The sequence below is a fragment of the Eschscholzia californica genome, unplaced genomic scaffold (assembly GCF_041429995.1).
Source record: "Eschscholzia californica isolate CP2 unplaced genomic scaffold, dmEscCali1.0.p SCAF_1, whole genome shotgun sequence".
NCBI classification, from domain to species: Eukaryota; Viridiplantae; Streptophyta; class Magnoliopsida; order Ranunculales; family Papaveraceae; genus Eschscholzia; species Eschscholzia californica.
In genome coordinates this window covers 19,462,493-19,750,850 of record NW_028238198.1, presented here as the reverse complement: position 1 = coordinate 19,750,850, position 288,358 = coordinate 19,462,493, and the positions used below count along the sequence as shown (strand labels likewise).

At 37.3% G+C, this 288,358-nt stretch overlaps 14 protein-coding genes and 3 pseudogenes across 29 annotated transcripts in view; 14 read left to right on the top strand and 3 right to left on the bottom strand.

The window, feature by feature from the left end:
- Window positions 1–7,601, top strand: part of LOC147564930 (alpha/beta-Hydrolases superfamily protein) — an 11,635-nt gene extending 4,034 nt beyond the window's left edge. Inside the window, exons 2-10 of the mRNA XM_086651315.1 lie at window positions 700–1,845; window positions 1,983–3,173; window positions 3,387–3,428; window positions 4,401–4,477; window positions 5,556–5,640; window positions 5,750–5,833; window positions 5,984–6,085; window positions 6,221–6,319; window positions 7,218–7,601. Coding sequence (XP_086507441.1) covers window positions 700–1,845; window positions 1,983–3,173; window positions 3,387–3,428; window positions 4,401–4,477; window positions 5,556–5,640; window positions 5,750–5,833; window positions 5,984–6,085; window positions 6,221–6,319; window positions 7,218–7,328 — 2,937 coding nt within the window. The 3' untranslated portion in view covers window positions 7,329–7,601. The remainder of the gene's footprint in view (window positions 1–699; window positions 1,846–1,982; window positions 3,174–3,386; window positions 3,429–4,400; window positions 4,478–5,555; window positions 5,641–5,749; window positions 5,834–5,983; window positions 6,086–6,220; window positions 6,320–7,217) is intronic.
- A 1,669-nt stretch (window positions 7,602–9,270) lies between these two features.
- On the top strand, window positions 9,271–12,265 carry LOC147564929 (uncharacterized). Of its 2 annotated transcripts, XR_015228723.1 has the most exons (7): window positions 9,271–9,637; window positions 10,177–10,415; window positions 10,504–10,762; window positions 10,936–11,115; window positions 11,205–11,360; window positions 11,469–11,780; window positions 11,959–12,265. XR_015228723.1 is itself a non-coding variant. In XM_086651317.1 (6 exons), the coding sequence occupies exons 1-6, from the start codon at window positions 9,608–9,610 to the stop codon at window positions 11,640–11,642; spliced, it is 1,038 nt and encodes a 345-aa protein (XP_086507443.1). In that variant the 5' UTR covers window positions 9,271–9,607; the 3' UTR covers window positions 11,643–11,885. The 2 variants fall into 2 exon arrangements, 1 of the variants encoding a protein (XP_086507443.1); XM_086651317.1 differs by lacking the exon at window positions 11,959–12,265 and having other exon boundaries at window positions 11,469–11,885.
- A 6,295-nt stretch (window positions 12,266–18,560) lies between these two features.
- On the top strand, window positions 18,561–25,647 carry LOC147564928 (uncharacterized). Its single transcript, XM_086651314.1, has 2 exons — window positions 18,561–22,450; window positions 24,240–25,647. The coding sequence occupies exon 1, from the start codon at window positions 20,567–20,569 to the stop codon at window positions 22,115–22,117; it is 1,551 nt and encodes a 516-aa protein (XP_086507440.1). The 5' UTR covers window positions 18,561–20,566; the 3' UTR covers window positions 22,118–22,450; window positions 24,240–25,647.
- Window positions 25,648–55,492: 29,845 nt separating this feature from the next.
- LOC147564927 (wax ester synthase/diacylglycerol acyltransferase 4-like) lies at window positions 55,493–60,382 on the bottom strand. Of its 3 annotated transcripts, none has more exons than XM_086651313.1 (5): window positions 59,942–60,382; window positions 58,035–58,276; window positions 56,888–57,244; window positions 55,986–56,123; window positions 55,493–55,904 (listed from the first exon to the last, which is right to left on the bottom strand). In XM_086651313.1, the coding sequence occupies exons 2-5, from the start codon at window positions 58,227–58,229 to the stop codon at window positions 55,731–55,733; spliced, it is 864 nt and encodes a 287-aa protein (XP_086507439.1). In that variant the 5' UTR covers window positions 58,230–58,276; window positions 59,942–60,382; the 3' UTR covers window positions 55,493–55,730. The 3 variants fall into 3 exon arrangements, with proteins under 3 accessions (XP_086507439.1, XP_086507438.1, XP_086507437.1); XM_086651312.1 differs by having other exon boundaries at window positions 60,190–60,382; XM_086651311.1 differs by lacking the exon at window positions 59,942–60,382 and having other exon boundaries at window positions 58,035–59,893.
- A 2,141-nt stretch (window positions 60,383–62,523) lies between these two features.
- LOC147564926 (11S globulin seed storage protein Ana o 2.0101-like) lies at window positions 62,524–65,798 on the top strand. The gene has a single exon (XM_086651305.1). It carries the CDS (start codon window positions 64,114–64,116, stop codon window positions 65,242–65,244), a length of 1,131 nt encoding a protein of 376 aa, XP_086507431.1. The 5' UTR covers window positions 62,524–64,113; the 3' UTR covers window positions 65,245–65,798.
- A 1,633-nt stretch (window positions 65,799–67,431) lies between these two features.
- On the top strand, window positions 67,432–103,810 carry LOC147564924 (uncharacterized). 4 transcript variants are annotated; one of them, XR_015228557.1, is made up of 7 exons: window positions 67,432–67,809; window positions 67,918–68,040; window positions 68,215–68,310; window positions 68,429–68,545; window positions 69,082–69,508; window positions 69,596–69,655; window positions 69,750–70,233. XR_015228557.1 is itself a non-coding variant. In XM_086651304.1 (6 exons), exons 2-5 carry the CDS (start codon window positions 67,960–67,962, stop codon window positions 69,490–69,492), a joined length of 705 nt encoding a protein of 234 aa, XP_086507430.1. In that variant the 5' UTR covers window positions 67,432–67,809; window positions 67,918–67,959; the 3' UTR covers window positions 69,493–69,508; window positions 103,174–103,810. The 4 variants fall into 4 exon arrangements, 3 of the variants coding, with proteins under 3 accessions (XP_086507430.1, XP_086507429.1, XP_086507428.1); XM_086651304.1 differs by lacking the exons at window positions 69,596–69,655; window positions 69,750–70,233 and adding an exon at window positions 103,174–103,810; XM_086651303.1 differs by having other exon boundaries at window positions 69,596–70,233.
- On the top strand, window positions 92,264–99,529 carry LOC147564925 (tryptophan N-monooxygenase CYP79A68-like; annotated as a pseudogene).
- A 6,588-nt stretch (window positions 103,811–110,398) lies between the features above and the next one.
- On the top strand, window positions 110,399–111,594 carry LOC147564923 (uncharacterized). The gene has a single exon (XM_086666248.1). It carries the CDS (start codon window positions 110,444–110,446, stop codon window positions 111,503–111,505), a length of 1,062 nt encoding a protein of 353 aa, XP_086522374.1. The 5' UTR covers window positions 110,399–110,443; the 3' UTR covers window positions 111,506–111,594.
- Window positions 111,595–114,524: 2,930 nt separating this feature from the next.
- Window positions 114,525–119,212, top strand: LOC147564922 (Phosphoglycerate mutase family protein). Its single transcript, XM_086651300.1, has 7 exons — window positions 114,525–114,729; window positions 114,852–114,957; window positions 117,139–117,189; window positions 117,283–117,393; window positions 117,610–117,741; window positions 117,979–118,054; window positions 118,786–119,212. The coding sequence occupies exons 1-7, from the start codon at window positions 114,527–114,529 to the stop codon at window positions 119,010–119,012; spliced, it is 906 nt and encodes a 301-aa protein (XP_086507426.1). The 5' UTR covers window positions 114,525–114,526; the 3' UTR covers window positions 119,013–119,212.
- Window positions 119,213–119,440: 228 nt separating this feature from the next.
- Window positions 119,441–121,511, top strand: LOC147564921 (uncharacterized). The gene is made up of 2 exons (XM_086651299.1): window positions 119,441–120,953; window positions 121,256–121,511. Exons 1-2 carry the CDS (start codon window positions 119,906–119,908, stop codon window positions 121,288–121,290), a joined length of 1,083 nt encoding a protein of 360 aa, XP_086507425.1. The 5' UTR covers window positions 119,441–119,905; the 3' UTR covers window positions 121,291–121,511.
- Window positions 121,512–126,626: 5,115 nt separating this feature from the next.
- Window positions 126,627–133,849, top strand: LOC147564920 (peptidase uncH-like). 3 transcript variants are annotated; one of them, XM_086651310.1, is made up of 19 exons: window positions 126,627–126,745; window positions 127,399–127,690; window positions 128,090–128,271; window positions 128,436–128,540; window positions 128,648–128,719; window positions 128,837–128,984; window positions 129,514–129,596; window positions 129,913–129,968; window positions 130,063–130,199; window positions 130,279–130,369; window positions 130,711–130,776; window positions 131,644–131,866; window positions 132,117–132,218; window positions 132,412–132,497; window positions 132,608–132,730; window positions 132,827–132,896; window positions 132,995–133,086; window positions 133,300–133,404; window positions 133,499–133,849. In XM_086651310.1, exons 2-19 carry the CDS (start codon window positions 127,530–127,532, stop codon window positions 133,610–133,612), a joined length of 2,016 nt encoding a protein of 671 aa, XP_086507436.1. In that variant the 5' UTR covers window positions 126,627–126,745; window positions 127,399–127,529; the 3' UTR covers window positions 133,613–133,849. The 3 variants fall into 3 exon arrangements, with proteins under 3 accessions (XP_086507436.1, XP_086507435.1, XP_086507434.1); XM_086651309.1 differs by lacking the exon at window positions 126,627–126,745 and having other exon boundaries at window positions 127,064–127,690; XM_086651308.1 differs by lacking the exon at window positions 126,627–126,745 and having other exon boundaries at window positions 127,258–127,690; window positions 128,433–128,540.
- A 552-nt stretch (window positions 133,850–134,401) lies between these two features.
- LOC147564919 (peptidase uncH-like) lies at window positions 134,402–142,494 on the top strand. 2 transcript variants are annotated; one of them, XM_086651307.1, is made up of 19 exons: window positions 134,486–134,642; window positions 134,717–135,168; window positions 135,346–135,527; window positions 135,846–135,950; window positions 136,051–136,122; window positions 136,275–136,422; window positions 136,972–137,054; window positions 137,533–137,588; window positions 138,522–138,658; window positions 138,775–138,865; window positions 138,980–139,045; window positions 139,182–139,404; window positions 140,068–140,169; window positions 140,442–140,527; window positions 140,629–140,751; window positions 141,131–141,200; window positions 141,279–141,370; window positions 141,892–141,996; window positions 142,085–142,494. In XM_086651307.1, exons 2-19 carry the CDS (start codon window positions 134,738–134,740, stop codon window positions 142,202–142,204), a joined length of 2,292 nt encoding a protein of 763 aa, XP_086507433.1. In that variant the 5' UTR covers window positions 134,486–134,642; window positions 134,717–134,737; the 3' UTR covers window positions 142,205–142,494. The 2 variants fall into 2 exon arrangements, with proteins under 2 accessions (XP_086507432.1, XP_086507433.1); XM_086651306.1 differs by having other exon boundaries at window positions 134,402–135,168.
- A 7,259-nt stretch (window positions 142,495–149,753) lies between these two features.
- On the top strand, window positions 149,754–155,698 carry LOC147564918 (CDPK-related kinase). Its single transcript, XM_086651294.1, has 11 exons — window positions 149,754–150,820; window positions 151,848–151,978; window positions 152,661–152,702; window positions 152,841–152,949; window positions 153,086–153,164; window positions 153,269–153,565; window positions 153,654–153,766; window positions 154,198–154,305; window positions 154,391–154,453; window positions 154,570–154,737; window positions 155,099–155,698. The coding sequence occupies exons 1-11, from the start codon at window positions 150,203–150,205 to the stop codon at window positions 155,237–155,239; spliced, it is 1,869 nt and encodes a 622-aa protein (XP_086507420.1). The 5' UTR covers window positions 149,754–150,202; the 3' UTR covers window positions 155,240–155,698.
- Window positions 155,699–157,224: 1,526 nt separating this feature from the next.
- On the top strand, window positions 157,225–230,800 carry EMB2745 (Tetratricopeptide repeat (TPR)-like superfamily protein). The gene is made up of 2 exons (XM_086651242.1): window positions 157,225–159,262; window positions 230,150–230,800. Exons 1-2 carry the CDS (start codon window positions 157,234–157,236, stop codon window positions 230,335–230,337), a joined length of 2,217 nt encoding a protein of 738 aa, XP_086507368.1. The 5' UTR covers window positions 157,225–157,233; the 3' UTR covers window positions 230,338–230,800.
- LOC147564915 (MADS-box protein SVP-like) lies at window positions 166,443–254,082 on the bottom strand. Of its 6 annotated transcripts, none has more exons than XM_086651257.1 (9): window positions 253,778–254,000; window positions 252,537–252,742; window positions 249,527–249,605; window positions 249,010–249,071; window positions 248,688–248,916; window positions 246,830–246,868; window positions 246,585–246,739; window positions 246,160–246,215; window positions 166,443–166,474 (listed from the first exon to the last, which is right to left on the bottom strand). In XM_086651257.1, the coding sequence occupies exons 2-8, from the start codon at window positions 252,716–252,718 to the stop codon at window positions 246,197–246,199; spliced, it is 765 nt and encodes a 254-aa protein (XP_086507383.1). In that variant the 5' UTR covers window positions 252,719–252,742; window positions 253,778–254,000; the 3' UTR covers window positions 166,443–166,474; window positions 246,160–246,196. The 6 variants fall into 6 exon arrangements, with proteins under 6 accessions (XP_086507383.1, XP_086507405.1, XP_086507414.1 ...); XM_086651279.1 differs by lacking the exon at window positions 166,443–166,474 and having other exon boundaries at window positions 245,965–246,215; window positions 248,688–248,729; window positions 248,817–248,916; window positions 253,778–254,082; XM_086651288.1 differs by lacking the exon at window positions 166,443–166,474 and having other exon boundaries at window positions 245,965–246,215; window positions 248,688–248,729; window positions 248,817–248,916; window positions 253,783–254,061.
- LOC147564917 (wall-associated receptor kinase 2 pseudogene) lies at window positions 189,497–193,685 on the bottom strand (annotated as a pseudogene). The gene is made up of 3 exons (XR_015230111.1): window positions 192,768–193,685; window positions 192,492–192,689; window positions 189,497–190,731 (listed from the first exon to the last, which is right to left on the bottom strand). The product of XR_015230111.1 is annotated as a wall-associated receptor kinase 2 pseudogene (transcript).
- A 17,180-nt stretch (window positions 254,083–271,262) lies between the features above and the next one.
- Window positions 271,263–272,647, top strand: LOC147564914 (putative protein phosphatase 2C 55 pseudogene; annotated as a pseudogene).
- The last annotated feature ends 15,711 nt before the right edge of the window (window positions 272,648–288,358 follow it).

Genomic DNA, 288,358 nt, shown 5'->3' with positions numbered 1-288,358 from the left:
AAGAAATATAGAATGTTGAAAGGTTGTAATGGAAGTTGAATGATACTAAATATTGAAAGTCTTTTGAAGTAACAGTTATGATTAATGGAGGAAGAGGGAAATAGGAAAAGAAGACAAATGATAATAGTAGCTGAAAGGGTCGTTCTTCAAGCGCCCCTTGATATTGTTTTAACGACCCAAACAAAAATGATTTGAGTGTAGGTGTATTTGTCCAAGTAAGCATTGGGTTTGTCTCAATAAGCATGAGAATGCATTTATTTTATCCCAGTCAACAGCATTTATTTTGTCCTAGTCAACTTGAAACCTCCCTGTTTTGTTATATAGATGTTATTCTTAACGGTGAATTTTAGAGGATTTTTAATATATTACTTGTTGAGTGGCTTAAGCACATATTTACTTCAAACAATTTTTGTACCTTCTTCTCTCTGATTAGAGTTGGTGCTGTTCCGAATTGACAAATAACAACGACCAAAAGATATAAGAGGTTGATTATCTATCATTATTATCTTATCTTTGTAATGGTTTATTAACCTAGAATTGTTAACAAACATATAATTTGAGCTATTTTACTACAAATTCAATTTAAACCTTAAAATCTCACAAGGTTCTTCACATAATGATCATATCTATCTTTTTTTTACCATTTAGTTGGTGCTGTGATTTTTTTGATGTTTTGATCTTGGTTTCATATTGGAATAGAAACTTAGACAAAGTTCTCTGGAGAGTTCTGGAGCTTCCAAAGGTAGGAGCATGCTTGTGGCTGCCATTATGGAAATTGTCACCTCGAATGGTGATAGCTTAGACAAAGTATCATTTCAGCCTTCCTTGCCAGTAAATGCAGATATAAGAGATATTGCAGCAGCAATTGAAGTTATTGAGGAAGGTGGCATGCATCTGGAGGAGTCACATGAAAATGATGGTGAAGATGACGGTGGAACAGGATTACGAGGAATTGGCATGAAAGTTCTTGGAGGTACATCTGTTTTGGGGCTTTCAAGAACAAATGGACTTGTACACGTTGCTGATCAAGTAGGACCTGTTAGATATATTCCTACGACTATGGTGCTGCAAAAGGGTCAAGAATTGCAAGCAGAAGGAAGCTCAGTCTCCTTTTCAGCCCCAGGGCTATGGGATGATTTACAGTGTCAACACGTTGCTGTCCCGTTTGCAGCATGGGCCCTAGCGAATTGGGCATTAGCTTCAGATATTAATCGTTCTCATATTCAAGAACTTGATCAAGATGGAAATGCTGTTATGTCTGCCTTGATGGCGCCAGAGAGAACTGTCAAATGGCATGGGAGTTTGGTCGCTCGTTTGCTATTGGAAGACAATAACTTACCCTTATTTGATACTGTTCCTGATTGGAGTTCATGTCTTCTTTCTACTATTTCCCAAGCAAGTAAAACTGAAGACATTCCTTTGGTTCGGGTTGCTTTGTCAGCCTTTTTGGTTTCTGTTGAAAGAAGTCGTGGTGCCCAAGAGGTAGTAATGGATAAAGGTCTACCTTTAATGAGAAATATTGCAAAAGAGACTCAGAAGCATGGGGAAGTGCAAGAAGCAGTGGCTAAGGCCTTGGAATTGCTTTGTACTGGCGACATGCATTTGTCTCTCGAAGAAAGTCAAAAGTGGTCAAGTATTCTTTTGACCTGGGTTTGCGGAAAATTCTCCTCTGACAACCTCAGGGCTTCAGCGATGAGTATCTTATCTTACATACTTGAAACCTATGGACCATATGCCATCCCTATTTCTCAAGGATGGTTAACCCTAATTCTCAAAGAGATCCTGGTTTCAAGCAAGCCTACATCAACCAAGGGACAGACTCAACCTAAAACTGACAAAGTGCAGGTTCATAGATGTCTATTTTGTATACTTCATTCATTGTTCTCTTCCAAACATGGATATATTATCTGATTTCACTGCTGTCATTGCTCATAGTATATCTAATCCAACTAATATTCTACTTATTTGATTATATTTTGCAGACTCAAATTGACCAATCCAACGCTTTATTAGCTGAACAAAGCGCCACACAATTGGCTACTGCTGTTGTTAATCTATCAGGGCATCAATTGGGAACAAACACAGATTCCATTGATACATTCCCTCTTGCAGATCTTCTTTCTGTGGAACCATTTGCTGTGCCATTCAAAACTATGAATAAAGATAACTTGCGCAAGTTTGATGCTGCAGATTCTGCATCAGCTACACTCAAGGGTATCAAAGCCTTGACTGAGGTTTGTGCTGAAGATTCAGCATGCCAGAACAAATTAGCTGATCTTGGTGTCCTGTCTTTGCTGAGGCGTTTCCTATTGAGTGATGATTATGAACAGCTTGCTGCCATTGAAGCATATGATGCATCAAGGGTCCTTGAGATGCAGGAACGATTCAAAAATGCCCCTGGCGAACTTCCTGTTGTTAACGCAAATGATTCTTCAAGTGTCAGAGTTCCTGCTACAGCTCATGTTCGCAGGCATTCAGCTCGATTACTAACTGTCCTTTCTGTTCATCCTAAAGTTCGAAAGACAATTATAGCAGATGAAGCTTGGTGTAAATGGCTTGATGCTTGCGCCAGTGGGAAGATTGCTGGTTGCAATGACCTAAAAACTCAAAGTTATGCAAGAGCGACACTTCTGAATATATTTTGTCCGGAGAAAATTGTGAGAACTTCTTCAGATGATACTTCTCACGATGGGAATTCGGGAGATCAAGATAGTAAGTGCCCGCAATATGATAGCCTGATATTCTTGATTAACCCTGAACGTTCGCACTGGAAGTGTCCTGATGAAACTGATTCAAGCAATTCTCAACGTAGATCTCCATCTGCTAAAAAATCAGATTTGGGAAATGATTCATCCCCATATGATAAAGAATCTTCCAATGGTGAGTGTGCAATTCCAGGAAATTCCAACTCTGATAGTTTATCTTCTTCTATTAATGGGTCTGAGAATTGCTCACAAAGTGAGCTTCCATTACTGGATATTGTTTTTGTTCATGGCCTGCGTGGTGGTCCTTTCAAGAGTTGGCGCATAACGGAGAACAAATCCTCGACGATGAGTAAATCTGGTCTGGTGGAGAAGATAGATCAGGAGGCTGGGATGCAGGGAACCTTTTGGCCGAAGGAGTGGCTTGCTACTGATTTTCCTGATGCTCGGTTGTTTTCCGTTAAATACAAGGTCCGTTTCTGTATCTGGATGTTTTATATGTTGTAACTGTGTTCAGGTCCCTGAATCTGGTCCCAGGAACCTGCGTCCTTCATCATTGTCTTCGAAGAAAATGAAATCCATCAGTCTCTCACCATAGCAACTCTAGTAATTTCGAAGACTGTTTCCGGGTTATGACCCTCTGATGAACATACAATCTAATTGATTGACTCATCATTCTTGCAGACAAACTTAACTCAATGGTCTGGAGCTTCTTTGCCTCTTCAGGTTAGCGCTTTTTGTATCCTCTATTTGATCTTTATAAAACTGATTTACTGTATCTATTGTTTCTAAGTGTTCAATAGTTGGCCTTTTGTAAAATTTTTTTGCTAGATATAATTCTTGTTTTCGGACGGAATTCATGAATTTCAGACAAATGGATCTTTAATCTTGTAATCTTGTAATCTTGTAATCTTGGTCTTCTTGGATATATTGTATTTTGGATGCTAGATTTGTGAACATTGGGATCCGTGAAGCCCATAAAATTGAATCCTTAAACTTCTAATCTTCTTCTTCTCGGATATATATTGTTTAGGATCCTGTAAAGATAGTGAAAAATAGATATCCACCTGCATGAAATTTTGTATGAGATATACAAAGGCGTAAATAATATACAGATAACGAAGAGAAAATATTTAACTGTTGGACGGATGAATATTGACACATGCAATGGTCTACTGGGTTTTCCATGGAATTGACACACCTCCCACTCCCAGGCCCAGCACCATCTAAGTTGGTATTTTGATAATTACGGCTTCACCACTTAGAAGTTAATCATGATTGATTAATGATGTGTGGGCCATCAGTGAGATTTCTTTATCACTAATATTACATTTTAATTTGTATGCCCATTTGAAATTGTTTATCACCTTAGAGGTAAGAACAGTAAAAAGGGAAAAAAAGAAAGTTAAATCGACACACTATGCTCCTAGCATTTGTATGTCCCTTCCTTTATTAATCCTAATTACTAATTAGTAAAACTTGGTCTATTCCAAAAAGTAGTTAGGTTTCTTTCGTTAACTGGAAGCCAGCAGAATGTCATCTTTCCTATTTATCACTATGGTTAGTCCAACTTCAATGCCCCGCAAAATGATATTCTATATCGAGTATCTATAGTTTTACTGTGTTATTTCTTCACATTGTACATCAACCAGATTTGCTGACATCTCCCTTTTTTTTGTATCTTCGAAAACGGTGCAGGAAGTCAGCTCAATGTTACTGAAAAAGCTAATTGCTGCAGGCATTGGAGACAGGCCTGTTGTATTTGTGACTCACAGGTTATTGTTCAACTTTATTTCTCATAATGTCATGAATATGTAATGTGGCACTTACATGTTCCTACTTAAAATGTTACTTCCTTAGCTCAAATTTAGTGGTTGTGAAACGTTTTACTTCTGTTCCCTTTCACTCTTCTTCTTCTCTTCATTTCTTAAAATGTGACTTCCTTGGCTCAAATTTAGGTGGCTGTGAAATGTTTTACTTCTGTTCCCTTTCACTCTTCTTCTTCTCTTCATTTCTTCATTTTGCACTTATATGTTTTGACTTAAAACGTGAGACCCTGTATAAAATTTCTCACATACTGGATTCCTGAGAAAGAAAAAGAGCTTTTGGGCATGTATATCTCTTTCTCTCTTTTGAGACTGAGACATGTGAAGTAATATACGTTCTCAATACCGTGGTTCAAACACCGCACCACTTCTAAGAGTAGTAGCCGTCTTTCTTACACTCTCTTTCTGCTATCAGTTGAGGCAAGAGTACATGCCTTTAAGATTACAGGGTTAGCTTCTTTTCATCTGGCATTGAATTGTAAAAAAAGAATTTTTAAGTTCGAAAGATATGCCTTCTGAATTCTGATACAAATAATTCGTGGAATGTAAATGATCAACCTTTGAATTTTGATCCTGCTTGTGGATCTTGCAAGCTGTCGTCTTCCAATAGGTCGTCTATCTTGATAGATTATAAGTGGCACCTAAGCTATTTTTGTTTAGCAGCTGCGTCCTTATTTTCTCTTCATACCAGGAAGAGCTAATTGCTTTCAAATACTGGACTTTCCAGTTTATATAGTTTCCCCTAATTCTTAGATTAATATAGCAGTTATCATCAGTAAAGATAAATGAGATGGATTTTTGCATACTCATATTCATGGTCAGGATCCGAGTATTATACTTCAAAGCCGGGTTACTGTTTATCCAAAATTTTGATCTTTTTATTCATTCAACTTACAGCGATAAGCATCACAGTGGACATTCTTGGATACTAGTGGAAGAAATGACACCTTTTATGTTTTCCAGTTTTACTAACCTGCATTTTAGGTTGGATTTAGACCTATATTAAAGTGTTTCAACTTTTCTGCAGCATGGGTGGCCTGGTAGTAAAGAAGATGTTGTATCAAGCCAAGACAGAGAATCTTGATAAGCTTGTTAACAACACCATTGGAATTGTAAGTGTCCTATCTACTTGTAATTGTTTTCTTTCCCACCTACCTAAGCTAAGAAGTTATTGTCTCGTTTCCTACTTAGGTTCTTTGGTGGTTCTCCATGTGTTTTCAGGTATTCTATAGCTGTCCTCACTTTGGCAGCAAACTTGCAGACATGCCTTGGCGAATGGGATATGTGTTACGTCCAGCTCCAAGTGTTAGTAATCTTTAAAATCTTTGTCTTTGGTTTCAAAAAGTTTTTCATTGTCCACCCTTATTTCTTATTGTATTTATGTTTAGATTATCGAACTAGATGCCGCCAAACTAATATCGAGTAATAACTATTACTATCCCTTCTGTCTTGTAGATAGGGGAGTTACGAAGTGGATCTACGAGACTGGTAGAGCTTAACGACTTCATTCGTCACCTTCACAAGAAAGGGCTGCTTGAAGTTCTCAGTTTCAGTGAGGTAACCATAATTTCTTTTAAAACAGATGGGTCCCCGGCATTTTGAATTTTGATATCCTGATTTCTATCATTAATAGAACTTTACTGTATCATTCTTCAATGACTTTGATACGCTAAGAAGTGCTTTCTTTTACAGACCAAGGTAACTCCGATAGTTGAGGGTTATGGAGGTTGGGCCCTGCGTATGGAAATTGTGCCGATTGAATCAGCATATCCGGGTTTTGGAGAACTCGTTGTAAGTTTCGAACAATCATATTTTAGAAATTTTGTACTAGGAATTTAGGAAAGGAACTTATAAAAACAATGTGATGTAAGTGTCCAGAAACTTACCCATCCCAATAGGTACCTGTTTTACCTAAGGACACATGAGAAGTTTGTTCTGACCCCCTTAACCTCAGAAAGCTAATCTTGCTTTTAGTATGATAGATACTCCTAGGTGTAATGGCGTTCGCGATACATACGAAGTGTTGAATTTTGCGACTTAGAAAAGTCTGCTACGACGGTATAACCATCTAAGTATAGAGGCCGGGAAATTGGGCTGGACTCGGCCACAGCCTAATAGTCTGACTGAGCCAACCTACTGGATGGAGTTCGACCCAGAGGTTATTATACATGCAAGAGAGAAGAAAAAAACAAGATGAAGAACTAGATCTAGTTTGAGCAAACCAAATATGGTTCTCATTTTTTCCTGCTACTTTCTCAGTTCTCACTCTCTTTCTTCTTTCTAGTCTTTTTGGATAATTGGATAAACTTGTAGCTGGATAATGTGAATCGTTGAGCCGAGTGGCTTGGAAATTGGCCAACTCGGCCTACAAGTGACTCGTTGAATAGGTGCATCTAACTTTGAGTTGAAGTCCTACTCCGACTACCTAGTTACTCAGCTAGTGGCAATTGACGAGTACGCACAAGATTGACAAGATTCTACATACAAAGTCTCGCATTTTAACGAACGAGAGATAATTTTCACGGACATTACCATATCAATTTAACTATACAATTTAACAATTGGATTTTCTAACTAAGACTAGCTTCTTTAGTAACTATAAAAAAAAACATGTTCTGATAAACCGAATCACGAATAATATACAATATATGTAGCTCAAGTTACTCTTGTTCTTTGATTGTTTCGACAGGTACTGGATTCAACCGATCATATTAATTCCTGTAAACCAGTAAATCGCTCTGATCCGTCTTACAAGGAAATTTTAGACCTCTTATTCAAACTCAAAGATCGCGTTACTTGACTCCTAGCGTTCCACTTACAAGGTATTTGCTCATAATTTCTTTTCTTTGTTGCAAATACTCAAATGTATGTAAAGATGAGGCAACAATATAGGATGTAAATTTCTGCTGTAGAAAACCCCAAATCCTGGAAAAAGCATTTGGGTGAGTAAGTTAGGGTTTGATATTGATGTTATTTGATTTTGATCTAATATTTGTAGCCTTATTGTTTGTAGATAAATTACAGATCCATTCAGGAATAGAATATGTTCAATAAATTTGTATCTTCCTATTCATTTTAAATACCTTTCAATAACATATGAATATTTAGGCAGTGTTTGTTTTCTGTAAAAATTTGAACTAAACTTTGTTTCCATAATTTACTTGTATAATTTGAGTCCGAATTTTCTTCCCTATTTCGATCACATTTAATTTTTTTCAAATTCAGCTGAAAACACAATTGAATACAAAATTTATTATAACATCTGACTTCATTAAAGAGATGAGCGCGTATAAAACAACTACTCCATATTTCATATAGTATTCACATTCCAAATTCAAATCTCCGAAAAACAATTACCATTTATATAAATTTCAGCTCGATTTATAATTCTTAAATTATATATTTCGGTGTTCTCGATGTGGTAGTTCGGTCAAACCTTGTCATGTTATCAGGAAGTGAAATTTTTGTATACTTCTAGACTCTTCTCGATTTTAAAATTAATCTCAACTAAACCCAAAACAGAACAGTTCTCCATGGAACTTTCTTGTCACTAAAAATGAAAAAATTAATGATGTGCAAGTTGTAATATCTTGTATTTTATTAAGGATTATTTCTCAAATGGCTCCCTACTTTGTGATCAGCTTCCTGCTTAGTCCCTTACTTTATCAAAAATACTCAGATGACTCCCTTTTTCAGATTCTTTTATAACACCGTTAACTAATCATATTCTCTCTCTCCTCCATCTCATCTCTTCTCTCTGCCAAGTCACCTATCACGCCACATCATAATCTTCTCCGGCGACCTTCATAAAAAAAATTTCTCACTCCTCTCTCTCTCTCAAATTTTTTCTTTTAGAGAGAGAAAAATGTTTTTTTTATGACGGTCGCCGGCCGAAAATTTGGTCGGCCGGCGACCTTCGCCGGAGAAGATGATGATGTGGCGTGATAGGTGACTTGACAGAGAGAGGAGATGAGATGGAAGAGAGAGAGAGTAACGAAAAGTTAACGGTAACTGAAAAAGGGGGCCATATAAGTAATTTTTCTAAAGTAGTGGGCTAGGCAGGAAACTCATCACAAAATTGGGAGTCATTTAAAAAATAACCCTTTTATTAATTCCACCGTTCAAATTCTCGAAACCGTTAGACATTTTTTGATAAGAGGTACGACACTCTGATATTATGTAAAAACTGTTTACAATAAGTAAGAAAGCAATTGTACAAAAATGACTATCTAAAGTGCCTTTTACTTTTAGGAGATCCGAATTTGAAATATAATATAATTTTACATGTGATTTTACTTTATTTTTTCAAGATTTTAAAATCTTCAACAAAAAAAAAAAAAATTTAAAATCTTGCCTTTTCTATGTAAACCTAATTGACAATAATAGGGTTTCTTGTCTGCGAAAATAAATTTAAGCTTCTCAATTTGAATTTGAGTCTACCTAAATCAGTGGGGATTCAAGTAGGTATACCAGTAGAATGCACTTCTCACCAACAATGGAGAGTCAAGTTAGATATTGTCAATCTAGTTTTATCCCTATTAACAAATTATTAGTTCACCAAAAAAAAAAAAAAAAAAAAACAAACAAATTATTAGTTGGGATCTTAGTAATCCTAGGGTCCACATGGGTATGGGAAATTCCAAAGTAAGGATGGGTGAGGCTGAATGAGTTATCCGAGTCAGATTAGTCAGTCAGACAGGTCGGCTTAAAACAATAAAACCAGATCCCCGGAAGTAAAGGACAAGGAAGTGGCTCTTATCATTAATTAAACTATTCCACCACAATTGCATTTAATGAATCAATCTCATCCAAACACCATTCTTAATTACTCTCATTAAATCTCTTTTATTTTCTTTTTAATCCATCTTCTTCTCCTTCTCTATCTCTCTCTCTGACAGAATCTATATATGTTAGAGAAAGCAGAATTTGATGCTCAATGATGTTCTCTTTCTTCATTAGGAACAACCCCATTTCATTTTGCTTTGTTTCTCCCCTTACCCTTTTCTTCTAATAACCCAAAACAGAGATTAAAGAGAGTTTGAGATGCCCTCTTGGTATTAGTTTCCTAATTTAGCAAAGATGACAGATGATATCATTCATCTCAACAAGGTTTTGCTTTCTATACTTGTTTATGATTCATGGGTTTTATCTTCTTACTTCATTTGTTTGATTATTTTCTTTGATTTCTTGTTTGTATAAAAGTTCTTAACTTTCTTGACCTTCTTTAGTAAAATGTGTTCATTTCTTGTTTATATTTTAGGCATTTGATTTGCTTGATCTGTTTTTTTTAATCTTTTCCTTTTGTATGATGAGATCCCAATAATGGTAAAAACCCTAGTTCCTTCCTTAGGATTTCTCTAGTTGTTTTTCTCATTAGGGTTTTTTCAGATTAAATTCTTCAAGTATATATGCCTATCATTCATCAATATATTCTTCATTTGAACTCTCTTGCCTAAAATTGTACTAGTCATCAATATATATCTGTGTGTGTGTAGAGTAAGTAGGGAAGTTTGATCAGAACACCAAAAAGAGATTGTAGTTCTTGTAAGCTCGATTGGATTATCGTCTTTGGGTTTAAGCTTTCGTCCGTCTCTTCATACCCATTCATAACTTAATTAGCTTTTGTTGGGTTTACTTGGAAATTTCAGGATGGTAGCTTCACTATAAAGGCTCCTAAAAAGTCTCCGTTAGTATTGCGGATGATTGTATTAGCAATCGTCATGGTTTGCGGAATTTATATTTGCTCAATCTCTCTCAAACAATCAACCACCTCCACAGATGCCAAACTTACTAACCTAGAATTGGTAAAACATTCTTGTCATGCTTCTGGTATCAAACGGGAGGAGGTACCCCGAATCCATTACCCAAAACCAAAAACATATAATAGGTAAGAATTTGATGCACATTTCATTTTGTTTTTTGTTATCTCTTTTGGGTTTCGCTTTAGTTTACTCTTTAGTTGTTTTTCTAAACAGAGAAGAATGTGAATGCAATCCTGTTCGATACTTTGCAATATTATCGATGCAGAGATCGGGGAGTGGATGGTTTGAGACATTGTTAAATAGCCATACCAATGTGAGCTCAAACGGGGAAATCTTTTCGAATAAAGATAGACGCAGTAATATTTCTTCAATTGTCAAAACCTTAGATAGTGTTTATAATCTTGATTGGGTTAGTAGTGCTTCGAAGAATGAATGCTCGGCAGCAATTGGTTTGAAATGGATGCTTAATCAGGTACTACTTCTGCTGTTTTCTAATACTTTTTCCTTTCTTATTTTTGTAGATTGAGAAATCTTGAAATTCCATGTCATTCTCATTAACCTTTTCACAAATCGTTTTTAGTCGGATTTGGTATTCAACTCTCAGAAGTTTTGCTTGTTAGGCTTCTTAAAGATAATTTGTTTCAGGGTTTGATGGCTAATCACGAAGAAATTGTAGAGTACTTCAATAAGAGAGGTGTTTCCGCAATATTTCTTTTTCGAAGAAACCTCTTAAGACGAATGATCTCAGTGCTTGCAAATACTTACGATCGGGATGTTAAGATACTAAATGGGACCCATAAGTCGCATGTACATTCACCGCACGAGGTCTCTTTCTTTCTCACTCTTTTTATATGTTTGTCTAATCCATCTATCTATTTTTCACTCTAAACTCATTGTTTCAAACCTATTTGCAGGCTGAGATACTGGCAAAATATAGACCGGTAATCAATGCAACGTTATTGATACCCAATTTGAAGCAAGTAGAAGACACAACTACTAAGGCTTTAAAATACTTCAATAATACCCGCCATATTATTGTTTACTATGAGGATCTAGTAAAAAATCGCACGGTTAGACACCCATTTATCTGATGTTATTCATTTCAATAGAAGTCATGCTTTTCTAGTCCATTGCATTTCTACGTTTTTCGTTTCTGATATGCGTATAATTCTCTGCAGAAAGTTATGGATGTGTTAGAATTTCTAAAGATACCCAAGATGGATTTGAAGAGCCGTCAAGTGAAGATTCATAAAGGGTCGCTTGAGAAGCAGGTAGCTAACTGGGATGACATAGATAAAGTTATCAAAGGAACACGATATGAGAGCTTCGTTCATTCAGACTATGAAATGTAGTCAGAATCTCTGACCCATATCAAACTTGAAGATCAGTGCAGAATATATGAGATGTTCTTTTCGACGTTATGTTCACTTTCTCTTCTCTAACAAGTAACAACAAGAGTCAACTCTTGAAACTTTTTGGCATTGACACAGGTACTAGTCTTTTTCGTATTTACTCACCACCGAATTCTTCAATACTTGTAGATGTGCTTATTGTATACAATTTTGAGTTATTGAAGAGGAAGTTCGCGACATAAATCTGCCTCTAAAGTTTATTGTGTTCCGTTGTATATGCGGTTTGTGTTGAACTCTTTTTATTTGATGATCTTAGGGTGTTCCATGGATAGGTTGAATCAAGTTGGTGGTCTACCACACACCAACTAGATCAACGGGAACTCGGGCAGGGAATATATCTCAAGTCTCTTAGGCTACAATCTTATTAGGGGTACATAGTCGAAAGTATGGCAATTACATAGCGAATTATATAGGCACTACAATCCTTATGTACTTGTAATAAGCTCAGAGTGGTTTTTATCCTTTCAAGCTTAGTCGAAATATTGTTAGTTTTGAGAAAAAATTGTATGCTGAAGTCTTTAAATTTTTGAAGAAAACTTTGCTGATTTCAGAATCGTACAAAATTCGGACCGTTGATGCAAAATGGCTTTCCAATCAAGATTCGTATTTTCGCCAAAAGGAATTTTAACTTCTAACACCGAATTCCATTGTTCAACATTCAAAATTGCATCAATTTTTTTTTTTCGTAATTAAGCCGAGGTAATGGACTCGAATAAAGCGTAAAATGTTTGATACTTAACAACCAGATTTTTAGAGTTTTTCCTTGAGCGTAGCATTGAAGATGTTCTTAGACTCTTTACTTGGCGTCAAACCGTAGGTACACTCCATAACCAAACAAAACTTAGGGGCTGTACAAGTAAATGTGGTGAGGTTAAATTTTCGGTCTTTGGGTAGATTGCCTTCAACCTTGGGTGGGTTTTGTAAAACCCTTGCTGTCTATGTACCTTTTTTTTTTCCCCAAGTAGAAGATGGGAAATGTTATGTACACTTACCAATTCTACCTGCAACACTCACATCTCCTTTGATCTTAACAAAAAATAACTCAGATGTGGTGGTGGAGTGGGTTATGTGGGGCGTTTCGTGATGGTGGTAGTGTGGTGGTGAAGAATGGGATTGTGATCAATGGTGGTGGTGGTGGGATTCATGGTGTATTGTGGTGATGGTGGGGGTATGCTTTGTGGTCTGAGAAGATGGTGGCTTGTGGATGGCACAGGGTGGCTTCTTCCGGGATAGTGGGTGCTCGCAATGGCGGCGGTTTTTCTGTGGTGGCGGCGGTTTTTCTGTGGTGGCGGCGGTTTTCCGGTGATGACGACGATTTTCCGGCGATGGAGGGAGTTATAGGGTCACCTCCCGCGGCGCGTATCTAGCTATGTGATGGGTCATGAAAATGTCCCATCTAAGTCGTTTAATTTAGTCAAGTTAGTTCGTTTCAAGTCTTTATTATAATAAAATGGTTGGTTTTCTTGATTAGGTGTCTTTTGCGGAGTTAGATGTGAAAAACGGTTAAAAATGAGAAAAAGATGCATAAAGGGTATTTTGGTCATTTGGGGTCAAGGATATTCTGGAAATGTGGTCAAGGTCAGTGCATGGTTGAAAAGTAGAGGTCGAGACGAGCCCGTAGGAGAAAACGGAAGTAAAATCGGAGTCCGGATGAGTGAAAAATGCAAAGTCAAAGTCAGGTCAACATTTGGTGCACATTTGGTCAAGTTCGGGACACTGTCGGGAAGGAATTTGGCGCGCGGTACACTAACAGACACGTGGCGAAGGAAGAAGGCCAGTGTATCCAATTACCGTGTTAGCGCTGAGCACCGAAATGGGCCCTTAGAGTATGATTCCGTGTTTCGGACGCAACTTAGTTCCGTTGTCCTGCCCCAACGTTTTAATCTTAACCGCTTGCTCCCGCGTCATGAAGATCTAACGGCTGAGGTATGTCCCGTGTTTTATACTGATCCCGTGCAACCGAAGTCACTTAGCTCCCATGATCCCGAGGCCACGTTTTAATCTCGACCGTCTCCTTCCGCGTTTTCAAGATCTACGGATCCTGTGCATCCCGTCCTTTTATTGTTTATTCCGTGTACCCGAAGCCGCTTAAACTCCGTGCTCCCGGACGCGTGTCACCTTCCTGACCGTCCAGATCCCGCGCCTTTTTAATCCGACAGTCACCAGACCTTCCGCAAGTTAAACACGATGATCCCGTCGCACCATATCTTCCGGATTTCAAAACCCTAACCCAGCCGCCGACAACTTTAGTTGTATACTAGGGTTTTTGTTATATTTGGCCCCTAGAATTCCCAAAGTAACCCTTCTTTTCATCCTTTTTACCATTTAACCCAACCAAAACCAAAACCCACCTATAAATAAATCATTTTCTCCCCCATTAAAACCTAGACTTGCAAACCCTCTCAAATGGCTTCCTTATCTAATTTCTAAGCCACTTCCCTTTCTATCTTCTAACCCTAATCCCCCATTCTTCTCTTCTACTTTCTCTACCACCTTCATCTATTCTCTACATTTTCTTTCTACTTCTAACCTTCTAATTTCTCCATACCCCTTCTTCTCTAATACCTCTTCTTACCTATTTCTTTCTTCAACCTAATCCATTTTCCCATTCTTTTTCTATCTTCTCTACTAATACTACTACTTTCTTCTCTACCACTATTCTTTCTACCATTAATAGTCATCTCCTTCTTTCTTCCATATTCTTCCATCATCTTTATCCCCTTTCATCTCTTCTTTATAACTTCTTTCTACATCTAATTTCTTCCTTCTTTTCCTTCTTTTTCTTATTTGGGTGGCAATAAAATAGCTATTACTTGGATTTCTTGGAGTAACATTCTTGAGCATAAATGGAGCAAATCTTGGACAAATTGGAGATACATGGGGATATGAAATTTGAGCATTCTTGGTGATTTCTTTCCATTAATTTCTTAGTATTTTCATTTATTTTACAATGTCAATGAATGTTATTCTAGATTCCATGTATAGTTAATTTAGCAATCTAAGGTTGTGAATGAAACCCATTTTGGATCTTTATAATACTTGTTCTTGATTAATTAAATCCTTTGATGTGCTTTAATGTCTATTGATTGTTTATCTATATGGATTGGATTTTCTTTCCATTACTCATGCCTCATAATTAGATATTTCATACTTTCGTTAAGTTGTTAGATGGAGTATGCTTTTTAGATGATGAATAATAGTTTAGCAATCCGAATCTCTATAAGGTAGACAATTAGAATTAGTAATTATAAAATTGCTTTATCTAGAATATCATCCGGAATCCAAATAGTTCATTATATTGGATCCCGAGTAAATACAAAAGAGATTTAAGTAATTAAGTGCTTGTTTTATAAAGTGAAATTATGCGGTGGATTTTATAACCTTAGATATCCTCTTACCTCTCTCTTAGATAGTTTAGTTAGTTTCATATGTTTTCTTATTGCTTATATATCAATCATCAATTTTATGAGGGGTGTGTGTGTGTGTGTTAGTCTAAGTTAGCTATTGACATCTTGATTATTGGGTTAAACCCGCATTCAATATCCGAAGTTACCTACCTATTCCTTGGGACGATTTCCCGATCTTATTATAAATACTATAACTTGACCCCGTATACTTGCGGGAATAGACCTATTTTTAGGCCCATCACTATGCCCACCGGTGACGGAAGCGGTTTTCCGGTGACGGCGGCGGTTTTCCGGTGATGGCAACGGTGGTTCTTTTAGTATTCGTATAGTAATTTTTTCGACCTTTAGGGTCTTTTCATTCTTGATCTTTAGGATCTTTTCATCTTTCGACCTTTAGGGTCGCTTTATCGAGTCAGTGTCTAGTCAATTTCTTTCTCTTTATGAGGCACTTTACATTTAGGTGTCGTTTGACAACCAAAAGTAGAAGTACTTTTACTTGTAGTAGAAGTTCTTTTGCTTTAAAAAAGTAAAAAAAATTTAAAAGTATATTTGGCAAAAATGTTACTTATATGTAAAAAAGTCAAAAAGTTAGTTTGGTAATTCAATTTACTTTTGATAATTTTATTTTTCTTTCTCATAGAGATACTTGATTTTAATTTGAATTTATTTATGATTTCCACGATTAGTCTTGTATACGAAGTAGTGGTGATATTCGTAGTAGTAGTGGTGCCATGAAGGTATAGTTATGGGTTGTTGTGGTGGTGGTTGAGGTTTGATGGTGTTGGTGGTAGAGAGGTATGATGGTGGCAGCAGTGGTGGTGGAGGTATGATGGTGGCGATGGTGGTGGAAGTATGGCGGTGGTGGAAGTACGGTGGTGGTGATGGTGGTGGAAGTATGGTGGTGGTGATGGCTGTGGAAGTATGTTGGTGGTGGAAGTATGTTGGTGGTGGAAGTACGATGGTGATGGTGGAAACATGGTGGTGGTTGGGATACGATGGTGGTGTTGGATAAGGTATGTGAGTTATAGTGACAGAGTTATGGTGGTGGTGGTGGTGGAGGTATGATGGTGGCGATGGTGGTGGAGGTATGGTGGTGGTGGAAGTACGGTGGTGGTGATGGTGGAAATACGGTGGTGGTGGATAAGATATGTGAGTGATAGTGACAGAGTTATGGTGGTGGTGGTATGGTGATGGTGGTAAATGTGGTGGATAAGATATGTAGGTGGTACTGATGGAGGTATGGTGGTGGTGGTGGTGGTGAAGGTATCGTGGTGGTGGTGAAAGTATGGTGGTGGTGGCAGTGGCGGTGAAGGTACGATGGTGGTGGTGAAGGTACCGTGGTGCTGGTAAAGGTACGGTGATAGTGGTGGTGGTGGAGCTACGAGGTGGTTGTTGTCGAGGTGTGGTGGTGGTGATGGTTAAGGTGTGGTGGTGCTAGTTAAGGTAGGGTGGTGGGGGAGGTGCAATGCTTGTTGTGGTGGTGGTGAGGGTAGAATGGTATGGTAGACGTTTAGTTGTGGTAATGGAGTCGAGATAGACAAAAAAAATTCGTCAAGTAAAATTCATGTATGTCTCAAAAAAAGTTACTTTACTTTGAAGTCAAAAGCTAAAAATTTTAACTTAAAAAAAGAATCAAATTTTAACTTAAGTCGATAATTTTTGCGTACCAAACTAACTTTTTGACTTTTTTACTTAAATAAGCAAAAAAGTAACTTATTTTAGTGTTGCCAAACGACACCTTAAAGGTATGTAACTCTCATGAAGTTTTCAGATGAGAGAAATAACAATTATCATCCCATGTAACATTGTGATTTAATAACTTACGAATGAAAATGGTTTCGCATGGTTTCAAGAAAAAAACTCAGATATGAGTGTATATAACAAAAATGGTAAGTGCATTTAAAATTTCGCATAGAAGATGGGCAGAGTTCAAGAGGGAAGTTCTATAGGCTCCCTTGTTATATTATAGCAAAATATTTTGAAAGAGTAAAAGGGGATGGCAATAAACTGGGCGCCTATACAACTACTGATGTAGAAATGCAGCGGAATTACAGAAGACGAATAAACTTAACTTTATTAAAACTTCAAAGGGGTTTTCTCTTCAATCTGAGAATAATAGACAAACTAGATATCCTTTTATAGGATTTTGGACTTTCCTAGATAGACTTGAATTAGACTTTCCTAAATAATCAAAAGACTGCAACTTCCTAAATAACTAGACTCAAATCTGGACCTTTCCAATTATTGGAAATACTTAAAATAATATAATTTCCTAAACCTAGATTCTCTAAGAATCATACTAAAATTGGGACTTCCTAAAAACTACTCCTCATGGCCGGACGACTTATGGGCCGGTTTGGCCATGGCAAAAGCCTCCACGCCGGGTGCCCCTGCATCAGCATCCCCTTCTCCCACGAGGTTCGTCCCGAACCGTTTTTGAAGAGAATGTAGTTCTTTCGATCCATCTTCAATTGGTAATAACGTTACAATCTTCTTTTTCCACGGAAACTCATAAACATTCAAACGACCACGGTAAGTGGCATCTACATCTGATTGCCATGGCCGTCCCAATATGATGTGGCATAAATCCATATTTGTGACATCACAAGTAACTGCAGACAAATAAGAAGAACCAATAGAAAGATTAATAATACACATGCGATCAACCCGCGTAGTAGTACCCGACTGAATCCATGCGGTTTTGTACGGATTGGACTTAGTCATTGTAGTAATACCCAAGAAGTTGAAAAGTTTGGTAGAAATTAGATTCTCGACGCAACCATTGTCAATCACAATAGTACAAACTTTATTCAGTACTGTCCCCCGTGTAACGAACAAGTTCTTTCGTTGAGAAATGGTCCTCTCGAAAGGTGTAAAAAGAATTCTCCGAGTAAGTAACATAACCCGATCACCGTTGTCGGGAGTAAGTGATGTGACACGAAAATGTCACATTTGGAGAGCCTAACTTAGACTAATTAGTCCTTTTCGAGTGTTATCAATAACATTTTATGTGTTTTTCTTGTTTAGGTACCATATTTGGAATAAAGAACTTAATTCGGAATAAAGGGAGCGAATTATCACTATCATTTCATGTGCCCAAAACGAGAGAAAAAGACTTCAAGCAAATCAAATGAGAAGAGGAGTCAAAGACGAGTCCAACGGTGAAAACGGAAGTCCATTCCGAGTTCGGACGGGAAAGTTGTGAAAGAAAGAAGTCGAGGTTCGGTCTTAAAACAAAGATTCTATGAAGGCACCCCCCTTGATATCCAAGTGAAGATTAAAGCCCAAGTCTAAAACCCAAGAGCCTAGATATGAAGGAACAAAACCCAAGCCCAAAGAAGATGAAAGAAGGAAGAGATTTTGGAGGCACCCTCTTTATGGACTCAAGTTTGAGTCAAAGTCAATTCTTGACTAAGCTAGGGTTTGAGTCAAAAGAGAGGGCCAAGACACTATTCATCTTCTTCTTCATGCTAACAATCTTCAAGGGGGCAAGAGGCAAGAGAGAGAAAGGGGCTAAAGGTGTTCTAGGGTTCTTGAGTTTGAAAGTTTGAAGAGAGGGAAAGAGAGAGGAGGTGCCGGCCAAGCTAGGCCGGCCAACACTAAGGCCGGCCAAAGCTTGGCTGGCTCGGGCTGGAACAAGCACGGGAGCAGCTGCGAACCAGCACCACTCGGACGGCCATGGAAGCTGCTCGGGACAGCTTCATCAGCAGCTCCGGACGCGACCAGCAGCTGCTTTGGACGCGACCAGCAGCACGGACGGACGGCAGCAAGGGATGCAAGCTCGGACGCGACCTGCTGCTCGGAACAGCAGCCCGAGCTGCTCCAAGGACGCAGCTGTTGCACACTCGGGCCTTCAAGGCATAGCTCGGTTGGCTTGGGAACGTGCTCGGGTTGCTCGGATTGCTCGGACATCGCATGGAAGGGGTCGACAGTGTGCACATGGCCGGATCTAGGGTTGGCCGGAACTAGGGTTTCTTTGACCGGATTTTTCGAGGGTTTCCGACAACTTTCTTGATTCGAAACCATAGGGCTTTTACTCCCCATGTCTTGATCTATCTTCCCATGTAGTTTGATTTGATTTTGGGTGAAAAATCTCTAGAGAGAGAAAGCTTGATGAAGCTTTAATGGTGGATGTTCTTGAGATGGAGAAGATGACGATGAGTGCTATGGGGAAATCTGATTTTTACTCGGGGACACCCAAATTGCATTTTTAAAGAGAAATCCAGAAAATCGCTACGGGGAGATCGACTACACTTAGAGACTCATTTTTCTCGACGAACCTAGCCTCGAGCCACATCGAAAAAGGGGGATTTCTCTTATCATTTCTTTTCATTTATTACTTATTCACCATGTTAGCTAAATCAAGTGTGTCGATTATATGAGATGAAATATGATGAATTTGTGATTATGTTTAATATGATTTGATGTTTTGATTATGAATTGATGTTCATTTGATTCGATTATCGTTTTGATCGTATTTTCATGTGTCTTGTCAAGCACTTCGCATAGTTAATAGACGAAACGAGGTATTCGATATCGATAGTAGTCTAAGTCACAATTTCATGTGTCTTGTCATGCACTTCACATAGTTAGGCGACTAGACGACACTTTCGATGACTCGGGATTAACCGATTTAGGCGTTTGTTTGACTAAGTATGATCTCCGGATATACATAGTACTTAGAGACATCTACTTTAGGAGTCGAATATCGATTGTACCTCGACACATCAAATCGGACTACACATAGTCGTAGGTTTATCATCATGGATTCCCGGACTTTGACACCTCTCTCACTTATTTGTTGCTCGAATCGAGTCTTACCGTCTCCCAACTCTTGTTCCTCCGACACTTCTCTCGAATCTCTCTCACCCGTTTACTTTATTGTTTAGTTTTAACCTGCTTTAATCGTTTTCTTTATTTCTTATTCAATCAAAACCCTCGTTTACCTTTGTTTTTCTCCTTTTAGTCTAAGTTAGCTTTTAATATCTAGACCGAGGGATAAGACCCTTCGATATCCAAACTACCTTCCTATCCTTGGATCGATCCCGGCTTTGCCGGATTACTACTTGATACCTCCGCTTGGGTGTGCAACCTTTTCGGGTGCATCAAGTTTTTGGCGCCGCTGCCGGGGATAGGTTTAGTAGTTAGGATAGCGTTTGTTGTTTTGTTCATTAGTCTTGTGTTAGTTGCTTTCTCAGACGTTTTCTCTTTATTTATTTTTGTAGTTTTTTATCTTCTTTTTAGGTACCGTTTTCGAGAAAAGAGCCAAAAGTGACATAAAGGCGAAGGAAAAGGAAGGAATCGAGAAGCCAAGGAAAAGGCGAACGAAAGGAGAGGAGCACTCGATAGTATCACATTCTATCTCTTCCTTTTTTTTACTTGTGTGTGATTGTTAGTCTATAAGTGTTTGTTCCCATTTTGCGATTGTGTGTTAGGATCCTTAAACATTGTGAGATCATGGCAAGTTGGTCATTTGATGAGAATGACCTTATGCGAACCCTTTCCAACACTAGTCGACCATCTACAAGTCATCAGGACTACTTAAATTTACATAAGAATGTTCCGACTAGTGATAGGAATAGGCGAGTTGAGCCTGACCGACGTAGGATAACCATGGGTGAATATCGACGGATGTATGGAGTCGGTCAGACTCGTCCTGAATATGGTTTTAGGGATTATGAGCATGAGGGTAATCGACCCCGTAAGAGTCTTCGAGACTATCGACAAGAATTTGGGATTACAACACCTTCATGTATGGATTTGTCATTTGATGATAACCGTAGTTCCATTAGTATTGATCGACCGCGTCGAAGTCTTTGGGATTATCGACAAGCATATATGAACGGTTCATTTAGTGATGGCAATTCCCGACTCGATGATTCCACTCAAGGAGTCGAGTCTAGGTATCTACATGAAGGTAGTGGAGAAAGGACCATGGAGACCATTAGCCCGGTTTGTGCTATTTGTGCGAGCTTAGACCATTTGACCGACTATTGTCCCATGATCCGTGTTCCGCGAGAGTCTTCGTCTAGTTATACTCATGTGCCTTATTACGAGGAGATGTCTGAAGAGACTCTCCAATTAGTTTTAGAGTATCAAACTAGATTCAATCGAGAAATAAAAGAGATCACGGAATGGATTCTCAATATTGTTGATAGAATTGAGTCGGAGCCTATCATCGACGAGGAAGGGGTTTGCGCACCCCAAACTCAAGAAGAGACTATGAATGATGGTGAGGGTAATACACCTAACTCTAGTCTTAAGTTAAATGTCGATGAAGCTCCTGATAGACCATTTGAGATTGAACAGACCGATGACCCTTGTTGCTCACTCCCTCGACCATTGTCATCTCACCATGATCAGACTACATTAGATTTTAATGTTCAGGACGATAGCTCTACGAGCAAGTTTGGGGATCACACGATGTTGAACTTTCCAACTTTTACCACTTGTGATTATTTGGATGGGTTATGTAGAATGGAAGGTGTTATGCCTAACTTTGAGGCTCCCGATGCCTTTAAGGACGTCGATGACATAGTAGTTAGAGACACAATGGATAGTTTATCGGACCATTTACCTAAGGAAGTTACGGACCTTGACTTGGTCCCCGAGCCTATTGCCTTACCCTTAGAGTCTAGTTCGACCTTCCACATGATCTCAGACTCGGTTGTTGACCCCTTATGGGACACTTCGGACGTCTTTCCTAGTATGTCTAGGGACTTAGTGGATGTTCTATCCACTAAGCTTGAGTTTGACTTTTTGCCTTCGACTGACCTTCCCCCACTTCACTTATATGTCGATCCTTTTGACGACTTCTTAGTCGTCGCCCCTAGTATTCATGCTAACTTAGTGGACCGTGCATCCACTAAGTTTGGGGATGGCCTCTTTTCGGTTTTCGTCTCACTTGCACGTTATAGCTTGTATATATTTGTGAGACGATTACCATGTGTATATAGCTTTCTTTGGGTTGATCCCCAAATCTTCCGGCTATTACTATATGATCGTTAGCCGACTAAGTGGCCTTTGATGTTTGTGGGTAGCATCTCTGGAAACCCTCCGCGAGACATAACTCGTGCTCTTGTGTGTAAACAAGAGAATCAAAGGCTAATTGCATAGCTCAAGGCAATCGAGTGATCCCGTGTGAGTGGTCATTTTATATGGTCATGTTTCTATGTGCTTCATTCTTATGATATTTGTTGATATTTTAGGAGCATTTCTTATATGTTTTACTTCTAAGGCGTGGTTTGTTCCAAGTTTGGGGATGGCGCGAGCTCGACATCAACTTGGAACCTCTTTATACATGAGCCTTGGTAGTATCATCCTTTATCTCCTTCGGTTATGGTAATATCTCTCTACTCTTCTCTTTAAATTGATGTGCCTCTTTATCTTTTGGTGAGTGTATGCTTAGAACATTGAGGACAATGTTAGTTTTAAGTTTGGGGATGCGGGATATGACCATAACCAATGCATGACCATGGGTTTCAAAGACAAAAGGGTTCAAATTAGCCAAAATTTGAAATTTTTTGAACATTTTGAGTAGATTTGCATGTGATTGTAGTGATAGTTTTAAGAATGTTGATGCATATGTGTCGAGTTTATGAGTTTTGTGATTGCTAATGGTCTTTGCATGAAAGTCGAGTCTTTGAGTGTTTGTGTTATACTATGGGAGTAACATCTTAGTGAAGAAGAAACATCTCTAAGAGACCTAGAGTAGTCATTAGTGGAGACTTAACCCATGTGAGAGCTCAAAGCCTAAATTGTCCTTCGAGTGTACTCTTCCGCGCTAACTCCGAGTAGAATGAAGAGCTACTCAACCTCGTAACTATTAAAAGAGCTCATTTGATCTCGTGTGCTCAACTTTCTTAGCCACTAGGAGTGACATTAGGATAGCAAATTAACCTTGCCCTTGTAGTCCATGAAACCCAATAAGAGTGTCAACTAGAGGGAGGCGGATACTCCATTACCATCATCATCTTATATCCCGAGAATGAAGACATGAGAAGAAAGAAAGAAGAATGTCAAAGCAAGTATGAAATGAAAAAAGTTGATTGCAAGAATAGAGTTGTGTGTGTTGTATTTTATTTTGGTTGATTTTATTCGTGTTATGAAAAAAAAAAAAAAAAAAAAAGAATGAAAGAAAAAGTGAAAAAGTGAAAAAAAAAGAAAGACAAAAAAAAAAGAATGAAAGAAGGAAATAAAGTTGTTCATGTATATGTTTGAGCATGTGTTAGCTCTTATGTGTTGTGATGTGAGTGTATATATGTTTTGGTGTTTGTGATTGTGATTAAGTATTCGAAGCAAGAAACAAATGTGGAAGGCTTGAGAGGTTCTATCATGAAGAGGTCGACATTCTCGGGAATCCATCATCTCATCCATCTTTTGTATCCGTCAACCTTTGGAAGGCATCCTTAGAGGGTAGAATGGGTGAGAAGGGCGAGTGAGCTTCCCCACTCCATTTAATGGCTAATTCCTTTTCGGAGATTGTTCGTTCCAAAATGTTTTCCTCACCCCTTTTTATGTGTTGAGTCCATGTTTAGTGATCACACTCACACATACGAGCGAACCATTCTTGAGTGATTTCATATTTGGAGTGTATGTCTGTGAGGCCAAAGTCAAGGCGAAATGTACTAAATTAGGGATCAAGGCTTTGTGACTTCGGAACATAGATGTTGCTTATTATGGTTTAACACTTGCACTTTAGGGTAAGATCATTAGTGAAGAGGTCATTAGCTTTCATAATAACTTGTTTACTTGATTCACTCTGTGTTGACATGCTTAAACCCTTTACTATTTGAACCATGCATATATGCGATTTGGATGTTGGACCCTTATGTATTTGAAACTCGATGTTTGTGGGTGTCATCTATGGAAACCCTCACGAGACAACACTCGTCCACTAGGGGTAACCTAGGGGTTTAACGGCTTGTTGCATATGCTAAATGCAATCGGGATTCCTCCGAAAGTGAGTTAGGCGTTTATTTTATTTTATTTTGTTTGCTCGAGGACTAGCAAAGTTTAAGTTTGGGGATGTTGATGTGACACGAAAATGTCACATTTGGAGAGCCTAACTTAGACTAATTAGTCCTTTTCGAGTGTTATCAATAACATTTTATGTGTTTTTCTTGTTTAGGTACCATATTTGGAATAAAGAACTTAATTCGGAATAAAGGGAGCGAATTATCACTATCATTTCATGTGCCCAAAACGAGAGAAAAAGACTTCAAGCAAATCAAATGAGAAGAGGAGTCAAAGACGAGTCCAACGGTGAAAACGGAAGTCCATTCCGAGTTCGGACGTGAAAGTTGTGAAAGAAAGAAGTCGAGGTTCGGTCTTAAAACAAAGATTCTATGAAGGCACCCCCTTGATATCCAAGTGAAGATTAAAGCCCAAGTCTAAAACCCAAGAGCCTAGATATGAAGGAACAAAACCCAAGCCCAAAGAAGATGAAAGAAGGAAGAGATTTTGGAGGCACCCTCTTTATGGACTCAAGTTTGAGTCAAAGTCAAGTCTTGACTAAGCTAGGGTTTGAGTCAAAAGAGAGGGCCAAGACACTATTCATCTTCTTCTTCATGCTAACAATCTTCAAGGGGGCAAGAGGCAAGAGAGAGAAAGGGGCTAAAGGTGTTCTAGGGTTCTTGAGTTTGAAAGTTTGAAGAGAGGGAAAGAGAGAGGAGGTGCCGGCCAAGCTAGGCCGGCCAACACTAAGGCCGGCCAAAGCTTGGCCGGCTCGGGCTGGAACAAGCACGGGAGCAGCTGCGAACCAGCACCACTCGGACGGCCATGGAAGCTGCTCGGGACAGCTTCATCAGCAGCTCCGGACGCGACCAGCAGCTGCTTTGGACGCGACCAGCAGCACGGATGGACGGCAGGAAGGGATGCAAGCTCGGACGCGACCTGCTGCTCGGAACAGCAGCCCGAGCTGCTCCAAGGACGCAGCTGTTGCACACTCGGGCCTTCAAGGCATAGCTCGGTTGGCTTGGGAACGTGCTCGGGTTGCTCGGATTGCTCGGACATCGCATGGAAGGGGTCGACAGTGTGCACATGGTCGGATCTAGGGTTGGCCGGAACTAGGGTTTCTTTGACCGGATTTTTCGAGGGTTTCCGACAACTTTCTTGATTCGAAACCATAGGGCTTTTACTCCCCATGTCTTGATCTATCTTCCCATGTAGTTTGATTTGATTTTGGGTGAAAAATCTCTAGAGAGAGAAAGCTTGATGAAGCTTTAATGGTGGATGTTCTTGAGATGGAGAAGATGACGATGAGTGCTATGGGGAAATCTGATTTTTACTCGGGGACACCCAAATTGCATTTTTAAAGAGAAATCCAGAAAATCGCTACGGGGAGATCGACTACACTTAGAGACTCATTTTTCTCGACGAACCTAGCCTCGAGCCACATCGAAAAAGGGGGATTTCTCTTATCATTTCTTTTCATTTATTACTTATTCACCATGTTAGCTAAATCAAGTGTGTCGATTATATGAGATGAAATATGATGAATTTGTGATTATGTTTAATATGATTTGATGTTTTGATTATGAATTGATGTTCATTTGATTCGATTATCGTTTTGATCGTATTTTCATGTGTCTTGTCAAGCACTTCGCATAGTTAATAGACGAAACGAGGTATTCGATATCGATAGTAGTCTAAGTCACAATTTCATGTGTCTTGTCATGCACTTCACATAGTTAGGCGACTAGACGACACTTTCGATGACTCGGGATTAACCGATTTAGGCGTTTGTTTGACTAAGTATGATCTCCAGATATACATAGTACTTAGAGACATCTACGTTAGGAGTCGAATATCGATTGTACCTCGACACATCAAATCGGACTACACATAGTCGTAGGTTTATCATCATGGATTCCCGGACTTTGACACCTCTCTCACTTATTTGTTGCCCGAATCGAGTCTTACCGTCTCCCAACTCTTGTTCCTCCGACACTTCTCTCGAATCTCTCTCGCCCGTTTACTTTATTGTTTAGTTTTAACTTGCTTTAATCGTTTTCTTTATTTCTTATTCAATCAAAACCCTCGTTTACCTTTGTTTTTCTCCTTTTAGTCTAAGTTAGCTTTTAATATCTAGACCGAGGGATAAGACCCTTCGATATCCAAACTACCTTCCTATCCTTGGATCGATCCCGGCTTTGCCGGATTACTACTTGATACCTCCGCTTGGGTGTGCAACCTTTTCGGGTGCATCAGTAAGGTTAACTCGTTCGACATCATCTTCATCGGAATCGGAATCGGAATCGGAATCAGGCTTCTTTTCCACAATATTTGCTTTACCGCGAGAGGGGCAAGCATTAGAATAGTGACCTGTTTCATAACAACGATAGCACTTAACTGGTGGAGGTTTTTTTATAAGGATTTTCGGCTACCGTTTTGGATCCCTCATCCGTTTGTTTTGTTTGATCCAATTCATCCGGTAAAGTTCTAACTGATTGACTTCGAGTATTGTGCCCTCAGAAGATGGAGCGTGAATCTGATTCGAAAGATCGAGCTACACTGATACATTCAGGTACGGAATTGAAAGAACGTAAATTAACCAAATCTTTAATATCATTCCGAAGTCCGTCTTTGAACTTTTCCAATTTCATTGATTCGGAATCGGGCAGATTAAGGCGTGTAACGAGGCGCTGAAATTCTGAAGCATATTCTTCGACTGAACGTCTTCCTTGACGGCAACGAAGATATTCGGCACATAACTGATTTTCATAGTCCGGAGGAAGGAATCTTGCTAACATCAATGGTTTAAGTTCCAACTATGAAGAAATAGGTGGAAGGTGTAATAATCGCCTGTGTTCAGCTTCTTGTTTCCACCAAGTAAGGGTTGTTTTAGAAAGATAGCCGGTTACACAACGAATTTGTTCGGGGCCTTCGACCTGCATAACATCAAAGAAAATCTCGAGTCGCGAGACGTAATCCAAGAATTCCTCTATATTGATTGAACCATCGTAAGATGGCACGTCTATTCGAATACGGTAAGATGAATTAAGTTGGTGACACTCGATTTCGGTGGGGTGAGGGTGGTGTTCGAGTTCAGTTTGAGGGTTTTGGTGTTCGATGGGTGTTCGTTGGGCTTGAGTGTTGGTTCGGTGAAACGGTGTGTTGGGTTCTCGGGTTTGGGTAAGGACTAGGTTGGGTTCTCGCTTTCGGGTGATCGGTTGGTATGGTTCTCGGTTACGTGGAGTTGGGGTGTGTTCGGTTTGTTGGTGAAAGGTGAGGGTGGTCTCGGTTTCCTGGTTGCCGATCTGGTGTAGGGTTTCTTGTGGACGACGGTGGTGGATAGGTGGTGGATAGGTGGTGTAACGGGGTCACGTATGTTGGTGTTGTATCGGTGTTCGGTTTGTTGGTGGTGGTAGGTGTTATGAGGCTGGTATGGTGTTTGGTTCTCGGTTTGGTTGTTAGAGTTTGGTGTGTATTGGGTGTACGGATAATGAGGGCGAGCGTCTAGGTAAGTTGGGGTGGGTCTTGAAGGGCCGATTGGTTGGTTGTGTGGCTGGTTTGCACTGTTTCGGTGGGTGTTGTTGGTTTGGGTGTTGGTTGGATAACGGTGTTCGAGTGATGTCAAGTGAAGTTGGTGTTCGGTTGGGAGAGAGGGTTCGGGTTGGGAGAGAGTGTAGGCCGATAGTTGAATCGGTGAAGGAGAAAGATGGTGGTGTTGATGTGTTGGCATAGGAAGGGTACGTGGGTGGGTGTAACGGTGTGTTTGGAGAGTAAGTTGTGATGAAGGGAGATGTGATAACCGGACAAGGGTTACGAATAGTGTGGCCGAAGAGTGGTGCAGTGGTTTCGGAAGAAAAATCGAGAGGTGTTAAGCGGGTGGTGTTGGTGGTAGTCGGTAGTGGTGAGGATTGATGAGTGGTGACGGTGGTGGGAGGTGGTGTTTGGTTTTTACACATACCTTCGAGTTGCTTGGAGATGTTGTTGATGGAGTCGGTGATTTGATCGAAACGTTGTTCGATCCGATCAAATTTTTCTGCGTTTTCTTTTTTGTAATCACTGAAACCTTCTTCTAACTTTTTAACCGAAGATAGTCGTTCTTTAATGTTGTCCCATTCGGATGAAAAAGTTGGTGTTTTCTCCCTAGCCGGTGTAGCGGTGGTAGTAGTATTAACCATTGTGATAAAAGAGAGAAAAAATTTATGGCTCTGAATACCACTTGATGTAGAAATGCAACGGAATTAAAGAAGACGAATAAACTTAACAAGAACGATAAATAAAGATGAAATAACTCGAAAATACTAAACTTTATTAAAACTTCAAAGGGGTTTTCTCTTCAATCTGAGAATAATGGACAAACTAGATATCCTTTTATAAGATTTTGGATTTTCCTAGATTGACTTGAATTAGACTTTCCTAAATAATCAAAAGACTGCAACTTCCTAAATAGCTAGACTCAAATCTGGACCTTTCCAATTATTGGAAACTAGGGTATATCCCGTTCCCTAGGGCACGGACACTTGTATCAATCAAATGTTACGAAATTTATTTTTATATTTTATTGAGAGAGAGTGATTTTTATTAGGGTCCGTGGGTATATAGACCAAAATAATGTTCAAAAAGGGTTTAGGGTCCAATCTTGTCAAAAAATGGATTTTTAGTCCTTTTGCTCTTAGGTCTAAAAACCCATACTATCTATAAAACAATTCCATTCGTGTCCCAAACCATTTTCACGAGATTTTAAATTGTGGGGCCTGACCGAAAATTCCAACAACTTAATTAACCGTGAATTTGGGATAAATTATAGGAAACAAAATCGAAACTTTCCCAAAACGAAACATTTCCAAAAATCCTAACCTAAATCTTCGAAACGCCATTACCAGAAACTAATCAAACGCTGAAAAGAAGGAAATCAAATTTGGGAGTGATTTGGGAAATTATTAGCAAAAAACAGATAGAAACAAATCATAATTTCTCTCTCCTCTAAAGAGATTTGTAAATTAAATTTATTTTCTTTCTCTAAACTTTCATATTTGGAAAGAGTATATTTTCTGAGATCAATTTAGCGTGATTTGGGGGTTAATATACAAAACGTATATATCACTTTCTCTCACTTAATTTTCAGATTTGGAAATAGTATATTTTTCTGGGAACATTACAAAAACATTTGTTTTTGTTTTTACTCATACATAAATACACATAGAATACAAATTATGAAACAAATACGTAAATTATTTGTTATTTATGACGAGGAAACCAACATTTGTCATGTATACAACGTAATTTATCAACTGTACGTGTGTCATGTTCAATAAATTACACATAATTTCTTTTACATTACACATTGTTTACATTCTGTTACAAAAAAATCGTTTACACTATATTGTCGTAGAGCATATGTAGTCTTGAGCAGGACAAACAACATTTACACTAATTGTCGAAGAGCATATCCAAATGTTTTTGCACCACCAAGAAACAAATGACCAACTTCAGTAGGAAATTCCATAAGTAACAGCAAAACTACAAAAACAAAACATATACATTTGTCAACAAAACATATAACTTACTAGAAACGACATGTATAATGGAATAAATTATGCATACTGTTTGTTATTTCATAATGTGTTAGAAGACAAACATAACTTTAGAGAGGGAAAATACTAAATAATGATAAAGATTTGATTAGATGATACAAAGAGAAATTTGATTATAATGAAATTCATGAACAAAGTTAAAGATGAAGATGAAAAACATTAAACAGAAAAGAAGAAACTAAAACCTTTAACATTACCTGAAAAGCAATATTAAATCTGATTCAGAATCTGTTTCAATGGAATGAAAAATGACTTTTGTAATGTGTTTTACCTGATAAACGATGAAGAAGATGATTTCAGTTGGTCTAATGAAGAAGAAACAAGATTTCTGAGATTAATGGATGATTATCAAACAGTTACTTTGTTTAGAGAGAGAGAAAATAAGCAAGTTTCGGATACTAAAGATAATGAAGATCACGGTTACTTCGTTTAAAAACGTGATTGGAGAGAGAAAGGTGGGAGATAAAAATGAAAAAAGATATTTTGGATTTTGAAATGTAAATCAGATTTTATATATAAAGAAGGTTAGTATAGGTATTATAAATTAATATGTATTATAGGGATTTGTGTTTTCTCTCTAGATGACACCAAATGGACTAGATATCCATTTGTATTATTTTTTTGATTTTGAAACCCTTTATAGGATTAGAGAGGACTAAATGTCTTATTAGGGCCCATTTTTTGGGCTATAAACCCAAAAATTCTTTTTATTAGTTATAATTTTTTTGTATTATTTGTTTTTGTTTCTTTTCTCCTAAATTAGTTATTATTTTATTGAAAGAGAAAGATTTTAATTTCTTTTTTTAACCATTGAAATTTATTTTGTTTCTTTTTTTATTAAATTAGTTATTTTATTTCTAAGAAGGAAACGATTATTGTTTTTTTAAATAAGTAACTTTATTTCTACGAAGGATTATATTTTAAATTTTGATAAGGGCTTCTAGACAATATCCTTTATTGAAAAAGGATGTTTGTCCCAGTCATCGTTTTCCCTTCTGTTTTATATAATAGATACTTAAAATAATATAATTTCCTAAACCTAGATTCTGTAAGAATCATACTAAAATTGGGACTTCCTAAAAACTACTCCTCACGGCCGGACGACCTATGGGCCGGTTTGGCCATGGCAAAAGCCTCCATGCCATGTGCCCCTGCATCAACTACCAAAATTCAATTTGTAGTTTAGTTGTTAAGAGTACGTTTTATTTTTCAGTTCAAATAAAAGGACTTCAAATATAACTCCGCCTTGAGCAGCCCAATACTTGGGCAGACTCTATCAGTTGGTGATGTGATTGGGTTCCAGAAGGGTCTTATCTGTGTTTTCGAAGACTAAACATATTAATGGTTAGTCTAATCTTCGAGGACTCGAGGCTATCCATGCGGGCATTTAGATGAATTGCATCTTGAACTTCTTCAACTTAATGAGAATTTGATTCTTTAAGATGTCACTATGATACTTCAAACTTTACTAGTTTTAGTTGATTTGGGAAGTTAAAAGGAATTAATAGGGGGAGATGCTAGAGTGCCCAAATTTTTGGGCATTTTAATGCCTAGCTGATGTGGAATCACTAAAAGACAAGAGTTTTTCAAAGTTTGACTACAGTGGGGACCGCTTTTGTTTCTAAATGAGGAAATATGTCACCCTCTAAGTACCAATTTCTAAGTCACTCTATCATTTCCCATTAATAGGAGTGGTTTCTTATACTATTTAGGGAAGTCGTATAGGGGCGCCTGCCATCATCACTACAGGCGATTCTCATTATTGATAAAGGTGTCTCTACTAGAAGTTTATACAGGCGCCACCAATTTCACGAAGCCTAGTCTACTGATTTCCAAGTAATTGGTCTTAGAATCATATCGGTGGCGCTCTATAAGTACCCTTTCGTTTATATCTCCTTAAATTTTTCTGAAAGGGGTATGATTCGAATTTGATGTTGTTATAGTTTCTTAACTGATTGTTAGCGGGGAGTCGGGGACACGTGTATTACCATTCAACCAAAGTGAGTTTCGCGATAGCTTCTTAAGCTTGAGTTGAGAATCTCTTTAACATAAAGTAGTATAAGTACAGATCGACTATGGCAACATCCAAATATCATAATAATGTTTGTGTCCTATTTTTCATATTCTTTGTGACCTAATCTAGTAATCTTCGTATAAATACGCCCTTACTCTTCATTTAATCATTTCCTTGACCTTTGGAATCCTATAAAAGCCATTTCAATTCTAACAAGTGACTAAAGTGCTAATTAACCTCATTATACATTAATCAATTGATAATATGTTTATTAATCTTGAAAACCTAGCACTTTATGGTGACATATGAATGCCATAAGCCCATAACGACATAGGTCACGTGACTGGCATGCTACATCAGCACGTGCATCTCTTTATATTAATTATATTTAGATGATTTTCTTATAATAATTAATCAAAAAAGTAAATCCCACCATAAAATCAAGTTAATGGTTGGAAATGCCTGTCAGGGATTTGCTTAGATCTTCTTGTTTTTGGTCTTCGTCTTGGTCTTCTCTCTTAAATATAGAAACCCTACTTTTCTACTAACAAAAAAAAAAAAAAAATTAATAAAAAAAAAATCTTAATTGAATATATAAATGAACTTTAGGGTTGTCTCTAGGTAAATGATCACTTAAGTTTAATAGTATATGGACTAGGTTCTTATTTTTATAGTACACATGTACTAATGTAAATCTCATGCAGGGCCAAATGGGTTTATTTTAACTGCATAAAGTTAGAGAGATGGTGGCATAATTTAAAATGGGTTTATTTCAATATAGCCTCCAACTTTTTTTTTTTTGTGACTAACTAGAAAAATATTATCTCCGTATTTATATAATAAGAGAGGCGAATATTTTTTTTAGAATATGCCATCTCCTTCATTGACTAAGACCAGGGGCGAGCCCACATAGGGTCCCGTGGGGGCGCAGGCCCCCACGACCCTAACGTGGCTCGTTAATGTTATGTGACATTTGTCGCTATATTGGATACATATATCTATATATATATATTTTCCGTTTTTTACACACAATTCTTTCTTAGCTTAGTTGGTGAAGTGATTATGTTTCGACATTGAGGTCAAGGGATCGAGTCCCACACACAACATTCCTTTTTCTAGAATTTTTTTTTTCTAAAATATCTACTACTTAAGTTAGTTGAAGTTATTGTTTGGTTTAAGATGACTACTTATTAAAAATACATTATAAAGGTCATGCTTGGCTTAAAATTAGATTTTATTAATTGAGATAACTCAATTTTGACCTCCTCAAAGTGACCAACTAAATAAAATGGCCTCGTAGAGATGATGAGTTTTCTAAACGTCCACCTTAATTTTGATTTTGTCCGATTTTTCGGTGATTTGTATTTTGAAATTCAAAATCGTATTTTTTAGACTTTTGTTCTTGTAAACATGTTATTAGAAAGAAAACTTAATCTTCATCTTTTCTTCCATTACGATCACTTCCTCTTCATCATCTAGCATCGTTCTTCTTAATCTTCACCATATCTCTTCATCCCCTCCTTTGTTTTTTATTTCAGTAAATTTTGGGAATCTAGTTGGAGGAAAGATCTTAGATCCATATTGAGAAAATTAGAGATTGATTGTTATACATCAAAATTGTTTCGGAATATCTAAACTATAAATAAAATTTTGTTAAGAAATTGCTTTTCGATTCTAGCTTGATCGCTTACTGTGGAATTTTTTCATTACATATAACAAAAAAGTGCCCCCACTCATAAAAGTTTCTGGCTTCGCCACTGACTAAGACTACATCTCCCAAACTTATATCCAAGAGTTTAAATGATATCTATCAAAATTCTCTTCAAACACTCATGGTTAAGATTGCACCTCCCAAGTCAACAGTTGGTAGCCCAAGTGGTTCCAAGGTGTTGACATAAACTCCAGAAAGCCCTGGAGGTCCCAGGTTCGAATCCCAGAGAAGGTGGAATCTTTGGTTATTTGAATTGGGATTATTAGGGTGTAAATAATGTTGTTGGGCTTTAGGCCATGTCTTGTTGGGCTATAGGCCCGGTTCTGTTAGTGTTTGAAAGGGCAGTTATCGAGCTTATCACATCTATGATGTATCAAGTGCCAAATGTAACGACATACGTAGATCGTAGTCGACTTCCAAAAAAAAAAAAAAAAAAAGATTGCACCTCCCAAAATGAGATTATATATCTCAAGTTTGTCTTCAAATTCTATTCAATGTCTAAGATTATACATTCCAAACTTATCTTCAAGTGTTGAGATTACGTTGATAGAACCATCTAGGTTATAGCCGCATTTATTTATAAATCTTATTTGATTTCAGTATCGTAGTTTTGCTAGTCAAACTTAGTAACAGTTATAACTTTTTTCCCACTTTTACTCTTTCCATCTCTTCACTTTTACCTTTTTTTTTAATGGATGGGTATTGGGTACACAATTTTTTTTTTAATCATTCTTCTTCTTTAAATTTATGGTTGCCAAGGGTAAAATTTGAGATTATCTTTTTACATGTTTAAACTTTGAGAGGAAGAAATAGTCATACAATTGGCAAAGTTTAAAGGTCTTGTTTAGTTATAAAGATGGTCTCTTTTTTGGCAAGTGAAAACTGTAAAAAAAAATTGAGTTGTTTTTCTTTACTAGGGGATTTTGTGTGGTTGGTGAGGAGGGGAATCCTTAGAAAGAACAAAGGAATAATGCCCCATGATTTTTGAGACTTTAGGGGTATATGAAAGAGTACTAGTGGGAAGGGTAGCCTCTTAGCTAGCCCCAACAACTTGCAGTTCAAACAGCTTTTCTTTGTTGAGAAACTAAAATCAAAAGAAGTACTAATTTAAGGGGAGGGTAGTGGTTCAGGACATTGGAGGACACTCAGAGACAAAATGTTCCAGAGACATTTCAAGACATTTCGGGACATTTGTCCGTAGACAAAATGTCTTTATGGACATTTCAGGACATTTGATTCATAGACAAAATGTCTCAGAGACATTTCAAGACATTTGGTTCATGGACAAAATGTCCTGGGGACATTTCAACATATTGAATCCATGGACAAAATGTGTAGTGGATATTATTATTATTATTATTATTATTATTATTATTATTATTATTATTATTATTATTATTATTATTATTATTATTATTATTATTATTATTATTATTATTATTATTATCTCATCATTGAAGGATAATTGGTAGACACTTATTATTTGAATATTATCATTATTGTCAAACCATATAAAATAATATATTTGTACTCCTGTTTCAATAATATATTTTTCGACTTTTGTGGACATCTGTGGATATCTGAGGACATTGATGGCAGTTGGTAGACATTTATTATTTTAATGTAATCATTATTGTCTAATCATACGAAATAAATTTGTCCTACTACTTTGAAAATATATTTTTCGACTTTCGTAGACATCCGTGAATATCTATGGACATTGATAGATATTTAGTTGATATTTATTATTTTTAATATTATTACTGTCTTACCATATGAAATAAAAAAAATTAATTAATATTTCCAAATATATATTTTTCGATTTTCGTAGACATCTGTAGATATCTGTGGACATTGATGGACAATTAGTAAATATTTTTATTATTTAATATAGTTAAATATTAATATAATAATAATATAATAATAATATAATATAATATAATATAATATAATATAATATAATATAATATAATATAATATAATATAATATAATATAATAATAATATAATATAATGTAATAATAATACAATAATACAATAATATAATAATATAATAATAAGATAATATTATAATAATATGATTTGATAATAATAATAATAATAATAATAATAATAATAATAATAATAATAATAATAATAATAATAATAATAAGATAGTATTATTATAATATGATTTGATAATAATATAATAATAATAATAATAATATAATAATAATAATAATAATAATAATAATAATAATAATAATAGTAATAATAATAATAATACAATAATGTAGTAATATAATAATAAGATAATATTATTATAATATGATTTGGTAATAATAATTATTTTTATTATCTTCCTTACTCAAATGTCCCCAAGTGTCTTCCATATTTTGAGAGACATTTTCTCTCCAAAAGCTCTCCAAATTTACACTAAAATGTCTCCAAATGTCCCCAAAAACAATTTGTCTTGAAATGTCCCTAATTTCGTGTCCCGAACGAATAACACAGACATTTGGGGACATTTGAAATGTCTCCAACCAATAACACGGACGTTTGGGGACATTTGGAGACATTTGAAATGTCCCCAACCAATAACACGGACATTTGGGGACATTTCAAATATCCCCAACCAATAACACGGACATTGGGGGACATGAAAATGTCCCCCAATGTCCCCAACCACTACCCCCCCCCCTAAGTAATAGCCCACCCTAGGAGGCCCTCTAAGATATTCAAAAGTTTGTGGAGGCTAGCATCTTTACATTGTTGACTCTTTGGTCAATAAGTAAAGGCCGCGACTTTGGAGAATAAAAAGAATTTTCTGGAGAATAAAGATTTTAGGTCAATAAATATTAACTTAGGAGCATAATTTTTTTTAGTTCAAAAATTGACTTGATCAAATATTGCCCCATGATCTTCATCTTTTCTCTCTCCCTATCTATCTCTCTCTCTCTCTCTCTCTCTCTCTCTCTCTCTATCTCTCTATCTCTCTCTCCATCTCTCTATCTCTCTATCTCTCTCTCCATCTCTCTATCAGCTTCCTTCAAAATCATAAGTTATAAATAGACTTATCATCTCTTGTTCTTCAACATCATGAAGGCACTCCTGAATTAACGTTGTATACTTCGTCTCGTCTTCAAACACATTAGTCATAATATCACAAATTCGAAGATTTTAATGAACTTGGGAAGTTTTCACTAAATTTTACAAACCAATACCAAAAAGCTAAAAACCCTAAATTGATACCCTAGAAAAGAAATGCCCTAAGCCTTAGGTTAAGTAAAAAAATGCCAAAAATGAGCACCAAGTTGTCTGCGGTTGATACTTCTCCAGAAAATAGTGAATGGTCTTTGTATTTAAAAACATGAATTTGTTTTAGCCACATTTGGGTCTTGCCACAATGATAGTGTATAAGCTTGAGAAATAAGGAATCACTTGTTGGATTGTGGTGAAAGAGAAAAGGTGGCAATGGTGGTCGAACGGTGGTGGTGGGAAGTTGTTATGGTGAAGGTGATAAAGAGGATGAAGATTAGGGGGCAATGTTTGATCAAGTGAGTTTTTGGACTAAAATAAAATATTCTCCAGAGAATATAAAATAAAACATGGATTCCCTAGAGAATTTATTCCCCGGAGATTATTCTTTATTCCCCAAAGCCGCGACCTAAATAAAAGGAAATTACGCTGCTTCACAGTTCTTTGCAATTGTTTCAGTATCGATCTCCATTAATACATCAATTACTATTTATTACTTCCTCCGTCTCATTTTGTTTGTAGTTTTGAGGAATTCAATTTATTAAGGAACCCTGTTATTTATTGTTGACAAGTATAAAGACTTTTCCTAGACTACCCTCATTTAATATAGTGTATTTCATTAAATACAACATTGGTAGAAATGTAGAACTAATTAGAGCCTTTGAATGGTATTCAAACTAAAGGGTAGTTTTGGAAGTTTCATCATTTTAATAGTTAATGATTGTTATAAAAGGAAAGTGAACAAACATTTTGGGACATCTATAAAAGGAATAGCATCTAAACAAAATGAGACAGAGGGAGTAATTAATTTGACATGCAATAGTAGATAAAGGAATAACGATTTACATAAATGCATAATTGGAACCATTTGTAGGCGCACTATGGCATACCCTATCAAACGTCATTCATACGGTAAATCAGAATTGGGCTCGAAAACAACGAATACAGTAAATATGGTTTGAAAGTATGTTAGCAAACTTCAATGAGATGGACAAACCAGAAAACCTATAACTGTGTTAGTTTTTCGTTATAGCTTAACTAATTGTCCTTTAGAAATTAACTTGTATTGATCAATAGCTACAAGTGTCCCTCTGGCAAAGAGATAAAAAGTCAGCCCAAAGCTAAGTCTGTCAATGGATATCCGAATATTCGATATCCGGTCCGCATCCGTATTCGAATTTTAAAAAAATATCCGAAATTTCGGATTCGGATACGGATTCGGATATTCCTTATCGGATATTTTCTTATCGGATATCGGATACGGATACACTCATATTCGATCCGAAAAATATCCGTATCCGATAAGTAATATAAAAAATTAATAAAAATTTAAATTTATTCATAATAATATATAAAATGTATGGTTGAGATTTATTATATAGATCTAATGGTTAAAAATTTAAAGAAAAAATTTGAAATGTTGTTAAAGTTTCGGATATCGGATATTATCCGATATCCGTTAATATTATCGGATTCGGATTCGGATATTGATTTATAATATCCGTCGGATAATTATCGGATTCGGATATTCGGATAGCTTATCGGATTCGGATACGGATATGTCTATATCTGATCCGATAAGCTACCGTTTACAGGCCTACCCAAAGCCATAAACCTGCTAGTACTTATATATCTATGCCCTTTCTTTCCTAAAAGGGTTATTTCCTTAATGGCCCCCTTCCGTTATAACACCGTTACTCTCTCTCTTCCATTTCTTTTCTCTCTCCTCCAACATGTTTTCTCTCTCTGCCACCTTGTTAAAACCAGCCAACTCATCATCTTCTCCGGGAAAGTCGCCGGCCGACCAATTTTCCAGCCGACAACCTTCAAACCTAATTTTTTTTTTCATCTCTCTTCTCTCTCTCTCAAAAAAAAAGAAATTTTTTTTTTTTCACCTCTCTCTCTCTCTCTCTCTCTAAACTCCGGCGAAGGGGGTTACCCTTCGCCGGAGGACCTTGAAGGTCTGCTCAGGCAGACCTTCATGGTCTGTTCGAGCAGATCTCAAAGGTCTGCTCGGGCAGACCTTCAAGGTCGTCCGGCGAAGGGCGACCCCCTTCGCCTGAGTTTAGAGAGGGAGAGAGAGGGAGGTGAAATTTTTTTTTTTTTTTTTGAGAGAGAGAGAGGAGAGATGAAAAAAAAATTATTTTTTTTAAGTTTGAAGGTCGCCGGCCGGAAAATTGGTCGGCCGGCGACCTTCCTGGAGAAGATGATGAGTTGGCTGGTTTTAACGAGGTGGCAGAGAGAGAAAACATGTTGAAGGAGAGAGAAAAGAAATGGAAGAGAGAGAGTAACGGTGTTATAACGGAAGGAGGCCATATGAGTATTTCTCGTAAAGTAGGGGGTCAGGCGGGAAGCTGGTCACAAAGCTGGGGGCCATTAGGGAAATAACCCTTCCTAAAATAACCACTCTTTTACTTGCCATAACCAGCACTAAAAATGGCTGCACGTGAAATTGACAGACTAGCTATCTGCAAAAGCATCATGGGTGCTAGCTAGGGTTTTTTACAGGCTAAAGCCAACAGACGAAATCCCGCCGACTAATGTTGTCATTTGTCATTTTAAATTCCCACTTCACTTGCTATTAATTTTTCTATTATGAACACTCACATGGGGTTCATATTTCACAACTTATATAAATACGTAAGAGACTCTAGGGTTTAGTATCAGCTTGTACACTCAGACTCTAGGGTTCTAGTATCATCTCCCTCTCTCTCTCTCTCTCTCCCCTTGGGTATCACTGATTTCAAGCTTCAAAATCTCTTAACACTTCTCTAATCTCTCTCACCATTAAGAGTCATGGCCAAGATCTGCATGCTCAATTTTGCCTATGCATTGCTTATAGTATTGCTTTTGTCATATCAAGTGCCCTCTTGTGAGGGTAGGCATCTGAAATCAGCTAAGGGGAAGAGGTTAAATAAAACCCTAAAGACATCTAGTATGGAAAATGCAAAAGAAGCAAGAAAGGGTAGTGGTGAGTTCACTACTACTTCCCTTACTAGTAACTTGAACAGTGAAAGTGTAGCTACCCCTATGGCAGCCGAAGTAGACGCCTTTCTACCACCGAAAACCCTCGGAGGTTCTAGAACTGTTATCCACGATACTGGAGATTCTACTAGTGTTTCTCCTGCAGTTCCGGTTAGTACTCCAACTCCGTCGGGTCACGTCGAAGATTTCCGACCCACTACTCCTGGTCACAGTCCTGGTGTTGGCCACTCCCTGCATAACTAATGCATTTTAATATTTCTTAATGTACATATTTGGTTTGTTATTTGTTGTAAACTTAAGGGCGAGTGCTGCTAGTTCTTTTCTCACTAAATTTTAAGTATGGAGTGTGGTTTTGACATATAGCAAGGTAACCAGGGACTATTCGTGATTATATTCGATGCAAGAAACTTGATAAAGCTTCGAACAGTTAATTATTTGTAGAAGACATAGCAAATCGCTATTTGAATTTTACAAAAAGAAAAATACGAAAATAGAATGGCAAACCTAACAAGTACACTTTTGCGCTCAGTCTTGAATAAGATAAGGGGTATTTTCGTCTTTTCATACCCTTTCAAAGGGGAAAAGATTAAATCGTCCTTTGTTCTATTAGCCACGTAAGATAGACGGGCACAAAAGTGCACACAGTATGTAATTTTAAAATTTTTGGTGAACTTAACTAATGGACCTGCCTCAAAATCGAAAATTGCACGGAGGTTTTTACTCATTTGAGGTATATTTATGGACAAAAAAGAAACTATTTTCCTCTCCTTATATCTTACATAAATGGACACCTCAATCCAATAAAGAGTTGTTGTGCATTTTTTGAGAAAAGTAACATAAAGAAAAAGAGTGCACTCTTTAAATTATTTATATTTGCCCTAGAGATATGCTTTTTAAATTGTTCTATTTGTTGTGGAGTGAGAGAAAAGGAGTTCCAAAACCTGAGGAACCAACCAAGATCTGTCCTTTTTTACTTTATGGTCTTTTAATCACTTAAGAATTAAATAATCAAGTGAAAAGATATTAATGAATGGGCCTTCACCCATTAACTTAACATCTATCAACTGTGTATCTAATGAACAACTTCCATGAAAGTCCCCAATCCACCAACTAATTCGATAAAACTTGCAACAACAAAAAAAAAAACTAATTCGATAAAAAGTATTGAAGGTTCCAAAGAAAGAGATTACTTTTCTCTCTAAAGAGTAGACAAAGAAATCTTAGTAATGGCATGCACAAAATCTGTAATAACACTTATGTGTAACGAAATCAAGCATTTCCTTAATAATAAGATAAGAGACCAAGAGAAAATGATAAACATACAAGGAATCCTAATCTAGTATAGGGCATATGTCTGCCTCTGAGTTTCCTTCTTTTCTTGGTGTCTTACCTTCTAACTTAGCAAACTCACATCTGAGAACTCAAGGTGCATTTGTAGCCCAAAGAAAAAAATTTGGTTTCATTTTAAACTTAGATATTGAGAAGACATTGGACAATGTCAGGTGGGAGTTGGGACTCAATAGATAGAGTGCTAAAGAGAATGAGGTTCGGAGAAGATGAATCAAATAAGGGTCGAGCTTAGCTCAATTTCTAGGGTTAACTAGTGGGGAATCAAATGGAACTTTTAAGAGCTCCAAGCGACTCAGACAGAGGGATCCCCTATTCCCATTCATCGTCATTTTAGTGGGAGAAATGTTCTCCAAACTAATGAATGAAGCTCTCTCAACAAACATAATCCATGGTGTAATGGTCAATGAGCAGGGAACAAAGATATCTCATTTGTGTTAAGTTTGTGGTTATCCAACTCAAAACCAATTGGCAATTAGTGGAGAGGACCTAGACATTATACTTTTGGTTGCTGGATAGCCCTTCTCCCATGAGGAACTATTCTCGCACGCCCCCTCACGTGTGGCGTGGTTAGCCTAACACGTGTTTATTTTTTGGGTCATGTGGAGCACGGGTGGCTTTTAAGCCTATCACGTGCGCCCCTAGATTTGATACCATGTTAATTTGCAATGTGAAAATGTAGATATCTAGACAAATGAGGTAGAAAGGTGTTAACGGCTATCAGGCCCATTGTATTTTCTCTCTGTTTCTTATGTCTCCAGAGTACTTCAATTAAGAGTACTCGTTAAAACTAGTCTTCAGCATGACCAATAAATTCCAAATTTTTTGTATCTGTAAAGCTGTAAGACTATTACAAATAATCATTTTGTGATGAATAATATTCATTCGGAACTTCAGTAATATATCTTCATCTTCTTACTTCTCTTCTATTTTAGATTGACCTGTATCAGTATCGCTAGAAACAGTTTGTACAAAGACATGGTAGTGAAATAATGCGGAAACATTATCTTTTCTTGATTTATATTTTTTAATCGCTCTTGGGCAAAAGGTAGTTCCAAAGGTTTCTAAGTACTCTCGAATACGAAAAAATAAGAATAAATAACTCGGGGTTTAATACATAAAATAGTTAATTAAATAAGTGTAGTAATGGGTGGATGATTTTGCTCAAGTAGTTGTGCTCAAATTTGAACCATCCTTTACTTAAGTGTCCATTCATTTGATAAGAGATCAGATCTTGATCGATCTCTCTCCACTTTTAAATGAGTGGAAGGTGTTCTTTCTTTCTGTCTCTAGCGGCCTGCATATTGGGAAAGTTAGGGTTTAGGAATCTTTGCTCCATTGTTTAACATTAGTTCTAATTTACCTACTGTACTCACTAGACTGTCGGCCTTGTTGTACTTCTTTTCTATATCTAAATGGAAACAAATATGACTCTACTGTTTACTGTTATCACATAAGCTACCTTATTTACCATAGCTGTAAAAAGGGTATGCAAAAAATATTGAGATTCGCGATCAAAAAGCTGTAAAATCGTAAAGAGAAGAGTGATCTAGTAACCAAGAATATAATGTCTATGTTATCTCACACTCATTGCCAATTGGTTTGAGTTGGCTAACCACAAAATTAACATGGAATCAAAGCTAGGCCCGCGTGTGATATGTTTAAAAGCCACATGTATTCGACGTCGTCCGAAAAGAAAAAAACGTGTTCTTTGACCCGATAAACAATGGGGTTTCTGTATGCTGCCATGCTGGACTGATTCTATGTAAAAATTAAATGTTATTTGTCCCGACAAAAGATGGCCTGAACAAGATAAACTGTTGAAGTTATGTTGACATCATGTGCAGAATTTGTCTTGTCATGCCAGTTTAGACCTTGTTAGGCGGACGGAGTAGCATTAAAACTTATTGTTACATAATAGACAAATGACCTAATGACTAATGAGCTCAACCTCAAATGGAATATTTTACTGTATCATGTACAAATCTATGTTGTATTATACATATTTACACTATGTTTTGTGATCTTGACCACAGTATGAATCATGGCTCATAAAAGCTATAAAGTTTGAACAAGTCTCATCCCTTAACTTGAGGAGATTTTGATTTTGATGGTTCTCAGCTTGAAAGAATCATATTAAGGAAAGGGTTGTACTTATTATAGCCCAAAAGTTGCAACTGCAAAAACTAAAAAAATGTCTTGTTATTCACCCCCACTTTCTTGTGTCTACCAAAAAAAATTAGAATTATAAAGCTTTAGCACACAACCATCCAAACAAAGTAGTACTACATGCTCTCTCTCTCTCTCTCTCTCTCTCTCTCTCTCTCTCTCTCTCTCTCTCTCTCTCTCTCTCTCTCTCTCTCTCTCTCTCTCTCTCACACACACCCCTCTCTAAGTTGAAAGATCATTAGAATCCCTAACTTTTGGTGCATTTGAACGGCTTAAGATTGCTTGATTAGCTTATCCAATTATTAATTCAGTAGAGATGAACAACCATTTGTGCAGTACCCTTTACAGCCCTAACTGCAAACCAACCCTTCAGTGCACAAAAGGTCACTGTCATTAATCTTTAATCCTAATTCTACAATTAACATTGGAAGAATCTTCATTAGGAAAACAGTCCCATAAAGAAAAAGAGGGCGCTTGTTGTGGTAGTCTCATATCGTTTGGAAGAGCGTTTGGAGTAGGATATACATGCGTGCTCAAACTTAGAAAGTGTCTGAGGTATTTTGGATGTATTTGTGGATCCCTTGTTAGGAACAAATTCTTTTTACCTATTGCGCTTGAGCCTCCACGTCAAAAGTGGCAACAATATCGATAACTATTAAAGTTTTGGGCATGTGTGATGCTACCAGAGCCAAGACAACTCGTCTCCAAGGGTATGGAAATGTGATAGTCCCACATAGCTTGGGTAAACATATGGACTCTATGTGCATGCCTAACCCTAGTAAGTGTCAGAGCCTTGTGGGGAGTCTTTACCAAAAAAAAGGCTTATCTGTTGGAATTGGGCCAAAGTATCAAAAGCAGACACCATCTTGATAATGACTAAGATTTAGCGTTACATGAGGTTTCTCTATTTACTACCAACGGGAGTGCTACATGTACAAAGTTTTTGACAAAATTCTTGACTTAATGACTCATTTTCAATAAAAGAGAAAAGTTAATCAAAGTTTTTCAAAGTTTGACTTTGATCGGGACAGATATAATCAATCACAAGCAAAAGCACAATAGACTATGAGGTTTTAATTAGCCAAGACCTACTTAACAATGAAAATAGCAATATGACTTCTCAAGAACAAGATTACAAATATTTCTCAAAAGTTTATTATAAATAATCCTAAAGCTCTCCCTCTCTCCTCAAAAGAACAGAATATATGTAAGGACATTCCTTTTGCTTTCTTCAAGTCAAATTTTAAGAATAATAAAGGAAAAAAAAATATATAAAAGTGAATATAAAGAATTAAAATTAAAGGGTGCAAGAGAGAGAGAGAGAGAGAGAGAGAGAGAGAGAGAGAGAGAGAGAGAGAGAGAGAGAGAGAGAGAGAGAGAGAGAGAGAGAGATCCTCCATCAATGATCAATCTAACAAGGTCCTCATTATAATCATTATTTATTCATTTATCATATACTATGAAGCATATTAAATCATATAATTGAGAGAGGTAGGGGGAGAGAGGTATGACTTATAAGGTCTCTGGCTGATTATTTAATGAAATTATTAGTGGTCACAGTTGATCACTTCCTGCTCATCACACAAGTATATATTCAACTCTCTATAAATGGCAAAGGGGAAGAATACATTATTGTATATCTGTTTTGTCCATCTTCTCCATTTAGCTACCCTTCTAGTTCACTCTATCTACTAAGTTTGTCTCTGTCAACTATTAACTAGAGAGAGAGAGAGTTATGACAAAGATCAAGTGTTCCAATGCTTGTGTTTTCATCTGTCTTGTAGTACTGATGATATTCTCCCATGAAATTCTCTCAGTGGAAGGTGGGAGGCATTTAACTAGTAATAAGCACCAATACTGCAAGAAATGTACAAGTACTACTACCAATGACATTCATGTCCACGGTCATCATCGGCTAAGTGGTGATGTTATGAGTGTTGATAAATACACTGAAGATTTTCGGCCCACAACACCAGGTCATAGTCCTGGGGTTGGCCATTCTTTCCAAAACCCTAAAAATTGAACATTGTATATATTTTCATTTGGTTGCCCGTGGTTTATCGATCTTCGTCATGAGATTTTTCATTCATTGGGGTCGAAAATCGAAATGTCATGTTTCAGTTCGCCCGGGGAAAGTAGCATTTGTTTACGTTTATTGGTCGTTTTTGTGAAAGAAGTTAATGTAAATTGCAGTTTGATTATATATCTATGTAAAGTCGTGCGATTTTTAGCCAATTATCATGTAATGATAAAACTATACATCTATGTCATAATTGATTTTGAGAATTATGCATATCCCACGTGTGATGTGTCAAGCGAATGCCCATGTTCTACCATTAGATATGTTACTTAGGTTCAATCCAATAGTGAGGTGGAATAGATACGTTGTGTTACCAAGTGGAACAGTATCTTCCTAATACAATACATCACATTCTAGACATCTCCTTGAAGTCACAATAAATTACAGTCACATCTCAACGATGTTGCGATGTCTCAATGAAATTGAGAAATCATACGGAAGTATCAGACGTAATTTTTATGTCTAATTTGGTGCGATGTGGCATAAACAGTGATTGACATAGATGTGCTGACAAATCTGACTAATAGGTGGCGATAGCAAAAGAGTAGGAAAAGTCGGTATCTTATTTATGGTTGGATCATGAGAAATGGAATGAGAGCCGATCGTCTCTAAAGGTTGAGTATGTGATAATCCCACATTTTTTAGGAGGGCTTCCGCAGCTTGACAATTAGCCTATAGGTACAAATTCAACCTTCATAAGTGATAAGTGCCTAGAATTTTTGTGTGCTCAAGGAATTTTGGTCCGGAATAAAAGCCTATACGCATTAGGGTTGAGTCTTGGTGGCAAAAGCAAACATCATAGCTTACTGCTGAGACTTGGGTCCTCACATATGGTATTAGAGCAGAAGGCTCTGGGTGCAAGTTAGGAGAGCATTTGGAGCCCAAGTTGTGGGCTCGAGCAATTATAGTAAGTGCCCGAAGCTTTGAGTATGCTTGCAGAGAATCCATTGCTTGTATTCAACTATTCATTGGGCTTGGGTCTTGGTAGAAAATTGAGGACAATATTGGTAACTGTTGGGGTTGTACGTCGTATGTCTAAGCCTTCAGCTCCTGGAATAGTAGACGTAAAGAAAGATAAAATAAAATTTGATGTATGGCATAGTCGCATAGAGACATCAAGACAAACAATATTTATAGTGAATGACAGTAATGAACAATACTAAACACAACGAGATCTTTAATAAGGAATTAGCTAAAGAAAGATGGACGAACTTGATACATATTACAATTTAAGCGAGCCTACTAGCTAGCTTAATCAATATCAATGTTGTATGGAGTGTCCAACGCCCGGACTATGACCGGGAGACGTGGGCCGAAAAGCTTCTACATGTGCCTCGTTGGTAGGTGTAATATTGCTAGGGTTTAATGGCTTACTACTTGTAGGTACACTATGAGCACCAACATCTCTCTTTGCAACACTATTATGGTTAGTAGCTCCACATTTCGAACAGTGTACCCCTTTTTTAGACCTCAAATGCCTTCCTTCAACATGGAAGCTTTCATGTGAAAATATAAGAACAAGAAGCATACAAGTACACATGACCTTAATTTTCCCCATAAGAGCCAAGTTAGAGAGCAAAGGAAGCTAGCTACTCTTACTTCACTAGGGGAAGGGAAAGAGAGTTCTAGAAATTAAGGGAGATCACTGTATCATTTCAATAGTCTCAAAGGGTATTTATAATGGTGGATAATAATTAATTAACTAGACTAATTAACTAGCTATCATGTGAAAATTTGTCATCCCAAAGCATGAGGAGGGAATATTCTATAAAGGCATATATTGCACTAAAATGTATGTACAATAATAAAAAGAAAGAGACAGGGTATTGGCTTGTTAGAAGGCCATGGTTTATACCCTTTTGAGGAGAGAGAAAGACCTAGCTTGCATCTCTCTCTAAGCAGTCCATGTTACTTGTTCTCTAAATAACTACTACCACAATATACACTGTCCTTTCAAGTTAAAAAGAGAAAATCATGTGGGGAACACTCATATCAAATACTTAGTGATAAAAATGCTAGTAAATTCCCATGTTTAATAAATTTGATCAAATTTAATTACCTAGAATCACACCACTTCATGTACCTTGCATGCACTAATTCTCTTGCATGCCACTAAGTTTGGTTTGGTGGTTTTTAGGGAAAGGTTCAAATTCATTGTCTCAAATTCTCTCTTTTTTCTATTTGGAGATAAATAGTTTGTTTTGGAAAGCTTTTAGCAAGTTGAGTCTTTATTCTTTTGGGGTAGTATCAAAGGGTAAGAGGCAGGCAAGGCAGAGATGATTCCTTATTTTGTCTTGCCACTATACATAGAATCCTATTTGAATGGATGGTTCATGTGAAATCTTAACTATTTTGTGTTTTAATTGGATTTATGCATCAAGACATCAAAATATGTCAAGTCTACTTAAAGAACACCTACTTCTTAAGCATAATATACGTTGCGTGAAAGAGTAGCCCTACACTTATCTATGTTTTTTACACGGATTCTTATATTGTTACCATAATCAGAAACAATCTCTATTTCTACTAGGTTACCATTTCATGACTAAATACAAAAAATGTGGAACTTACAAAAAGAAAATGAAGAGAGCGGAGAAAAAGTTATTATAACAAGCGTCCTTAGCCCTTAGGGCAGTAAGGCACAGGGCACGTCATAATTTTGTAATTATAAATCTGTCTAATTTTAATAGAGTAGTTAAAGTTCAACTACCTCCACCTTCTCTGGTTAGGGAAGTTCTGAAACAACATTGTTGCAGGCAAGTGGGTAACGGTGAAGATATTAATCTGCTCTCAGACCCTTGGGTACTTACTCTGCAAAATTTCAGGCCAACTATGAGAATTGGAAGGAATAGCAATCATTTATATGTCAGAGATTTAATGTGTAACTCTAAATAGAACGTACCTCTTATTAATGATCTGTTTGAGGAGGAGTCGACAAAGGAAATCCTCAAAATACCCATCTCTAGCCACCAACAAGTCGATACATTGATTTGGACTTCGCATGATAAAGGAAAATTCACATCGAAATCTTATTACTGGCAAGTTGCTCCACAAATCACTAATGAGAGAGGAGGTTCAGATTTTCCGTGGTCAAAATTTTGGCTTATGAAAGGTATTGAACCAAAGGTTTTATTATTTATCTGGAAACTGGTTAATCAAGGTTTACCTGTACTCGATAGTATACACAGAGGGAACAACTCAGTAGATCCTACCTGTATACTGTGCGGCCAAGCTCCTGAAACTACTAATCATCTCTTCGGATCTTGTTCCAAGTTTCAAAAACTATACTTCAGAACAGCTCAAACAGAATTTTTCACCATATTCATTGATCCAGTGGAACAGATCAGAGATCTTATTATTAACAGGAGAAAATAGTGGTATTTTCGATGTACCTCATGTGGTTCTTCTTAGGGGTGTACTCGAGTCGAGCCGAGCCGAGCCGAGTAGTAAGATGTTCAAGCTCGGTTCGTGTATTTGACTGTCGAGCTCGAGCTCGAGCTCGGGCTCGTTCGAGTAATTATCCACTTGTTCAAGCTCGGTTCGTATAAGTTTGAAAGAGCTCGAGCTCGAACTCGAGCTCGCATTGTTTTAAGCTTGTTTATCAAAATACTTCAAATTAAAACTTTCTAACTCATCAAAATACTTCAATGATCATTTGTCACATACAATAATAATGATTAATGATTCATATTCCGATAATTTTTTAATGGTTGATATTTCATGTACAAGTTTAAATACTAATATGTAATTATGTACTATACTATTATAAGAGTATGTTAAACGAGTTGTTCACGAGTAGCTCGTGATACACTAAAGAATGTTCAAGCTCGGCTCGTTTATGTAAACGAGCTTGATTTTGAGCTCGTGTTAAGCTCGGGCTCGTTAATATTCGAGTCGAGCACGAGCAATAGTCGAGCCGAGCTCGAGCAGCTCGTTAAGAGCTCGGCTCGTGTACACCCCTAGTTCTTCTAGGAAAACAGGAATGCAAAACATTTTCGACAAGACCAGATATGTTACTCCTCCATCATACATCAAGCTAATAGCAAAGCAAAAGGATTTTCGAACAGATCTGAAGTTGAAGAACCCCCTACTACTGTTAGAGAGTGGATCCCTCCTCCAGAAGGCATGCTGAAAATAAACTTTGATGGGGCTTTCACTTCGAGAGGATCAGCCGTAGCGGCGGTAGTGAGGAACCATAGAAATGAGATGATCAACCAGAAAGTGAGAAGGATTGAAGTGAACTCAAGCTTGGAGTGTGAAACCAGAGCCTGTCTATTGGCGTTGGAGATAATCAATGAACTAGAGTTAGTCCCTATTATATACGAAGGGGACTGCCAAGTGTTGATTTCAGCCATACTGGACGATCAAGATGATACACCATGGAGGATCCGACCGTTGATTTCAGATGCTGAGGCTGAGCTAGCGTTTTCTCGTTTAAGGACCATTTAACATTGTCTGCGAGAAGCCAATTCTGAAGCCCACATGCTGGCACATTCAGTCTTGGAGCATATTTCTCTTTAACTTTGCGTTCTAATCCTTATAATTAATGGTCTAGTGTACGTTTAGTGTTTCTTTTAACTTCGTATTGTATTGCATTTGGCTTTGGCCTTTCTACGAAGTTATCAGTTCAAAAAAAAAAAAAAAAGAACCACCTCTACTAATTGTGCCGATTCTAAACGTAAAAGGTGATTTAACTCTTATCATGTGTCCTAGAGATGAACCCCCAAAGTTACTAGAAAAGTTTCTTGTTTAATTAGGACATCTATTAGTGGCATACATTAGCTTGATTTTCCTACGAATTTCTAAAACTTTACCAACATAAAAATAAAAAATTCTAGGACTTTTTGAGTAAAAGAAATCTGTTTTCCCCACGCTTGGGTTACGTGCGTTTAAATACAGTTGTTCCATTGTTTAACACACTGAATTTAACTTCAAAAGAAACACACTGAAATTATATTCTCTTTTATATGAATAAAATAAAACATACAAAATGAAGAAAAAGAAATGAAAAGAAGAAGAAAATAACTTCCCCTTGGAGTATGGAGGTTTTCCTAATAATTATTAAATTTAAGAGAATCTAATAGCTTTTGGCGGCTAATGATCATCTGATTTGTAGTGCTATTATATTATTATGGAGTTGGGGAAACCTAAAAGGGAATGGATTCCATTAGAATATAGGGGTGGGTTATACCTGTAAAGTCATAACTAGGTATTTTGACTTAATAAGATCTAAAGTGATCAATTGCACCTCTAAATAACCTTAAAAAATAGTTTTTATAGGGGAAAATTGTGGATACACTAGAAATGGTTGCGGTGATAAAAGACTTTTTTTTACGAAAAACTAGTCAATCTAGTATGACCTAATTGATTTTATTAAGGCAGAGGGTAGCCATTCTAAAGACTTGAAAATAAAATATTTAGTTTTGGTTCTTATCGTTCGTCCTCTACTCATAAATTTCATCATCATCACTGCCAACTACTGCAATTGATTACCATTGACCACAACCATCACCGTCGATATTGCTTCTGTTACCTCCCTCTCTCTCTAAGGTTCCAGTCGAGGGTTGGAAAGCTACAGAGAGACAAAGAGTGGGTGGTGGTGGTGGTGGTGGTGGCGGCGAAGTGAATAAGATGCAAGGGTTATTTTCATGTTACCAGTTTAGAGTTCGTTGGTTAACGAAAAAGAATATAATTAGTCCCAAGAGTTAATGGCCGACTAATTTTCAGACCAGCCTATTTGAGCTACCATCCAAAATTGAAGTCATTAATTAGGTTAATTACATATGTTATTGCTAGTGGGAAATTCATCTTTTCTTATAAGTTAGTGGGAAGTTTAGTACATGTGAATAGAAAAGTGAAAAGAATTTGGTTATTCAATCAGACCCATTTGAGCTACCATCCAAGAACCCATTTGAGCTACCATCCAAGAAATGTTAATTAATTATATTGTACAGACAATAAGTACTTGGAGACATCAAGTACACTTTGATACTAATAACAATTTATACAAAATACCTTAATGGTCTTTAAAATAAATAAAGATATACTTTATAGGCTTCAAAAAGACAAAGACCTACTATCGGCTGGCTATTCGAGTCGTTAAAGGTCACTTGACAAAGCTCATATGTACATGTGATTATGGAAGTCTAATTCGATTTTTGCTCTGTAGTTCTCTCCATGATAAAATGTTTAATTCCAGATCAATCAGAATCAAATATTACGAATCTTAAATAGTAATGTCCATCAAATTATAATATATATATATATACATATAAATGAAAAGGAAGTACAATAAAATAAAGAATAAAAACAAGAAACCTAGGAATTAGGACAATCCTCTTTGAACTCATTGATAGATGACAGTTAAGAGTCAAATTAGTCAAAGATGTAATTTGATCTGGTGGACAAGAAAAAATTAGTGCAAGTGAAGTCATTGGAAGACCACATGAGCCTTGTTTAAAAAACATTCTTTTGGGAAAGAACTATTTAACAATTCAATCTCCCAGCTAGTACATAATATAAGTTTTAAGTCCTTGCCTATGTAATACTTCTAGTAACTTAGAATGAGACTTTGGTGAACATAGGAACCAAAATGTTAAAAGGCATCGTATTTCGGGAAAATAATTATCTTATTATTGGGATCTCAGAATTTTTTGGTGTGTTCCGACCTCTAAATAACTGGTAATTGAGTTTACTTTAAAGCCTGTTATTTTTCAAAAAGACAACAAAAACCATGTTTGTCATATGAAAATAAAATATAATTACCAGGTATTCCATTCTAATTAAAATAATATTCATCACACAAAAATTGTGTTGGACTGAATCGCATTTCCTAGAAGAATAAGATTCTCCATCTCGTGGAAGTTGGAATTATAGCTTAAATAATCTATCGACAGAGTCAGTCTCTACTAATCATATTCCTGATCGACCCGAATACTAATTTAAACATTACAATAACTAAAAATCGTATTACGCAATCTTTGTTCATTTTTTTTGTTGAACCCCAATCTTTATTTTCATTAGTCGATTTCCATTCAGTGTGCCACACGCAACCTTTGTGTCTTGGACAAAAGTAGTAAGTTCTATGGGGCAACCTCAATTACAAACCATTGACTATTGAGGGAGTAAACTCAATTACCAACTATTGTTGAGGGGGCAAAGTGAGAAAACCCCTAAATTGAGTAGACATTATCAAAGTACACTGGGCTTGGAGTTTGTGAAGTCATGGTGCCCATAAATTTCCCAAAACCTAATGGGCTAAAATTTGACGGACATATTGGGAAGTTGTATTGGTTTAAGCAACTGTATAAACTCCCAGCACCCGGAAAACAAGGCAAATTAAGGTGTTATTTGTTTTTCCGTTAACTCTAAATCTGAAATCTGAAATAAGTAATGTGTAGTTACTTATATAATTTGAGTATATGCATGTGTTTACTTCTCTAATCAATCAAAACCTTAAAACAAAGTTTTCTTTTCAAATTCAAACTTGTTTTAAAAGCTGAAAACATATGCATTGAATATGAACACTTGTTTTAAGATCTTAATATAAAAACATGCAAAACAACTAAAGTTACATACCTAATCATTTTATTTTTCGGATTCTGATTTATAAAAAAACAAAGGACACCTAAGAGCTTGTGTCTAGAATAACCTGAAATGACTGTGATTTCCCTGAGCAAAATAAGTTAGACTTAGACAAGTCAGACTCATTCTGCTTCACACAATAAAAAAAGAATTTTTGGGCTTATAATCCAAAAAACGGACCCTAATAGGACTTTTAGTCCTCTCTAATCCTATAAAGGGTTCCAAAACCAAAAAAATAATACAAATGGATATCTAGTCCATTTGGTGTCATCTAGAGAGAAAACACAAATCCCTAGAATACCAAATAATTTATAATACATAAACTAACCTTCCATATATATAAGATCTAATTTAAGCTCAAATCAACCAATATTCGCTTACCTATTTTATCTCCCTGTTTCTCTCTCCAATTACCGACTCTAAAGGAAGAAAGAAATCTTTATCTTCCTTAAATTTGTAACCGAAACCTTCTCTTCCTATCTTTCTCTCTCTACATCTTCATCTTCTGAAACTATCCTCCATTAAAACAAAAAACTTTGTAACCGAAACCTTCTTGTCCTATCTTTATCTCTCTCTACATCTTCATCTTCTGAAACTATCCTCCATTAAAACAGAAAACTGAGTTTCTAAGTTCAGGTAAAACTCAAACCAGATTTTATGTTTTCTGATTATGTTTCGATTGAAAATCTTCCATTAACTTGTTTCATTATCATTAGAGCTATTCAAAATCATCATCTTAATTGTTAATCAGGTAAACAATTTTCTTATTTGATGATTATGTTTCAGATCAAGAAAGTTATTATTGTCTTTCTCTCTCTAAAGTTTGTATTAATGATCACGATCTTCATGAGATTAATACTTCATTTCTAAATCTTACAAATCGAGTTTACTTATTTTTTGCAATCAATCGTCATATCAGTTATCAATAGATTTGGAGTTTATGCAAAGTATGATATTCAAATATTTTCCAGATCTGATTTTTTTCCGTACAGATTGAGAAACGTGATTCTTTCGCACGGTTACTTATAACAGAATTAACATTTTATATACTTTAGAATAAATTACCATAATGTAACGTAAATTATATAAACTTTTCCCTACGATGTTTATCAAATTGAGAACATGATATATGTTCTGCTTCTGCAATCACGAATAACATCACCATTATATTATTTTGTGTAAATCATACGTAATTTATGGAACATTATGTATGATTTAATATCAAAATAGTTTTCGTTTCATTATTAGAACATCTTTGATTTATACATGTAAATCCTGTGTACTTTTCTGTAAAGTACATGTAATTTATTCAAATGTTCATATAATTTACTGCAAATAATATACTTGTATATATAATTTATTTGAATTAATCTATCTCATTTTGTTATCACAGATGGAGTTCCAGGCAGAATCATCAAATCAAAATAAGGAAATCAAACTGAAATCAGATGGTTGGGATAAGATATTTACAGAACTAGGACAGTTATTTCCTGGGGGTGCAAAAACTTTTCGATATGCTCTTAGGCAATATAGCATCAACACCGGACATGATTTCAAATTCATAAAGAATGATTCTAAGCATGTTACTGCTGTGTGTCCTGTTGAAGATTGCAAATGGATAGTGCATGGATGGGCACCATTGAAATGCGATTCTATGTTCATATTGAAAGACATGGAAAGGAAACATGATTTCATTATTTGTGATAAATGTCTCATTATTTTTCATAAAGTTTGCATAATTTATTGTAAATTATACATAATATCGTATTTACAATTTAGGTATATAACGTTTAAAATTATACTTTATCATTAGTATATCAGAATTTGTTGTACATCATTAAGTCCCATTGTAAAACATACTTATTGTATATCAGTATACAATATAAATTCCTTCATATAAATGACAACTATCAGAAATTACAAGGTTTGATCAATTAAAAACTTTTAAATTTTTGCTGTTATCATTGGTTATTTATCAAAAATTACCGAATCCTGTGGTAAATCACGGATACTTGTGAATAAATTATACATACTTTACAGTAGTTTAAGTTATACTAGACAGAAATTGACATAATTTATCAAACAGATCTCTAAAAATTGATTTATGATGAAGCTTTGAACATCAGAAACTATGTCACAACTGAAAAAACCATAAAAATCAACCCAAAATCTCACTATAACGTTGAAACAAGCTTCTTTATGATGAAAAATAACCATACAAAAAAACTTGTGAATAAATTATACATAATTTACAGTAATTTTGGTTAGGATTTTTGTTTCTGATTGATTCGGATAATAGGAAAGAGAAAATTGATTTCGTTCCTAAATCTGTAAAGAAGAGAGAGAAAATTGATTTGGAAATATCCGTGGTGATGGTGTTTCGTTTTGGTTCGGATTTTTGTTTCTGATTGATTCGGATAATAGGAAAGAGAAAATTTGCTTTCCAAATCTGTTTAGAGGAGAGAGAAATTATGATTTGTTTCTATCCATTTTTTTTCTAATAAATCTCCATATTTTTTGCTAATAAATCTCCACAATTTTTGCTAATAAATCTCCACGTCAAATTTGAGCGTGGGACATTGATGGTAATGTGTTTAGAAAGTGAGGATTTTTTTGTACATAATGTAAAAGGACTAAATATCCATATTTTGAGAAGATTGGATCATAAACCTTTTTTGAACATTATTTTGGTCTATATACCCACCGACCCATAAAAAAACACCATCTAAATCTCATTCATGACCGATATGAACTCGGGTTAGTTTTGAACATCTCATTCATTTAAGGTAATCCAGTTCTTAGGAATAATAATCCTAACTCTATTCTTGAAGTTGAAATTGAAAAACACAAAATGGAAAACATAATAAGTCTTAAGAAGAAAGATAACAGTCAAATACTACTTATATAAGTAATCATCATCTGTTTGATATCCTTATTTTTCAGCCCTAGCTAGTATCTTGGTGTAGTTCCATTTGCATTATTCTTCCCACAAGCTTCTTCGAAGATCTTTCGAAAGGCTTCGTTCATGCAGGAACTCAGCAGGTCGGAATTGATAAATCCCTTTTCAGTTGTCATTACTATTGTCAGCTTACCCATATAACTCAATATAGTAGTCATAAGACTCTGTCAACAAGTAAACAAATACCATTTCAGTAATTACATATTAAGAGTTGGAGGAGATGGTAGAAATATTTATATATATACCTGAGGGCATCCCGATACCATGAAGTAAAGGTTACTAATCGGGTGTTCGGCTATTGCCATTTTCTCAACTGGACCTGGTAAATTTGAGATTGCCAAGCTTGTGTTTCTCAGAGTCGAATGTACATATTGTGATACAGCCTGCAACAGTATGCATGCATTCAGAAGTATCAATGTTGGATTTTGATGTATCATGTATGTACAGATTTTTTTTTTTTTTTTTTTGAATGGTCAGCTTGCCTCTAAAATCTGTTTTTGTATGGACAGAAGTTAATATCAAGTTTTTATCTGTTCTGTTTTTGGAATTTCAGATCTGAAATCTGACTTGAGGTCTGACTCTGTCCGAGTAAGATGTCAGACTTTGAGGTTTTCTCACTCGTAGAATCTGGTTATATATACCTAAAAATGTCTGTTTCATCAATATAATAAGGGAGGAGGGTATCTTTCCCCCTCCTCCCAATGACTAAGATTTTTTCTCTCATGTTCGTCTCTAATGGTTAGGATTTATTCTATCAAAGTTTGAGGGTTCAGATTTGATTAAAAATCAACCAAGGGTCGAGATTATAGGAAAGAGCATCTTTTCCAAGATCTCGTTTTCTTTGGGAAGACTTAAAGGCGCCTATACTATTGTTGTAGGCGCCCCATTTGCATATGTATCCCTTAAAGCTTTAGCCCTCGAGGGGCGCCTATAGCTGCAATGTGGGGCGCCTATAGATCACCACACATGACGCATTTGATAGAACTGTTGGTGTCCGGCGAGCACGGGATATACCCTCGTAACTTTATATGCTTGAAAGTATATTTTTTTTATTCTTGAAGTGAGTATGGAGTTAGACGTGGATGAGTCAGAACCAGATGAGTCAGGTATATAATCTAATCAATTTTAAATGATGAAAGTTACTAACCTCGGGGCCTTTGACACTTCCCACCAATCGAAGCAATACACTATTGAGATAAATACTCAATGAATTCCTATTTCTCTTGATAGTTTTCTTTGCTTTAAAGATGAAACTGAGAGGATTTACTTGTTCTTGATTTGAAGGAATTGATAAGTGAATGAAAGAGAAGTGATTTCCCCATGTATCTTGCTTTACCATATCTTCCAAGCTTTGATATCCATTAACCATTCTTGTGTTTAACAGCACTAGTGCAGTTCTCTTAGGGCAGCCTCCGCTGCCCGAAGATATTTTATCAGCACCCACAGCTTGACTATACAAATGGATTCCATAAAATACTAGGCCCACCACAACATCATTCACAGACTGCATTCAATAGAACCACAACAATGATTTTTCAGATATTAAAGAAAATTTTCTGAAAATGGAATTTCTTTCATCAATCAGTCAGTCAACCAGAGTTTTTCAATGGCATATGATGTGACAAATTTAAGGGTTCATAGAGATTCACATTAGGAAAAGATAAAGCTTTAGATGTTTCTCAATGACACAAATCCCTAGGAGTGTCTTAAATGGTTTTTTAAATGCATTTACTTGGTTGGTGTAATGGGAATAGATTGGTGACTTCATTTATTTGTTGCCAGAGATTAAGGAAGAGCTTTGAATGGTTGATGATGACCTATCATAGATTGCAAGGTTTTTAACTTTAATCTCTTGTACTTATGTTTCATGATTGAGAGTCCAAACCCTAAAACAAACTTCCCCATAGACATATTATTTGATTTCTTGTCACCCTATTATCATGTTCTAAATATTTTTGAGATTGACTGTGTATTTCTATAAAGTTTTGGGGTGGGATGGTACCAAGTACGAGGTCAAAGAGATGGTCAACAACCCTGAGGTAAAATCGACCCAAACATGCTTTGTTGGTAGACTAATTATATAAAATGTGCAATCTTATATGGTTTTAGAATCAATATGACTAGAACATGTTTATCTGCATGGATTCGATAGAACAGTCCGGATGTATATTTTGCTCAGAACATTTCAATATCTTCTCTTGTATCATTTTTGTGATAATAAAAAGATTAAGAAAAGAAATCTAAGTGAAGGTTTAATTAAATCATGAATAATGAAATAAAATGAGAAATCTTACTCCTCCGATCTTCGACTTCACTTGACGTATATCATCTAGAGAGAACCCAATAGTTGTAATATCAATTGGCAAATACTCCACACCATTTGTACCTGATCGGATCACTGTCCGGTCATCCTCAAGTAACGTACTTTGCATAATACTACATGCAAAATCAGTTGCACTATTCCAAAACCCTAATACAAACTTACCCATTTTCTTCAAAACATTCAACTTATCACCACCTCCATTAACATTAATCCCTAGTGAAGAAGAAGAAGGAAAAGTAAGAGGAAGAGAAGGATTATCAGCTCTCTTGAGACAAGAAAAAAGAGCACCCATAATTGAAAAACCATCACCAAGTGCATGATGCATTCTAAAAATTAGGGTTCCTTTAGATTCTTTAGTTGGGTACATAAAAACATGCATTTCCCATAATGGTTGATTTTCAGGAAGTTGATCTTGAGATATTTTTGATAGATAATTTTTGAAATGGTTACTATATGATTCTAATGAAAGACCAGAAGGAAAGTTAGGGATGATAACATGATCTTCAACTTGAACTTGTTGTTTTTTCCACCACTGTTGACCTTCCTTGTCCCTAACGATTATCGACGAAAACCTAGAGTTTATTTGTAGTAAATCAATTTTTAGGGTTTCTATGATCTTGGGTAGATTGATTGGGACCTCAGACTGAGCAACAGATACAATACAAAGGGAGAGGACTGAGGTGTGGAGGCATTGGGAAGATGGGCTTACTGGTTGATATTGGAGTTTATGGGTTTCTTGATCTTCTTGTTCTAGTTCTATTAAGGGTTTTTGAGTTTCTTTTGACTGGTTTGATGCCATTCTGGGTTCTGTTTTTTTTCTTTAAGATATGGGTTTTGATGATCTTTCTTCTTGGGTTCATTTCTTTCTCTCATCATGTGAACATATTTATATACATGAGAAGTAGGTAAGAAAATTTCAAGCAGGTCAGGATGACAGGATTTGTTCATTTACTATATATGTTGCCCATAAGAAAACCATTTGAGATAAGGTTTGGGATAAAATTTTATAGGCACCCCAAAATTGGTGTACCCAATCTTTATTATCACTTAGATTTATTATTGGGGAATATCTAATAAGGAAATTGGGCCAAAGATCCAAGTTTAAACTCTTTTTTAAGTTAAACGACAAGTTATATTTTGTTTGGTTAAAAATCTAAATTTTGTATTTTTTTGTTAAAAACTTAAATATTGTTACGGAATGGTGCGGACCAGCCTTCTGGGTTGCTAGTGATATTGTCTGTTTTGGCACACCTGGGCCTGAGGGTTTTAAAAGGCCTCATTAGGGAAGGGTGTCTAACCTCTTAAAAGGAACACCACACTCCGTCTCACCACCAATGTGGGATTGCTTTACAACACACCCTTCCAAGCCCACATCACAGTAGAGCAAATCGTGTTGATAACGTGTTATGGGATGGTGCGGACCATCCTTCTGGGCTAATAGTGATACTGTCCGCCTTAGCACACCTGGGCCTCACGGTTTTAAAAGGCCTCACTAGGGAAGGGTACTTAACCTCTCAAGAGTAGCACCACACTCCGTCTCACCACCAATGTGAGATTGTTTTCCAACAAATATTCCTATTTTTTTTTGTTAAAAACGTAAATGTTTGTATTTTTGTGGTTAAAAATCTAATATTTTTAGCCTAGTTATTGCAAGTTGTCGCAAAGCTGTTGTAAAGTTGTTGTAAAGTTGTCGCAAAATATAACATATTAAAAAAATACATAAGGAGTTGAAGACTGAAAAATTGACAGATCATCTTTTACAAAAACAAAAAATTTATAAGGAGTTTTAACCAAATTTCTCATTCTAATTAAAATTATAACTAAACTTTTGTATATTTATTCCACAACTTTAAAGGCTCCCATAAGTATTACAGGTACCTCTCTCAAGACAAATTTGAAGGGGAAGCTTGTGAAGGAAGAAGGTGCTTATAACAGCGCATTTAAAACTTCCCTAGGAAATATATCTTGGTTGCTGTCTAAAATAAACCAAAGAGGAAACTTGCTAAACTGTGGTCTCGAACAAGCCCTCGACCATTCTTCATCAGATTATTTCTCTTCTCTCTAGCAAGAGAGGGGGTTGGGAGGACGAGAGAAGAGGGGAAAGAGAGAGAAAGAGAATTACTCACCCGTAGAGATGGTTGGTCGGCCGGAAATCTTCTGATAAAACGTTTTATGATCTTGTTATTTGTCGGTATCTACATATCTGAACCAACAGTTCGGTAAAATTTTCACCTGACACGAGAAACACGTTGAAATATGAGTTGTGAGATAATTTATTATTCCAGGCATTTCACAACTGAGAACTCTAGTTTAGCTGGTTATATTATAAATTTGATTTGCCTGGTTCACAATGTTACAATATTTATATAAAATTAGGGAAGTTTGGGCAGACCTAACTAATTAAACCTAAACATCCAAAATAAACAGTAGTAGTGGGAAACTAGTCTAAGTTATGTACGGTTATAGAAAATAGTGAAATTAATAATGTACCATAGTAGCTATTAATGGGGCATGTTAGGGATAATACTATTTTCCACCCCAAGAATCGTTGACAAATGTGGTCCCATAACATGGTTGAATTGAGCTGTACTTGTTGAAATGGTGTGTGATCTATGACTTGAAGGTACTATGAATTTCAAATGAATTAAGTTTGCTCTCATGTGTGGTTGAGTTTGCTTTTATACACAAAATAAGCTCGGCTAGAGCGAACTTTGTTACTACTTATTTTTAGGTATGAAAAATAGACGGTTCTTGTTATAAGTCAATAAAGGTGCACATGCGATGTATAGTATTTGAAGAGCTATCCCAGTAATTAAGAATATAATGTATAGGTACAAACTTAATATGGTATCAGTCTATCAGAATTAGGCTCACACATATAGGTTTAAAAGTCATACGTATATACTACGTCACTCGAAAAAATAGCGCGAGTCAGTCTAGAAAACGTCACATGTGAAAGAGTATATGTAAGATCAGTAGTCACACGTAAAAGAACACTGATCTAGTAACCAATTATATAATATTTAGATACAATTCATAGAAATCAACCATCTACACAAACAATCTTAAAGGTTCAACTAGAGAGCATAATCTAGTTTGTTAAAGAAGCTTGTACCAAATCAAATTGGATAAGTATAATTCAACCCATGAAAGGTAACCTTAACTGAATGTAGAGATGTTTTGATTATGGATCCTCTTTGATTATAGGGTTATTTTCCAAATGGCCCTCAACTTTGTGACCAGCTTCCTGCCTAGCCCCCTAGATTAGCAAAAATACTATATGACCCCCTTTTTAAGATTCCGTTATAACACCGTTAACCAGTCAACATTTCTCTCTCATCCATCTCATAACCTCTCTCTGCCACCTCATCTTCTAGCCAACTCATCATCTTCTCCGGCGAGAGTCGCCGGCCGGCGAATTTAAACTTAAAAAAAAAAAACAATTTTTTTTCTCTCTTCCTCTCTCTCTCTAAATTTTTTTTCTTCTCTCTCTCTCTTTAGAACAGATCTAGAGAGGAGGTTCGGGACCTTCAACCTCCTCTCTCTAGATCTGTTCTAAAGAAAGAGAGAAGAAAAAAAAATCAACCTCCTCTCTCTCTCTAGAAGGTCCCGAACGGACCTTCAACCTCCTCTCTTTAGATCTGTTCTAGAGAAAGAGAAGAAAGAAAAAAAAATTAGAGAGAGAGGAAGAGAGAAAAAAAAATTTAGGTTTGAAGTCGCCGGCCGGAAATTGACCGGCCGACGACTCTCGCCGGAGAAGATGATGAGTTGGCTAGAAGATGAGGTGGCAGAGAGAGGATATGAGATGAATGAGAGAGAAATGTTGACTGGTTAACGGTGTTATAACGGAATCTTAAAAAGAGGGCAATATGAGTATTTTTGCTAATGTAGAAAGCTAGGCAGGAAGCTGGTCACAAAGTTGGGGGCCATTTGAGAAATAACCCTTGATTATACTACCTTAAGTCAAATTCAACCCAAGACAGGTAGCCTTAACTGAACCTAAAGATGATTTAGTTATACTCTCTTTTTAAAGTCTTATTCAACCCATGAAAAGTAACCTTAACCGAACCTATAAGTCTAATTCAACCCATGAAAGATGCAAAAAGTATACTCAGCCCATTTTTTGAGATTTCCACTTGAACCGCATGTGAGAGAAATCCTTGTTTCTCTCTCATCTCACATGTCCAATCACGTGGAGAGAGAAACCCTTGTTTCTCTCACCTTCGGTTTAATTGGGAGTCCCAAGAGGCGAGTTGTGTATCCTTATTGTGAAAGATAACCTTAACCGAACCTAAAGGTGATTTGTTTGTACTCTTTTTTCTTCAAAATTTGATTATACTTCATTTCAGAAAAGAAAATGAAAGGAGAAAATGCTTAGCCGGAGGGCATCTGATGCAGGCGAATACGGAACGGGCCCGCAAACCCGCGCGCCCGCGGCCTAGTCGGCCGGTCTAGAAGAGTCCTAATTTAGAATGATTCATAATGAATCTAGGTTTAGGAAGTTTTAGGTATTTATGTTATTTTGGAAAGTCTAGTTTGTGTCTATCTAGGGAAGTTTAGTAGTCTATAAAAGGAGGTCCAATCTTTGTTTACATTGATATTGAAGAGAAAACCAAATCAAAGTTTATAGTTTATTTAGTTTATTCAGTTATTTTACCGTTCTTCGTTTACTTTATTTATCGTTTTTATATTTCCGCTGCGTCTACATCATGTGGTATTCAGAGCCACCAAAATTTTGGGCTAGTGATTCTGGAAATTTTTTTCCAGACCAGTTAAATCCGTATCAATCGTATTCTATTCGTCAAGATGATTATATTCAATCAGATTATACTCATCAAGGGATAACAAATCGATGTTTATGTGCATCATGTTTGTATGAGAATAAGAATTCGTGCGATTATCATTGGAATCCGGGAGAAACAGTACGAGAAAACTCATCACAACCTCCACCCTCTTATTATCCGACCAAAACCGAACCACCACCATCACCACCACCTCCGTACTCTTATACACCACCTCTGTACTCTAATTACACATCACAACCTTATCCTTGTGAATACCAACCGTCACCACCACCACCACCACCACCAGTGCCTTCATCTGATTCTTATCAGACACCATAATCACCACCACCACCTCAATACTCTTATTATACACCACAACAGTATTCACCACCTCTTAGACAACCGTATTCACCGCCACCACCAACACAATCATCTTCTTTTTCTTATTCACCACCACCGTCACCACAACCGACTTCTTCCGAAACGGTTCAATCGCTAATATTCGATTTAGCTAAGATTCAACATATGTGTGATGACCTCGGAAAAATAATACGTCAACCATCTTCCTCGCCTACTTTGTCGTACCATCAAAAAAAAGAAAAAGAAGAGTATGAAGACGTTGAAGAAGATGCTCATGGCCACGTTAAAGTTGCAGCAGAAGAAGAACAAGATGAAAAAGAAGCATAGGAAGAAGTTGTGATTAGTGATTCGATCGATACGACTACTAGGGCAGACGCTATGAATCGATGTGCTAGTGTATTAACTGCAGTAGAGGAAGAGGAGGAGTTCAATGGTATTAATGTTGATAAATTAGATTCAGATAACATCAAAGAAGAACGCGATAAAAATTACGTAACGACGGAGGAAGAAAAAGTAAGTAATCAGGACCCTAACTTCTTTAATACTACTGTTGGGTGTGAAAAACTAATTCCACCACCACCACCATCTATCCAAACCAGCTAAATTAAACTAACGGTTTTCAATTTAAAAAAAAAATTGGTGTTGATGTTGAAATTAAAGGAAGAATAAAGAATGGGTCTTCCACTTATCATTCAATCGGAAAACCATTGGTTGATTTCGTCTTCCATACTGTACCTGATTCATGGCTGAAGAGTCTGACCCACCGGCAAAAATCCTCCATAGAAGAGTACGAAAAAGTTGAACAAGAAGAGTTCGAAGAAGTTGATGAAGATGAATTTTTCTGTCGTCTTAAATCCGTAGAAAGACAACTTGAATTCCTCAATATTCAGGAAGAATACGTTCAAGATGAACAAACAAATCTCAAACGAGAACTTCTTCGAGCACGGGAAGAAGTTAAGAGAATCGAATCTGTTCCTCTTGTTATTAGACAGTTCATGGAGATGGTTGATCAAAACAATAGAATCGTTGGATCTCCCATCTTATTATGATTCTTCAAAAGTTGCCTATGTTCTTCAAGGTAGTGGTAGGGCAGGGATTGTTCTTCCAGAAGCTGATAAAGAGAAGGTGATTTCAATCAAGAAGGGTGCTGCAATTGCTCTTCCTTTTGGTGTAGTTACTTGGTGGTACAACAGAGATGACATAGAACTCATTGTTCTATTCTTGGGTGATACATCTAAAGCACACAAAATTGGTGAATTCACTGAATTCTCTCTGACTGGTTCTAGTGGTATTTTCACCGGGTTTTCGACTGAGTTTGTTGGAAGATCTTGGGATTTGAAAGAAGATAAAGTGAAGGCGTTAGTCGGAAGCCAAAACGAGAGTGGCATTGTTAAGCTTGGTAATGGTGTTAACATGCCAGAACCAAAGGAGGAGGAAGTTCGAAAAGGAATGACTTCGAATTGTGAAGAAGCTCCTCTAGATGTTGATATTATAAACGGTGGTCGAGTTGTGGTTTTGAATACTCAGAATTTGCCTGTGGTTGGGGAAGTTGGACTTCGTACTGATCTTGTCAGGTTGGCCAGCAGAGCAATGTGTTCGCCTGGTTTCTCATGCGATTCGGCTCTCCAAGTAACATACATCATTAGGGGAAGCGGGCGTGTTCAAGTTGTTGGAATAGACGGTCACCGTGTTCTGGAAACAAGAGTGAAGGCTGGTAACTTGTTCATAGTTCCAAGGTTCTTTGTGGTTTCTAAGATAGCCGACGAAGATGGTCTGGAATGGTTCTCTATTATCACAACTCCTAACCCAATATTCAGTCACTTAGCAGGAAGGACATCAGTTTGGAAAGGTCTTGGTCATTTTTCTGCATATATTAATGGTGGTTTTGTCGAGATGGACATAGAGATTTGCATGGATATAAAGGATATCCACATGGTTGATCTAGCTAAAGAGCATTACTTTGTTGTTCGTGGTACCTTATGTCGTTCGGGAAGACTTCCACCAACATATGATATTGCGAAAAAAAAATGGGTGTAGACTTGGGTTTTTCAATCGCGTTGAGTGTAATATTCTTATTCGAATTCCTAGATGACTGGAGATGTAGAAATTTGTTGGAGGATTATTTCTCACCATCGATCTTTCGAGAGTCCTTGAAATATGAGATTGAAGCTAAGGATATAGTCCATGTTGGTGTCTTCTGGTTTTCTTGCGCCTTTCGTGCAAAGTGGGATTTACGAATTGCCATGATAAGGGTCACCTTATGCGGTTACATCCAACTTTCCTTCGTCAAACGGTTCGGGACGAACCTTCTGGGGAACGGCGAGCTGATGCAGGCGCATACAGAACGGGCCCGCAAACCCGCGTGCCCGCGGCCTAGTCGGCCGGTCTAGAAGAGTCCTAATTTAGAATGATTCATAATGAATCTAGGTTTAGGAAGTTTTAGGTATTTATGTTATTTTGGAAAGTCTAGTTTGTGTCTATCTAGGGAAGTTTAGTAGTCTATAAAAGGAGGTCCAATCTTTGTTTACATTGATATTGAAGAGAAAACCAAATCAAAGTTTATAGTTTATTCAGTTTATTCAGTTATTTTACCGTTCTTCGTTTACTTTATTTATCGTTTTTATATTTCCGTTGCGTCTACATCAGCATCTGACATGGGGACCTTGGGGCAGTTTTTTTTTCCTTGAAAGACCACTAAGTAAGAAATGTATAGGGGTTATCTTCTTGAGTATTCATTTTGTAAGGATCCAAGTCTTGGCAGAAGTTATTGATCTTATTTCTGCTTTACATACCCAGATTCAAATTGAAAGAATAAGAAATTTTGTTCCCAACATAAACTACATATCTAGTTCAACAAAAAAAGAAAAATAAAAACATAAACTACATATCCAACTTAAACATTTGAACATTTTTTATTAAATTGGAGCTCCTATCTATAATCCAACTCTGGTGAGTTATTTTTGTTCCTAGGATTAGTATTACTAATGGATGGATCAAGACAAAGGTGAACAAATATTGCAACTTCAGAAGTTTATCTAACATTTTATAAACTTGTACGACTCCTAATTGTATAGCTTATTCTTAGAGCACCTCCAATGAAAAACTCAACAAAACTCAAGTTGTCTTGTGTGCAAGTCTCAATTAAGTTTCTCTTTCCTAAATAGCGATATTGAGATCCTCAACTCAAAAGACATCTCCAATGCAACACTCGAAAAACTTAAAAATAACTTATGTGTCATTTCCGAGATGGACAGATTTGCTTTTATTATTAAGTGACCAATTGAAATACTCAAAAAAAAAACTTAAATATTGAGTTTCTTCTTGAGATATCTCTGCATTAAATGATGTCACATCATTTTAAAATCGAAACTGAATGTTGCATTGGAGAAACTTTTTACAAAAAAAAAATCAAAAAGATCGTAGGTGGAACTTTGAGTTTTTAAATTTCTGTCTTGCATTAGAGATGCTCTTACAGAAGTATCATATCTCCAATATTACATTTAACTTGTGAATAGAAAGATAAGAATAGACCCATTTGCGATTAGCTAATTAAAAAAAGACTAATTTTGTTAAAATTTATGCCATTTTATATAAAATAATCCTACAAGATTCCACCAAACATTTGGGCTTAGAGCATCTCTAATGTAAAATTCGAAAAAAAAAATAATATCTATTTGTCTTATGTGTCAAGTCTCAACTGGAATTCTCTTCTTTATATGACGTTATAGAGATCCTCAATTCAAAAGACATCTCTAATAAAACACTGTAAAATCTTTAAATGTCACTTCCTAGATGGATAGTTTTGCTTTAATATTGAGTGAACAATTAGAATCATCATATTAACAGAAAAACGAAATCATCAAAAGAAATCTCAAATATTTTCTTCTTGAGACATTTCAGAATTACAATGTTGCCACAACATCTTAAAATCCAAATTCAGTCTTGCATTAGAAAGAATTTTTTTTGTAAAAACCTTAAAAAGTCTTGAGTGACACATCAATTTTTCGATTTGACTCTTGCATGGGAGATGCTCTTATTTTCAGCCTCTCAAAGAGTACTCCCCATCGTCTACCAATGTGAAAAGACAATTTTACCCCTGGTTGAAAGACAATTTTACCCCTGGTTGATGGTTGTATTATACTATTATCCAACTAAGATAAGGGTGTAGACACTTTCTTAAATTATAATGAAGATAGCATGGTAAAGTACTCTAGAAAGATTTGGTCTTGGATAGGAGTATGGATCCAAGTGAGAGAGAGAAAAGTAACCTAGATAGAAAAACAGAGTAAAAGAGAATGTAAAAAAAAAAAAAACTAGACATAGAGGGAGCGCATGTCTATTGATGATGAGAAAAAATCATGAGAAAACTTCTTCTTCTTCTACTTCACCGCCAAGAAGGATGGTATCACGCTGGGCAGTTAAAAGTGAACTTTCTCTCTCTAACGCTCTTCTTTAGCCCCAACTTTCTCTCTCTTTTCATCTTCTTTACATATATATATATGATCGAGATTTCCAGTCTCTGTTTTGGGTGCTCTGTGTTTTTTGCATTTCTTCCTCAAGGAATGAACTTTCTCTCTCTCTCTCTACACCCATTAATTTAAGGTCATCTATCTCTTTATCTCTCTATCTTTCTTTACTAATGGAGATTAAAAGTACTATAATTGAATACCCAGATTTGATTTATTAGTTTTTGGGTCTGGGTTTTGGCAGGAAGAGAGTTTCACTCATAGTCCAATGAAGTAATTTTAGAAGATGAATACCAGAGTAATTAGAACAAGTTTGCAAGCCATGAAAGCATCTCCAAATGCACCAAACCTTATCAAACATGAAAATGTAAGAAATCTTCCTCCTTTAATGAAATCCAGAAATGGGTTAGAACAAGAGTGTAGTTATTTCAGTAATTAGATTTCAAATTTGAATTGAAATTCTGAAAATTTTCAAAGGAATGAGTGATTTCTTCATTTTTGATGTAGACATTGACTATAATTTTGTTTGATGCATGAGAAGGCAGAAATACCAGGAAAGAGATTAACGGATACGGAGCAAACGACCTATAATCATCGTCGATCCAGACGAGAGAAGAAGATGGCATTACTACAAGATGTATAAATTTATTTTGGTTCCATGAATCTTGGATCACTTTCAATTCTATAGATTTTTTTTACCTTCTTTCTTCCTTATGATTCAATGCTAATTATAGTTTTATCATTTTAATTTGCAGGTTAACAATCTCAAAAAGAAGCTTAGACATGAAGAGAGTGTTCATAGAGCACTTGAGAGGGCTCTTACTAGACCTTTAGGAGCTCTACCTCGTTTGCCCCCTTATCTCCCTCAAAATGTGAGTTCGATTTTCCTTTCTTTTCGTTCTATTCGAGCAAAAACAATCACAAAATTCATATTTGACCGTAAGGAGAAGGAACCAAGAGAGGGGAATGAAAATTGGTACTCAATTCATTAACCTAATTGAAAGTATAGGAAGGGATGCGGATTTTGGTTTGAAGCAACGACTGAATCCCGCTTTCTTGCCTCCCAAACTCAAGCTCAACGGTTATGCTTTGTTTCTGGCAAAGGCACCAAGAGCCAACCCATAAGACCTCGACGTTACTACGCTTGACCTCCCACCTGTAGCCAAGTCTGCATATTTTGGTTTATTGCAACGACTCGAGCCCTAGTTACCAATTCCCGCTTTTTTGCCTCAAGACCAAGCCTAACGGGTACACGACTTCATTTCGTGCGGAGGCATCATAAGCCGACCCAAAAGGCCTTGGTACTAAGTAGGCTTGAGCTCCCACATATAGCCCAGTTTCTGGACACTCCCCGGGCGGTGTGGGATATTACATTTATCCAAAGAAAATTACAATGGTACTTTTTCAGATACTGGAGCTTCTCGCCGAAGTCGCAGTTTTAGAGGAGGAAGTTGTTCGGCTCGAAGAACAAGTTGTGAATTTTCGACAAAGCATTTATGAAGAAGCTATCTTTATCTCAACCTTAAAAAGAAACATGGAAAATGAAGGAGACTCACATTCTATTAAGTCATCTAGGAAACTCAAAAAGGAGCAACCAAGTTCCTTGGCTCCATTAAATGGAAATTCAAAAAAGATCCATCCTTCTGCATCAGTTTCAGAAGATGGGTGGGGCAAAGAGAATCAAATCTCCATTAACTCTTCGGAGAACAAGAAACAACTCGAGAGACATCTCAGCCAAAGAATCCGAACTCCAGTTATAAATACCCCCGTCGAGCAAAATTTCACGGAGAAACATTTGGTCCCAACAAAACATCTATAATTCCTGCATGACGAATGTATGAGTTCGACCTCTTTTAACATCTTATTGTCAAGAATATCATGTAAAATGGCGGATCCATTTACCCGATGCTACATGAATTCAGGTGTTTTTAAAGCACGGATTACCTGAAAGTTGACAATTGGTAATTGCACTTATGCAGAAGGTAAGATCCATCTTACTATTTATCTTTCCGTCTTAGTCTCGGTTGACTGCTTTCATTACTTTTGTCTGCTTAAATTATCTTCGCCCGGGTCTAGAACGGTTTATCTTATAGCTCAATGGAGTTCAAGCACGAGAGGTTGCCCATAAGCATCGATTGGCATCACAAGCTCGAACAAGCTACTAATTCCCAAGATGTTGGATTGGTATTTGCTTGACTTCGCTAAGGACATGGAGTCATTGTTGCATTGGGTCTGCCTTCAACTACTGGTCAGCTTAAGGACTAAAGCAGTGAAGTGCTTAGAGGGAAGTAAAAGCGAAAATCTTTCAGGGTCGGTACAACTAATGCCACATGAGTTTAATTTTAGATCCCTTTTACACAAATAAAGAGTTATTGGTCTCCCTCGATCGTGGATGATCTACCAAGAAAGGATTTTTTTTAAGAGAACAGGCTCTCCACAGCTACAGTTAGCATATTTACAAGTACTATAGATATGTTATGATGTTAATTTGTATGTAATTGTAATTGAATGTTGATTCCTACTATAAAAGGGGTCTTCTGTTTAGTGATTTGATTTCAGATGATTATACTTGTTACGACGAAGAACAAGTAAACGAAAAAAAGTAATTATGAAAGTAAACAATCACACAAAACACAAAAGATTTGCACAACTTAGATGGTGAGATCTTTTGGGGGAAACAATGCACAAGGTTGCAGCGGAATAAGTTCTCCTCACTTGTGTTAACCTATGAGAATATATATACATATATAACAATGGCAACAATAATTGAAGAACGAAAAATAAATAAGACAACGAAATTTAACGTGGAAAATCTCCTGAATATGAGAAAAAAAAACACGGGACCATAGTCCAATCAAAATCCACTATATCAAGTAATTGAGTTACAAACCACGTCCTCCATGTTCCTATAGAATAAATCTAGAGACACGGATCCCAAAAAATCAATCTCCAACGCAAAGAAAACATCACAAGAAAGACTAATATAAGTCCAGATATATGCAATGCAACTGCAAAGTGATCCAAAATTCACTGGGTTTCTGACCACCAAATATCAGTCTTACTGTACAAAACCTAGATATGTGAGTCAAGAATACCTCCGCAAAATTTCAGCTCAAACCGAGAAAATTCACCATTGGATTTCCCAAACACCAAATCAGTAGCTGCTCAAAAACTGCAATCAGCCCTGCAACAGACCTCTTTCGTTTTCTCTTCTCTTGTGGGTTTCTTGTATCTTATAATTAGATTAAAGGGTATATATATACTAGGTGTCCACCGCGTCCGTAGGACGCGGTATATCCCTTTTGGCTAACGCCTTCATGTATGAGCCAACCTAAAATATATAACCTTGCTACTCATCAATTGTGTAGAGTATGCTTTTGTGATGCGTGTATACTGGGATCATGCATAACCTAGACATCTATGTATCGCGACACATACACGTCTAGGTTATGCATGAAAAAGAATTATTTTAATTTAATTAAAAAATAGTACAAATGTTAAAAAAAAAATGGTATTAAGTGCACTATTAACTTTTAACCGACTCATTAGTATTAAATGCACTATTAACTTTGATATGAAATAGAAATTAAATTAGACATTTATAAGATTATGTGAATGAGTTTTAGAGAAATGACAATAGATGATCAGATAATTACACCATTCAAACTTCATGGATATTACAACAAAGAGAAAATAAAGAGAAGATAATATGAATTGCAGACTAACAAAGTAAAAAAGAATGGTAAATGAAATAGAACAGAAAAAAAAAGCAAAAAAAAGTAAAACAAAAAACAACAACGGATCTTCCAGTTCTTTTTTTTATTTTCCTCTGACTTGGTTGTCAATCTTCCAATTTCTTTTTCTTCAGTTTTCTCTGACTTGTTGTCAATTAATTGTCATTCTCATATAAAAACATAAAAAGGTAAATATTAATCACAAATCCAAATCAAAATAAATCTTGAAGGTTAGAGTACATGTACATAAAGAAAAAGAGAGGAAAGAACACCACCTAAATTAAACATTCAAATAGGAATCCACACTTAAACATTCAAATAAGAATCGCACCACTCTTGATATGTTTAAAAATTGTGAGCCACCACTTTATCCTTCTAGAAATGATTTACATGTGAAGATTAGCTTAAACCTAAAATATGTTTAACAACTTGGCAAGAAAACAAATATGAGAGCCTAAAAAAACCAAACAACTAAGAAAAAAAATGAAATAAGAGGCAAACCAAAAGAAAAATACTCATCATCGGTAAGTTATATAGTGCGTGAGTTGTAGTTATTTCCAGAAGGGGCGGTAATTATAAGGCCCAAAATGGGGAAGTTAAAGAGAATCAGGTCCAATACTAAATAAAAATGAGGAAAAACCCCAGTAGGTAAAAATACAATTTTACCCTTCAAAATGAAATTTTCCGCCCAAATCAACGTCAAAAAACAATTTTAAACATTTCTGAACAATTCTTGGTTTGCTCTCAACAATTTTGTAAATTTCTGAACAAATCTTAGTTTGTCTCAACAATTTGTAAATTTCTGAACAAATTCGTTTTTGCTTAGACATTGTTTTGCCAAAATATTTCGCATTTTTTCTTTTGCATTACTTATAGACAAACTGACACAAACATTTTGGCTACAACATTTTTCGATTTGTCTTGTGAAAAAATAAATGGTTTCCGCATTTTTTGTTTTGTTTTCGACATAAATGTTAAGACTAAAGCATTTTTTATTTGTCCTTTACAAAAATTAAAATGTTATGCATATTATCCTTTGTATTTAACAAATCCGATAACGAACAAATAAAATTTTAACTAATACATTATATATGTTGTTAAGAATACAATTATATATGACGCCAACATCTATTATATAAAACGCAAAGTTTTTTGCTGACTAGGACAAGTCAAAAGACAAATTCGGTCGTTCGTTGGTTTTTTTTTTGTTAAATCTAGGCCACTAGATCTATTACCTACCTGTAAAAAAAATATTTAGTTCACCCACTCAATGCAGCATAACTTTGTTCACCCTCGTGAAATACTAATATCAATGCACCTCATGAAATGAAATTGAATACCATTAAATAATAAAGGTGGCAGTGTTTTTTTTCAAAGATTAAAGAGGGTTGTTTTTTTTTCAAAGAATAAAGAGGGCGGTTAAGAGTCTTCCTACAATCCTACCTATCTCTCTCCCTAATCACTCTTTCACATGCAAACGTTTCTTTTCTTCATTCTCTTTAAATACCGGCTTATCTTTAGATTCCTCTATTACCTACCTATAAAAAAAATATTTAGTTCACCCACTCAATGCAACATAACTTTGTTCACCCTCGTGAAATACTAATATCAATGCACCTCATGAAATGAAATTGAATACCATTAAATAATAAAGGTGAGAGTTTTTTTTTTCAAAGATTAAAGAGGGCTATTAAGGCAATGGTTCAACTCTCTCCTTAATTTGGCTCTCATGAAATGAAATTGAATACCATTAAATAATAAAGAGGGTTGTTTTTTTTTTCAAAGAATAAAGAGGGCGGTTAAGAGTCTTCCTACATCTTACCTATCTCTCTCCCTAATCACTCTTTCACATGCAAACGTTTCTTTTCTTCATTCTCTTTAAATACCGACTTATCTTTAGATTCCTCTATTACCTACCTATAAAAAAAATTATTTAGTTCACCCACTCAATGCAACATAACTTTGTTCACCCTCGTGAAATACTAATATCAATGCACCTCATGAAATGAAATTGAATACCATTAAATAATAAAGGTAGCCGTTGTTTTTTCAAAGAATAAAGAGGGCTATTGAGGCAATGGTTCAACTCTCTCCTTAATTTGACTCTCATGAAATGAAATTGAATACCATTAAATAATAAAGAGGGTTGTTTTTTTTTTTTCAAAGAATAAAGAGGGCGGTTAAGAGTCTTCCTACAATCCTACCTATCTCTCTCCCTAATCACTCTTTCACATGCAAACGTTTCTTTTCTTCCTTCTCTTTAAATACCGGCTAATCTTTAGATTCCTCTAACTAAACATGGAGAAGGCCAAGGTGGATTTGAGGTAAGAATTAACAACCAAGGTGGACATTCAAGGTAAAAATTAACAAATCTTCATACTACAATTATGGTGAATATTTCATGTGGAAAAACTTAAATCTTAAGTGTTTGTAGGAATGCCTAAAAGAAAAAAAAAATGTGTGCCTCTTCAAATTGAAAGAAAGAGAACAACAAATTTTTATCATGTAAGTCTTCATTTTTCTTTTCTTCATTTTATTTAAAAGAGGGGTTTACTTAAATATGAACTCACATGTTGTGGTTTATCTTCAGAATCCTCTTATTGAACATTGACAAAATCAATGTGGAGATTTGAATTCTACTTTTTTCTTATTTGGTGAATTAGTGAAGACACTGCTCCATACTTACGGGTTATTCTACACAAAGAGATGGGAAAGGGGAAAAGATTTTCAGTGTTTAGGAAACATATTTTACGAAATTTTCTTTTTCTAGGGAGTTACAAACCAACTTTTTTTTTTCTTTTAAGTAAATATCTCTAAATTAGCTTTTGCCACTGAATTTCACAGTTTTTTTTATTCCATATCTTTAGGGGTTTATCTGTTTACTTTATTTATTTTTGTTGGAGTGATTAAAAAGGTTTTTCTTATGACATAGAGAAGCTAAAGAAATTGCAATGAAGAAAATAAAATGACGCACAACTTATTTGTTCCAATTTCCAATCAATTTAATTTTTGGAGGTTGAGGTCTCGCTCTAAAATTCATTTAATTGTTCTTACCAATTTTATCTTTTTGAAATTCTAATTTCTTTGTCCATTAAAATTTGCAGATTTTCGTAAGAATTTAAGAATTAAATCAGGGGAAATTGCTGAAGACTATCTGATAACAATTGTCACAAATTTTATAGTTTTTATAATTTTTTTAATTGTATAATGGTAGTAAGCAATTCAAATTTTTTTTGTTTGAATATAGCAATCTAATACTTAGGTGATTTTTTAGATTGTACACTATTTTTGATGGTTCAACTTACGCGAAGGTCTTTTGGTGACCGTAGGATTATAAACAGAAGCGTCCGTACCGGAGGCACGGGTTATGACTAGGACAAAGAAAAAGAAAAATCTAGCCGTTCGTTGTGCTTTTTGTTAAATTTTAGCCATTAGATCTATTACCTATCGAAGAAAATGAAAATTCGTTCACTCTCTCATTAAAATCTATTGTACAAACTTCGTTCACCCATGATATCATAGTCGTCCATCTCGATTTATCTTCAATTGTGGTATTTAGATCCATATATCTAATTACAACACTAATTACCTAAAATAATGTGGGAGTTTAATGGTGTCTTGGGAGTTAAAATTCTTCCAATTAATTCGATACTAATGACCATTTTTGTAGCTCTCCGTTTGACACAAACCCTATCCTTTAAATCTTGTCTTTTACTCATCTTCTCAGTTATAAGACTTGCTAAATTAAAATTAAGCATTAATACTCACAACTGTCCACGACTCTTGTGCTCAAGACGTTATCTTCTCTATAATTGCATGGTTGAGTTCTTTCTTTTGATTTATCAAAATTTCTGGATATTGGTCTCAGGGCAGTAGGTCCTCTCTATATCTTTTGAGTCTCTAAATATTGTTTTGGTAAGCTCTTCCTAAAAGACTACTGTATGTAAGTACACCACTATCTATCCTGAATTACGAATTAAAGAAGATTTGGTTCTGAATAGTTAGTTAAAATCCTCACTTTTATCTTATCTAATAATTTCGTCTGGAGAGATTTATTAATATATTTCGTATCTATTTTTCTTTCTAACAACTTGAAGGTTTGTATCTATGTTCTTCAACTTGACCATCTTTAGTTCTCTCTAATTTGAGTATTTATCTTTTCATGATAACAGGTGAACTTCATCCTTTTCACCAATATATTCAACGGCGGTTAGAAATTCTATACAAGTTTTCTTGACCAGACACTTTCTCAAATTTGTGATTGTCTTCGCAGAGTTTGATGTATCTATTGTGTGAAGGAGTTACACACTTCATAAGATTGTAAGAATAATTGAAAGAATTTTTTTGTCAACTCAAAATTCACATTTCAATTGATCTCAAATCTTCTTTTCTTCCTATTTTGGTTTCAATATATGCTGGTAGAGGGAAAACCGATAAAAGAATAATAAAGGTATGTGATTTGTGAGTATTATACATAATAGGGTATTTGATGGTTTGTGGTTTTGTATTAACATACTTGGCTATAAAGTTATGGAGTTTCTAAGAACGTGGACTAAACTTTAGTTAAGACTCTTATTTTTAGGTTAAGAAACATGAACATCATGTATAACTATGTGCATAAGATGGTATGATAAAATGTTATGGTTCAAATATTTTACTTCCAAGTGATTATTGAACCATCTTGGATTTTGAAATTTGTTGTATCCTTAAATAATGATTTGTCCAATCTTAATAATTTCTTATCTTTTAACTCATTTGGGTCGGGTGTTTATAATTCTTGATATTTTCATTCCTATAACAAGGAGATTTTCACTTGTAGGTAAGAACAACTATTCAACAAAATTATTAGTTTAGAATGGTCAAAATTTTCTTGATTTCAATGAATTTCTTGATTTTTATTCCGTCAGGTTAGGCCTCTTGTAAAGAGATTGGATCAACCTCGGAAATTCACCAGTAGATGCCTTGGGCAAGGTGTTCTAGATATTGAAAGTGTTGGAGGTAGAAGTCAATGTTATTCTTTTAAAGGGGGATCTAACAGTTGTAACCGAAATTCTATTTTTGCAACTTAAAGGTCATTTATTTTCATAACGAGTAGTCAACTATTTTATGATGTATAAAATATTCAACGGAATCCACCGTGCCGTAGGCACGGGTCTTACCTAGTCTATTATATAAAACGCAATGTTTTTTGCTGACTGGGACAAACCAAAAGATAAATCTAACCGTCGGTTGTGTTTTTTCTCAAATATTAGCCATTAGATCTTTTACCTACCTAAAAAAAAATACAATTCGTTCACCCACTCACTAAATCTATTATACAAACCCATGATAAATTTTAACCATTCAGTTCCCACAGTTAAATCTCAACCATTAATTCTTATCTCAAATTATAACCACCATCATAAAATTAATGTCAGATTAATTTTATACTAATGACCATTTTCACAATTTATTATCTCCATAACTTTTTCAATATTAATTGTATTTTAGGTTATGAAAACATAACCCTTAGATCTTAATCCTAAAATCTCCTAAAATCTTAACCCTTGATTTCTCCCTCATAACCTCTCTATCCCCATAATTTTCCAAAAAATAATTGTCTTTCAGTTATAAAAGAAGAAGATTAATGAATTTTATCTCCCAATCCTTTCTTTATATATAGTTTCCTCCTACTGTCTTTCTTTCTTACACTTCTATCTCCCTCTTTCTTACCAAATTCCTCATTTGTTAGTAGAAGAAATTTTTGTCGATGGTTCAACATTAGTTTTTCTTAGTTGATTTAGTATTAGCTTTTCTTAATTTTGTTAATATGTAATTAGTAATGTATGATTAATATATAAAATTCAGTATATATAGATCTTTTATTAATATTGTGTATTCTCCATAAGTTTACTGAAATATTTAATTGTAAATACAATACAATTGTTGTATGGTAAATCTCATTCTCTCTACATGTATCTCTTTCTCTATCGATCTACTTTATTTTCGATTTCTATGTTAATCTTTCTAAAGTGAAGAATTAATTATTTTTTTTATTAAAGTTTTGATTTTCAATCTTTTTGTATCGTTTCTACTAGATTTGAAAATCACTATTTTGAAGAGTTAGTTGTTATTCTTTCTCTGATTTTACAATTTAAATCTATTATCTTTTTTACTTTTCAAAAAAAAATTGAGATGATTAAGAGCCAATTAGGTGGTAGTCTTATAATCTTTAAACAAGACTTTACAAATTATGTAAACAGATAGATACGCATATATATATCTTTGCCAGTAATTTTTTAACGGGATTTTCTTTGTTATAAATTTTCTCTTGATTTCTTCTTTAGATTTCAATAAAAATGAAATGTTTATCAATTTTTTTGAACAATTCGAATTACCTCTTATAAAAGTCAAATGGATTTTTATTTTCATTATACGACCTCAAAACTTCTGTTAATTTTTATGCTGTTTCCAAAACTAATTATCGATTTCAGACTTTTTTGAATTAAACACTATTAACTTATTTTTAATTTTTAATTTTTAATTTTTAATTTATGATCTTATGTTCGCCAATGTTTTTTGTGTCTTATTGTTTGTAAATGTGATGTACTTCGTATCATAGGTCGAAAATCATTGACTTTCTGTGATTTGCAAGACACAATTGTCCGTGCCCTAAGGGCACGGGCTATAACTAGTATCTATATAATAAAACAGAAGGGAAAATGATGACTGGGACAAACATCTTCTTTTAATAAAGGATATAGTCTAGAAGCCCTTCTCAAAATTTCAAATATAGTCCTTCATAGAAATAAAGTTACCTATTTAAAAAAACAATAATTGTTTCCTTCTTAAAAATAAAATAACTAATTTAAGAAATAAAGAAACAAAACAAATTTCAAGGGTTGAAAAAAGAAATTGAAAGCTCTCTCTCTTTCTTTCTCTCTCTCAATAGAATAATAACTAATTTAAGAGAAAAGAAACAAAAAAGTAATACAAAAATATAATAACTAATAAAAATCTCTCTATCCCAATAAAATATAATAATTTCGTAACATTTGATTGATACAATTGTCCGTGCCCTAGGGCACGGGATATACCCTAGGGCACACTAGCTAAGATTCATGCATATCTTTTAAGAATTAAACATCCACATTTAATTGAAACGAAAAAAATGAGGTTTTAGAATACTTGGATTTTATTTTCTTCTCATGAAAAATCGAAAACAGGTTGACTTCTGCTAGGTTTTTGTTGGTCGGATACGTGGGACGAAAAAATGAGGTTTTAGAATACTTGGATTTTATTTTCTTGAGAAGAGAAAGAGTTCCCTTCTAAAGGTAGAGGAACCTGAATGCCAGCTTGCAACCGTTAATAAATCTTTGACATCCACTCCTCATTCCTGGCTCGAGGGCTGATGAAGAAGAATTTGTATTTTTTTCATCCCTTTTACTATCGATGAAAAGGAAGCCCCTGAAAGATAAGTAGTACCATGAGGTGTCCTTTGTAGAAATAAAATAACCAATTTTAAGAAAAAAAATAACCGTACCCTTAGAAAAAAATAACTAACCTAAGAAAAAAGGAAACAAAAGATATTTGAAGGCTTAAAAAAGGAATTAAAATCTTTCTAAATAAAATAATTTAAGAAAATAATATCAAAAAATTAGGGTATCCAGAATATACCAACATTAAATGTGAAAAGTCGGGTAAAATTAGGGTTAAAATTTTGTCAAATTTGTGTCCGTGCCCTAGGGCACGGATATACCCTAGTGTTATTAAAAGAAGAATTTTTTAGTGAAAAATCCACAAATTTTTTTATTGTTTTTAACACAACGAGATATGTTACGAAAAGTAAAAAAGCATCTAAACAAACATATTTGTGTTCGGATTTGTGAATACATGTTTCATGATATTTATGCAAAACAAAGAAGTAACTTTCTGTGTTGCTTCAAATTATACAGAAAAGTAAAGTGTTTAAACGTGACACTCACTACATATTTTAAAATGCTTAACACACCAGTCAATTTGTTTAATAAAAAACAAAATATGCTAAAAACGTAATTTCTAGAGAGAAATTGAAAACATATCAAAAATGTCTATTGATTTATGAATTTCGATAACAAACTGTTATATGCACAAGGCAGAAAGAAAATGCACTTAACTTGCGTCTTATTGTTTGTTTTTTATATATTTGAAGGTATTTTAGTAGCTATTGCATATCTTCCAAGAGAATCTCGAAAGCCTTTCACTCCTCCATCAAATATTTAACCAATATGAGTAAACACAGGGCCCCAGATATTAGTGGTTGGTCCCTCAATGGTGCCTGATATGTGTGTAGGTCAACCTTCATATGCAAATGCTGTAAAAAAGTGTCTTCAAATTAATATATATTCTGAAAACACATAACTTTATGTTTCTGAAACTGTGGTTATGCAAAGACAAAACCTAACTAAGTGACAAAGACAAATTTTATGCATCATGATTCAAATATAATGTTCTTAAAAGGAAGAATTTTTAAGTGAAAACCCCACTGAATATTTTCTACTTCTTAACACAACAATATATGCTTCCGAAAGCAAAAAAACATCTGAACAAAAAAGTTTGTGTTTGTAGAAGTGAAAATATGTTTCCTGAAATTTATGCAAAACAAAGAGTAACTTTCTGTGTTCCTAAAATAATATAAAGAAAAGTAATGTGTTTAAACGAGACACACAAAAACATATTAGGTTTTGCTTAGGACATAACTTGGTGTGTAACGAAAGATGAGTTTAAAAACCAAACAAATATCATGAAAACAGAAAACATGAAATCAGAAAAAGGAAATTGAAACATGAAATCTGAAGAAACGAAATTTCAGAGAGAAAGTTTAAAGAAAAAAATGGAAAAGAAATTAAAAACAAAAAAGGTTCAATGAACAAAACATGGTGTTGATGATAAAGATGAACACAAAATGATGTTGATGATAAAGATGGTGAAGATGAATGATGGGACATGAAAATGTCTCATCTGAATCTCTTAACTCGGGTTAGTTGGTCCAGTTCGAGCGGTTACTCTGATGATTTGGTTGATTTTCTTTCTCAGGTCTCGTTTACGGAGTTCGATGCGGAAACATGTGATCAAGATATACTTAAGGGGCATTTTGGTCATTTTAATGACAAGGGTATTCTGGTCAATATAAGTGCTCATGTGAAAGTAGAGTCCAAGATGAACCTAATGGCGAAAACGGAAGTTAAATCGGAGTCCTGACGAGAAAGATAGAGCGAGTCAAAGTTTTGGTCCAAGTCGGTTGATTAAAGAGCATGTAGAGGCACGTGGCGTGTAAGTGGAGGAAGATCTAACGGCTTAGATGGGGTTCGGGCTATCTTGGGTCAGGTACGGTGGTACTTGAGTGATTTCAGAGATCTTCGATTTGTTACAACTGAGCGCAAGATATTACCACGCACCCGAGTGACACCTCTCGTATCTAACGGCTGACACTCACTTTTCTTCATCCCGTGTCTTTGAGATGTTTTGGCATATTTTTCTGGCTACTTTGAGAAGCAGCATATCAACCCTTGTTACTAGAAAAAGGGGCAGCACATTTGGGTAAAGGATATTATATACTAACAGTAAAGGAAGGATATTATATACTACAGTTCGTTACCTTCCTTTTTGATTTTTTTCATCTCAACATAGCCATTACATATAAAGGATATTATATACTACAGTAAAGGAAGAATATCTTCTCTCTACAACCATGAAAGGAAAAGATGGTTGGAGTATTTTTCAAAGCAAGAAAAGTTATAGAAAATTGAAGAGATATTAGAAATCGACAGAGAGATAAATCAAGAAACAGAAATATTAGAGAGATGGTTCTCCTCGGCTTAGTTTGATTTTATCTGATAATGAAAGATTCTTTACTATCATAGAAGAGGTTCTCAGCTATAATCTTTCTCTTCGGTTGGTATAAAAGGGAGAGAGGACAGAGTTATTAACATCTCGGTTTGGGGTCGAAAACAATCACCATCTCGACTGGAGAGTCTTCCTCTGGTAGCTCAACCAAAACCGACTATATTAGAGAGAGAGTGATGTAAAGAGCTCTCGGTGTTAGGTCATCTGACGACAAAAGAAGTAGAAAGAGGTTTAGAGAGAGAGAAGGAATTTGAGTTTACTGTTTTCTGTTTCTTCTTCTGATTCTTCTCTTAGTGAGAAAGAGAGAGTTAGATAGAAAGAGTTGAGAGAGAGAGAGAGAGAGAGAGAGAGAGAGATATTGTAGAGAGAGAAAGACTGAATCAAATTTATAAATCCATTATCATCTTCTTCTTCTTCTTTATTTATCATCATTCGGTTATACATATTATAGAGAGTTCATAGCTTATTTAGAGAGAGAAAGAGAGAAGTCTGGAAAGAGAAATAAGAGAAAACAGAGAAGGAGAAGAAAAACCAGGGAAGGAAAATTATTTTCTCACCTGGAAATCGTTTCCGGGAAGACGAGAAAATAATTTTCCCTAAGGGTCTGTTTGGCAGAATTTTGGGAAAACTGAAGGAAAATCTTTCCCTAAGGACCTATTTGGTTCTGAAATAGCGAAAAAGTTAAGTTTTCTTCTCCCTCTCTTTACTTTATTTTTCAATTTCTTTTATTTAATGTCCATGAGTAACTAATTCTCTATCTAGGGTTTTAGATGAAGTTCTTCATAAGTAATTTTATCGACATGATTTATTAATATTTTTATTGCTTTTCATGATAAAATCTTCCGGATTTTTAGACCATTCATGGACTAGAATCTGAGTGATATATAAAATTCGCTAATTAAATCCAAATAAATTGTCGTTAGAATTGTTAGGAGAACGGATTCAGAAAACCCTAGGCTCTCCCCCCATTTGAGTTCCTTGTATCATTTGTATTTTATTTCCGTCGTTTTATTTTAATATTTTATTCATTTCAAAACCAAAACCAAATCATTGAAAAATCTTATTACTTCCTAGTTTTAGAATAGATTTCACTTAGTCTCTGAGGAACGAACCGGTCTTACCGGAAATTATTACAACTTGACACTCGTGCACTTGCGAGTGTAGACCTATTTAGGGTAACCTTTCTAGGCCCATCAATGAACAAAAAATGGTGTTGATGAACAAAAAATGGTTTTGATGATAAAGATGATGAAGGTTCAATGAAGATGATAGTATGAAAGGAAGGTGCAATAAAGATGAAAAAGAATCTAGAGAGAGAAAGGTTGAACAAAAAAAATGGAAAAGAGATGAAGATAAGAAACAATCACCTGATTCTCTCTCGGTCGAGGTAAGTTCCGGTAAAAAGATGATGAGGTTTGTTGCTGTTAAGGAGAGAGAGAGGTGAGAGAGAATAATGGTAGGAAAGTTTGGAGAAGGAAAGAAAATCGAAGTCTTAAGGAGAGATAGAGAGCAGAGAGAGGAGGGAGAGAACATGGTAGGAAAATGAAAGAGAGGGAAACTAAATCTGCACTTATAAAAGAAAGAATGAGGAAAAATGTTGAGTTTATATATAAAGGGTAGGATAGGGTTTACCAAAATTAATGGGTTCCTACCTAGAGATGGGAAAATGCTTCTAGGGATCCGAAATTGGGCTTGATTTGGGTTTATTTTAAAAAAAAAATGGGTCTTGGAGGTATTAACCTTTCCGATTTAAGTACAGTTTCTTACTTGACCGCTCTCTCTTAATCTCCATTCCCAGTATCTTCTTAGTAGCGCCCATGTCTTTCATCTGAAGAAGAATGTGGAGACCTGTTCACAACATAACAAGTTGTAGCAACAGATTTTGCCCACCATTCTACGCCTAACTGCGAATTGGAGCGCATACATCTAGCCTTCTCAAGTAGTGTACGGTTCAATCTCTCTGCGACTCCATTCTGCTGAGGTGTGTTTACTACTGTCCAGTGCCTCACAATGCCTTCCTGATTACAAAACTCCTTAAATTTCTCATTCGTGTAATCGGTCCCATTATCCGATCTTAACGTCTTCAGCTTTCGACCAGTTTTGTTCTCAACCATTGCTTTCGACACCAGGAACGTGTTGATTACCTCATTCTTATGCTTCAGAAAATAAATCCAGACAAATCTTGAATGATTATCAACGAATGTAACAAAATAGCTAGAACCACCCTTGGAAGCAAACTTTTCCGGTTCCCAGACATCGGTATGTATAGTCTAATACCTCTTTGCTCTTGTGCTTGCTTGAATAAAACGTTACCCTGTGTGCCTTTCCGAACACACAATGCTTACAAAACTCCATGCAAGGCTTCTTCATGTCCTTCAACAAGCCTTTCCCGCACATCAAAGATAGCCCTTTTCCGACATATGCCCAAGGCGCATATGCCAAAGCCTCGTACAAGTCGTTGGATCCCTTCCACTGATTCCTACTGCTACATCTCCCGTAATTGTTGTCCCCAAAAGTTTGTATAAATTACCGTAACTCATTACCACCGAAGAATCCTTAACGACTTTTATGGAGCCATTCTCTATAATTATCTTACAGCCGCTCCGCTCTAACACACCGAGATTAGATTTTTCCGGAAATCGGGAATGTGTCTTACGTATGTCAATGTTCTCACCACTCCATCGTGCATCTTGATACGTATTGTTCCAAGTCCCACAGTTTTACATGTATTATTATTGCTCATTATAACTGTACCACCATCTATACTCCTATAGGTTGTAAATCACTTCCTATTTGGACACATGTGGTGTGACGCCCCTGAATCAAGCATCCACTTATCGGAGATCTTCTCAGACACCTTTGTCACCGAGAAACATTCGTCAGGGTCTTCTGACACATATCCTGCCTCTTGCATCTCTGGTTTCTCCTTGTAGCCTTCGTTCTTTTGCTTCAACTTTCTCTTTGGACAAACCGCTTTAAAGTGGCCAAGCTCACCACAACTAAAGCACGTTTTCTTTATAGAGCCTCTAGATTTGGATCTAGATTTCCCGCCCTTTGCCTTTCCACTTTCATTACTCCTCCCCCTCGTTGCAAACAACCCTTGTGCTTGTTCCTTGTCTACTCCACCCGACGCCATACTGCTAGTAGCAACCTTACGAAGGTTATCCGCTAATAACGAATTTCTCGTCTATTCCATGCTTAGACTATCACCAACAAGCATCAAAATTTGAACAAGGTTCTCATAAGATTTAGGTAATGAAACTAACAATATGAGGGCTTAGTCCTCATCCTCAACCTTAACATCAATATCCTTCAAATCTGAGATAATCCTATCAAACCTATTCACATATTCCTGAATAGAAGAACCCTCTTCCATTCTGCATGTGAATAATTTAGATTCTAAGTAGACCCGATTCGTTAAACTTTTCGTCATGAAATTGTTTTCTAGCTTTAACCACACACTTGTCGCCGTTGTTTCTTCGTCTACTAGGAACGCCACGTCCCTCTCAAGACACAACATAATGGTTGCCCGTGCTTCGAGATTTAACTCTTCCCAATCCTCATCAGACATATCTCATGATTTCTTTCTGATAGGCCTAGAAAGTTTCCTAAATAGGTCTCCACCCGCAAGTATACGGGCATCAAGTAATAACCCGGTAAGACCGGGATTGATCCACGAAGATAGGAAGGTAATACGAATACCGAAAGAGTCTAATCCACCAGTTTAAGTGTCAGTCACTAACTCAGACTAAAAACGAAAAGATAATAAGTTGGATTTTTGGATTGATTTCAAATAAATAAACAAATAAGGCTAACTAAACTAAAGGTGAGAGATTCGGGAAGAGTCGAGCAAGAATCGAATGAGAGGGGATACTTCGATCCACAAAATCGATAGTGACTAGTACTAATGATCTATAAGCATGAAAAATTAGTTAACTTCACCCATTTACTTGGATTGGTCAACGAACTCTTGGTTTAACTCAGATTCCAGTCCATGAACGGTCTAAAAATCCGGAAGATTTTATCATTAAAAGCAATAAAACTCTTTTGTCGCATCAAAACATGTTTCACGAGTATCCGACTACAAAAGCTAGCTAGACATGGCGATACGAATAATAAAAGTAAGAAGATAAAGTAAGACAAAAATTAAGATTGAAATCCCCCTTTTTCGATGATGGCGCGAGGCTAGGATAGTTGGAAAATATGAATATGTATGTGCTGCCAATCTCCCCCTAGCAATATCCTGATTTCTCCTTAACAGAGCAGATTAGGTGTCCCCTCAGTGAAAACTAGGGTTTCCCTTAGTAACAGTACCTTCTTCTTCCTCCAAACTAAAAATCCACCATGAAAGCTTCACTTAAGCTTTCTCTCTCTAAGATTTCTAACTCAAAAACTCAATCAAACACAAGGAAAACATGGGAATACAAGCTCAACCGAGAACCCTAAGTTTTCCGGCAAGAATAATGGCCGGAAGTACCACAACCGAGCCCGGCCAGATCTAATTTAATTTCGGCCAAACCAAGTTCCGTCCCGTGCTGCTGCTATAAGGTCCCTTGCTCTCGTGCGAAGCAACCTGAGCCGGCCGAGTTGTTGTTGAGCTTCCGAGCTGCTTCCCGTGATTGCTGGTGATGAACCCGAGCAGCTTCAATGGAGTTCCGAGCAGCTTCGGTTCCGGCTAACTTGTTGTCCCGAACTCCAGCTGTGCCGGCCAAGCTTTGGCCGGCGGCTACCCTTCCTTTCTCTCCCTTCCTTTCCTCCACACCAAAACCCTAATCTTTTTCAAATCTTAATTTCTAATTTTTCAATGATAGGGAAGATGAAATCTGTAGCGCCCCAAATCCCAAATCTCAAGCTAACCGCCTTGAAATTGAAGATTTGAGACCTTCAAACTGGATCCACGAGCAACACCTACCATGAGTGCACAATCAATACCTGAAAAACAAAATAGTTGGGTTAAAACCCAACTGCAGTAGATTTCCTCAAACCTAAGTCTCGGGTAGGCAAGCTCAATCCCCAATCAAGGAAGCATTGCATTCATATTCATTATTGGCATTATCTGAAATTTAACGGTGAATACTAACATAATATATCAGATTTATCCAATCCCTCTCGAAACTAATAATTTATGTCATTTAATTAATTATTAGGTTTTCCGGTTCTCATATTTTAATCTAATACTAACCCTGATAATACAACGATCTTTCCTTTTTTTTTCAGCAGATAGAAAATATCATGCCTTTAACTAAGGTAAACCTTTATAACCACAAACTTGACATGTACGTCGACAAACACATTATGTCGAAAGACACAATCATCAAACTCTCGTTCAGGTATCTCAGACCAATACACAATAAACATTGACTCTTATCAAGAATTACAAAAAAAGCTCACCAAACAATTCAAGTCAACAACACATGACAAGTCAGAAGGGATGATGCTCATTGTAGATCCTCACGTGGATCGCAATCTCAAACAAGCAAATAAAAATAATAATTAACGAACATAGACTCACCACTAGAAGGTATCTACCTAGGAGATACATTGCCTAAAGAACAGAAACCATGTGAATTATCTCAATAAATTCGTCCATCGGAGACTGTTCAGACACCTTGTACGAAAACAATCATAACTTCTCACTCGAAAATCGGATTAATGAACCGTTTGAACTACTAAAAAGTAGACAAACAGACCTTTCTAACCATATAATAATAACACTTAGATTCATTATATATCTACAATAGATTCAATTTTAATATAAACCAACGTGCAGTAGACACTGTTCTGACACCTTGTATAAAAACGATCGTAACTCTTCACTCGGAACTCGTATTAACAAACCGTTTAAACTACTAGAAAGTAGACGAAGAGACCTTTCCAACCATATAAAAGTCACACTTAGATTCATTATATATCTACACCAGATTCAATTTTAATATAAACCAACGTGCAGTAGACACTGTTCTGACACCTTGTACGAAAACTATCGTAACTCTTCACTCGGAACTCGGATTAACGAACCGTTTGAACTAATAGAAAGTAGACAAACAGACCTTTCTAAACATATAATAATCATACCGAGATTTTTCATATATCAATACCAGATGTAAGTTGAATTTAAACCGAAATACTGTCCTCTCTATATGTTTTATGAAATTCTAGATAAAACTAGTCTCTAAGCCATTTAATCGTTCTTTCATGTGATTAACAATACTATACCTATCATGGAATAAATTTAAAGAGCCTACAAAAAAATTAGGAGATAGAAAATCTACCTCTTTTCGCCTTAGATGACTTTAAGACCACAACCATGGCTTGTTCTCTCACTAGAGAACTCTATTTCCATCACTTTTCTTCTTTATTCCTCATCCCTTCACTAAGGAGCGGCTGCACCCTCTTTCTTTTCTATAGGGTTTCCTCAAAAGTGAAGAGAAATAGGGTTTTTAAACCCACCAGTATTTCATCTAAACAAAACTGACCTAGACTTTTATTATTTCCACCCAATTTGGTATATCAAGAAAATAGGGGTGTTACAAAATCTGACCAAGTCTCCCTTTTTTTCTTTTACAACTAAACCCTATACTTGGTCATAAGTTGACTTGGGCCCTTTATGTGGGGGTGCTCATAAAATGTCTCTTTGGTCTTCTTCCTTGGACCCTTGGGCTTTGGGTTTTGAGTTCCATTTAGAAATCAAGGGGTGCCTTCATAATTGTCTCTACTTCATCTAATTTTCAGAAAAGACAAAATTGTCCTTCGGCTTCTTTGTTCCATAATTTTTCCGGCCGACCACCGATTCGACTTCCGTCTTCACCATCGGACTCACCATTGACTCCACTTTCCATCTAACCTCTGATTTTCTCAAAATGACCAAAATACCCCTGGTGCTCTTTCCTTCCGGTCTCTTTCACAGGAGACGAAAATGTGACGAATTGCTTCGTTTTATTCCGAATGTATTGCCAAACTCCAAATAAGCTTCCTAACAAGAAAAATACATAAATTATTAGAAATAAAACTTGAAAAGAACTAACTCATCGAAGTTAAGCGATCCAAATGTGACATTTTAACGCCACATCACTTTCCCGTCAACGTCTTGTGTAATTTCTGCGCGATTAACAGATTTTTCATCTGCATCCGCCAATAAGAAAAATCGTTTTTCCCATTGAACTTCTCTATCTCATATTTCCCTGCTTTGACCGTACCACTTCTCGATCCCATCTTCTTTTCGTTCAATCTCAACAAGACTCTGGTACCAATTGTTAGTACAAAAAGTCGCGGAAGCTATCGTACCTATCCGATTATGAAATTAATCGAAAAGTTATGCCAAAACTAAATATGCGAACATAATTAACGAGGTTAGATGAAGACGGCCTCGGGCGAACAAGAAACCTTTATTGAAGGATAGATGAAGACGACTCACACAACCCGCAAGTTCGTCGCAAGATGGTACCGTATAGGAATGAACCTTCTATACTAGATCTTGGACAACCGAGAAATTAAACACCGCTCCAAATTATGAATAAAAATTTTCTCCCACTCGCTCTCTTTCTAGCTCTCTCTAAAGAAGAGTTGTTGTGTTTGTTGTTGATGATTTATTGATTGGCTCCCCTATTTATATATTATTATAAGCCGACAATTTAGAAACTTAAATTGCCGCCACAAGCCATACTCAAACTGCCTACAGCTACAAATTGGAAACCAAACACAAATTGGAAATCCAAATTGAAACCGCCATCCAAGCCTAAACCGCCACAAGCCATGCTATCTCCACTTTTGGGAAACTGCCCTCTTACAATTCTCCACCTCGTACAGAATTTGATACACTTCAAATTTTGGACCAACACCAGGATACTCCTTGAAGATATATCTGCTTCTTGTAGCTTCATCCGACTGCACCATGTGACCATGGCTGCCTACGTACCCTTTTATAGTATCAAGCCTACCGTAGTTCTACCAACCCTTCACATAAAGATTACCTTGTCGCCATTACCCCCTTTCGGGCAACTTAACACGTCAGTCACCACTTTAGTCAACATGTCCGTGGGATTCTCATCTGTGTGTACCTTCATGAGAGAAATATCACCTTCCTCTATGACATCTCGTACAAAGTGATACCTGACATCGATATGCTTAGTACGAGCATGATGAACCTGATTCTTCGCCAAGTGAATCGCACTTTGACTATCACACCATACCTCTATGCACTCCTGCTTAATCCCTAGATCATCCAGAAGACCCCACAACCACAATGCTTCCTTCATACCCTCGACCATAACCATATACTCGGCCTCTGTAGTAGATAACCCAAACTTGGTTGCCCTAATGGGGAACTTAATGGGAAGAGATTATAGGGGAATTCTTTAAGTTGAGAGATATAGATACTAAGTCAGAGGATGAAGGGACAAGAAGCTTAGAATGAAGTTTATTACAGGGAGAACAATGAATATGAATGTGTTGAAGGGGATACTAATGGTAGCATGAAAACGATCGGAAAAATATGGATTAACGAGTTCTATGAAAACTCGTACCTTATAAAATTTGAGCTTACAACTAATAGAGAGAAAGTGAAACATGGGTCTCCATGGTATGTGCAAGATGAACTCCTAGTATGGGAGAGATGTGAAAGAAACAAGGTTCTTATTGATTACAAGTTTACGGAGGCTGATTTTTATATACAAATACATGGTTTATCCGTTGAATACCTAACGGTAGTGGCAGTAAGACAAATTGGAAACATGATAAGAGAAGCACACTGTTGGAATCGGAGCCGACTTTGGCTCGACCCGACTCGTCAAAATCAGAAACGGAATGCATCATTGCGTTCGTCTCGTCGAATTCTTAAACTTGGAGCCAAGAATCACTCGAATCCGATTCCGGATGAATGAGAAATTCAACTTTAAAGTTTGAACGAATATCGGTTAAAACAGGGACTAATTACTATAATTTTTGAGTTTATAAGCCAGAAAATTACATCTAATTCCACAATTAGTCCATCATAATATTAATACAAGTTTCTAAACCAAAATAAAAATTATAATAAAAATCTAGTCCAAGTTTCTAAACCAAAATAAAAATTATAATACAAAACGTGTTTTTCATATAACATAACTCATTTCATATATAACAAAATTCATTTTGTATATAACAAAACTCATTTTGTTCTCCATCATCTTATTTCGTTCTCTCCACCTCTATTAAGATATTTTTTGATATCAGAGTTATTAATAGATTATGAATTTTAACATATGTATGATAAACAACGCATTTTGTATATAAAAACCGAATTCCGTATAAAACAAAACTCATGTTGTATATAACAAAACACATATTGGATATAAAAGGATTAAAATCTCTTTTTCTGGGAAGATATGACTTAATCCCATTTTGGAATTTATTTTGGGACTTCAGTCAGTTTTAACAATGTTTAATTTTGCCCGACTTATAATGTCTGACTCGTATGATTTGCATGATTTTTGGTCCATTTGGTTTGGATGAGGCAGATTTAGACAATGAGAGGAAACAAACACCACCTAAAATAAAAGGCTTGGATTATTCTTTTTGAACTACCAAACTCATGATTAAGTCTTTCAACAAAAAAAAACTCCTGATTAAGTAAGGAAGCATATGATTTTTCAGGTCCCTTTACATTTTGGGCCAAATAGGAATCAACTCTTAGCAATAATGGATGACTAATATAGTACAGGAAGTTGTTCGTACATGATATTTTGCAGTTAGTAGATATATATTTTTTTATATATTTTGCAATACTTTGATATTTTGCACTTATTGTTGATTACTTTTGAGTTGGATGCCAATAAATTTAATAAACTTGACTCATACTTAGACGATTTATTATATTCAGATAGGTAACGCGCCTCACATAAAATTTACCAATTTGTCTAAATGAAGTAAGTTTTCTCAAATAGTTGACAATATAAACACCACTTCAACTTCAACTTTTTATGGAAAAACTACGTCATCATAACTCATAAATGGATTGCAATGTTATACCTAAATGTGCAATTAAATTGTCATACCAGTTGGATGAAATGAAATGAATTCGGAAACAGTAACATTCAAACTTTAATTTATTTGAGAAGTTAAAACACAAAACATAAATCTCACTTCACATAGTTAAGCTTCAATTTTTTAGTTCATTTTTAATGGTCAATCCTATTTACTCTACCATTATAACATTAAGAAACATTGATTTGTTATAAGTTCATAACTCTTTTTTAATTAAATCATTAACTACTAAAATGTGGATAATTAAATCATTAAACTTGAAACTGGATGAACCGGTAGAAAGGTGTTTGATTCACTTGTACTTCCAAGTTGTAGGTAAAGAAAGGGTTATTTCCCAAATGGCCCCCAACTTTGTGACCAGCTTCCTGCTTGGCCCCCTACTTCAGCAAATATTCCCGTATGGTCTCTTTTTTCCGTTATCTTTAACTGTCTGTTACTCTCTCTGCCAAGTCACCTATCACGCCACATCATCATCTTCTCCGGCAGGGGTCGCCGGGCGGCCAAATTTCCGGCCGGCGACCTTTAAATATTAAAAAAAAAAAATTTTTATTTTTATTTTCTCTCTCCTCTATCTCTAGAAAAAAAAATTCTAGAGAGAGAAGAGAGAGAAAATAAAAAAAAAATTTAATATTTGAAGGTCGCTGGCCGGAAATTTAGTCGGCCGGCGACCACTGCCGGAGAAGATGATGATGTGGCCGTGATAGGTGACTTGGCAGAGAGAGAAAATGAGATGGAGGAGAGAGAGTGACGGACAGTTAAAGATAACGGAAAAAGAGGGCCATAAAGGAATATTTGCTAAAGTAGTGGGTCAGGCAGGAAGCTAATCACAAAGTTGAAGGCCATTTGGGAAATAACCCGTAAAGAAATTGACAAGTTAGTAACTGACAATAAATAATTCTACAACATCGATCAGCTGCCAGCACTAGTCCTTCGGAGGGTTATTAATAATTATAAGGTAGGTTTGAAACTAGAATGAAGAACAACAACACAACAACAACAGCTTCTTCTTTTCTGACTAGTCTCAGATGGGGTACTTTCATCCCTTCAGATGTAGCTGCCACTGGTCTAAATGTTATTCTCCTCATTTCCACTTACCCAGCTATTGCACTTGTCGTCCTCGCTTCCATCTTCTTCATCTACTCCAAGTTCATCACCACCACCAAGAATCAACTCCCTCCTGGCCCCGTCCCGTGGCGGCGTGGCCCATTATTGGCAACCTCCCCGAATTGTTCACGAAGAAGCCTACTTTCCGTTTGATAGAGGGACTCATGAAGAAGATGAACACTGATATTTTATGTATTCGTCTTGGTAGTACCCATATCATCTCAGTCAACAGCCCTGAGATTGCTAGAGAGTTTTTGAAAAAACATGATGCTATTTTCGCATCTAGGCCCATCACAATGGGGTCCGAGTATGCTAGCCATGGCTTCTTATCTGTTGCTGTTGCACCCATGGGTGATCAGTGGAAGAAGATGAGAAGGGTCGTCGCTTCTGAAGTTATTTGTCCTGCTAGACTCGGTTGGCTTCACGACAAGAGATCTGAAGAAGCTGATAACCTTGTTCGATACATCCACAACCACTGCAACAACAACGGTGAAGTTGTGGATGTTCGAAGTGTTTGTAGGATATACACTGTGAATGTTACAAAAAAGTTGATATTTAACAAGAGGTACTTTAGAAAGGGAAGAGAAGATGGAGGGTCAGGTCCTGAAGAAGAAGAAAAAAATTAAATCAAATTGAATAAGTATCAATTACTTTTAGTTGAAGATAATGGTGGAAGATGAAACAAAAGAAGTTTTATGTTTTTATTATGGTGGAAGATGAAACAAAAGAAGTTTTATGTTTTATGTTTTATGTTTTTATTTAGAAAGTCAAGCACTATTCACTGTTCTTTCTCTAATCTTTGCATTCAATGCATCAGACTTTCTTCCTAGGTTGAGAAGTGTTGGAAATTAAATCAAATTGAATAGGTATCAATTACTTTTAGTTGAAGATAATGGTGGAAGATGAAACAAAAGAAGTTTTATGTTTTTATTATGGTGGAAGATGAAACAAAAGAAGTTTTATGTTTTATGTTTTATGTTTTTATTTAGAAAGTCAAGCACTATTCACTGTTCCTTCTCTAATCTTTGCATTCAATGCATCAGACTTTCTTCTAGGTTGAGAAGTGTTGGAAATTAAATCAAATTGAATAGGTATCAATTACTTTTAGTTGAAGATAATGGTGGAAGATGAAACAAAAGAAGTTTTATGTTTTTATTATGCACTAAATTAAAATATTTAAGTCATAGTATTATTATTAGTAGTTACTTAGGTTATGGTATTTAGAAAGTCGAGAGTTTTTTGCATTTACTTAGAAGTAATTTAGTATTAACTTAGGCATCTATAAATACCCAACTTTGTAGTTTGTTTCAAGCAAGAAGTGAGAAAGAAAGTTAATAGAGTAAAGAGTTTTAGCCATCTCCTTCTTCTTCTTTTGTCTAAGTTTATTTCCAACAAAGTGGTATCAGAGCAAGGTTAAAAAAATTGAGTGAGAAAAAAATTGAGAAGAAAAAAATTTGTGAGAAAAAGTTGTGTGAGAGATGGTAAGTAGTAGTAACAATATGGTTACACTAATTCCTCGTTTCAATGGAGAGGATTATGATTATTGGAGCAACAATTTAAAAGTGTTGCTTAAATCGATGGATTTATGGAGTTTTGTTGAGGAAGGTTTCACCATTCTTGAAAATGAAGCGGCTCTAACGATAGTCCAAAAAAACGTGTTGAATGAAAACAAGAAGAAAGATAACAAAGCATTGTTTCATATTTATCAAGCAATTGAGAAGTCAGTCTATGAAAGAATTGTTAAAGCTTAAACTTCAAAGCAAGCATGGGAGATTATTCAAATTGCATACAAAGGTGAGGAAAAGGTAAAAACAGGTACGTCTCCAAACATTGAGATCGGAATTTCAAAAATTGGAAATGAAGTAAAATGAAAATGTTTCTGATTATTTTACAAGAGTAAACTATGTTGTTAATCAAATGGCATCTAATGGAGAAATTTTGGAAAATGAAAGAATTGTTGAAAAACTTCTTCGTAATTTACCACAAAAATTTGATTTTGTAGTGGTGGCTATTGAAGAATCAAGAGACCACTCTTCACTTTCTTTAGAAGATTTACAAGGAACTCTAAAAGCACATGAATTTAGAATTAACCAAAGAAATCCTAGTCTTCCCGATCAAGCTCTAAAAACCCAAATTACAAATATGGGTGACCGTGGTTCTTACCGCGGTCGTGGTAAAAATTTTCGAGGAAGAGGTTTTCGTGGTAGAGGAAGAAGTAATTTTTACTCAAACAACTTTGATACTAAAGAGGTTACTGAAAATCAGTACGATAATGGAGGTAGAGGTCGTGGTTATCAAAGAGGAAGAGGTAGAGGATATTTTGAATGTTATAATTGTCATAAACCTGGTCATACTGCTAAAGAATGTCGGTATAAACAAGATGACTATGATGAATCTGGTTTTATGCATGAAAATAATAATGATGCAAATGAAAAAGATTCAAATGAAAAAAATCCAAATGAAACTTTGTTACTTGCATGTTATCATGATACTGATGTAACTGATAATGTTTGGTATTTAGACATTGGAGCTAGCAAGCATATGACAGGTAATCGAAATTTATTCTCAAAATTAATTGAGTCAGACAGTGGACAGGTGAAAATTGGAGATGCTAGAACCTATAAAATAAGAGGTATTGGTGAAATTTCTTTTCAAACAAAATCTGGCAATATTGAAAAAATGTCAGAAGTTTATTATGTACCTGGCTTGAAAAATAATTTGCTTAGTATTGGTCATTTGTTAAGGAAATGATATGATATTCATTTTCATGACAATACTTGTTTGTTATCAAGAAAAGATCAACTTGTTGCAAAAACTGGAGTAACACCAATAATATGTTTCCTCTTGAACTCCAAATTGTTAACAAGTCTTGTTTTTCAGCTGTTCATAACAATGGAATTTGTAAGTTGTGGCATGATAGGTATGGACACCTGAACTATGGAAGTTTAAAATTGCTAAAAGTGAAGCATATGGTTGACGGGTTGCCTTCCATTTATGAAACAAAAGAAGTTTGTGAGGAATGCCAACTCGGTAAGCAACATAGAGAACCATTTCCGAAAAATAAAAATACTTGGAGAGCAAAGAGGCCATTGGAATTGGTACATTCGGATTTATGTGGTCCATTTCTTGAGTCCAATGGAGGTAACAAATATTTTATCACTTTTGTCGATGATTTTTCAAGAAAAGTTTGGGTGTATTTGATGAAAGAAAAATCTGAATCGTTTCAAGCTTTTAAAGAATTTAAAGCAGAGGTAGAAAAATTTTCTGGTTTACAACTTAAAGTTTTAAGAACTGATAGGGGACGTGAGTATCTTCCTATTGAAACATATTGCAAAGAATTTGGTATAAGGCATGAGTTGACTGTACGATACACACCACAACAAAATGGTGTGAGTGAAAGAAAAAATCGTACAATCGTTGAAATGGTAAGATGTATGCTTAAGAAAAAACATTTGCAACAAGATTTATGGGCTGAAGCAGTTTCTTGTGCAGTTTATTTGATTAACAGGTCTCCTACTAAAAGCTTGAGAAATTGCACACCTCATGAAGCATGGTATGGGGTTAAGCAGAATGTGGGTCATTTGAGAACTTTTGGTTGTGTTGCTTATGCACACATTCCAGATGCACTTAGAAAAAAATTGGATGATAAATCAGAAAAATGTATTTTTGTAGGCTATAGTGAGAGGAGCAAAGCCTATAAATTGTACAATCCAGAAATAAATAAAATAGTGATTAGTCGAGATGTTCGATTTGATGAAAGTGGTACTTTTGAATAAAAAAGTGAGGGTCCTAATTGGTCTATAATTGAAGATGAGAATGGTAGTGAAATCCCTTCATCTTCTAATATTCAATCAAATGATGATTCGTCTCAAAGTAAACCACCAAGGAAGACAAGGAGCTTGAGGGAAATTTATGAGTCAACTAACCCTATTGATCCAGATAATGCTATATTTTTTGCTTTCTTTGCAGGTGAAGATCCAATTTCCTATGATGAAGCATCTAAAGAAGAAAAGTGGCAAATAGCCATGGACAAAGAAATAAAATCAATTGAAAAAAATGAAACATGGGAGCTTACTGATTTGCCTTCAAACAAGAATTTAATTGGTGCAAAACGGATCTATAAGACAAAGATGGATCTGGATGGCTATATCCACAAGTACAAGGCTAGGCTTGTAGCAAAAGGTTATAAACAAAAAAAAGGAGGAGATTGTACTAAGGGGGGGGTAGTGGAGCGGGACTTTCACAGACTTTCATATACAAAATGTCCCGTAGACATTTCAAGACATTTCGGATGAGTTATTATAGACAACATGTGTTCATAGACATTTTCAAGACATTGAGAGTTTGTAGACAAAATGTCTTTATAGACATTTCAAGACATTTGATCCATAGACAAAATGTCCTGGGGACATTTTAAGATCTTGAGTCCATTGACAAAATGTGTAATGCATATTATATTTGTGCTAATCAAAAATATATTTTTCGACTTTTGTAGACATCTGTGAATATTTGTGGACATTGATGGACATTTGGTAGACATTTATTATTTTAATATTATTATTATTATTATTTAATCACACGAAATAATATATTAATACTAACATTTCAAAAATATATTTTTCGACTTTCTTAAACATCTGTGAATATTTGTGGACATTGATGGACATTTGGTAGATATTTATTATTTTAATATTATTATTATTTTTTAATTACATGAAATAATATATTTATACTAACATTTCAAAAATATATTTTTCGACTTTCGTAGACATCTGTAAATATTGTGGACATTGATGGACATTTGGTAGACATTTACTATTTTAATATTATTATTATTGTTTAATCACAAGAAATAATATGTTTATACTAACATTTCAAAAATATATTTTTCGACTTTCGTAGACATCTGTAAATATTGTGGACATTGATGGACATTTGGTAGACATTTACTATTTTAATATTATTATTATTGTTTAATCACATGAAATAATATGTTTATACTAACATTTCAAAAATATATTTTTCGACTTTCGTAGACATCTGTGAATATTTGTGGACATTGATGGACATTTGGTAGACATTTATTATTTTAATATTATTATTATTGTTTAATCACATGAAATAATATATTTATACTAACATTTCAAAAATATATTTTTCGACTTTCGTAAACATCTGTGAATATTTGTGGACATTGATGGACATTTGGTAGACATTTATTATTTTAATATTATTATTGTTTTTTGATCACATGATGGACTTCAAATGTCTCTTGTTTTTTGAAAGACATTTTGGCTTCCAAATTTGTCCCAAATCCTTCACAAATTCATCAAACTATGAAGTCCACCAAAGTCTGGGACATATTTTGTCTACAATCGAATGCCCCGGACTTTCATAGACTCTCAAATGTCTGGATTTGAATGCCTCAGACTTTCGTGGACTCTCAAATGTCTGGATTTGAATGCCTCAGACTTTCGTGGACTCTCAAATGTCTGGATTTGAATGCCTCAGACTTTCGCGGACTCTTGAGAGTCCGCGAAAGTCTTGCTCCACTACCCCCCCCCTAAGGTCAGGTATGGCATGACAAATTATCAATTGACAGATGTGTTCGCAAAACCTATAAGTGGAGAAGCTTTCAAGAGAAAGGTTGCAAGTATGGGTGTTGGAAGAAAATTTGGTTTAGAAGAGGCATTTTTGGAAATTAAACCAAATTGAATAGGTATCAATTACTTTTAGTTGAAGATAATGGTGTAAGATGAAACAAAAGGATAGTTTTATGTTTTTATTATGCACTAAATTAAAATATTTAAGTCATAGTATTATTATTAGTAGTTACTTATGTTATGGTATTTAGAAAGTCAAGAGTATTTTGCATTTACTTAGAAGTAATTTAGTATTAACTTGGGCATCTATAAATACCCAACTTTGTAGTTTGTTTCAAGCAAGAAGTGAGAAAGAAAGTTAATAGAGTAAAGAGTTTTAGCCATCTCCTTCTTCTTTTGTCTAAGTTTATTCCAACAAGAAGGTTGGACTTGGGTGGCCATGAAAAGATCATGAGGAAAGCATTCTCCATTGTTAACCACTACCATGATCCTATTATCAATGAAAGAATTAAACAATGGAGATCACCCTCCAGCGATCACCTCCACAAAACCCACCCAGAGGACCTCCTCGACGTTCTCATTTCCCTTAAGCTAATGGGAACCCCTTGCTCTCTGCCGACGCGGTACGTATATATAATTTGTTAGAATAATTATATAGTACACATAGTCAATTGTTAAAACTTCTCCATAATATTCACCTTTAACTTACTACTATATTCAAATGCATGTAATAACGATATTTTTTCAAGTATGTAGTAAGATACTTCAAATATAACTAATTAAGGGTACGTATACAATTGGTTGCAGGATTTGTTTTACGTGTCGATAGATAATCCATCAAATGCAGTTGAATGGGCACTGGCAGAGATGATCAATCAACCTGAAATTCTTCAAAATGCAATAGAAGAAATTGACACTGTGGTAGGGTAGGCTGGTACAAGAATCCGATTTCCCACGTCTGAATTATGTGAAGTCGTGTGCTAGGGAAGCATTCCGTCTTCACCCCATTGCGCCATTTAACCTCCCTCATGTTTCAAACGTGGACGCGGTGGTGGCAGGGTACTTCATCCCCAAAGGGAGTCAGGTGTTGCTAAGTCGAACAGGGCTAGGGCGGAACCCTAAAGTGTGGGACGAACCACTTAAGTTCAAACCAGAGCGTCATTTGAATAAGGATGGATCAGGTGAAGTAGACCTAGTCGAGAATATGACTTGAGATTCATCTCGTTTAGCACGGGAAGGCGTGGGTGTATGGGTATCCCTCTCGGCTCGGCAATGACAGTCACCTTATTAGCTAGGCTTCTTTAGGGCTTCACCTGGAGTGCTCCTCCTGGTGAGTCAAAGATTGACCTCACTGAATCAACCCAACATTTGTTTCTGGCTAAACCATTATGCGCTTTCGCTAAGCCACGACTACCTGTGCATGTTTACCCGATTAAGTAATAAATTAATTAATCAGTGTCTTTGATTTTCTAAGTACCTGCTGCTCCAGCTAGCTGAAAATGAAAAGAAAAAAAAAAGGAAGAAACTTACTCTCTACATTTCTACAATATTTAAATGGATATCTAAATAAATTTATCCTTGTTTTTCAATTAACTTAGGTGAGGTGTTTTTCTCTACTTTTTTCTTTTAAATAATTTAAGTTTATAGAATAATCAAACCAATTTGAGGTATTAGTCATCTCTATTCTATAAATACAAACTATATGTTCAGCTCTTTTTCATTTGCAAGTGTCTCCCTCCATAAAAATATTAAAGAACTATACTTGTTTTATTCGGAAACACGGCATAGTTCTATCATCCGGGTGATGGATATTCGATGTTCATGACAATAACTAGTATATACATGAGGGATCCGACGGTGGATCTGGTGGGTCAGTAGGGGGTGCCTCCAAGGAAGTCGTGATAGGAAAGGAGGAAGTTTCTGGAGGCACCACTGCCGGATCGGCAGGAGCTGAAGTGGAAACAGTAGGGTGCGTTGTTGTGTTTTGCCGGATAGACGAAAGTACCGTTATCGGAGATGGAAATGGAGGGAACCACCGGTGGATCCGGTGGGTCAGTAGGGGCGTTCATCGGGAAGCTTGACTCGTGAAATGTGACAACCCGATAAGTAAATATACGTTGAGTTTTAATATCATAAACCCGGTATCTTTTTTGTCCTAAAGGATACCCGAGGAATAGACCGGGAGAGGCGCGCTGTTCCATTTTGTTTGAAACTAGTGGAACACGTGCAAAACAAAGGCACCCGCAAACTCGTAAGTGAGAGAGGTCGGGTGGAGAACCTAGGAAAATTTCGTGAGGAGATAAACCTGAAAGAATAGGAGTCGGGAGTTTGTTAATAAGATAGACGGTTGTAAGTATGCATTATCCCCAAAAAGAAAGGGGTAAGTTTGCTTGAAGACGAAGGGATCGAGCGACGTCAAGGATATGGCGATGTTTCCTTTCAACAACGCCATTTTGTTGCGGGGTATGGGTACAACTACGTTGATGTAGGACACCATGATCGAGGAACCATTGAGTGAGAAATTTATTTATGAATTCCGAACCATTGTCTGAACGAAAAACTTTAATGGTTTTGTTAAATTGGGTGGGATACATAAGTAAAAAAATTAATAATTAGTTTATTTGTATCTGATTTGACGGGCATGAGGAAAATCGAAGTACATCTTGAAAAATCATCAATGAGTGTCAAAAAATAATGACAACCCGTGGTTGAGGGGACCGCGAATGGACCCCATAGATCCACATGTACAAGGTCAAAAGGCTTAGAGGTCGATGGAGTATGAGAAGGAAATGGTAAACGTGCTTGTTTGGAACGAGGACAAATTGCACACGGAATTTTATTCATAACCGAAAGTAAATGTAAACATGGAATTTTTGAAACTAAGTACTGAAAACGCGAAGTAGACAGGTGGCCAAGCCGACAATGCCATAAATCTGAACTAATACTACTAACATTATTAATACCTAAGCTAGTAAAAGAAAAATTCTTCGGTTCCGTGCGTAAGAAGTAGAGACCCTCATGAAGATCACCATGCCCAATCGTTGTCCTCGTCAATTGGTCCTGAAAGATACAAATACCAGAGTAAAAAAAAACAGTGCATCGTAAAGAGGTAGAATTCGAAGAAACCGAGATGAGATTTAGCTTAAAAGAAGGTATATGAAGTACGTTCGTTAAGTGAAACTTATCATGGAACCATATAGAACCGATATGTAAAACTTTAATCCGACTACCATCCGGTAATCGAACAGAAAAATTAGATGGTGCTCGGGTATAGGAGGAAAACCGAGAAAGATTGGAGCAAATGTGTCGGACAGCGCCCGAGTCGATGACCCATGACGAGGTAGAGAATGACATACCTGTTAAGTTGATTTTAGGAGTGGAGGTGCCTGCAGCGAAGGTGTTGTTAGCGGTCTGTTGCATCCAGGAGGTTGAGAAGGGACTGGTACTGTTCAACAGTAAAGGAGGTGGTTGAAGGCACCATATCTCCTTCACCTTGGGCCGAAGCAGCTACTGGATCGGGTCGTGATTTGTTGCGGGCGCGCTGACCAGATTGAGGGAGTACCCGTGTAGCTGGTAACAAGTGAATGAGGTATCTTTGGAACTTGCAATAATCACAGTAGGGTTTGGCCCGTTTCGGGCGTTGTTTGTTTACATACTCAGCTCGGTTATAACCTTGTTCGGTCTGTCCGACAACAAGAATTGCGGATTCAACTCCAATGGGATTGGATGAAGCAATGTGTTGTTGTACTTCCTCTTCTTTTACGAGAGAATGAATTCGTAAAAGAGATGGAAAGGGATACATGAGAAGGATCTGACTGCGGAATGTGGATAACGGAAAAACGGTCATGAAGACCTTGTAAGAATTCCATAGCCCTATCTTGGTTGGAACGATCGATGAGCGATCGACCATGACCACATATGCAAGGTTCGATTATCATCATGGATAGCAATTCGTCTTAAAGAGATTTGAGCTTAGTGAAATACATGGAGACATCGGAACCTTCCTGTTTTAGGGAGGTAATCGCTCTCTTAAGTTGGAAAACTTTTGGAGCATTAGTCTGGTGAAAACGATCATACAGATTTTTTCAGACATCAGAAGCATCTTCGTCGTATAGAATTGACGATCGAAGAGAGGGGTCAACTGCATTGACTAACCAACTTGAAACCAAGTCGTTACAACGTTCCCATAAATGGAGTTCATTAGGGTTAGTGGGTTTTGAAATAGACCCATCGGCAAAACCAAGTTTGTCTTTCGCACGAAGTGCCTTAATCATACCTCGAGACCATGAAGAATAATTGTCTCCTATGAGAAGAGGAGTAATGAGAACAGTTGTTGGAGAGTCTGAATGGTGGACATCAAATGGTCCAGAAACATTCATATTGATTGGTGGATTCATTTCAGAAGATAATTCAGCGGAAGTCATTGTGGATTAAAAAAAAACTTGGCTCTTATACCATGTGAAGAGGTATTAAACTCTTATTAATGGTGAACCGAGAGAGGGAGAGAGTATAGAGACCGAGAGAGAGAGTAGAAACCGAGAGAGAGAGAGAGTGAGTAAATTAGTTGAACAACTAGGGTAAATAATTTCTCTCTTATATTTATTGATTGAATGAGTTACATCTATATATAGGAATACATGTGAATCTAAAACTAAACTTATCAAAGATACACAAAAGATACATAAAATCAAGGTTGAGTCTATCTAATCATACCACAATCGGTCGGGCCACTCATGTGGCCGAGTGGGCTCGGATTGGATCCGGGTGGATCTTAACAAAAAGAAACATGGAAAATGAAGGAGACTCACATTCTATTAAGTCATCTAGGAAACTCAAAAAGGAGCACAACCAAGTTCCTTGGCTCCATTAAATGGAAATTCAAAAAACATCCATCCTTCTGCATCAGTTTCAGAAGATGGGTGGGGCAAAGAGAATCAAATCTCCATTAACTCTTCGAAGAACAAGAAACAACTCGAGAGACATCTCAGTCAAACAATCCGAACTATAGTTACAAATACCCCGTCGAGCAAAATTTCAGGGAGAAACATTTGGTCCCAACGAAACATCTATAATTCCTGCATAACGAACGTATGAGTTGGACCTCTTTTAACATCTTATTGTCAAGAATATCATGTAAAATGGCAGATCCATTTACCCGATGCTATATGAATTCAGGTGTTTTTGGAGCACGGGATACCTGAAAGTTGACAATTGGTAATTACACTTGTGCAGAAGGTAAGATCCATCTTACCATTTAGCTTTCCGTCTTAGTCTCGGTTGACTGCTTTCATTACTTTTGTCTGCTTAAATTATCTTCGCCCGGGTCTAGAACGGTTTATCTTATAGCTCAATGGAGTTCAAGCACGAGAGGTTGCCCATAAGCATCGATTGGCATCACAAGCTCGAACAAGCTACTAATTCCCAAGATGTTGGATTGGTATTTGCTTGACTTCGCTAAGGACATGGAGCCATTGTTGCATTGGGTCTGCCTTCAACTACTGGTCAGCTTAAGGACTAAAGCAGTGAAGTGCTTAGAGGGAAGTAAAAGCGAAAATCTTTCAGAGTCGGTACAACTAATGCCACATGAGTTTAATTTTAGATCCCTTTTACACAAATAAAGAGTTATTGGTCTCCCTCGATCGTGGATGATCTACCAAGAAAGGATTTTTTTAAGAGAACAGGCTCTCCACAGGTACAGTTAGCACATTTACAAGTACTATAGATATGTTATGATGTTAATTTGTATGTAATTGTAATTGAATGTTGATTCCTACTATAAAAGGGGTCTTCTGTTTAGTGATTTGATTTCAGATGATTATACTTGTTACGACGAAGAACAAGTAAACGAAGAAAAGTAATTATGAAAGTAAACAATCACACAAAACACAAAAGATTTGCACAGCTTAGATGGTGAGATCTTTTAGGGGAAACAACGCACAAGGGCGCAGCGGAATAAAGTTCTCCTCACTTGTGTTAGCCTATGAGAATATATATACATATATAACAATGGCAACAATAATTGAAGAACGAAAAATAAATAAGACAACGAAATTTAACGTGGAAAATCTCCTGAATATGATAAAAAAATACCACGGGACCATAGTCCAATCAAAATCCACTATATCAAGTAATTGAGTTACAAACCACGTCCTCCCTGTTCCTATAGAATCAATCTAGAGACTCAGATCCCAAACAATCAATCTCCAACGCAAACAAAACATCACAAGAAAGACTAATATAAGTCCAGATATTAGCAGTGCAAAGTGATCCTAAATTCACTGGGTTTCTGACCACCAAATACCAATCTTACTGTACAAAACCTAGATATGTGAGTCAAGAATACCTCCGCAAAATTTCAGCTCAAACCGAGAAAAACTCACCATGGGATTTCCCAAACACCTAAGACAACAGCTGCTCAAAAACTTCAATCAGCCCTGCAACAGACCTCTTTCGTTTTCTCTTCTCTTGTGGGTTTCTTGTATCTTAAAATTAGATTAAAGGGTATATATACTCCTCCTTGACCCTAATCGCAATAACCGACACGTAGCAAATAATTAGGGTTCGGCCTTGGTTCTCATGAACAAACTCATTCCACTTTTCCTACTAGATGGAAACCCAAGAAGACCTACTTCACGACAAACAATACAGAGGTAATTTTCACTACGTATGAAGAACAAGATCACATATCAAAGATTTCAGTAGATGTATCTAGGCATTTTTGCCACATACAGGTTGAATTAACTTACATATTTTTGTTATAATAGTTCTTGTCATAAACTATTCATTCATCCATTGAGATAGTTCAATGATTCAATGCTTTAATTCTTAACCAATGATAGTCTCTAAAAAAATATCCTAATCAATAGATGTGTCTTTTGGATCCTCAAATGATTGTAATTCTTATTAAATATTCACTAATCATAACTATTATCATACGAAATTGGTGTATCACTTAAAAGAAGAAAATGAATAAGAAGGTTGTTGACGGAAAAATACTCCAATTACTTAAAAATTTCTTACTTAGGGAATGAAATGCTGACTCATCCGATAAAAGAACGGTCTAGATTGTAGTCAAACTCTGAAAGAACTTTGTTTTTTAGTGAAAGTGAGTTGGCATGTCATCCTTTAAGTAATTTTCTAACGATTTGTAGCATCTCTCTTGTTGATATTGGTATATATCGCCAGTAAACTAGATTGAAACCGAAGAGTTAGAACCTATCTGCGGTTTGTGGATTCGTTTCAACCTGGATATTACGGATAACCAAGTGATTTAAAATAAAGAATTAACTCAATTCTTAATTTAAAATAAGATAAAGAGAATATATACTATCAATGATGAATATGCTAGAGTGGGACTTTGAGTTCAAGAGTTCTCTACCCACCTTAAATTAATTAAAGTTGTGGCCAATTTGGTCACTTATTAGTCTAATTACCTACCGAAAAACAAAAAGAATACCAAAGATGGTAATGATGACTTGGGTAGTTGGGTATCAAAGTTGGGAGGGCTACTTGCTCACTGTGGGAGTGGCATAATGAGGTGCCTCTATTCCACAATACACACACCTATGATACCACTAAATGTTGGCATATATACATTAGGAACAAATAGTTGAACTGAATAAGTTCCTATAACTACAATGTTATAGACATGTTTCAACAAAAAAAAAATACAATGTTATAGACATCTTGCTCACTAAAGACTATTAAACTTTTACTCTAAATTGAACCCGTGACTTCTAAGTTGATGACATATCAATGTCATAAATCACGTAAATATATGAAAGAATTTCATTTCTTTTTTTAACTAATGTACGAAAGAAAGTGATATAAAAATCAATTTTTTGAGCAATTTGGGCATACCATGGTGAAGGAGAGGGATGGGGACTGATAATGCACGATTTTGTTGCACTGGTATGATCTGATAAAATAAAATAATAACAATATGACGTACCAAATCATAACCATCCAAACAACCTCAACATTATGTGGGTCAAAACACAGCCATTTTCCTCAAGGATTAATTCTATTTTGCCCCTTTACAGATGACAAATTTATCAAAAACCACCAAAAGTTTACCAACCCTTTTTTTCAATCAATTTACTTCGGGTTAATTTGACATTGACCCCTATTTATTTAGTGATATTAGGACTTCACTCCCAAAATCAAAAGTGTTCTGGCGTTAACCCCCAATTGGTATTTTTCCGTCATTTTCTCGTTAAATGGTTGCCGTGTGAAACACACGCGTGATTCGTGACGAAAATACCCCCATCTAATCCTCCATCTAATCCAACGGTGAACAACCCCTCTCGTGATCAATGGTTGAGAAATGACCCTTTAAAATAGCTATTGAAGTATCATCCCCAAAACACCTTTGAAGTTCCAACAGTTGAACCCCAAAGCTCTATAAAAAGCAAGAGCTTCAATCAGTTGATGATGAGGTTTAAGGAGGGTTGAAACAAGGAAGTGAGTTCATTGTTGCCAAAACGATGGGAGGATGAGCTAAGTCTAGTCCATCAACTGAGGTACACTTTATTCTCTAATTAATATATTTATAGTGGGGTGTTATCTCAAAAGTTATGAGGCAACAAGTTACTACCAGAAGCAACAAGTTTTAAGGCATCATGATGTCTTCCATTAAAAGATGTACCCTTTAACCATTTGAAATTTACACTTTTTGCTAGCACATTCTTATATTCCAGAGAAAACACTCTCCGCGGACAAAATTTCCCCACAACTGAAGTACATGTTACATACTGCAAAATCGCATTCTCCCTCTAACCCCATTGTCAACGATAAGCATGAACCTGAATTCCCAACTTTAAATCATTAATCATTAATCCTAGCACAAGCGAGCAAAGTAGTAGAAACGGTGAACTCATCAGACACCCGATATTCGGCTGCCATAAACATAATGATTAAGCTGTGTGGGTTGAAGGAGCATTCGAGATTAGAGACGAAGAGCTTCATAAGAGTTTCCTAAACTAGTGTAGGCTGAGATGATGGAGGTCCATGAGTATCTTTAATGGGACATTCGTCGAACAGTTGTTGGGCATAAGTTAGTAACAGAGGAGATCGAGAGTTAAAGTAGGCTTTGAGCCATTTAGTAGCTATTATTGGGGTTTTTGTCAAGTCGCTTCAGAAAATTTGCATGATTATTACAATAATTCATCTACTTAGGGGAAATCATCAAGAGTTTGAATTAACCCTTCCTTTCTCAATTCAGAATCAAAATTCCAATACACAAACAATCATCAATATCCCAAACTAGCGAAACTTAAATCATTTCCACCAAGAAAGACCAGCCTCACCTAGGACAAAGGGAGGTAAAATAGAAAACCCGAGAGAGAGCAGCAGCAACAGGTTGATTGTTAGGTTTATTGTCTTCCAGCAGGTTGGTCGTTAGGGGATATCATTTCAAAGAAGATAATCCATTAGATTTTCTTGTTCTCAGACCACAGAAACGAAGATTTATTATTGTGGTGGAAGTGTTAATGGAGGAGGAGGAGAAGGATTGGAGTGAATGATGATCAGGTCTTGTAATGGAGGAAGGTAAAGAGATAGAGAGAGAAACTGAAGTTTGCATTTCTCTTTCTAGAGTTGAAATTTGATGAAATGAAGAAAGAGGAGAGGGATTTGGAGAAGATTTCTAGGGTTTTTTGATGAAGAGGGAGAGAGACCTTTGGCAGGTCCGTCTGGTTAGAGAGAGAAAGTGAAAGATGGGAAAAGAGAGAGATACATTAAAGAAATCTAGGTTATTTCACCACCGTTGATCACGAGAATGATTTTTCACCGTTGGATCAGACGGGGGTATTTTGGTCACGGACCACGCATGTGTTTCACACGCCAACCATTTAACGAGAAAATGACGAAAAAATACCAATTGGGGGTTAACACCAAAACACTTTTGATTTTGAGAAAAATCACTAAATAAATGGTGGTTCATGTCAAATTAACCCATTTACTTCCCCTACCTTCATTTTCACCTCTCAACCAAAATGATTCGTCGGCCTATCATAGGTCGCCCAACCATGTCTGTAGTGAGACATTATGTCTCTCTCTCACGTTCCCCACTAATGGCTAACTAAAGATACCTATAATAGAAATTAAAAATACCTTCTTTTGCGCATAAAATGATGAAAATAACCTTATTCGACGTCATTGTTTCGTTTGCACAAACAAATAAGAGATAGAACGGAAATAGAATATAAAATAGTTGAACTAAGACTATTTTTGTCTTTTTATATTGCAAAGAACGGTGTTCCTAATTTTTAACCAAAATAAGGGTCTAACAAATTAGGTATCAGCGGGAAGGGGTAATCCGTAACCCCTTCTTCAAACTATCACTAAATAAGAACCACGCGCTCCCAACCCACATTAATCATAAGGTGAACCAAAACTACTTAGTGAGTCATCTGGATGGCAACTATTCAGAGATATTCACGCCGAATTGTTAGGGCTTGGGAAATATCAAGATAAATTTTGACGAAGCTTTATGTACTGCATTTGTTAGAAACTCAGAAGGTATGATCGTTGGAACGAAAACTAAGATCTTTGATCCCATCTCTGCTATTCACGCCGAACTGTTAGGGTTTGAGAGTGGTCTGGATCTCGTCGATGAATTGGGGTTGAATGATTTTATTAGAAGGGAACGCTAGGTTTTAATCCACTTAATCTCCGTCGTTGATCAAGACGTGCCTTGGTGCATCAAAGGGAGATCAACGGTGTACGTGCGAGGATCCAAACGCGACAGCTGGAGTTGAGCTACTGCCCTTGAATTAATAATCAGAACGATCACTATCTAGTGGCTTCCATTCTCCACCCCACAAGTTATCTTCTTCGAAGTTTGACCCTTTAATGTTAACTTTGTTAAAGTTTAATCCATTTTATGTATTTGTGCCTTGTAACTTTCTTATGGTCTGACCTTTGTAACATTATGTTTGGGATGTATAGTTTTACTCAAAAAAAAAATTATACAGAGATATACTCTTGTATAGGAAGATATATAAAAATAGAGAGATGCTAGAATCACAAAAGATTTTGACAAAAAAAGGTTCCCAGCTGATGTGGCGGTTGTGATTTTCATCTCTCAACGGCCTAGATTTGGTCAAAGTTTGAAACCACACCCGCCACATCAGCTGGGAATTTTTTTTGTCAAAATCTTTTGTAACTTTATCATTTCCCATAAAAATAATAATAATTCGATTTCGATCTTTAATTTATGATCAACTGGTTATTTTTATTTCAAATTATCTGACAGTTTATTTTGAATCCCGATTATATACGACAATTCGTTTTGGCACTTAGTTATGGTCAAACTTATCATATCTGTTCATATGGCACTTTTTGTAGGTTTTTGTGATTGATTTTTTTAATTTTCTGATTTCCTTCTTCTCTATTTTTTTTGTGGCAGCTCTCTTTAATTTTTTTAGTTCTTTTATCTTTTAACTCGTATCCCTCTCCTAGTTCATTTTTAAACAACCAATCACCAGTCGAGGTGGCCAACCAATCAACACCCTCCGGTGACTTTCCTCTTTTTTTATCCCTCTCTAGTCAGATGTTTTCCTCTATTTTTCTCTCCCTTCATCTTCTTCCTCGATTCCTTCTTTTTCAACTTCAGTGGCAGCAAAGGGTGACCCCCCACCTTGCGTAGGTCAGGAACCTCAAAGGGTTGGTAGACGAGGAAAATAAAAGAACAAAGAAGTTGGAGAAAAGAGAGAGAAAGTTGTTCGCTCAAGGTGTCAGTCGATCGCTCACCATCGGTCAACGACTAGTTGTTGAATATGAAGAGGAGATAGAAATGAACTAGGAGAGAAAATGAGTCAAAAGAGAAATGAACAAAAATAAAATAAAAGATGGAGATATAAATTAGAATATGAGAAATAAAAAGGCCGCAGCTTTGGGGAATAAAAAAAATTCTCTGGGGAATAAATTCTCAAGGGAATCCAGATTTTTTTTAAAGTTCTCCGGGGAATAAATTTTTATAGGGAATACAAAATACAATTTTTTGAAAGTTCTCCTCCATCTCATCACCTCTCTCTGCCACCTAACCTTCTCGCCACCTCATCATCATCTTCTCCGGCGAAGGTCGTCGGCCGACCAATTTTCCGGCCGGCGGCCTTCAAACATTAAAAGAAAAAATTAGAAGTACCTTAGCAATAAAAAGAAACATAAAAAGTCAATCTTATTTGACTAGTTTTAAGAAAAAAATTTATTCCCCGGAAAATTTTCTTTATTCCCCAAAGCCGCGCCCAATAAAAATCAAGATTTGATTTATGTCCTCCTCCCAAAGTACATATATAACTGCACTTTTACCTATACAAGTCAGCATCATCTATACACTTTTACTTCTTTAAACTTTCTCTCTCTAATATAAACCAGGGAATCCTTTCCCGATTCCCATCTCTCTCTCTCTCTCTCTCTCTCTCTAAACCAGCTGAAAACAGAGATGGCAATGGTAACAACAATACCACCTCCATTAGATTTCCACACCAATGATAGTTCATCCTGCTCAACTCCATATATAAGTGCTCCTTCAAGTCCCAAACTTTCCAGTCAAGAATTATATTTCAGTGCTCCTACTAGCCCAACTCGATTCTCTTCTATCTACTCTGATTTCAATGATTACACCCATGAAAATACCAATCACAGAAGTTCAAGTTCTTCTTCAATCATCCCTTTTGATTGGAAACAAAAATCAGTGAAATCTCATTCCAACGATACCCATGAATTAGATGATGATTTTGCTTTTGATTTCAGTGCTCAATTAGATAAATCATCTTTTTCTGCTGCTGCTGATGAACTCTTTCATGGTGGAAAAATCAAACCTTTAAAACTTCCCCATCGATTAGAACTCAATTCTGAAGAATTTAATGATGATTCATCAAATTTGAATAGTTTGATTTTACCACCTAGTTCATCGATTTCACATGGGAAGAAAAAGATAACCCATGAAGATTTTTCAATTCATAATGAAGAAACAGAGCATCAGCAAGAACGAGGAAGAAGAGAGAAGAAGAAATCAAATCATAGATGGACAAGATCATTGATCAATTTTGAAGAATTTCATTACCCAGATCAAGAAAAACAGAGTAATTCAAACCCCAAATCTTCAATTTCAAATTCCAAGTCGAAGTCGAATTCAAATTCAAATTCATCAAGAATCAGTTGGCCGTTTAGGAAATGGAAATTGAAAGATTTTCTTTTATTTCGTAGTAAATCAGAAGGTGGAATTACTGAAAATGATCCGTTACGGATATATACTGTTTTATCCGAAAGACATGATGATGAGGACGTTAAAACGGAAAGTTTCCGGTCTACTGATACTAATTCCGGTACCGGTTCAAAAAGAAGAAATCCGGTTTCTCCTCACGAGGTTCATTATACAATAAATCGGGCGGTTTCTGAGGAATTGAAGAAAAAAACGTTTTTGCCTTATAAGCAAGGATTATTGGGTTGTTTGGGATTCAATCCAACGGCTAAAGGACTTAGTAAGGGCTTGAATCTATGACAATGGACGTTTCAGATCATTTCTAGTGGTTTTTCTTTTTAATATTTCTTGGGTTTAGGTTTGTTCTTTATTTACTCTTTTTTCATAAAATGAGAAGGAGAAAAGGAAAACTAAATTATGAGTGAAATACGAACTGGTTGTGTTTTTTTGTTAAATTAATACAACTTTTTTTTTTTGAATTAATACGACTTAACTGATTTGAATTATTTAGAACGATTATAGTACTACTTCAATTCTGAACGTTGTAAGGTGACCCATTTTGAAATAATGCTTGATTACTCGTCTAGTAAATTCATTTTATGACTGTATTGATGAGGTGGTCGATAGAGCAAATATTCTCTCTCCTCCTTCCATCTCTTCGCCTTTTTCTTTGTCTCTCTCTCTCAGTTCCGACGAAGGAGAGAGTCCCTTCGCCTGAACACTTCATCTGTCAGACGAAGGTCTTCTAGATTTGGGGTTTCCACACAAAAAAATTTACCCCAGATAATCTCTTTGTTCCCCCGAAGGGGGTGGTATTATGAAATAGCGAGAAACTCTTATGCTTTATTACCCAAGCACCACGCTTGCATAAAAAAGAATATTGCCCCTTTTAGAAGAAAAAGCATTTTGGAAGATAACTTTATTACCTTGGCTCAGCTTCCTTTTGTGTTCATGTGGGGAGGAGAAAGGAAGATGATAATTATGAAACAGATATGCTAGTGATGGTCCAATGAGAGAGAGAGAGAGAGAGAGAGAGGAGGGGGAGGAGAAAGGTAAACTATGTCCAATGTATAGGAAAACTTAAAGAGGGAGAGAGATGATGCACCTAATTATCATTTCCCTTTTCTAAAGTGTTTTGTTACTTAAGTTAATCCTTTGATTAATTTTTGCTGTTTTAGTAGTGAGCAGCACCTGGCAGGTGAATTGGATGTTTCTTTTCTCTTTTTACTTGTCCTTTTTTGTGTACTTTTCTATTTGATTGATAGCTTAGCATTAGTGGGTAATGAAGGTTGAGATTTGAGAAGAGAAAGAAAGACAACTCATCCATAATGTGATAGCTTAATTAGTAGTGAAACATGGTAGGTATCACAGGCTTGGAGGCTCAAGCTAGTATACTGTGGGGACGAGTTGTGACTTTCAAACCTGTCCTGCATGGAGCCATGGAGGGAGAGTTTCCAAGAATTCTATAATCTAGGATTAGAATTTCAAAAATGCTTAACGGCCTACGTTTAGGGCCGATTAAGGGCCGAACGGTGACGCGGCCGACCACAGGCCCCAATTGGTCAGCTATGGAGAGAACTGGCCTAACCAATTGGGGTCGGCCACATTGTTGTTCAGCCTGTGATCGACCCAAATTTCATGTGATTTAACATTTCTCTTAGAATTTGTATAAACTAGATATATCTCGAACAATCATTGTGGTGAAATAATTTTTGTAGAGAGTTAGTTCCAATAGGCTCTAATAAACATCTACAAGACATGACCCTCTTGAATCTCCAATGTGGTCTATCATGACTCACTTGAGCACAAAACATGGTCAATCATGACCTGTTTAGCTCACGCCGGCGATGCCTATAACCAATCTATCGACTAGTAATATGTACTCAAGATGTCATAAATATGGATTCCTTTTTATATAATTGATGTAATTCTTTTATTATTTTTAGATAATAATAACCAAAAAGATAACCAAGAGGCAATTATACATTCTTAAATAGAAGAAGAAAAAGAAAAATACAATTATTATTGTTTTTGTACCAATGTCATTTTATTAATATATATATTTGAGTGAAGGAACCTTACGATGTACACAAAGAAGATGATACCAGAACATGACATAATCCACTAGATATACAAAGAATACGAAGATAAACAAATGATTTCATTGTCTCTTTATACAACAGAATAAAGGATCGTCTTGGAACGCGGTGTTAATGGTTCTGCAAACTCATTTTTGAAGGCTTTTCCACGAGGCGAATTTGGGCTAAATGATGATCTACGAGGTTTCCCACGAGGCGAATTTGGACCCAGAAATGATTTACGTGCCTTTCCACGAGGGGAATTAGGGGCTAACCTCGATCTGTTCATGGGTTTATTATCATCAACATGTTCGGTCTGGGGAGGTTTATAATACATTCGAGCTGTTTGAGGGCAATGAGATTGGAACCGGCACGCAATTCTCACCCCTGTATCCAATAATTCAGCATATTTCACCATCTCTGTATCTCCTCTTTAGGCTTGGTATCTTGGCAAGAGGAGAAGAAAAGAAAACCTAAAGATGGGTTGATGAATATCTTGACCTCTTAACCATGATAAAAATAGTAGAAGGTTATAAATATTTTACTTCAATTCTTTCCGCCCCACATTTTAAACTGAAATGTTATATAGTTTAGGTGGTGTTTGTTTGAGAATTGAGACTGACAATAGGAAATATTATAAACCTCAAGATAATGAATAGGTAATGTTGTTTCTTATAACCGATAAAGGAGTCCTATCATGTTGTTTTCGAGCCACATAAAGTCTTATAAACCTATAGAATATTTTAAACTAAAGTCAGGTTTAAAATGTGTATTGAACAATGACCCGAACACCCATATTTGTACAATGAGTGTCGTTTCGGGATACTAAAAAAAGATTAACAACAACATTTCGGAATATGAAGGCGAGGGCTTCCTCTGCCAAAACTGAGAGAGAGAGAGAGAGAAGCGGAGATGGAAGGAAAGAGAAGACAGACAGAGAGAGAAAAATAAAAATGAGAGGGGGATGGTGAGAAGAAGAGAAAAAAAAATTCCACGAAGGTCGTCGGTAGAGGGTTACACGTAACACGAGGACTCTCTGCTGGCGACGTAAGAAGAGGGATGAATGTTCGGAAAAAAATCTGATTTTTCCACCTTACAGAATTTGTACTGTCGATTCATGTGTTCCTAGAACAACAGGGACTCGTGCCTGGCATAGTGTCATTTTCCTTGCTAGAAAGAAACACCTGCCCTGCACATTTTTATGATAAAAGAAAAGCGTGCTCCTCTATGCGCACTACACACCATGCCCAACTTAAATGTTAGTTTCTGTTTATCCTCGCCATCTACGCCTCTGATATATCCCCAAATCTTCATTTACTTCTCTTCCGGTAAGAGACCAAATCTCCGGTACTCTCGGTCGGACCTCCACCACTCCGCCGTCGTCCACCACCGCACAAGGCTCGCCGTCAAAATGTCAGAATCAGTCGAATCCAATTCCTTTTCCAGGTAACTACTTCATCTCCAAATTCAAAATTAGGGGGTTTTAATCTCTCATTTCCCCTTTTTTCAAAGCATTTAAAAAAAAATACCCTTTTTGATCGAATTATGTAATTTTCTCTATGATTTAGGAAGTGTTCTGGAAATGATGGACTTGATTCTGTTTCTTCTGATTGTACGGAGATAATCGTTGTGAGGCATGGTGAAACGGAGTGGAATTCTGATGGAAGACTTCAGGTTGGATCCCAATTTAACAATTTTCAAGTGTTTATTGAAATCATATGATCAATGTTTGCTTCATTGATTTGAACTTGTGAGTGTTCTTGATAATAGCTTCTCATTTGCCTTAAATTAACTGTTAATAGACTTGATCAAGTTGATCATGACTCAAGAATGTGTGCAAATGAATCAGCGATCGTTAGTCTAATCAGTATGAGAACAGTTCTAAAAGACTACGATGGATTAGTGGGTGTAAGTCTAGACATTGTGATGTATGTGAAACCATTGTCACAAGCAAGGAATGAAACTTCGCGAAATTTCGGAAACGTTTCCTAAAATGAGATTAGGTGCACGAAATAACACTTACAACTATTTCCTGCATAGTTTCCACCGACATGATCGAAATTTCCACCGAAGTTGTTGGAATATCGAAATTTCCACCGACATGATGGAAATTTCGACCGACATAGTAGAAATCTAGCAAAAAAAACGGGAGAAACTAATACTAGAAACATATCCATTTCTTCGTCTTTTTCATCTTCATTTCTCTTAGATCTCTCTTGATTTTTATGTTATGTTTTCCATGGTTTTTAAATCTATTTGAATGATTTACGCCTTGACTTAACTGCCTAAATTGATTTTTTTTTTTTTTGAAACTTAGAATGAATATATTAAAGGAGAAAAAGCTATATACAGAGAGTGGGGTGGCTTAAAGCGGATATCTCACGACATCCAAGCCTCCCAATGAACTACAACATCTAGATAGGATACATTCTTAAACTTATCAATTCTCCTAACCCATGAGAAAATAGTTCCCTTAACGTCTTCAATTCTGCCTAAATTGATTTTATCTTAGTAACACCTCTAATATAACTGCGTAATTGACGATACCTTCTCAAACTAACATAGTTTGTTAATTATTATCAGTAAGAATGTTATCTTTTGGGTGTTATAGCCAAAAAATTATTCAATTTACCCCCGGAAGTAACTGTGTAATTGTTAATACTCCCTCCAACTTATAGATAATGTTAAACATCATTTTTATGCATCATTATGGTTTAATAATCTTGTTATACATAATTGCATCATATTTCTATCATTTCTGTAGATTTGTAAGATTTCCACACTGACCGAAACATTTCTACGAAACGTTTCCACTTTTGGACCGACCGAAATGTCCACCGAAACCGAAATTTCATTCCTTGGTCACAAGGTGATGAACTTGCCTCTATAGACAGATGCTAGAGTCTTCATGAAATCAAAGTTTTAATTCAAGGCGTAAACATCAAGGCGCGCTTCGAGGCGAGGCGGTCGCATGATGCCTCGAGGCATACATATTTGAACTTGAGATTAAAACATGTGTATCTGAAGTCACCTGTTATTTTTTAGTTGTTGGGCAACCCAAAAGTATTAGTATTTTGTTTATTTGACACTTACGACTTTACATCACGTGAATAAAGTATAAAAAACTCTCTTCACCCAAATCAAACTTGTAAGTCTTTAGAGTTGGCACTTTGTATGTAAATATAAGACAAGAAGATGCAAGGGAACTATATTATGTTCTCACATAATTGATATCATATTCATTCAAAAAAAAAGTTTATGCCTTTTACGCGTCGAGGCGTACACCTTGAGGTGCCACCTCGCTTTGTGAGAGAAAACCACATTGATGTGTAAAACTTATCTTAAAACATTGCATGAAATCACCTAATAAGTACATGTTCTAATGAGTACTAGATAAAAGACCTACATTTTGTTTGATAATGGTTTTTGGTGTGCTTGGTAAAGGATTCATAAGCATTTGGAGACAATGGGTTCTAATAGTCCTAAAAATCCCTTGCTTTTGGCAATCGGAGATTCGAAGAATCTAGAAAGGGATTTTGTTCCTAGCAAGAGCTGCATGAGGCCAAGGCCTTGGGGACTTACTAAGCTCGAGGTTCCACCTGTAGGCCAGGCTCCGGATGCTCCCCTAAGCAATGTGGGACTATCACAAATTTCGTAAATGAAGTAACGATATTCTGCCATGACTCATGACTAGTTATAGAACTCCACATTACATTCCAATATTCTTACTGATAGCGTGTCACTATGTATTTTTTTTTTAAAGTACAGCTAATATGTATTTCAAGTTACCTTCTTTTATCCCACATTTATATTCCTTAATGACATTGATTTCCAATAATATTTTTCATTCTTCAGGGGCACTTGGATGTTGAACTGAACGAAGTCGGAAAGCAGCAGGCAGCTGCAGTGAGTTTTAACTTCTTGTCCGTATCTCATGTACATATACTTTTGTTATTTATCCTTTGGATGAGGTTAACCAATACTGTGCTTTCCTTTAAGGTGGCAGATCGACTGTCTAAAGAACCTAAAGTTTCTGCTGTATATTCATCCGATTTGAAGAGAGCTTTTGAGACTGCCACGACAATTGCAAACAGCTGTGGCGTTCTTGAGGTTATATTCATCGATTTTTTTCTTGTACTACTATTCTCGTCTACTTCTGAGAAAGACGCAGTGATGTTTGTCAAGAGACTCAAAACATAGTAAAACAAAAGATAGATCAAGTTTAAAGAGAAATGTTTGTTTAGATAGCAGGAATTGAAATCCAGACCTATGTTTTAACTTTTTATAATTTATTTTTATTTGAAACTCAAAATTTACTCATTTTAGGTGGTACAAGATCCAGATCTGAGGGAAAGAAATCTTGGAGATCTTCAGGGTCTAGTACTTTCTGAGGCAGCTGACCTTAAGCCCGAGGCCTATCAAGCGTTTTTATCTGGCAAATCAGATCAAGACATCCCAGTAAGCTAGTTCACGACCCTTCTGTTCTACTTTTAAGTGTTTCCTTTTCTTTAAATAGTTAAGCTTACGTTCGGAGTATCAAACTCTGACGATTATATAAATGATACTTCCTATAAGAAAAAGGGGTTGCATAATGAACAAGCCAAACGACTAATATGAAGCTTATAGAGTTTCAAGAGACTGGGTACATACTTACGAACCAGTTATATTGATGTTTTGCTTTTTGACATTATTCAGGGTGGAGGTGAAAGTTTGGACAATCTTTATAAGCGATGCACATCTTCATTGCAAAGAATTGGCAGGAAACATAAAGGTGCACTATAAAATATGATCCTTTGATTTATGAACCCTACTTGTATCAGTATTCTAATCTGATTAACTAATTTGATTCTTTCACCGAAAAATAAAAGTCCTCATACTATGATGATAAGCGTGGTACTTCATGCACGATATATATTTTGTCACAAACATGCGTAAATTTTCCATTTACTGTGTGATTGTCATAAACACATGTTCGCTTCTTGTGCACATTTCCAATCGACCCACATGAGATGAACAAGAGCTGGTTGTCATGTGGGGTGAAGATCTTTGCCAAGGACCGCAATTACTAGAATTTAGCTAGCTACCCTGATTCACAAGATTAGCACAGAGTATAATGGGTAATATTCAACTTGTCATTCTTAACAAAACTACAATTTGTTTTACTCTTTTACAAATATAGATCAGCAATTTGACTCTGGTCTAAATTAAACACGAATGGATTTCAGAAATATTTGTTATTTTGTTTATCTAACTCGCGCATCTGACTCGTTTGGAAATTGACTCCACCTGATTTTCTGTCTAGTTGAGCCAGTCTTCAAACATATATGAAAGAAGAACATATTGTTTGAAATAACATGAAATGACTATTGTGCCCCTAACTAAAACAAGTCAGCTTCAGGCTACTTAGGTTCAGACAAGTCTAACCCAATCGAGTCAGAATCTCAGATTCAAACAAATCAGTAAAAAAATACCACCTTAGTTGGTTATTTGTTTTCGTTGCAGGAGAACGTGTGGTTGTGGTTACACATGGGGGCGTAGTGAGAGCACTCCACAGACGAGCTGCCCCAAACGAAAAACTACGGGGAAAGGTACTGAATACATCTGTGAACATATTCGAATTATCAAACGAAGGGACGCGCTGGTCCATAAAAGTATGGGGTGATGTAAGTCATCTTGGTGAGACCGGATTCATGAAGACGGGCTTCGGAGGTGATAGTACTTCGGGTTAGTTCATTTTTATTTTCTGCTAAGTTCTATCAGATTATTTGTATTCGATTCTATTTCGATAAATGTAACTTCAAGTCCAATTCATTCTTGAAGAACAGTCTTTGATAGTCTTTTTGTGATGTAATTTTCTCTTTTAATGCTTCGAGAAAAAGGGAATATCTAACAAAAATTGACTATTTATTAATAATTGGATTGGGGAGAATATCATGGCGTAATGCATTCTGGCTGAAATAAGATGTTATTCGATCGGCTGGTTTTCTATTTGGTTTGGTCCAAAAAATGACAAATTTTTGTAGCTTAAACCTACATGGTTACAACAAAGCAATCATATTGGTCGCTCAATCTATATATAATGAGAACAACAAAATTGTAAGGTGTTATGTTAAGCAACCAACACCATAGTGCAAGCTGCCCGACGGTCACGAAGTTGTTATATTAGGGGATACCGCCCCAAGTCCACTCGGCCAACCGAGTGGGCTATCTTGTGTACATAATGGAAACTTCCATAATATATATTCCTAGTATCTTTAGTCATAGAAACAATATATTTAGAATAGGAAACCCTATATTCATTGTAACCCTATATATACTACTTGTGTAAACTTCATTATTCATCAATACAAAGAGAATACAATTGTTAACTGTAACTAACCAACTCTTTGTACTTGATCTCTTCCATCTCTATCTCTCCTCCACGATTTCTCTATCTCTCTCACTCTCGGCTTCCAACCGAGTCAAGCTCTCTCCCTCAATCGATCTCTCTATCTCTCGGCCTCAACCGAGTCGAGCTCTCTCTCTCACTCGATCTCTCTATCTCTCGGCCTCAACCGAGATCATCATTGTCAGAGGTTGATACCTCTTCACATGGTATAAGAGCTAGTTATTTTTTTTAATCATGTCTACCAACGATTCTGAAACCGTTGTTAATTCTCAACCAACTCCTGGTGGTCCATTCGATGTTCACCATTCGGATTCTCCTACTACTGTCCTTATCACACCACTTCTTACGGGTGATAACTATTCTTCATGGTCTCGAGGAATGATCAAGGCTCTTCGGGCAAAGGACAAGTTAGGTTTTGTTGATGGAACTATCCCCAAACCTACCGATCCTATTGAATTACATGTTTGGAGTCGTTGCAACGACTTAGTTTCAAGTTGGCTCGTCAACTCCGTTGACCCTTCTCTTCGTTCATCAATTCTTTATGATGACAATGCTTATGATGTTTGGAAAGATCTCCATGACCGGTTTTATCAAACCAATGCTCCGAAGGTTTTTCAACTCAAACGGGCTATTTCCTCACTCAAGCAAAGTGGTTCCGATGTCTCCACTTATTTCACTAATCTAAAATCTCTCCAAGATGAATTGAATTCTCTCATGACTACTGAAACATGTATTTGCGGACATGCAAGATCTCTTCTTGATCGTACTAATCAAGATAGAGCTATGGAATTCCTTCAAGGTCTTGACGACCGGTTTTCGGCTATTCGAAGCCAAATCTTATTAATGGACCCTTTTCCATCCATCCTTCGTATTCATTCCCTTGTTAAGCAAGAAGAAATTCAGCAAAGTTTATTGAACACCATTAACAACAATGAAGCTGCTACTCTTGCCGTCGGCTCCCATGACAATGGACGTTCCTCTTTTGATCGATCGGATAAACAACGCCCAAAACGTCCTCGCCCGTTTTGTGATCATTGCAAAATCCATGGACATACTATATCAACATGTTATCAACTCCATGGTTATCCACCTCAATCCGGTGATCGTCCTCGTACCCGAAACCGAACGGGTCCTCTAGCCGCCGCCGTTCAAGACCAATCCGGCAACTCGACTCCAAACGTCTCCTCTCTCACCGCCGATCAATTCAAATCGCTCATTGCTCTCTTGGATCAACAAAAGCAATCGGCTAATCCGTTCGACTCTCCTCGAATTAATCTCACGGGTACGTTTTCTTCCTCTTTTTCTCCTCCTTGGGTTATAGACTCCGGTGCCGCGAAACACATATGTTCGACACTTACTCGTTTTTCTACGTATTCAAGCGCTCCTCCTAACCTTTTTGTTAGATTACCGGATGGTTCTCGAGTCCGTGTTCTCCATATAGGATCAATTTTTTTCTCTAATGATTTATTTTTACAAGATGTGTTACATATCCCATCTTTTCAAGTCAATCTTATCTCAATTTCTCAACTATCTAAATCTCTACAATGCACCATCTTATTTGACTCTGACTTATGTATCTTTCAGGACAAAAGGACGAGGAAAACGATTGGGCATGGTAGTCTTCACGACGATCTCTATTTTCTTCGCACGGAGCGTCCAGTTTTTTCAATTACTAGTTTGGATAATAGTCCTAGTAGTATTTCATCTAATTTATGGCATTGGCGTCTTGGCCACCCATCTATGTCTCGTCTTCAATATTTTATTTCTCGCATTCCATGTATGAATTCTATTAATATTAATAATAAAGTGCCGTGCGATGTTTGTCCCCGTTCTAAACAAACCCGTTTACCGTTTCCATCTCATAATTCAACTTCCGCTAATTCTTTTGATTTAATTCATGCCGATGTTTGGGGACCTTTTCCGGTTCCCTCAACTACCGGCTGTCGATATTTTCTTACCCTCGTAGACGATTTCTCTCGTTGTACGTGGATTTTCCTCATGTGTTCAAAATCCGACACATTCAAAATAATAACAAATTTTTTCAATTACGTCTCCACCCAATTTAATACTAAAATCAAAGTATTTCGTTCAGACAACGGTACTGAATTCATGAATAATCACTTACAATCTTGGTTCCTTTCCAAAGGAGTTATTCACCAAAGAAGTTGTACCCATACACCTCAACAAAATGGGGTGGTGGAAAGAAAACATCGCCACATTCTTGAAGTGGCTCGTTCGATCCGTTTACAGGCTCATCTTCCTCTCTCTTTTTGGGGAGAGTGTGTCTTAACTGCAGTCTATTTAATCAATAAACTGCCTACTCCAATCCTTCGTGGTCTTTCCCCACATGAAGTCTTAATGGGTTCTCCACCCGATCTTTCACACTTACGTGTGTTTGGGTGTCTCTGTTATGCCCGTATCCCGTTAGTCAAAACAAAAATGGATCCCCGTGCTTCCGCCGGTATATTTCTTGGTTACCCTAATGGTCAAAAGGGATACCGTATATATGACCTTCATTCTCGTCGAATTTATACATCTCGGGATGTCATATTTCATGAAACAAGATTTCCGATGTCTCGGCCATTAACCTCCCTCTCACCGTCAACCGATTCACTTCGTCACTTCATCTCCATTCCGGACGATGGTTCGTTCACATTTCCGGCTATCCCGCCTTCGGTCCCATCGGTGATTACCGATTCCAATTCCCCGATCGGCCAACCGACAGAGGTGACTCCATCACCTCCTTTGTCAAATCCTACGGTGGTGCCTATAGCACCACCCGTTTCACCTCCCTCGGCTCAAACCGAGACTTCATCGGCTACACCGGAAGCACATCTGGAGGTCGCCGAACCATCTCCCATCATCGTGGAACGACCTACCCGTCAACATCGTCCGCCAAGACATTTAAAGGACTATGTTTGTTCCGCTCCATCCGTCAACATCAAGTATCCAATCGAGAACTATTTTTCTATCAATTCTTTCTCAACGTCTCATCAAATTTTTCTCTCTTCCGTCTTATCCACGGTTGAACCTACTTCTTTCACTCAAGCCATGAAATCTCCTCATTGGCGAGAAGCTATGTCCAAAGAAATCTCCGCTTTGGAAGCTAACAATACATGGTCCATCGTTCCCCTACCCCCAGGAAAACGCCCAATTGGTTGCAAATGGGTATATAAAGTAAAATTCAAGTATGATGGCTCTATCGAGCGCTTTAAAGCTCGCCTTGTCGCCAAAGGCTACACTCAAGTTGAAGGCTTAGACTATACCGATACATTTGCCCCGGTAGCTAAGCTAGCAACTGTTCGGGTCTTTCTTTCCATTGCAGCCATCAAAGGGTGGTCACTCCACCAACTTGATGTCAATAATGCCTTCCTTCAGGGTGACTTGAATGAAGAGGTCTATACGAAACTTCCTCCCGGATTCTCCACTCAGGGGGAGTCCAAAGTCTGTCGTCTACAAAAATCACTCTATGGCCTTAAACAGGCATCTAGACAATGGTTTTCCAAATTTTCCTCAGTCCTCTTAGATAAAGGCTTTTCTCAATCCAAAAGTGATTACTCCCTATTCACATATTCTTCGAAATCCACGCAAATATTCGTTCTCGTCTACGTCGACGACATCATCATTACAGGAAATAACGAAGTTGCCATTTCCAAACTCAAGTCCTTCCTTGACCATACATTCTCCCTCAAAGATTTGGGACGATTACAATGCTTCCTCGGTATCGAAGTTTCCCGTTCTTCCAAAGGCATATTTCTTGGTCAACGCAAATATGCCCTTGACATTATCAAAGATTCCGGACTCACCGCTTCTCGTCCCTCGGACTTTCCTATGGAACAAAAATTGCGTCTAAGTCCCACTGATGGAGTTCCTTTAAAGGATCCTTCAGTCTACCGTCGACTAATCGGTCGACTCATCTATCTCACCGTTACACGGCCCGATATCTCCTATGCGGTAAATAATTTGAGTCAATTTATGCAGACTCCAAGTCAAGTCCACTTAGATGCTGCTCATCGTGTGGTCCGTTATCTCAAAGGTTCTCTTAATAATGGAATTTTTTTATCCGCTGACAGCTCTCTTCACATCACAGGCTACTGTGATTCTGATTGGGCTGGTTGCCCAACTACTCGCCGCTCTACCACCGGCTACTTTACCATGCTTGGTTCAAGTCCATTATCATGGAAATCCAAGAAGCAACATACGGTTGCTAAATCTTCTGCTGAAGCAGAATATCGCGCTCTCGCCTTTCTCACTTGTGAGCTCCAATGGCTCAAATATCTCTTACTCGATTTTGGCATCGACCATTCTAGCCCGATGACAGTTTACTGTGACAATCGGGCGGCCCTCCACATTGCAGACAATCCGGTCTTCCATGAACGCACCAAGCACATCGAAATCGACTGCCACATTGTTCGCGAGAAGATCAAAGATAATATAATTGCCACACGCTTCACATCTTCAGACAATCAGCTTGCCGACATATTCACAAAACCTTTAGGAGCTGACTCATTCAAGACTATTATTGGCAAGTTGGGCATTACTTCGATTACTGCTCCAACTTGAGGGGGAGTATTAGGGGATACCGCCCCAAGTCCACTCGGCCAACCGAGTGGGCTATCTTGTGTACATAATGGAAACTTCCATAATATATATTCCTAGTATCTTTAGTCATAGAAACAATATATTTAGAATAGGAAACCCTATATTCATTGTAACCCTATATATACTACTTGTGTAAACTTCATTATTCATCAATACAAAGAGAATACAATTGTTAACTGTAACTAACCAACTCTTTGTACTTGATCTCTTCCATCTCTATCTCTCCTCCACGATTTCTCTATCTCTCTCACTCTCGGCTTCCAACCGAGTCAAGCTCTCTCCCTCAATCGATCTCTCTATCTCTCGGCCTCAACCGAGTCGAGCTCTCTCTCTCACTCGATCTCTCTATCTCTCGGCCTCAACCGAGATCATCATTGTCAGAGGTTGATACCTCTTCACATGTTAGATGGGTACCAATGGGTACCAACAACTTAAGCATCAGTCCTTTGTAGCATACCTTGCAGCTTGCACTATGATACTTAAAGGAAACATCATGTGATTGTACCCGCTAAGTTCACTAAACTTAAGACATATGATACTCAAAACGTCCGAGCCAGATTAAAGGTACCCATGAGTGCCTAATCCCGGCCTGATTCTCACGCCTAGTGATACGCGTGCCAATGGCACATGGGACACTTGAGAAACTCACTTCTCTTGATGTCAAGTTGAAGGGTGGTGGTGGGTCAAGTTGAGAGGTGGAGGTGGTGAAGAAGAAGATAAGTTTGACATGGAGCCAAGTGGAACTATAAAATGACAAAGAATCCAAAAGAAGCAAAAGTTTACTGGGGATTAGTTCTTGCTGAAGTTGACTTCAAAGAAAGAAATGTCTCTCTCAATTTCCTCCCAAATTGAATTAAGTCTAGAGTTAGTGTCCTCGTTAAGGAGAGAGAGAGAGATCAATAAGAGAAGTAAATTAATCATAATAGTCAAAGGATCAATTAACGAAGATTATTAACTCAGTTATTTTAGGTGGTCCTAGTGTGTAGCTTTTTTTTTATGGGTTATTTCCCAAATGATCCCCAACTTTGTGACCAGCTTCCTGTCTGGCCCCCTACTTTAGCAAATATTTTCATATGACCCCCTTTTGCCGTTATCTTTAACTGTCCGTTACTCTCACTCATCCACCTCATTTCCTCTCTCTGCCAAGTCACCTACAAAGCCACATCATCATCTTCTCCGGCAAGGGTCGCCGGCCGGCCAAATTTCCGGTCGACGACCTTCAAACCTAAATTATTTTTTTTTCACTTCTTTTTCCTCACTCTCTCTCTCTCTAAAATGGCCGGCGAAGGGGGGAATCCTTCGCCGGCCCCAGATCTGAAGGTCTGGGGAAACCAGACCTTCGAAGGTCTGGGGAAACCAGACCTTCGAAGGTCTGGGATAACCAGACCGACGGCCGGCGAAGGGTTCCCCCTTCGCCGGCCATTTTAGAGAGAGTGAGAAGAAAGGGGAAGAGAGAGAGAGAGGAAGAAGAAGAAGAAGAAGATAGAGAAAACAGGAGAGAGGGAGGAAGAAGAAGTGAAAAAGAAAAATAGGTTTGAAGGTCGCCAGCCGGAAATTTGGCCGGCCGACGACCCCTGCCGGAGAAGATGATGATGTGGCTTTTTAGGTGACTTGGCAGAGAGAGGAAATGAGGTGGAGGAGTGAGAGTAACAGACAGTTAAAGATAACGACAAAAGGGGGCCATATGGAAATATTTGCTAAAGTAGGGGGCAGGCAGGAAGCTGGTCACAAAGTTGGGGGCCATTTGAGAAATAACCCTTTTTTTATTTATTTTTTTGCTTTTGTTAAAAGTCCCGATCCTTAGTTCGAAATCAACTATGGTATATAATTCGATGGTTGAATTTGGTGCTAACTGTTTTCGATCATCTAGATTTTGCAAGGATTACACACGAAGCATTGGATTAAATCAATAGACAGGCTACATAAGGGAGACATAGTGCACTCTCGGCCATAGTGGTCGAGTGCACATTCGATTAATCTCTACCTCGACTTCTCTTATAATCTTTTGACCCACTAATGAAGGGTTTCACTTAGACCCACCATGCCTCGCGTTCACCCCCATTTTCAAAATGTGACAGTATAGCCTCAAGATTTTCTCATTCCCTGAGATCCTAATTGGTGGTGAATAAGGGTGGGAAATTAGTCCCAGAGCTCATCACCTTGGAATGCCCAAATCTGATCGGAAAGTTGCCCGGGGCAGAGCCTGAAGTGTTGACGGGCCCACCCAACCCGTCAATTTATATCGGGCGGGTTTGGACACTCTTTAAAATTCTCTTATTCGAGTGGAGAACCTGAGCGTTAAACCCGACCCATGGAACCAAGTTAAGAATATGATTTTCTAACTTTGGTATCTAGCATTTGAGAGAGAGAGATGGTCCCTTTGTTACGAAATCGAAGAATATTTTCAAAAACATCAACAAGAAGAACAAAAACACAGAGACTGAGATGTTCATGTTCTTAGAACCTATGAAGGTATTTTGATTTCTTTTTTTTTTACGTTCTTTATTTCTTTTGTTTTATTCGAAGTTTTTGATCATTTTCATGGTATCTCATATTTCTTAAAAGATGTTACCGTCTGTTATGTTTTTGAGATGTAATTTTGTGTGTTATTGGAAAAAAACTGATTTACAATACATTTGTATAACATATGATGAAGAATGTTTATATTCTGAAATCAGAGAGATTTTGTTATCTATTGATTTACTTATATTCTTTTTTTCTCATTTTAAGATGACTATACCTGAAAGCCCACCCAGATGAAACCAGTTTAGTATACATAACGGACTTTATGCACCACTTATTTTATCTGTCTCAACCTACCGGTTGAGTTCAAACTACCAACTTTGACATATGGTACTCAAAACACTCGAACCCAGACCAAAGGTACCTACGGTTATGGTTGCCTGAGTTGACGCGACTGCCACGACAAGGGGGGTATGTGTGCCAGTGGCACATGTCACATATGACAAAATTTCTCCTCCTTATGTCTAAGAAGAAGATAAGTTTGAGATGGAGCCAGTGGAACTATAAAATGCCAAAGAATTCAAAAGAAACAATTTTACTGGGTTTTCGTTCTTCTTACTCATCAAGTTTTTTTTTTTTTGTTGAACTTCTTACTCATCAAGTTGACTTCATAACAAGAAAAATCTCTCTCCGTCTTTCTCTATTCCTTTAAAAATTGAGTTCAGTTTAGAGTCAGTGTTCAGCTAAGTGAGAGAGAGAGAGAAAATCAAAGGGGAAGTAAGTTTGAAAGAGAATGGATTCATCATCATCACCACCTTCAAATGCTCCTTATGGGTCTTGGAAATCACCCATTACTGCTGATATTGTCTCAGGCGCTGGGAAACGCTTGTCTGGTATAGCAGTCGACTCTCATGGTCACCTCCTCTGGGTTGAATCTCGCCCTAATGATTCTGGGTATATCTCTCTTTTCTTCTTCTTCTTCTTCCCAATTTGTTTCTAATACCCTAAAAACAAAAGAAGAAAAAAGAACAGTTCATTTACTTAATTAGTTTTGTTTTTCATTTCCCATTTCTAAACTTTCTATAGTTCTTCATGATGTTCACTTTTTGTATTGGGAAGTGAGATTTTTGGGTGTTTTCCATGATATCCATTTTTACAGTCTTTTACTTGTTTTAGAGAGAAATGAGAGAAAAATAGTGAGATGGTTATCATGTTTTGATTGAGGACATCAAATTTCAGACAATACATTGCCTGTGCAATTGTGTGTACTTTGCTTATAGTGGCATATGGATTGATATATTGATATTTCTTCCTTGTTGTTCTAAACAAAATTGAACGACGATCTTTTCCCAGACGAGAGGTTCTTGTTAAGGAAGCAGAGAAACTTGGAGATGAACCTATAGATATCACTCCACAAGAATTTGCAGTGACAACACTAGCTCAGGAGTATGGAGGTCGGGCTTTTGCAGTATCTGGGGATACTATTATTTTCTCAAATTACAAGGATCAAAGACTTTACAAGCAGTTAATTGGAGGTTGCTTTTTAATTCCATTATTTTTGGTTGATTTGAATCCGTATATTTCGACTTATTTGCTCCATATTGGTGATTGGTTTGTACATGTCAGAATCACGTTAGAGAGCTTCTCTGTGTATTTGATTTAGTCTAATAATGGGCTAGCATTTTTTGGTGGTTAGCAGATTTAGTTCCTGTCCCAATTACTCGAGATTACGGTGGATCTGTAATTCGCTATGCAGATGGAGTGTTTAATTCACGCTTTAATTCTTATGTAACAGTAAGAGAAGGTAAGTTATAACTTATAAGAAGCTTATGAAATATAATTTTCAAGTTTGTCTTAGTTGTTCGCGCCATTTTTAGCTCATTATGTAGCATCTTTTACCTTATATGATAGACCATCGTGAAAGTAGCTCAAATCCGTCTGCGACAATTGTAGCTGTCGATCTTAATGGTGAACTTACCAATGGTAATGTTGCTAAAAAACCAATTTAGTTACTCATATTATTGTGCTGCAGTAGTAATTTATTTGTGTTATTTTATTTCTTTTGATTCTAAAGCCTTTTTTTGGATATTGTGACACTAGAACCAAAAATATTAGTTGGTGGAAATGATTTTTACGCCTTTCCACGTGTGGATCCGAAAGGAGAGAAATTGGCATGGGTTGAGTGGAGTCACCCTAACATGCACTGGGATAAGGCAGAACTTTGGGTTGGCTATATATCTAAGGATGGGTGTGTTTCTCTCTCTCTCTTGTTCTTGTATTTGAGGCTCTTTACTACACTAGTAGACTTTTGTATCTATGTTATCTTTTGGGGGGATTTCCCTTATTCTGTTGAGAAGGCTATATTCTGCACTTGAGTTGGATAGACTTCTCAACTTTGAATATTTGTAGTTGATCACATATCTAGTTTACGTAATCAACTATCTTGTATTTTTCAACCTTCCTTCTCTTGCCTTTATGGTGCATGGTTTCTTGAAATGAAATTCGGTTTCTTGAGATGGTTCTTGCTTTGAATTAACTCAATGACGTATGCAGTCATTAACAAGTGAACTCTACGGGTTCTTCTCGTGTGCATACATTAACTTTCTAAGTTATATTTTTACTTCTCTAACTTGTAGATTCCCCCTAGATGCTTTTATTATTTGAATATCGATAAGTTATTTTACTTACAATTAATTCAAATTGTTAAAAAAATGTTTTTTACTTGAAATTCATCGTTACTTTGCTAACCTTTTTCCTTTCCTGTGTGCTCTGTGCAGAGATGTATACAATCGCATCTGCATTGCTGGTGGTGATCATAAACTGATCGAATCTCCATCCGAGCCTAAGTGGTCCCCTAGTGGTACTTATATTTTCCCTTCTGATACTTGAGGAATATGAACCAGAATACACATGGATTCTACTATTATATTCTTGTTTCCAATTCCAATATAAAAAGTCCACAAAACTGTTCATTACTTGCCTTTCATCAATTCTAAGTGTCAACAAAAGTACTAAATTTCGAAGGATTTCCTAACGTGATATACCTTTTCACTCCTTTCGTGTTTTCTTGAAAAACCCAACATGATTGACCTCGCAAAATCTTACATATCTCCAGACAAACAAGTAAAAACCAATATAATTGCTTCACATAACAAATTGTATTTTGTTTTATGCAGGGGAGCTATTTTTTGTCACAGATAGGGAAAATGGTTTCTGGAACCTCTATAAATGGGTAACTCGCACCATTGGAGAGTTTTAAGTACTTCTTAAGTATGCACTCATAGATTGACTTTTATTTATCTTGTACTTATATTTTCCTTGTTCAGGTTGAGAACAAAAATGAGGTGGTACCAGTTTATACCATAGATGCTGAGTTTTCAAGACCATTTTGGGTTTTTGGTTTTTCTTCATACGATTTTATTAACGGCAATGGGGAAAGCACCAAAATTGCCTGCACCTACAGGTCTAAAATTTATCTTGAATACATCCTGTTTTTGGTCAATAACAACAAGGTAACTAAGTTTATGGGTTATGAATTGCAGGGAAAAAGGTACTTCCTATCTTGGAATCCTTGATGATACCCAGAACTCTTTAATCCGGCTTGATGTTCCTTTCACAAATATAGATACTATAGTAAGTGGATCGTATATTTATTAGTTCCTTGCAATTAAAAATCTTCGAAGTAGTAATGAGTTGAAGAAAACATTACCTTTTATCCGAAATTGGTCCAAAGACCTAATTACGTGACGGTCTTGATTAAAAAGATGTCAGTATTTTTTATGTCTTGGCCTCCCTAATCAAACCTACACAAACTAAACATGTGCAGACTTTAGATAGGAATTGAATTGTAAAAAAAGTTGATGGGTCCGTTTTGACAAAAGAAAATTTGACCTAAGGAATTTTCGCCCATTTGCCTCGAACTTTTAATTCACGAAGAGATGAAGATTTACTTATATTTTTTTTTTCTTGCACAGGTTTCGGGATCTGGTTGCATATACATTGAAGGAGCATCCCCAACCCATCCTCTATCAATAGCTAAGGTGTGTGCTTGACCATCTCACTATAGGCGATCTTCGAGAAATTTTATGTACTTTATGTCAGACACTTAGGTAGTGTTGGTTTTATAAGTTAAACATGAGTTTTATATTCTTTTATCTATCTAATTGAGTTAGATCTTAAAACAAGTCTCCATCTCAAAGCACGAGGTTTCAGCTAGGGGTGTACACGAACCGAGCTCTTAACGAGCTGCTCGAGCTCGGCTCGACTATTGCTCGTGCTCGACTCGAATATTAACGAGCCCGAGCTTAACACGAGCTCAAAATCAAGCTCGTTTACATAAACGAGCCGAGCTTGAACATTCTTTAGTGTATCACGAGCTACTCGTGAACAGCTCGTTTAACATACTCTTATAATAATTTAGTACATAATTACGTATTAGGATTGAAACTTGTACATGAAATATCAACCATTAAAGAATTATCGGAATATGAATCATTAATCATTATTATTGTATGTGACAAATGATCATTGAAGTATTTTGATGATTTAGAAAGTTTTAATTTGAAGTATTTTGATAAACGAGCTTAAAACAATGCGAGCTCGAGCTTTTTCAAACTTATACGAACCGAGCTTGAAAAAGTGGACAATTACTCGAACGAGCTCGAGCTCGAGCTCGAGCTCGACAGTCAAATACACGAACCGAGCTTGAACATCTTACTACTCGGCTCGGCTCGACTCGAGTACACCCCTAGTTTCAGCTATATAATGTGTTTGAATTTGAGAGAGGGACTTGTTTGGAATCTGATAGCATTATATTCCGATTCAGATCTTAAAAAGCAAAGAGACAACTACCTTAATTAGGTATGGTCTAAATGCTTCACAATGTTCATTTTTTTCTACATAAGCAGGTCACATTGGATGATAGAAAATCACAAGTAAGCGAGTTCAAGATTATCTGGTCTTCGTCACCAGAAAGTACAAACTTCAGCTCATATTTCAGCATACCTGAGACGATTGAATTTTCAACGGAGGTTGCTGGTCAGAAAGCCTATGCATATTTCTATCCACCATCTAACCCGGGTTATCAAGCTAGTGAGGAAGAAAAGCCTCCACTATTATTGGAAAGCCATGGTACATACTGATCAGTGATTACTCATTCACAATGGTCTACGCCGTGTCGGCACGGCCCGTTTAAATCTTGTGGCTTTCCAAGCAGGCTACCAGGACGTCTTGCATGACCCAAAAATGGGGCGTGCCTTGGTGGTCAGACACAAAAAGAATGTCTATCCAAGGCCTGGCACAAATAATAGATGAAACAAGAGCTAAGTCTACATCAGACAACCTGGACCTTAGTATGATATAGTTTTTGTAAAATTTACAGGAGGGCCTACAGATAAAGCTCGTGGTATCTTAGATCTCAATATCCAGTATTGGACTAGCCGAGGTTGGGCATTCGTGGATGTTAACTATGGAGGAAGTAGTGGTATGTTCTCAAACGTATTCCATTTCCCAGCTCCATCTTTGGTTAACACAGTATTTAGATTGTTAATGCCTTTCTGATGGATTCGTTCAACTCTTCCTTATTTGTCTTAAATAATATTGCTTTCCTCTATTGTCCACTAATCTTCAATCCCATCAATATTTTTTGCATTATAATGATGTCTTGAATTTGGAAGGTTATGGAAGAGAATATCGAGAGCGACTCTTGGGAAATTGGGGTGTTGTTGATGTTAATGACTGTTGCAGTTGTGCTAGATTTCTGGTACAATTCTTACCTAGAATTTTCTTCACTTCCAAAAAATTTTCTTCAGGACGTTTGCTTACGAAAATCTTTTTAAAACAAAGAATAATAAAGTAGTTTCAATTATTAAGGTCGCAAGCGGAAAAGTAGATGGAGAACGACTTTGCATTACCGGAGAATCTGCAGGTGGTTATACAACATTGGCTTCTCTTGCTTTCAGAGACACGTTTAAGGCCGGTGCTTCCTTGTATGGTGTGAGTGATTCATCCTACCTGTCTTTTGTACTTGCTTTTAGCATATAACTTGATATTTATGTCATAGTGATGCCAAATCATTTGCTTGATTAACAGATAGCAGACTTGAAATCTTTGGTGGAAGAGATGCCCAAATTCGAATCTCATTATATCAACAATCTTGTCGGTATGTATTTTCATACATATATGTACACACTTGTATAAGACACCTACATCAAATCTATGTGATAGTGCTGTAACTTCCGCTGTTTCCTTTGGCTGTAGGAAGCCAAGAAGCTATATTTGAGAGGTCGCCTATCAACTTCGTCGATAAATTTAACTGTCCCGTAATTCTATTTCAAGGATTAGATGATAAGGTAAGCAGTTCTAATCGAGTTCTTCATAAACCACTTTGACGATTTCATCTATATATCTTTCTCCTCTCTACATGAAAAAAGGATTTCTCGATCACCATCCGGTATATAGATATCTGATGAGTACTCCAGCACGTACAAAACTCCATTCTCTGGTAAAAAAAAAAATGTACTTGTTTTGTTATGATTTTTAGGAGTTTTGTTCATCTACTGCAGATTGTGACTCCGAGTCAAGCTCGTAAAATACACAAGGCTTTGAAACAAAAAGGACTACCTGTAGCCCTTGTGGAATATGAAGGAGAGCCACATGGTTTCCGTAAGGTATGATCATTTCTTCAGCTTATTATTTTCGTTCAAATCCGCGAGGAAAACGAAGAACATCAGTGAACCAGTTTTTTTTTTTTTACGACCACAGGCCGAGAACATAAAGTTCACATTGGAGCAACAGATGGTATTTTTTGCTCGTTTGGTCGGTAACTTCAAGGTGGCTGATGACATTGTTCCGATTCAAATCGATAATGTGGTCTGAGGATGTTGTAGCTAAAAGATCAGCTAGTGCTTAACTTGAAAAATGAGTATGTAGGTTAAGCCTCCTGTCAGAGTTCTTGAAGTGGTGAAAAAGAAAAATAAACTTGAGAAACAAAAAACAACTTTAATTTTATGTAGAATTGACATAATGGTGATTTGGTTTTGTTTTATAATAAGGGGACTTACTTACCTTTGATGTGACACTACTCTTAATATCAATCATATTGTCCTTGATTTAGACACTATCCAAGTCCGCTGGTTCTAGCAGGTATTCCCTTGGCACGAGCCTGCCCTAGACGGCTAGACCACCATAAGTTTCTTGCTCTCATCAATAATTTGGGCCCAAATCTACCTTTTCTTTTTTTGTTAAAGAGGCCCAAATCTACCTAAATGATAATAATAGCAATTGAATCATGTCTGTGAAGGTTAAGCGTAACCTTCGAGTAAGAATATTAAATGGAGTCACTTCATACGTTTTTGCATATTGCATACTAGATATAATTATTAAAACCCTAAACTTTCAGCAAAAGTCGAATTCTAAATTTTAATCCAAATTTGAGATTAAAAAAAAGATTTGATTGGGCCTTTCAAAAACATTGATAAGTAGTAAACTATTTTGTAAGTCTGTGCCAAATTCCACATTTTTTCACAGGCACAAAACCTATTTTGATGATTTTGTCAAATTTCGTGTTTCTTTTGCCAATTGCCGCGTAGAGGATGCATATAGTTACGGGGAACGATGATCGATAAGCTAGTTATATTACCCTTGGGTTCCAAAGGCGTATTTTCTGACGTGCTAAGATATTACACGTGCGAAAAGATGACTTTTTTTTTTCTTTTGTGATGGTCATTAAGATTTTTCCGACACAATATCATGCTAGAACTATTTTGTGTTAGTAATGGAGTAGTCCAACAGTTGCGGTGGTGGTGGAGTTGTAATGGTGGTGGTTAGTTAGTGGTGTTTTGTGGCCGTAATGAGGAGGTAGTAGTGAAGTTGTAGCGGTGGTGGAGTTATAGCAGTCGTGGTGGAGGTGCGGCGGTTGTGGTGGTGGTTAGTGGCTGGGTTTTTGGGTCTTGTGACAAACTCATATGTCTGTCACATGAGGTGGGACTAAACCTTTTTTTAATGGCAACCTTCCCCATTACTCGTCTCCTCACATTTTCTTCCTCTTCTCGCATTTCCTCTGCTTTCTTCTTCAACTTCAACTTTCATCACCACCACCACCACCACCACCACCGCCACCATTACTCTATTATCACATCATCACCACCCCCCATTACTACTCCTATTACTACTTTCCCCCACTCCATCATCAAACGACATCCATTCAAACAGTGTAATTGCTCAAACACAAGATTAGCTTCATCAATGGCATCATCATCAGTTCCAGCTGATAATACAGGAGAAAAAATGGAGAAAATTGATGCTCCCTATGGTTCCTGGAAGTCACCAATCACAGCTGACGTCGTCTCAGGCGCTTCTAAACGTTTGGGTGGTATGGCCGTCGATGGTCATGGCAATCTCCTCTGGGTTGAATCTCGCCCTAATGAATCTGGGTATTTATAATCTTACTACTTCTGTCTGGAATCTGTTTTCTAAAATCTTTAAACCCTATTCATATTTGTGATTCATTTCTGTGTTTGAATATTTGATGATGTTTGTTGTGGAATAAAAATGGGAATCTAGGGTTCAATTTACTGATATAGTTTTTTAAAAATGACTCCTTTTTTCAGAAGAGGGGTTCTTGTTAAGGAAGCAGAGAAATCAGGGGATGAACCAATAGATATTACTCCAAAACAATTTGCAGTGAGAACTCTGGCTCAAGAGTATGGAGGTCAAGCTTTTACAGTATCTGGGGATACAATTATTTTCTCCAATTATAGGGATCAAAGACTCTACAAGCAGATAATTGGAGGTTTGTTTCTCATTCCTTATTATTCATCATGTAAGTGGTTAATAGAAGGATCTTGAAGTGGCGCCAAAATCTATCGTTCCAAGAAAATGGTGAATTTAATTAGGGTTTTCCTAAGTTGCGCCCTAAGCGCGCAAGTTGAGATAGAGAATCTTCTTTCTTGACTAATAAACATTGGAATAAGTAGAATCTGTGACTCAATCGAAGGTTGAACTTTTGCTTGTTAAAAGTAGAAAAATTTGTGATTTCTGCCCTAAGGGCACATGTTAGAGTAACCCTTTTATGAGTGATTTGATCTAACATTCATTTGGTGGTTATCAGATTCTGTTCCTGTACCCATAACTCCAGATTATGGTGGGCCAGTAATTCGTTATGCAGATGGAGTGTTTGATTCACGCTTCAACTCATATATAACAATACGAGAAGGTGGGTTACTACGAACTGTATTAAATTTTGGATTACGTTTTCATATTTTTTGTCATTGTACTGTTTTATGTCATAATTAAGTTTGGTTTCCCTTCGGCAGATTACCGCGAAAGTACCTTAAATCCAACTACGACTATTGTATCCGTAAATCTCAAAAATGAAACTAATGAAGGTAATATTTTCCTCCAACTATTAGATTCTATATTGAAAGTTACTATTTTGTGGAGGATTGGAAAATTTTGTTAGATGGTCTTACATTTATTGGTTCTAAATAGAAAATGAAATAATTCCTTCTTTTTCTCTTTTGGTTCTTGTGACATTTAGAACCAAAATTATTAGTTGGTGGCAATGATTTTTACGCCTTTCCGCGAGTTGATCCCAAAGGAGAGCGAATGGCATGGGTTGAATGGGATCACCCTAACATGCACTGGGATACAGCAAAACTTTGGGTTGGTTATATTTCTGAGGATGGGTGAGCATTCATTCTTGCTTGTTGGCAAAAATTTTGTCTCTCTTGTGATTTTCTAAAGTTTTATGCTTTGCATTGGATGGATAATGCCACATTTTTGTTCATCCATTTTTCTTGTGTACCTTCCTACAAGTAGAGGACTTCATTTTCCTTGATTCTAGTTGCCAGCCCCAATCATCATTTCCATGTTCTTTTGAAGTTTTTGTTTCCCCTTCAACAATTTAGGAGTTTGTTAGATTTTCTAATATAATTTCAAGTCAAGGTCCAGTTTGCTTTTCTAATGTCTTTTAACGATGAGATTACGTTTTTTAATGGTCACCCCATCTAAGTCTAACTCCATCTACTCACATTCTATACGTATTTAAATAGTAAGTTCTCTTCCTGCTTTTTTAGTTCTATACAAATTGTAGATGGCCCCTTTTTACTTTTTTTTAGTATGATAGGCGAGTTGTACCTTAAATGTTGTGCTCTTTTTGCTTGCTCTCCTTTCTTCCAACTTTTGGTTTATTCTTTTGTTTCTACGCTGCTAATTTCCTCGTGTTACCTGTGCAGAGCTATTTCCAAGAAGATCTGTGTTGCTGGAGGTGATCCGACACTGATAGAATCTCCATCTGAGCCCAAGTGGTCCTCCAATGGTACTTTGTACTTTGTGTTACCCCCATTAGTTACTAAAGGAGCTTAAAAAAATATAATTACATAAGTTTTACAGAGTCATATTTACTAATTTATTTTGTAACTGTCATTACTGCATAAATTATAACAGCACCTACTAACTGATTAACTAATTCAGTGATTCAACTCTTCTAACTCTAAGCAAAAGTGGGGTCAAGCGGGTTGTCAAGTTGTAATGACATAAGATATGATTCTAATAGTAATAGTTTTTTCTTGAATGACCTCAATTTGATAAACCCCATAAATCTTGCATGTATTCAGATAAATCTGTGGCAATCACAATGTAAAAGCAGGAACATGTATGATTTATCTATATCTACATTTACTTGTTCATATTTGTTGCTTCTTTTGTGGTTTCACTTTTGTTGAAAACTACTAAACCAGTGTGGAAATTTAGCATTCTGAAGTTCTTGGCATAATTTATTGTGTGGTTTCATGCAGGGGAGTTATTCTTTGTCACAGATAGGAAAAACGGATTCTGGAACCTTTATAAATGGGTAACTCGCTATAAGCATTAACTTTTTTTTTCCCTCAAATTGCAACATTGTACTTAAGAAAAGGAAATCTATATGATCGAGATATTCTTATTTGGTGCATTTAGGTAGTAATTTTAGACTTTCAGTGTTCTAATGAGTTGTCCAACAACTGTGTGCTACACTGACAATTATCGTCATGCTTTGCATTGCATTTTTTATGCTTATTCTTTTCAGGTATAATTTTTTTTTTTTGCCACTGTGTACGTACTGTGAGGGCTGACGGAAGTACTAGTACAATCAGCTATTGATCTTCTGCTAAAGGTTGTCATGAAGCAACCACAATACCCCCAAACAAGTTTCTTAGTTCTCCTTCGTCTTACAATTTTCAGTGAAGACATCTCATCCCCAGTGATAATCTAAATGGGACATAAAGGGTTCCTTTGAACATTATCTGGACTTCTTTTGTGTATGGAAAATCTTCGAGACAAGTTCAAACCATCATGGAAATGTTGTCCTTGCTATATAGTTGACAATACAACCTACTCCAGGAAGAATGTAACTTCATTAGTTCAAAATGAGGGCACATTATCTGTCCAACACTTTAATAGCTGTACTTTTATATGGTTGTTCACGAGAGAGTGGAATATTCATAGTTATTGTATTCTAACCATTTCATCAGTGATATCTAGAGCTGTGTTGTAAATATAAGGTCCTGAAAATGAGCTGGGTGACCCAGAGTTGTCATTTGAAGCCGTTGGAGTACATGCTCAAAATACCCTATCTTAGGCGGTTCTAACGTATTGAGACCCAATTTTTATACTACTACAGTTCAAATCATTTTTGGAGTCCAGGCGTGTAACCATACTATTGAATATGCTGTAGATTGCCCTTTTCATGGGCTAGCATTAGTTGTTTGGGACTTTGATTTGAACTGTTTTGTTTTCACTTGTGCAGATTGAGGACAAAAACGAAGTTGTACAACTCTATTCGATGGATGCTGAGTTTACAAAACCATTTTGGGTTTTTGGTGTTAGTTCCTTCGATTTCATTCTGAGCAATGGGACCAACAACTTAATTGCTTGCACCTATAGGTGTCTCTCTGAAATCGATTTTCATTAGTTCCTGTTTTGATCAATCATAATTGTTATTGTATGTGGTAAAATTGGTAGAAGTTAAGTGATTTAAGGATGTGGAATATGATATGCAGGCAGAATGGCAGATCGTATCTTGGGGTCTTAGATGGTGCTCGAAACTCTTTATCTGTACTTGATGTTCCTTTTACAGATATCGATAATATTGTAGGTTAAGCTTTGTTCCCTACAATTAAAAATCTTCAAGTAATTATTCAAGTTTATAGAAAATTTTGTCTCGTAATGGAAGAATAGATTTTCATAACATTTATATTCTTGCAGCTTTGTGGGCACAACTGCATTTACATTGAAGGGGCATCAGGAATTCATCCACTCTCAGTAGCAAAGGTGTCGCCACTCTCTCATTTTTCTTTGTATATCTGTACCCAATTCATGAAACCTAGGGATTCTTGGTAAGTAAAACTGAACTCTAAACATCGGATGAACTGAATGCTTCATTATGTTCCACTTTGTAAATGAGCAGGTCACATTAGATGATCATAAATCAAAAGCAGTTGATTTCTCTATTATTTGGTCCTCTTCTCCGGATAGTACGAACTACGAGTCATATTTTAGCAGGCCTGAGCCAATTGAATTTCCGACAGAAGTTGCTGGTCAGAAGGCATATGCATATTTCTATCCACCATCAAATCCTGTTTATCAAGCTAGCCAGGAAGAAAAGCCTCCCTTGTTATTGAAAAGCCACGGTATAAACTGATTCACATTTCAGTCAGCTATATAGTATTTTTGCTCTGTGTTCCCTTTTTTGTTGTGGGTATTTACCACGAATTAAAGCTTCCCATGTGATGTTGTTAGTACAATGATAAACTTTAAAACGTACATCTTTCTCTGCTTTTCAGTTGCCATTAAGTCTTGGAACGCCGGTTAAGGCCAAATTTGCTGGCTCGTGTAATTTGTTTTTATGAGTCTATAGATGGTGTTAGTTTTAAGTCTTTCTGAGAATTCAGAGTTGCCAGTCTTTTTGTGCTTAGGTATTATCTCCACCGAACCTACTACGATTAAGTACTTTTTGTTATTGATAGGAAGGTAGACTAAAGGCATGTTGACCCAGGCTCTGTTATCCCTAGTGACAAACCTTCAGAGCTTAGTCAAGCCACAATTAAGGCCAACATTTTATAGCATATATGGTTAAGGTGAATATGATTTCCAGGTAACATCTGTGCATTATTTGCTATTGGTTGATATCAGATTTTTTCGTCTAGACATATCCTTGATCTATTTGATACTTTGCAAATATATCGGATATTTTTGTATCAGGGAGGGGGGGGCAATAATCGATGCTTAAAGGAGTATCAGTGATTTTTAACTACATAGTTACTAATTTGTAATGATGTTTATGCAATATGCAGGTGGTCCAACAGCGGAATCACGAGGAATTTTGGATCTTAACATTCAGTACTGGACAAGTCGAGGTTGGGCGTTTGTGGACGTTAACTACGGAGGAAGTACTGGTATGTCCACGAATTTGGTATGATAATTTCAACATTGTGGTTCCAGATTTATAATTAGTTTCTTAGGGAATGGGGGCTTCCTGAGTTGAAAACCAAATTAAAACAGGTGAAAGCAATACATTCTGATGGATATTGTCCAACTATCCTTTCAATTATTATTTGTTTTGATAGTCACAGTTGGCTTGGCATATTTCATTGCGTTCTCGTTATTTTCATCAATATTTTTGCACTATACTCTTATGTTCTAATAATGTCTGGAATGATTTTGGAAGGTTATGGAAGGGAATATCGAGAAAGACTCTTGGGAAACTGGGGTATCGTTGATATAAACGATTGTTGCAGTTGCGCCAAATTTCTGGTACTATTCTTAAAATTCTACTCTATTTCTATATTTGTAGTGAAGAGCCATGATAGGAGCTTTATAACACAACAATAAGAACACATGATGTTGATTTCAAGGTTGAAAGTGGAAAAGTAGATGGAGAACGACTTTGTATTACCGGAAGATCTGCAGGTGGTTATACAACATTAGCTGCTCTTGCTTTCAGACAGACGTTCAAGGCTGGTGCTTCTTTGTATGGTGTGAGTGGTCTATTACTCTATTCTACTTCCATGAATCAAAGTTTAATCGTACACTTCCTTACTTCAATTTTAATGATGTAAATATTGGTGCATCTTATTAGCTCTCTTTCTGGTACCTACATGTTACAGAACTACTTAATGTACTAACGAATTGCACAAGAGTGCAAAACCTCTAGAATATCTTGAATGACAAACTGTGGTTAGAATATCGGTTACGCTTTCATGGTAATAAGTCTGTCAAGTCAGAATATCAATTCGATATGGTGGATGGAAATATCCAGTCTCTCATCTCTCTTATTTTGGAAGAACTGTGAACTATTTATCAACGATGAACAGAAGATTAACAAGCCTTCATTTTTCTTCTTTCATTAACAAACAGATAGCAGACTTGAACTCTCTGAGGGCAGATACCCACAAATTTGAATCTCATTATATTAACAATCTTGTTGGTAAGTGTTCATTTCTCCGAAAAGTTCACAATAAATCGATAAAACAGCTGCAAAATTCATTATTTTGATTGGTTGCAGGGAGTGAGAAAGCCTTTTTTGAGAGGTCGCCCATCAATTTCGTCCATAAGTTTTCTTGTCCCGTGATTCTATTCCAAGGATTGGAAGATAAGGTAAAATAGCTACATGACGTGGCATATGGTTTCCCATTACTCATAGCTCGTAACTTTGACACATGTTGGTAAGATTAAAAATCAACTAAATAATTGATATGTGGTTCGCCATTATATGGAGCTGAAAATTGACTCCAGTAAGATTTCATATTGTTTATTTTTTTCTGCCTCGTGGTGGTCTGACTCTTCTGAATGGCTGTCTTAGGCTACCATTGGGTCTTTTTAAGTCTAGACATCAAATCAGTCAGAATGAAAAACCCTTCGTCTTGAATAACCTGAAATGACTATTATATTATGTCTCTAGTTATGGATGAGAGTAGGTGAGTTAGGGCTTCTTGGTGGGTGGATTCTTCTAGGGTTTGGTTCTGTCTTTCTCGGGGAAAAGAAAATTCTAACCCTCCTCTGGGCGTGCTGTTTTGCGATCTTAGTTGAGTCAGATTCAGAGAATAATAAAAGAAAACTCCACCTAACTCTATGTAAATGAATCCAAGATAAGTGTTTTACGAGTTCATTTTCTACAGGTTGTGACTCCAGATCAAGCCCGTAAAATATATCTTGCTTTGAAACAAAAAGGGTTGCCCGTTGCTCTTGTGGAGTACGAAGGAGAGCAACATGGATTTCGTAAGGTACGAGTCTTATGTATAACCAATATTATCATCTTATTATTCAAGTTGTAGTACTCCGGAAAAGAAAAAGTCAATCTTTTGCATACAGGCTGAGAACATAAAGTTCACACTGGAGCAACAAATGGTGTTCTTCGCTCGTTTGATAGGTAACTTCAACGTAGCAGATGACATTTCTCCATTAAAAATCGACAATGTACCAGATCAGTAAGTGCTGAAGTTTACATGATTGCGGAAAATTATGTTTTCGTTTAGAGCAGGTATGTGACAGAAAATTTTAGAATCTGCATTGGTATATGGATGGTAGAAAATTTTGTCATAAAGGATTAGTTCATATAATGGTATTCAGATCTGAAAACACACAATGAAAATCATTATCTGATTGAAACTCGAGGCGTGCTTGTACCATTTCAGTGAGAAATTACTCTAGGCTTAGCTTGTTATTATTGCTTCGGTTGCGATGTAAAAGTTACTAGGACTAATGTACAGAATTGTGAACCATTGTGCTTTTCGTCATTTTTAGGTCTAATCTGACTCGATTAAATTTCAGATAGGGAGAATTACTGAAACCCCCACCTTTTCATAATGCACATTACTGAAACCCCCACCTTTTATTTATAATTACTAAAACCCCCACCTTTTCATAATTTACATTACTAAAACCCCCACCTTTTCACAATACACATTACTGAAACCCCCACCTTTTTTTATGAAAAGGTGGGGGTTTCAGTAAGTGTATTATGAAAAGGTGGGGGTTTTAGTAATTATAAATAAAAGGTGGGGGTTTCAGTAATGTGTATTATGAAAAGGTGGGGGTTTCAGTAATTGCCCTCAAATATTTTTCTTTTTCTATTTTGACTTGCAAAAACTCGACAAGTTAGAATCAGATTGAGGAAAGCAGATGCTCCTTAAGTATGCGAAACTCACTTCAATTGCTTCGACTTGTATTCAATTCATTTTCCAAATAATGCAATCGTGTACTTCCTATGCAAGTTTACATCTTTGCTTCATAGTTAAGACTCGCAACGAATCGTTTCTCCCAAAATCAAGGATAAGTAGTATTGTTCTTAAATAATATGCGTGATTAGGGCTCTCGAGTAGTCGCCTAGAGGTTCTCATGTTGACTTATTACCTTGTGGAGACGTGCTAAAAATAGATGAAACAAATGAAGTCTTTGATTAATGTAAATAAGATGGGTGATGAAAAGGTCTCCCAGATATGTCCCAGAGTTGGTCCAACCTAATCAAATTGTCTTTACTTTCCAGCAGACTAGACCCACCTCCATTTTTGGTTGAACACTGTAATTAAAACCATTGTGTACTTGCACCAGAAAGCCCCACAAAATCATCAATAAGGCGAGTATATTTTGTCGATCAATAAGTAAATCTTCACTCGAACACTCTAAACTAGTACTGAAATCTTTGATCGAGAATATCTAACGGTATACAACATGATGGTCAAAGTCAGTCAAAAAAGAATAGGTAAAATCAAATTGTCTTCAATTTCTGATCAATTGGGAAGTTAACTCAGACCAATATTCTAATTGAAACTTTAAAACTATGATTCCCGTAGTTAAACTTGACAACTAATATTTCGAAAAGTTCTCCATTCATGTCTTCCTCTGTCTCAATAGTTGAAAGGTGCTGCCAGTTTTTTGCACTGACCTTCATTTTTGTAAAAAATCTCTCTTTCTTCCTCTCACCACCACCACCTCCACCACCTACCATAATCACATATCTTCAACTTCACAAGAGATAGAGATAGAGTTTTAAAGAGAACCAATGATGACGATAATGATGGCCGTGGTGGTGGGTGTGGGGTGTTGGGGGCGGTGGTAAAACGAAGAGAAGAATACTAGAGAGACAATTTGTTAAAAGTCGTCAACAGTAGATGGTTTGTCATCGCCGTCAACATATTTCGACCAACAATAGAACGGCAGAAACATTTTGAAGAAAAGGATAAGAAGATAAAAAACATTGACAGTTAAACTTGACTAGCAGAATATGATCTTAAAGACCATATTGTAAGGCCAAACTAGTCTAAATTTTCTATTTTGCCACAAATTGCGCCCTAAAATCCAAGTTAACCCAACAATTTGTTTGTTGGTAAAAAGAGGCGTGCAAAGTGGAAAATGGAGTGAGAGGACAACTTTAGTGGTGAGTGGATGCTTTCAAGAAACAAAGTTCCATCTTCTACTCACTTGTCTCCCTCTCTTGTTCTTTACTTTCTTTACACATAAGCAAGAATTGTCAGGGGAAATAAACTTATGGGTTCAAGAATTGCTTATTCTCTTTTTTTGTTTTCCTTTGTTTCTTCATTACTTGTAAATGTGAAGACATTTTGATTTAGAGGACAATGGCCCTTTTATGATGGTCAAAATTATATCCTTATTCAACATTTTAATGATTGTAGAGAGAGAAGGAAGAGAGAGAAAGATCACTTATATTGGATTCTACAAGGATTGCAGTTTTAGTGGGTAATCCACCTAAAGGAGACAAGTGATGGATTGAAGAAAAGAATTTTACAAAAAGTGAGTTTGGGTTGTAATGATTATTAGATTTTCAGAGGGGCCTAAAAAGAAGCAAAACACTACAAAAAGAGGGAATTGGGTCTTAGTTATATTATGAATACTTTTGTACTCATAATCCCACTTTTAGGTGATACTAATGTTCCAATAACAACACAGTAAGATGGTAATTGTACATTGTACAATTTTGTGCCAGTATTTACATATAGAATTATTATATGAGATGGAAAAATGTGGAGAGATTCACAAGTATTGAAAAACTCTAACTTGAAGTTACGAGAGGTCACTATCGAAATCCAAGATAAAACAAATCTCAGCTACAATCCAATGAAGTTAAACCCGTGGTAAGAGCATCTCCAATGCAAGACTCGAGAAAAACTCTAAAAATCATATATGTCAAGTGTGAAAAATAGATCTCTAAATGGTCTCTTTCCTATTGGCTATTTAGAAATACTCTATTGGAAAGTCTTCTCCAATGCAACACTTAAGATAAACTCTAAAAACCTATATTTTAGTGTAAAATTAATTGATTTGCTTATGTGACACTTAGAGATCCTCAAGAGGACACTTTAAATTTAGAGTGTCCTCTTAAGGGTCTCTAAAATAACTACCGCCACCTCATTTTCGAGATTCAAGTTAAGTGTTGCATTGGAGATGGATTTTGAAGAGAAACTCTTAAAAATACTATGTGGCACTCTAAGATTTAGAGTTTGAGTGTTGCATTGGAGATGCTCTAAGTTAGATGAAGTGGAATAAGTACATTAGATCAACAGTAATGAAAACAGAATACACGTAAAGTGTAATGTATCCCAGTGGAGCGTTGTTTAATGACCAAAAAAAAACAAGTACAACCCGAAACAGATGTTGATCAGCTTCGTTAGTTTGTGTTATTTGACTTATTTCTCTCTTTAAATGGCTCGGACAATATATGTGGTGCACATCACCTTTGGCCTATGCTCGACCTCTTTTTTGGGACCATTTAGCATTTCTAATCCTATTATAAGGGGCCATGAATATAATATATAACTAGTCTTTTTTTTTTTGTTGGAATATGATAATATATATATATATATATATATATATATATATATATATATATATATATATATATATATATATATATATAATTATATATATATGTAAGGGACACGAAATATATGGAAAAATCAGCATAATTGAAGCCCAATGACCCATTTGACCTAAGTTGACAGACAAAGGGTCCCTTCCCAATTATGACATGCCATAAGGGCTCTCATTAGGACATTAGGTGGAAAGCACCAAATGGATGGACACATCAACTGGATTATCCATTCATTCACATCCCAAATCCTAACTACTTGGTCCAGTCTTCATCAAAAAAAAAAAAAAAAAACTACCTGGTTCAGTCCTTTAATAGGATACGTGATATAAGACGGATCGTAAATAAGAGATGTAGCGGTCAAGATGAGTTTCAGAAATAATATACGTGTGTAACACGTGTATGTACGTGACGGATCGAGAAGACGAAATCCGACGATCAAGAAGAATTCATAATATATTTGAAGATATATGAAGATATGTGAAGATATGTAATATTTAGTATAATATATTCAGAATATCTCTTGTAACTATCTAATGTTAATATTAGATAAATTTTATATTATTATCTAGTTTAGTAATCAGAAACTAGAAAACCCTAAGTCCTAAGTTATCTATAAACAGAAGAAGATTCTAGGAATCAAAATCACCGAGTTATGTCCGACCAATGTAACCGATCAACCCACGTTTGTATGTGGCGATTATCAATAAAAAAGTTATTCTCCGTGGATGTAGGTCTTGAGTATCCGACTGAACCACGTTAAATTATCGTGTCATTACTTTCTGTCCATATCTCAGATTATTATATAATCGTGAATTTAACATCCTTCAATAAAGAAAAACTACCTTGTCCAGCTTTTCAACAAAAAAAAAAACTACCTTGTCGAGAACCAATTGTAAGTTGGCCTTAGGTGTGACTATAAACAAATGTTTGTGACAAACAAAATTCCCCTCTCAACAAAAAAAATCCCAAAATTTGTTTTTTTATCCTATAATTGTGCTAGTCTCGAACAAACTCGTATGAATTTCGACTAATGAGTATAATTAGAAACATCTAAAAAGAGAACTAATATTACAGTTGTGATGTGTGTTGATCGTAAAACTCTCTCATAGCAGATGTAATATATTGTGTTTGTTAATATAGTGCCTTAATTCTAAAAAGTTCAATTTTGAATGACACTACACGACCTATTTAAGGAAGAAATCTTTCAACAAAAAAAAAAGAAATGACACAACATGAATGCATGAGTATTCTACATACAAAATGGCAAATTTAGAACACAAGTCCAAGAAAATACACATGACTCACTAAATTTTCACGCGAGTTATTTCAATAATCTGGTAATACGTAATACATAAGACGGATCATGTCTTAGACATGGAGGTCACTAGTTCGAGATCAAATGATACTTCTTTATATAGCTTTAGCCTTTATGAAGGGGTAAAAATACTACTCTAATTACAAAGAAGCCTAGTGTGAGTGAATTACTTGTGTGTTCTTAGATACATTCCAATGGGTTAGTTAGAGTTGGAATGTGGAAAAGCTTAGTGTTGGAACCTTTTTTTTTTTTGTTGAAATGCTTAGTGTTGGAACTTAGTCAATAGGTAGTGGTGGATCTCTATTACTATTTGTGTGTGTTTTTTTTTTGACAAGCATCTATTTTTGTCCCATCCCTAGCCTGGTTCTTAGAGATGTTGACTCACACACAAGAATAGATTGGTGGGGTAGCATACAAACAGTTTATGATGATCAATCCACCTAATGTAGACCCTTGATTTTTCTTCTTAAATTATATACAATTATAGATTGTGGGTCCTTAGTTCTAACCCTTATTATTATTTTGATTAATTTGATTTGATTTTGTTTTTTATTAGACATATCATGATATTCATGCACTATAGATGCATCATTTGCAGGAATTATTCACTAACATTATAAAAATAATTTGTTTTAGTGTACCTAAATCTCATGGTGTAAACCCAGCCGGCCCAACTAGTATTTAGTCGACCGATACATATCGCTAGCTGCCTCAGTTCGGTCCACCTACTAGCTTTTGTCTCTACACATTTATGAATTTGTTGAAACAACAATTATGAATGTAGTACGAAATTTCACAAAACTGCCTATGAATTGTTTTATTTATTTTTGTTGAAACAACCTATGAATATTGGTATTAGCTCATCACATGGAAACAAACTACATTGTTTGCTTTAAATGTTTACTCCAGCTTAGTTAAAAGTGCTATATGTTGCAAAAAAAAGAATAACACTATTGTAATTTACATTTTTCAAATTTGCAAATATTAATCCCCCATTTACGATGTGGAGTCTACGGTCTACTGCAATATTTTACTCTTATATAGAACTCCAAAGGTCAGTGTGTTCATTAGCATGTAAACATTATGAATATGCGTCATGAATTCAGCCGCATGTTTTATCAACATCTCTTTTTGACTAGTCGATTTTGATCGATCATGGAGTTCGATTAATCATGATATTTTATTAATCATTTTTTTTAACTAAAATTTAAGCTTTAGATCATTTTTAAATTTATTGTATGTTCAATCATGAACAACTATACTGTATCGTGCTTTATTCATTACCTATTACGTTGTGGTCATAACATGATATGAACGAAAGACATAATCTTTCTTGAGATGAAAAAATTTAGTAAGAAAAATAGTTTATATTGATAGTTAAATAATTATTCAGAAAATACATATGAATATCCAGAAAAGAAGATTTCCATAATACGGTTATTTACGACACGTTGTGATAAATACACAAATTTATGGTATTTACAAACAAGAATTGTACAAATATCAATAAAGGATAAACTAACCTACAAAATTGTGAACTAATCATCTATTTTTGTTTGGCTAAATTCATTTACGGTTTTGAGATCCACCCTTAACCCACATTTTTTTTTTTCGGATTATTGCTTTTCGTTGTAGTAATATTTATTTTATTTATTTTTTGGAAATTGACTACGATACAATGCGTTGATACATCAAAAATGTGATAAACACGATACTGTCGAATTTAACAAGAACGAACCTAAAGGCCGACTAAATAATGACCTAAACTCCAACTACGTTATTTATATCCTAATAATTTCAAATTCAATAACCCAAGGTTTTCACTTCGTGAGGATCCAACCTAGGACCTCCTGGGAGTTTTGGAGGATTTATTTTAATTATTGCAAATGCTGGGAATTATATAATACAATATTGTTTTTGTTGTTGGAGTCCATTGGCTGTTTTCCTCTTCCACTTTCATTTCATATAAAAACAATGTATTTTACAAAAGGATACAAATTAAGAGTACTATTCAAGCCTAGGGTGACACAACATACTCGATTCCTACAATTGCACATATTCCAACCGTTCATAAAGCCTTTTTTGACGCAATGGAAAAGCATTTTTTAAGGCAACAAGAAATTAAAATATATTCTGAAAAAGCTGTTTTTTTGTTTTCTCTTTTTTGACTTAATAAAAGGTTACTAATTTTTAAAGGTTTAGATTTATTAGTGGATTAATTTTTAACGGCTCTACAACTTTTTTTTTTCGTCCACCACTCTTTGGTGTAGCGGGTGGACACCCCTCTTAAGTCGTCGTGGGATCGAATCTTGATAGAAGCAACCATCAAAATTCATATCATGTAATTTTGACAATATATAAAGTAAATAATATAATGAATTTGTGGAGTTTAGACCTCTTTCATGTTGTCGGGCTTTAAGCCTCTTTCGTTACGATGATTTAAATTAGACGGTTATCGTGCTCACCACATCTTCACGATGTATCAATATCTTGTAACGACTAACGTAGATCGTAGTCGATTTCTCAAAAAAAGAAAAGAAACAAAAATTAAAATTTCTGTAATCATGAAATAAGAATATTTCAATCATTTCAATCGAAATATATCAAAATTTATTTCTTTAGTAAAACATTAGTAAGAGAAGTTTAGTCGAATTTCGAAGGAATTTTAGATAAGAGAAATGAAGATATTTCGATTGTTGAAACATTTCAAAATTTAATTCTTTGCTCGAAAAAATTGTCTATATTTAGATAAACTCATTCAAACAGGAATACTTTTATCTATCGACCACGATGTATTTACCCTACATATATCTTGCAGAAGTTTGGCCGGGATAAGTGTCTGGTCAGGATTTAAAGAAAAAACATTAAATTTCTTTTTGGAGAAAAAATAAAAAAGTTTGTCATGTTAAGAAAATTGTATTTATGAATTAGGAGAGGTATGATTGATATAGGTAACCAATATAAAGAAGGGATGCCACATGGCAAGTAAGGTTAGTACAACCTGGACCATCTGCCCTGTTTCAAATCCATTTAATATCATCAAAACCCAATACTCTTTCCTTATCACTCTTCCTTTCTCTCTCTCTCTCTCTCTATATCTTCAATAAACTAACTAGGGATCTGTTCTCAATCAGAGAACTAACAGAGAAGAAGAAATCAGGAACAAGAAGTAACTAAATCTACTGCTTACCTCTTTGGGAAAGTTGTGAACAAGCTAGCTAAATGTGGTGGTGACAATTAGGGTTCTTGATTTTAGTTTACTTGTGGGGAGGAAGAAGAAAAAGAAATGGGGCTCTGTAACTCAAAACCCTCCCCTGAACCTGAACCTGAACAAAAACAAAATCCAATTACTACCCTTAGAGAAGAACTTGAACAAAACCCTATTAATGATAAACCCTCTTCCCCATCTACTGTTAATGGCGGAAATCAACCACAAAAACAACAACAAGAACAAGAACAAGAAGAACAAAATCAGAAGGAGAAGAAGCAAAAAGAAGAAGTGGAATCAGTAAAAAGATCACCTTTCTTTCCATTTTATAGTCCAAGTCCAGCTCACTCTTTGTTCTCAAAAAAATCTTCACCTGCTCATAGTTCAAATTCTACCCCAAGAAGATTCTTTAAGCGTCCATTTCCACCACCATCACCAGCTAAACACATTAGGGCTGTTTTAGCTAGACGTCATGGGTCAGTAAAGCCTAATTCCACTTCGATTCCTGAGGGAAATGAGTCTGAAAATGTTGCTGGATTGGATAAAAGTTTTGGGTTTTCGAAGAATTTCGAAAACAAGTATGAACTTGGGGATGAAGTTGGGCGTGGTCATTTTGGGTTTACTTGTTGTGCTAAGTTTAAAAAAGGAGAACTTAAGGGTCAACAAGTTGCTGTTAAGGTCATTCCTAAAGCAAAGGTTTGTCTTTCTCATTCTTACCTCTTTCTCTATTCTATAGATTTGACAGGAAATTTTGATTTGGATTCTTAATAGTAGTAACTTTGAGTGGATCATGGGTTTGTCTTGAGTGTATGACATTAATAGAAAATCAGAATTATTGATTGGATTGTTTTATTTGGCCTCTGACAGTTTCTTGTTTCCATGAAATGGATCAATAATTTTTGGTATCTTCTTTAAATACTTTTGAGTCTCTTTGTTTAAGGTTTATTGATGGTGAGAAATGGGTTACTTGACATTGATGGAAACTTCAGATTAGGGTCTGAAGAGGATTACAATACAAGATATGGGTAGGAATCACAGCTATTGTTCGAGCAATGCTGAAGATCTATGTTATATGGTATAGAAGGTGGACGTCTTCTAGCTATTCTTATAATGAATCAACGCGGGGGTAGTTGTTAGGATCATTCTGAGATATTATTCATGGACATTTTCTATATATCAGTGTAATCATTATTTCTCTTGTTCGAAGAAAATCAACTCGGGGTAAAAACGCATGACGAACAATTCGGGTTAGAACTATAGTACCAAAATAACCATAGAGTTCCTTATCGGAGTTATTTCGATAATGTGAGTTTGATAAGTTATTTTTGGATTTCTCTCAATTTCTTCTTTGTATGAATTAGTTTTTGTTACTTGCCAATAGCACTATTTGAATCATGATTAATGACTTGTTTGGATACTTAGTAACATGATGGCTAAAAGACCTATGGTTGTTCTTGCCATTACTTCTCCTCTTGTAAGTTACAAAGTAGCTATCCTGGCTATGTTATCGTTGTTCTCTATTCCTGATAATCCATGCCTATGCTACGAAAGGAATGTAATGTACTTCGGTTGATATCATTAGAAGGGGTTTATGTACTTTTTAGACCATCTTACATATTGTGAATTACAAAGTGAAGCTAAATTGCTGCTTAATTCAATGCCATATCACTAGATATATGATTCGTGGAACAATTTCACGAGATTATGTTTTTTTTTTTGGCAGATGACTACAGCCATTGCAATTGAGGATGTTAGAAGGGAGGTTAAAATTCTGAGAGCTTTGACAGGGCATAGTAATCTAGTACACTTCTATGACGCATATGAAGACAGTGAAAATGTTTATATAGTGATGGAGTAAGCTCTAAACTCGTTACTTATGTTTGAAATCAGGCTTAATAAGCATGACTTGTGTACATTGCTTGATGTTTGGGTTTCTTTTGAATCTTGAGCCTGATTTCGATGTTCTTTGACGCTAGAAATACCAGCTACTGGTATTCAGATTGACACTAATTTTGTTCATTATGGTCGGGGAATGACTTCTACCGTTAATAAGTAGATACACTTCCGTCGTATGCTAATTTGTTCTTGAGCTGCTCTATTTTTTTTCCGTGGCTACCTCTTTTAGCAAAATCAGCTCAATTGGAAATCTTTATTCGCTTAAAATAAATAAACCGTAAGAAAGTCGAGATTTTGTGTTTATGGTGTTACAGGTCTTAGATTGAGTTGCCTTTGCCTATGGCGTGACCTAAATAGGGATCCTTTTAGTATCAAGATATTAGTTCATTTAAATACCCCCAACGGAAGAAACAGTGATGTTCTTCTAACTTAACCTGTAGCCTTAGGGCACTTGTTTACAAGACCCCTCTCTATTACAGGGCTCAGTGGCTAGTGTCACGTTTCGTTTTTTAGTATGAATGTACTATTTACCCATAATGATAATTGAGGAGATTTTCTTTCAGAGAAGCTATTTAATAGCATGAAGGTCAGGTCGTCTATTATATGGACCCTGACAATTTTTTTTTTCCTTATCTATCAGGTTATGTGAAGGTGGTGAACTTTTAGATAGAATCCTTTCAAGGTATATCTCTTCAAAATGATCATACTCAATTCAGTTTTTTTTTTTTTTTTTTTCGGTTTCCAATTATGGATCTTTTATGAGCTTGCCCAGTAATAACGCTTCAATGCTATTTATCGTGATGGTTATGTTGTTTTAAAGGGGTGGAAAGTACCCGGAAGATGATGCAAAAGCTGTGATGGTACAAATATTAAACGTCGTTGCGTTTTGTCATCTCCAGGGTGTGGTCCACCGTGATCTTAAACCAGAGGTACAGTTCTCATGATCTTTTTATTTCCTAATTAAGGAAATATGCACGAAGATGGCACAACAAATTTTCTTTGTCTATTTTGCTCTGTCCTGAATTGTTATAATGTCATCTGATTGTAGTTGTTTGGTTTTATCAGAATTTCTTGTTCACTTCAAAGGATGAGGATTCGCAATTGAAAGCCATAGATTTTGGCTTATCAGATTTTGTGAAACCAGGTTGGATCTTATTATGTGATGATTGTTATCTTCTACTTCCCTGTTGCTTTGGGTTTCTTTCAACAGGAAATAAAAATCATTCTAATGCTTCCAATGGGTTGCAGATGAAAGACTCAATGATATTGTCGGAAGTGCATACTATGTAGCACCCGAAGTCCTACATAGATCTTACAGTACAGAGGCTGATGTATGGAGTATCGGCGTGATAGCATATATTCTTCTATGTGGTAGTCGTCCATTCTGGGCTCGAACGGAATCCGGGATATTTCGGGCAGTTCTAAAAGCCGATCCAAGTTTCGACGAACTTCCTTGGCCTTCTTTATCTTCCGAGGCTAAGGATTTCGTGAAGCGCCTATTGAACAAAGACCCACGAAAAAGAATGACTGCTGCTCAGGCCTTATGTTAGTATTCTTATCTTAATGGCAAAAGCAAAAACCGCAGAACCACTTGACTTCTGGTTTTCTTATCCTGATACTCGTATATGTGCAGGTCATCCTTGGATAAGAAATTATCATGATATAAAAGTTCCTCTCGACATTATAATATTCAGACTCATGAAGGCGTATATGCGATCATCATCTTTACGAAAAGCAGCTTTGAGGGTGAGTAAGTTGGTTAAATTCATATTTCATTAGAACTACAGTTGGTTCAAACACCTTTTTCTAATCGTAAGGATGGAAAGAGATCTAGTGATTCTTTATTTGTCATGGATGCTCGTTTGTAGTTTTTTGCTCATGTCGGATACTATAACTTCACTCACGTTAATGGGCATAATATGACTTTGTCCGTACACCTTGTCTGTACTTCCACACCTTTGTGTTAAAGTACATAAACTGTCCTTTATGTTAATGTCATTTTTTGTGTATATATTGACAGTCGTCGATCCGAAAACAATTAAAGATAAGATACCTAATAACTAAGACAAGAGAAATATGTGGCTACATAAATATCCAAGTACTGGAATTTTTGGGCTGTCGTATTGGAAACTCATACCTATGCCTTAACTTTTCTTTTCACTTCATTTGTGTGACAGGCACTGTCGAAAACGTTGACAGTGGATGAGCTCTTCTATTTGAAGAAGCAATTTGAACTATTGGAGCCAGACAAAAATGGAGGCATCACCTTGGAGAATATACGAACGGTTAGTTTTTTTCTAAAGATAGATGGGTTATATGTTTTCTTAATGAATAATTTTGTAAGGATGCATCAAATTATGTTCTTTACAGGCCTTGATGAAAAATGCAACAGACGCTATGAAGGAATCCCGTGTTCATGATTTTCTTGCCTCGGTATATATTTGGCTTCTTAGAAAACACCTTGAATTCACTCTATTTTGCATTGATACTTCTTTCGTAGGGTTTCTGTACTAATAGGTTCTCCATTATTTGCTTCAATTCTTTGGCAGTTAAATGGTCTTCAATACAGAAAAATGGATTTTGAAGAATTTTGTGCAGCGGCATCGAGTGTTCATCAGCTTGAAGCACTTGATCGGTGGGAGCAGCATGCTCGTTGTGCCTATGAACTTTTCGACAAGGATGGAAACAGAGCTATTATCATCGACGAACTCGCATCGGTAAGTTTGTTTGGTTGTTTCTTCTCTTCTATAAATTAATGTTTTGGACTACCATTTACTAGTTGATAGTCTTGTAATCTTGGTTCCTATGTCAAACCATATTAATAGGAGAAAGAGACAGAAAAAGGAACACCTATCTCCTTGTTTTCCGATGAAATGTCATGTGTCATGAAAATGAATATATATATATATATATATATATATATATATATATATATCCTTGTAACAAATGAACTCGTTAACCGTCCATGATTAGATTTCGACAAAGTCAAATTAAATTTCCAAAAAAATCTGCCATTTCCATTACAACCGCATTTTATGGAACATTGATATTTAAACTATCTTGATAATTTTGTTACAGGAGCTCGGGCTTAGTCCTAATGTCCCAGTCCACGCTGTTCTTCACGATTGGATAAGGCACACCGATGGGAAATTGAGTTTCCTTGGATTTGTCAAATTGTTGCATGGCATATCGAGTCGTACCCTAGCAAAGGCTCAATGAGAGTTCTAAACCTCATTACTTCAACAAGTATCAGATGTCTTAAAGCTGTCTATGTCGAATATATATTAAATGGTAAGAAATACGATTCATTCTGCACTTCCAAAGTAACTATTTCCGGACTTCTATTGTTTAGGGTTGTGGTACCGAATAACGCATGGGAACCACAATCCGCAGAGCGAAAGAATGAATCAGATGTCTAGCAGCAGAAGGGATTCAGAAGAACCGGAGAAGGATGAAAGCCATTAAAAGTTTCAGAGGTGGGACTATTGGAAGAGCACCACGGAAGTTATTAGTATGTTGTCTCTTGCTCACTGTATAATCTTATTAGAGATAAGTAATGAAGTTGATTCGGGTGAGGTATAAATGTTTCATATCTAGTTGGGCAAGACCTTTCAAATTCTAGTTGGGTACAAATACTGAAATTTATTCAAACTGTTTGATCCTCGTGTGAGATGTCAAGAATTGTGCCAGGAAAACCATTTTGTAACACTTTTAGGGTGAAGGGCAAATAAACAACAACCTGAAATTTACCAGTGTCTGCAACAGTATACTACCTGTGGGTTGCCGACTGGTTATCCACACGACCAAAATGATAAATTCAGCTTCAAACTAGCCATATATCACCACTGAAGCTCCCAGAGCACTGGTTGGAGCTCCATGTAAAGCCCTAAAAACCAAACACTAGACTTGGTAGCGCCAATTTGCTGGCACAGCCATTCTCTTAGTATTAGCTCACATTTCGACATGGTGCAAACATTATTGTAAAACGACTCAAGGCTTTGGACTTATTTCTGAGCTTAATACACAGAAGTGCACCAGGACTCCTATAAGAACTTCATATTATCTACCAACTGGGGCCCTGCCATCACCATCCCACGGGAAGGTCTACAGGGTTCATAACGATTCCTCTTACTACAGGATGCTTACTTAACCAACACTTACATTCCAATCTATCCAAACACTTTTGGTTCATCCCAACATTACCCACTTGCCTGAGTGTTGCTAAGGAGTTTTTGGATATCAAATGGACCTTGGCAGATGGTAAATTTTTGAATGGTTATTTCCCAAATGCCCCCCTAATTTGTGTCTAGTTTCCTGCCAAACCCCCCTAGTTTCATTTTGCCTCCTAAAGATGAGGGGAACTCACCAAAACGACCCTCTAAACATGACCACCTTCTAGAACGGTTCGAAAATCGTTACAACTATCACCCTTTTTATCAATACCCACTTCAAGCCTACTCTTTTCTTGTTTATGTTAAATGATGAGTTATTATAAGAGAATGCTTGTAATGGGAGGGTTATTATAGAAAAACTTTTCATAGGAATTGTTACGTTAGAAACCCTACAAATAATCCAAGGAGTATTTATGCTTTATGCCAATGAAAAGATGAATTCAAAGGAGATAGAAAATGGCAAGAACAACCAAGATGTGGCTATGCCATCTAAATGATAGACGTGAAGAAAGTTCTTCTATGCAATAGGTCATCGACAAAACTGCAAAAGGAAACTCTATTTGCGAAAGCTAACAATAGTACTAACGCCTTTATTTGTTTAATTTAGACCTTTGTCCCATGGTGATCACGTCTCCTGGTTTTGCATTTCTCATCCTAGTTCATTTAGAACTAATGAAATTTTGTTTTTGCTGAGGGGTTAATCTTGTTTGTAGTGATGTTGAGATTCTGACTCTTTTTTTCTATCCAAATTAATCTTTCTTTTTGTAATAAATCTCGATCTCTCATAATATTTGACAAGAAGAAGTAAATACATCATCTAACAAAAAAGATAGTGCTGAACGGCAAAGTGGGTATTGGAAACAAAGAGTAACATAACGACAGGGGAAAGTGGGTGAAAAAATTGCTTAGGGGGCCATCTTGGAAGCTGATTATTTTAAGGGGGCTATTTTGGTGAGGTGGTCTTCTTTAGGGATCTATACTGAAATTAACCCATTTTAAATTCGAGCCGTTAACCTATTGAAACGCGCGAAGTCTAAAAAAATGAGCTACCTGAAGCACCATCGCTCTGAACTTCCCGGCAACCTGCGCCACCTCTTTTCCACCGCAGCCGCCTCCGTCACCACCTCCGCAGCCTTCACCACTGCCAATACCACCACCAGCACTCCACCCCGTGGTTTCTCAAATTCTTCCCTCGTAGATAAAGCTCACATAATCCTAAAAAGATACCCAATCCATCAGCTAGACTTTCTCTCACCTCATTTCACATCACAAATAGCTACCCATCTTCTTCTCAAAACCCAATTCGATAAAACCCTAACCCTAAAATTCCTAAATTGGGTTCAAAATCGTCCCTTTTTTGAGATTGAACCAAAATGTATTGCCCTTCACATCCTCACCAAATTCAAGCTTTACAAAACTGCTCAATCGCTCGCCGAAGATCTCGTCTCAAAAAACGATACCTCACTTGAATCATCTCTAATCTTTGATTCCCTGAAATCAAGTTACCATATCTGCAATTCTAGCTCCTCTGTTTTTGATCTCCTTATTAAGTCTTACTCCAATTTGAACATGATTGAAAAAGCTTTAATCACTATCAATTTAGCTAAATCATCTGGTTTTGTTCCTGGGGTTTTGTCTTTTAATTCAGTTCTTGATGCGATTTTTAGGTTGAAGGATTCTGTTGTAGAACCAGAGGAATTGTATAAAGAGATGATCAAATCTCATGTTTCCCCAAATGTGTATTCTTTTAATATTTTGATTAGAGGGTTTTGTAGAGATGGGAAGATGGAAAAGGGTTTAGGGTTTTTGAATGAGATGGAAAAAATGGGTTGTTCTCCAAATGTAGTTACTTTTAATACCTTGGTCGATTCATATTGTAAACTTGGAAAAATTGATGATGCCTATAAGGTGTTCGACCTAATGTCTCAAAGAGAATTAAGGCCTAATTTGCTCACATATAATGCGATTATCAATGGACTTTGTCGACAGGGACGGGTAAACGATTCAGGTAAAGTACTAAAGGAGATGGCGAATAAGGGTTTACTTCCCGATAAGATAACCTATAATACGCTTGTTAATGGATACTGCAAAGAAGGAAATGTTCATCAAGCACTTGTTTTACATGCGGAAATGGTTCATAAAGGTATATGTCCAAATGTTATTACTTATACTTCATTGATTAGTAGTATGTGTAAAATTGGTAATTTGAATCGAGCGATGGAATTTATGGATCAAATGCGAGTAAGGGGACTTTATCCGAATGAGATTACTTATACAACATTGATTGATGGATTTTCGAAGAAGGGTTTCTTGGGTGAAGCTTATGGGTTCTTAAAGGAAATGGTAGAGTGTGGTTTTACTCCTTCGATTGTTACTTATAATGCCATTATCAATGGACACTGTGTTTTAGGACAAATGAACGAAGCTATGAAGGTAATAAGAGAGATCGAACTGAAAGGTTTGACACCGGATATTGTTAGTTATAGTACATTAATAAATGGGTTTTGTAGAAATCTTGATTTAGAAAATGCGTTCGAGTTGAAGGAAGAGATGATCAATAAGGGTATCGTTCTTGATGTTGTTACATATTCATCTCTTATTCAAGGTCTTTGTGGGCAGAGAAGACTAAATGAAGCATGTGAACTTTTTGAAGAAATGTTGAGTTTGAATCTTCCACCTGATGAATTTACTTATACGACTCTGATAAACGGTTATTGCTTAGAAGGGAATATAAAGAAAGCTTTGAATCTACACGAGGAAATGATAAGGAATGGAGTTCTTCCCGATGTTGTTAGTTATAGTGTTCTTATAAATGGGTTGAGTAAACAAAGCCGATCGAAAGAAGCAAAGCGACTTCTTTTTAAGTTGTTTTACGAGGAATCAGTTCCCGTTGATATAACTTATGATGCATTAATGTCTCATTGCAAGAACACTGAGTTTAAGAGTGTAGTGGCTCTAATAAAAAGTTTTTGTATGAAAGGATTAATGAAGGAAGCAAATCAAGTTTTTGATTCGATGATTCAGAAGAACTGGAAACCCGATGAAGCTGCGTATAATGTGATTATACACGGTAATTGCAGGGGCGGAAATGTTTTGAAAGCTCTCGGTTCATACAAAGAGATGATGAATTTAGGGTTTGTCCCTAATAATGTAACTGTGATTTCTCTAATTAGAGCTCTTTTTGATGAAGGGATGAATGAAGAATTGGGTGAAGTGATAGAGAATGTTTTGAGAAGTTGTAAGCTCAACGATGCGGAAATCGCTAAGGTTCTTGTAGAGGTAAACCATAAAGAAGGAAACATGGAAGTAGTTTTTGATGTTCTTACTGAAATGGGTAAGGATGGTCTTCTCCCAAATAGTGGCAAAACCCTAGTTTGAGGGTGAACTTGTTTTGCCTTTTTTTTTCTTTTTTTTTTTCTGCAAAGCTCATCTTTCAATTTGATGCAGTTGTTAGTGAAGAAAATGAGATAATATAGGTGTCGACCGCTGAGGCCTTTTGGGTGACCCGTAGAGATTTCGCCACGAACATAACCCCGTACAAGTCGGGCTTGAGCATGGGTGCCAAAAAGAGAGAACAAGATTGATAACGGTTTGGGGTGTTACAAAGTGCAACCCAATTGATAGCACAATCCTTTTACTTGTCGCATAATCTCGTCCTCCATTTGATCTATTTCCTCTGAAGGATTGGCTCGATTTTTTTCTTTCCATTCGAATTGACCACATTGATAGTCTGACCTTTATATTAATCTAATATGTAAACACGAAACTTGTCATCGTGTACATGAACTAGTGAACTTACTTACCTGAAAAATGTAATAATTTTTTGAAGTAACGATAAAACAGAAATTCGCTTTCATAGACGTGTGCCTCAAGTGTGAATTTATGATACATAAATTAGGCCAAATTATTAGGTAAATGTAGTCAAATTATATATATAAACAAGGGTGTAATCTGCATCGGGGGCATAGACAATTCTTTTGAATGCATTACAAATCGAGCAACCTGAGAATGAGCATCAATTACAATCTAGCCATCTTCTTTTGTTTTAATTTGTCATGTTGATTCACTGCTTACCTATTTTAACGACACAATTGTGATAAAAAAAAATACTTACAAATAAAAGAGGTCGTATAAATTTTCTTTAGAAAAATATATCATATTCTCATCTAAATGTTGCATTTATAGTACCTGATAACGTTACAGAAATTGATAACATGTAATATCATAAATTGTCAATGTAAAATCATCAACACGAAAGATCTTAACATTACCCATTAGAAATATTACCCACAACAAAAAGATATTGCAGTGGGCATATTACTGTAACCACTATCTTAGCAAAGATAAGACAAAAAGAATCAGCAAGATAATACTTTTTATTGAAAAACAAACAATTGATACAAAGAAAAATAATGAGAGACAAATAAACTTGAAACATGAAGCAAGTAACACAAACTAATGAACTCCCACTATAAGCAAGAGTGAGCTCAGAAGCCTGATAAAAAATACTTACAAACAAAAGAGTCTTCATTGAGCAATACCTGATTAGAAATTGTATCGCTTTTCTTCAACATAAATTTCATTTTCTATCCAAGTATCACATTTACAATACCTAAACAAAGTTAAAAAGTTAGTAGTACACACCATCATCCATTATCATTGTAATACCGTCGTAATTAAAGAGCTTAGTTATATCAATTAGAGAAAACTTCCACAACAAATAAAGAACCACATAACAACAAGTACACAATTGCCCTACACGAAAACAGTGAGTGGCAAATAACCTAAAAACATGAAAGCAAGTAACCATGGCCGTGGCTCACAATTTAGGGGCCCAGTGCCAAATTTTTACGACGCCTTTTGTATGTAAGAATAAGTAAAGTAAAAGAAATGTTTTACACATAAAGAAATAAGCACAAATTTTAAAAGAATTTACCTGTAAAATGTCATTTTAAAAGAATTAAAAGTCTAAAACTAAATAATGGCATTGCTCTATTATGCAATTACTAAACTAGATTATGTGACTATTAAAATTAAAATAATTAAATAAAACGAGCAAATACAGATGAAGATAGATGGAAAACTATTGGCCTAAACCAATCGACATAGAATTTCCACAAAAATGAAAATTATTGGCAGAGGAAAAGCACCAGGGGTTGGCAGTGGCCACTTGGAAAAAAAAGAAAGATAGAAAACACTGTTGGGGGACTTGAACCCTTGACGTAAGAGGACAAAGGTTATAAAGCTTACCAACTACCTATTATCTTTCTGGTGATCAAAGAAAATGGACTCTTCTTTTAACAAAAAAAAGAAAAGAAAATGGACTCTTACAGAGTCAGGCAATTTTACTGTAAAATTCATGTACCAGCATCTCTGTACTAGCATGAATTTCCCAATACCACTATCTCACAATTGGGGTTTTATATGGTCTATCCCTGTGGTCCCCAAAATCAAAGTTTTTATATGGAAAATCTGCGTCAAAGCCCTACTGGTGAAGGAAAGAATTGGTAAATATATTGACAATAATTTGAATTGCCCCAATTGTAATGATATTGAATCCATTGAACATGCTCTGCTCCATTGTCCTTTAGCGAAAAAGATATGGTTCTATTTTTATATTTTATCTGATAAAATCACCTCGGTGGCAGAATGGATTTTCTCCTGGGAACAAAAATCCCAGAATAGTAACACTGCAAACAACATTCACTACGCTACAATACTATGGAACATATGGAAAACACGTTGCGATCATTGTTTTCAACACGAAATAAATTCCCTGGATAGAATCACTACAATGATACAAACTTTTCCTAAATATCAGTCAAACAATCCAAGTAAGAATCATATAGAACAAGGAAAATGGAATCCCCCAGAAACGCTTTTCTGAATATAAATGTGGATGCATCCTTTACAAACATTCATAATGTAACAGATACAAGCTTAATTGTTCATGACACATAATCTAAATTCATAGAAGCACATGCTACTACCACTAGAAGCAAAACATCGAGGAAAGTGAAGCCATAGCTATCCATAACGGATTGTTATGGATCGAATCTCACAATTACAGAAGAATCATTGTTGAAAGTGATAATATCAGCATCATAAAAAATATACAAAACAGTAGACATGGAGTTCAATGGCAGTCAAAACTCCAAATTAAAAGAATAAATGAAATCAAACAGAGGCCGGACAAAGTTAAATTCACTCATACAAGCAGGAAATTCAACATAGCGGCAGACAAGTTGGCGAAATAGGCAAGGAAGAAGAACAAAACGAAGACCTGGAATAATGTACCATATATAGTTGTTAATTTGTATTGTAATAAAATTCTTATTTCCTAGTAATATGACGTACCAGTTTCAACAAAAAAAAAACTACCTATTGTCTTTCAACTTTATAATTTCCACTCGTCTCGGTTTAATAGACTGAAAAACTTCAACATGAATGGGCCCCTTCCCGTGGGAGGCCCAGTGTGGGCGCACGACTCGAACTAGGCTTTACACGGGCCTGCAAGTAACAATGACCGATGAAGGTGAAGGATTAACCAAGAAATAACTGTAAGTAAAATAGTTATTGTGACACCCCGTGTTTCTAGTCATAGTTTGTCCTGACAGATTATAGAAGAAACTCGACCGAAGTCTCACTAAGACAAGTCTTAAGTATAAAATTAAGGCAATATTCTCATCACGGGTTATAAATAAAAAAACAAAAACAACGAAAATCAATATATTTTATACCTTTTTAAATTATGTCGTAACTCTTTCATCAAAAAAAAAAAATATGTCGTAACTAGACGTGCTCGAAAGATGTGTAACTCAAAAACACTTTTCAGAAAGAGAAAGATAACCTAACAATACATAGGAAAGTTTTATAGGCCCCTTCTCCTTTCTTGTTAAAAGGACCCGTCCTTTAAAAACACCCCTCGGATAAAGGATTTTGGTTATAAGGCTATCCTCGAATGGAACACTCTCCACCTGTAGATTTGACCTAATGACAAAGTTAACGCAGTTAGGTCACGGTTAAGTCCAAAAAACTTGACTTAACTCAAATGTTTCTCCTTCTCTCTCAGCCATCTTCTTCTTCTTCTTCATCTTTTATCTCTCTATATTTCACCAGTGATAACATCCGCCCCCGCTCTCTCTCGGTCTCTCCCACTCTCTCTTGGTCTTCATCATCTTTCTCTTCGTGTCATTTAGACGGATTGCCTAGATTTATGGGTTTTTTCTATTTCTTCAAACAAAATTTATTGCACACTTCAATCAACTGATTAACAACCAAAGAAGGCTAAGGCTATTTTAAGACCTTATTTGAAGTCTATTTCGTCCGACATTCTTTTTCTAATGAAGAGGAAGAAATCCAATTTCAGATAAACTATGAAATATTCGTTGTGATATTTGTAAATCACATGACCATTAGGGTAAATTTCTTTTGATTTTGAATATTTGCCTTCTGTTGAACCAGACCTAAATTAGAGCTTCGTATATACCTTGTCTCACCGAAAGTCAACACCCGGAGAGGGTAGGTTAGTGGTGTTGACTTGAGCTCGAGCCAAAATGTGACTCATATTTGATGGGACCGTGTGAGACATAACACTTACAATTTTCGCCCGCTCCACCCCGTACACCAAGAGATCCAGTGCATTGTGTGAGACATAACCCTCCAGTTCCCTGGAAGCATTGATTTGATGGGACATCCTCACTGATGTTATACTTTTCTTGGACATAACTTTAATCTCAACAATTTCCATCTAAATCATCGCATGTATGGATTCCAAACATGTCACATAGTTACCCTCGGATGTACTTAAGTTTCTCTTCAACTTCACGCATCCACCTTTCACACGAGTAATTGTGTTGCACTAACAACTTCAGCAATTGTTGCATAGGAGTTCTACCTTCTTGTTGGTTGTGCCAGTGACATTATTTAAAATGCTAATGTTTACTAATACACAGGAGATCTTGGGATCATTTTAGAATGCTAACTTACTACTCGAGAAACAACATAAAATATGTAACAGTTTTTTCGAAGTAATAAGAAAGCGTTAAATTTGCTTTCATAAACCTAGGTCTCAAGCATGGATTTATGATACACAAATTATTAGGCAATGTATAATCAATTTCTTATATTTATATTGTACCCTTTTATGTAAGGTTACTTATGTTCATTGATGTGACACGAAAATGTCACATTTGGAGAGCCTAACTTAGACTAATTAGTCATTTTCGAGTGTTATCAATAATATTTTATGTGTTTTTTTTGTTTAGGTACATATTTGGAGCTAAACATGAAATTCGAAATAAAGGGGGCGAATTATCACTATCATTTCATGTGTCCAAAATGAGAGAAAAAGACTTCAAGCAAATTATATGAGAAGAGGAGTCAAAGACGAGCCCAACGGTGAAAACGGAAGTCAATTCCAAGTTCGGACGGGGAAGTTGTGAAAGAAAGAAGTCGAGGTTCGGTCTTAAAACAAGGATTCTATGAAGGCACCCTCCTTTGGTTATAATTCTAGAAGGCACCCTCTTGATTTCCAAGTGAAGTCTAAAACCCAAGCCCAAAGAAGATGAAAGAAGGAAGAGATTTTGGAGGCACCCAATGGACTCAAGTTTGAGTCAAAGTCAAGGTTGACTATGTCTAGGGTTTGAGTCAAATACACTATTCATCTTCTTCCCCAAGCAAGAGAGAGAAAAAGAGGCTAAAGGGGCTAGGATTTGTGAGTGGTTTGGAAGAGAGTTTGAGCTAGAGAGAGAGCAAGAGGAAGAAGGAGTAGCCGGCCTTGCTTGGCCGGCCAAGCTAGGCCGGCCGAGCTAGGCCGGCACAACAAGAGCTCGAGCAGCACCATGGAAGCTGCTCTCGGGATGGCCATGGGAAGCACGCACCAGCAGCAAGAACGGTGCATCCTTATGCACGGAACGGCAGCAGCTATCAGGCGTGCACAGGAGCACCTTCCGGGACGCATCAGCAGGAGCTCCGGGCTGCATTCACGGGAGCTGCTGCTGCTCACGGGAGCACTAAGACGGATGCGACCAGCAGCTTCCTTCTCATGCACGGGAGGCTTCCAACACGGCTGCAGCTCGGAACGGCCAGATGCTTAGGGTTTTGGCCGGATCTAGGGTTTTGGCCGGATTTAGTCACCTTCTTTGGCCGGAGTTTTCTAGGGTTTCCGGCCACTTTCTTGGCCGGAAAACTTAGGGCTTTTGCTCCCCATGTCTTGATCTAGCTTCCCATGTGGTTTGATTTGATTTTGGTTGAAGATTGCTAGAGAGAGAAAGCTAGGGTTTAGCTTTAATGGAGGTTTGTGATAAATGGAGAAGATGATGGTGGTCGCTATGGGGAACCCATAATTTGCTAAGGGGAGATCGGCTGCACCTTAGAGACTCATATTTTCCGACGATCTTAGCCTCGAACCACATCGGAAAAGGGGGATTCTCTCATCATTTTCTCTCCATTTCTTATTCAATCACCATGTTTAGCTAACCTTAGTGTGTCGATTATATGAGATGAAATGTGATGAATTCGTGATTATGTTTAATATGATTTGATGTTTTGATTATAAATTGATGTTCATTTATTTCGATTATCGTTTCGATCGTATTTTCATGTGTCTTGTCAAGCACTTCGCATAGTTAATAGACGAAACGAAGTATTCGATATCGATCGTAGTCTAGGTCATAATTTCATGTGTCTTGTCATGCACTTCACATAGTTAGGCGACTAGACGACACTTTCGTTGACTCGAGATTAACCAATTAGGAGTTTGTTTGACTAAGTATGATCTCCGGATATACGTAGTACTTAGAAACATCTACTTTAGGAGTCGAACATCCATTATACTTCGACACATTAAATCGGACTACACATAGTCATAGGTTATTCATTATGGATTCCCGGACTTCGACACCTCTCTCACTTATTTGTTGCCCGAATCGAGTCTTACCGTCTCCCGACTCTTGTTCCTCCGACACTTCTCTCGAATCTCTCTCGCCCGTTAACTTTCTTGTTTAGTTTTACTTGCTTTAATCTCTTATTGTTTATTCATCATAACCCCCCATTTATCCTTGTTTTCTTCCTTTTAGTCTAAGTTAGCATTTAATATCTAGACCTACGGATATGACCCTTCGTTATCCGAACCGCCTTCCTATCCTTGGATCGACTCCGGTTTTACCGGTTACTACTTGATACCTCCGCTTGGGTGTGCAACCTTTTCGGGTGCATCATTCATCAAATTGACAAGTAACAAATGGGGATAGAATTCATTACATTCCATTGATGAGGAATTAAGAGGATGATCATATCATTTAACATCAGTTAGACAAGGCTAACCTGCAAAAAAATAGTGGAATGCCATAAATTTGTATTACACATCAAAGAGGACAAGAAAAGCTTGACATTAGAAAAGAACCAAGTATTCTAGGTCAATTTTTTTTTTTGGCGGATCGGCTGTTAGACACGACTTAGTTTTCGAAATGCTAAGCAATTCAGCAAGTTAACTGACTATATAGTCGGAAATTTATTACTTAAAAATGTTGAACCACGATCAGACCTTTGTTGAACGACTACTCAAAACAAACTAGATCTGAATTTGACTTCTGGCTGGAATGCTAATGTTCTTTTCTTGGTCAATGCAAATTCTCTTAAAAGAGAAAGCGAAAAAGAATTTGTTGGATTGTAGTATTGATAGACTAACCCTAGGCGGAGGGAAGTATCAGAGCTGTCATCATCTTGTGGAGGACCGGTTGAGCTGCAAACGTTGGTAATCGACTCTGATGATTGGCCTTCGTCAAGGACTACATTTTCATAGTTGATCACAACTTGTTTTGGGCCATTAGAAGCTTTCATCATCTGCATAAACATAACCACTTATATCAAATAGACCAAGAAAATCAAGAAAGGAAAAACAAGCATTCAAAAGGACTACGGAATCACTCACTTGTTTTAGTCGCTCGTTTTCTTCCAACAGTTCTATTCCCTGTGGTTTTATTCATTAGACGAAAACTATTAGACCTAAGAAGTTTAAAGACCCATGTAATTTATATTCTCAATGATTTCAACTTCAATGATCAATTAATACCTAATTTTGATTCATTGATATGATGCAAGAGAGTATTTTCATTCTTAATTCATATAGCTCAACATAGGGATTCTTGCTTTCTTTTCTATATCAAACAAGATTGCTTAACTTCTCTTATTGTCCTAAGGCACTTCATTGTATCTAAAGTTACTTCTTTTTTCTTTTATAAAATGACTTTTTGGGTTGGAAAAAATATCATATTAACAAAAAAAGCCAAGATCTTTTTCTATTAGTTGGAAGTTGCCAAAATATTATGTGTTATAATGAGTAAAGTTTATAATAATATTGATAATTATCATTAAGGTCACTTTCTTTAATTTTGATTCCCAAAATAACCCTCTCTTTAAAATCGTTCTCTCTGTGAAAAATTCAGAAATTTTAGGGGTTTCGTTTTCCTTCTTCTTCTCCGATTCTTCTGTTCTTCTTCTTCGATGCTTCTTGTTCTTCGACTTCTTCTTCTTGATTCGACAAAATTTAAGTCCAGATTCGTATCTGATGTTGATGATACAAACCCTAGAACTCTTTGTCTCTCTAAAAAAAACATAACTTTCTTTCTATCTACAAAATAATTAGATTTTTTCTAGGGTTTTTCTTTCTTCTTCTTCCGATTGAGAGGTATGGAAGATGATCCATAAAAGATTTCGTCTGGTCCAAATTGTTTTAGATCAAAAACTAATTTTGATTCAACCATTTAAGGAGAATCACCAATTGAAACTTCCAGATAATCTTGCAAAGAATGCTTCCCTAATTGAAGAGATCAATGGCAATATTTTTAAGCTTGTATTTCTTTATTGTGATCTATCTACTAATTTCCCAGGTTTCTTTCATTGTCATTGTCCCTTCAAAGCGATCTCATGGTTCATTGATTAAATCACAAGTTGTTACTCTGAGTAGAAATGAGGTTTAAGTGTTTGTATTAATGTCTGACTGAGTATGTGACTTGTATTAGTTTGGGTTTTAGTTTCTCTCTAGTCTCAAGTAATTGTTGTTTTGATTAGCATTTGAGATTTCAATCAAATAAAATTATTTCATATTGTGCGCTCTCCAACACTATCTCTTTCTGTAAATTTTAAATTGATGCTTTCAGGCCAATAGGATGGTGAAAGTTGATACGATAGAAAGTTGCGGAGAAGCTCTTAAAGATTTCAATTTAACGAAAAATCGCTATACAGATCATTATGAGTTTATAATTAGATAGATAGTATACATTGAAGTTGACTTTGGGATGAAATGTGCAGGGTAAAATGCAAGAGAAGTGGTGGGATGATATTTACAATCCATGGAAGGGACTACTTTGAGTTGGTGGTGATAAGCAATGTAGGAGGAGCCGGAGTGATCTCAAAAGTGTGGATAAAAGGTTCAAGAAAAAATTCATGGGAAGGAATGTGGAGGAATTAGGGTTCAAGCTGGCAGAGCCTTTCTTACCTAAATGGACAGACCTTGTCTTTCAAGGTTCAAACTACTGACCGTAAGACACGTGCGCCCTACAACGTCCAACCTTCTAATTGGAGGTTCGACCAAACCTTCTCCACCTACATCCAGTTCTAAGTTATGGTGTGATGAGTAAAACAATGAAGCTACCAATTAAACATCATTGGTCCCAGATATATCTTCTTCATCTTTTTATCTATGTTTGTTTTGTGTTTCTTGTACCTAATTTTGTACTTTCTTTCAGAAAGAGTGTATGATATTATGAATAGAGGTTGTGGCTAGTATTATATAAAGTCCACCTACTTAGTCATCAATTGGTTTAGTATTCTTTGATTTTAATAAAGAAGATTGTTGGGATTATATCCTAAATGTACACTATAACTATATCATGTGTTAAACCATAATAGTTATTTTATTGCGTTAACTTATAAACTTATATAATTAAACGTGCGAATGTACATATTAGATGGGTAACTTAATAATTTTTTGTCGAAGCTTCATTCGTTAGCAAAGATGTAATTGCCACTAGTGAGCTGAATGTAATCACGTGACTAAACTGATCCAATTACTGAGTATTGGGTTAGGTATTGTAGATCTATATGCCAAATACTATATTTTGCAAACACAGTTTGCAGTTTACATTATGCAAACATATGTTTGCAGTTTACATTATGCAAACACGTGTTTGCAGAACAGATTGTTGCAAACACGTTTGCAGATCAGATTGTTGCAAACACGTTTGCAGATCAGATTGTTGCAAACACGTTTGCAGATCAGATTGTTGCAAACACGTTTGCAGATCAGATTGTTGCAAACACGTTTGCATAACAGATTGTTGCAAACATGTTTGCAGAAAAACGTAAAAGTTTTCTGGGTTTTTTTTTTGAAAAAAGTATTGAAAGTGGATCTTGTTAGAAAGCTAATGAAAAATCATTTCTAAATATATAATTTTTATAGAAATCCGACATCTCAAACAAAAGTTATATCGATTTAAAATTTAAAGAAAAATAAAAGAATTTAGTTACACAAAGTGACAAAAAAGGGTATTATAGTATTTGCACACTTTTTGACCTGAATAATAATTTTCAAATGTTTTGTGCTTTTCTACTCATTTTCAATATTATTTTGACCTTTCTAGTAATTACCTCTTTTTCTTTCTCAGTACGAAAATATGACACTATCCCTATTTATAGGTCCGAAATCCACATCTACGATCTAAATAGGTGTGTGAACGTCACAAGCTTACATAAAAGGGATGGGCATGAGTTAAGGTTGAGCTCATCCCCCTGGCACAGGAAGCTCGCAGAAAAGGGCCAGCCACGAGTTATGGTTGAGCTCATCCCTCTAACACAGAAGTAAGAATGATTCTTGTCCTAGACATATATGAGGAAAAACGACGTCTTCAAATTCCATTAGCTATGTGAACAACCTGTGAAAGCAGTCTCTCCACGAACAAATAGAAGTCTCGTGACTCAATGTTTCTTTACTTTCTCTCTCTAGAAAAATTCCCCAAACACTGATGTAACCCAATCCTCCCAACATCAAAACATATTTTAAGTGCTTCCTCGGGATGGGCAAGTATGGAATTCAAAAGACAACCAATAGTACTCTCAACACATGATGTAAACAAAGAACATTTCTTTTTTGCAAGTGCTTTTATTAGTACTAGTTCAACAAAAAAAAAAAGTGCTTTTATTAGTAAAATAGGATGAATAACGTGGTATACTTTGCCAAATGAGTTTGAAGAACTAAAAATGGACATGATTTATGTTTTCGAAAATAGAGGTCAAGGGCTGTTGGAATATATTATTGTTGCTAGTAATTTGAAATGGAAAACAGAAAATATGATGTTGTACAGGAAACTTCAAAGCTCGATTATATCGATTCTTTTAGACAGAAATTCGCCCCCTTCTGGTAAAACCACGAGTACACAACGGGTATGGAATCTTGTCTTCAGAACACGATGAAGTCTTTACAACTATCTCGGTTCAAAGTATGTACGCTTTGACCAAGATCAAGAACACTCTGGAAATTAATCAACTGATAATGCCAAATAGAAAGCGACTCCAAAATTCCAAATAACTTGATAATATAAAAACCCAATGACTCTGTTAATAACAAATGGTAGAATGTGAGAGCAGGAGAATGACACAGAATTTCGTTGGATCAAAATGAAGGGTTGATGGTCACTTTATTTATAATAAATGAAAGGATGTGGAGATATCTACTCCCATGGGATGTATCCAATTTAATTAGATGGGCATGACACCCATTCATCCTCCCTGTTTGACCACGACAAATCACTGGCCACTTTTGAATTTGAAAATTGCCAACAATCCCCCTCCATTTTCAAAAATTTGAAAGTGTAAAGTAATATAGCGAAACCGAGAAAAATTAAAAAAACAAATCAAAATAAAACAAATAATTTTGGCATTATCGTAAAAACTTGTACATACATGATAGGTATCTTATGGATTTGAACCTTCACTTAGTGCAAACAACTCAAAGCTTTATCAGAATGCTATGGTGAACGTATCTTGAACCAAGAATCCTTTAGTGATGAAACCGGAGCCATCACACATACTTGTTTCGGTGAATCAGAGTGTTTATACTCCGCATATTAATGGCCATGTGCAATATCCCTTTCATGAGTCTTCTTCCGGAAACGGTCTTATTTTCTTAGGAGACGGCCTGATCTCCACACTCACTTAGGTAAGTCCACTTTGTAGGGATTTACACCCTTCTACTAGTGTTTATAGCGGAAATAAGACATCTAATGTCTACACTAGTATCCCAGGATCACATGCAAAACTAGTAATTAATCTAATGGAGATAGTAGATTACCTTAATCGCTTTTCCCTCGAACTAGTTGAATTGATTGAAGAAGACCAAGAACTTCAAGTGTAGCTCCTTTACTTGGGACACGAGCAATCAATTTGATCTCCCACCTTGTTGTATAGCTAGCACACCAATGGTGGTTGGATAGAAGAACACCTTCTTCTTTGACTAGATAGATAGTTAATGGGAATTAGCTCACTTTCTCCTCTCTACTTGATGTGGTAGAGTAAGAAAGCTTAGAGAGAAATTCCACACCTTATTCTCTGCCCTAAGAGTGTTTATATAGAACCCTAATAAGAATCCACCTCCTTTTAGGTTTCCTAAAACACCCTTTAGAATAAGATTTAGGGAAATAGTCGAAATAGCAACTATTGGTATTTTCTCAATTCCCTAAGTAGATGACGTCCAAACCCAGCCAAAATTGGCAGATTTAATGTTCATAACATAAGGAAACGTCCCTCCAAAAATCAGCCCAATCCGAGCCCTAAAAGTGCCCGAATCGGCCTAGACCCAAAAACCCTGTTTTTGGCCTTTTTGTACTATCTTTGCCTAATTCCTTTTTAGGCCTATGAGATATGTTTATGGGACACTCCCATGATTATATCTCACTCCCACTAGTCATATCCTAGATCAATTTGTCACTCTTATGTGTAACCCGTTGTAGGATCCGATCGAAGTTAGCCGCGAATTACTTCGTAATTCGACGATCGTAGTTGGTCTCTAGCTACAACTCTACGATCCCTAAATCAATCGGACTTGATGATCTTCCACATCAATTGTCCTATCCGACAAATTGTTTGCATTGTCACCTTGGTCGAAGGACATCTCCTTCAACTCCTTCAGACTCCCACTTGGACTTAGAACAAGTGCAATGCCTCGATTCCTGTGTCAATTTAGTATCCCATCTGATACGTCACGTCATTCATACTTTCTTGATATCCGAGTACAACTGTAAAAGACAAACGATTAACTTTTAATCCGTTTGAGCGCGGCCACGCATTTTCAGTTGCTACTCATCAAGTGGCCTTGAGACACTTTGTACCTAATGTGATTAGGGTGACACAATCCATTCTTGCGCTCCCACTTAACTTCATGTCTATCCTGTCCTTCCCAGTATCCGCCTTTATAACCTCCTTTTACGGCGCGGCGTTTAACGGAACCAAAGTCGGGCATTCCTTACATAAGATGAGTGGAGCACTCATGTTTTGAGGAATCTCTCCAATTGTCTTTATGAGAAGTATTGACGTTCATCACGAGTGATGTACTTCTCATTTGAGGGTTATCCAGTGTATAAACCTTTTACACACTCACGTAGTCGAATAGAATATACTATTCCTATAGCCCATGAAACTGCGCTATCCCATCGACTCCCGTTCTAGTCTTCGTGAGTCATTGTTGTCCATGCAATGACCTGGACCAGGGATTCGATAATAAATATTTCAAGTTCACTTAATAGGGTTTCATTCATCAGATCACGTATCTGACAAACCTATTCGGAATGTTTTATCATCAATGGACTGTCGTTTAAATACTAAACCAAATTTAGACGACTTGTGAAATAACTCTATTATTTCTGATAACGAGAGTTGTAAATCTGAGCCTCTTCCGTAAAACTCTTTTTACCCACTCAGTTTTACTCGTCGAGGTTTAAAATTATACCTCATGCCTTAGACTGTGTATGAATCTCATACTATGTCTTAGGTGACAGTTCAGTTTGACTACCGTGGTAGTCGGTTTTAAACTTTGCTAATTATCAATTAATTTGAAGACGGTTATCTTCAACCTTGATAATTTCTAGTAACTTTTACTAGAGTTAAGGCTTTTAATTCTTTATGTAGTATTTGCAACAGTTCCCGGCTTAAACACTTTTAGCCTACTTTCCTTCCATGTCTGAAAGTTTGCTACGATGACATGTTCAATTTTGTACTACTTCATCCTTTAGCCTTCTAGGATGTACTAAGTAGTGTTTCGGTTTTCCAATCCGAATTCGGATGTTTAAATGCTAATCATGTCCAACATGATTGACTTTATGTTTTCGAACATAAATGTCTCTCTCATGCGTGCTAGCTCATCGGTGTCTTTTCAGACTCCGATTTTTGCAACGCCCTCTGTCATGAGTTTTTGGGTCGAAATTCTTTTAGACTTTCTGAGTCTTAGATTTTCTGTTTCGGATCTCAAACATCTCAGCGTACTGAGTCTCTCTAATCCTATCATCCTTTTGATCTATGCCTATAGATCTTCAGATGCCCAAAATGGCATTTTATCCTTTTGTGTGTGGTCCTTTATTGAGTCAGTTCGTTACTGTTATACAACACCTTATGTCGTACTCAATCTTTTGTATGTACTCAGCATACGGACCCGGAAGGTTTGTTTCTCCCACTTACCTTCTTGAAACTCGTGATTCAAGATTTTCTTGCGTGCTTTTAATCCGTCGATAGATTTCTGAAGCATGCTTATGGACATAACTTGATTGGAAGAATCTTATTCTTCTTGTCTAGTTTCGGGAAACATGAATGTTTCCATCCTTCTCAGTTTTCTATTTTGGAAAACCAATTTAGGTCTTCTGTTGACTTAAATTATCAAGCTTCATGTCTTGACGAGATATGGATTCCACGATGATTTTGGCTTCTAGCCAAAATCTAGAGTCAGTTTCCGTTTCTGCGCAGGTCTTTTATCTCTTCAGAAATAACCTTTATTTTCTGAGTCTTTGAGATTTGACCTTTTAGGGCTTTTGAACAACAATTTGGAATTTTCTCAACTACTTTGAGATATTCCTTTAGAGACACTTTCATTTGTTTTGAGAGTTCTCCGGTGAATGACATTCGCTTTTGTGCGGTGGGTTTATAAGATCATATCTTTAACCTTTCCTTTTCCGAGGAGCCGCAGTTTGTTGCTCTTGGTCGAATTTAATCGTCTTGTACAAGTTTCATGATTGTTCTTCATGACTCTTCATGATTTTTCTCATGATCGAATTAAATCGACTTGTACTTTTCTCCCACTTATTCTTGTAATAATTAGTGCTTATCTCCCAGACTACTAGGTGTGCTAATTACTAGAAGAATACTATCATGAGCAACAAACACTTTGTTCTCTTGATTGGTTGTGGAAGAAGCCCTAATTTCTTCCAAAGAAATTGCGTCAGATATTAGCTAGTTTTTGTAACGCTGTTACAAGTTTTAGCCTTTAAACGGACTTTGGTAAGTATGAAAACGATCGTTTCTAGAATATGTCCAAAATTATTCGGAAGACTGGCTTAAACCCATCTTTGATCGAATTATGCATAACAATGTTCGATTACTCCCACTGAATCCACCATCCCTCAGATGTGTTCCATGGAGCGAGTTGGGAAACGGTTTCTCAACTCCTTTGATGGTTATCAAGTATTTGACTCAAGTTTTTACCACTCCAATCTAATCGGATGACTTAAACTCTCTGGTCAAAATGATTCTTTTACTTCGGTTTGTACTTTGTTTAAACCTTTCAAACATTCCGACTTATACTTTATGATTTGTACGTTTCCATACTTCATGAAGTTGTCAGAGTACGTATTTGAAGTTTCTCTCGTTAGCTTCTGCAAGTAAACTTATAGGTCTGCATAACACCGTATGAGTCCTAATAGATTACTAGTCTCTATGCCTTTTGAAAAGGGTGACTTTGTCAATTCAGTCCTTAAGACCTAATTGACAATGCTGAAGTTTAATGAGTTTGAATCTCTTGATTTTAGCCATTATCAATGTTAACCTTCAGTTAATTTTACCACTGGTTTAAAACATCATATGTTTCTAGAAGAACAAAATAATTACTATTAAGTTCTAAGCTAGATCAGTGTCTAAAAGAAGACTTTGATCCCTTTCAGCATCCCTAGCATTACTGCTTCTGCTCCCTCTTGGATCTTTACTTCTTTTAGTCAAGTATGTAATTCCCTTAAGCTCCCACTGAGCCGCTCATCTGGTCTTAAATACCTGATGAAGGAATTTTACGATACTTGTTTTTAACTTTGTTAGCAAGGATACGGAACCGGAATTCACAATTCCATTCCTTTTGTCCTCCAGGTGCTAAAGGTAGTTTCCTTTTAAATGGTCTAGCCATTGTTTTAGAAAAATTCACAGTAATGAGGAATACTCTTGATCATGTACTCGGCAACTGCTTTTCTTTGATCAAATGTTTGTCTCACTTGACTGATCCTTTTGCCCTTTTGAATCTCAAGATCTCTTTCTTAGATTCTTTGTACCAAATCTCAAGAACCTTTCTTAGACTGGATATTCCCGTATGTTCTGCCCAGTTTGTTTGTAACAACCTGAGTGACTCATCTAAGGTCTTTATCAATCTTTGTTCAATCGATATTGAATTGGGTGATAGATGTATTCTGTTGTCTTCCCTTAGGATGTCTTTCAGATTGCCTTGGAGGTCTCGTACCTCTCCATTTATGACTTCTGTAGGAATTTCTTCCTTAGTTTGTCTTAATGGTTATGCTAGCATTCATTACTCTTCCAAAGAGAATGTTATACGATTGCTTGCAAATGGCTTTTGACCTTCTCTTGTATGAGTCAACATTGGGATTGGGTATTCTAGTGACCTTCCTTTTGAATCTGAGAACTATTCTCGGATTCATTCTTCCATTCTAGGAAGTGGATCAGCACCTCCCTTAGGTGTGATTCAATGTTGAAATCGTTTGTGTCATCTTAAAACTACATAAAGAAATGGCAAAGTTTTAAAACTCGTTATCGTTTTTGAAAAACTTAGTTTTCCCACATTATTCAATAAAAATCGTCCCCGATTGAATAAGTGATTCCAAGACCCCAGTTCTTCGGAGTAAAGCGGACGAAGGCCCTACCCTTTGACTCCGTCGTTCCGGGTGAGTGAACTACTTCACTGATCATACCTTATGACTCTTGGTTGATAGATTTCATTAATGAATGACTAATCTATCCTTTTGCCTCGAGTATCCAAGACTCTCTTGCTGATCTCGTTGAGTAGAACCATTTAGACGTGTAGGCCTCTTCTATAGACCTACCCGCATTGTCCCAAGGTAGAGGAGGTACTCTGCGAAGGCCGACCCACCTTCCTCGAACAAGGGCGCAACGAGTGTCTTAATCTGGATAGGCGATTACTCAAGATTACTTTTGGGGACTTTTACGCTAGTCTGGCGTTTGTTATAGTGAACTATTTAGCCTAACTAACATCCACGACATAAAGCGTAAATAAGTAAGTAAATGCGCGCGAGAAAGTAAATCAAGCAGACATGGATCCTAGTATGGCCCCTAACCTAGAAGATCTAATCTCCTTTGGTTTTCTTCTTGTTTCGCCTTTCGGTTCGTCTTAGATCGCCATCTTTGAACCTCCATTGATTTCTCCCACTCGCCTTTGGATTCCATCCTTGAGTTTTCTTCAATGGACTCATAGACCCTAAACTCTAATTACAAGACTCTAACGATTCGCAGATCGTATAAACTTGAAATTAAAATTAATTACAAAGCATGCACCCATCCGTGCTTAAAACAAGAATAAGATATAAATCTATGGCCATACTAGTTTCCCGCATTCACATCACATGCATTCATATAATATATTAAGGCTAAGAATTATATATGCATGATTATCTTGGGAGATACTTTTGTTGACATCACATATCACATTACGGACCTTAAGTCTAAATTCGAAGAATTCAACTAATGGTGCGTTCCGGTTTTATCTTTTATGATTTCTAAAATCATCTTTAAGAAAAACTCCGTTTTGGGCTCGAGAAAGCCCGGGTCAATTTCGGAAAAAATATTGGTTCGATTCTTAATGATTTCATAAATCAATTTAAAGAGAAATCCGTTTTGGGCCCTTGGATGGCCCGGATTGATTTTGGAATTATTTGGTTGGAATCGGGAGAAATTTTGGCAAAAACTCCCACTCGAATGATGGTCCCTTTTCGTGGTCCGAAAAGCCTCGGAAAAGCCCGGGATAAGTCCTAGACAAGTCCCGGCCCAAGCCCAAAAAGGGCTCGGACAAGGTCCGGACATAGCACGGCCCATAGGGCCGGCATGTCCTGGCCGAGGCCTACCAAGGCCTGGTCTCGTCCTGGCCCGGAGCCAGGACGCTAGTCCATGCACCGGACGCGTCCTAGACGTGTCTGGTGCTGGACCGGACCAGCACTAGGTGTCTCGGACTAGTCCGAGACACCCAGAACCTCCCAGACGCGTCTCCAAGACGCGTCCAAGAAGCTCCCTCCGCAGCTGCTGGTCGCGTCTCCAAGACGCGTCCCAACAGCTGCTCTGGACGCGTCTCCAAGACGCGTCCCAACAGCTGCTCTGGACGCGTCTTCAAGACGCGTCCAGAAGCTTCTGTCGCAGCTGCTGGTCGCGTCCTAGACGCGTCTCAGCAGCTGCTCTGGACGCGTCCAGAGGACGCATCCAGGAGCTTCTGGTCCGGCCAGGAAGCTTCCTGGCCGGACACTAGGGTTTTTCAAAACCCTAGTTTCCAAAAATTTTTTTTTTTTTTTTGTTGTGCAAATCTTATTTGCTAACTTCCAATTTTAAAACTTTTCTAAATTTTGAAATCTTTTAGAACACTTCTAAAATTTTTACAAAACTTGTAGAAACTTTTAAAATTTCCAAATTTTGTTTTGAGAGTTTCCTAAAACTCAAAACACTTCTTTTAGAACACTTCTAAAATTCCAAATTTTTTGTTTTTCAAAAGTTTCCAAAACTTAAAAACAACTCTTAATCAAACCAATTTTGGATCAAAGTCTAGGTTTTTGAAATTTTTCAAAGAACAATTTTGAAATCTATTTGAAAAATTCTTGAATCCCATTCAAAATCAATCAAATTCTTATGTTTAAAACTCTTTTAAACATAACTATCAACTTAACCAAGCATGGATTAGTCCGAATTCAATCTAATTGAGGTTTTTAAAACACTTTTAATCATCAATTTGATTCTCAATTTGAAATTCATTGAATCCCATTCAATATTATCAAATTGTGAGTTTAAATAATTTTAAAACACTTTTAAAATACTTTTACAAACTCAATTTATCAAACTATCAATCATATCTAATATGAACTAGTTCGATTCTTAGCAAAAATTAGTTCATTGCAAGAGGCTCTGATACCACTGTAGGGATTTACACCCTTCTACTAGTGTTTATAGCGGAAATAAGACATCTAATGTCTACACTAGTATCCCAGGATCACATGCAAAACTAGTAATTAATCTAATGGAGATAGTAGATTACCTTAATCGCTTTTCCCTCGAACTAGTTGAATTGATTGAAGAAGACCAAGAGCTTCAAGTGTAGCTCCTCTACTTGGGACACGAGCAATCAATTTGATCTCCCACCTTGTTGTATAGCTAGCACACCAATGGTGGTTGGATAGAAGAACACCTTCTTCTTTGACTAGATAGATAGATAATGGGAATTAGCTCACTTTCTCCTCTCTACTTGATGTGGTAGAGTAAGAAAGCTTAGAGAGAAATTCCACACCTTATTCTCTGCCCTAAGAGTGTTTATATAGAACCCTAATAAGAATCCACCTCCTTTTAGGTTTCCTAAAACACCCTTTAGAATAAGATTTAGGGAAATAGTCGAAAATAGCAACTATTGGTATTTTCTCAATTCCCTAAGGAGATGACGTTCAAACCCAGCCAAAATTGGCAGATTTAATGTTCATAACATAAGGAAACGTCCCTCCAAAAATCAGCCCAATCCGAGCCCTAAAAGTGCCCGAATCGGCCTAGGCCCAAAAACCCTGTTTTTGGCCTTTTTGTACTATCTTTGCCTAATTCCTTTTTAGGCCTATGAGATATGTTTATGGGACACTTCCATGATTATATCTCACTCCCACTAGTCATATCCTAGATCAATTTGTCACTCTTATGTGTAACCCGTTGTAGGATCCGATCGAAGTTAGCCGCGAATTACTTCGTAATTCGACGATCGTAGTTGGTCTCTAGCTACAACTCTACGATCCCTAAATCAATCGGACTCGATGATCTTCCACATCAATTGTCCTATCCGACAAATTGTTTGCATTGTCACCTTGGTCGAAGGACATCTCCTTCAACTCCTTCACACTTGAGGTGTTTCCACGGGGCACCACTTAAAGATTAGGACTTATTAAGGATTTATCATCCATCCTTTGTCTTGCAGAAAACCAATACTAGCTCAGAAATGGGAGAATATAAATTGCTGGTATTCCATAATCGCGAAAGCTTTAACTTGTTGGTACCCGTTGAACTTTGCCTATCTATTTCAAGACATAAGTTGGGTTTCCGTTAAAGGCGATCAACCTTCATTCACAGACCTGAGTCCCATTTCTTTATTCTTAACCGAGACTGTTACTTTAGGAAGTCCTTTAGTCAGTGGGTCTGCTAAGTTTTTCTTTGTTTCTACATAATCGACTGTAATTACTCTTGTCTTGAGTAATTGTCTCACAAATTGATGTCTGAGACTCACGTGTCTCGACTTGCCATTGTAGGTCTTATTTGCAACGTTATAAAGTGTTGCCTGGTTGTCACAATTTATCATGACTGACGGAGATGGCTTCTTCCATATGGGAATTTCTTCTAGTAAGTTTCTAAGCCATTCCGCTTCTTTACTTGCATCTGCTAATGCAATTAATTCTGACAACATAGTTGAATCAGAAATTATGGTCTGCTTCTTGGATCCCCAAGACACAGCAGCACCACCTAAAGTAAAAATCCATCCAGTGGTAGATTTTGACTTTGTCTCAATACTATTCCAGCTAGCATCGCTATATCCTTCTAATATAGCGGGGTCTCCTTTAAAATGTAAACCATAATCCATGGTTCCCTTCAGGTAACTTAGCACTCTAGAAATAGCTTTCCAATGCTCTGGTCCTGGATTACTAGTAAATCGATACAATACGCTGACAGCGTAGGCTATGTCAGGTCTAGTACAGTGCATCACATACATTAGACTACCTATAACACTAGCATACTCAACTTGAGCTTGAGCACGACCAGTATTCTTCAGTAATTTAATACTGAGGTCAATTGGAGTTGAAGCTGGTTTATGATCAAAGTGATCATACCTTTTCAGAATTTTCTCGATGTAATGTGTTTGACTTAAAACCAATACATTATCCTTTCTTAGTATTTTAATTCCTAAGATAACATCAGCCGCCCCAAGATCCTTCATATCAAACTTTGATGATAAGAATTTCTTTGTTTCTTTGACAGAAGATAGATCAGATCTAAAAATGAGCATATCGTCAACATACAAACAGATAAGTACACAACTAGACTTATTTACTTTACAGTAAATACATTTATCTGCATCATTAACCACAAACCCATTTGATCGGGCAATATGATCAAACTTTTCATGCCACTGTTTAGGCGCTTGCTTCAGACCATAAAGAGATTTTACCAACTTGCAAACTTTCTTTTCTTGGCCTGGAGAAATAAATCCTTCAGGTTGTTCCATATAAAATTCCTCCTCTAAGTCACCATTTAGAAATGCTGTTTTCACATCCATTTGAGGAATAACTAAATGGTGAACTGAGGCAAGGGAAATTAACACACAAATTGAGGAGATACGTGCCACTGGTGCATAAGTATCAAAATAATCAATACCATGCCTCTGTTTAAAGCCTTTAGCAACTAATATTGCTTTAAACTTTTTTATGGAACCATCAGGATTTAACTTCTTAAATATCCATCTACATCCTATAGGTTTAGCCCCAGGAGGTAAATCAGATAATACCCAAGTTTGGTTTGATAAGATATAATTCATTTCATCATTTATAGCTTCTTTCCATAAACTAGAATCTCTGGAATTCATATCTTCAAAAAAGCTAATCGGATCATTATCAATATTCAAAACAAACTTTGTAACGTCTGTTACTTCACTTCTATCACCTTCTATGAGATAAGTGATGAAGTCAGGACCAAATGAACGTTCAGTTCTAGCCCTCTTACCTCTCCTTGGTTCTAATTGAGGAGGTTCACGAGACTTTGGATGTTCATTTATATTAGTGTCAACAATGGTAGATTCAGAATGAGACAAATTTATGGGATCTACTAAATTATGACCATTAGCACTAGATCTCGTCAAGTTCTCAAAAAATTCTACGTCTACAGATTCTATAATTTCAAAAGTGTCTAGATTTAAGAATCGATATGTCACACTATTATGCGAAAAACTTATAAAAGCACACTTGTAGGCTCTAACACCTAATTTTGGTCTCTTAGGGTCTGATTTCCTAACATATGCAAGGCAGCCCCAAACTTTTAATCTACTAAAATTAGGTTTTCTTTTAAATCAGAGTTCAAAGGGAGTCACATTTTTATTCTTTAAGGGAATCCTATTCAAAATATAACATGCTGATAATAATGCTTTACCCCATAAAGATAATGGTAAGTCAGAACTAATTAACATTGCATTGATCATCTCAATTATAGTCCTATTTTTCCTCTCTGCAATACCATTTTGCTGAGGAGTGTAAGGTGTAGTGACTTGGTGAACAATTCCATGTGTTTGGCAGAATTTAATAAATTCATTTGGATTGTATTCACCACCTCTGTCAGATCTTAAAATTTTAATCTTAAGACCAAGTTGATTTTCAACTTCCGCTTTAAATATTATGAATTTTTCAAAGACCTCATCTTTACTTTTCATTAGATATACGTAAGTATATCTAGAACAATCGTCAATGAAAGTTACATAATATTTGTTGCCACCTCTAGTTATATCACTATGAATTATGTCTAACAAATTGGAATTTCGAACAATAGACTTATGGGATTTTCGAAATATTTTAGCTTGAACACAAACATGACATTTACTAGTAGAATTAAAATCACAATTAGAAATCAAGCCTAATTTTTCCATATTTATAAGAGAACCATAATTAACATGACCTAATCTACCATGCCATAAATTAACGGAATCAACAATGTAAACAGAAGAATTATTATTTATTAGATTCAACTTAATCATTCCGTTACAAGAGTACCCTTGACCAATAAACGTGCCCCTTTTGGACAACACAAATTTATCAGACTCATACACCATCTTAAACCCCTTCTTATTAAGACGGTCTTCCGATACAAGATTCTTAGTCACATCGGGCACATGATGAACATTTTGAAGAGTTAGAGTCTTTCCAGATGTAAAGAAGAGTTCCACAGTTCCTAATCCCATGACTTTAGAACGAATATTATTGGCTCCTTTAATATCGTTTCCGTCACTGCCAACTTCGTAAGTCTTGAAAAGATTACGGTCATTGCTGACATGGATAGTAGCTCCTGTGTCGTACCACCAACCATTGTCGGCATCTACTGTATTGGCTTCAGAAACTGTGGCTATAAATTTTTCTTCGACCATGTTTGCTTGCCCTTTAAGATTTTTCTTTCTTGAGCGACAATCACGAGCATAATGGCCGGATTTGTTACAATAGTAACAAATTACCTTCTTCTTGTCCTTTGGAGTTTGTTTCTTAAACTTTTTATCTTTTCTAGGCTTTAGAGAATCTTTCTCAGATTTCCCTTCTTCAACCACATTAGCCTTAGGTTGATAATCAGTTTGAGTCTCTTTTAATTCTCGAACACGAGAATCTTCTTCAATACGAAGGTGACGTTGTAGAGAATCTAACAAATAATTTTCTTCGTCATGCTTGAGTTTTTTCTTATAGTCGCTCCAAGATGGGGGTAGTCTAGAAATGATAACCCCCACCAGAAAAGTATTCATAAGAGAAATTCCAGCGTTTTTAAGATTGCTAACAATAAGTAAAAATTCATTAACTTGAAGCATAACAGACTTATTGTTAACCATCTTAAAATCCATCAAATTACCAATTAGAAATTTTTGATTACTTGCCTCTTCAATGTGGTATTTTCTGTCCAGTGCTTCCCATAATGCTTTGGCAGAATCAATTGAACGATGAACATTGTAGATAGAAGTAGACAAAGCGTTCAGTATATGACCACAGCAAAGAAAATCGTTTTCCTTTCGCTTCCTTCGTTTTTCCCTTAATTCAGTCGAGTCTTCAGGAGTCTCATCAGGAATTTTGTCGAGTACCCCTTCTATTATATAGAATAATTTAATAGCAGTCAGAAAGAACCGCAATTTTTCTTGCCACCTTGTAAAGTTTTCTCTATTAAAACTTTCAAGACGTGTGTAGTCTTCATTCATAACGCGAAGAGATTGAGTCAATGCTGTTGATGCTTCCATTTCAAAACTAAGCGAGAAAATTTTCTGTCTAAATATTGTTGGAATATATTATTGTTGCTAGTAATTTGAAATGGAAAACAGAAAAAATGATGTTGTACACGAAACTTCAAAGCTCGATTATATCGATTCTTTTAGACAGAAATTCGCCTCCTTCTGGTAAAACCACGAGTGCACAACGGGTACGGAATTTTGCCTTCAAGATACGATGAAGTCATTACAACTATCTCGGTTCAAAGTATGTACGCTTTGACCAAGATCAAGAACACTCTGGAAATTAATCAACTGATAATGCCAAATAGAAAATGACTCTAAAATTCCAAATAACTTGACAATATAAAAACCCAATGACTCTGTTAATAGCAAATGGTAGAATGTGAGAGCAGGAGAATGACACAGAATTTCTTTGGATCAAAATGAAGGGTTGATGGTCACTTTATTTATAATAAATGAAAGGATGTGGAGATATCTACTCTCATGGGATGTATCCAATTTAATTAGATGGGCATGACACCCATTCATCCTCCCTGTTTGACCACCACAAATCACTGGCCACTTTTGAATTTGAAAATTGCCAACAAGGGCCTTAAGAATTCATCTCTAGCTACAATTTCCTAACAAAAGAGTAGGTGTCAAACTATTTTTCGCATGACAAGCTAGTATCTATAAGATAATAAGAGCAGAAGCAGTGGAGAGAGCAATGCCCATTCAGAAACTCTCTAGTATTTCTTTACAATTTCTCTCCTAAAGCATGAAATTGAGCAATGACAGTGAGCTTCCGATCTCCTATTTCTACCACCATCATTTACATTACTTTTCTGTAAAGAACAAAGCTAATTTTCGGTGCGAATTCTCAAATAAGAATATTTGGAATAACATTATTCCTCCGAAGACGTCTTTCATTTTATGTGCTTCGTATCTCCAAGCTCTTCCTACTTGTGATGTCCTTAGGAGAAGAGGTTTCATCTTCTCAAACATGTGTGCTCTTCGTAAACAAGAAGAAGAAATTCTGGATCATCTGCTCTTTCTCTGTCTCTCTTGCTCAATATTGTATCTCTAAAACCCCGAAACCTACTTGTACAACGCTACCAACGAATATGATAGTGTCGTCCTTTTAGGGTTAGAGAACCACTGGTAGGTGTAATCCTAGTTCTTTTTTAATCAGTTTGAGAGGGAGTGAGTGAATAGATTGGAAGTGACTAGAGTGAATAGATTGGATGAGGTGAATGAAAAATTTGGTCAAAACTCTCTATAATTTTTTATTTATTTATCTTTTGCAAGGGCTCCGAGTTACACTTTCGCAAAGAAATTATAAGAATTAAAACCCATTCTCAAGAAGTGGGCTAAAGACAAGTTCAACATGGAAGAAATATAAATCTCTCAATGAAACCATAGCTCTCTTTACCAACATAGAAAAAACCAGAAGATTATTTGAGGATGAGATAAAAGATATAAATGAATTTTTCACCCAAACCAAGACTTAGAAATTAAGTGGCACCAAAGGGCAAAAATAATTTGGGTAGCCGACCGAGACAAGAACGCCAAGTATTATCATCTCATTTCCAATCATAAGAAGAAGAAATGCACGATTAGATCACTTCAAATCCATTGCGTTACAAGTATTATCATCTCATTTCCGAAACAAGTTTTTGTTCGATTCCACTCACAGTTTTTCTCGGTTCCGACTACTGCTCCTAAATAGCAAGATATGCCTCCTTTGTATTCTCTAACAGATGAAGAAGCTCAAACCTTGGATGTGCCTCCTATTCTAATTGAAACAATTGGTTCGTGATAAAAAATAAATAGCCATGTAAGGCACCTGGGCCTGATGGTTATACATATGAATTCTTCAAGAAGACAAGGGAAATCATTAAGTACGTCTTCGTAAACATGATTGAAGGGTTTAATAATGTCAGCTTCTTGGAGACATAACTGCACCTTCATCACGTCGATTCCAAAAAAAGGAGATCTCTAATCATCGTAAAGACCTAAGCCAATAAGTCTCATAAATGCAACCCACAAGATCTTCAATAAGTTACTTTTTAATAGACTCCAATCTTTTCTTTGCAAGCTCATATCAGATGCACAAAGTGCTTTTATTCCTAATAAACAGATTCAAGATCGACATAGTGAAGGCCTTCGATAATGTTCATTGGGATTGTATAGACAAAGTATTGCAGAATATGGGTTTCAAATGAGGATTGAGAAGCTGGGTTAAACAAGGTATGATTTCAGCTCATTTTTTAATCTTGATCAATGGGGAATCGAGTGGTTTCTTCAAAAGTTTTTAAGGATTCGACAAGGCGATCCCCTATCCCCCTTTATCTTCATTCTAGTAGGTGAAGTCTTTGATGAGCTAATGAAAGAAGCCATAACATCTAACAGATTATATGGGCTCAGGGTCAGGGGAGGGAGATTTTTCATCTCCAATTCGCAGATGATACAATGATATTTCTAGAAGCTAAGGCTGAACAAGTTAAAACTCATTATATGGTTCTTCAACAAATATTCGAATCTCTTACAGGTTGCGTGTCAATAGAAATAAATCTAATATATTGTTGGAGCGAATACAGAGCAAGTTTTCCTAGAGGAAATCAAAATCACACTTCATTGTAAACAATAAAACCTTCATTTTGTTAGACGCCTCTAAGAAAATCGCCAAAATGCAAGTCCTTCCGGGATCCTGTTATAAACTTCAAAAAGAGATTGGATTCATGGAAGTGTAGGTTCCTGTCTGAAGGAGGAAATTAAGAGCACTCTCACAACCATCCCACTTTACTTTCTCTCCCTTTTTCTAATGCATGTATCTATCAGGAAGAAGATTGATCGAATTATCAAAAACTTTTTGTGGAGTTCAATCGAAAACAAGAGAAAGAATCATTGGGTTGCTTGGTCCAAAATAAATATCAACAAAAATTCAGTAGGCTTAGGTATAAAATTTTTGGAATTGTTTAACCACGCCCTAATTAGTAAATGGGTTTGGAGATATGGGCAAGAGCCTCAAAGCTTATGGAAAAAGATTGTTGATGAAAAATAGAAAGGAGGAACCTCCCTTTGGTTCCCTAGTGATAAAAAAGAATCTAAATTCTTGGGTCCATGGAGATACATCTCTTCTATGATTCCAAGTATCCTTAAACATATAAAACTAAAGATTAATAGGGGCTCGCACTTAAGCTACTAGTTAGATGGTTGGACTGGGAGAGGAACCTTCAAATCTGTTAGAATTGACTCAAATATGGATTGGTATCGAACCCGGTTTACGATCCGCCAACCCGCTTACAAGGCCGGATTTTGGACCCGTTAGCAGAGCTGATTAGTGAGACAGAGCTGGTATGTGAAGTAGGACTCCGAGGCAGAGCTGGACTCCGAGACAGAGCTGGAATACGAAGCTAGGCTTATGTCGGTTATTAGTGTTAGTGTATCAGTGTAATGTCGGTTGTAGAGAGAGAGAGTCGGTGAGGCGGTGGAATTAGGGTTTAGTGGCTATATAAACTAAACCCTAAGGAGATATCAGTAGCACAATCTCACGAAATATCTTGTGTAACTTGTTTGCTTATCATAGTGGAAATCATTGCACCGTTGTCCCCGTGGAGTAGGTCTCACCAACCGAACCACGTAAATCTCTGTGTTCTGTTCTTGATTGTTCTTTGCTATTCCTATTGCTTCTGCTTGATTACTCGTTTTGATCACATTAAACCCCGATTGGCATAACACTATTTGACAACATGTTTGAAAGCACGACTGAAGAAGCGGTGAAGATAACAAAGGAATCGGGAAAAGAGCCAAGAGAGTTAGCTGAGATTATAGCTGAGCTTGGATTATATAATTCGTTCGACACTTATGCTCAAACTCCCTTCCAGATTGAATTTGAAAAGTTCGGAAAGCATCATCGTGAAGGAAAGGTTGCCGATATTACTATTATTGTTTCGAGCGTAGTTGGTAGTAGCTAGCCATCAAACAAGTTCAATTCGAAGGGAAGGAAATCAGATAGACGGAAAACGAAGATTAAGTGTTGAGTTATGACAAGTCTTATGTATTTGGTGATGTAAAAGATGATTAATGTAATCAATACTACGTGATGCTTGATCCCTTATATGAGTAGTAATGATACTCTATTTGGGTACCTAGGCAGCCGCTTAATTTAGAGGTTCAGTATCAAAAAATTGTAAAAAATTAAAATCAAATCAGTCTAGTTTGATATCTTGGGTTTTTTCTACTCAAGCCCTTGGGATCATGAATACCCCACCTTGAATTACTTTGATCATGTCTTACATACATGAATCTGGGCTTATTATTTTGTACCCTCACTCTCTGGCCTATACTATTTTGTTCTTAAAAGAAGGATTATGAGCCTAAGGGTGCGTATTTGCTGAATTTGGGCTCCACTAGACACTAATACCTAGTGTCCAAGTAAGAAAGATTGATAATTAGGTTTTTGGGTGAGGAAAGGGTAGACCTCTGTAGTATTTGTCTCATTTACAATCAAGGAAATATAAGATATCTATAAAGATATCAAGATTACATATATTCAACCGCAGATCGCTTGGTTCAGTCCGTGATGAAATTCCCCGCTATTATCATCCTGCAAATTGAGTGTCGGTGCACACCCAAGATTCAATTTGGGACGTCATAACTCCAAAAACTGATAATGGATAGACTCTTTGTCAAGATATTCTCAAGTTGATCATGAGATGGTACAAACTCAATATTCATGGAGCTGAGCACACTTTTCTCACGAATGAAGTGATAATCAAGATCAATATTTTTAGAAAGCCTTTGAACGACAACATTTGCAGTCACGGGAATCGGTTGTTTTAGTGAGCGAGGAGGACTATCTCGATGATGTATGACCGGAGAATCCCAACTTGGAAAACAATGGTCGTGGCGAAAAGGTGTGAGTCATGATGTGTCTCGCGTGGAGATTGATGCTTGGAAATAAAACGATCTAGAGAATCTCGTGAATCTCTATTTGCTGATCATCATTCTGATCGGCCAATGAGCAAGAAGCATCAGTCAGGGCCAGTGGCAGCCCAGGCCCAAAGTGACCAAAACGGTCGCTCACTAAAAAAAAAAAACTAAAGTATTAGCGACGGTTTTAAACCGTCACTAGAAACAAAGCCATCGTTAAAAGTATTAGCGACGTAAGGAAAACCGTCGGTACAAATGGCGTCAGCAAACTTTTACCGACAGGTATGGCGACGGTTTGATAGCCGTCGCAACTGTTTTGAACATTTGTAACGGCTTACTGACGTACGTCTTTAAATTTCGAACAGTTTCAAAGTCTTTATGATATTTAAAAGTTCGGCAACGATAGAACAGTAGGTAATACTTGTTGTCGGTGGTTCGCTTACCATAACTAACAATATTACTAACGGTTTCTACCGTCGCTAATATTTAAATTTTATCTTATACAACTCCTGTTTTTTACTGGCAAGAATGCCTAACCCTTAATATAATTCCTTCAAGCAAAAAACAACAAAAATCATATCCATTCAACCAAACAAACATTACTAGCTACTTTAAAACAAACATATCTCACAATCTTAACACATGAAAAGAAAAAGAGTTATTTCCCTTTTGGCCCCCTATTTTGTGATCAACTTCCTTCTTGACCCCCTATTTTCACAAATTCAAATTTGCCCCCCCCTTTTTATAGTAAAAAAAATAATCTAAAGATTAAAATAATTACACTAAATAAAAAAAAAACACCTTGTTCTTCACCATTACTATAACGAAACATTACGTGAGAATGACACGCTAGTTATACATTACAACGAAATACTAACGACCCTCAAATTCTAAAGAAACCATTGCTTTAGTGTCACCAATTGTATTACTAGTACTACCAATGCAAGATAATTCGGATCTTCCTTCTTCATCACCATTTTCTAGAGACTCATTGAAAACCCACTTATGATTGAAAGAATTTTTCATCAGTCCGTCCAACACCATAAATGCTTCTTTCATTTTAGGTCTACTTTCTCCTTTTATTCTTAAGCATCTCTTTGTTAGTTCTGCAACTTGTTCCATTTGATATCGTTGCTCATCGTTTTCATTACTCGCTAACTTATGGTCGCGAATATGAAACAACCGATTTTCTCTCATTGAAGATAGGAAATAAGTAGCTAAGTTATGGTGATCTTGGTGTCTAGCAAGAGAAACTGCCCTTTCCCCCGTGAGTAGTTCCGCAAGTAGAACTCCGAAACTATAAACATCACTTTTCTCTGTTAGTCGTCCTGTAAGAAAGTATTCTGGGTCTATGTACCCAAAAGTTCCTTGAACTGCCGTATTTAATAGTGTTTGATCGAAAGGGACTAATCTTGATGCTCCGAAATCTGATACTTTAGCTTTATAATCATCGTCTAAGAGTATGTTACTTGACTTAATGTCCCTATGAATTATAGTTATAGAAGCATCCGAATGTAAGTATGCAAGTGATCCGGCCACCTCTGCCGCTATTCTTAAGCGGTCATTCCATAAAAGATTTGGTACTTCTCTCTCAGTATTGTTGTGTAAATGTTCAAAAAGAGTTCCATTCGTGATAAACTCATAAACCAGTAAGGGAACTTCGGATTCTAGACAACAACCCAAAAGACGAACCACATTTCTATGGTTGATTTGTGATAAAACAACCACTTCGTTTATAAATTGGTCAATTTGAGTCCTGTCAATCACTTTTGATTTCTTAATAGCAACAACTTTTTTGTTAGACAAGACTACTTTATAAACGGTACCATATCCTCCTTGACCAAGAATTTGAGTCTGGTCGTAATTGTTTGTGGCTTGCTTTAGTTCTTTAGTTGTAAATATTTTCGCAATTGACTTACTACTTCTACCATTTGAGCCACTCCTATTATCTTTGAATGCTTCTTCTTGTTCATGAAGGAGCTGTTGCAACATCAAACCTCCATTTTGCATAAAAAATTTCTCTCTAACCTTGAGGAATTTTATCTTCATATACCACAAATATGACCAAAAGCAGCTCACAAGTAAGACTATCAAGCCTACAAAACTAGCTGCGTAGAACAGTAATTCATATTAATTTATCAATCAGCATTTGCATTTAGCAACCAAACCACAACGTTTTGGACTAACAGTTAAAAGCACCTCCTCTCAAAATAACCACCGCCACTTTTGTGTTTGACTTGAAATCGGTGGATTTGGACGGATCTATTGGTGGATTTGGACGGATCTATAGTTTACCGATCTCAAAAGGGCGCAAAACACTTTCTTCTTCTCCTCTCGGTTCTCTATCGCTTAAATTCTAATGTCACAAATTTTAGTTCTCTTTATAAGTTAAATTTTATGTGTAATGAATCTTGGGTTAATTCCGTCTTGGCCCTAATAGATCATTTTGACCCCTATAATCCTCTGGGAGTTCGATTTGGCCGTCAAAGGCCAGCAGAATTCACCTTTTCCACACATACTCTTAGAGACTAAAATATAATTAATCCCAACCAAGTATTAAAACATTAATACCACATTATCTCCCCCTTGTATTTTCCACTTCATCTCATCACTCCTCAACTTCATCTTTCCCTCTCTTCGCCTCACCCTTGGTCTTTGGATAAAGTCGTCGACCAGAGGTTGTCAGTCTTTGTCAGTAACTTTCTTTTGGAGAAGAAGGGTGAGGTGGAGGGAGGAAGAGAAAAAGGGAGATGGTGTGGAATTAATTTAACACTACGTTTATAGTGTGTTTGGTTGCAGGATTCCTAAGTATGATTCCTATCAAAAGTGAGATTTGGTAGGAATCATGAATCCTTAGTCTATTTGGCTACCAAGAATCTTAAGACTCTTAAATCCTAAGGATCCCTAATTCCAAAATTTGTAGTGGACCAAGATCCCACCCTACTCCTTAAGATTTTAGATTAATAAACCTAAATTTCAAACGTAAAATCAAAAAAAATAAAATATTTCATTCTACAAAATATTATTTTAAAAATAATTTTTTTTCAAAAATCAGTTTTTTTTTCACCAAAATCAATTTTTCCTCCAAAATCCAATTTTTCCCGAAAACCGATTCTTCCAAAATAATTTTTTTCACGGAATACTGTTTTTCCTCCAAACCCGTTTTTTCCCGAAAAATCATTTTTTTCAAGAAAAAACGGTGCTCGAAAAAATGTTTTTCGTGAACAAAATAGTTCATGAAATTTTGGTTACCGAAAAAAATGGTTTTTGAAAAAAACAATAGGGAAATTTATTTTTTGAGAAAAAAACGACTTTCGATAAAACTATTAAAAAAAAAAATTTGTTTACGAAAAAAATTTTAAAAAAGGTTCTCGAAAAAAAATTACGAAGAAAACGAAAGTTCTAAAATGTAGCAATATTTGAAAAACGAATTTAGAGAACAAGGTTTATTCAGTATTTTTTTCTTCTAAATAAGCGTTTAAAAATACTTATATAATAATAAATGACATGATTCTTATTAGTTGCCAAATAAACCAAGAAGTATTACTTGGATTCATGAATCCGTAGAATCATGAATCCCAAGGACTCATGAATCCGTAGATTCATGATTCTGTCATCCAAACACACAATTAATTTCTGTGAAAAGTTAAAAAAAATATTGGTCCTCATGAGCTAAACTGAACTACCAGACACTTATAGGGACCTAAACGGCCAGTTGATCAGAAATTGGGGTTCAAAACAGAATTAACCTATAGAAAGGGGCATCTCTTCTGCTGTGTGCATAAAACGACATATCCCCTTTCATCTCTAATCATTTACTTATCAAATCCTAATACAACTATCTCTTCAATATTAAAAAATCACTTGCCTATAATTATTTGAATAAGTCCAAACTTCCTCCGGTGACTCGGGGAACTCTGGGGACTCGGGCGGTAGCAATTAAATGTGTCAGAGTTTGACACGTTTACACGACGATAATCATCTGGGCAAGAACATGTATAGCTACCGTCTGTATTTGTACAGTTGTTTGATTCTCCTTTGCAATTATCGTTGCATTCATTAATATCTGAAGAAAAAATCCAATAATTATGATCGAAATTATCCTCAAATTTAAGTTGATATCGGATATGAATACGACGATTACCTTGACAACTACCTGAAGTACTCGTCAGGTATGGATTACCTTTATATCCAACCTTGCACTGGCAACGATAACCAGGGGCACCTCCTGGCTCGTAGCATTGGGTATTCGGCCCACAGGCATAGCGAGTGTTTTTTTTAGCTTGATTGCATGTTTCGTTCCCAATAGTCCAATCCATTATTGCTGGTGCATACGAATAAGCGTCATTATTAAATCCCTTCAGATATGATTTTGTAAAATAGAACCAATCTTTTTCAACTATAAATGCCGTATTACATGTACCCGAATTCTTAGACTTGATTTCATCAACTTGCCTAATGGTGACATTATATCTCTGGATGCCTTTCGGAATGGGGACCTGGCAACAACCTATGCCAGAGCAAGTTCCATCTACTATATCATCTATATTCTTACAAGTAGGCAGACATACTGAGACACTATTACCTCCTAAACTTCCCTCACATGTAAATACGACAATGTTGTCGCAACCGATACCATAAAACTCGTTTTTAGTATCCGAGAATGTGAATTTGACAAGTCTGGCCCAGGTCTCTCCATCATCATGGTTACAATCGGTGCCCATGGATAATTTTACTCTTAATTCCCCGTCCATTGATACGTTTGTGACGTCTATGTTACCATAAAACAGCCTTGGGGGAATGGAAGAGTAACTGCAACTTAAGTTAAACGGTTGGTACTGGAACTGAGGTTCATAATGGTAACAACCTTCTCCCATGCCAAATGGGTAGGGAACGCTAATACCGCCGCATTTTTCTTTGCACCCAGGCTTTGTGGCGTTGATCATTGTTGTCGCCAGTATCATTGGTACTACTAGTAGTAATATTAAGATGGGTAGAAGCAACATTGATGAGTACTTTGCTGTAACCATACTTAGGGGGCCAATTTTGTTTATGCTCCTATAGTCCTATTATCAGAATCCTTAACCTATATATTTATACAGAGAGGATCCTCGTAAGAAGACAATTCTTCTTGAGATTCTTTTCAGATTTTGTTTTTGTTAATTTTCAAAATTCGTTTTTCTCGGCTTGACCCTCTTAAGATATTCACGTCCACAACTATACGAAAGGTATTGATTAGCAGAAATTTCTTTTCGATATTTCTTGTCCTTTCGCTTGACTTTTTTCTAATTGACTTGTTTTTTTTACTTGACTTACTAAACGTTTAGATGGGGTCATGGAGTCTTTTCAAATTTCTGATTGTATAAGCTCTTAAATATCCTAATTTTGTGGCCATGTTACGACCAAGAACAAATAAATTAAGAAAAGTAATAATAAAATTAAATAAATAGATAACTATAATACAACAGATTTACGTAGTTTAGTTGATGGGACCTTCGAGGGACAATGATGCTATGATCTTCATTACAAAGGAATAAACAAAATTATTCTGTAAAATTACTAAAATCTTCGCACTCAGTCACCTCTAATTCTGTAACGCCCCAAGCCTTAGCAGTTGCCGATATTGTCCCCGCTTTGACCACCTCACATAGGTACTGGGTTTTGTTCTTGGCGAAGGCACCACAAGCCTACCCAAAAGGCCTCGGTACTTACTAAGCTTGAGCTTACACATATAGCCCAGTCTCTAGACACTCTTGTGAGCAATGTGGGACTATTACAATCCCCCACCCTCAGCGAAGAGCCGTCCTCGGCTCTGATACCACTTTGTAACGCCCCAAGCCTTAGCAGTTGCCGATATTGTCCCCGCTTTACACCACCACCTTCGCATGGATTGTAGGAGGTTTTGTCCTTGGCGAAGGCACCACAAGCCTACCCAAAAGGCCTCGGTACTTACCAAGCTTGAGCTACACCTATAGCCCAGGCTCCGGACACTTTCGTGAGCGATGTGGGACTATCACAATCCCCCACCCTCAGCGAAGAGCCGTCCTCGGCTCTGATACCACTTATGACGCCCCCATACCCAACAAGTCAGACGAACGATTTGCACGTCAGTATCGCTGCGGGCCTCCACCAGAGTTTCCTCTGGCTTCGCCCCGCTCAGGCATAGTTCACCATCTTTCGGGTCCCGACAGGTATGCTCTCACTCGAACCCTTCTCAGAAGATCTAGGTCGGTCGGCCGTGCAACCCTCGGAGGGGATCCAACCAGTCAGCTTCCTTGCGCCTTACGGGTTTCATTGCCCGTGGACTCGCACACATGTCAGACTCCTTGGTCCGTGTGACTATTACAAATTCTCTCTCTAAAATGAAAAACTAGATATCCAGTTACATTGATAACAATTCTTTATAAGACTAAGACAAACATTAATTAACGTTGCGAGCCAAAATTTCAAGAATTATCTTTCGGATTGCAAATTGAGTTAGATACAATTTCCTCTCACATATCTTGTCCTTTCGTTTATTGTTTTTTTTGCTTGGTTTGTTTTTTTTTGCTTGACGTGTTTAATGGAGTCAAGACAGTGTGAAATTCAAATCAGACACTATATATAAACTCTTAAATATCCCAAATTTTTTTGTCATACATTAGACGAAGACAAATAATTTGAAAAATGTAATAACGGAAGTAAATTAATAATATAATAAAAGAGATTTACGTAGTTTGGTTGATGAGACCTTCTTTATGAAGAACAATGATGCAATAATTTTCACTATAAATGAAAAACAAGATTACTAGGGCTGGGAAAAAAATTCGAGAATCCGAAATCCGTCAAGGGTACTTGAGTCCGTTAGAGCCTACGGGTATCCGAAATCCGAAGGGCGATTCAACCCGACCGACCCGATGAAATAAACGGGTCGGGCTCGGGTTTTGAAGTGATACTCGACACCCCGCCCAAGCCTGACCTATTAACATTTACCCGACATAACCCGCTTAATAATGTTATATGATAATAGTTATGTAGATTGTATATATGCATGCTTGCTTGTATGTATTTATGTATGTACGTGTAAGAGATTTAACTAAATAGTTCAAAATAATATTGAAAATAGGTAGAAAAAGAACACAAAGTATTTCATAAAAAAGGAACCCTTTTGTCATTTTGTGTAAGTAATTCTTTTTTCGTAAACTTCAAATCTATATATTTTTTTCCTGAAAACTATCTTTCAGATTGCAAATTGAATTAGATATCGACCCATAATCATAGCTGATTCAGTAACATTCGAGGGTTAAAATAGAAATTTCTTCTTACATATCATGTCCTTTCGCTATGCTTGTTTTTTTTTAGCTTGACTATTCTTTTCTGCTTGACTTGCTTGACGTTTAGTGGAGTCAAGACAGTGTGATGTTCAAGTCAGCCACCATATATAAGCTCTTAAATGTCCCAACTTTTTTGTCATCGATGAAGAACAAATAAGTAAGAAAAGTAATTATTGAAGTAAATAAATAAATATAATACAAGATGTGCGTAGTTTCTTGAGGAGATCTTCTTTACGAAGAACACTGATGCGGTGATTTTCCCTATAAATGAAGAAAAAAATTACTGTGTAACTTACTAAAACCTTCAATCTCAGCTACCTCTAACTCTCTCTCTCTCTCTGTTGATGTCAAAAAATGTCAGTCCCGATTAACAGTCAGGAAATAGAGACTTGATGATGAATCGCATCTGAATAGTTGATATTCCGTCTGAATGCATGATACTGCTTCTTTAGCTCCTGCTCTTGCTGACGGTCCCCAAAAGGTTACTCTAAAAGGTTTTCACACACAAGTATACGGTGTCAAGTAGTATCTCGGTAAGACCGAGGTCAATCCACAAAGACTTAGTCAAACTTATTCTAAAACCTTATAACTAGCATGGCTTTTCTTCGAAATTGGTTTTGTGATGACAAAATAAACTAACAATATTATATAAAACAACATACATAAACATCGACCTAAATGTCATATCTTTTATTACTCATTGATCATCTTAACCACTCTAACTATTACCTATCAACTATCAAGTATCCATCATTAAAGAATTTAACCTAAACATGATGAATCAAGATTAATGAAGCATAAGCAATGAAACATTAGACAAATTTCATCATTCGACTATTGACTAAGAAGTATTGCTCATTAAAGATGCTACTCTAAATATGACGAATCAACTCGAAATTATAATCGATGAAGAAATTACGAATATTTATCGAGAATCAATGCATATGAGTTGCTTATCAAACTATTGAAATAATAAGTTATGTTAATGCAAAATCATAATTTCATCAAAATCCAAGATTAGAGAAGGTTAGCTACGTACACATGATCGTTAAACAAATCTTGAAGAGTTTCATAAATGAATTATGATAAAAAAGAAGGTAAGCAAGAGATCACCAAGTTTGGAATCTGTTTGATGCTGAACTTTTTTTCAACTTTATTTCTCTCCCAGTTTTTCTCTACAATATCTGGTTTTATATAAGATAAAGAAGAAGAAAACAGTAGCCCTTGGTTCTCTATTTCTTTCTCTAAAAACAATAATCTCCCAAGTAAATTATTTGTAACTGTAAAGAAAATAGAGAAATATGAGTATGATTCCTTCCTGATGAACACAACACCTTTCTTACAATTCTCTCTCTCTTTGTACTTTGAAATTATATTGGCAGTAAAGAAGAAGAAGATAATGGTAGCAACTCCCTTTCCCTCTAAGAATTGTATCTTCTATATGTTTTGTTTCAATCTTCTTCTCTCTGTAAAATTTATCCTTAATGCCCAGAGAAGAAGAAGAACCAGGAAAATCAATCCCAGTTGAGTTCCCCCAAAGAGAAGATGATCAAAATAGTTAATGAAACTCTCTCTTTGTACTATAATGACCGGGTCTCTGAAATTTAAACAGTAGAGAGACGAGAGAAAATCTGAAATTATCTAGAAATATCTTTCTCTCTCTAAAATGATTCTTCAATTGAATCTTGCTTCCTATTCTTTACTATGTTGGAAAACTCCAAAATATGTAAAGTGTGTGTATGGCTATCTAAAGGCATGGTCAAGTCAAATGGTGACCTAAGACAATTAACTATTGACCAAAGGTATCAAAGTGTCATGGAGTAAATGCGTAGAGACTATTAGGTGATTTCTAATTTGATGAGGGGTCAAATTAGATGTTATGCCCAATCGAGGTTAATGTGAACAATACGAGTAATCCACGACAAGCAATAGGAATAGTAAAGAACAATCAAGAACAAAACACAGAGATTTACGTGGTTCGGTTGGTGAGACCTACTCCACGGCGACAACGGCGCGATGATTTTCACTATGATAAGCAAACAAGTTTACACAAGAGATTCGTGAGATTGTGTCTTACTGATATCTCCTTAGGGTTTAGTTTATATAGCCACTAAACCCTAATCCCACTGCCTCACCGACTCTCTCTACAACCGACATTATACACAGATAACACTAATCACGGACATAAGCCTAGCTTCCGCATTCCAGCTCTGTCTCGGAGTCCAGCTCTGCCTCACAACCCTGCTTCGCATACCAGCTCTGTCTCAGTAGACAGTAATCAGCTCTGCTAACGGGTCCAAAATTCGGCGCCGAGACTGGCGGGTCGTAAACCGGGTTCAATACCGATCCATATTCGAGTCACTTCTAACAATTCCCCACCTTGACTTGAATATGCTCCTCTTGACTTAGATCTGCCACCATCATAGCTCAACGCCTCTGAGCCATCGTCGCTCCAGCCCTGGTGGGGCTAACATCTGGAAATCCCAATCAAGTCTAAGCAATGCTTAAACTTGAAAGTTGTAACTGCCTTGGTCAGCATATCCGCTGGATTCTCTGCCGTAGAAACCTTCTTCATCGTGATCTTCCCTTGTTCAATCACGTCCTTGATAAAGTGATACCTGACGTCAATATGTTTAGTTCTCTCGTGATACATTTGATTTTTGGTCAAATGAATAACACACTGGTTGTCGCAGTAGACCTCTGTGACCTCCTACTTCAGGCCCAAATCCCGAACTAAACCACTCAGCCATATTGCCTCCTTCACTGCCTCTGTTGTTGCCATGTACTCTGCTTCTGTTGTAGACATCGCTACCACCGACTGCAACACTGCTCTCCAGCTAATGCCACTCCCGCAGAGTGTGAACTTATAGCCCGGCAGCGACCTCTTCCTATCAAGATCCCCCGAATAATCCGAATCTACAAATCCAACTACCGAACCAGAAGTGTCAGCCCTTCTGTCGTAAACCAAACCAAGCTCTGCAGTTCCTCCCAGATACCGCAGTATCTATTTCATAACTTGCCAATGACCTTTCCCAGGTCTGCCCATGTATCTGCTTACTACACTAACAACATGTGAAATATCAGGCCTTGTGCACACCATAGCATACATAATGCTACCTACTGCATTTACATAAGGCACCCGAGACATGTACTCCGTCTCGTCATCAGTTGTTGGTGATAGTTCCCCCGAAAGCTTGAAGTGTGCTGTCAATGGAGTACTGACAGGTTTTGCCTCAGTCATACCAAAACGTTCCAACACCTTCTCGATGTACGTTTTCTGAGACAAGAACAGTTTCCCAGCAGATCTGTCTCTCCGTATCTCCATACCCAATATCTTCCTTGAGGCACCCAAGTCTTTCATCTCAAACTCACCCTTTAACTAATCCTTTAACATGTGGATTTCCGACATATCCTTGCAAGCTATCAGCATGTCATCCACATACAGGAGTAGATACACATATGAACCATCTGATAGTGTCCTGTGGTACACACAACTATCATACCTGTTTCTGTCATAGCCGTTTTTAACTATAAACGTGTCAAAACGCTTATACCCCTCTGGCTGACGCATATATATTTGTTCCTCCAGCTCTCCATGTAAGAACGCAGTCTTAACATCCAGCTGCTCCAATTCCATATCATACAAAGAAACCATAGCAAGTATCACTCTAATAGAGCTATGAGAAAATACCTCATTGAAGTCTATCCCTTTTCGCTGTGTAAAACCCCTTAGCTACTAACCGTGCTTTGTAACGTGCATCTTCCACCCCTGGGATTCCTTCCTTCTTCTTGAAAACCCATTTGCTACTAACAATCTTCTGACCCTTAGGCAGCTCGGCTAATTTCCAGGTCTGGTTCTTCTGAAGAGACTCAATCTCTTCATTCATGGCAAGAGACCACTGCCGTGAATCATCGCTCCTCATAGCTTCTTCATAGGTGCATGGCTCACCTCCATCTATGCTTTCTCCCACACTAAGTGCAAATGCAACCATATCTGCCATCTCATACCTTTCCGGTGCCCGGATGTCTCTCCTTCCCCTGTTCCTCGTAACACTATAATGAACCAGCTTTGGTTCATCTTCCTCAGCTTGCTCATCTACCTGAGGCAGAACCTCTTCCGGAGTGTCTATCTCAAACTCAACCTGCTCTCCATGATCTTCCTGCTCCACCTGTTTACCAACACCCTCCCGAGCATCTACAGGCATTACCTTCTGAGTTGCCATGGCTAACTCATCAAAAGTAACATCTCTACTTATGAGAAATTTCTTCGATTTTCCATTCGGATTCCACAACCGATAACCCTTAACTCCAGGCTCGTACCCAAGAAATACACATTTCTTAGCCCTCGGATCAAGTTTACCTTCCTTAACATGTGCATAAGCCGAACAACCAAAGGTCCTCAAGTTCTCATAATTACCAGGATAACCAGACCACACCTTATTAGGAGTTTTACACTCAATAGATGTACAGGGTGAAATATTTACCAGATACGCTGCCGTGTTCACTGCTTCAGCCCAGAACACCTCCGGCAGCCCTGCATTTGAAAGCATACAACGAGCTCGTTCCAATAGAGTTCTGTTCATACGTTCCGCCACTCCATTCTGCTGTGGAGTCTTTCTGACCGTATGGTGTCTCACTATCCCTTCGTCTACACAGAATCTATTAAACTCGTTTCCGCAAAATTCCATGCCATTGTCAGTCCTCAAGCGTTTGATCGATTTTCCAGTCTGCTTCTCGATCAAGGTCTTCCACTGCTTGAACTTAACGAATGCCTCATCTTTGCGTTAAAGTATGTAGACCCATACGTTCCTAGAAAAATCATCTTTCAAGGTTAACATGTATCTACCCCCACTATGTGAGCTGACCCGAGAGGGACCCCAAAGATCTGAATGGATGTAATCCAGAGTTCCTTTCGTATTATGAATCGCTATACTGAACTTTAACCGACACTGCTTCCCGAAGACGCAATGTTCACAAAATTCCAGTTTTCCAACCTTCTGCCCACAGAGTAAACCCTGCTTGCTCAGTATAGCCATCCCCTTTCACTCATATGCCCTAACCGCATATGCTGTTAGAAGTGACTCGAATATGGATTGGTATCGAACCCGGTTAAACCTACCGAAGCTTGGACCCATTAGCAGAGCTGATTACTGAGACAGAGCTGGTATGCGAAGCAGTGCTCTGAGGCAAAGCTGGACTCCGAGACAGAGTTGGAATGCGAAGCTAGGCTTATGTCGGTGATTAGTGTTTATTCGTGTATAATGTCAGTTGTAAAGAGGAAGTCGGTGAGGCGGTGGGATTAGGGTTTAGTGGCTATATAAACTAAACCCTAAGGAGATATCAATAGCACAATCTCACGAATCTCTTGTGTAAACTTGTTTGCTTATCATAGTGGAAATCATCGCGCCGATGTCGCCGTGGAGTAGGTCTCAGCAACCGAACCACGTAAATCTCTATGTTCTGTTCTTGATTGTTCTTTACTATTCCTATTGCTTGTCTTGGATTACTCGTATTGTTCACATTAACCCCGATTAGGCATAACAAACTGGTATCAGAGCCCTGGTGTTGAGGTTTCTGTGATGGCGAAATGATGTGACACGAAAATGTCACATTTGAGAGCCGAACTTAGACTAATTAGTCCTTTTTGAGTATTATCAATAATATTTTATGTACTTTTCTTGTTAGGTATCATTTTTGGAGTTAAACATGCAATTTGGAATAAAGAGAGCGAATTGTCACTATCATTTCATGTGCCCAAAACAAGAAAAAAGATTTCAAGCAAATCAAATTACAAGTGAAGGCAATGACAAGTCCAACGGTGAAAACGGAAGTCAATTCCGAGTTCAGACGAGGAAGTTGTGAAAGATAGAAGTCAAGGTCTTTTCTTGAAGGCACACCCCTTTGGTTCTAATTGTAGACACTAGATTAAGGCACTCCCTTGGTCTCTAATTCAAAGCCCAACATCTAAGCCTAAGTTCAAGAATACCCAAAGAAGGAGGAATGTGTAGAGATTTTATGAGCACCAACTTTTGGGCTCAAGTCAAAGTAGTCTAAAGACTTAGTCAAGTTGACTAAGTCTAGGGTTTTAATCAAGTTAGAGATTCATCATCTTCTAGCTTGGAAAGGAGGCAAGAAGGAAGAGAGAGAGAATGAGGTAAAGAGACTAGGGTTTGAGGGCTCTTGGAGATCTAGGGTTACAAAGAGTTGCTAGAGAAAGAAAAGGAGAGAAGAAGGAGGTGGCCGACCAAGCTAGGCCGGCCAACACTAGGGCCGGCCTAGCCTTGGCCGGTAGCAGCTCGGGCTGTTCGGGAAGGATGCACGGGAGGCTAAGGGACACGCACACTTCACGGACTACATGGGAGCTGCTCGAGATCCACAGCACTAGCCGGCAGCAGCAACTGTCCGAAACTTGGCAGCAGCCCGGGTCCAATGTTCCTAGCTCGAGAACGTGCGGCTGTAGCTCAGACTGTTCATGGGACGCGGTTGCAGGTCAGACATGCTCGGGACAGCAGCTACCGGCTCCGGAGAAGCTTGTGTTGGCCAGATTTTATGCATTTTTAGCCTGAAACTTGACCGGATTTTCTGATTTTTCCGGCAACCTTCTTGATCCGAAACCATGGGGCTTTTACTTCTCATGTCCTTGGTTAGCTTCCCATGTGGTTTGATTTTATTTTGGACAAGAAATTTCTAGAGGGAGAAAGCTAGGGTTAGCTTTAATGGAGGTTGTGTTCTAAATGAAGAAGATGATGGTGGTCGCTATGGGGAACCCAGAAAATTGCTAAGGGGAGATCGGCTACAACTAAAAACTCATATTTGCCGACGATCTTAGCCTCGAACCACATCGAAAAAGGGGGATTCTCTCATCATTTCCTTTCCATTTCTTATTCAATCACCATGTTTAGCTAACTTTAGTGTGTCGATTATATGAGATGAAATGTGATGAATTCGTGATTATGTTTAATAAGATTTGATGTTTTGATTATAAATTGATGTTCATTTATTTCGATTACCGTTTTGATCGTATTTTCATGTGTCTTGTCAAGCACTTCACATAGTTAATAGAAGAAACGAAGTATTCGATTTCGATCGTAGTCTAAGTCATAATTTCATGTGTCTTGTCATGCACTTCACATAGTTAGGCGACTAGACAACACCCTCGATGACTCGGATTTAACCGATTATGATGTTTGTTTGACTAAGTATGATCTCCCGATATACGTAGTACTTATAGACATCACCTTAGGAGTCGAACATCGATTATACTTAGGAACATTAGATCAGACCATACATAGTTGTAGATTTATCATTATGGATTCCCGGACTTCGACACCTTACTCTTGTAATCGTATACTCTTGAAGCATGATTTGAATGTGATGAATGACTTATTATTTGTTTACGTATGAGTTTAATTGACTTCGTCTAGTTTTATAAACTAGAAGCCTTGATCTTAATCGCCTATTGACACAAGGTTTGATAATGCATACTTAGTTTGATAATCGATACTTACTAACCTTTGATCGATTATACTTAGTTTGATGTATTATGCTTATTAGTGTCATATTTGTTCATTTACAATTCATTAGCTAGTGTGTATAAGTTTGATAGTCGATGCTTAGTTACGTTTGATCGATTATGCTTAGTTAGATACATGATGCTTAGTATTGTCAATGTGGGTGAAGTTAATTGCATTTTCATGTGAATAGATTATTAGTAATTGTCACTTTCATTCTTGTGGATCGATGTATCCCTCTCGATCGATGTTTGCCCAAATTGAGTCTTACCATCTCCCGACTCTTCTTCCTCCGACTCTTCTCTCGAATATCTCTCGCCCGTTTACATTAGATTATTTAATATAGTTTTACTTGTTTTATTTCTTATTGCTTAATCAATCAAACCCCCCATCCATCTTTGTTCTATTCCTTTTTAGTCTAAGTTAGCTAGTGATACCTAGACCGGCGAACGAGACTCCTTCGTTATCCGAATCACCTTCCTATCCTTGGATCGACTCCGATTTTACCGGTTACTACTTGATACCTTCGCTTGGGTGTGCAACCTTTTCGGGTGCATCACGAAATACGAGATAGAGAAGTTCGATGGAGGTAACGATTTTAATCTTTGGAAGATTAAGATGCGAGCAGTATTAGTTCAACATGGTCTGTTGAAGACGTTGAATGGGAAGGCTGCACTCGCTGAATCACTTTCAGAAGCAGAGAAGGAAGATCTCATGGAGAGAGCTCATGGCCAGATTCTACTCTATTTAAGCAATTAGGTCTTGCGGGAAGTAGCGACGGAAACTACAACCGATGGGCTATGGAGTAAGCTGGAGACAAGGTATATGACGAAATCTCTAACTAATCGTTTGTATCTAAATAAGAAATTATTTAGTTTACAGATATTAGAAGGGGAATCGTTGAAAGACCATATGGATGAACTCACCCGAGTATTCTTAGATTTGGATATCGAAGGGTCTTATCCCAAGCGGAGGTATCAAGTAGTAATCCGGCAAAGCCGGGATCGATCCAAGGATAGGAAGGTAGTTTGGATATCGAAGGGTCTTATCCCTCGGTCTAGATATTACAAGTTAACTTAGACTAAAAAGGAAAGAAACAAAGATAAATGGGGGTTTTGATCGAAAGAGTAGCAAAATGAGAAAACAAGTAAAGCTAAACTAAATAATCAAAGCAAACGGGCGAGAGAGATTCGAGTGAAGAGTCGAAGGAAACAAGAGCCGGGAGGCAACAATAGTTGGGAGACAAATAAGTGAGATAGGTGTTGAATTCCGGGAATCCATAATAATAAATCTACGACTATGAGTAGTCCGATTTAATGTTTCAAAGTATAATCAATGTTCGACTCCTAAGGTGATGTCTATAAGCACTACGTATACCCGGAGATCATACTTAGTCAAACAAACGTCATAATCGGTTAATCCCGAGTCAACGAAAGTGTTGTCTAGTCGCCTAACTATGTGAAGTGCATGACAAGACACATGAAATTATGACTTAGACTACGATCGATATCGAATACTGCGTTTCTTCTATTAACTATGTGAAGTGCTTGACAAGACACATGAAAATACGATCAAAACGATAATCGAAATAAATGAACATCAATTTATAATCAAAACATCAAATCATATTAAACACAATCACAAAATCATCACATTTCATCTCATATAATCGACACACTAAAGTTAGCTAAACATGGTGATTGAATAAGAAATGGAAAGAAAATGATGAGAGAATCCCCCTTTTTTGATGTGGTTCGAGGCTAAGATCGTCGGAAAATATGAGTCTTTAAGGTGCAGCCGATCTCCCCTTAGCAAATTTCTGGATTCCCCATAGCGACCATCATCATCTTCTCCATTTAGAACACAACCTCCATTAAAGCTAACCCTAGCTTTCTCTCTCTAGAAATTTCTAACCCAAAATCAAATCAAACCACATGGGAAGCAAGCCAAGGACATGAGGAGTAAAAGCCCTATGATTTCCGGCCAAGAAAGTTACCGGAAATCCTTGAAATTTCTGGTCAAAGATGGTGAAATCCCGGCCAAGAAAAGTGGAGTTTCCGGCCAAATCAAGCAAATCCGAGCCTTCTTGAGCCGTCCCTTGCGTCCCGTGTTGCTGTCCCGAGTAAACCGAGCAGCAGCTCCGCATTTTGGAGATCCCGAGCATGAAGATGCACCCCGAGCAGCAGCTCTTGTCAACTCGAGTTGCTGCAAACAGCAACCTTGCTGTTCCGGCCGTCCCAGCACGCTGGAGGCTGCTGCTGTATGGCCGGTGTAGCTGCTACCTTGAAGAACAACAGCTGCTCCCGTGCTCCCATGGCCATCCCGAGAGCAGCTCTAAACCGTGGAGACCCGAGCTCTTGTTGTGCCGGCCTTGCTTGGCCGACCTAGCTAAGGCCGGCCACACCTTCTTCTCTCGTTCTCTCCTCCTTCAAACCCTCAACTACCAAGAACACTAAAACCCTAAAGTTCTAGCCTCCTTTTCTCTCTCCTCTTTCTTGTCCAAGCTAGAAGATGATGAATAGTAAACTCTAACTTGTGTTTACTACTCAAACCCTAGGGTCCTTTGACTTAGTCAACTTCTTTAGACTTTGTTGACTTTGATCCGTAAAGAAAGGGTGCCCATATAGTTCTTCCTTGGGCTCTTGGGCTTTGATTTAGAAACCAAGAGAGTGCCTTCATCTTGTCTCTACATTTAGAACCAAAAGGGGGTGCCCTCAAGAAAAGACCTTAGCTTCTATCTTTCACATCATCCCCGTCCGAACTCCGAATTGAATTCCGTTTTCACCGTCGGACTCGTCATTAACTCCTTTTGTCATTTGATTTGCTTGAAGTCTTTTTCTCTAATTTTCGACACATGAAATGATAGTGACAATTCGTTCCCTTTATTCCGATTTATATGTTTAACTCCAAAATAGGTACCTAACATGAAAAATATATAAAATATTATTTATAATACTCAAAACGAACTAACTAGGCTTAGTTAGGCTATCCAAATGTGACATTTTCGTGTCACATCAAGATCCCCAAACTTAAGCTTTGCTAGTCCTCGAGCAAATAAAACAAAATAAAAGCCTAACTCACTTTCGGAGGCATCCCGGTTGCATTTAGCGTATGCAACAAGCCTTTAAACCTCTAGGTTACCCCTAGAGGACGAGTGTCGTCTCGTGAGGGTTTCCATAGATGATACCCACAAACATCGAGTCTCATGAGACATAAGGGTCCAACATCGATATCATAGATAAGCATGGTTCATATAGTAAAGGATTTAAGCATGTCAACACATAATGAATCAAGTAAATAAGTTCATATAAAAGCTAAAGGCCCCTTCACTAATGATCTTACCCTAAAGTGCTAGTGGCATACCATAATGAGCAACATCTATGTTCCAAAGTCACAAAACCTTGATTCCTAAGTTAGTACATTTCGCCTCGACTTCGGCCTCACGGACATACACTCCAAATATGAAATCATTCAAGAATGGTTCGCTCGTATGTGTGAGTGTGATCACTAACATGGACTCAACACATAAAAAGGGGTGAGGACAACATTTTGGAACGAATGATCTTCGAAAAGGAATTAGCCACTAAATAGAGTGGGGAAGCTCACTGGCCCTTCTCATCCATTCTACCCTCTAAAAATGTCTTCTAAAGGTTAGCGAATACAAGAGATGGATGAAATGGTGGATTCCCGAGAATGTCGACCTCTTCATGATAGAACCTCTTAAGCACTTTCACATTTGTTTCTTGCTTCGAATACTTATTCATGAACATACACACAAACACACATATATACAATCACATCACTCGCACAAAAGAGCTAACATGCTCAAACATAACATAAACAACTTTATTCATCATTCATTTTTTTTTTCTTTTTGTCTTTCTTTCTTTCTTTTTTTCACTTTTTCACTTTTTTTTCTTTTTTTTTTCATAACACAACATCACACAAAACAACACAAATACAACTCACACAATACTCTATTCGTGCAATCAACTTTTTTTTCATTTCATACTTGCTTTTGACATTCTTCATTCTTTTCTTCTCATGTCTTCATTCTCGGGATATAAGATGATGGATGATGATGGAGTATCCGCCTTCCTCTAGTTGACACTCTTATTGGGGTTCATGGACTACAAGGGCAAGGTTAATTCGCTATCCTAATGTCACTTCTAGTGGCTAAGAAAGTTGAGCACACGAGATCAAATGAGCTCTTTTAATAGTTACGAGGTTGAGTAGCTCTTCATTCTACTCGGAGTTAGCGCGGAAGAGTACACTCGAAGGAAAATTTAGGCTTTGAGCTCTCACATGGGTTAAGTCTCCACTAATGACTACTCTAGGTCTCTTAGAGATGTTTCTTCTTCACCAAGATGTTTCTTCTTCACCAAGATGTTACTCCCATAACATAACACAAACACTCAAAGACTCGACTTTCATGCAAAGACCATTAGCAATCACAAAACTCATTAACTCGACACATATGCATCAAGATTCTTAAAACCATCACTACAATCACATGCAAATCTACTCAAAATGTTCAAAATTTTCAAATTTTTGGCTAATTTGAACCCTTTTGTCTTTGAAACCCATGGTCATGTATTGGTTATGGTCATATCCCGCATCCCCAAACTTAAAACTAACATTGTCCTCAATGTTCTAAGCATACACTCACCAAAAGATAAAGAGGCACGTCGATTTAAAGAGAAGAGTGGAGAGATATTACCATAACCGAAGGAGATAAAAGATGATACTACCAAGACTCATGTATAACGAGGTTCCAAGTTGATTCCAAGCTCACGCCATCCCCAAACTTGGAACAAACCACGCCTTAGTAGTAAAACATATAAGAAATGCTCCTAAAATATCCATAACATAATGAGAATGAAGCACATAAAAGACATGACCATATAGAGCTCTACCACTAACGCGGGTATACACGATTGCATTGAGCTATGCAATTAGCCTTTGATTCTCTTGTTTTCACACAAAAGCACGAGTTATGTCTCGCGGAGGGTTTCCAGAGATGCTACCCACAGACATCAAAGACCATCTTAGTCGGCTAACGATCATATAGCAAAAGACGGAAGATTTTGGGGTCAACCCAAAGAAAACTATATACACATGGTAATCGTCTCACAAATATATACAAGCTATAACGTGCAAGTGAGACGAAAAGCGAAAAGAAGCCATCCCCAAACTTAGTGGATGCACGATCCACTAAGTAAGCATGAATGCTAGGGGTGACGACTAAGAAGTCGTCAAAAGGATCGACATACAAATGAAGGGTCAGGAAGTCAATCGAAGGTAAGAAGTCAAACTCAAGCTTAGTGGATAAAACATCCACTAAGTCCCTAGACATGCTAGGAAAGACGTCCGAAGTGTCCCAAAAGGGGTCAACAACCGAGTCTGAGATCATGTGGAAGGTCGAACTAGACTCTAAGGGTAAGGCAATATGCTCGGGACCAAGTCAAGGTCCATAATTTCCTTAGGTAAATAATCCAACAAGCTATCCGCTATCTCTTCAACTACTATGTTATCCACATCCTTAAAGGCATCGGGAGCCTCAAAGTTGGTTGCAACACCTTCACTTCTACATAACTCATCCAAGGAATCGCAAGTGCTAAAAATTGGAAAGTTCAATAAAGTGTGATCCCCAAACGTGCTTATAAAGCTATCATCTTGAACATTACAATCTAATGTAGTCTGATCATGGTAAGATGACAATGGTCGAGGGAGTGAGCAACAAGGGTCATCGGTCAATTCCATCTCAAAAGGTCTATCAGGAGCTTCTTCGACATTTAACTTAAGACTAGAGTTAGGTGTATTACCCTCACCATCATTCATAGTCTCTTCTTGAGTTTGGGGTGCGCAAACCCCTTCCTAGTCGATGATAGGCTCTGACTCAAGTCTATCAACAATTTTGAGAATCCGTTCCGTGATCTCCGTTATATCTCGATTAAATCTAGTTTGGTACTCTAAAATTGCTTGGAGAGTATCTTCAGACATCTCCTCGTAATAAGGCATATGAGTATAACTAGACGAAGACTCTCGCGGAACACGGTTCATGGGACAATACTCGGTCAAATGGTCTAAGCTCGCACAAATAGCACAAATCGGGCTAATGGTCTCCATGGTCCTTTCTTCACTACCTTCATGTAGATACCTAGACTCGACTCTTTGAGTGGAATCATCGAGTCGGAAATTGTCATCACTAAGTGAACCGTTCATATATGCTTGTCGATAGTCACGAAGACTTCGACGTGGTCGATCAATACTAATAGAACTACGGTCCTCATCAAATGACAAATTCATACATGAAGATGTGGTCATCCCAAATTCTTGTCGATAGTCTCGAAGACTCTTACAGGATTGATTACCCTCATGCTCATAATTCCTAAAACCATGTTCATGACGAGTCTGATCGACTCCATACATCCGTCGATATTCACCCATGGTCATCCTAGGTCGGTCAGACTCAACTCCCCTATTCCTATCACTAGTCGTAACATTCCTATATAAATTTGAGTAGTCCTGATGACTTGTAGATGGTCGACTAGTGTTGGAAAGGGTTCGCATAATGTCATTCTAATCAAATGACCAACTTGTCATGATCTCACAATATTCAAGGATACTAACACACAATCGCAAAAATGGGAAGAAACACTTATAAAACTAAACAATCACACACAAGTAAAAAGGATGAGATAGAGTGCGATACTATCGAGTGCTCCTCTCGTTTCGTTCGTCTTTCTTCTTAAGCTTCTCGAATCCTTCCTTTTCCTTCGCCTTTATGTCACTTTTGGCTCCTTTCTCGAAATCGATACCTAAAAAGATAAAAAGATAAGAAAATACAAAAACAAATAAAGAAAAAAACGGCTGAGTAAGCAAACAACACTAAACTAATTAACAAAACAACAAACGATATCCTAACTACTAAACCTATCCCCGGCAGCGGCGCCAAAAACTTGATGCACCCGACAAGGTTGCACACCCAAGCGGAGGTATCAAGTAGTAATCCGGCAAAGCCGGTATCGATCCAAGGATAGGAAGGTAGTTTGCATATCGAAGGGACTTATCCCTCGGTCTAGATATTACAAGTTAACTTAGACTAAAAAGGAAAGAAACAAAGATAAATGGGGGTTTTGATCGAAAGAGTAGCAAAATGAGAAAACAAATAAAGCTAAACTAAATAATCAAAGTAAACGGGCGAGAGAGATTCGAGAGAAGAGTCGAAGGAAACAAGAGTCGGGAGGCAAATATAGTCAGGAGACAAATAAGTGAGATAGGTGTTGAAGTCCGGGAATCTATAATGATAAATCTACGACTATGTGTAGTCCGATTTAATGTTTCAAAGTATAATCGATGTTCGACTCCTAAGGTGATGTCTATAAGCACTACGTATATCCGGAGATCATACTTAGTCAAACAAACGTCATAATCGGTTAATCCCGAGTCAACGAAAGTGTTGTCTAGTCGCCTAACTATGTGAAGTGCATGACAAGACACATGAAATTATGACTTAGACTACGATCGATATCGAATACTTCGTTTCGTCTATTAACTATGTGAAGTGCTTGACAAGACACATGAAAATACGATCAAAATGATAATCGAAATAAATGAACATCAATTTATAATCAAAACATCAAATCATATTAAACACAATCACGAATTCATCTCATATAATCGACACACTAAAGTTAGCTAAACATGGTGATTGAATAAGAAATGGAAAGAAAATGATGAGAGAATCCCCCTTTTTCGATGTGGTTCGAGGCTAAGATCGTCGGAAAATATGAGTCTTTAAGGTGCAGCTGATCTCCCCTTAGCAAATTTCTGGGTTCCCCATAGCGACCATCATCATCTTCTCCATTTAGAACACAACCTCCATTAAAGCTAACCCTAGCTTTCTCTCTCTAGAAATTTCTAACCCAAAATCAAATCAAACCACATGGGAAGCAAGCCAAGGACATGAGGAGTAAAAGCCCTATGATTTCCGGCCAAGAAAGTTGCCGGAAATCCTTGAAATTTCCGGTCAAAGATGGTGAAATCCCGGCCAAGAAAAGTGGAGTTTCCGGCCAAATCAAGCAAATCTGAGCCTTCTTGAGCCGTCCCTTGCGTCCCGTGTTGCTGTCCTGAGTAAACCGAGCAGCAGCTCCGCGTTTTGGAGATCCCGAGCATGAAGATGCACCTCGAGCAGCAGCTCTTGTCAACTCGAGCTGCTGCAAACAGCAACCTTGCTGTTCCGGCCGTCCCAGCAAGCTGGAGGCTGCTGCTGCATGGCCGGTGTAGCTGCTACCTTGAAGAACAGCAGCTGCTCCTGTGCTCCCATGGCCATCCCGAGAGCAGCTCTAAACCGTGGAGACCCGAGCTCTTGTTGTGCTGGCGTTGCTTGGCCAGCCACTCCTTCTTCTCTCTTTCTCTCCTCCTTCAAACCCTCAACTACCAAGAACACTAAAACCCTAAACTTCTAGCCTCTTTTTCTCTCTCCTCTTTCTTGTCCAAGCTAGAAGATGATGAATAGTAAACTCTAACTTGTGTTTACTACTCAAACCCTAGGGTTCCTTGACTTCGTCAACTTCTTTAGACTTTGTTGACTTTGATCTATAAAGAAAGGGTGCCCATATAGTTCTTCCTTGTCATTCTTCATTGGGCTCTTGGGCTTTGATTTAGAAACCAAGAGAGTGCCTTCATCTTGTCTCTACATTTAGAACCAAAAGGGGGTGCCTTCAAGAAAAGACCTTAGCTTCTATCTTTCACATCTTCCCCGTCCGAACTCCGAATTGAATTCCGTTTTCACCGACGGACTCGTCATTAACTCCTCTTGTTATTTGATTTGCTTGAAGTCTTTTTCTCTCGTTTTCGACACATGAAATGATAGTGACAATTCGTTCCCTTTATTCCGATTTACATGTTTAACTCCAAAATAGGTACCTAACATGAAAAACACATAAAATATTATTTATAATACTCAAAACGAACTAACTAGGCTTAGTTAGGCTCTCCAAATGTGACATTTTCGTGTCACATCACCGCCAACGTCCACCGAAACTCTTATCATCACAGCCAGAAGACTGCCACCCCCACGACGACGCACCAAAAACCCCACGACAGAAAAGAGAGCCGGTCCAGAGGTACTTGTAGTACTCGTCAAGGAATAAAATAAAGAATAGAGCGGTCTGGATGAACTTAGGGTAGAGAGATGATCATCATCCAGCAGATCGCGCAGACGAAGTACATCAATAAAACCTTCACTAGCCACCCCCATTTAGAAGTGTTCGATGGAAGAGTCATCGTAGTTCAGAACCAAGTAGAAAGCAGCTCTAACGTCCCTACCAGGTGATGATGCATAAAATGTCAAGACATTGACTAACGTCTGAAGAGTCAAAGATCAGACCAGAAGTCTCTCGGAACAGCTCGGCTTGAGGCAGCAGGATACCTAAAACCCCTGATGGTCCACCGCACATTCCCTTAAAAGGGAGGTCGGCCAGAAGAAACCAGCTCTGCACAAAACGCCTTTGGCATGGATAGATCACCCCTGGGATCTCTAAAGGAATAAGGGGGGGTCTCCACAGGTTCGGCCCATATCTTACGCCCAGAACTGGGAAGATATCAGCGCTGCACGACCTAATGACTTAATCTCGGACTTTTCAGAAAGATCTCAGTCGGCTACACGTCCTGAAGTGTTTAAGCCCGGTTGAACTCCACGTATCTAAAGGAGGAAACTTCTCCTTTAGAGTCTATCACTCTGGCAAGATATCAACGAAGTATCCTTGAACTTAGGAACTTTCACTTATCAGAGATCCGGGATAGACTCGTAGAGAAACCCTAGATACGCAAAAGAGGTAACTATTATTACGGTTTGACGACCACCGCCACTAAGGACAGTCGGCTTACTTTTGCCTATAAAAGGCCCCCCACATCGTCCTTTCAAGGAGGACGAGCTCCAGAGGAAAAAGCAGACTCTTTCTCTAAGACACGATCTCTGGAGAACAAACACACCCTTTCTCCCAAAAATAAGATCTCTTCATACCAGAAGGATCGCCCCCCAAAAAACAGAGTTCTCATAACTCGCCCTTAAAAGGATCAATCAATATTCATTCTTTTACTGCAAAGAGCACCCTGACTATCTTGAGCGTCAGAGCGATTTTCGAACCCTTTGCAGGTTTTCCCCCCTCGGTAACAAACGAACAGGAGCAAGGAATCAGGAGCTGGAGCAAGGAGTCAAGAGCAGCAGAACAGAGGAGCGGAGCAGAGCAGAGAAGCAGAGCTGAACAGAGGAATCTCACTTCTCCAAATAGAATATTCCATCATAACGGAGGCTGTCATGCACCAACTCCCTTTTTCATGCTGATTTAACCGGGAGCCAATTTTTGACATCAGCATTTGGCGCTGGAAGGAGGGGATCTCTCCAGCAAATCACCACATTCGGTAACTCGAATCCTACTCAATATTTTTTCAGAACTAACTACTTCCCTGAGATCTTCAGGTAAACATGTCTTCAGACGAGCACACTCCACATGGGACATCCCATAGTTCCCGGAGCGCAGATGAGCTCGCGGCAGAACTTGAACAACTTGAGACCGTATACCTCTGAAGGGACGAGGACGCAAAACGATTGGAGGAAAGCCTCCGCAAGGTTGAGATAGCCAAGAGGGCCGCAACACCTAATGAAAGGAAAGAAGTGCTCAAGACGTTTGCGGGAAGGCTCTTCTCGCCTGGAGACAGATACACACCTGAGGCCCTAACTCTGCAACCAGGCGACCAGATGCGTCTGGAGAGTATCTTGAGGGAACAAGACGTGCAAAATCCAGACAAACCTTATACCCCCAAGAATGCTAGGATATGCGAGGGGTGTGTGGACGACCCCACCCTATGCGAGTTGCTCATTCACCAAGTAGCGGAACTAACAAGAGAAAAAAAGAAGGGCAAACTTTGGGGAAGGACAGTAATTCGACAGCCACCTCTCTTCCAGGAAATATTGGAATCCGAAAAACCAGCCAACTTCAAGTGCCCCACGCTAGAACACAATCACGGCGTGGAGGATTTAGGAGTATTCATTAACAACTATGCTGTTGGGATGAATCTATGCACGACCAACCGAAATATATGGTGTGTGGTATTCGCCACCATCCTAAAAGGGCCAGCTCAGGCATGGTACCAAGCGCTAGCCCCGGGGTCAATAAAGTCTTTTGACCAGCTTGCTCAAGTTTTTTGCGAAGCTTTCCGAGGAAGCACAAGTATCAAGAGAGGGACCGAAGAGCTGTTCAACGTGGTACAAGGAAAAAACGAAACGCTGGCGAGCTACTGGCAGAGATTTCGCAACCTTATGGTTCAAGTTCCCGACCTAGAATCAAACTTTGCTTTTGTTGCCCTACAGAGAGGTCTCAGACAGGATGACATAATCAAAGATATCTCGGGAAGAAAGTCAGGCACCCTCGCAGATCTGATAGAAAGGTTGCAACAATTTATCAGAACAGAGGAGAATTATTTGCGGATGAAAGAGGTGGCCAGTATTCCTTACGAAAGTGAGCGCCTCCAAAAAAGAGAAAAGGAAGAAGTCAGGTTACCCCGGGAACGAGAGCGAGGCAGGAGGCCCAGGGCTGACTTTGCAACATACACCCCCTTAATGAAAGGAAGGGAGGAAATCTTGCAAATACTGATAGCAAAAGGAAAGGCTGAACTACCCAAACCCAATGACGACCGAGGAGAGTTCGGATCCAGAGATATGACTGCGCGGTGTGCCTTTCATAGAGGCTACGGCCACAAGACCGGCAACTGTCGGCACCTCAAGAATCTAATTGAGGAGATGGTAAGAAAAGGAGAACTGGATAAATACATCTATCAAGAACAACGACCCTACGAATATCGAAACAAAAAGTCGGTAAACGAAGTAGGAATCGGATCGGGATTTGAAATCAACGGGCAGGGCCCCATTTCTAGAAAAGCAAACAAAGGTCCAGAGGGGCCCACCGGAGTAATGGGGAATATCAATACCATAGTAGGAGGACCTACCCTCGGGAGAACAACTAAAGGCAAACAACGCAGGTACGCCAACGAAGCAAAAAACCAGCCGGTCTTCCTAATCAAGCCTGCCGTGGAGACTCCGCCCATTGTCTTTACAGACGATGATTTGGTCGGGGTAATAACTCCACACGCAGATCCGCTGGTGATAACAACCATAGTTGCAAATTGGAGGATAGGACGTATTTTAGTCGATACAGGGAGCTCCACGGAGGTCATGAGTCGAACGTGCTTCCAGAAACTCTGGGGAAGCGAACGCCATCTCAAATCTTATAAATCTTGTTTGACAGGATTCTCAGACAATCAGGTGACGGAATAGCAACCCTGCCAGTGTTGATCGGCGAAGGAGAATCAGCAAAGGCAATAATGCTAAACTTCGCAATCGTCGATAAGATGTACGTCTATAACATCATACTGGGCAGAAACTTCCTGAGGGAGTCAGGAGCAATAGTTTCCATGAACCACCTTATGATGAAGTTCCCAATTCCGGGAACGAATCTCATCGGAACGGTCAGGGAGACCAGAAAATAGCCCAGAAATGCTATCTCGTCTCCGCCCAGGGCTGCGAGCAAGAAGAAGTGAATCCAGTCATCGTCGGAGGAGACAAAGTGTTCTACGGTGACCCGACGGCAGATAAGGAGAGCTGAAAAACTAAGGTCATCACTACCCCTACTAACTTTCCTTTTTGAATAAAGCAATTAGGCAAAAGAAGTAGCATTACTAGCTACATATTTTATCTAGAAAAATAAAATATTTTTAGGAGGAGTCCTAATTAAACTCATCTCGCTCTGAATCGAGCAGGTAGCCCTGACAGCGAAATCCACGACCAGGGGACCTAAAGGCAGCCTTGGTAGGTGAGAGCAGCGGCCAAGGGCCCTAATTTAAACAACCCTGCTAAGCGAAAGCCACGATCAAGGACAGGATAGCCTCCGTAGCTACAGCGACAACCGAGGGTCCTAAGGAGCAGTCCTAGTTAAACTAAACTTTGCTCGAGTAAAAACCGACCCGTCACCAAGGTCCTAATGAGAAGTCCTAGTTACACTGATCGGCTCAAGCTGGCAAAGGAGGTAGCTCCGGTAGCCACGGCTGCGACCCGAGGCCTCACAAGGAGGAAACCTAGTTAAGCTCAACCTTTTACTCGAGTAAAACGTGGTCACTGTGGATCCCCAAGGAGAAGTCTTAGTTGAACTACCACCCAGTGAAGGTGACCGGGGGTATAAGGAGAAGTCCTTGCGAAACTATTCATGCCTAAAATGAGGAAGACGACCCTGGTAGCCTAAGCAACGACCAGGGGCACGGGAGTAGTCCCGGCAAAAATTAGTCGTGATCACACCGACGTAACCAACTCTGGTAGCCCAAGATACGACCAGAGATCTAAGGAGAAGTCCTAGCGAAACTAGCCAAGCTCAAGCTGGCGAAACAGCTCTGGTAGCGAAAGCCACGACCAAAGGTTTAAGGTGAAGTCCTAGTTAAACTAACCGAGCTCAAGCTGGCGAAACCAGCTCTGGTAACGAAAGCCATAACCAGAGGTTTATGGAGAAGTCCTAGTTAAACTAACCGAGCTCAAGCTAGCGAAACTAGCTCTAGTAGCGAAAGCCACGACCAGAGGTTTAAGGAGGAGTCCTGGCGAAACTAGTTGCGCTAAGGCCAACGAAACCATCTCTGGTAGCGAAAGCTACAACCAGAGGTCTAAGGAGGAGTCCTGGTAAAACTAGTCATGCAAAGACAGCTCTGGAATAGACAACAGGAGGCAGAGCTAAGAACTCTAACACTATTCAAATTTTTTACACAGGGCTAATTCGGGTTCTATTTTGCAGAGGGAAATAATAAGTTTAGAGCATGCTAGATTAGGTCTAAAATTATTTCTTTTGCAGGAGCGATCATTCGAAGCATGCGTAGTAAGCCTAAGAAAAATTGCATTAGTAAGTATAGGGCTAATTACATTAACTTTTTGATTACATATTTATGAAGACATGACAGTTTGGCTGCAAGCTTTTATTCGCCAGAGGAAGAAGAAGATGAAGACGGACCGCCAATATCTACCGAAGCCCTGATCATGACGGCTAGAAGGCGACCACCCCCACGGCGACAAACCAGGAAACCTACAGCAGAAAAAAGAGAGCAGGTTCAGAAGCGCTGGTAATACCCGTCAAAAAATAAACCAGAGGATAAAGCGGCCTGGAGGAACTGAGGGTAGAGAGGTGATCGTCGTTCATAAGATCACACAGACGAAGGACTTCAACAAAGCCCTCGCCTGCCACTTCCATGCAGAAGTGTTCAATGGAAAGTTCATCATGATTCAGAACCATGTAGAAGGCAATTCTAACATCATCACCAGGAAGAGTTCCCCTAACCATTAAAAGAGACATGGTGAGATTTTGAAAAGTTATTTTTGCCTTAAACATCTATTTATAGGGCAAAAAGGGCTATGATGATAGGGCGTGATCAACGAAGAGTCGCGGCGAGCAGTCGTGGGAAACTAGCAAACCCAAACGTGGGAAACAAAGGAAAACACCAAAGTAAAGAGGAAACAGGTAATTCTTTATTAATTCATAAGGCGAATCTATTACAGAAGAAATTACAGAAAAAGACGCCAAAACCACCAATGGAATTTGGGTCTATTACAGAAGAAATTACAAAAAGCCCAATAGTTGAGGGGGAAGAAAAAACCAGGAAACATGAGGCATAAAAAGCAGTCACGCATCCCGACTGGAGAGGAAACAGAGGTCTACCAGGTATCTCTTCTCAGAAGTGTAGTCAAGACCAGAAGATAACCAAGTACAAAAGAACCCTCTTGACATCATCACCTTATCCTGAACACCTAAGTGAGAGGAACTACTGATGATCCTCACCCTCCTTCGAGCTCAGCAATAACAGCGCGTGAAATTATCACGGCCATTATGAAGAAACCCATCCTTTATCACGGTCATTAGGAAGAAACATTCATCAAAGCGAACTCTCGGCATGAACTCGAACAGAGGCTTCATCCCGAACCTTCGGGAAGAAAACAAGGAGAAGCGAACTACAGAAGGAAAGAGATCTCAAAATGTTTTTCAGACTTTTTGATAGTAAAGGATTGGGAGGCCAAAGCAGGCTATTTATAGTAAGAGAGGATAACTAAAAGACCTCTCGAAACAGATTAGAAGCATAAAATGTCCAGACGTTGACTAAACGTCTGAAGAGTGGAGGGACTCATGATGATGCATAAAATGTCCAGACGTTGACTAACGTCTGAAGAGTCAAAGATCAGACCAGTAGTCTCTCGGAACGGCTCGACTTGAGGCAGCAGGATAGCTAAAACCCCTGATGGTCCACCGCACATTCCCACAACAGGGAGGTCGGCCAGAAGAAACCAGCTTTGCACAAAACGCCCTTGGCATGGATAGATTGCCCTGGGAAGATATCAGCGTTGCGCGACCTAATTACTTAATCCCGGACTTTCCAGAAAGATCTCCGTCGGTTACACGTCTTGAAGTGTTTAAGCTCGGTTGAACTCCACATATCTAAAAGAGGAAACTTCTCCTTTAGAGTCTATCACTCCAGCAAGATATCAACGAAGTATCCTTGAACTTAGGAACTTTGACTTATCAGAGATCCGGGATAGACTCGAAGAGAAACCCTAGATACGCAAAAGAGGTAACTTCTATTACGGTTTGACGGCCACCGCCACTAAGGACAGTCGGCTTACCTTCGCCTATAAAAGGCCCCCCACATCGTCCTTCAAGGAGGACGAGCTCCAGAGGAAAAAGCAGACTCTTTCTCTAAGACACGATCTCTTAAAAACAAACACACCCTTTCTCCCAAAAATAAGATCTCTTCGTACCATAAGGATCGCCCCCCAAAAAATAAGGTTCTCATAACTCGCCCCCAAAAGGATCAATCAATATTAATTCTTTTACTGCAAAGAGCACCCTGACTGTCTTGAGCGTCGGAGCGGTTTTCGAACCCTTTGTAGGTTTTCCCCCTTGGGAATAGACGAACAGGAGCAAGGAATCAGGAGCTGGAGCAAGGAGTCAGGAGCAGCAACAGAACAGAGGAGCGGAGCAGAGCAGAGAAGTAGAGCTTAACAAAGGAATCTCACCTCTCCAAACAGAATATTCCATCATAACGGAGGTTGTCATGCATCAACTCCCTTTTTCATGCTGATTTAACCGGGAGCCAATTTTCGACATCCGCACCAGAGAGAATTCCTCTAACCATTAGGAGAACCATGGTAAGACATGGAGGAGTCAGTCGCGTCTTCACACTTATTTATAAGCCAGAGGGTTCGTGATAATGGAGCGTGGTCAACGAAGAGTCGCGGTGAGCAGTCGCAATTAAGAAATGGAGAACCAACAGACTTGAACGTGGGAAATAAGGTGCAGCGTAAGGATATAAAGGAAAAAGGTAAATCTTTATTAATTCATAAGAAGGATCTATTACAGAAGAATTTACAAAAAGGACACCCAAACCACCTCTGCTGCTCGGGTCTATTACAGAAGAAATTACAAAAGCCCCAATTGTCTAAGGAAAGGAAAATAGATAAAAAAACATGAGCGACTGCGAAAGAGTCGACATGGAGTTTGAGGGAAGAAAAGCGGAAAGGCGATCTTGTATAAACTCAAATAGTGGCCGCATCTCAGATCTTTGGCAGAGATGGAAAAATCAGAAGACAACCACAGAAGAGGGGCTCTCTTAAATTCCTCTCGAACTTTCGGTGATAAGGAATTAGAGAACCAAAGCAAGTTTTTTATAGTGGAAGAAGATGACCAAGGGAATTCTTGAAAAAAAAAACAAGGATCATTGAAGATGAAGACCAAACATATCTCGGGAACACGCAAAGGAATGATGACCAAGTAATACACACGGCTCGAGATTGATCAAGTCTGATCGAATGACAGCAGATTTCAAGGTAACGCATTCTATCTTCCACTAGCAAGATACCACGTGTCCACGCATGCCGAGAGTCCTGCTTTGCATAGTAATCCAAAAAGATCAGCGCCGAAAATAGGCAGTCAGAAGATCAAAGACGTGACGTCACAGAATCACGCATGGAAGAGAAATCAATTACTTCAGCAGAAGACGAGGCGTGTCTCTAGAGAACAAACCACATGTCAAAGATAAAAAATAGTTGGGATGACTCTAGCAAAGACAACACTTCATGAGAAAGGATCTCCACTTAGCAGATGCCAATCAGCTCTGGAATATCAACAAAGAAACCGAGCGCTATGAAACAACCCAGATCCAGGTAAGACCCAAAGAGTTTCTCAGCACAGCTCTGGGGCAGGTAATACTCTCGACTTCAGGCCTTCAAATAAAGTAAAAAACACACGAGTTACTTCTACTCCTTAGTTTCTTTACTTTCAACTAAGGAGTGGCGGGACTCATGATGATGCATAAAATGTTCATTCGTTGACTAACGACTCAAGAGTCAAGATCAGACTTGAAGTCTCTTGGAACGGCTCGACTTAAGGCAACATGACAGCTAAACACCTGACGGTCCACCATACGTTCCCCTAACTGGGAGGTCGGCCGGAATAAATCAGCTCTCCACTAAACGCCCTTGACATGGATAAGATCAGCCCTAGGATCTTAAATAAAATAAAGGGGGTCTCTACAGGTTTGGCCCATATCTTACGCCCAGAACTGGGGAGATATCAGCGTTGCGCGACCTAATGACTTAATCCCGGACTTTCTAGAAAGATCTCAGTCGGCCTCACATCTTGAAGTGTTTAAGCCCGATTGGACTCCACATATCTAAAAGAGGAAACTTCTCCTTTCAAGTCTATCACTCTGGCAAGATATATACGGAGTATCCTTAACTTTGGAACTTTCACTTATCAAAGATCCGGGATAGACTCGAAGAGAAACCTGATGATTCATAAAATGTCCAAACGTTGACTAACATCTGAAGAGTCAAAGATCAGACCAGAAGTCTCTTGGAACGACTCGGCTTAAGGCAGCAGGACAGCTAAAACCCCTGATGGTCTACCACACATTCCCTAACTAGGAGGCCGGTCAGAAGAAACCAGCTATGCACAAAACGCCCGCGGCATGGATAGATCAGCCCTGGGATCTCTTAAGGAATAAGGAGGGTCTCCACAAGTTCGACCCATATCTTACGCCCAGAACTGGGAAGATATCAGCGTTGCTCGACCTAATGACTTAATCCCAGACTTTCCAGAAAGATCTCAGTCGGTTACACATCTTGAAGTGTTTAAGCCCGATTGGACTCCACGTATCCAAAGGAGGAAACTTCTCCTTTAGAATCTATCACTCTGACAAGATATATACAAAGCATCCTTAAACTTAGGAACTTTCAGGTATCAAAGATCCGAGATAGACTCGAAGAGAAAGCCTAGATATGCAAAAGAGGTAACTTCTGTTACGGTTTGATGGCCACCGCCACTAACCACAGTCGGCCTAACTTCGCCTATAAAAGGCCCCCCACATCGTCCCTCAATGGACACGCTATCTGGAGGTAAAACACACTCTCTCTCCCAAAAATACGATCCCTTCATACCAAGAAGGATCACCCCAAAAAACAGAGTTCTCATAACTCGTCCCCTAAAAGGATCAATCAATATTCATTCTTTTACAGCAAAGAGCACCCTGACTGTCTTGAGCGTCGGAGCGGTTTTCGAACCCTTTGCAGGTTTTCCCCCCACGGGAACAGACGAACAGGAGCAATGAGCTAGGAGCTGGAGCAAGGAGTCCCGAGCTGGAGCAAAGAGCGAGGAGCAGATAGAAGTAGAGTAGCATAGCTGAATAGAGGAATCTCTCCTCTCCAAACAGAATATACCATCATAACGGAGGCTGTCATGCATCAACTCCCTTTTTCATGCTGATTTAACCGGGAGCCAATTTTCGACATCAGCATCTGGCGCTAGAAGGAAGGGCATCTCTCTAGCAAATCCTCACATTCGTTAACCCGAATCTCTCTCAATACTTCCTCAGAACTAATCACTTTCCCTAAAGATCTTCAGGAAAACATGCCAGCAAAAAAACAAACACCCGGTGAAGACCGAGAAGGATCTTTATATCTCATAATGATCTCAGCAGCTCTCGAGCGGCTTAAGGATCTTTATAGACTCGAAGAGAAACCTGATGATGCATAAAATGTCCAGACATTGACTAACGTCTGAAGAGCCAAAGATCAAACCAGAAGTCTTTTGGAACGACTCGACTTAAGGCAGCAGGACAGCTAAAACCCTTTATAGTCCACCACACATTCCCCTAACTGGGAGGTCGGCCAGAAGAAACCAGCTCTGGACAAAACGCCCTTGTCATGGATAGATCAGCCCTAGGATCTCTAAAGGAATAAGGGGGATCTCCACAAGTTTGTGCCATATGTTACGCCCAGAACTGGGAGGATCTCAGCGCTGCGCAACCTAATGACGTAATCCCAGACTTTCCAGAATGATCTCAGTCGGTTACAGATCTTGAAATGTTTAAGCCCGGTTAGACTCCACGTATCTAAAGGAGGAAACTTCTGTTTTAGAATCTATCACTCCGGCAAGATATATAGAAAGCATCCTTAAACTTAGGAACTTTCACTTATCAAAGATCTGCGATAGACTCGAAGAGAAAACCTAGATACGCGAAAGAGGTAACTTCTATTACGGTTTGACGGCCACCGCCTCACCACTAATCACAGTCGGCCTAACTTCGCCTATAAAAGGCCCCCCACATCGTCCCTCAAAAGACACGCTCTCTGGAGGAAAAACGCACTCTCTCTCCCAAAAATACGATCCCTTCATACCAAGAAGGATCAGCTCCCAAAACAGAGTTCTCATAACTCACCCCCCAAAAGGATCAATCAATATTCATTCTTTTACTGCAAATAGCACCCTGATTGTCTTGAGAGTCGGAGCGGTTTTCGAACCCTTTGCAGGTTTTCCCCCACGGGAACAGACGAACAATAGCAATGAGCCAGGAGCTGGAGCAAGGAGCGAGGAGCAGATAGAAGCAAAGTAGCATAGCTGAACAGAGGGATCTCTCCTCTCCAAACAGAATATACCATCACAACGGAGGTTGTCATGCATCAACCCCCTTTTTCATGCTGATTTAACCGGGAGCCAATTTTCGAGATCAGCATTTGGCGCTAGAAGGAGGGGCATCTCTCTAGCAAATCCTCACATTCGGTAACCCGAATCTCTCTCAATACTTCCTCAGAACTAATCACGTTCCCTAAAGATCTTCAAGCAAACATGCCAGCAGAAAAACAAACACCCGGTGAAAACCGAGAAGGATCTTTATATCTCATAATGATCTCAGCAGCTCTCGAGCGGCTTAAGGATCTTTATAGACTCGAAGAGAAACCTGATGATGCATAAAATGTCCAGACGTTGACTAACGTCTGAAGAGTCAAAGATCAGACCAGAAGTCTCTTGGAACGACTCGACTTAATGCAGCAGGACAACTAAAACCCCTGATGGTCCATCATACATTCCCCTAACTAGGAGGTCGGCCAGAAGAAACCAGCTCTGCACAAAAAGCCCTTGGCATGGATAGATCAGCCCTAGGATCTCTAAAGGAATAAGGGGGATCTCCACAGGTTCGGCCCATATCTTACGCCCAGAACTGGGAAGATCTCAGCGCTGCGCAACCTAATGACTTAATCCCGGACTTTCCAGAAAGATCTCAGTCTAATTACACATCTTGAAGTGTTTAAGCCCGGTTAGACTCCACGTATTTAAAGGAGGAAACTTTTCCTTCCAAGTATCCTTGAACTTAGGAACTTTCACTTATCAAAGATCCGGGATAGACTCGAAGAGAAACCCTAGATACGAAAAAGAGGTAACTTCTATTACGGTTTGACGGCTACTGCCTCTCCACCGCCACTAAGGACAGTCGGCCTATCTTCGCCTATAAAATGCCCCCCATATCGTTCTTCAAAGGACACGATCTCTGGAGAACAAACAAACCATCTCTCCTAAAAATAAGATCCCTTCACACCAGAAGGATCCCCCCCAAAACAGAGTTCTCAGAACTCGCCCCCCAAAAGGATCAATCAATATTCATTCTTTTACTGCAAAGAGCACCCTGACTGTCTTGAGCGTCGGAGCGATTTTCGAACCCATTGCAGGTTTTCTCCCCTTGGGAATAGACGAACAGGAGCAAGGAATCTGGAGTTGGAGCAAGGAGTAGAGAAGCAGAGCAGAGGAGCGGAGCAGAGTAGAGAAGTAGAGTTGATCAGAGGAATCTCTTATCTCTAAACAGAATATACATCATAACGGAGGTTGTCATGCATCAACTCCCTTTTTCATGTTGATTTAACCGGGAGCCAATTTTCGACATCAACAGAGAGCACATCACACCGAAACTTATGATCATTACTTGACAGGTTTCGGCGAAAGTCGAGTACGAGCTGGGGGGGAAGGTCACTTTACCCATACTCATCTGAGAAGGAGCGACTAGCCGAGCACTAATGTTGGAATTTGTGATCATCGACGAGTTACATGCGTACAACATTATCCTGGGAAGGAACTTCTTGAAAGAATCACGAGCTGTGGTCTCGTTGAACCACTTAACCTTGAAATTCCCGATTCCGGAAACGGACCTGGTAGGAACAATAAAAGGAGATCAAGCGGCCGCCAGGGAATGTTTCGCCATTTCAGCTCGGCATTGTCGATGACCAGCAGTGATTCCCACCCTTTCAAGCACCGGAAAAATCACCAAGTTCGATCACGCCGTAAACATGCAGGAATAAGCGCCGCTAAGGTCAGTATTGCTCCTCGACCTCACATAGAATACTTATATATATATATATATTACTCTAGCAGTTAGACAGGAAAAGTAGCGCTACTAGCTACATATTTTATCTATATATATATTATTTTAGCCGCTAGGCAAGAAAAGTAGCATTGCTCGCTACGTATTTTAATTAATAGAATAAAATATTTTCAGTAATTAGCAACACGTTTTATCTAGCAAAGTAAAATATTTTTTACAAAAATATTATAAAATGAGGAGTCCTAGTTAAACTCATCTCGCTCTGAATCGAGCAGGTAGCCCTGACAGCGAAAGCCACGATCAGGGGACCTAAAGGCAGCCTTGGTAGGTGAGAGCAGCGCCCAAGGGCCCTAATTTATACAGCCCTGCTAAGCGAAAGCCACGACTAGGGACAGGATAGCCTCTGTAGCTACGACGACAACTGAGGGCCCTAAGGAGCAGTCCTAGTTAAACTGAACTTTGCTCGAGTAAAAACCGACCCCTCACCAAGGTCCTAAGGAGAAGTTCTAGTTACACTGATCGGCTCAAGCCGGCAAAGGAGGTAGCTCCGGTAGCTACGGCTGCAACCCGATGCCTCACAAGGAGGAGTCCTAGCTTAACTCAACCCTTTACTCGAGTGAAACGTGGTCCCTAAGGATCCCCAAGGAGAAGTCCTAGATAAGACTACCGCCCTGATGAAGGTGACCGGGGGTATAAGGAGAAGTCCTTGCAAAACTATTCATGCTTAAAATGAGGAAAACAACCATGTTAGCTAAGGCCACGACCAGGGGCACGGGAGGAGTCCCGGCAAAAATTAGTCAAGCTCAAGCCGACGAAACCAGGCCTGTTAGTGAAAGCCACGACCAGGGGCAGGACAACCTCAGTAGCTATGGCAACGACCGAGGGCCCTAAGAGGAAGTCCTAGCGAAACTAGTCAAGCTCAAGCTGACGAAACCAGCTCTGGTAGCGAAATCCACGACCAGAGGTATAAGGAGAAGTCCTAGCGAAACTTGTCGAGCTCAAGCTGGCAATATCAGCTCTGGTAGCGAAAGCCACGACCAGAGGTCTAAGGAGAAGTCCTAGCGAAACTAGTCAAGCTCAAGCTGACGAAACCAGCTCTGATAGCGAAAGCCCCGACCAGAGGTATAAGGAGAAGTCCTAGTGAAACTTGCCGAGCTCAAGCTGACAATATCAGCTCTGGTAGCGAAAGCCAACGACCAGAGGTATAAGGAGAAGTCTTAGCGGAACTTGCCGAGCTCAAGCTGGCAATATCAGCTCTGGTAGCGAAAGCCACGACCAGGGGTCTAAGGAGGAGTCCTGATGAAACTAATTATGCAAAGACAACTCTGGTATAGACAACCAGGGGCAGAGCTAAAAAACTCTAACACTATTCAAAACTTTTTACGCAGAGCTAACTCGGGTTCTATTTTGCAGAGGGAAATAGTAAGCTTAGAGCATGTTAGTCTAAGTCCAAAATTATTTTTGCAGGTGCGATCATTCGGAGCTTGCGTAATAAGCCTAGGAGATTGCATTAGTAAGTTGGGATGGACTAACTGTGCCCTACCTTGGGAGATACTTATGTGCGCAGCAACAGGATATGAAAGCAAACCAAAACTATTAGGATTAAAACAGAAGAAAGCCATTGTAGCAGGGTCAAAATTCGAATAAGTAAAAGAAAAGTATCTGAAAAACAAAAGGGAAACAAAGACAACTATGGTTCATCACCAGAAAGAAGAGGACCACAACGGTCGTCGGGACCAGGAACGGAGGAAGCAGAGCCTTCGTCAGAATCATCACCCACATGGACCACGGAGTTGGTAGCCTCCTGATCCCACTCGTCTTCGTTCAAGGGAAAGTCTTCCTCCAAACCCCGATCGACAACGACAACATTAACGGACAAGGCTACTCGTTCTTTATCAAGATGACGCAGGAGAGTAACTTCTTTGGGAAACGTAAAAACGGCGAGCTGCATCCCAGGCAACCTGAAACGCAGATTTACGCTGCTGCCTCAAGATTGCCAAGAGCTCATCCTTCTCTTTACAAGTCGCTATCGCTTTCTTACGGTTCAAATCGGCCAACTCGAAGATATTCTTGTAAGAAGCCTGAAGAGCAGCCATATCTTTATCCCTTTGCTGAATTAAAGTAGCCTCCTTCTCCTGAAGAGCTTGAAGTTTCTCCTCTAGACTAGCAACACGAGCGTCAGATTGAGAAGATCGAAGTTCAGAACTGGCCTTAGATTGTTCTGCCTCCAACCTCCACGAATTTCGTTCGGCAGAAACTATCTCAAAGTCGTTAGCCAAGATTTCAGCTTCGGCTTTATAAGACAAAACATCTTTTTCAGCCTTTGCAAGCTGGGACTCCAGACGCTCAATTGAGGATAGGTGGGACGCGACGTCGTGACTGACCTGATAATTCTAAAAAGGGAAGATACATCAGAAAAGAAAGAATGATAAAAAAAAGGAAGGAAAAAGAAAAAGTAAAGGATCGATATTGAGAGTACCTCACTCTGGAAATGAAAATAAAGACCATCAATCAGAGAAGTCACAAGACGGGGAATGTCCTTGGGAAAAGCAGACATCTTCGCCGGTAATTCAGGGCAGACGAAGACTTCCCCCGGCTAGCCAAAGAATGGACGCTCGCCCTAGTCCGGGAGGCAACAGCGCCACGGTTAATCGAAAGAGGAGCAGGAGGAGAAGAACTCGTAGGAATCGAAGAAGAAGCTGGACTATTAGGTTCCCGAATAACGACACCGGCAGAACTTCGGCTGACCAGAGACTTCAAACGAGATCTTTTAACAACTGACGAAGACAGAATATCTTCAACCCTATTCCGTTTTCCCAGGAAAGCTGAAAAACAAGAAGATCAGACACATAAGGAAATACCGAAAAGAAAAGAAGAAGCATATCCAACCGAAACTCACCAAGAAGAGAAGGAATTGTCTTTTTCTGATAAAGGGCCTGTAGATCAGCGACGCCTTCAGGGATGAAACCCTCTTTCCCCCTATCCAAAACGATTAGTGCTTCAAAACATCTAACATCTCCCGCATCAGGGATGATCTTTGGACGAACGTGGACAGAACCGGATTAACGAAAACCATAGTCCTCGATTGTAGTGCCCCTAGTAATATCTTGGGCTGCCTGTAGTAGGATCACTTGAAATAAAAAAAAAAACCCTAGACCATCATCCCTCACTTCCATTCCTCTTGCTGCCGTGAGTTTGTGGTTGCCCACTAGGGTGAGAAAATGGGAAGATGAGTTGCTTCCCTCCCATATTGCCTCAAACCCCATATTAATCCTTTTAACCCTACCACTACTACTTTACTTCCCTTCATTCCTTTTTTTTTAACAACAAGTGCTAGAGATAGAGATAGAGATTTTGATTCTAGAGAGAGAAAACTAGGGCAAAGTGAAGGAGAAGAAGGAGGGATCAAAGTTTGGTGATTTTCTTTGTTGTTCTTGGTGTGGAGCTTGGTTTGCTTTGGATCTAAGGTGGATTTCTATCTCTCTAGGGCTTGAATAGCCATTTTTATAGATAAACCTAGACATACTAGATGAAACTACAAACCCTAGATTTTAGTATTACTTGAACATAGATTTGGGTTCTTGACACAAATATAAACACTAGAAGTAGTAGATTTATATTCCTACAAACTTATTTTTAGGTCACTTTGAATCTCATCTATGTGTTAGATTTTGGGGATATTTGCTATAATGACCTACTTGATGAACCATACAATCTTCATTTACATTTTCATGCTAGATTCATGTATCACAATGATATTTAGGACTAAACCTCTTTATTTGTCATAATTTTAGCACATAACTCTTATAATTAGATGCCTCTCACTATTGGACAATACTCTTTATATAAATACATGAACATGTGCTAGAAGTCAACATGATATGCGAATTTTAGGCTATTATCATCATCGATTCATTACTTGCAAACATTATAAATATGAAACTCGTATGTCGTAATATGCTAACAAATATGATTTTGGTTTATGTATGTTGTGGTGTGATGCTATTATATGTGTGTGATGTGATGGAGTTGGTGGAGAGTTGTGAGAGTTTTGTGGTTGGTTTGACCCTCTCTACCGGATGTGATATTGGTATGGAGCGTATGGGGTCGGCGCTAACACAATGGATGACCTTGTGGACCACACTCTCATACAACGTAGATACCAACTTGTCATATTGCTTTTGGTTGTTTATTACAAATGGTGTGATATTATGTATGTGTGACATGATGGAGTTGGAGGGTTGTAAGAGTTTTGTGGTTGGTTCGACCCTCTCTACCGGATGTGATATAGGTATGGAGCGTATGGGGTCGGCGCTAACACAATGGATGACCTTGTGGACCACACTCTTAGATAAGGTGGACATCAACTCGTCATGTCGCTTTTTGTTGTTTGTTGCATTGTGGTACACTTTATTTCTAATGGTCACAACTCGGATACTATACTTGGACATCTTTACGTGATATGTGGTTGTCTATTTGTTTTGGTAGCTCTTGAAACTGTCTATTGAGGCTTTAGAGGTTTCGAAATCTACTTGTTGGGGTCTGACCCAACCTTTTATTTTTCAGGACAAAGAAATCGGGAAGTGCCACCTTCTTAAGTCATAGTTAGCCTTGGAGGAGTTTCTTTAGTGGTTTTCTTTCTTTCTTTAGGTAGTTATTTGGAGTTGTATCTCCTAAACACTTGGTGTTATTTATGTTTTATCTTGTCTGATATTTGTGTCTATGATTTAGAGACATCCTGTGAATTTTGAGAAACTTGGTAAAGTTTTAGTAGTTGATTTATTGTTACTTTTTGAGCTTCATGTTCGATACTACTTGTCTCCTTGATGAGTATATCGTATATGTTTACTGTTCTGTGAAGAAATGCTTTAAGTTTAGGTTTTCATGGCGGCCGACGTGGAAATCTGGATTTGGGGTGTTACATAATGTAACTGTGAATTCTCTAATTAGAGCTCTTTTTGATGAAGGGATGAATGAAGAATTGGGTGAAGTGATAGAGAATGTTTTGAGAAGTTGTAAGCTCAACGATGCGGAAATCGCTAAGGTTCTTGTAGAGGTAAACCATAAAGAAGGAAACATGGAAGTAGTTTTTGATGTTCTAACTGAAATGGGTAAGGATGGTCTTCTTCCAAATAGTGGCAAAACCCTAGTTTGAGGGTGAACTTGTTTTGCCATTTTTTTCTTCTGCAAACCTCATTTTTCAATTTGATGCAATTGTTAGTGAAGAAAATGAGATAATATAGGCCGCTGAGGTCTTTTGGGTCGCCCGTGGAGTCTACGCCACGAACATAACCCCGTAAAAGTCGGGCTTCAGCATGGGTGCCAAAAAGCGGGAACAAGATTGATAACGGTTTGGGGTGTTACAAAGTGCAACCCTATTGATAGCACAATCCTTTTACTTGTCGAATAATCTCGTCCTCCATTTGATCTATTTCCTCTGAATGATTGGCTCGATTTTTTCTTTCCATTCGAATTGACCACATTGATGATAGTGTGACCTTTATATTAATCTAATATGTAAACACGAAACTTGTCATCGTGTACATGAACTAGTGAACTTACTACCTGAAAAATGTAATAATTTTTTGAAGTAATGATAAAACAGAAATTCGCTTTCATAGACATGTGCCTCAAGTGTGAATTTATGATACAGAAATTATTAGGTAAATGTAGTCAAATTATATATATAAACAACGGTGTAATCTGCATCGGGGGCATAGACAATTCTTTTGAATGTATTACAAATCGAGCAACCTGAGAATGAGCATCAATTACAATCTAGCTATCTTCTTTTGTTTTTATTTGTCATGTTGATTCACTGCTTGCCTATTTTAACGACACAATTCTGGTAAAAAAATACTTACAAATAAAAGAGGTCGTATAAGTTTTCTTTAGAAAAATATACCATATTCTCATCTAAATGTTGCATTTATAGTACCTGATAACGTTACAGAAATTTGTAAATCACATGACCATTAGGGTAAATTTCTTTTGATTTTGAATATTTGTTTGAACCATACCTAAATTAGAGCTTCGTATATACCTTGTCTCACTGAAATTCAACACCCGGAGAAGCTAGGTTAGTGGTGTTGAAGTGAGCTCGAGCCAAAATGTGGCTCATATTTGATGGGACCGTGTGAGACATAACCCCTACAATTTTTGCCCGCTCCACCTCATACACCAAGATATCTAGTGCACTGTGTGAGACATAACCCCTCAGTTCCCTGAAAGCATTGATTTGATGGGATATCTTCACCGATGTTATACTTTTCTTGAACATAGCTTTAATCTCGACAATTTCCATCTAAATCATCGCATGTATGGATTCTCAACATGTCACATAGTTACCCAAGGATGTACCTAAGTTTCTCTTCAACTTCACGCATCCACCTTTCACACGAGTAATTGTGGTATTTGTCCATATGCATCACATTATCTGTCTGTGCCATCACAAAATGTTCCCTAAGTGGCAACCAATTCTTCTGAACTTAATAACATGAATGGCGTTAGTCTTCGACCACGTTGTGACAAACTCTTCAATAACACGATTGTAACCCGACTATGTATTCCCAAAAATGATTAGTCGAAACATTGACACGAACTTTCAGAATGGTTTGTTTTTAAAGTGCCCTCGAACATTTGCCACCACACGTTTATATATATGGAAAATGCATAATAAACAATCTGAATGTGGGAACCATTCACCTATCGCATTAATTAATGCATTTTCACAGTCAGTCAAAAACACTTTCGTTTTTATTTAGGAGGAAATAATGTCCTCAAACCATTCAAATCCCTAGTGTATAGATATTTCGGCTCTCCATCCATCAAAACCGTGGTCACGGTGAATGACTTTAAAGTTGAAGTAATCCCAACTATCTCAAGCTACGGTATTCCATATCGGTTTGTTTTGTATGTACAAGCCTTAATACCATGTGGAAGCACTTTAGGAGCTGAATAGATTTCGGGTGTGTCCAAAATAAATTAGTGATCTCTCTTGTTTCATTCTTCATATAATGTTAATAAATGTGAGAGGTGGTTTCTAAGTTTCTAAAAGTGGACATTGGCGGTTTAGCTGGCATTGGCGGTTTAAGCAATTTCCAAATTGAAGGCATTGGCGGTTTGGTGCAGCCAAATTAATGAGGCGGTTTGTAATTCAATTTGAGTTTCTAAATTGGATTCACAAAGTCGGCTTATATTATTATATAAATAGGGGGTCTTGGGTCCAATCTAAAAACAAACCAACACAACTACTCAACAACAACTCTTCTTTAGAGAGCTAGAGAGAGAGCAAGAGTGAGAGAAATTTTTCATAGTTTTTGAGCGGTGTTAAATTTCTCGGTCGTCGAAGATTTAGTATAGATGGTTATTACTATACGGTACCATCTTGGGACGAACGTGCGGGTTGTGTGAGTCGTCTTCATATATCCTTCAATAAAGATTTCTTGTTCGCCCGAGGACGTAGGCTTTAAAGCCGAACCTCGTTAAATTCTGTTCGCATATTTGATTTTGACTTAGCTTTTCGATTAATCTTCATAATCGGATCAATTTCTAGGATAGGTTTGATAGCTTCCGCGACTTTTAGTTATAACAATTGGTATCAGAGCATTGCTGAGATTGAACGAAGAGAAGATGGGATCGAGAAGTGGTACGGTCAAAGCAGGGAAATATGAGATAGAGAAGTTCAATGGGAAAAACGATTTTTCTTATTGGCGGATGTAGATGAAGAATCTGTTAATCTCGCAGAAATTACACAAGACGTTGACGGGAAAGAAACCAGGAGATATGTCAGATGAGGATTGGGAAGAGTTAGATCTCGAAGCACGGGCTACCATTATGTTGTGTCTTGAGAGGGACGTGGCGTTCCTAGTAGACGAAGAAACAACGGCGGCGAGTGTGTGGTTAAATCTAGAAAACAGTTTCATGACGAAAACTTTAACGAATCGGGTCTACTTAAAATCCAAATTATTCACATGTAGAATGGAAGAGGGTTCTTCTATTCAGGAATATGTGAATAGGTTTGACAGGATTATCTCATATTTGAAGGATATTGATGTTAAGGTTGAGGATGAGGACCAAGCCCTCATATTGTTACTTTCATTACCTAAATCCTATGAGAACCTTGTTCAAACTTTGATGCTTGTTGGTGATAGTCTAAGCATGGAAGAGACGAGAAATTCGTTATTAGCGGATGACCTTCGTAAGATTGCTACTAGCAGTATGGCGTCGGGTGGAGTAGACAAGGAACAAGCACAAGGGTTGTTTGTAACAAGGGGGAGGAGTAATGAAAGGGGAAAGGGAAAGGGCGGGAAATCTAGAGGCTCTTTCAAGAAAACGTGCTTTAGTTGTGGTGAGTTTGGCCACTTTAAAGCGGCTTGTCCAAAGAGAAAGTTGAAGCAAAAGAACGAAGGCTACAAGGAGAAACAAGAGATGCAAGAGGCGGGATATGTGTCAGAAGAGGCGGACGAATGTTTCTCGGTGACAGAGGTGTCTGAGAAGATCTTCGATAAGTGGATGCTTGATTCAGGGGCGTCACACCATATGTGCCCAAATAGGGAGTGGTTTACTACCTATAGGAGTATAGATGGTGGTACAGTTATACTGGGTGATGATAGTATATGTAAAACTGTGGGACTCGGAACAATACGGATCAAGATGCACGATGAAGTGGTGAGAACATTGACGGACGTAAGACACATACCCGATTTGCGGAAAAATCTAATTTCCCTTGGTGTGTTGGAGCGGAACGGCTGTAAGATAATTATAGAGAATGGCTCCATAAAAGTCGTTAAGGGTTCTTTGGTGGTAATGAGAGGTACTCGTTACGGTAATTTATACAAACTTTTGGGGACAACAATTACGGGAGATGTAGCAGTAGGAATCAGTGGAAGGGATCCAACGGCTAGTACGAGGCTTTGGCATATGCGCCTTGGGCATATGTCAGAAAAGGGTCTATCTCTGATGTGCGGGAAAGGCTTGTTGAAGGACATGAAGAAGCCTTGCATGGAGTTTTGTGAGCATTGTGTGTTCGGGAAGGCACACAGGGTGACGTTCTCTACAAGCAAGCACAGGAGCAAAGAGGTGTTAGACTACGTACACACCGATGTCTGGGGACCGGCAAAGTTACCTTCCAAGGGTGGTTCCAGGTATTTTGTTACATTCGTTGATGATCATTCGAGATTTGTCTGGCTTTATTTTCTGAAGCATAAGAATGAGGTATTCAACACATTCCTGGTGTGGAAAGCAATGGTTGAGAACAAAACTGGTCGAAAGCTGAAGACGTTAAGGTCGGATAATGGGACCGAGTACACAGATGGGGCATTCAAGGAGTTTTGTAATCAGGAAGGCATTGTGAGGCACTGGACAGTAGTAAACATACCTCAGCAGAATGGAGTTGCAGAGAGATTGAACCGTACACTACTTGAGAAGGCTAGATGTATGCGCTCCAATTCGGGACTAGGCGTAGAATGGTGGGCAGAATCTGTTGCTACAGCTTGTTATATTGTGAACAGTGATGTGACACGAAAATGTCACATTTGGAGAGCCTAACTTAGACTAATTAGTCATTTTCGAGTATTATCAATAATATTTTATGTGTTTTTCATGTTAGGTACTTATTTTGGAGTTAAGCGTGTAAACCGGAATAAAGGGAACGAATTGTCACTATCATTTCATGTGCCGAAAACGAGAGAAAAGGATTTCAAGCAAATCATATGACAAGAGGAGTCAAAGACGAGTCTAACGATGAAAACGGAAGTCAATTCCAAGTTCGGATGGGGAAGTTGTGGAAGAAAGAAGTCGAGGTTCGGTCTTAAAACAAAGAATCTATGAAGGCACCCCCCTTGATTTCCAAGTGAAGATTAAAGCCCAAGTCTAAAACCCAAGAGCCTAGATATGAAGGAACAAAACCCAAGCCCAAAGAAGATGAAAGAAGGAAGAGATTTTGGAGGCACCCTCTTTATGGACTCAAGTTTGAGTCAAAGTCAAGTCTTGACTAAGTCTAGGGTTTGAGTAAAAAGAGAGGGTCAAGACACTATTCATCATCTTCTAGCTTGGAAAAGAAACAAGAGAGAGAGAGGGTGGCTAGGGTTGGTGTTCTTGGTTGCTAGAGTGAGAGCTTGAAAGAGAGGGTTTGAAGAGAAAGACAAGAGAGAAGAAGGAGGATCCGGCCAAAGCATAGGCCGGCCAGCACACTAGGCCGGCCTAGCTTTGGCCGGCCGAGCAGCAGCTCGGGCTGCAGCACTAGCAGCTGCTCGGGAGCTGCTCGGGAAGCAACCAGGAGCAGGAAGTTGCGGCTGCAGCTGGGGACACGAGGGACAGCAGCAGATCTGCTCGGGACAGCAGCAGATCTGCTCGGGACAGCAGCAACCGCTGCTAGTTCCGGCCGGAATAGCTCGGACTGCATGCTTCACGGATGCGGCTGCAGCTCGGAACGACCTTGGGGACGCGACTTCCAGCAGCTCAAGGCCGGACAGCAGCTCATCTAGCCGGAAACTCCATTTTTTTGGCCGGATTTGTCTCAACTTTGGCCGGACTTTTATGAGTTCTCCGACAACCTTCTTGATCCGAAACCATGGGGCTTTTACTTCTCATGTCCTTAGCTAGCTTCTCATGTAGTTTAATTTGATTTTGGGTTAGAAATTGGTAGAGAGAGAAAGCTAGGGTTTAGCTTTAATGGAGGTTTGTGATAAATGGAGAAGATGATGGTGGTCGCTATGGGGAACCCAGGAATTTGCTAAGGGGAGATCGGCTGCACCTTAAAGACTCATATTTTCCGACAATCTTAGCCTCGAACCACATCGAAAAAGGGGGATTCTCTCATCATCTTCTTTCCATTTCTTATTTAATCACCATGTTTAGCTAACTTTAGTGTGTCGATTATATGAGATGAAATGTGATGAATTCGTGATTATGTTTAATATGATTTGATGTTTTGATTATAAATTGATGTTCATTTAGTTCGATTATCGTTTTGATCGTGTTTTCATGTGTCTTGTCAAGCACTTCACATAGTTAATAGACGAAACGAAGTATTCGATATCGATCGTAGTCTAAGTCATAATTTCATGTGTCTTGTCATGCACTTCACATAGTTAGGCGACTAGACGACACTTTCGATGACTCGGGGTTAACCGATTTAGATGTTTGTTTGACTAAGTATGATCTCCGGATATATGTAGTACTTAGAGACATCTACTTTAGGAGTCGAATATCGATTATACTTTGAAACATTAGATCGGACTACACATAGTCGTAGATTTATCATTATGGATTCCCGGACTTCGACACTTCTCTCACTTATTTGTTGCCCGAATCGAGTCTTACCGTCTCCCGACTCTTGTTCCTCCGACACTTCTCTCAAATCTCTCTCACCCGTTTACTTTATCGTTTAGTTTAGTATTACTTGCTTTCTTCTTTTATTTTTTAATTAATATCAAAACCCCCCATTTATCTTTGTTTCCTTTCCGTCTTAGTCTAAGTTAGCTAATGATACTTAGACCGACGAACGAGACTCCTTCGTTATCCAAATTACCTTTCTATCCTTGGATCGATCCCGGCTTTGCCGGTTACTACTTGATACCTCCGCTTGGGTGTGCAACCTTTTCGGGTGCATCAAGTTTTTGGCGCCGCTGCCGGGGATAGGTTTAGTAGTTAGGATAGCGTTTGTTGTTTTGTTCATTAGTCTTGTGTTAGTTGCTTTCTTAGATGTTTTCTCTTTATTTATTTTTGTAGTTTTTTTTTATCTTCTTTTTAGGTACCGTTTTCGAAGAAAAGAGCCAAAAGTGACATAAAGGCGAAGGACGAGGAAGGAATCAAGAAGCGAAAGAGGAAAAACGAATGAAACGAGAGGAGCATTTGCTAGTATCGCATTCTAACTCTTCCTTTTTACTTGTGCGTGATTGTTTAGTTCTATTAGTGTTAGTCTTCATTTTGTGATTGTGTGTTAGCATCTTTGAACATTGTGAGATCATGGCAAGTTGGTCATTTGATGAGAATGACCTTATGCGAACCCTTTCCAACACTAGTCGACCATCTACAAGTCGTCAAGACTACTCAAACTTATATAGGAATGGTCCGACTAGTGATAGGAATAGGCGAGTTGAGCCTGACCGACCTAGGATGACCATGGGTGAATATCGACGGATGTATGGAGTCGGTCAGACTCGTCATGAACATGGTTTTAGGGATTATGAGCATGCGGGTAACCAACCCCGTAGGAGTCTTCGAGACTATCGACAAGAATTTGGGATGACCACACCTTCATGTATGGATTTGTCATTGGATGATAACCGTAGTTCCATTAGTATTGATCGACCACGTCGAAGTCTTCGTGACTATCGACAAGCATATATGAATGGTTCACTTAGTGATGACAATTCCCGACTCGATGATCCCACTCAAAGGGTCGAGTCTAAGTATCTACATGAAGGTAGTGAAGAAAGGACCATGGAGACCATTAGCCCGGTTTGTGCTATTTGTGCGAGCTTAGACCATTTGACCGACTATTGTCCCATGATCCGTGTTCCGCGAGAGTCTTCGTCTAGTTATACTCATGTGCCTTATTACGAGGAGATGTCTGAGGAGACTCTCCAATTAGTTTTAGAGTATCAAACTAGATTTAATCGAGATATAACGGAGATCACGGAACGGATTCTCAAAATTGTTGATAGACTTGAGTCGGAGCCTATCGTCGACGAGGAAGGGGTTTGCGCACCCCAAACTCAAGAAGAGACTATGAATGATGGTGAGGGTAATACACCTAACTCTAGTCTTAAGTTAAATGTCGAAGAAGCTCTTGATAGACCTGTTGAGATGGAATTGACCGGTGACCCTTATTGCTCACTCTCCCGACCTTCGTCATCTCACCATGATAGGACTACAGTAGACCTTGATGTTCAGGATGAGGGCTTTATGAGCAAGTTTGGAGATGAAACTATTATGAACTTTCCAATTTTTGACACTTGTGAGGAGGCAGTCTTAGATGCCATATTAGGAAGGAATGGTGTTTTAACCAACTTTGAGGCTCCAGATGCCTTTAAGGACGTCGATGACATAGTAGTTAGAGAGATAGAGGATAGCTTGTTGGATTATTTCCCTAAGGAAACCACGGACCTTGACTTGGTCCCCGAACATATTGCCTTACCCTTAGAGTTTAGTTCGACCTTCCACATGATCTCAGACTCGGTTGTTGACCCCTTCTGGGACACTTCGGACGTCTTCCCTAGCATGTCTAGGGACTTAGTGGATGTTCTATCCACTAAGCTTGAGGATGACTTTTTACCTTCGACTGACTTCCTGACCCTTCATTTGTATGTTGATCCTTTCGACGACTGTTTAGTCGTCGCCCCTAGCATATATGCGCACTTAGTGGACCGTGCATCCACTAAGTTTGGGGATGGCTTCTTTTCGCTTTTAGTCTCACTTGCACTTCTTTCGTTTAATATTCTTGTGAGACTTTTAGCTTTTGTATATAGCTTTCTTTGGGTTGACCCCCAAATCTTCCGTCTTTTGCTATATGATCGTTAGCCGATTGAGATGGGTCTTGATGTTTGTGGGTAGCATCTCTGGAAACCCTCCGCGAGACATAACTCGTGCTCTTGTGTGAAAACAAGAGAATCAAAGGCTAATTGCATAGCTAAATGCAATCGAGTGATCCCGCGTGAGTGGTCATTTTATATGGTCTTGCTTTTTATGTGCTTCATTCTCATTATATTTTTGGATATTTTAGGAGCATTTCTTATATGTTTTACTTCTAAGGCGTAGTTTGTTCCAAGTTTGGGGATGGCGTGAGCTTGGCATCAACTTGGAACCTCGTTATACATGAGTCTTGGTAGTATCATCCTTTATCTCCTTCGGTTATGGTAATATCTCTCCACTCTTCTCTTTAAATTGATGTGTCTCTTTATCTTTTGGTGAGTTTATGCTTAGAACATTGAGGACAATGTTAGTTTTAAGTTTGGGGATGCGGGATATGACCATAACCAATGCATGACCATGGGTTTCAAAGACAAAAGGGTTCAAATTAGCCAAAATTTGAAAAATTTTGAACATTTTGAGTAGATTTGCATGTGATTATAGTGATAGTTTTAAGAATGTTGATGCATATGTGTCGAGTTGATGAGTTTTGTGATTGCTAATGGTCTTTGCATGAAAGTCGAGTCCTTGAGTGTTTGTGTTATGCTATGGGAGTAACATCTTAGTGAAGAAGAAACAACTCTAAGAGACCTTGAGTAGTCATTAGTGGAGACTTAACCCATGTGAGAGCTCAAAGCCTAAAATGTCCTTCGAGTGTACTCTTCCGCGCTAACTCCGAGTAGAATGAAGAGCTACTCAACCTCGTAACTTATAAAAGAGCTCATTTGATCTTGTGTGCTCAACTTCCTTAGCCATTAGGAGTGACATTAGGATAGCGAATTAATCTTGCCCTTGTAGTCTATGAAACCCAATGAGAATGCTAACTAGAGGAAGGCGGATACTCCATCACCATCTATCATCTTATATCCCGAGAATGAAGACATGAGAAGAAAATAACGAAGAATTTCCAAAGCAAATACGAAAAGAAAGTTGATTGCAAGAATATGGTATTGTGTGAGTTGAAATTGTTTTGTTTTGTGTGATTTTATGTTATGAGAAAAAGAAAAAAAAAAAGGAATGAAGAAAAAGAATAAAGAAAAAAAAAAAAAAAGTGAAAAAAAAGAAGGAAAAGAGAAAGAAAGAATGAATGAAATAAAGTTGTATATGAGTATGTTTGAGCATGTGTTAGCTCTTATGTGTTGTGATGTGAGTGTATATATGTGTTGGTGTTTGTTTTCATGAATAAGTATTCGAAGCAAGAAACAAATGTGAAGATGCTTGAGAGGTTCATCATGAAGAGGTCGACATTCTCGGGAATCCACCATCTCATCCATCTTTTGTATCCGTCAACCTTTGGAAGGCATCCTTAGAGGGTAGAATAGGTGAGAAGGGCGAGTGAGCTTCCCCACTCCATTTAGTGGCTAATTCCTTTTCGAAGATCATTCGTTCCAAAATGTTGTCCTCACCCCTTTTTTTTATGTGTTGAGTCCATGTTAGTGATCACACTCACACATACGAGCGAACCATTCTTGAGTGATTTCATATTTGGAGTGTATGTCCGTGAGGCCGAAGTCGAGGCGAAATGTACAAACTTAGGAATCAAGGTTTTGTGACTTCGGAACATAGATGTTGCTCGTTATGGTATGACACTAGCACTTTAGGGTAAGATCATTAGTGAAGGGGCCTTTAGCTTTTCCAAGAGCTCATTTACTTGATTCATTATGCATTGACATGCTTAAAGCCTTTACTATATGAACCATGTTTATCTATGATTTGGATTTTGGACCCTTGTGTATTTGAAACCACGATGTTTGTGGGTGTCATCTATGGAAACCCTCACGAGACAAAACTCGTCCTCTAGGGGTAACTTAGAGGTTTAAAGGCTTGTTGCATACGCTAAATGCAACCGGGATGCCTCCGAAAGTGAGTTAGGCTTTTATTTTGTTTTATTTGCTCGAGGACTAGCAAAGTTTAAGTTTGGGGATCTTGATGTGACACGAAAATGTCACATTTGGAGAGCCTAACTTAGACTAATTAGTCATTTTCGAGTATTATCAATAATATTTTATGTGTTTTTCATGTTAGGTACTTATTTTGGAGTTAAGCGTGTAAACCGGAATAAAGGGAACGAATTGTCACTATCATTTCATGTGCCGAAAACGAGAGAAAAGGATTTCAAGCAAATCATATGACAAGAGGAGTCAAAGACGAGTCTAACGATGAAAACGGAAGTCAATTCCGAGTTCGGATGGGGAAGTTGTGGAAGAAAGAAGTCGAGGTTCGGTCTTAAAACAAAGAATCTATGAAGGCACCCCCCTTGATTTCCAAGTGAAGATTAAAGCCCAAGTCTAAAACCCAAGAGCCTAGATATGAAGGAACAAAACCCAAGCCCAAAGAAGATGAAAGAAGGAAGAGATTTTGGAGGCACCCTCTTTATGGACTCAAGTTTGAGTCAAAGTCAAGTCTTGACTAAGTCTAGGGTTTGAGTAAAAAGAGAGGGTCAAGACACTATTCATCATCTTCTAGCTTGGAAAAGAAACAAGAGAGAGAGAGGGTGGCTAGGGTTGGTGTTCTTGGTTGCTAGAGTGAGAGCTTGAAAGAGAGGGTTTGAAGAGAAAGACAAGAGAGAAGAAGGAGGATCCGGCCAAAGCATAGGCCGGCCAGCACACTAGGCCGGCCTAGCTTTGGCCGGCCGAGCAGCAGCTCGGGCTGCAGCACTAGCAGCTGCTCGGGAGCTGCTCGGGAAGCAACCAGGAGCAGGAAGTTGCGGCTGCAGCTGGGGACACGAGGGACAGCAGCAGATCTGCTCGGGACAGCAGCAGATCTGCTCGGGACAGCAGCAACCGCTGCTAGTTCCGGCCGGAATAGCTCGGACTGCATGCTTCACGGATGCGGCTGCAGCTCGGAACGACCTTGGGGACGCGACTTCCAGCAGCTCAAGGCCGGACAGCAGCTCATCTAGCCGGAAACTCCATTTTTTTGGCCGGATTTGTCTCAACTTTGGCCGGACTTTTATGAGTTCTCCGACAACCTTCTTGATCCGAAACCATGGGGCTTTTACTTCTCATGTCCTTAGCTAGCTTCTCATGTAGTTTAATTTGATTTTGGGTTAGAAATTGGTAGAGAGAGAAAGCTAGGGTTTAGCTTTAATGGAGGTTTGTGATAAATGGAGAAGATGATGGTGGTCGCTATGGGGAACCCAGGAATTTGCTAAGGGGAGATCGGCTGCACCTTAAAGACTCATATTTTCCGACAATCTTAGCCTCGAACCACATCGAAAAAGGGGGATTCTCTCATCATCTTCTTTCCATTTCTTATTTAATCACCATGTTTAGCTAACTTTAGTGTGTCGATTATATGAGATGAAATGTGATGAATTCGTGATTATGTTTAATATGATTTGATGTTTTGATTATAAATTGATGTTCATTTAGTTCGATTATCGTTTTGATCGTGTTTTCATGTGTCTTGTCAAGCACTTCACATAGTTAATAGACGAAACGAAGTATTCGATATCGATCGTAGTCTAAGTCATAATTTCATGTGTCTTGTCATGCACTTCACATAGTTAGGCGACTAGACGACACTTTCGATACTCGGGGTTAACCGATTTAGATGTTTGTTTGACTAAGTATGATCTCCGGATATATGTAGTACTTAGAGACATCTACTTTAGGAGTCGAATATCGATTATACTTTGAAACATTAGATCGGACTACACATAGTCGTAGATTTATCATTATGGATTCCCGGACTTCGACACTTCTCTCACTTATTTGTTGCCCGAATCGAGTCTTACCGTCTCTCGACTCTTGTTCCTCCGACACTTCTCTCAAATCTCTCTCACCCGTTTACTTTATCGTTTAGTTTAGTATTACTTGCTTTCTTCTTTTATTTTTTAATTAATATCAAAACCCCCCATTTATCTTTGTTTCCTTTCCGTCTTAGTCTAAGTTAGCTAATGATACTTAGACCGACGAACGAGACTCCTTCGTTATCCAAATTACCTTTCTATCCTTGGATCGATCCCGGCTTTGCCGGTTACTACTTGATACCTCCGCTTGGGTGTGCAACCTTTTCGGGTGCATCAAACAGGTCTCCACATTCTTCTTTAGATGGCGGCATACCTTACGAGGTGTGGTCAGGTGAACATGCAGATTACGGGAGACTTAAGGTTTTCGGTTGTACGGCCTATTACCATGTTAAAGGTAACAAACTTGACAATAGAGCAAAGAAGGCAATTTTCTTAGGATATGCTACAGGAGTCAAGGGTTATCGGCTATGGTGTACGGAAGACAAGAAGTTTGTAATCAGCAGAGATGTGGTGTTTGATGAGTCATCTATTGTAGCTATGGCGAAAGCTACGGTGCCTAGTTGTGGTGATGTTGGGTCTACTAAAGCTCAAGTAGTGGAAGTAGAAACCGAAGACCAACGGGTTTCTAGGAATCATGATCAGGTGGAGCATCAGGATAATACTCAGGATGAGGAAATTGATGAACCCGATCATGAGGAGGTTCAAGGGGAAGGTACACAAGTTTTACAACAACAGCAGCAGGATGTTTCGGTACACACTAGGCCGAAACGGTTATATAAGCCGGTACAGAGGTTAGGGTCAGACAAACCTCTTAGGCATTACGGGCAGGCAAATGTGGTTGAATATGCACTCTCGGTGGAAGACGACGAGCCGGTCACCTTCAAACAAGCTATCACCGCGGCGGAAAGAGAGAGTTGGTTGGTTGCTATGCAAGAAGAGATGGAGTCTCTTCACAAGAACCAGACATGGGAGGTTGTCCCATTGCCCGAAGGTAAGTCTGTTATTGGTTGTAAATGGGTGTACAAGAAGAAAGAGGATTCTTCCGAGATCAAGGGTACAAGGTATAAGGCAAGACTAGTGGCCAAGGGTTATGCACAGAAAGAAGGGGTCGACTACAATGAGATTTTCTCACCTGTCGTGAAACATACTTCTATTCGGGTGCTATTGAGTATTGTTGCTCACAGTGATCTTGAGCTGGAACAACTCGATGTTAAAACCGCCTTCTTGCACGGTGATTTGGAAGAAGAAATTTATATGGCTCAACCAGAGGGATACAAGGTTGAGGGCAAAGAAAATCAAGTATGTCGTTTGAGGAAATCTCTTTACGGATTAAAACAATCCCCTCGCCAATGGTACAAACGATTTGATTTTTTCATGCTAAAGCATGGTTTTCGCAGAAGTGACTATGATTGTTGTGTATATATCAAGAAGCTTCGCGAAGATGACTTTATTTATCTCCTTTTGTATGTGGATGACATGCTTATTGCTTCTCGAAGCATGGTGGAGATAAATAAGTTGAAATCTCAACTCAGTCAAGAGTTTGAGATGAAAGACATGGGCGCTGCAAAGAAGATACTGGGAATGGAGATTAAGAGAGAGCGATCAAGTAAGAAACTATACTTGAATCAGAAAGGTTACATCGAACGAGTAGTTTCTCGATTCGGGATGCAAAATGCGAAGGCGGTGTCAACACCTTTGGCACCACACTTCAGGCTCTCGGGAAAACAATCTCCCACTACTACGGTGGAGAAGGATCATATGGATCGTATACCGTATGCTAGTGCAGTTGGCAGTTTGATGTACGCCATGGTGTGTACTCGTCCAGATATTTCACAGGCGGTCAGTGTGGTTAGTAGGTTTATGGCAAACCCGGGGAAAACACATTGGGAAGCTGTGAAGTGGGTCTTGAGGTACTTGAAGGGTACCGTTGATACGGATTTGTTCTTTGGTGGAGACACATGTCAGGTAAGCGGTTATGTTGACTCAGATTATGCTGGCGATCTAGATAGAAGACGATCTACTACTGGTTATGTATTTAGGGTACATGGTGCTCCAGTTAGTTGGCGATCGATGTTACAATCTACAGTTGCGTTATCTACTACGGAGGCCGAGTATATGGCTATGGCGGAGGGTGTGAAGGAAGCATTGTGGTTGTGGGGTCTTCTGGATGATCTAGGGATTAAGCAGGAGTGCGTGGATGTATGGTGTGATAGTCAAAGTGCAATCCACTTGGCGAAGAATCAGGTTCATCATGCTCGTACTAAGCATATCGATGTCAGGTATCACTTTGTACGAGATGTCATAGAGGAAGGTGATGTTTCTCTCATGAAGGTACACACAGATGAGAATCCCGCGGACATGTTGACTAAAGTGGTGACATGTAGCAAGTTTCAATATTGCCTGGAATTGCTACAAATCGGCTCGTATTAAGTTGCCCGAAAGGGCGTAATGGCGACAAGGTAATCTTTATGTGAAGGGTTGGTAGAACTACGGTAGGCTTGATCCTGTAAAAAGGTACGTAGGCAACCATGGTCATATGGTGCAGTCGGATGAAGTTACAAGAAGCAGATATATCTTACAAGGAGTATCCTGGTGTTCGTCCAAAATTTGAAGTATATCAAATTGTGTACGAGGTGGAGAATTGTGAGAGGTGGTTTCTAAGTTTCTAAAAGTGGACATTGGCGGTTTAGCTGGCATTGGCGGTTTAAGCAATTTCCAAATTGAAGGCATTGGCGGTTTGGTGCAGCCAAATTAATGAGGCGGTTTGTAATTCAATTTGAGTTTCTAAATTGGATTCACAAAGTCGGCTTATATTATTATATAAATAGGGGGTCTTGGGTCCAATCTAAAAACAAACCAACACAACTACTCAACAACAACTCTTCTTTAGAGAGCTAGAGAGAGAGCAAGAGTGAGAGAAATTTTTCATAGTTTTTTTGCGGTGTTAAATTTCTCGGTCGTCGAAGATTTAGTATAGAAGGTTATTACTATACGGTACCATCTTGGGACGAACTTGCGGGTTGTGTGAGTCGTCTTCATATATCCTTCAATAAAGATTTCTTGTTCGCTCGAGGACGTAGGCTTTAAAGCCGAACCTCGTTAAATTCTGTTCGCATATTTGATTTTGACTTAGCTTTTCGATTAATCTTCATAATCGGATCAATTTCTAGGATAGGTTTGATAGGTTTGATAGCTTCCGCGACTTTTAGTTATAACAATAAACATAATTGTGTTGCACTAACAACTTCACCAATTGTTGCATAGGAGTTCCACCTTGTTGGCTGTGCCGGTGACATTATTTAAAATGCTAAAGTTTACTAATACAAAGGAGATATTGGGATCATTTTAGAATGCTAACTTACTACTCGAAAAACAACATAAAATATGTAACCGTTTATTTTGAAGTAATAAGAAAGCGTTAAATTTGCTTTCATAAACCTAGGTCTTAAGCATGGATTTATGATACACAAATTATTAGGCAATGTATAGTCAAATTCTTATATTTATATTGTACCCTTTTATGTAAGGTTACTTATGTTCATCAAATTGACAAGTAACAAATGGGGGTAGAATTCATTACATTCCATTGATGAGGAATTAACAGGATGATCTTCATCATTTAACATCAGTTAGACAAGGCTAACCTGCAAAAAAATAGTGGAATGTCATAAATTTGTACTACACAACAAAGAGGACAAGAGAAGCTTGACATTAGAAAAGAACCAAGTATTCTAGGTCAATTTTTTTTGGACGGATCGGCTGTTAGACACGACTTAGTTTTCGAAATGCTAAGCAATTCAGCAAGATAACTGACTATATAGTCGGATAAGTTATTACTTAAAAATGTTGAACCACGATTAGACCATTGTTGAACGACTACTCAAAACAAACTAGATCTGAATTTGACTTCTGGCCGATATGGGAATGCTAATGTTCTCTTCTTGGTCAATGAAAATTCTCTCAAAAGAGCAAGCGAAAAAGAATTTGTTCAATTGTAGTATTGATAGACTAACCCTAGGCGGAGGGAAGTATCAGAGCTGTCATCATCTTGTGGAGGACCGGTTGAGCTGCAAACGTTGGTAATCGACTCTGATGATTGGCCTTCGTCAAGGACTACATTGTCATAGTTGATCACAACTTGTTTTGGGCCATTAGAAGCTTCCATCATCTGCATAAACATAACCACTTATATCCAATAGACCAAGAAAATCAAGAAAGAAAAAAACAAGCATTCAAAAAGGACTACGGAATCACTCACTTGTTTTAGTCGCTCGTTTTCTTCCAACAGTTCTATTCCCTGTGGTTTTATTCATAACATGAAAACTATTAGACCTAAGAAGTTCAAAGACCCATGTTTATATTCTCAATGATTTAAACTTCAATGATCAATTCATACCTAATTTTGATTCATTGATATGATTCAAGGGAGTATTTTCATTCTTAATTCAGAGAGCTCAACATGGGGATTCTTGCTTTATTTCTTTTCTAAGTCACTATGTTACTTACTTTGTTTCCTTTCTACGTCACTTCTTTTGTTGTCCCAAGTCACTTCATTATATCTAAAGTTACTTCTTTTTTCTTTCCCAGCTAGTATCAGAAATATGACAGTATCCCTATTTAGGGGTCCAAGATCCACATCTACGATCTAAAATGGTGTACTGTGAATGGTCACAAGCTTACATAAAAGAGCTCGACACGAGTTAAGGTTGAGCTCGCCCCTCTAGCATGGGAAGCTCGCATAAAAGGGCTCGACATGAGTTATGGTTGAGCTCATCCCACTAACACAGGAGTGAGAATGATTCTTGTCCTAGACATTATAGTACTACGAGAAAAAAAAACGATGTCTTTAAATTCCATTAGCTATATGAATAACCTATGAAAGCAGTCCGTCACGGACAAATAGAAGTCTCCTGACAAAATTATCAAAGAAACAATTTTCAAGCAGGATACCGTATATTAATATAAGGGAGATTTTGACATACACCCCCACTATTATATGAATATTAGGACTTCACCCCCACTTTTTGAAAACTTTCGATATACACCCCCACTTTGACGGAAACCGTCAACTCAGAGTTAAGTTAGGCGTGTGTGACACACACGCACCAACCATGACAATTTTACTGTTTTGTAGTTGTTGAAATTTTTTGACATATACCCCCACTATTATATAAATTTTTGGACTGCACCCCCATTAAAAAAAAAACAAAATTCCACCTAATTTAGTCTTTAAGCCAACTAATTATAAGCCAATCAAGTACAAGCCAGGGGTTAAGTTACTAATATCAAACTAAAGTAATAAAGCAAGAATCCCCATGTTGAGCTCTCTGAATTAAGAATGAAAATACTCCCTTGAATTCTACCCTAAAATATTAAAAAAATGCAGAAAATGTGTAAAAATTTCATAATATCAAACTAAAGTACCATATGTCCCATATGTCTATTATCCACAAAAGAGCTCCATGAGATTTTAATATTCAAACGAATCAGAAACACATTTGGTCTTCAAATGTCCTTTTATATACATTCAAAAAGTAATGATGTATAAAAATTCAAGTTTCATAATATCAAACTAAAGTACCATATGTCTATTATCCACAAAAGAGCTCCATGAGATTTTAATATTCAGACAAAGAACAAATAGATATTTTCATTCCCAATCCATAACAAAAAGAAGCAAATAAACTAACTAAACAAAAATATTTCTACTTCATAATAGTCTCAGCAAAAGAGTTATGTTTCTTTTATTTGGTACTCAGTTTCCTTGGCTTGTACTTGGTTGGCTTAAAGAAGAAATTAGGTGGAATTTTGTTTTTTCAAAAAATGGGGGTATAGTCCAAAAACTTATATAATAGTGGGGGTGTATGTCAAAATCCCTCAAGATATTTGAACAACTACAAAAGGGTAAAATCGTCATGGTTGGCGCGTGTGTGTCGCACACGCCTAACTTAACTTTGAGTTGACGGTTTCCGTCCACGTGGGGGTGTATATCAAAAGTTTTCAAAAAGTGGGGGTGAAGTCCTAATATTCATATAATACTGGGGGTGTATGTCAAAATCTCCCTTAATATAACACATTGCCATTAAGAACATATTACAAAAACAATGAACTCTAACCTTCCTCTGCAGTGCACTAATCTCTTTATTGGCCCGTTCTCGCTGTAAGCCCATTAAGTAAATATTGTAAAAAATCCCCCATATTCGACAAAATCTAGATTGTGCAGCTAGCAGGAAAATAATACAAACCTTAGTCTCGAGAACACGAGTCAACCCTATTTCAAGAGCTTTCTCTAATTGAAGCAACTCTTCTATGCTTAGTCCTTGTAATTCTTCTCCTCTCATTTGCCTTTTGCACATGAAATAACAAGAACACCAAGTAATATATGCAAGTTCGTACATCAGTCTCACTCTTTAGTTTACACGAGATACAAACCCGTACCTTATTCGGTGGCTTTGATCTGCAACTTCTTTCTGCAGCCTAGCATAGTTGCTGTTTTGTAGCTTTAAGAACCAAAAAGACACTGCAAATCAAGCTTTAACGAAATATATACAACTAGGAATTCTACAACAAAAAAAACTGTTATCATATGGGGTGTCGGAAATGCATAATCTTCCTTTATAAATGGAAAGATGCTCAACTATGAAAGTTATCGTTGGCATTTGGTATCTTAGAAGAAACACCGACATAAACATTCTTGCCATTGTCTTGAATTTGGACTTTCGGATTTTGGGTGTTGATACGCTTGGTGTATATTAACATATATCACTTAGTAAATGTATTAGCCTTTCTCAATTGTTTTTGACATAATCATTGTAATGAATCTTGCCTAAATAGTAACCTTTACGTGTAAGTGTCCTACAAAGCGAAAGAGGCATACATCTCTAGGTACGGTCTCAATGACATTAGTACATGAAGCTAAAAATATTGTAAAGAAAAAGATGCAATAATGTCTTACATGTGGCTCAAGAGATGGCTGGTCGAATTTCTCAAGGTTCTTTGAATCAACATTATACCTTTCGAGAATTGTCTTCATACTTCAGAAGGCAAAATAGTATAGAAGTAAAAGTTTAGTCTTCAAGGTTCTAAAATATAAACAAGAATTTACTCTTCTAACGTTTTGTAGTTGAATAGAAGAGATAATATAGATCGTTAACTGACGTGTTGGCCACTTGACCTAAATATCTAGGTGAGGAAAGAAAAGTCATATGCAGGGTTAGGATCAAGCAACAATATTCGACACCAAAGAAATGTGTTCTACCGAAGTGTGTTCATTTCAACTAGTTCCGTAAAAAAACACTCAGAATAAGCTAAGAAGCGTAATTCACTGGAATGTAGACTTGATGCTTGTCATAGTTAAATTAATGGGTCAACATTTCGACGGAAATAGTTTGCAAGAAGACAGTGAAAATTAGCTAATTTTTATAAGAAGGAAATGATTTATTCAAAAAACAAAAGGCTGGGGATAGAATCCCTTAAACTACAAAACTAGTCGGAGACGTCTCAACCAAATGACACAATAGAACTTGTTGCAAACCTAGAGAATCAGAATGATCCAACTTTAAAATGCAGGGTGTCCACTTTATCTGACATCGCGAGCCCTACTTATAATAGTCTCCCGTCTCTTAGGAGAACGTCTGGAGCGTAGGATATAAGTGAGTGCTTAAGTTTAGCAAGTTCGAGGCTTCTCAATGGGGAACAAAACCTCATACCGTATTAAGTTTATGGCCAAGTGAGGATAAAATCGAACATACGAGGGTCCACCATACCGTGACGTACTTTGGAGGGTAGTGGGAACTGTGTCTTCGCTAGTGTCGAAGCTTTATGAAGGAGCTTGTGGAGCCTTCACTAGGAACAAAACCTTATACTCGTTGGGCTTGGGACTGAGTGTCAAAAGAGGAGACAATATCGGTAACTACTAAAGCTTGGGACCTCTCAGATGGTATAAGAGCTTAAGAAACTCGTCTTCAAGGTGGGGGATGTTATAGTCCCACATTGTTCCGGAGAAAATTCGGAGGCTACTCAAACTTAGTGTCGATACTTCTAAAATATGGAACAAAACCTCACACAAGGATAGGTGCTGGCTAAGTAGGGAAAAAATCAAACATGTGCGGGCGATCACGTTGTCGCTGCATACTCTCCGATAGGGAAGATCGTGTCTTTCCTAATGTCAAGGTCCTTCGGAAGGACTCGCAAAAACCTTCATCAGAAACAAAATTCATACCATTTGGACTTGTGTCTAAGTGCCAAAAGAGAAGACAATATCGCTAACTTCTAAGACTTGAAATGTTACACTACAACTAGGCGAGGGAAATCAGTAACATAAATCTTGTTTGAGAACCTAAACCCAAATTCACCATAAGATTGGTGATTGCTGCCATATGATCAGTACTTACAATCCATTCCCAGTGAACATTCTAGATCATTTATCTCCTTGAAAATCATATAGCACTTACTTAGAGATGCAGATATTTTCTTCTTTCGACACCAATTCTTCACAAGTATCAAGCTCATACAAGCTAAAGTCTTGTAAAACCCAACTGTTTCAAGATCAATATAGTAATGCTCTATTTTATGCGAAATTATTTAATCATTGATGAAATTAGTTATTTATGTAAAACCTAGGGGGTTCTAGTGAAATATTCCAACTCTTCCAAAAAATTGTGGCTCCTTAACAAAAAGAAAATGAAAACCATAAATGTGGTTTTTAAACACGAAATTATATTATTTGTTCAACTTCAATCCATTTTGGTAATGATCTCATTTTGTCTAGTAGTCATTAGGTAAATGCTTTTCTAAAGAATACATAGAAGAAATTTAGACCCAAACACTAGTGTAGCATAATCCTTGAAATCTCACCTACAAAATACGAACTTATATTGATCATTTACATCAACGAAAACTTACTTATATAAGAACTTTAAAATGTAATTCTAATGATACAGAATAAGGATAGTAAATCTTCATTAATAACTTTGTAACAAGTTAATTCGTAAGATTAAGATTGATATAATCATTTTTGTTTAGGAGTATTAGAGTATGTGTAACTAATATTAAAATTTCATAATGCTATTCTTGATAAAATCAAACGGTGAACTAAAGTAATCTAATTACCAGGAAGCACAATATTCCAGAAATTTATTTCTGGTGATCACATTTCATTCTTAGATGTCTCTTACGAGCTCAAAGAATAGATACAAGATTTTTTTTGTTCGGGAAATGATAAGACAAAATCATTGTTACCATGCAAGGAGGCAACTAAGATGGAATACATGAGGAGGGTTAATCACTAATAGGTTGCCTTATATTACATATACATAATTAGCATCTCAATTGAACTAAAGTAGAAATCTCAACAATAATCCTTATGCCAACTAGTATAATTATTAATTACTATAAATAAGAAACAAAAAAGTAGAGTGAATTAATCTAACTCTTTTTCTAGAAACAAGCATCAAGAAAGCATTTCCTAGTTTTACTATTATAAGAAGTACAACTATATACACTTGTCCATCAAGAACCTTTTTTCTTTACTTTGCATATATACATCATTCATAGCTTGAAATAGGCCATAAAAAGGTACCTAGGTTTAATACTTCATATAGGGACAATAATAACACTACTCTCAAAATGAAACTCTTTGATTGAGAGAGAGAGAGACACTTGATAAGGATATACTACTATCTAGTATCTACTAAGTTCAAGAAAACAAGTACTTTGTGTGTTTGATATCTCATTTCTAAATCTTTCTAATAAAAACATAAATAACTAACTACCCATTCATCCTAATACTTCATCTGATTCAAACACACTAAAACTGCATCAACATATACACACACACACACACACACACCCACTCTCTCTCTCTCTAAAAGTCATTATTACCCTGATGAGTGAGAGAGAGAGAGAGAGAGAGAGAGAGAGAGAGAGAGAGAAAGAGATAGAAGTAGAGAAAGGGAGAAGTATACCTAGAGCTAGAGTATTGAAAGAGCTTTCCAGTAGAAGAGAAGATGATGAGAGCAACATCAGCATCACAAAGAATAGAAAGTTCTTCAGCTTTCTTAAAAAGACCTCTCCTTCTCTTTGAAAATGTTACTTGTCTTGCTGTTGTATTATCAATCTTCTTGATCTGAATTTTCATCCTAGCCATCTTCTTTATATCTTATATATCACTCTGTAATTTCAAATACCCATGTCTTCAAACTCAAAATCAACATCAACTTTCTCTCTCTAAATTAATAAGACATTAAATTTTTTTTGGGTTAATTCCGTTTTGGCCCCCGATTTGTGACCAACTGGCCGTTTTAGCCCCCATAAGTGTCCGGCAGTTCGTTTTGGCCCCAAGGGCCAAATTTTTGACGAAATTATCCTCGGGGGCCAAAACAGAATTATTTTTGAAAAAGGGTAAAAACAAAAAAAAGCCACATCACCCCTTTCTTTATCATCCACTTCACCTTATCTCTCCTCCATCTCACCACCTCCTCTCCACCTCACCCTTCTTCTCCGGCAATAGGTTGCCGGCCGGAATAAAAAATTCCGGCCGGCCACCTCTAAAAAAAAAAAATGCTCTTTCTCTCTCTTCTTCTTCTTTCTCTCTCTTACTCTTCTTCTTCTTCTTTCTCTCTCTTTTCTTCTTCTTCTTTCTCTCTCTCTTCCTCTTCTTTACTCTCTCCCTCTCTTTACAAGTCCGGCGAAGGGGAGGATCCCCTTCGCCGGACGTCTGGTTTCCAGACCTTCACAAGAGAGAGAAAGAAGAAGAAGAAGAGTAAGAGAGAGAAAGAAGAAGAAGAGTAAGAGAGAGAAAGAAAGAGAAATTTTTTTTTTTTTTTTAAAGGTGGCCGGCCGGAATAAAAATTCCGGCCGGCAACCTTTCGCCGGAGAAGAAGGGTGAGGTGGACAGAGGTGAGGTGGACAGAGGTGATGTAATAATTGTTATATGAGGTGGACAAAGAAAAAGAAAAAAAATAAATTACAGAAATGCCATGGGGGTAGAATTGGGAGGTTGGAAAAAATTTGGGGCCAATTAGGAAATTTTTGGGGCCAAAACGAACTGCCGGACACTTATGGGGGCTAAAACGGCCAGTTGGTCACAAATCGGGGGCTAAAACGGAATTAACCCATTTTTTTTTTCCCAAATTAAGACAAAAATCTAACACAAACCCTAGTTTCCTCTTTTAAAGTGCAAAAGGAAAGGTGTGGATTGGCTTACCTTACCAATTTTAGGGGATTTCAGTTTCCTGGGTTTGATGATTGATGGTTACTTGCTCTGAAAACCAACCAGTTAGGTATAGAGAGAGAGAGAGAGAGAGAGGAGTAGTAGAGATAATGAAACAAGGACAAAGTAAACACCAATTGGTCTGGTTGGGGTGAAAGCATGTTCTTTTTTTGGCAACAAAACACTTTCTTTCTCTCTCTACTTTTCCTTTTTTTAGTCTTTATTAGTACCTTGTTTCTTTACTTTCTCTCTCTATAAAAATTCCCCAAACACTGTATGCAACTCCATCCTCCCAACATCTATATAATAAGGGAGGAGGGTATCTTTTCCCCTCCTCCCAATGGCTGAGATTTAATCTCATGAACTTATAAAGAGTGGCTAGGATTTAATTTCTCAAAAATGGATGATTGAGATTAGCTTTACAAATGATCGAAGGGTTTAGATTATAAAGGAAATTGAAAACAGCATATTTCAAAGATACCCTATTTTGAAGACCCTTCCCGCTCATTCTTATTACCAACTCACGCCACTTCTTCAGTTCTTCTCCGGCAAGTATGGAATTCAAAAGACAACCAATAGTACTCTCAACACATGATGTATAAAAAAAAAAAAAATTTCTTTTTGGAAGTGCTTTTAGTAAAAGAGGATGAATAACATGGTATAAATGTATAATGACTTTGCCAAATGAAATGAGTTTGAAGAACTAAAAAATGGAGATGATTTATGTTTTGGGAAATAGAGGTAAAGAAAACTCAAGAAAAAGAAACTACAGACCAAGGGCCTTAAAAATTCACCTCTAGGTACAATTTCCTAACAAAAGAGTTGTTGTCAAATTATTTTTCGTATGTCAACAGTTGGTAGCTCAAGTGGTTCCAAGGTGTTGACATAAACTCCAGAAAACCCTGGAGGTCTCAGGTTTGAATCCCAGAGAAGGTGGAATCTTTGGTTATTTGACTTGGGATTATTAGGGTGTAAATAATGTTGTTGGGCTTTAAGTCATTGTCTTGTTTGGGCTATAAGCCCGGTCTTGTTTCAGTTTGAGTGGGCAGTTATTGAACGTATCACATCTTTGATGTATCAATGCCAAATGTAACGACATATGGATCGTAGTCAATTTCCAAAAAAAAAAAAAAAAATTCGCATGACAAACTAGTATCTATAGGATAATAAGAGCAGGCCCCTTCATAAACTCTATAGTGAGCTTTCAATCTCTTATTTCTACCACAATCGTTTAGATTACTTTCCGTAAAGAACAAAGCTAATAATATTTGGAATCAATGCAAAAAAACATTCACAGAGGATTCTCAAATAATAATTCATTTCATGGGCATCGTATCTCCAAGTTTTTCCTTCTTGTGACGTCCTTAGGAGAAGAGGTTTATCTTCTCAAACATGTGTATTCTTCGTAAACAAGAAGAAGAAATTCCGGATCATCTGCTCGAAACTCTCTCTTTGTCTGTCTCTCTTGCTCAATATCGCATCTTTGAAACCCGAAACCCATTTGTACAACGCTACCAGCGAATATGGTAGAGTCGTCCTTTTAGGGGTAGGGAACCACTTGTAGGTGTAATCCTAGTTCTTTTTTAATCAGTTTGAGAGGGAGTGAGTGAATAGATTGAAGGTGACGAGAGAGAGAGAGGGAGAGAGAGAGAGAGAGGGAGGGAGAGAGAGTTGGTGGTGGTCGTAGTACCATATTAAAGAAGAAGGTGGTATGTGATTTATGAATGAAAAATTTGGTCAAAACTCTCTATAATTCTTTTTTTGTTTCTTTTTCGCAAGTTCTCCGAGTTACAAACTCGTAAAGAAATTATAAGAATTGAAACTCATTCCCAAGAAGTGGGCGAAAGGCAAGGTCAACAACATGGATGAGAAAAATAAATCTCTCAATGAAGCCATGGCTCTGTTTAACAACATAAAAGAAACCAGAAGAATATCTGAGGATGAGATAAATAATAGAATTGATTTGTTCACCCAAACAAACAAAGTTGCAGCTGAATTAGAAATTAAGTGGCACCAAAGGGCAAAAACAATTAGCCGACAGAGACAAGAACACCAAAGTATTACTCCCTCAGTCATATTTTATTTAGGTGTTATTCTTTTTAAGGAAGTCCCAAAATATTTGTCTGCTTACTTTAAATAAGACTCATTTATTACTAGTTTTATTGATGTTTCCCAATCTGCCCTTACTTTTAATACTAATAAAAAAATTCTAGTGTAAATATGGTTCTACACTAGTTCCAATGTAGTTTTCATTGTAATACTCTAGTGTAAATATGTAAGTTAGGAAAATACATTTAGTTAGGAAGCAATAAATGAAAATCCTTAATAAGTTAGGATCTCTCAAAAGGTCAAACAAAATGGGAAAATGGGACAGAGGGAGTAAGTATTAAGAATAAAAGGAATTCCTTGAATTGGGGCACAATCAGTATGTAACGTGAGTTATTAGCTAGCTTAGAAAATGATTTTGTGTATCGTGAGCTAATGTAAGAGACTATGACGCGCTTCAGCATAAAGCCGTGTGGGTGGAAATATTTTCAATCGTTGGATCTCCCTGATGAACACGGGTTCACAGTAATAAAATGCGGTCAGGTACACCGAAGCTTGCGTTACAGATCATCCAGAAGTACAACATCCTGTGACCGAAACTAGCCCACATCCCATCCAAGACATCAGATCCGTCTCTCAATTGCTATGTCTTGGGATGATTTTGCTTGATTTTGGTCAACTACTTTTGACTCAACTTTGACCACATATAATTTCTTCGCCCCGACTCCAATTTGAAGTCTGTTTTCGTCGTTGGTTTGTCTTAGACTCTACTTTGCAATCGAATATCAACATTGATCAAAATTATCAAACTACCCTCGTCACCAAATGACCAAGATGCCCTTGTGTGTCTCTCTCCCGTTTTTATCCGCTTTTTATGGTCAATTTCTAGAGGACACCTGAGTAAGAAAAACAAGCAATTTTTCAAAGTTACAGCTCGAAATGGACTAACTAGCCAAAGTTAAGAGATTTAGATGGAACATTTTCATGTCTTATCAGGTCTTTTCTGAGCTAATGAAAGAAGCCATAGCATCTAACAGATTACATGGACTCGGGGTCAATGGACAGAGGAGCGAGATTTCTCATCTCCAATTCGCAGATGATATAATGATATTTCTGGAAGCTAAGGTTGAACAAGTTAAAACTCTTAATATGGTTCCTCAACAAATATTTGAATCTCTTACAGGTTTGCGTATCAATAGAGATAAATTTAATATTATTGAAGTGAATAAAGATCAAGTTTTCCTAGAGGAAGTCAAAAGCACACTTCATTGTAAACAATAAAACCTTCGATTTTTTTTATTTGGGGATGCCTCCCAGAAAATTGCCAAAAACAATTCCTCCTGGGATCCTGTTATAAACTTCAAAAGAGACTGGGTTCAAGTACAAGTCATGTGTAAAGGATAAAGAATTGTCTTGATTAAGAGCACTCTTACAACCATCTCACTTTACTTTCTCTCCCTTTTTCTAATGCATGTATCCATCAGAAAGAAGATTGATCGAATTATCAAATACTTTTTGTGGAGTTCAACCGAAAACAAGAGAAATAATCATTGTGTTGCTTGGTCCAAAATAAATATCAACAAAAAGTCAATAGACTTAGGTATAAAAAAATTTTGAAATTTTTGGACCACAACCTACTCGGTAAATGGGACTGGAGATAAAGGCAAGAACCTCGGAGCTTATGGAGAAAGATCGTTGATAAAAAATATAAGGGAGGAGCCTCCCTTTTGGTTTCCTAGTGATAAAAAATCCTCTAAATTCTTGGCCACATGGAGATAAATCTCTTCTATGATCTCAAATATCCTTAAACATACAAAACTATAGATTAACTAGGGCTCGCAGTTAAGCTACTAGTTGGAAGATTGGACTGGAAGAGGAACCTTCATCTAGATTTCCAGCATTGTGGTGAGCCACAAAAAGAATTTGCAGTGATTTAAGATAATTTAGGTGCATCTTTTAGCGATGATTCTTGGAATCTTCACTTCTCTCGTCCGATAAAGAACTCCGAGATGTCTCCTCACTGGCCTCCTTAATACTACTACATAAGTGACTACTACTCTCAATTCAATAGTAGATTCTCGAAAATGGATGTCTTTTAAAAATGGATTTTCAGTTAAATCATTGTACCAAAAGCTAGAACAACAAGCACCATCACCTCTCAATGTCAGGTTACAATTTCAAAAAGGTTTTGGAATAAGTAGGAGCGACAATTTAGTCTGAACCGGCGAGTTTTTATCCAAACCCGCCCCTAATGGGATGGGTTTTACCGATCCGTTTATTAAACGGTTCGGGTTTGGTATGAAATTAAAAAACATAATCGGGTTCGGGGCGGGTTTGGTATTAGATAGTAAACCCCACCCCGAACCGATTAGTATGTTATATATTAAATATATGTTTTGTTTAAAGTTATGTTTCTAGAACTTTAATCTTATATTATCAATTTAACTATTTTATACTGTATTATTTAAGTAGTTGTAGTGTTTATTATTTTTTTTGAAACCAAGCGAAACCATTTTCATTCATAAGTGATTAAATCACAATGTTACATGGATGATCATTCTTATTTCTCTCCTCTGAAAACTTCATCATGAGAGTTACATACATTTAAATGTAAAGTGCCTCGTAAAGAGAAAGAAATTGACTAGACACGGTCTCAATAAAGAGAAAAAAGTTAAAAAAACCACCGCCGCTGTCACCGAAAAACCGCCTTGCGTCGCTCCATCACCACCGCCATAGAACTCTCCATCGAAACACACCACCCCTAAAACACCATAGACCATACAACTACCACCAAACCCACCACCACCACCATCAAAACCCTCTTTTTTTTTGCCACTGCTTCACACCACAACCATCACCACCACCATCGAAATAGAAAGAGAATAAGATATTGTACTAAAACTATAGAACCACAGCCGCCATGGATGTTGGTAGATCTTCTGCAGTTAAGGCTGCAAAGTGTTGGATGAAAGGACTGTTTGGAGAATCCATGAAAGCTTTGACGGTAAATTAAGAGATAAAACTAAGGAAACGAATGAAAAGATGAGAAGAGACTATATCTCAAGATGAAATGCTCCTAGAGAGACACTCATGAAATACAGGATTAAATTAAATAATATGGAAGATAACTATCATAAAACCGGATAGATTCGCACAAAATATTGATCGGTAACTACCCCATGGAAGAGGCGCCACCCAAAGCGGAAACAAGAAAGTTCTACCACCCGGCTCTTTCACTCTCTTCTAACTGCCCACTTTAGGGATAGTGCATTCTTAATGGCACATTATGATTAATTTTGTTTTTGTAGTGTTTATTATTGATAAACTCAAAGTCTTATAAAATTTTGTTGGTGATTGTTATGTTACTTCAAGCTAAAATAATTTTTGTGAAATAAAATACAAAATATTTTGTTTGAACCCGACCCGACTCAATCCTACTCATTTCATATTAAACGGGGCGGGGCGATGCAGTAATGGTTTACAATTGTTGATTGGGGCGGGTATGGTAATTGAATATCCACCCTGATTTATTATTAGGACGATTATGGTAAAACCCTATTACTAACGTGACGGAGTTGGGAAGGGGATGAACCGTCCCAAACCCGCCGTGTTGACATCCCTATGAACAAGGTTATCCCCTCGAAGGTCTCCTTCCTTCTATGGGCTATAGTGAATAATGCAGTCCTCAATATGGATAACATCATCAAGAATGGCTCCACGACTCCTAATAGATGATCTCTTTGCAAATCTAATTGGGAATCATCGACACACCTTTTTTTCACTTGCCCGTTCACTTCTAAAATTTGGGAGTCAATTAATCCCTCCTAGCATCTCATTACTAGCAATCAATCCATCTCTCCGGTTTTAGCACAGTGGAATCCGGAGAGGGTAAAATTTATGAAATCTTTCATATGAATGTGCATCCTTCCTTCCATTGTATGGGCCACTTGGTTAGAGCAGAAAAACAAATTAATGGATAAAGGTTCGATGGAGAATATGATCACACAAGTGAAAAGTTTGGTGCATTATTGAGCATGTAATCAAGAATGGAATAGTACTGCTCCTTTTAGCCTTTATACGAGGAGTTGGGATGTTTTGAACATGATTTAAGCCTAATGTAATTTCCCTCAGCTTGCTCTTGTTTTGGTGTCTTGGCTGGTTAACCATCTTGCTTTCCATCGTGGTTGTATTTTTGTTCTTCTTATCAATGAATCTATATTACCTTCTTTAAAAAGAATATATTCGTGATTTGTAATTGCTTGTAATAGGGTGGCAACTGGTTTATAAAAGAACTGTAGTTGGTTGCGAAAGATTAACAACTGTTTGTAAAAAAAAATTAAAAGAGTTGCAAAATATATTAGGGGTTTACTCAATCAAAATATAAATATTTATGTTTTTAACCAAACATAATACAAATATTAGATTTTTAACCAAAAAAAAATAACATGTTATCACATTATTTATTTTATTTATAACCTAAATTACATGGGATAAATCTTGATGACAAACTGCTTCCATTGAGACTCGATCCCATGACTTCACGGACTTAAAAGGGGTGTCCAACCACTCTACCAGAGTCTGGTGAACGCTGTTAAAAACTTAAAATTGGGTCTTATATGAAAGTCAAATCAAAATTATAAAATATATCAAATTTACCTTTTATTGCCATCAACAACTATCTATCATCTCTGATCATAATCTTCACAAAATAGGACCAGCTCAGTGTATTTGTATCAAACAAACAGTCGTTTGTATCAAACAAACAACAATTTGTATCAAATGAACAACAATTTATATTAATGTCAAAAATTAATACTTGCATGTTTAAGTCAAAACAAGTTAGATTAATCGCAAAAAAAATACGTTTGTATCAAGTTTGTATTAATGTAACACCAGTTTGCCTCAAACTTAGGGGTGAGCATCAGTCGGTTTTTTTCGGTTTTGGCTCAAGCCGAAGCCGAATCAATAAGTGACGGTTTGACTAAATCGTCGGCCGAAGTCGAGCCGATCATTCGGCCGGCCGACGTGGTTCGATTCGGTTTGGTTCGGCTCGGTTGAGTTCGATTGATCGGTTAGCCGAACACAATTTAGAGAAAATTGTAAACTAATGTTTTTCATTTCATTGCATATGTCGAAAATAAAAATTAAGAACCCATCATAATTTACCACCATTACATATGCCGAGAATGAAAATTAAAAATTCATCGTATTTTCCACCATTACAAAAAAAAAAAAGTAGAAGTGTGAATACAAAATTTATAATTTTAAGAATGAGTTGTGGTAAATAGAAAATCAGTGAAGACTTACATTTAAAACATTTCAATCAAGTTGAATAGGTGGTTGATGAAGGCGACAACAACAACTAGGAAGGAGGATGGATAATAGTATGAAAGTCTTAGATTAGGGTTTTTTAATTTTTTTTTTCCTTTTAGTTTAAAACTTTCTAACTGTACAAAATTATTATTTCATTTTTCCTTAGAGTTCGGTCGGTTCGGTTTGGGCGGTTTCTAAAAACTCAAGTCGAGGCCAAACCAGACCGATTTTGGGTTATTCGGTTTTTCGGCCGAACCGAGTCGAATGGTAATCGGTTCGGCTCAAAAATCGATTGGTGCGGTTCGACTTGGTTTGGTTCGGCCAATTGGTTCGGTTTTTGCTCACCCCTACTCAAACTATATATATGAAAGAACAACAGTTTGTAAAACAAACAACAGTTGTACCAAATTTTGCCAATATAACACCCGTTTATTTCAGGATCATCATACTTTCCAAAAGACAACAAAAGTAAACCTTGAGAAGATGCACATTTCATTAGCAAGAATACATGCACCATTGCCATAATGAATAGTGACGGTGGTTGGAGCAAACAAGGAATTGATTAAGGAGAGTACTTACGTGTTTTTATCAAGAATGCACTTAAAGACCTTCGTTCGGAGATGTCCATATTGTGCCGTCAATTTCGTGCAACCGCACGGTCGAGGGTTTTGTTCATTCTTGATAAGTTAATTATGGTCCATATATCAAGTCAAAATACTTTCTATATTTTAATACTTTATTTTTTTTAAACAATACTCCATTAAAGGTCACTTTGGTCCTTGTATCAAAGTCAAATCAAATTATAAAATATATCAAATTTACATATCATCTTTTATCATAATTATCACAAAACCGGATCACTTGAGTGTATTTGTATCAAATAAACAACAATTTAGATTAAATTTGTATCAAACAAACAACAACTTGTATCAAACAAACAACAATTTGTATCAAATTTGTATCAAACAAACAACAATTTATATTAAATTTGTATCAAACAAACAACGATTTGTATCAATGTAACACCATTTTGTCAAAAACTTAATACTTGTTTAAGTCCAAACAAGTTAGGTTAATCACAAAAGAAAATACGTTCGTATCGATGTAACACCAGTTTGTCTCAAACTATAAAAAACAACAGTTTGTGTCAAACAAACAACAGTTGTAACGAGTTTGTGCCAATATAACACCCGTTTATTTCAGGATCATCATACCTCCCGAAAAACAACAAAAGTAAACCTCAAGGAGAAGATGCACATTTCATTAGCAAGAATATATGCACCATTGCCAAAACAAATAGTGTTGGTGGTTGGAGCAAACAAGGAATTTATTAAGGAGAGTACTTAACAGATTTTATCAAGAATGCACTTAAAGACCATTCGTTCGGAGATGTCCATATCGTGCCCGTCAATTTCCCGCAACCGCAAGGCCGAGGGTTTTGTTCATTCTTGATAAGTTAATCATCATTCAATACCAGCTTTTACGAAGTGATTACACAAGACTTATCTCCACCTTTGGACTAAAATGTGCAAATATCGGTAGGTCCAAATGCTCGGTACTTGCATTTTCTCTAAGGTCAAATGATTCATGTCATTAATATATTTTATGTTTGTAGTGTCTAAAAGCTGTGAATATTGGAGATAGCGGTTCCGTAGTAATGAGATATGGAATTGCGAGTTATCGTTCACTAGGGGTGAGCAGCGGTCGGTTGCCGATCATTTAGAGTCCGGCCGAAGCCGAACCAATCAATGGCGGTTTGGCTAGATCACCGGCCGAAGCCGAGCCGATCAAATTGCCAGCCGACTTCGTTCGGCCCGGTTCGGTTTGGTTCGATTGACTTCGGTTGGTCGGTCCGGCCGAACACAATAAACTAAATAAAACGTGAGAAAAATGAAATTATTGAAAATGATAATGTTTAACAATGTAATTCCAATCAAAACGTAAAGAGATAACGTATTAGGCAGAAAATAACTAAAATCTTTCAACAACCATATATCTAAGTTCAATTGTCCGTCATAGACACATAAATAACTTAAAAAGATAAATTCCATGCACAAAGGTCAAACAAGTATATAAAACTTGAATATTGGTGTATTAGTTTGATGGGAGATTGGGAGCTTTGATGTTTTAAGACTTCACACCTCACAGGAGGCGGCAAGAAGAATAGTTGAAAACTATATTAAATTAGGTTAGATTTTAACCTTTTCACTTAAGGACAAAACAAATAGAAACTTGTTATTCAATGGAACTCTTTATTCTATTAAAGGTTTCAATCCGTAGAATATTCATTTGTTAATTTCCAATCCCTATTTACTATTTAGTTTCAACTTTTAAATACTTATTTTTAGTATTATTTTATACGATATATATATATATATATATATGTATGATAAATATATGTAGTTTGGTCGGTTCGGTTTTGGCGGTTTTCAAAATCTCAAGCCGAAGCCAAACCAAACTTCGATCGGTTGATCGGTTTTTCAGCCGAGCCGAGCCGAATACTATTCGGTTCGGCCTAAAAACCATTCAGTCTGGTTCGGCCGAGTTCGGTCTGGTCGGTTCGGCTGACCGTTGCTCACCCCTATCGTTCACTAAAACAAAAAACATGGGTGTAATAGTCTGTATCAACTAGGTTATCACAAGAATTGAGATCAGTTTGTTTATCTCAGAAACATGGAACATATAGACAGTTTGACAACATGTTTGAAAGTGAGATTAGAGAAACAGTGAAGAAAGGAAAAGACTCACGAAAGGAAAAACCATGGGAGTTCGTTGAGAGTATCAATGAGCTTGCATTGTATAATTCATTCGATAATTATGCTCAAACTCCCTTACAGATTGAGCCTGAAAAATTTGAAGGAGGAATGGTTGACGATATAACTATTATCGTCTTTGATGATACATAATAGGGTTATTTAGTAATTGACCCCAGTATTTTAGCCATATCAGGACTACACCTCCAAAATGAAAATATGTATTACGTTGACTCCCATTCTCGATTTTTTTTCAAAATCTCTCATCTCTTTCTCTCACTAGACCTTTAATGGCCTGCGAACAGACCATCTAGATTTGGTGAACCAGATCTAGAGAGAGAGAGATGAGGGATTTTGAAAAAAAAAATTTAGAGAGAGAAAGAGGAGAGAGGAAAAAAGATAAAAAAATTTTATGTTTGAAGGTCGTCGGCCGAAAAATTGGCCGGCCGTCGACCGTCGCCGGTGAAGACGATGAGGTGGCGAGAAGGTTAGGTGGCAGAGAGAGGTGATGAGATGGAGGAGAGAGAAATGATGACTGGTTAACGGTGTTATAACATAATCTGCAAAAGGGGGTCATCTGGGTATTTTGGATAAAGTAGGGGGCTAGGCAGGAAACGGTCACAAAGTTGGGAGCTATTAGAGAAATAACCCAAACAAAAATTACGTATATGGCATAAAGAGGAGCCCTGTACATGCTTTAGAATGAAGTCCTTGGAGAATATAAGCAGTAAGAGGCCGAGTAAACGCTAGGCATTGGAGCACTGCATTAGCATAACAGTTGCCAACAAAATTCCTAACGATATCAGAAACACCACGAGAAACTAATGAAGTTATTAGGTTGTGGAAAAATTTATTAGGTTGTGCTAATTCAATACTCTGCTTACAAGTCTACATTCATGAGGAAGAAACTTTCTACTTTACCTATCACCACAGTTCGTAAGACCACATGGTTAGAGATCTGCCTTCTCCTTCTTATAAAGTTTGACGAACAGTTCATATGGCCGAACAGCATCTACAAAAAGAAAAGAAAATGAATCCACTAGGTACCAAAATGCCTAAAGCAAATCCTATTTTCCAAGAAGAGAATGAATCGAGCAAAAACCTTATAATTGTTTTCCGACAGCATCTACATAGTGCTTTAAAAGTTTAGTCTCTTTGATGGCACTCAGAGAATAATGTGCACTTTCAGATAACTTACTAGCCACCTTTTGCACATTATCTTCCTCTGATACGTTACGATTCGAAACTGAAGGTTCTCTAGTAGCTGAAGACAGATGACCATTAGAATCATGATGTGATAAAGATCTGACTGCTTTAGGCTTTAATAGATTGGAACTACTATTCCTGTTATTATTAACGGAAGCTGACCTTGCAAAATGCAAGATTGGTGTTTCCGTAACAAGATTGGTCCAAAATAAATATCAACAAAAAGTCAATAGGCTTAGTGTTAGAAATGTAGTCCCGCATAGTTCAATTGCTTAAACTTTTCTTTGTACTACTCCTTATAATGATCTTATGTAATAGCTATGAAAATCAATACAAATCATTACAATTCTCTTTTCTTACATGGTATAAGAGCTTCTAGGTTTTTTTTCTTGGGTTAGTCAATAGAGTCTTCCGTTCGGCGGCGGCGGTAATCCCATTAATGGCTACCGTCCGCCGGACTTTTATCGGTTTTTAGTTCAAGTTTAGTGTTTTTTTTTCTTTTTCAATAAGAGTAATTCTTTTCTATTGTTGAGATCTAATCATTCTTCAATACTTTTCTCAATAGTATTTGAAGATGATGAAGATTAACAAGAAGATGAAAGTGCCAAACAAGAGTGATTTGTTGAAGAAATCACATGATATACTCTTCAATGATCTCAAACATTTCAAATGTCAAGTCCTCCACAACATCAAATCTATGTGTATCCATGGTCCATGAAGTTATATTTTGAGAGAAATTGGAAAGCTATTAGAGAGGGGGAAAAGAATTCATTGATTTCTTGTTAGAATAGTTATATCCCATGTTTATCTTGAAGCTATACTTATAGTTGTCCAAAATCTTGATTTCCAATATGATGCACATGAAGTGTTTGATAGAATGTATCAAAGAAATCATGCTTATTTTCAAAGATGGTTTCTTTTGATGTTTGAAAACATGTACGTGGGTTCCTTTATGGCAAAAGAGTTAATTCTCTTACTTGATTTGCTCATACTTCTTATATCCAAGATGAGAACTCTCAAATGTTTGTTCTTTTAGTATGCTACTTGGTTCCATTATATTTTCTATAAGATCAAACAAAGAGGAGATAAGAGAGAGTATAAATGAAGAATAGAAGTGGGAAGGTAAAGATTGATGATTGTTAGTGTTTATGTTCAACAACACATAAAACCAAGTAGATCAAAGGCTTGAATTACTTTGATGGTGTTGGAGTAATAATCATGTGTGAGGGCTATTAAAAACCAAGGTAGGAAGATCTCCAAAACCGGACAATGGTTAGTAATTGTCAACCGGACAATGGTTAGTAATTGTCAATACCTGGCAATGGTGCCAACTTTTCTTCAAGTGGAGAAAAGCAAAATCAAAATCAACATCAAAATCAACCAAACCTGGCAATGGTGCCAACTTTTCTTCACATGGAGAAAAGAAAATCAACAACAAACAACAACATAGCAACCTCACAATGATGCTCCATATCAAAATCAAGTCAAAATCTACAAATTTGTTTAGCAAACTCATGAATTTTTCACTAGCAAAAGTCATTCGTTTGAGGGGGAATGTCAGAAATATAGTCCCACATTGTTCAATTGCTTAAACTTTTCTCTTGTACTACTCCTTATAATGATCTTATGTAATAGCTATGAAAATCAATACAAATCATTACAATTCTCTTTTCTTATACTTAGGTTATAAAAAGTTTGGAATTGTTGAACCACGCCTTAATCGTTAAATGGATTTGGAGATATGAGCAAGAACCTCAGAGCTTATGGAAAAGATCGTTGATGAAAAATATAACGAAAGAGTCTCCATTTGGTTCCCTAGGGACCAAAAAGCCTCTAAATTCTCGAGTTGTGAAAGGATTAACCTTTCAATGATATTAAGGCTAATGGATTTAGCCGAGAGATGATAGTAGAAGAGTGAATAAACGAAATGTATATTGAAAATCGAATTCTCTGTGTATTTTCATTGAATGTATAATGGGTATATATAGTTACATGGGTAAGCTTATCTACTAAGTTGATATACAATGGGAGATGCAAAAAATAATAACAACCTTGACTAATTCAAACTAATTCAAATTAGATCTTCATGATCTTCTCTTGATCTTCTCGGTGGGGACATGTTCATGTAGTCGGGTCATGTGGTCGTGAGTTGTGTGACCCTTAATACGGGTCTATGGGGATCCATCTCTTCTATTATCTCAAGTATCCTTAAACATACAAAACTAGAGGTTAACAAGGGTTAGCAGTTAAGCTACTAGTTAGACGATTAAACTGGGAGAGGAACTTGATATATAGATTTCCAATATTGTGGCGAGCCACAAAAAAATTTGCAACGATTGAAGATAATTTAGGTGGATCTTTTAGCTATGATTCTTGGAATCTTTACTTTTCTCGTCTGATAAAGAATTCTGAGATTGGTCTTTTCACTGCCCTCCTTAATACTATAACTACAGAAGCGACTACTACTCCAAATTCAATGGTAGATACTCGAAAATGGATGCTTTCAACAAAGGATTTTTAGTCAAATCATTGTACCAAAAGCTATAACAACAAGCAGCATCATCTCTCAATCTTAAGTTAAGATTCCAAAATGGTTTCGGAACAAGGTATTATCCCCTCGATGGTCTCCTTCTTTTTATGGGCTATAGTGCATAATGTAATCCCCACTACGGATACCGTCATCAAGAATGGCTCCACAACTCCTAATAGATACTCTCTTAGAAAATCCAATTGGGAATCATCAATGCACCCATTTCCAATTTGCACGTTCACTTCTGGAATTTGGGAGTCGATTAATCCCTCTCAACATCTCATTACTGGAATCAATCCATGTCTCAGATATTGATAGAGTGAAATTCGAAGAAGATAACAGATAGAAAATCTTTCATCCGTATGTGCATCCCTTTTGCCATTGTATGGGTCACTTGGTTAGAGCGGAACAACAAATTAATGGAGAAAGGTAATGATAAAGATGCTTTCATGGAGATTATAATCACACAAGTGAAAAGCTTGATACATCATTGGGTTTGTAACCAAGAATGAAGTAGTACTACTTCTATTAGCCTTTATATTTAGGAGTTGGGATGTCTTGAGTAAACTTTAAGCCTACTGCAATTGCCCTTAACTTGCTCTTGTTTTGGTGCCTCGACTGGTTAACCATCTTGGTTTCCACTATGGTTGCATTTTTGTTCTTCTTATCAATGAATCTATTTTATCTTCTTTAAGGAAAAAAATATATTCGTAATTTATAATTGTGCGCAAGAGGGTTACACCTGGTTTACAAAAGGGTTGTATCTTGCTGCAAAAGAGGTGCATCTGTGCAAAAGGGGTGCAAAAAAGTTACAATTTTATTTCAAAAAGGTTGCAAAATAAATTAGGATTCTACACAAACAAAAATAAAACTATGTATTAGGGTTTTACTCAAACAAAATATAAATATATAATTTTAATCAAAAAAATAGGTGGGTGATTTGGAGATATAAAGAAATTATCCGGGAGTACAAAGTTTTGGGTAGAAACAAAAAAAAATTCAAACATTTTGTTTCCTCCAAACACTTCGACATTTCATCTTCTCTTTCCTCAACCAAGAATTCTAGCGACCCCCTATACTCCGGCAACATCCATCACTAACGTCGGTGATTTTCACCACCAAGTTCGTTTCTTCCTCTCTATCTTTTTTCTCTCTTTTTCTATTTTCTTCCCTCTTCCTCTTCTCGCTCTATGTCTTTCTTATTTAGTGTTCTGTGAGTTCGAGCGATGGGGCTCTCCCTTTCGCTGGAACTTAGAGAGGGAATCACAGAAAGAGAAAGAAGGAGGAGAGAAAGACTTGTCGCCGGTCAAGAGCCGACCGGCGATTCTCTGTCGGCAACATTAGAGGGTGTGTTTGGCTAATTTTTTTTGTTTTTCACCCTTAAAAATTTTGCACCCCCGGTACTTTTATTAATTCCCCAAATCACCACCCTTTTTTACTTTTGAAAACTTAAAATTGGGTTTTTGATCCAATTTCTTGTTGTCAAGGACGTGTGTATATTTTCATCAAAAAAAAAAGAACGTGTGTATATGAAAAAATAGTTTCTATTTTTTAATGAAAAAAATGTTTCTACTTTTTAACGAAAAAAACGTTTCTATTTTTTATTTCCACAAACAAAAAATAGTTTCTATTTTATGAGTAGCCATTTTTAATTCTTCATATAAAAGTTCAAATGCAACAAAAAAAAATATAAAAGTTCAATTGACTCTCTCTGTCCTCTTCAAACTCATACGCCATTTGGAGTGATTGGAAAGTTTTGATTACAGAATCATCGAAAACAAGGTATGTATTGTTAGTATCCTTCTTAACTTAAGTGTTTTTCTATTTTTGTTGTACAAATATGAAAATAATTGTTCTTGAGAATATAGAGGTCTATGGAAAGTAGATTAATCTAGTAACTGTGCTAGTATTCCAATAAAAAGAGGTTGTGGGATCGATTCTTACTTCTTAGAGGAAGAGATTACCATTTAACTTATACTTATAAACAACGTCGAAGTAGTTATCATGGTTTCCACGATTAATTACGAATTTTACATGTAATTTCTACTACCATTTTTAACGTACAATAGTTATTGATTGGCCTACTAAAGAATACCGTTTTTATTTTATGTAGTCACTTCTTTTTATACGTATATTTGTTTCACCTGACAAAAACTAAAGGTTTATAGAAAAACATTAGTTATTCAAATAAATATTCTAATAGCTAAGGCCAAAAAATTGTGTATAGTTATATTAAAACTTTGATCTTTTTCGATCACTTTGTCTAACGTTTTGTGCATCTTATGAAACAAACCAATTTTTACCAATGTATGATATTTTTATATCCAAGAAAATTTGTTAATTCAACATTTTGTCTTCTTGCAGTTCTGATCTATCAAAGATTTCAATAGTAATTTAAAGTGTTCAAGTGGAAATTTTCTCATTTACAAAATTTTAGAAAGAACTTGAGGAAACAAAAAAGTCAATTGTTAAAGTTAAGTAATTGTTGTAAGAAAACGGAGTCAACTTTGACTTTACAAAAAGCAGAGGACCAAAAAAACGATGATAAAAAATTAAGGGACCAAAAAGAAAATAACTAACTTGTTAAACCGGCAGAATACTTTCTATTTTTTTATTAGTAACTCAATTTTTGATATTTGGAATTTAGAAAAAACATTTTCTGATTGAGTATAAAAGTTCACTCTACTCTCTCCTCTTCACAAACTGATTTCAAGTGCTTGGAAAATTTTAATTAAAGACTCATCGAAAACAAGGTAATTAGATAGATCAACTACAAATAACTTAAACTTTTTTTCCCTTCTATAGATTAATTAGTTAACTATTAAGATTTGATCACCTTCATACATATCAAAAGAAATAAATAATAGGTTTAATGAGATTTGATTATGTTCTTTTACTAACTTAAAAAGTTAATGTCTCTAAAACAAATAAGAATCCATGGCTATTTTTTAACTATCTTAATGAAAAATTATTTCTTTGTATAGTTTTCGATGAAGAATTTGGCATATCATGATGTATTAATTGTTAGTATCCTTCTGAATTTTAGTTTTTATCATTAGATTAATATTTATGTATCTGGCTTTGTAATCTAGTAATTGTGCTAGTCTTCCAATAGAAAAGATTGTGGGATCGATTCTTAGAAGTAGAGTCCACCATCTAATTCATACATATAAACTAAGTCGAAGTAGTTATCATGGTTTTCAAGATTAATTATGAATCTTACAACTAATTTGCAAGACAGTTATTAACGTACGACAGTTTTTGACCTACTAAAGCATACCGTTTTGATTTTATTTTAGTCACTTATGTCGACACGTCTATTTGCTTCACCTGACAAAAACTAAACGTGCATAGAAAAACATTAGTAAGTTAAAAATAAATATTCTAATAGCTAAAGCAAGAAAATTGTGTATTTTTATATCCAAACTTTGATATTTTTTCGATCACTTTGTTTGACGTTTTGTGCATCTTATGAAACAAACCAATTTTTACCAATGTATGATATTTTTATATCCAAGAAAATTTGCTAATTCAACATTTTGTCTTCTTGCAGTTCTGATTTATCAAAGATTTCAATAGTAATTTAAAGTGTTCAAGTGGAACTTTACTTATCGATTGTTCGATCCACAAGATGTGCGCGTCAAGAATACAACATCAAGAGGTTTTTCGGAGAAACGGGTTATTGCCAGAAGCTGTACATACTGGTCAATCATGTTCAAAAAATTTCAATGGATCTGCTCTCAGTACTCATTCATCTCCAAACTTCCCATTTCACAGGTACTTACATATTTATTCATATTGTTTGAATCAGACTAGTTTGAGTCTGACTAGTCTAAATTTGACTCTGTCATGGACTTCATTTGGGTCTAAACCAGAATCGTTTGAATTGAATTCGTCTTAGTCGGGAACACAATAGTCATTTTAGGTTATTTTATAATTCATACAATGAGTTCTTAATTCAAACTAATTTGATGTTTGACTCAAATGGATATAAAATCAGTGTCATAAACGTCTGAACGGTAGATAAAAAACAAACATGAAACCTAACTCGAGACTATCCAAACCAGTGTCAGATTTTAGTTTTTGTTAAATTTTCTTCAAATGCTTACTTGTGATGATAATTGTTAAAAAAAACAGTGAGAAGAAGTTGTTGAAGCTAAATTCAGGATCAGTTTACCTTCCAAAAGACAACAAAAGTAAACCTCAAGGAGAAGATGCACATTTCATAAGCAAGAATGGGTGCACCATTGGCATCGCAGACGGTGTTGGTGGTTGGAGCACAGAAGGAATTGACTCAGGGGAGTACTCGCGTGGTCTTATGAGGAATGCACTGAAAGCAGTTGAAAGATATGAAAACAAAACTGGTAATGAGTTAGATCTTGAGAGTGTTCTTAGTGAGGCTTACTGGAAAACTACATCGCGAGGATCATCAACTGCCTGCATCATAACGCTAACAAATCAACAGGTACTTTATACAACATTATATTTTCTGTTTTATTTTTTATGACCCATTCCTTTCGATAACATTTTCCAAGGTCAAAAAATTCATCTTTGTAACATGTTTGATATTTGCAGTGTTTGAAAGCAGTGAACGTTGGAGATAGTGGTTTCTTAGTAATAAGAGATGGAAATACAATTTATCGTTCTCCAAAACAGCAACGTGGGTTTAACTGCCCGTATCAACTAGGTTATCACAAGAAATGCGATCGTCCCCGTTCAGCTCAGAAACTTAAGATTGAAGTAAAAGAAGGTGACATAATAGTTGCTGGAACAGATGGACTATTTGACAACATATTTGAAAGCGATATTGAAGAAACGGTGAAGAAAGCAAAGGAATCAGGAAAAGAGCCAAGGGAGTTAGCTGAGATTATAGGTGAGCTTGCGTTATATAATTCGTTCGACGCTTATGTTCGCACTCCCTTCCAGATTGAGTCTGAAAAGTTCGGAAAGCATCATTGTGGAGGAAAGATTGATGATATTACTGTTATTGTTTCGTGCGTAGTCGGCAGCAGCTAGCCATTAAACTAGTTCAATTCGGAAAGAGAAAATCGGACAGACGGAAAACGAAGATTAGGTGTGGAGTTACGACAAGTCAGGTGTATTTGTTGATGTAAAAATGATTAATGTAATCCCTTATATGAGTAGTAACGATGCTCTATTTGGGTACGTAGGCAGCCGCTTAATTTAGAGGTTCAGTATCAAATATTTAGAAAAAATTAAATCAAATCAATATAGTTTAATATCTTGGTTTTTTTTCTACTCAAGCCATTGGGATCATGAATACCCACCTTTGAATTACTTAGATCATGTCTTACATAAATGAAGCTGGGTTCGTTATTTTGTATCCTGGCCTATAAGATTTTGTTCTGAAAGAAGGATTATGAGCCTAAGGGTTGGTACTGGCTGAATTTGGGCTCCCACAGTCCCACTAGACACTTCATACCTAGTGTCCCAGTAAGAGAGATTGATAATTAGGTTTTTGGGTGAGGAAACCGTAGACCTTGTATGTATTTAAGTCTCACCTACAATCATGAAAATACAAGATATCTACAAAGAGAGAAAGTACCCAAACTATGTATATTCAACCGTAAAATCGATTGGTTCAGTCTTAGTTAAAAAATGTACCATAGATACGTATTGAACAATCCTATTGATTGAGGTAGAAATTATATTAAAAATGAGGGTGGCGGGGTAACTAGTCGGGTTGGGAGGGACCTATGATGAAACTCGCACAATCTAAAGTGCAAATTGTTTGTACTGGCCGAATTTGGCTCAATAGAATAGTGTTAAAACAAATTATCGTCCCATCGCGTTCCCAAATTCCTCTTAAACCACTCAATGGTTTCATATGTCTAATAAACTCACAATACTCTTTTTCAATTCATAACATCATCACTCAACAAACAACATCTTTTGTTCAATCTCAAGTGGTTATCCAAGGAGGAAAAAGTACTAATAAAATCTGGCCACAGTACGGGTTCAAATTTATGAGATCTTTACATTAGGCCAAAATACAAATAGTTGGAGAGAGATTGAATTCTCATATAACATTGGTATATATGATTTTCTTATTAGTGTTTCCATTTTCTGGTTAGCTTACACTTATCACCACAAAGTCAAAATACTATTTCATTCTAGATCAATTGACCAAGCCATTTACGAGTCCATGTAGTTATACTGGTGATCTTATGCTTTTAGAAGTCGACGGAAATTTAGCTCTTATGACGGGGAGAAAAAGTCAAGGGAAAGGCAGTTACGGTGAAGACTCGGATACTTAGTGATATAAACAACATGGAGAGTGTCAATAATTGGAGTGAGGAGGCCGTTTCTGTAAGTTTTGGTACAAAATAAGATGGGTGGAGCGGTTTTGAAGTTATTGTAGTGGGAGAAGATTTCTTCGTCCTAAATCCAAAGAATGAATTCTTTTTTCATATTTCTACGACAGGAAAACGAGGATGACTTCAAACAAGATTGAATATCGCTACCGTTAGGAGATTGCATCTTTCGTAGAAATTCATTTACATGTTTGAAGTCTTACATGGAAAAATAAATAAATACATTTTTATTGATGTACACTATCTGTTTTAGCCACGTACTTTCGAACTTAAATTGAATTTATGTTATTATATACGACCTTTCTTGTAATATTTATGTTTAAGTTTCAAAGTTCTATTTTCTAGTTTCTATTAGGTTTTGACCTCGTAACTATTTAATCATGGTTGGGGAAAATCCGCTAGTCGTATCCGCCCCTAACCGTCCTAGGCCAATTGAGTTGGCGGTGCACCCGAGAAGTGCAATATTCCCGACTCATTAGATTTAGTGGGTCGGGTACAGATAGAAGGTTCTGCCTAGCCATTTAGCCCACTCGATAGCACCCATTGAAGCTCTACTACACCAACCACTCTTCATTTATCATGTAATGGGTAGCTTCTTTTCTTACCCTTTTCGTTCACCTTGGAGCGGAATGCGAGAAGAGAAACTAAAGGAGTAACACCAAGGTATAGTAGATCATCGTCAAAGTAAAACAAGAAATCATAGATCGTCGACATTGCTGCGACTTGCAGAGGTAAAGAATTATCATCCATTCAAAGGAAGTTGACAATAGGAGCAGGTGAGACATGAACAAGAAAAAGAGAAGTTCAAGAGAGAAACCAGACTAATTCTTCAACAGTTTTCTTTTTTCCTTCTTGAAACAGTATGATTCGAACCCTAGTCTCCCTAGTAGAGAAACACGATTTAGCAACCAGTCAATGGGGCCAAAGACAAACTCCAATGGGATAATCTCAATTCATTGATGCATATAACTTTTTGAATGTTAGTAAAAAGATTGAGTTGTTCTTTCTTTAATAGATCTTCTCAATGAAACACCAGATCTCACATCAAAAGAATTACCCCACCCTGCTATTCTTTCTAAGTCACTACCTTCTCTACTGCTATTACTATGGTTTAACTTTATACATGGGTTAGTTGTGTCAGAGTATGCAAAGGGATGATTTCCCCGGTCGTCTAGGTGTATCCTCCTCGTCCAACTTGTTTCAGGTGATGGCGAAGAACTACTTGAGTCCTCTGAAACCCTGATTGGGCATTTATATCCTGTTTCGTTCAAATACGTTCAATGTCCATAACCACTATTTGATTATAACTTGGAAAGGGTCACAAAATTCAGGAGACATTTTCACCTTGCATAAAGGAGCATGTATGCATCTTCCAACAACACTTCGTCAAGCTCCCCAGATTTTACCTATATTCCAGAGGGGTTTTGTAAGAACTAAAGTACCAAACAGAAACAAATATAAAACTGATGAGAACTTAAAGCTGGTATGCTAAATGACCTACTTGCTAGTGCATAAGTAATTCTTGAGTACAAGATTTTGAAATTTTTAGAATGTGGAAATCCTAACTATAGGTTATCAACATTCAACAGGTTGTGTTGGACCAGAAATTGCCCAACAAGAACCTCACCATGGAAAGGGTCCGGTATGGGCACATGCCGCACATCCCTGGGACGGAGGATCACCCACAAAAGGGGATATTTAATAAAAATAAACCCCTTCTATGGCTGTCGGGGAGCGGGTTCCGGCCAAACAGAGTATTTGTCAAAACAGGGGGCTCTACCAACAAGCTGCCGCTGCACGGGCCACTGGTGACCTCTATTCCAGAGTCCTAAGTAGTGACATAGTATCTCCTAGAACAAATGAACTGAAAAAGATAAATAACAAAAACTTGATTTCAAATTAAATTACTTCAGGTGGTTGGTATAAGTGTATACAAGTATTTTGTATTTTATGTATTTGTCAAGGGTATTTCTGCCCCTCTTACTTTGTATCTTTTGTCTATTTGATAGAAGTGGTGCCGTCCTTTTAGGGCATCTTGACCATTTCATTAACATGGTATCAAGAGCCACCTAGAGTTACTCAAATTCTTCTTGTTTTCAGTGTTTTCTCTTGTCTTGTCTTGCCTTCTTCTCTGGTTTTCATCTCTGGTTTTTTCTTCTTTAATGGCTGAATCAACTCAACATCTCTCTTCTCCTACTGTGGGTTCTACCCAAAGTGTTCCCTCCTCTCTTTCATTTCCCACCCTCTCTAACATTTCAAACCTCATTTCTATCAAACTTGACCGAAACAACTATCTCCTATGGCGCAGCCAAATGCTTCCCATCTTGCACAGTCAAGATCTCTTCAAGTTTGTTAATGGTTCATGTCCTCCTCCAACTGAGTTTTTGCCTTCTTCTCAGTCTTCCACTCCATTGATCAACCCTGACTATGTTTTCTGGTATCGCATTGATCAAATGCTGCTTTCCTGGATCAATGAAACCTTAACTGAACTCATTTTCTCTCAAGTTCTTGGTCTAACCACCTCTCAATCTGTGTGGGAAGCTCTGGAAAGAATTTTTTTTCAGTTAACTCGGCTAGACTGATGAATCTTAGACTCCAGCTTCAAACCAGCAAAAAGGGTTCATCAAGTATTTCAGATTATCTTCTTCGAGTCAAAAATCTGTCTGATTCTCTCTCTTCAGCTGATCATGTTGTGTCTGATCAAGAACATTTTCTTGTTGTTCTCTCAGGTCTAGGTCCTGAGTTTGAGTCATTCGTGACTTCTATTACTACTCGATTAACACCACCTTCTTATGATGAACTCTACTCTCAGCTTCTTACTCAAGAGTTTCGCCATGAACTTCTTAATACTCCTCCACCTCAACCAACGGTTCTGTTTACAAACTCTTCTCCCTCTCCTCAACCGCACCAAAATCCCTCTCGTTACACAAGAGGAAGAGGAAGTAACAGAGGAGGTGGTCGAGGATCTTACCGTGGTTATGGTGGTCGTGCAGTGATGAGACATGAAAATGTCTCATTTGAGTCTCTTGAATTGGATGAGTTAGTCTATCTAGGACAAGTTACTCTCATGAATTACCTCTTTTTCTACTCAGGTACCTTTTTCAGAGTTATGTGTGCAAAACGGATAAAAGTCGGAGAAATGCAGACTAGGGTATTTTGGTCATTTGTTGATTCTGAATTCAAGGTCAAGATTAGTGCTCGGATGGAAAGTAGAGTTCAAGACGAATCCGTAGGCGAAAACGGAAGTCAAATCGGAGTCCGGATGAATAAAATAGAGCGAGTCAAAGTTCGGGTAAAATTTGATATACTAAAAGTCAAGAGGGACACGTGGCATGCATCTGGCAAGAAATCGAATGGACCAGGGAATGCTTGGGCTACTTTCGGTTTATCCAGCGGTACACGGAGCAATTACAGTGACCCGGAATATAAAACCCGACTCGGATGACGTCAGATGACGTCATCATCTTCTTCTTCCTCTTTCCTTATAACCGAGAGCTTGTTTCTTAAAACCGAGGCCACCAAGATTCGATTTTCCGACCGACTAAGAGAAGAAATAGAAAGAAGGACAGAAAAGGAAAGAGAGAAGAGATCTTCGGTTGGAGAAGGAAGGTTATTTTTTTCTTTCTATTTAGAGAGAGAGGGATGAAGATTGATCTCATCGGCTATATAGAGGAGGAATAACAGAGGAGCAAATCATCTCGGCTTGGGACAGAAACAGGGGTTGGTTTGGTGTACTTGATCCTCCTCTCTGGTCTTCAAAAATATCTATAGAAATAGAGAGAGAGAGAGAGAGAGAGAGAGAGAGAGAGAGAGAGATAGAAAAGTGTTGGAATAGAAATAAACAAAGGAAACCAGAGAGCATTGATTTCATCAAGCTTTGTTCATCATCATCTTCTTATTCTTCTTCATCTTCTGTATTTTTCTTTTTGTGAGAGACAGAGAGATTCAGAGATTGAGAGAGAAAGAAACAGAGAATGAGGTAGAGAAGAATTGTAGAGAGAGAAAGATTATTATTGTCTATTTTATAAATTCAATCTTCTTTATCTTGATTCTCTGGTTGAAGATTAAAAGAGAGACAGAGATTTACAACAAAACAGAGAGAGAAAAAGGTTGGAGAAGAAGTTTGAGAAAACAGTGGAGTGAGAAAGTCTATTGTGGAAAACAATTTTCCCGGAGAGAAATAATTTCCGGGAAGATGAGAAAACTTCTCTCTTAGGGCACGTTTGGTTGTCCGAGTGGAAAATCAGCAGGAAAAACAATTTCCAGTGAGAAAGTTATGTTTTCCTTCCCTCTTTATCTCTTATTTTCAGACTTGCTAATATTATCTTGTTTGCCATGAGTGACTAAGTCTTTTATCTAGGGTCGATGATGAAACCATGTTCAATGTTTTAATCGGGATTTTAACGAAAACATTTTCCGGAATTCGGGTAGTTCATTACCTTGAATTTTGAGTTATAAAAAGAGAATTAAATGTTTACTTATTGGTTCTTAAACTAATTTTATGTGGTGAATTCAGAAAACCCAGACTCTCTCCCATTTGACATCTCCCCCATTTGAGTTCCTTGTATCATTTGTGTTTATTTTCTTTCCGTAATTTTATTTTAATATTTTATTCATTTCAAAATCAAAACCATTTTCAAAATCTTAATATTTCCTGGTTTTAGAATAGATTTCACTTAGTCTCTGAGGAACGAACCGGTCTTACCGGAAATTACAACTTGACACCCGTGCACTTGCGGGTGTAGACCTATTTAGGGTAACCTTTTAGGCCCATCAAGTTTTTGGTGAAACCTATTCTAAGACCCGCAAGTGCACGGGTGTCAAGTTGTAATATTTCCGGAAAGACCGGTTCGTTCCTCAGAGACTAAGTGAAACCTATTCTAAGACTTGGAAATAACACGGTTTTTGGTTTTTAAAAGTGGTTTTGGTGATAAAATAAAATGAATAAAACATTAAAATAAAATTACGGAAATGAAAATGACCTCAAATGGGGGAATGATCTAAGGGAGAGAGACTAAGGTTTCTGAATTCACCACATAAAATTACTTTTAAGAACAAATACTTAGACAAATTAAAGCACTCTTTTAAAACTCAGAATTTCGGATAATGAACTATCCTCATTCCGGAATATGTTTTCGTTAAAACTCCGATTAAGAGATTGAACATGGTTTCATTATCAACCCTAGATGGACGGTTAGCTTATCATAATATGAGATTAAAATAAATACGAAGAATAAGAGAGAAAATGGAAAAAGAATTAAACTTTTCTTAGCTGGAAATGATTTCCTACTGATTTTCCCGTCTATCCGCCAAACGCGCCTTAAGGGAAAACGATTTTCTCGTCTTCTCCAACTCTTTTTCTCTCTCTAACTTCCTGTTTCTTCCTCATTCTACTGTATTTTCTCTCTCTTCCCACTCTCTCTGTTTCTCTTTCTCACTAACAGGAACAGTAAAGCAAGAACAAGATAAATAACAAAGAAATTCGGATTTCTTCTTTTCTTTTCTTTATTTTATCTCTCTCTGTAATTTCTCTCTCTCTCTCTCTCTACAATCTTTCTTTCTCTCTCAGTAACTTCTCTTTCTTCTCACTAAAAGGAAAATTACAAAAGAAGAAAAGTTGAAAATGAGAGATGATGATAATTCTTTTTTCAAAACCGAGGGTGAGATGATAATGGCTCCCCTTCTCTCTCTCTGTTGTTCTCTGATCTCTCCCAAAGATGAGATCAATCTTCATCCCTCTCTCTCTAAATAGAAAGAAAAAAATAACCTTCCTTCTCCAACCGAAGATCTCTTCTCTCTTTCCTTTTCTGTCCTTCTTTCTATTTCTTCTCTTAGTCGGTCGGAAAATCGAATCTTGGTGGTCTCGGTTTTAAGAAACCAGCTCTCGGTTATAAGGAAAGAGGAAGAAGAAGATGACGACGTCATCTGACGTCATCCGAGTCGGGTTTTATATTCCGGGTCACTGTAATTGCTCCGTGTACCGCTGGATAAACCGAAAGTAGCCCACGCATTCCCTGGTCCATTCGATTTCTTGCCAGATGCATGCCACGTGTCCCTCTTGACTTTTAGTATATCAAATTGTACCCGAACTTTGACTCGCTCTATTTTATTCATCCGGACTCCGATTTGACTTCCGTTTTCGCCTACGGATTCGTCTTGAACTCTACTTTCCATCCGAGCACTAATCTTGACCTTGAATTCAGAATCAACAAATGACCAAAATACCCTAGTCTGCATTTCTCCGACTTTTATCCGTTTTGCACACGTAACTCTGAAAAAGGTACCTGAGTAGAAAAAGAGGTAATTCATGAGAGTAACTTGCCCTAGATAGACTAACTCATCCAATTCAAGAGACTCAAATGAGACATTTTCATGTCTCATCATGCAGCCAATCATCGTGGTGGTTATGGTGGATTTTCCTCTGTTTTTGGACCTCCACCAGACAGATAGGTTGTTATCTGTCAATATTGTGGACGAACTGGTCATACAGCTCGTCATTGTTTCAATCTGACTCGATCATCTGAGGTTGCTCAATATTTTGCTGCAACATACCAAACTGTCGTCAATCTTGAACCATTTGCCTGGTTATTCTTAAATTAACAAACGTAGTGCCCAGAAAATGCATCATTCATCGTATCCAAGTGAACTACCACGGCGTATAAACTGTATTTAGGCGATTTATCACTACTTCCACTCATATATGAGCCCAAGTCCTTCCGGAAAGCGAACTGTTTTATTGGGCTTCCCAAATTTACCAGACCGTAAAGAAAACACACAAAGTTAAGGAACTATGAGCTGGAAGAAACTAGAGAAGCACGAGTTCGAATCTGAGAACAAGAATTACCTTAAAGCGCCAAATTTGTACCGACATTGAGACGGATGATTCGATTGATTCAACTCAAATCAGAACGGAGCGGGATACTGAACTCCACAAATTGACAACACTTGATAACCATGTCTTTTGTGAAACCTTGTTCTGTCCAACCTGCTACAATGATACTTGTTCTGTCCATCCAGGACTTCTGTAGTTGTATATTGTCGAAGGGCATCTTCTAAAGTTGCAATGTCCCCGTCTATCTCAACCGTGAGATCCATCATCCTCTCATTTCTCTCCGACTTCCCGTGGCACTTCATGCACTTTATCTACGTCCAGTTAACAGATTAACAAACATATTGCCTATTAAGTAGACTTCGTAACAAACTACAATCTTTCGACACAATATAAGGAGGTTATTGTCCGTTGTATAAGAACGCACACATATTTTCTTAAAATATACTAGATTACCTTAAATCAAAGATACCCACCAAATACCAGGCCTATAAGAGTTGTTTCTTCGGCTATTGGACATGCATTTATCCCAGCTTCCTGATGCAGGCGCATAACACGTGGGCCCACGTCCACGCGTGCCCACGTCCCGGTCGGTCACAATAGTGGTCTTCGTTAGTATAGGATTAGGAAGTTACCGTAAATTGGTATTTCTTTTATTTAGGAGTTTCTATGTTTTAAGTATTTTTATTATTTAGGAATCCTAGTTTGAGTCTATCTAGGAAAGTCTATTATCCTATAAAAGGAGGTCTAGTCTAGTTTGTTATTCATATTGAAGAGAAAAACCATTGAAGTTAATTAAGTTTTAGTTTATTTATCGTTTTCTTTACAGTTCTTCGTTTATTTTATTGTTCTTATTTTAATTCCGCTGCGTCTACATCAAGTGGTATTCAGAGCCATCAAAATTCTGGAAATTTTTTTTCTCTCACAAAAATAAAATAAAATAATACAACAAAATATTGATGGATACATCTCCTCCTGAATGTTGGAAAAATTTTCCACGTTTATGTTGAGATCCAATTAGAGATACAATTCAATTTTATATGGATCGGAAGGATGAAAGAAAAATTCATCAAGTTTCTAAAATTCCACTCTTTGAAGGTCAATTCCATATAAATTTCTGGATTCAACGCATGGAAGATTGGTTCAAAAATCAAGAAGTTCATGACAAAGATAAGGTTTTTTTGGTTGAACAACATATGTCCGAAAGAATCTACGAAGATTTCAATGCAATGCAATGCAATGGAGACTCATTGACCAAGGTAAACAATTCATAGATAATTGGGTTATATTGAAAAGCATCCTCAAGTATGATTTTCTTCCTTTCGATGAATATTTTTCATATACGGAAACAAAGATTGAATCAAGTAGACAGTTCTCCAATGTTACTCCGGTCACCGTAATTGATGATATTGAAGGAGAAGTTATTGACACAAACAGAAAAATTCGATCGACGACGAAGAAAGAAAAAGGAAGTAGTTTTCCTTCATTGGACCTAGACCCAAGTCGTGATCGGAAGAATCCATGCCTAGTCGAATTATTTGATTCATATGACATTCCGGGAGACGACATCCTTGTTTCGAATCATAAAATTTTACCGCATCAATTATGTCTCACATCACCACCGTACTCACCACCATATTCACCATCACCTCCATCTTCTTATTATACACCACCACCGAACTATTATTATTCACAACCTCTTATTTCCATCAACCATGAAGAAGTAATAAAAGAAGAAAAAGAAGAGTTTGAACAAGTTGACGAAGTTGATTACAAAGAAGTTGTAGTTAAAGAAGAAGAAGAACAAGATTGCATTTTATCAACCACATACCTGCCAAATACGAAAAATCAAAAAGAAAAATTCATGACCATCTTCTTCTCTCCCTTGACAGAGATGACTCCCAGTGTTCTGCAATTGGGATAGAATCCTAATAGGAGTAAGAGGAGATATTCCTTCCTTTGCCTTCAGGATTATATTTTCAAACTCACAAGTAAAGCACCATCCTTGTTTTGGGCCAGAAGGATGATAGAGACAAATTGCCACAAATAAAGGTAAACAAAATTTAAGTTACCATATTATAAGAAATGGCGAACCATATAAACAAAAATTACATATATGGCATAAAGAGGAGCACCATACATGCTTTAGAATGAAGTCCTTGGAGAAAATAAGCAGTAAGAGGCCGAGTAAACGCTAGGCATTGGAGCACTGCATTAGCATAACAGTTGCCAAAAAAATTCCTAACGATATCAGAAACACCATGAGAAACTAATGAAGTTAGTTTCTTTGAACTCTCGTGAACTGGAAAAATTTATTAGGTTATGCTAATTCAATACTCTGCTTACAAGTCTACATTCATGAGGAAGAAACTTTCTACTTTACCTATCACCACAGTTCGTAAGACCACATGGTTGGAGATCTGCCTTCTCCTTCTTATAAAGTTTGACGAACAGTTCATATGGCCGAACAGCATCTACAAAAAGAAAAGAAAATGAATCCACTAGGTACCAAAATGCCTAAAGCAAATCCTATTTTCCAAGAACAGAATGAATCGAGCAAAAACCTTATAATTGTTTTCCGACAGCATCTACATAGTGCTTTAAAAGTTTAGTCTCTTTGATGGCACTCAGAGAATAATGTGCACTTTCAGATAACTTACTAGCCACCTTTTGCACATTATCTTCCTCTGATACGTTACGATTCGAAACTGAAGGTTCTCTAGTAGCTGAAGACAGATGACCATTAGAATCATCATGTGATAAAGATCTGACTGCTTTAGGCTTTAATAGATTGGAACTACTATTCCTGTTACTATTAACAGAAGCTGACCTTGCAAAATGCAAGATTGGTGTTTCCGTAACAAAATTGGTCCAAAATAAATATCAAGAAAAAGTCAATAGGCTTAGGTATAAAAATTTTGGAATTGTTGAACCACGCCTTAATCGTTAAATGGATTTGGAGATATGGGCAAGAGCCTCAGAGCTTATGGAAAAAGATCGTTGATGAAAAATATAACGAAAGAGTCTCCATTTGGTTCCCTAGTGACCAAAAAGCCTCTAAATTCTCGAGTTGTGAAAGGATTAACCTTTCAATGATATTAAGGCTAATAGATTTAGCCGAGAGATGATAGTAGAAGAGTGAATAAACGAAATGTATATTGAAAATCGAATTCTCTGTGTACTTTCATTGAATGTATAATGGATATACATAGTTACATGGGTAAGCTTATCTACTTAGTTGATATACAATGGGAGATACATAAAATAATAACAACCTTGACTAATTCAAACTAATTCAAATTAGATCTTCATGATCTTCTCGGTGGGGACATGTTCATGTAGTCAGGTCATGTGGGCGTGTGTTGTGTGACCCTTAATACGGGTCTATCGGGATCCATCTCTTCTATTATCTCAAGTATCCTTAAACATACAAAACTAGAGGTTAACAATTAAGGGATACAGTTAAGCTACTAGTTAGATGATTAAACTGGGAGAGGAACTTCAGATATAGATTTCCAATATTGTGGCGAGCCACAAGAAAATTTGCAACGATTGAAGATAATTTAAGTAGATTTTTTAGCTATGATTCTTGGAATCTTCACTTCTCTCGTCTGATAAAGAACTCTGAAATTGGTCTTTTCACTGCCCTCCTTAATACTATTACTACAGAAGCGACTACCACTCCAAATTCAATGGTAGATACTCGAAAGTGGATGCTTTCAACAAAGGATTTTTAGTCAAATCATTGTACCAAAAGCTAGAACAACAAGCAACATCATCTCTCAATCTTAAGTTAAGATTCCAAAATGGTTTCGGAACAAGGTATTATCCCCTCGATGGTCTCCTTCTTTCTATGGGCTATAGTGCATAATGCAGTCCTCACTATGGATACCGTCATCAAGAATGGCTCCACGACTCCTAATAGATGCTCTCGTAGAAAATCCATTTGGGAATCATCAATGCACCCATTTCCAACTTGCACTTTCACTTCTGGAATTTGGGAGTCGATTAATCCCTCTCAACATCTCATTACTGGAATCAATCCATGTCTCAGATATTGATAGAGTGAAATTCAAAGAAGATAACAGATAGAAAATCTTTCATCCGTATGTGCATCCCTTTTGCCATTATGTGGGTCACTTGGTTAGAGCGGAACAACAAATTAATGGAGAAAGGTAATGATAAAGATGTTTTCATGGAGATTATAATCACACAAGTGAAAAGCTTGATACATCATTGGGTTTGTAACCAAGAATGAAGTAGTACTACTCCTATTAGCCTTTATATTTAGGAGTTGGGATGTCTTGAGTAAACTTTAAGCCTACTGCAATTGCCCTTAATTTGCTCTTGTTTTGCTGCCTTGACTGGTTAACCATCTTGGTTTCCACTATGGTTGCATTTTTGTGAATCTATTTTATCTTCTTTAAGGAAAAAAATATATTCGTAATTTATAATTGTGTGCAAGAGGGTTACACCTGGTTTACAAAAGGGTTGTATCTTGCTGCAAAAGAGGTGCATCTGTGCAAAAGGGGTGCAAAAAGTTACAAATTTTTTTCAAAAGGGTTGCAAAATAAATTAGGATTCTACACAAACAAAAATAAAACTATGTATTAGGGTTTTACTCAAACAAAATATAAATATAAAAATTTTAACCAAAAAAATAGGTGGGTGATTTGGAGATATAAATAAATTATCCGGAGTACAAAGTTTTGGGTGGAAACAAAAAAATTTCAAACATTCTGTTTCCTCCAAACACATCGACATTTCATCTTCTTTTTCCTCAACCAAGAATTACCCCCTATACTCCTGCAACATCCACCACTAACGTCGGTGATTTTCACCACCAAGTTCGTCTCTTCCTCTCTATCTTTTTTCTCTCTTTTTCTATTTTCTTCCCTCTTCCTCTTCTCGCTCTATGTCTTTCTTATTTAGTGTTCTGTGAGTTCGAGCGATGGGGCTCTCCCTTTCGCCGGAACTTAGAGAGGAAATTACGGAGAGAGAGAGAGAGAGAGAGAGAGACTAGTCGCCAGTCAAGAGCCGACCAGCGATTCTCTGTCGGCAACATTAGAGGGTGTGTTTGGCTAATTTTTTTTTGTTTTTCACCCTTAAAAATTTTGCACCCAGATACTTTTCTTAATTCCCATCATCAACCAAAAAATAACCCCTTTTTACTTTTGAAAACTTAAAATTGGGGTTTTGATCCAGTTTCTTGTTGTCAAGGACGTGTGTATATGAAAAAATAGTTTCTATTTTTAGTGAAAAAAATGTTTCTATTTTTTATTTCCACAAACAAAAAATAGTTTCTATTTTGTGAGTAGCCATTTTTAATTCTTCATATAAAAGTTCAAATGCAACAAAAAATAGTTTCTACTACCATTTTTAACGTACAACATTTATTGATTGGCCTACTAAAGAATACCGTTTTTATTTTAGGGAGATTTTATAGGGCCCCCTCATTTTTGTTAAAAGGCCTCCCCTTAGTGATAATTTAGCAAGTAAAATGGTTCATGAGAGGCCTTTTAACATAATTGGGGAGGCCTTATAAAATTTCCCTTTATTTTATGTAGTCACTTCTTTTTATACGTATATTTGTTGGGAGATTTTATAGGGCCCCCTCATTTTTGTTAAAAGGCCTCCCCTCAGTGATAATTTAGCAAGTAAAATGGTTCATGGGGAGGCCTTTTAACAAAATTGGGGAGGCCTTATAAAACTTCCCATATTTGTTTCACCTGACAAAAACTAAAGGTTTATAGAAAAACATTAGTTATTCAAATAAATATTCTAATAGCTAAGGCCAAAAAATTGTGTATAGTTATATTAAAACTTTGATCTTTTTCGATCACTTTGTCTAACGTTTTGTGCATCTTATGAAACAAACCAATTTTTACCAATGTATGATATTTTTATATCCAAGAAAATTTGTTAATTCAACATTTTGTCTTCTTGCAGTTCTGATCTATCAAAGATTCCAATAGTAATTTAAAGTGTTCAAGTGGAAATTTTCTCATTTACAAAATTTTAGAAAGAGGGTAATTGAGGAAACAAAAAAGTCAATTGTTAAAGTTAAGTAATTGTTGTAAGAAAACGGAGTCAACTTTGACTTTACAAAAAGCAGAGGACCAAAAAAACGATGATAAAAAATTAAGGGACCAAAAAAGAAAATAACTAACTTGTTAAACCGGCAGAATACTTTCTAATTTTTTATTAGTAACTCAATTTTTGATATTTGGAATTTAGAAAAAACATTTTCTGATTGAGTATAAAAGTTCACTCTACTCTCTCCTCTTCACAAACTGATTTCAAGTGCTTGGAAAATTTTGATTAAAGAATCATCGAAAACAAGGTAATTAGATAGATCAACTACAAATAACTTAAACTTTTTTTCCCTTCTATAGATTAATTAGTTAACTATTAAGATTTAATCACCTTCATACATATTAAAAGAAATAAATAATAGGTTTAATGAGATTCGATTATGTTCTTTTACTAACTTAAAAAGTTAATGTCTCTAAAACAAATAAGAATCCATGGCTATTTTTTAACTATCTTAATGAAAAATTATTTCTTTGTATAGTTTTCGATGAAGAATTTGGCATATCATGATGTATTAATTGTTAGTATCCTTCTGAATTTTTGTTTTTATCATTAGATTAATATTTATGTATCTGGCTTTGTAATCTAGTAATTGTGCTAGTCTTCCAATAGAAAAGATTGTGGGATCGATTCTTAGAAGTAGAGTTCACCATTTAATTCATACATATGAACTAAGTCAAAGTAGTTATCATGGTTTTCAAGATTAATTATGAATCTTACAACTAATTTGCAAGACAGTTATTAACGTACGACAGTTTTTGACCTACTAAAGCATACCGTTTTGATTTTATTTTAGTCACTTATGTCGACACGTCTATTTGCTTCACCTGACAAAAACTAAACGTGCATAGAAAAACATTAGTAAGTTAAAAATAAATATTCTAATAGCTAAAGCAAGAAAATTGTGTATTTTTATATCCAAACTTTGATATTTTTTCGATCACTTTGTTTGACGTTTTGTGCATCTTATGAAACAAACCAATTTTTACCAATGTATGATATTTTTATATCCAAGAAAATTTGCTAATTCAACATTTTGTCTTCTTGCAGTTCTGATTTATCAAAGATTTCAATAGTAATTTAAAGTGTTCAAGTGGAACTTTACTTATCGATTGTTCGATCCACAAGATGTGCGCGTCAAGAATACAACATCAAGAGGTTTTTCGGAGAAACGGGTTATTGCCAGAAGCTGTACATACTGGTCAATCATGTTCAAAAAATTTCAATGGATCTGCTCTCAGTACTCATTCATCTCCAAACTTCCCATTTCACAGGTACTTACATATTTATTCATATTGTTTGAATCAGACTAGTTTGAGTCTGACTAGTCTAAATTTGACTCTGTCATGGACTTCATTTGGGTCTAAACCAGAATCGTTTGAATTGAATTCGTCTTAGTCGGGAACACAATAGTCATTTTAGGTTATTTTATAATTCATACAATGAGTTCTTAATTCAAACTAATTTGAT

Excerpts from the sequence above, each read along its gene's own strand:
- LOC147564924 (XM_086651304.1), top strand. The coding sequence starts at position 67,960 with ATGAATACCAGAGTAATTAGAACAAGTTTGCAAGCCATGAAAGCATCT. Across the intron at positions 68,041-68,214 it reads ACCTTATCAAACATGAAAAT|GCAGAAATACCAGGAAAGAG; the intron begins GTAAGAAATCTT and ends ATGCATGAGAAG. Across the intron at positions 68,546-69,081 it reads CCCCTTATCTCCCTCAAAAT|ATACTGGAGCTTCTCGCCGA; the intron begins GTGAGTTCGATT and ends GTACTTTTTCAG.
- LOC147564921 (XM_086651299.1), top strand. The coding sequence starts at position 119,906 with ATGTCTACCAACGATTCTGAAACCGTTGTTAATTCTCAACCAACTCCT. Across the intron at positions 120,954-121,255 it reads TCCTCGAATTAATCTCACGG|GACAAAAGGACGAGGAAAAC; the intron begins GTACGTTTTCTT and ends TGTATCTTTCAG.
- LOC147564918 (XM_086651294.1), top strand. The coding sequence starts at position 150,203 with ATGGGGCTCTGTAACTCAAAACCCTCCCCTGAACCTGAACCTGAACAA. Across the intron at positions 153,165-153,268 it reads ATCAGATTTTGTGAAACCAG|ATGAAAGACTCAATGATATT; the intron begins GTTGGATCTTAT and ends AATGGGTTGCAG. Across the intron at positions 154,454-154,569 it reads TTCATGATTTTCTTGCCTCG|TTAAATGGTCTTCAATACAG; the intron begins GTATATATTTGG and ends ATTCTTTGGCAG.
- LOC147564915 (XM_086651257.1), bottom strand. The coding sequence starts at position 252,718 with ATGGCTAGGATGAAAATTCAGATCAAGAAGATTGATAATACAACAGCA. Across the intron at positions 249,606-252,536 it reads TTTCAATACTCTAGCTCTAG|TATGAAGACAATTCTCGAAA; the intron begins GTATACTTCTCC and ends TGCCTTCTGAAG. Across the intron at positions 246,740-246,829 it reads AAAACGAGCGACTAAAACAA|ATGATGGAAGCTTCTAATGG; the intron begins GTGAGTGATTCC and ends ATGTTTATGCAG.
- LOC147564920 (XM_086651308.1), top strand. The coding sequence starts at position 127,530 with ATGGATTCATCATCATCACCACCTTCAAATGCTCCTTATGGGTCTTGG. Across the intron at positions 131,867-132,116 it reads ACTATTATTGGAAAGCCATG|GAGGGCCTACAGATAAAGCT; the intron begins GTACATACTGAT and ends TAAAATTTACAG. Across the intron at positions 133,087-133,299 it reads TTCAAGGATTAGATGATAAG|ATTGTGACTCCGAGTCAAGC; the intron begins GTAAGCAGTTCT and ends CATCTACTGCAG.
- LOC147564923 (XM_086666248.1), top strand. The coding sequence starts at position 110,444 with ATGGCAATGGTAACAACAATACCACCTCCATTAGATTTCCACACCAAT.
- LOC147564919 (XM_086651306.1), top strand. The coding sequence starts at position 134,738 with ATGGCAACCTTCCCCATTACTCGTCTCCTCACATTTTCTTCCTCTTCT. Across the intron at positions 135,169-135,345 it reads TCTCGCCCTAATGAATCTGG|AAGAGGGGTTCTTGTTAAGG; the intron begins GTATTTATAATC and ends TCCTTTTTTCAG. Across the intron at positions 137,055-137,532 it reads GCCCAAGTGGTCCTCCAATG|GGGAGTTATTCTTTGTCACA; the intron begins GTACTTTGTACT and ends GGTTTCATGCAG.
- LOC147564926 (XM_086651305.1), top strand. The coding sequence starts at position 64,114 with ATGAACAAACAAATCTCAAACGAGAACTTCTTCGAGCACGGGAAGAAG.
- LOC147564927 (XM_086651311.1), bottom strand. The coding sequence starts at position 58,862 with ATGGCATCAAACCAGTCAAAAGAAACTCAAAAACCCTTAATAGAACTA. Across the intron at positions 57,245-58,034 it reads TGAAGTCGAAGATCGGAGGA|TCTGTGAATGATGTTGTGGT; the intron begins GTAAGATTTCTC and ends TATTGAATGCAG. Across the intron at positions 56,124-56,887 it reads GAAGTGTCAAAGGCCCCGAG|GCTGTATCACAATATGTACA; the intron begins GTTAGTAACTTT and ends ATACTGTTGCAG.
- LOC147564922 (XM_086651300.1), top strand. The coding sequence starts at position 114,527 with ATGCCCAACTTAAATGTTAGTTTCTGTTTATCCTCGCCATCTACGCCT. Across the intron at positions 114,958-117,138 it reads ATTCTGATGGAAGACTTCAG|GGGCACTTGGATGTTGAACT; the intron begins GTTGGATCCCAA and ends TTCATTCTTCAG. Across the intron at positions 117,394-117,609 it reads ACAGCTGTGGCGTTCTTGAG|GTGGTACAAGATCCAGATCT; the intron begins GTTATATTCATC and ends TACTCATTTTAG.
- EMB2745 (XM_086651242.1), top strand. The coding sequence starts at position 157,234 with ATGAGCTACCTGAAGCACCATCGCTCTGAACTTCCCGGCAACCTGCGC. Across the intron at positions 159,263-230,149 it reads GTATAATGTGATTATACACG|GGATGAATGAAGAATTGGGT; the intron begins GTAATTGCAGGG and ends TTTTTGATGAAG.
- LOC147564929 (XM_086651317.1), top strand. The coding sequence starts at position 9,608 with ATGACAGATGATATCATTCATCTCAACAAG. Across the intron at positions 10,763-10,935 it reads TGAAATGGATGCTTAATCAG|GGTTTGATGGCTAATCACGA; the intron begins GTACTACTTCTG and ends AATTTGTTTCAG. Across the intron at positions 11,361-11,468 it reads ATCTAGTAAAAAATCGCACG|AAAGTTATGGATGTGTTAGA; the intron begins GTTAGACACCCA and ends AATTCTCTGCAG.
- LOC147564928 (XM_086651314.1), top strand. The coding sequence starts at position 20,567 with ATGGCAAGTTGGTCATTTGATGAGAATGACCTTATGCGAACCCTTTCC.